The sequence below is a fragment of the Mustela nivalis genome (genome assembly GCF_964662115.1).
Source record: "Mustela nivalis genome assembly, chromosome: 5".
Taxonomy (NCBI): domain Eukaryota; kingdom Metazoa; phylum Chordata; class Mammalia; order Carnivora; family Mustelidae; genus Mustela; species Mustela nivalis.
The window spans coordinates 67,539,607-67,820,537 of NC_139024.1; the positions used below are offsets into that span (position 1 = coordinate 67,539,607).

General features: G+C 39.3%; 7 protein-coding genes, 1 long non-coding RNA gene and 3 pseudogenes across 17 annotated transcripts; 10 read left to right on the plus strand and 1 right to left on the minus strand.

The window, feature by feature from the left end:
- Positions 1-28,468: 28,468 nt before the first annotated feature.
- LOC309864948 (DNA polymerase delta subunit 2 pseudogene) lies at positions 28,469-30,258 on the plus strand (annotated as a pseudogene). Its single transcript has one exon. The product of its transcript is annotated as a DNA polymerase delta subunit 2 pseudogene (transcript).
- Positions 30,259-36,445: 6,187 nt separating this feature from the next.
- LOC309865211 (small ribosomal subunit protein eS12) lies at positions 36,446-39,319 on the minus strand. 2 transcript variants are annotated; one of them, XM_082731431.1, is made up of 6 exons: positions 39,099-39,319; positions 38,905-38,955; positions 38,623-38,739; positions 37,474-37,576; positions 36,941-37,042; positions 36,446-36,535 (listed from the first exon to the last, which is right to left on the minus strand). In XM_082731431.1, exons 2-6 carry the CDS (start codon positions 38,916-38,918, stop codon positions 36,473-36,475), a joined length of 399 nt encoding a protein of 132 aa, XP_082587557.1. In that variant the 5' UTR covers positions 38,919-38,955; positions 39,099-39,319; the 3' UTR covers positions 36,446-36,472. The 2 variants fall into 2 exon arrangements, with proteins under 2 accessions (XP_082587557.1, XP_082587558.1); XM_082731432.1 differs by having other exon boundaries at positions 38,905-38,950; positions 39,099-39,175.
- Positions 39,320-39,391: 72 nt separating this feature from the next.
- On the plus strand, positions 39,392-40,326 carry LOC309865212. The gene is made up of 2 exons (XR_014311982.1): positions 39,392-39,670; positions 40,126-40,326. It is a non-coding gene; the product is annotated as an uncharacterized lncRNA (long non-coding RNA).
- A 15,974-nt stretch (positions 40,327-56,300) lies between these two features.
- Positions 56,301-83,317, plus strand: SLC18B1 (solute carrier family 18 member B1). Of its 2 annotated transcripts, XM_082731429.1 has the most exons (14): positions 56,301-56,546; positions 57,711-57,850; positions 62,010-62,105; positions 62,799-62,872; positions 64,633-64,780; positions 68,570-68,726; positions 73,473-73,609; positions 76,006-76,107; positions 77,675-77,766; positions 79,116-79,211; positions 80,865-80,939; positions 81,724-81,817; positions 81,914-81,963; positions 82,322-83,317. In XM_082731429.1, exons 1-14 carry the CDS (start codon positions 56,504-56,506, stop codon positions 82,386-82,388), a joined length of 1,371 nt encoding a protein of 456 aa, XP_082587555.1. In that variant the 5' UTR covers positions 56,301-56,503; the 3' UTR covers positions 82,389-83,317. The 2 variants fall into 2 exon arrangements, with proteins under 2 accessions (XP_082587555.1, XP_082587556.1); XM_082731430.1 differs by lacking the exon at positions 56,301-56,546 and having other exon boundaries at positions 64,686-64,780.
- A 28,873-nt stretch (positions 83,318-112,190) lies between these two features.
- LOC309864121 (vascular non-inflammatory molecule 3-like) lies at positions 112,191-121,723 on the plus strand (annotated as a pseudogene). The gene is made up of 8 exons: positions 112,191-112,392; positions 112,711-112,833; positions 116,457-116,648; positions 118,144-118,430; positions 119,019-119,032; positions 119,419-119,741; positions 121,238-121,247; positions 121,518-121,723. The product of its transcript is annotated as a vascular non-inflammatory molecule 3-like (transcript).
- Positions 121,724-123,612: 1,889 nt separating this feature from the next.
- LOC309865213 (pantetheinase) lies at positions 123,613-170,840 on the plus strand. Of its 5 annotated transcripts, XM_082731434.1 has the most exons (9): positions 123,613-124,139; positions 138,967-139,110; positions 149,445-149,694; positions 150,997-151,127; positions 157,796-157,988; positions 158,999-159,290; positions 159,727-160,085; positions 166,597-166,767; positions 167,776-170,840. In XM_082731434.1, exons 3-9 carry the CDS (start codon positions 149,482-149,484, stop codon positions 167,956-167,958), a joined length of 1,542 nt encoding a protein of 513 aa, XP_082587560.1. In that variant the 5' UTR covers positions 123,613-124,139; positions 138,967-139,110; positions 149,445-149,481; the 3' UTR covers positions 167,959-170,840. The 5 variants fall into 5 exon arrangements, with proteins under 5 accessions (XP_082587560.1, XP_082587559.1, XP_082587563.1 ...); XM_082731433.1 differs by lacking the exon at positions 138,967-139,110; XM_082731437.1 differs by lacking the exon at positions 138,967-139,110 and having other exon boundaries at positions 166,692-166,767; positions 167,776-167,901.
- Positions 170,841-184,788: 13,948 nt separating this feature from the next.
- TAAR1 (trace amine associated receptor 1) lies at positions 184,789-197,770 on the plus strand. The gene is made up of 2 exons (XM_082731443.1): positions 184,789-184,944; positions 196,274-197,770. Exon 2 carries the CDS (start codon positions 196,379-196,381, stop codon positions 197,393-197,395), a length of 1,017 nt encoding a protein of 338 aa, XP_082587569.1. The 5' UTR covers positions 184,789-184,944; positions 196,274-196,378; the 3' UTR covers positions 197,396-197,770.
- Positions 197,771-218,531: 20,761 nt separating this feature from the next.
- Positions 218,532-219,512, plus strand: LOC309865122 (trace amine-associated receptor 2; the record flags this gene model as incomplete). The annotated part of the gene is made up of 1 exon (XM_082731347.1): positions 218,532-219,512. Exon 1 carries the CDS (start codon positions 218,592-218,594, stop codon positions 219,510-219,512), a length of 921 nt encoding a protein of 306 aa, XP_082587473.1. The 5' UTR covers positions 218,532-218,591.
- Positions 219,513-233,439: 13,927 nt separating this feature from the next.
- LOC309865218 (trace amine-associated receptor 3-like) lies at positions 233,440-240,468 on the plus strand (the record flags this gene model as incomplete). The annotated part of the gene is given in 4 exon segments (XM_082731442.1): positions 233,440-233,528; positions 238,700-238,787; positions 239,351-239,706; positions 239,710-240,468. Coding segments are annotated over 2 exon segments (1,029 nt in total). The 5' UTR covers positions 233,440-233,528; positions 238,700-238,787; positions 239,351-239,436.
- Positions 240,469-263,915: 23,447 nt separating this feature from the next.
- Positions 263,916-264,959, plus strand: LOC309865217 (trace amine-associated receptor 4; the record flags this gene model as incomplete). The annotated part of the gene is made up of 1 exon (XM_082731441.1): positions 263,916-264,959. One exon carries the CDS (start codon positions 263,916-263,918, stop codon positions 264,957-264,959), a length of 1,044 nt encoding a protein of 347 aa, XP_082587567.1.
- A 7,477-nt stretch (positions 264,960-272,436) lies between these two features.
- LOC309865220 (trace amine-associated receptor 5 pseudogene) lies at positions 272,437-273,450 on the plus strand (annotated as a pseudogene). The gene has a single exon. The product of its transcript is annotated as a trace amine-associated receptor 5 pseudogene (transcript).
- Positions 273,451-280,931: the final 7,481 nt, after the last annotated feature.

Genomic DNA, 280,931 nt, shown 5'->3' on the forward strand with positions numbered 1-280,931 from the left:
GTCTACATCCACTGTACATATTCTCTGTTTATAGCTGGGAAGAATTTAAATTACTTTCCTAGCATTCCTTCTTTCTTTTCAAGTATAAACTAACTCAAAAAATTAGGTAAAAATTGATGATCTAGCAATGTTTCTCTGGCTGCCATACAGTATGGGCAATGAGTTCTAGACTCCAATTTATTGGTTTGTCAGAAAGTTTGGTTATTTTCATCAATTTAGCTTTACATTTAACATTCCTCTGCTTAATTGAAACCATGCGGACACATTTGGTTAGTATCCACATTCCTCCAAAAGTAAAAAGGGTACTTTGTTTAAAATTCTGCACAGTGTACCAGTAAGTTATATTTTTCTTACAGTAACAATTAAACACGCAGTTGGCACTTAATAGCAAATGCTTATAATCCCCATTATCAATAAGTACAACTCGGTTTTAACAAACATCCAGTCAGCTAGTGGGGGAAAGAGCATAGTCCATAACTTTGTCTGAATAATTGAATAAATGGTTTTCTAGGGCCTAATCCCAGGTTCTTAAAACATGGCCTTTGGAAAATTATGATCATTTTAGAAGCTTATTCAACCTCTTTCTCTACTTCTTGCCCTACAGGGTTCTTGCCCCCAAATAGTTGGCAAAAGAGTAAGATCTGAGGGGTGAGCTGACCAGTTCTACAGTCGATTATAACCTGTTCTTTCTTTTTCAACCTCATTGTGGAAAACTACTCTGGATGGGTTTATGAAGCGAGTTTAGAGAGCATCACAGGTTTCTAGGATTGGTACTTTCTCTGCTTTGGCAAAAGGGATTCCAAATAAGCCAAAGATGCAATAGCAGAATAGCTTGTATAGCTGAAATACAACATTTTGAGGTTAGCCAATTGAAAAAATGATGTTCAATCCCCTTACCCTCCTAGGAAACATGCAAAGAATAAGGAAGGGAAAAAAAGAACAAAGTAAGATCAAAAGGATGAATTAAAATGACTTCTAACTGACAGTGACAGAATGGGTCATTACAGATCAGATCAGTCCATACCACCTGTGGAACTTAGGATTGCCCTCTGGTATTCATGGATAGGTCCACTGCTGGAGACAGAGACCTCATCGTTTGGCGAGTCCTTGCTGAGCCTTACTGTATACCGCTTCCCTAGACACTATAGCTACACTCCTTGCCACTTCCGTAGCCACAGAGATCTGGACAAGATAGACCTTGCCTCCCCATATGTTACATTCCAGGTGCCCCCACACCCTCTTCCTCCTCTTCCTCAGATGCCTGTGTGGCTAAGCACTGGGCCAGAGCATGGCACCTATTCCTGAATTGCCAGAGCCTTTGGCAGGGAGGCCATACCTGATGTGGAGAAAGATAAGAAGGCCCAGGTGGCTGATTAAGTCAAGAGAGATCCAGATGTCAAGTACTGAGGGAAAGAGTCAGGGGGAGTGCCAAGTACCAAAGTAAGGAGAGATGACAGGCCACCAAGAGAACCCCCTCTCTAAAGAACCCATTGACTGGCTTCTGCCTCTGATTGCTTGCCTTTCCTCCCTGTGCACAAAACCGGAGCTTTTCTAGTATGTAAATAAGATCCTGTCAACCATTCTTAAAATAGTTTAAGGGACTTCCCATTCACTGTCCTGAAGATAAGAAACCATGGCTTACTGCTTTCCACCTCTGTACTTAATACTCCAGCCATTCTGAACCCACCCCCACCCCCCAACCAGCTTGTTGCACTCCCGAGTAATTCCTGGGAAAGGAATAATCTCCTGCCCCACTGTGCTCTTCCCACCTCCTTGCCTGAAGGTACTAGAATTTCGGGTCTTTGTTTAAACATTACTTCTTCCAGATAACCTCCCCTGACTTCTCAGAGAGTAGGCCTGCAATACTTGTTTAAAATATTTGGGGGCCCACTCTATATGAACTGAATTAATTCTCTGGGCCCAAGGAGCTACATTTTTAGCAGGCATTTTGCTGTTATAATATATCATAACATTTCAAAACCTATCACTTGGACTCTGAAATGTTGTTTAAAAAAAATAAAAACCCATACAGCACAGTTACCAACCAATCAAAATGGACATAGTGATCAATCAGAAACTTGCTGTGATCAATCAGAGGAGATTCTGGCCATCAATCCCTCCTATGTATCAGAACGAACTAACAATAATCAGCTGCCCTTACGCTATGTCTCATTGTGCCTGCCCTTCTCCCGGGCAGGAATATATTGGCTGAAATTTACTGAGAACTTCCTTTGTGCCGGGTATTGTTTTATTTTTTTTATTTTTATTTTATTTTTATTTTTTTTATTTATCTGACAGACAGAGATCACAAGTAGGCAGAGAGGCAGATAGAGAGGAGGAAGCAGGCTCCCTGCCGAGCAGAGAGCCCAATGTGGGGCTCGATCCCAGAACCCTGGGATCAAGACCCGAGCCGAAGGCAGAGGCTTTAATCCACTGAGCCACCCAGGTTCCCCCGGGTTTTGTTTTAAATACTTGTCTTATATTACCTCAATTGACTTTCAAAATAATTCTTTAGGTTCGGTGTTACTATTATTTTCATTTATAGATGGCAGAACTGAGACACCAGAGATGTTAAGTATTTTGCCCAATGTCACACAGCCAGTAAATAGCAGAGCTACTTAAATGGTCTGATTCCAGAACCCCATCCTAGGCTGCACCTATCATGGTATGTCTGAGGCTTTCTTTAATTGCTAGTCTAGTTATCTGACTTCCTCACTACACTGTGATCCCCACAGGGGCTAATCTGATAAATAACAGGCTGTCCATATACGATGGAGAATGAATGAAATTGTGCTAATTTACTTTAGGATGAAGAGGAGTGGGTGGGTGTGAAGCTAACCGATTGCTCTAACAACTGCCTAGGGTTTTGAGGCTTGTTTTCAAAGAACTTCAAGGACAAGGAGCTTTGGGATCTGGGAAGTGCTAAGGTATGGCAACCATCGGAGGCCACTGAAATCCATGCACCTAGAAAGCACCAGGCACCGAATTGGTCTTTCTGTTCCAAGCATTTTCATCCAAAGTGATGAAAAGGGAATTGAGGTGCATATTCCTGGGAAGGAAAACCATGTCAGAAAGATTAGAACCAACAGACAGGCAACAGGCCTCAATGTTCCAGGGAGCTAATTTCTTAGAGAAACCTTTCCAGAATGCCTATTACGGGAGCCAGTTGGAGCCCCCAGCCTTAGCGTTGAAACTAGTCGTGTCGTAAGAGAGCCACCACACAGAATCAAGACACTGAATCTCTTTCTCCAAAAGCAGAAAGCTGGGTTACTTCTCTCAGGTTGGTGCACTAGACTGCCACTTCCTACTGCCATGGTCATCCTTACCAGTAGCTGTCTTGAACTGTCCCTAACTGCTACAGTGCAGAGAAATGCTGTCTCACTCCATCCACGTCCCCTTCTTACCTTTCTTTGTCAGCCCCACCTAGAACTCTCCTCACCTTCCCTAATTCCAGCTTTGTTACTCTCCAAGCCAAACTGCATTTCTGCGAGACACATAATCTTCCTAAAAGCCTCCTTTCATCAAGATGCCACACTTTAGAAAGTATATCATAAATCAAGAGTTCACTCTCAGTATGAAGTTTAAACTCCTCAAACTGACTTTCAAAGCCCTATGTAATTTTTATGCCTATTTTCACCCAAGTTCCTCCCCATCTTCCTTAACATAGCTTTCCTGCCATTAGGAAACATACAAATACACCCCTGTTCTTCTCTCTGAATAACCTCATTGAGCTAGTGACACCTTGTCCATGCAGGTGCCTTGACCTCTCAAGTCCGTGTAGTTATTTCTCTTTTCGGAACTTCCACAACACTCATCTTTTGAACAAATCCCATTTTGACATTGCTATAGTCTTCATTGACTGACAATTAATGGAATCACCTGCCTCAGCCCACAGTGCTCAGTCCAGCGCTACTCAAGGACCACAGGACTTTGGGTGTGTAATTCAACTTGTAATGAGTCTAAAACCATCCTCCTAGTGGTCTCTTGCTACCTTAAAAAGTATTCTATATTTGGGGAAAACATGAAAATATTTACTTACTTCCTTTTAATAAAATTCTGTATCATCTCAAGGACAAAGTCCAAAAATCAGTGCACAGAGTATTACCACGGTAGAGTTTTGGGGACTGCAGTGAAATATGGAAGGAGAGGTGTTAACCGTGGACCAGAATCAGGTTTTGATAAAGTTTAAAAGTTATCATATGTTCTTCCAACTGCCCAGGGAAACCACATTCTTTCCCCTTGCATCCAAACGCCCCATGATTCCCACATTGTTATCTAAGTTGCAAATCTTTGGGATTAGGCTCTGTTCTCTTTTCTCCCTCAGTTTCCAAAAGAAATGCTTGAAGAATCCAGCTCTACCTCTGATACTCTGACGACACCTCACCTTAATCCTGGACGGCTTCCATCCTCAGCCTCTGAGATTTTCCACGGCTGGGCTGGACCAGACAATATTATCTGGTTCCTATTTGGACTTGGTCTCATAACTGGCACTCTCCCAGGGTGGGAAAACAACTTGGGAGAGGAGAGATTTGCAGAAATAAAAGTGAGAGAATTCATTTTCTTAGCTTCACTGTGACCTATCAACTTCTGGCCCCCCCAAATCAGCGCCTCCATCACCCACCACGAGGTACCCACTTCCATCCTCACTATTTGCTTACATGGCACTTTGACACCTGTGCCACCCAGAACTGAGGTAGAAGGAGCACAGTTCATCTAAATAGAGATCTAGAGACAATCCAACAAACAGACCCGCAGATAGAACAAACTGGTGGTTGCCAGAGGGGAGTGGGGGAGGAAGGCTGAAACCGGTGAAAAGGAGAAAGAGTATACTTGCCATGATGAGCATTGAGTAATGTGTAGAATTGTTGAATACCTATATTGTACACTTGAAACTGACATAACACTGAATGCTAACTCTATAGAAATTAAAATAAAATTTTAAATGTTTTAATTTTAAAAAGAAATAGAGATTCAGAATACTAGAAATAATACAATTAGTGAATTAAACTGGCATAAGCAAATATCAAAATTATAGAATTTTTGTTTGTTTATCTTGCGTTTATTTTTAAGAAGGGGTTGTATTGTTTTCAGAACTAAGAGAGGAAGTATAGCATTCCGTGAACAAAAAAAACTAAGGAAAACTTTTAAGTAGCTAGCTGGAGAGAATCACTTACATAGCTAGAAGATTTTTAGCCTGATTCTAAAATGCACATTTCCATTGTAATCCTGTTCACTGTTTTTAATCAGTTAGTTGTTCATAGAGAGCAAAGATGAGCTGAAATGTACTCCATGTTTGAATTACCACAGATTTTCATCTCTGCTCTAAAATCAAAAACTGTCACTGTTACCCAATGAGCCAGAGAAACTAAAAACTTGTCAGAAGGAAAGCAATAATCCCAAATGTCACTTTGGCTGGTGACTGGCCATTCCTAAAACATCCTCTATCAACTGGAGACGGTGTCTCAAAATTTTCCTGGCCTACACTTCAGTATTTGGTTATCCCATTTCAGAAGACAATTCTACCTCACATATATATTTAATGTGAATATGCCTTTTAAAAAGCAAATTATTATAATGAAAAACATGTACATTCAAAGAGTGCTTAAGTGACTTAAGTTTCATCCAGATAGAGTGCTGCTGACGTTGATAAACCATTCAACATTTGCCTTTCTGGTTTACAAGGTCATTAGGGAAGTTCAGTGGAACTTTAGTCTGTGCAGGGGGCCACATTTGAAGACTTATAATTTGTAAATAATTACACTCCTCCCATGAAATATTTCTCATTTATTAATGAATTGACTCCCCAAAGACATTCCGATTATATTACCTGCTATCAGAATAAAGTCTGGGCAGTTTACCATTGTCAATAGTTGGTTTTTTTTTTTTTCCTAAGAGAATAATCTTTATGGAAACTATTATCACAAATTTATGTTAATAACTTGGTTCTGTTAAGATACAAAAGAATTAGAATTTCTTTTTTTTTCTTTTTTTTCTGAAGATTTTATTTATTCATTTGGCGACAGAGATCACAAGTAGGCAGAGAGGCAGGCAGAGAGAAAGGAAGGGAAGTAGGTTCCCTGCTGAGCAAAGAGCCTCAAATGGGGCTCGATCCCAGGATCCTGGGATCATGACCTGAGCTGAAGGCAGAGGCTTTAACCTACTGAGCCACCCAGGTGCCCCTGAATCAGAATTTTTTAATTTCTAAATTATCCACATTGGATAGAGGTACAATTAAGAAAATTTTTGTCAATGTGAAAACTCTAGAATGAAGGAGGAGGTTGGAATAAAAGACAAAATGTAAGACCACTTAAAATCTAAAATAAGGGGACGCCTGGGAGGCTCAGTTGGTTAAGCAGCAGCCTTCGGCTCAGGTCATGATCCCAGCGTCCTGGGATCGAGTCCCACATCAGGCTCCTTGCTCAGCAGGGAGCCTGCTTCTCCCTCTGCCTCTGCTGCCACTCTGTCTGCCTGTGCTCGCTCTCTCCCCCCCCCCACCTCTGATAAATAAATAAAATCTTAAAAAAAAAATCTAAAATAAGTGTTTAGCTAATTCATGCAAAAAATGTGCAATATGCATTTTAAGGATCCAGTGTGGAAACTTAAGTGGCAGTTTTTCAAAACTGCTATTTTCTATATTTTTGCTTGTGTGTTATTGTCCACTTCACTCTCTATAACATTTAAAAGGGTCATACATAATACATTTAAAAGTTTACTATCTTGAAAATACAATCCCCTTTGGGAAGTTTAGTATGGCTTTCTTGGATTCTTGCCTTTATTTATATTTTACAAGGGTTACATCCATGAGTAAGGTCTTGGAAATCTGGTAACCAACCAATTTTTCATGACACAGTGTAACTCCCTTAGCAATATGATGCTAAAACCAGGAAAGTGAAATTTCCTCCATTGTCTTTGGCTGTAGCTATGAGTTTCCTTTCAAAGAGACCACAAAGCGGGACTCCACCAGTTTAATAATCCTGATAGAACCAGAGTGAATGAAAGTAATAAGCACAGACAGGGAAGCTGGGGAAAAGTAAAACAGTAAGGAAGTCGACACATGGAGGCAAAGACGATCAGTCACCAGCATCAATTTTATGCTGGTTTATAAACCAGGATATTGGAGAGAGTGGGGGTTGGGAGTAGGAGTGGGGAGAAGGGTTGTTTTTAATATAGTGATTTTCCTTTCGGTTTTCTCTTTTAATCCCGTGGTGTTGAAAGCACAGCTTTCTCAAAGACAATCTGACCTATAGTCAACATTATAAATCACTCCCCTAACCTCATAAGCTGAAGGTCTGCAATGAAGATCTGTAATCAACACTGTAACTCATTCTTCTAACCATTTTGTGGTTCAAAAGAAAGAAAGAAAGAAAGAAAAAAAGAACCTCTAACATCCTTATGGTCAATTCTAAATACAAATACGAAGATAAACTGTGTGTGTTTGTTTGTTTCTCCACAAACTACATACACCAAATATACTTGAAGTTATTATTTGTTCCTTCAGGGCTCTATATCTTAAACATGAAATCCCCACTGACATTTTCTGAAATCAGTAAATATAAGGCACAAAGTCATGAGAATTTTGTTAACAGTAGGATTACCAATAGGCTTATCCCTCAATATTTAAGACAAAATGAAAACTCTGCTTTTAAAACTCCAATTAATGTAATCAGAGTTCTTCTAGTCATCTGGAACTCTTCCCATGGGTAGATTTCACCTCGACCTGTGAATGTATTAGTCAATAGGCTGTTTCTGAGTGTCACTTATACAACCAACCATGAGCAAAGGACAGTCTGTAAAAAATCCAAGATCCAGAGCAGCCCAAGAAAAGTGCCAGAGACACCAGAAAGGTGACAACAGCTCTGAGTGAAAAAAATGAATAGAAAAATATATGAGAGGATTGCAAAGGTACAGTATGGTTCTGGATTTAGGAAACTTCACTGTCGTTATACTCTCTATGGATCAGAACACTGCTGGATTACTGTGACTGCATCTGGGTGTTACATTTAAAAGAACGATACAAAATCAGACAGTGTCTGCGGGAGGCCACTTCCTGTAGAGACCATGAACTTTGAAGGACTTGGCAAAAACTGACTGTTGTAACAACTCGGGAAGGAAAAGATGCAAGGAGACTTTAATAGTATATGTCAAAGATTGGGAGAGGAGACGAGTGTCTACAATTTCACAAAACCCAATCAGCACTTGTTAATGTTCTTACTCCCACAGAGCAAAAATAAAGCCGTGAAAAGAAAGAGGTAGCTGGAAGAGGTAGCTGGATACAACGGCGCGCCTGCAGACAGAGACTGTGTGATCATGTGCCAACGGGGCTGACGGAACGACTCTTAACTTTTCACCCGACACTGATTCTGTAGATCTCAATGTATGATTCTTTGCCAAACGTAACTTCTCATTTAAAAATTTGGGAGATCAAAAGGCCAGAAGTCACTTAAAAATGTTAATCCGGCATATGTCAAGATGCATATCCAGTCTTTGATATTCATTAAGTTTATTCTGGGTTTATGACACAGTTCAGCACACACTAAATATTGTTACAGATTATACACTTAAGGTAAAATAGTAAGGCAAGGGAGTCAGCTAACAGAGTCAGACACCACTTATAGTTTATAAACATGCCAATAACAGCCTACCAATAATATTTTCTAGCAGGTGAAGACTGTATTACAGGCCACATAACATGAGGAAAAAAGTTAGATAGCAACAGTAGTACAGAATTTGAAGTTGACAAGACATGCTATCACTAAGATTGCACAGAGAATTTCCATATGCTCTTCTTGTATAAAAAGGCCATACATTTGCTTGGGTTGAACCACAGTCACACACACACAGAGGAAATCATTCAGATTCCCTTGCTCTTCCTTCTTTCTTTGCATGTCACTAATTAATCCATTTAGTCATTATTTTCTAAGCATAGATTTCTGTCCTTATTATAGAAGAGCATGATTTAAATCCACCTTGTTGTACTCTACATGCTTTAAGACCATTGATGTCCTCATACCTCGGGCCATAATTTTAGTAAGATTTTATAGTTGACTTAATATTTAATAATTTAATATAGTTGAGGAATTGCTTGGTGAGGATTGATGAGAAGTTTGTAAATTATGATTTTTAAGTTATTTATTTGCTATAGTCCCTCCTTCTTCTCCTGGTGATTGCATTTCCTCATCCCCACATGTTAGTGATGGCTCCCAGATTTGGAAGCATGCTGAGAGGAACAACAGCCATCATCAATGTTTAAGATCTATATGGCATTTTCCATTTTCTCTATCCTCTTACCTTGTAGAATTCTTTCTCATAGGACCTAGCAATCCTTATTACAAGTCTGCAACCCTATCCAAAACCCGTAGGACAAGTGGTGTTTCAGAACTCAACTTTTTAAAAACATTTTTGTAAAGACTTAACCTCATATTCCCATAAGGGTCTGTGACAGCTCTCCATAATTAAACATTAGTATTTTTTCAATGCCGTGCATGGGGAAGCATGCAAAGAGCCATAAACAATGACACAAATAGCTTCACCTTTCTCCAGGTCAGGTTTTGTTGCCAGTTAAGTTCAAGTGAGGTCAGGTTTTGCTATCAACCAAGTTAGAAAACACCTTTCAATTCAAAGAGCTTTGTGAATTTCAGAATCACAGATAGGAGATTGTGTACCTATAAATATGTATTCCTTATCTATTTTCTTTCTATCCACCCAACTAAGATTTAAGAGCCATGGATATCTGAATATTTTATCTTCCTCACTGTGTCCCTAAAGCCTAGAATAATAAAAGACCTGAAGGCCCAATACATCGCTGTTGAGTAAATGAGTGGATAAGATGGTCTGATGTTAGAGCCCAGCCTAGGAGCAGAACTCCTGTTTTATACCAGATCCACTCTCAGTGATTCATACAGTAAGACACAGAGTAAGATACAAGCTGTGATGGGAGCAGAGATGAAAAAGAGACAAAACAAAACTGCTAATGGAGAGAAAAAGCACTAAGTAGAAGCAAGGAGGCAATAAAAGATGCAAGCAAGTAGAAGTCGTGAGGGAGAAGGAGAGAAGAGAAGGTCATTTGTCAGAAGTATTAGAAATTACCGAAATATTGAAAGAGAGACGCCTGAGTCCACGTACTAATAGACTCTAAGACCCAGTATTGGTGATAACCTACAAATCCCTATAACTTCCCATGAACTAGATGGTCATTGTTTGACTTTGCTCCTTGCAACCTGGAACAAACTAACACCCCAGTTGAATCACAGAACTTCTCTGAGCCTCAAATCTTTGTATATTAAGTGATAAGTTTAGAGAGTTGATGCCAAAATTTCCTTCTAAACAAAATACTTGTGTACAGCAGTTCTCAAACATCAGTATACAGAGTCACCTGAAGGGATGGTTTAAACCCAGATTGCTGGACACTACCCACAGAGGTTTTGATTTAAGATCGGGTTTGGGGATTGAGAATTTGCCTCCCTTAGATGAAGGTGATGCTGCTGCTGCTCTGGGGAGCCCAGTTTGAGAACCACTTGTCTACTACAGAAACACTGTTTATTTTAAAAGACACACGTGAGCCATTATCCGCATGCCAGTGGCCTCTGCAAATTGAGTTTGTCCACCTATAAAGATATATGCAAGGTTCCCATCCACTCATGATATTCAGTCTGATTTCCAACCCCAAAATGCCGACCTTCTAGCAAAAAATCAAGGAGAGCCTCTCTTCTCATCAAGAAGCTGATTTCACCATAAAATTAACATTTTTGAAATGAAATGAAATTCACATTTAATATTGTTTCAGAGACAACTAGAGACCGCTTCAAATCAGAGAAATTCCAGTACTCCTGTCCTCTTTGGACCTACTCATGGCAGCTACTTCTTTCCTGGCAGTCAGACCGCTCTGATTACAAATGACACCGCATGGCCAATCGACGTCCTATTGAGTTCCAGGCTCTCCCAAAGCTGCTCACTTCCCTGGCAGCAAGTTTCTATGATTGAAAACTGCACAGAATCAGTTTGATTGTTCTTACCACGGCAAAAGGGAAGCTGCATGGCTTGTTTTGTTTTGTTTTACATTCAGATCAAAATAGTCATTACTAAAAAATGGTTCCACTGTGGCAGGTTCGACAGTAAAGCCTTGGAAAATCTAGAACCGCTAAATAAATAGAATGACCTCTTTGGACATAATTATACTTCAAAGCAAGTAAATGCCATTATTCATGTGCAAAGACAAGAAAATAGGTGTAAATTTCTAGTAATAGCTCGCTAGAAAATTCCTTGGAGAAATAAATTTTGTGACCAAATGACACGTTGGCAAAGCGACTCACCCACTTTGCTGCAGGAGGAAGATTACAGTGGGGTCAGAGATAGCCTGGGGCAGTATTTTAGGTGATTGATCCTTGGGTGATTAATTATCACGTACAAATATGGGTGTGACAAAGCATATAAAAGGCACTCAAAGTACACATCTGGGTCACTCGATGCTCTTTAGAAATGAACAATGGATCCCTGAAGACTGAACTATGCATGATACCAGAGTCAAGAAAAAGAAGATGGAAAACGAAGGATTAAAAGGTTGACAGTGATTTTTTTTTCCTCAAGCCAATTTATTTTTCTTTGAGCTAAAAGGTCTCTGCCTCAAGGCTGGTGTAAAGCAGCCTTTTCAGGAAGCCACATTCATCACACCAAGGAAAAGCGCCACAGAGGAGACAGCATGATAAATGCCTGATTTCGGAATCCCATGACAGCATGTCCAGAAATGAGGATCAGAATTTATTTATCTCCTTGAAGCCTGGGCTCTGGCTCAAATCATATTCTCAGCAAAGTTTGCTTCAAAACACCCAATCTAGTCATTGGTTTAAGTCATTAGATATATTAATTACATGATGTTTCGTCCTAGTCTGAAAAGGTTTATAGAGTTGTCCTCTAATCGAGGACACACATGTAAGTTATTTGTTATGGTGAATGCTTGCTTTGCAGAGTGTCTACCCTTGACCCAGTCCTATAGATCAATGTCAGGCCAGGCGAGGTCTCCAGCAAGGGACAGCTTGAACCCTCCCATCAAGGTTAGGCTTTCGAAGCTAAAAGCTGGTCCCAGATCTTCCATCAGAATGACTTGGGTTTGAATTTTATCTCCAAACTTAAAGTTGAGTGACCTTAACTGACTTCACCTTGGGCAGCTTCAATTTCCTCATGCATAAAATGAAGCTAATTATAAATCATGACTCAATAGATGTTTGTGAATCAAATGAGAGGTACCACATGTAAGGTGGCTATGGCTGGGACATAGTAAGTGCTCAATAAATACCAGCTACTACTACCACTGTTATAGTATGTTTTATATAGAATTTCTCTTAATGACCTTCAATTAACTGATTAGCCAGATTAATTCATCATGCTACCCATTCCCTCTGTGAAGCATATAGACTGAGGCCCATGGCATTCTAAATGTTGTCAAAAGCCGATGACACCTGAGAAGGTCTGCTTCATCCAACTGAGTTATATGTTTAACCTAAGTCAAATTGGTTTATTCCCAAGGCTGATTACAACAGTTGTAATTCTTATTGACATTTTGTATTTAATAAGTAGTATGTAAAGGTATGAAACGTGAGACCAAAAACACCAAGTTGTTATCTCTGTGGCAACTAAGGTAAATGCTTCAAAAGGATAGATGGAAAAGTAATGTCTGTCAAATTAAGGGACAACACCACAAAAGGTTACGAAAAATAGCACAATAAGCTAGATAGCACTGCACATAGATTGCTTGTAAGTATATTTAAGATTTTTCTACATTTAAAGAAATAGAAGTGAAAATTGTAAAGGAGGAATTTTAGATCTTGTTTACCGGGGGGGTTGGGGATTAGAGGTGGGGACAGATACTAAACAGCTCTAACCCACAGACCACCATATCCAGAAAACCCTGTGGCCCTACATCAAAAGATGGATATTGGAGTCTGTGCATATGTTTTTACAGTTCAAATAAGATGCTTGCTATATGAATAGATCATCCCCCACCCTTTTAAATGGTGTTTTAAAAAGTAAACAATATCAAATATCAAGAATCAAAATTTATTGCTTTATGGAAAAAGCAGTGAATATGAAGGCCTCAATAGAAAGGGTTTTTGTGGGGCGCCTCGGTGGTTCAGTGGGTTAAGCCTCTGCCTTCGGTTTAGGTCATGGTCTCGGGGTCCTGGGATCAAGTCTCATATTGGGCTCTCTGCTCCATGGGGAGCCTGCTTCCTCCTTTCTCTCTCTCTGCCTACTTCCCTGCCTACTTGTGATCTCTCTCTGTGTGTTAAATAAATAAATAAAATCTTAAAAAAAAAAAAGTAAACAATACAACACCAAAGTGAACCCAAAGGAAACTTGCTCCTGGATTAGGATGCTGGGTCAATGTGATAGGTACGTCAGCTGTAACAGAGGTCCCGCCCTGGGGGTGGAGGCTGACAGGAGGGAGGGAGGTTAGGCATGCGTGGAGGCATGAATCAGAAAATCTCTGTACTTTTCTCTCAATTCTGTTGTGAACCTGAAACTCCTCTTTAAAAAAGAAAAAGTCTAAAAAGAAAAGTAAATAACCATTGCTGGTCCCATCTGAATCAGATAAAAGAGTTTCTGTAGCATTATGCAAGTACCCTAGTTCATTAAGCCCCTTCTTGGAGGGTTCTAAATAAATAGGTTAAGGGAAGCAGGGAAGGAGCTGTTTTTGTGATTTAGCCACAACCATAGCCAGGCATATAAAAGACCATTGCCTGTAGTAAAGGAGCCCCAGGACCAAAAAGTTCATGAGGCCCAGGAGCCTACCTGGGCATGAGGTAGCAAAAGGGACCATACAGAATAGAAGTTCTCCAGTGAAGCTCTACTAGCCGGCAGCCTCAAAATTATCAGGAGAGTTGTCTAAGAGAAAAAATTCCTAAGACCCATGTCCAGTATTCAGGTTTAGCTAAGCTGGGGATAAGACTAAAGAAACTGTGGGGATTTTTAAAGTTTCGTAGATGGTTCTGGTGGGCAACCACTTTTGAGAAAGACGGACATTGTGCAGTACTGTCTAATCTATATATAATACATGGCACAAATGCAAGTCATATTTTCTGGTAGCCACATTTTTATTTATTTTTTAGTATTTTATTTATTCATTTGAGAGAGAGAGAGCACACGCCCACAAGCGTGGAAGAGTTGCAGAGGCAGAGGGAGAAGCAGACTCCCCGCTGAGCAGGGAGCCTGACCCAGGGCTGGATCCCTGGAATCATGAGCAGAGCGAAAGGTGGATGCTTAACCCACTGAGCCACCAAGGTGCCCTGGTAGTCACATTTTAAAAGGAATTTTCTAGTAGCCTCATTCAAAAAAGAAAAAAAAAATCTTGCCAATATTTTTAAATCTCTTAAAAGATTTAAACACTTTAAATATTTTACTTAAATCAATAAGCCCCAGATACTATCATTCCAACATGTAATCAATGTAAAAATTATTAACAACATGTTTTACATCCTTTTTATTTCTCCTAAGTGAAGTCCGGGTGTGTTCTACCCTTAGAGCACAGCTCCATTTGGACTGGCCCCAGTGCAAGTGTTCCACAGCCACACATGGCTACTGGCTACCATTTCGGGAACAGCAGATACACAGCATAAAGGGGAAACTCTCAGTGATGGGCGCTATCTTGACGACGCTACTCTATTTATATGGTTCACAATTACAGAGTGCTTGAGGAAAAGAGGTGATTAAAGAGGTCTCCCTCTGACTCTCCCTCTACTCTCTCACTCTCTCTCTCTCTGTCTCTCAAATAAATAAGTAATCGTTTTTAAAAAAGAAAGAAAGAAAGGAAAATACAGAACAAATACGACTGGCTCTTCAAAAAGTTGTCCTATAAGTCAAGAGAGTGCAGATACATATTCAAAGGGGGTCCATGTACACAAGAAGGAAGAAAGAAGAAAGCGCTCAACTAGACAAGAGTGAAAACTGTCTACCATGCAACTTAGTTTTTTTCTTAAGTCCAAAAATAGAATTCCCACAGAGTCCATGTTCACGTTTCGGAAACCCGTGGGACAGCGGAGTACGGAATAGAGATGCCTTTATAGAAAAAGTAAACTGCCCAGTATAAAGCAACTTGTAGAAGCATTTCCAAATGTTTTAAGCTGTGCACACACTTTTTGCATTTATCATGCTACTATGTTAGTGAAAACACATTTTGGAGGTTGAAATAATAAGTCCGAACAAAGAGCTTAACATACAACTGATACACATTATCCTTTGGGAATTCAACTAATTTTTTTTTTTTAAGGGTTTCAACAGTAAAGTATTCTAAGCAGGAATATCACAGCCCCCAATGCTGTAAATCAAACAAAACATTTGTGAAGGAAAGCTCCTTAATTCCTCACCAAACACTTGTATCAATGAAAAAACAATCAGAATAGAACAAATTCAATGTCAGAGGTTAATGGAGATGTGTGAGGTATCAGGTTACAGACTTTTATTATACAGTACATAAAAAAATTCTACAGGAGCCCAGTGTTTCATCTCAAGCCTACAGCTGCACCAAAATTTAAATGTATTTAAATCTAACACATGAAATACATTTTCTCATTTTCCTCTTATCTAATGACTCAGATGACACAAAAGTAGCTTTTGAGGCAAGTATAGAGCATCGATAAAATTGTAATAATTCCATTTAAAAACATGAATTCTTCAAAATGCAGATTCATAAATACATTAGGTGATGGACGTGATTCTCCATCTGGGGACACATCTTTTGTTCCTACATCTAGGAGGCACAGTGCGCTTTTGCTGCTCTGTCTGATTTATTATACTTTTGCTCAGGTTAAAAGTGGTGTTTTAAAAAGACAATCCAGGGTCTAAACTAGAAAGGAGCAGTAACTTGACAACATGAACACTGAGCTTCCGTATTCACACACACACAGCACAATAGCTATATGTTCATGATTTAAAAATTAGTAGATTTTTCTGCAAATCCTTTAGGGAGGGATCCAAAAGGTGTTCAAAATCACAGTGACTGACTTCTCGCCAAGGCGACAGATATTTGGTGTACTTATTTCTTTGATAGCTTTAATATCTGGCAAGAGTCAATTAATTCCAATCAAAATGATAATCAGTTCAATGAGCAAGCACTACACAAAAAAGAAAAGTGTGAATGGGGTAATACCCTGGTGGTTTGTTCTCATTTCTCAGTAGATTAACATTCACTTAGTCATTTAACTAATGATTACATTTTCAATACACAAAGTCCTCTGTTAGGTGCTGCCCTGAGTTAAGATAATAATAAAAAACAGTGCTCTGTTCTTTACGTTCAACTTAATAAGCACTGTGCATACTCACAAATATAATTTCCAATCAGCACATACACACAGGAAAAACTGTGCCTGTTGATCCCCTGAGAGCCCAGTCACTGCTGTCTCCGAGACAGGTGAACATCACATTTTCTTCTCAAAGTCCCTCTACCATCGCAGTATTGGTATATAAATGGTTTCCCAAATTCTGCATTGTCTCAGGTTCATTTTTTCCTTTTATTTTGGGTTCCTCTGGCTACCTATGTGCCCTTTCACTTTATTCTCCGTGGATGTCTTTCCCTTTAGAGCCATTTTGACACAGGTGAACTGGTGATGGCCCGTTTGTTAATCTTACATTACAAATCAATATCATGCAAGAATTATAGGACATGCTAAATCAATGTAACAATGATGGAGACATTAAGGCTAGAGCATGTAGATGTCAAGGAAATAGAAAAAGGGAGTTATTATTATCACCTTTCTGTGAACTTTTGCCTGGCTGGAGCTTAATATTGAGGAAAGGGCATCATCGGTCTGGAAAACTTCTTCAGAAGGTATCTTAATTCATTTTCCTACCTTTGTGATAATTGGCATGGATTTGGACCATTTGACATAAGGCTACTTTATCCTCTATTTGCAAATGTCTAGTGTCGGTCGGCCCAAGTGTTCTCTCTGGGTGTTTTGCATTGAGCCTCAGTCTCCTCAGATGCTTTGTGTCTGTGCACAAACTCCACAGAACAGTCTATAATCTCCCTGTCCTCTTTAGCTCCCTAAAATTGTTGTTAGAATATCCTGGGTCCTTATATCAGTCCAGGTCCCTGTGGGAGAGAAATGGTATACTCAGATTGCTTGAGCAGAGTTTAATAAAGATATTATTTATTTAAAAGCCAAGCACATTTGGATAAACAGCAAGGAATGAGATATGATCTTAGGACTAGCAAGAATAGAAAGCTGTCACTACCCCTGAAGCAAGCAGGAACAACCCCATTGTCCTATAGGACAGGGGTGAACCAACATGGAGCCCCAGTCTGAACACCCCAGCCTCACCCCCTTCCCACCCTGGTGGCGCCTCTCCTTGGTATGGCTAAAGTGAAGTGAATGAGAGAGGAAAAAAAAAAAAAAAAGCAGGGGTGGAGATCATAGAGATAGCAGAGTCAAACAATGTAGGGCCTTGTATACTTTTAAGGACTGGCTTTTACTCTGAATGAGATGAAAATCCACAAGGGAATTCAAGCAGAGAAGGGAAATGATCTAATTAAAGTGTCTCGCTGTGGTTGCTGTTGGGGAGAACAGATTGTTGGGGTCAAGGGTAGAAACAGAGACCTGGTTAGAAGGCTACTGCAGGTATCCAGATGGGACATAATATTGACACGGACCAGAACGGAAGCATTGAAGGTGGTAAGATCACCTCATGTTGACTATATCTTGAAGGTAAAAGAAACAGAAGTGGCTGAAAGGAGCGAATGAGGAGTGTAAGAGAAAGAGAGAAGGTAAAGATGACGCCCAAGTTTTCGACCCGAGCAGTTAAGAGGGTAGACTTTTGACTTACTACAATGGGGAGGAATCAGAAGTAGAGTGAGTTTTTTGAGGAAAGATGAGAAGTTTGGTTAGAGAAGCCTGTTAGACATCTGAGCAGGGATATCAAGTGAGCAGTCAGGTATATGCTGTTTGGAGTTCAGGAGACGGGTCTGTTAGAAAGATATAAATGTGAAGTCCTCCACAAAAATGTGGATGAGACCACCAAGAGAGTGAGTGAGGATAGAGAAGAGGATCTGCAGAATGAAACCTCTGTTCTTCAATATTTAGGTCAGAGACAGAATGAAGAATGGGTAATGTAGATTAAGAAGGAGAAGTCAATGAAGCAACCAAAAACAGAAAACAAGAAAACGAAGAATTTCACAGAGGAGGGAATGATCCACTCTCAGATGCTACCAGGAAGTCAAGAAAAGTTAAGGACTGAGAAGTGAACATTACATTTAACAACATGTAATTCCCTGGTGACTCTGAAAACAGAGGTTTCAGGGGAATTTTTAGTGGATACTAATTGGAGTGGTTTCTAAATGAACTGGAAGGAGAACTGAAAACAGGGAGGATAGGGCGCCTGGGTGGCTCAGTGGGTTAAAGCCTCTGCCTTCAGCTCAGGTCATGATCTCAGGATCCTGGGATCGAGCCCCGCATCGGGCTCTCTGCTCAGCGGGGAGCCTGCTTCCTTCTCTCTCTCTGCCTGCCTCTCTGCCTACTTGTGATCTCTCTCTGTCAAATAAATAAATAAATCTTTAAAAAAAAAAAAGAAAGAAAGAAAACAGGGAGGATAGACAACTCCTTTGGATAGTTCTGCTCTGTGTGGGAATTTAGAAATGGGAACAGTAGCTAAAGGGGTTGTGGAATCATATACTTTGCCCCATTCTGTCTCTCTCCTGGATGTCTCCTCTCACCTCAAATTTCCATCACAGCCTTCCTCACCTTGATTCTGCCTGGTGACCTTGCTTCTTTATTTCACTGAAAGAAAACAGAAATAATCAGAGAAGAACATCAACTTGCCACCACAATTTCTAACCTCCAGCCTGCCACATTAGCCCCGTTGGTTTGGTTGCATGCTTTTCTGCAATGGTGTTCCGCTGTGTGGGTGTACGGATGGACAGGTTCACTTCTTATTGTATTAACCAGTATTGAATGAACAGTATTGAAATAACCAGAGGTGGGGTTTGGCTATGTGAAGATGATGAAGGATGCAGGGACATGGAGAAAATAATCACAAAATTATAACCGTGATGTATTCTACTCTTTATGGTCCCTGAGACCATAAGAACTGCCCGATGGTCAAAGCCCGGACCTTTCTAGTTCAAAAGAACTGCTCAATCTTGGTGGAAATATGCCAAGATGGTGACAGCTCACGTTAGTTCTAACGTTCAGAGATTTGCTCAAAACATGCAGTTTCCTTTAGCTGTTCATTTTTCATTTGCCTCTGCACTTACTCAAACTTACTCTTTTAAGCTCTTGAAGTAACATGGTATCTACCCAGTAGGTAAAGTAGCTCTGTTTCATGTAACTCTTTCTTAGATTAGGCTACATTCGAAGGGTGAACAAAGTATGTTTGTTCCGTCTGTACCACACACGACTCCTGTCAAGAATTCAATTGTCATCTTTCTCGTATGAAGAGGCCCTATTTTAGCCTAGTCATGTTTGGCAATGATACCCCCAATACACAAAATATGACTAAAGTTTGTATTCATGTCCTCATTTTTCAAGTACCTTTTAAACAAAATATCACATTAGGCATTGGGGAAAGTATATAAGAAGAATGCTTCCTACCTTCAAGAAAGGCTTACTCAAGTATACAATGTATAAGCTCGTGTGGGTGGTACAAATGAGGGTTCAGAGCAGGTGAGAGAGGACAGGGGAGAAGAAGGTAGGATAAGGGACAAGATTATCTCACCTCATTGTTCAAAAACTTAAACTATCATTGAAAGAATACACAAAAGACCCAATGTCAAAGAGCTTTCAAGTCAGAAGGCTTAGATTTTAGAAATGATTTAACCTGTTTTGTTCCCTAGGTAACAACAACAACAAAAAGTTCTTCACCGGGGACCTGGGTGGCTCAGTGGGTTAAAGCCTCTGCCTTCAGCTCACGTCTTGATCCCGAGCCCTGGGATCGAGTCCCACATCGGGCTCTCTGCTCAGCAGGGAACCTGCTTCCCTCTCTCTCTCTGCCTGCCTCTCTGCCTCCTTGTGATCTGTCTGTCAAATAAATAAATAAAATCTTTAAAAAAAAAAGTTCTTCACCAATAAAGAGTAACACAGGGTGTTAAACATCTAGTATATTAAGTAGTACGCAGAGGTGAATGTCCTGTTTGACAAATGCTGTTCAGAGTGATGGCTCCACGAAGCCACAACCAATGCTCTTACCATGCATGCTATCTATGGAGGCACAAAGCCAGGGTTGAGAGCTTAAGTCAAGAGCAGAAATCTGAACAGACATAAACTCCCATTGGGCAGAACCATTTTCTATAATCTTTCCAAATCTTTATACCAGCTTCTATGAACCCCTTAGGACTGGGACCCTAATAAAGTCCATAGCCTTCGAAAACTATTTATAAAACTTTTCTGAGAAGGTTACACAAATATATTGTCTCAAGAACTGTGTAACTAAAAGTTATAAACCTATTCCTTAAGGGATATCCAAGTTCTTAACAGATTTTAAAACTATCTTTACACAGCCTATGGCTTTGCAAAGAAAAGAGTAATCTAATTGTGCGATATATACATATATATATGTATATATTCTGAATACATACATGTATATATATAAAACATAAAATTTGCTTTGATAATTCTGTATCATCATAATACTAGCCACCACCATTTAGGTACTGAACACTGGGCTAAGCACTTTACACATATTATCTCAATTAATTTTCATTTTAAAAAAGCTGAGAACATTATTTGTACTCCTATTTTAGAGAAACAGAAATGGGTTTTTTATCAGCTAAATAACTTCTCTAGGGTCTCACAATGACTAATTGGCAAAGCCAGGATTCACACCCAAGCCAATGTGGGCTGAAATAACTAGTATGTACACACACACACACACACACACACACACACACACACACACACATTCTTACTTGAAGTCACTGTGTTCCCTTGAGTTCTCATTTTCAATTGAATTGGTTATGAATACCATATCCACTTCTACTCAGTTTGATGCCCAGTGGTCGGTCCTACAAATATACCAAAAACCTCTGTCAAATCGCTTTTTAAAGTCTTTAGGATGCCAAAAGGGATGAAAATTAGCAGTATCTTTGTTCACAATTATTGAATGAGGAGACCCAGGACATTGAAAAAAGAAAGGTGGCACAGGTTCTAAGGTTAGCTATTCCCTTCCCACTATGTATGGAGGTAAGATAAACATCTTACTGAGTTATGATTAAACATCTATGGTTATCATTTATTCAAACTCACACTCAAGTTATTATTTCTGATATAGTAACCCTGTTAGTGAGATAAGTTGCCAAGTGGTAGACTCTATTTCATGTTCTCCTTTGAGTCTCTGGTCAGCCTATAAAAGCTCTATTTATGTACTTGTTAACCCCAGATTTTAATAGAAAGAGAGCTAACATATTAATAAAATGCTCTGTTTGGTGCACACAAATCCAATTTATACCATTCTGGAAGGGTTGCTTTCTAAAAACAAAAACCAAAACAAACAAAAAACCAAGCAGTGCCCAAAGCAAACTCCATGCAGACATGAGATTAAAGCTCACAGGTTAGTGAAAATGAGCAATAGAAATCCATATTTTAAAGGTAGAGTTTTTGAAAATATCTCCTAAATAAGACTCCTAAAATTTCTAGGAATTTCATTTTTTATTTTTAATTTATTTAGAGAGAGAACAAGAGAGAGCACTAGCAGAGGGAGGGGCAGAAAGAGAGGAAGAAAGAGAATCCCAAGAAGGCTCCCTGCATGGACCCAGCTCAGGGCTTGATACCACCCTGAGATCAAGGCCAGACAGAGCCAGATTTAAGAGTCAGGCGCTCAACTGACTAAACCACCCAAGCACTCTAAACATATAGAATTTGGGGGCGCCTGGATGGCTTGGTGCATTAAGCCTCTGCCTTCGGCTCAGGTCATGATCTCAGGTCCTGGGATTGATCCCTGCATCAGGTTCTCTGTCTGCCTCTTTGCCTACTTGTGATCTCTGTCAAATAAATAAATAAAATTTTTATTAAATACACACACACACACATATATATTTTAAGACGAAGGTTAAGGCTAGAATGCAACTCTCCTGTTTCAAATAATCCTTCAAATCTTTTCTTTCCTAACCAAAGACCTACCAATAAGTAGCAAAACCCTTTCTATTGAGGCCTTCGTTTTCGCTGCTTTTTCATAAAGTCAATAAATTTTGATTCTCCATGCGTTCCTCCAATAGCTGCTTAAAATTCCTGAAGGGAAGCTAAGAAAGCATATTCCAAGATCATTATACAAAGAATGTGTATAAATTTATTTACAAATACGTATCATTTTAAGTATGTCAGTAAAATGTACCCAGGTTGTATTACATGTTTGTATTCCTTGAAGTTGCCTCCTCCAAGAAAGGTACCAAACTGAATACTGAAAAGAAGCTGAGGTCTTGAGACCTAGAGGCCCATGGTTTACTAATCTAATCGCTTTTCTCCTACATTAACATTGTCACAAAACAGATAGTAGTAGTTCCAGTTCTGGGGCATTTAGGTATTTTTATGGAACAGAGATCCACGTTCCTTGCCCATTATTATTAAAGTTGTCCAGAAATTTGAGAAGAAATAAGGAATAAGTGTTTTGTGTTCTTAGAAAATTGCTTCTCCATTAAAAAAAAAGAAGAAGAAAGAAAAAGAAACAAAACCCAAAAAACAAAAAACAGAGATTAAAAATCCCACAGCTATGGAGCCAAGTTCTTTGTTAGGCTTGTACATCTTACTAAATCCCATAAAAATCTCAACATCTGACCCATTTCATTTTTACAAAGGAAGGGACTATTACCCTGGAAAATATGCGTAGAAATCTGCAGCATTCAGAGGCATTAAACAGTTTTATTTCACATTTGTTTCCTATGTATCCTGCTTGATAGACACATTGTAGCACCTGCTGCTATAACTCTCCACTCCATCAGCTCCCAACCTCCTCTTTCCAGAAGGGAGTAGAAGCCTCTTCTCGAACATCTGAAGTCATGCTGCCATCTCCTGTTCACTGCCCAGAATGTCGTGAAGTCACCCTCCAAAGGCCTGCAAACGCACGCGGAGGACAAAACCGACCAACTAGAGAATGCAGGCTCTTTTACACATTTCCTCGGCCAGTAGTTTAAGACCACTTTTATTCCAAGTGGCAATGCCATAATAATCTTGCTTTAAATGTGATGTGCTTTAGCTAGAAGTTACTGTAGAGAAGTTTGGGAGTTATTATCTAAACATTGAATCAGTACTTTTTGTTTTTTTAAATATCACTTTCACATGACCTAAATTTCAATTATCTATTTTTTTAATGTAAACATTAAGAAAGCATTTTAAAATATTAAAAATAACAATCATGTATGTTGAATTTAAAATTAGCTAAAGTGTTCTCAGAAAACTGATTCTCGGGGCGCCTGGGTGGCTCAGTGGGTTAAAGCCTCTGCCTTCGGCTCAGGTAATGATCCTAGGGTCCTGGGATGGAGCCCCACATCGGGCTGTCTGCTCCGCAGGGAGCCTGCTTCCCCCTCTCTCTCTCTCTGCCTGCATCTCTGCCTACTTGTGATCTCTGTCTGTCAAATAAATAAATAAAATCTTAAAAAGAAAAAGAAAATTGATTCTCTTCAACAATTCCAAACTTAGAAGCAGTGACATAGGAGAAAGTAGGTGGAAGACAAGTTAACATTGACAAATTTGTTTTATCTTGGAACTTTACCAAACTACAGAGTCAAGTAAGTGAATAAACTTTTCAAATTTTCTATTCTTTTTTCTTTAATTTTTGGAAAAGATTTTATTTATCTGACAGAGAGAGAGAGAGCACAAGCAGGGGGAGTAGCAGGCAGAGGGAGAATCAGACTCCCCACTGAGCAAGAAGCCTGCTGTGGGACTTTATTCCAGGACTCTGGGATCATGATGTGAGCTGAAGGCAGATGCTTAATCAACTGAATCACTCCAGACATCCCACAGATTTTCTTTTCATTGCTAATTTTTAGAATCTAAGAATATGCCCACCAGAGAGTTCCATATTTTCAAAAATTATTTTTTCTTTTCCTCTTGTTGTTACCATAAACCATAAATACTGATGTGTTAATGCAATTGTCTCCCCAGATTTGTGTGGATAGGAACTGCATTCTGGGTTAGGATAAGAATCCAAGTCTCCTGCTCATAATTTAAAGAGATCCTTAGAAGATAGGCTCTTCTCTGCAAACATCAGCAACATTCTGCCAACAGTGTATCAGAAGAATGGACACCTAATCCATGACCATTTTTTAAAGGGGAAGTCCAGTGCACCTGGGTGGTTAAGTATCTGCCTTTGGCTCAGGTCATGATTCTAGGGTCCTGGGATTGAGCCCTGCATCAGGCTTCCTGCTCAGTAGGGAGTTTGTTTCTCCCTCTGCCCTTCCCCTGCCCCGGCTCCTGCTCTCTCTCTCTCAAATAAATAACACAAACTTCTAAAAAAAAATAAAATAAGAACAAAAGTCCAATTCTCCTACCTATCAACTATAGATGGTAATGTTCCTCTTTTAAAGTTATTTATAATTGCTTCTGAAAATTAAAACTAATATATTTATTTTTTTCCAGGTTATTTATTTATTTTTATTATGTTTAATGGCAAGGCAAAGCCGCTAGCTGTAACCTTTTGTAAAACGCATCCTCAGTATTCACTTTGAGACAGGTTTTCTTCAAATCACTGTTTTCTGGACAAATAGCTCCCCTTATTTTTTTATTTTTTATTTTTTTAAAGATACATCTTTCGGGGCACCTGGGTGGCTTAATTGATTAAGCGGCTGCTTTCAGCTCAGGTCATGATCCCGGAGTCCTGGGATCAAGCCCCTCCTTGGGCTGCTTACTCCGCAGGGAGTCTGCTTCTCTCTCTGCCTGCTGCTCCACCTGCTTGTGCTTTTTGTCTCTGACAAATAAATTTAAAATCTTAAAAATAAATAAAAATAAAGACAAGTCTTTGAACCTATTAGTTCACCTGTGTACTGAGCGCCCTGCAAAATTCTCTGTTGTAGATAACTAGTTCGGGAGACATCACTGCTCTGTATCATGTCGTTGGCATGGATAATAGGGAACAAGTGCAGATCAGGAGAATACTGCACAGACAAACTCCGTGCGGAGCATTGCAAAAGGATGGCCCGTGGAAGCTGATGCATGTACATTTCAGTCTTGTATAAACACTCTTCCACATCTGTACATTCCTCTTGTGGGAGCCAACTAAATTGCTAATCGTTAACTTTTTTTCAGGCTCTAAAAAGTGTTTATGGACTCAAAGTATGTTTGTGATTCTCATCACTGATATTTTTCACTTACACACATCAATTGACAAATATAATCTCTCTACATATATTAAGGACAGAATATTTTAATCTTCAACAAACTGACAAATCCTATAATCTCTTGGTTTATTCACACAGCCAAAGGCTTCTGGGGCATGTCCTGGGATATAGGACTCTGTGTTCTCAGCTGGAAAATGAGAGAATGAAACAAGACCATTTCTCAGGTCCTTCCATCTTAAAAATTTGGATTCTGACTGTAAGTAGAGTAGAGTGGGAAAAATCTTGTTACTTCAGGCCTGAACTCTAGACCCAATTCCTATTGGGCAAGAGAGAGCAACTTCTCCAGAAATATAGGGAGAAAGTAACAAGGTCACATTTTGGTCAGCCCACAGTTACTTCAAAACCATAACACAACCAATAATGGTAACAGAGCCAAGGTAGCTACTGATTGTCAGAAAATAATTTACCACAATTGCTATGATTACTTTAGATGATAGTATTAAAGAATATCACTCATGTCATTGTGTAGAATACTAAAATTCCCTAAATTTTGTATCATTTAGCAACAAGCTAACTTTAGGAGGTGATCATGATAGGTATAATAGAAAAAAATTTTTTTTCACTAAAGTCTTAGATCGAGCCTGTAATTATGTAAGAGCCCCTTCCTGGTAGACCCTCTTCAAAGGACTCAAATCAAACATGAAGCAATTTGGGAACTGCCTACAATGACAAAAAGATAGAATAAAAGAAAGGTCTGTTATTTCTTGGCACAGTTGTTTGACTCTCATTATCAAGGTATCAAGGCAATAAGCAAAGAATCAGAATTAGAAGGCCAAAAGGAACTGTTTGCATACCCACACACTCAATCCTACACAAGGGTTTTGTTTTGGTTCCATGTTATTCGTACGTTGGGAAGATTTTGCTTGTTTATTTGTGCTCCAGTTTAATTCAAGAAATATAAATGTTATTAAATGTGTTTTTTTCCTTAGTAAGAGTTTGTATCTTTCATCCAAACTGGCTGTTAACCTCTAAATTCCAATGCCTTACAAGGAGAATAGAGCTATCCTATATAGGTAGGATATAATTTTTTATTTTGCTGCTCAAAGAAAAATTTTTAGCATCCCAGCACAAGTTTGGGCATTGGCAATGATTATGAGCACTTTCATTTCAATAAACCGCCATTGCAGTTGAGACTATGACCTCCAGGGGAAAAAACTACTGGAGTTCTAGCCGATACAGGAGAAATGGAACTGGTCAGCTGATCTGCAACTCATTTATAAGCAGTTTCAACTAATAATTTATAACATTAAGTGATTGCTGACCTGCCAAAATCAAAGACAAATCTTGACATTCCCTTTTTTTTTTTTTGGACAGAGAGAGATCACAAGCAGGGAGAGAGACCGGCAGAGAGAGGAGGAAGCAGGCTCCCCGCTGAGCAGAGAGCTCCATGCTGGGCTCGATCCCAGGACCCTGGGATCATGACCTGAGCTGAAGGCAGAGGCTTTAACCCACTGAACTACCCAGGTGCCCCTCATTCGTTTTTTTAACGAAGAAAATAATGTGGAATAAATAAATTCTTTCCACTAATTTATATGTAAATTATACATAAACATATACTTGTCTCCCTCCTGCTCCCTCCCTCTTTGCCTTTCTTTGTCCCTTTTTCCTCCCCCCCTTCTTCTTTCATTCTCTCTCACTCTCTCTGTATCTGTCTCCCTACTCCTTGTTCCCTCTGTCTAGGAGGAAGAATTTCCTCTGCCCTTCAAGGTCCTTTTAGCTGAACTCAGAATCAAATTAAAATCAGATTAACAAGAGAAAATAAAATTTCATTTCATACGTACAGGGAATCCACACAAAAACAGAAAGAAATTCTGGAGACAGGCAAAATGAGGTATGTATGTCATTCTGAACTAAGGAGAAAGGGGTAGGGAGTCAAAGGGAAGGAATGCAATTCACGGGAAGATGAAAAAGAGTGAATGTTTGGTAAAGGAATGTTTGTTGGGCCACTCAGAAACAATTGGACACCAAGGACCCTGCTCAAACAGGCCTTGCTAGGCTCCTCCCTGTCTACTATACTTAGTTCCCATCATAATGTAGTTTTCTGTGGTGACAACTCTTTTTCTAGAGTCTAGATTCTTTCTAGGGGCACCTGAGTGGCTCAGTCAGTTGCCCATCAGACTCTTGGTGTTGGCTCAAGTCATGACCCCAGGATCAATCCCCCAAGGGGCTCGCTCTCAAAGCAGAGTTGACTTCAGATTCTTTCTCCCTCTCCCCACAGAACGAATAAAATCTTTTTCTATAAATGATAAATTCCTTTTAGACAGTTGTGCAGGAAGTAAAGAGCTTTCCCTGAATCTACTAGGTTCTGATTGCCTTTAACTCAAAATAATCTTCATGCCAAAGTGTCCCCTATTGGGACAGTCTGCCATTGGCCTCTACAACTCCCTCTCTCATTTTCTCTATCTTTTCCTCCCATTCTTCCTCTTCTTCTCTAACCCACATTCCCCCAGAAATACAGCTTGCTTTTAAAACATCACCATCATCTGCCACAAATGAACTGAACACTTTCTTCCTAATTGCCATGACTAGAAAGTCCTGGGACACATCGTTCAGGCAGGCTTCTGCTTCATTAAAGGAACCGTTCCCATTGTTCTCAAGTTGTGACAGGAGAAATGCACTCAGCAGTTTTATTAGAAGACCAATTCATTTCTTACCTGTTTAATTTTTACTGCCAGCCACATGATAGTTTCAGGCTGTCACTGAACATTAGCCACACCTACATCTGTCTTGCATTCTATTACCGGGCACTGCAGATGGCAGCCTCACTCTCTGGAATGCTCTGAATGAACCAGCTTCATGTGACAACAGTAGACCACGATCAAGGTCATAACAAGGATGATCTTTATGCCTTGATTACAGTTACTTAAAAATCTGAATAATTTACTATACATTGATTCCTCTCCGTTATAGAACTCCTAATTCTGCTTTTGCATTTCAGCATGGCTCTTATTATGCATGTTACCATTTCCATGTTTCATAGTAAAGTTTCTAGATTCTTTACAGGACTGAAATTTAGAATATAAAATTTTTGAACTGGATGATATCAAAATGCAGCTTGTGGCATGGTCTGAGGGTATAGTGAGCTCAGCTGCCTTCGAAAATGCGGCTTGTGGGGGTGGGGGAAGAAAAGGTTCTAACTGCTTCTTAAAAATTATACATGGGGGCGTGGCGGCGAGCGCGGACTGGCAGGAGGTGGTGGGAGGCCCGCGGCCGACGATTAGTGGCTGCCGCTGCCTGGGCCCAAGCACGGGGTTCTGAATGAGTCTGGCACACCATGTTCTCGGAGCAGGCTGCCCAGAAGGCCCACACTCTCCTCTCCCCACCGTCCGCCAACAATGCCACCTTTGCCCGTGTGCCTGTGTCCTCGTACACCAACTCCTCCCAGCCCTTCAGGCTCGGGGAGCGCAGCTTTAGCCGGCAGTACGCCCACATTTATGCCACCCGCCTCCTCCAAATGAGGCCCTTCCTGGTGAGCCGCGCCAAGCAGCGTTGGGGTGGTGGAGTCCAGGTAAAGAAGCTGTGTGAGCTGCAGCCGGGGGAGAAGTGCTGTGTGGTGGGGACCCTCTTCAAGGCCATGCCGCTCCAGCCTTCTATCCTCCGCGAGATCAGTGAAGAGCACAACCTGCTCCCCCAGCCTTCTCGGAGCAAGTATATCCACCCCGACGACGAGCTGGTCTTGGAAGATGAGTTGCAGCGCATCAGACTGGAAGGCGACGTCGACGCATCAAGGCTGGTCACAGGGACAGTGCTGGCCGTGCTCGGCTCCGCGAGAGACAGTGGCAAGTTCGTCGTAGAGGACCACTGCTTTGCAGAGCTCGCCCCTCAGAAGCCCGCACCCCCCTTGACACAGACAGGTTTGTGCTGCTGGTGTCTGGTCTGGGCCTGGGTGGAGGCGGGGACAAGAGCCTCCTGGGCACCCAGCTGCTGGTGGACGTGGTGACAGGGCAGCTGGGGGACGAGGGGGAGCAATACAGCGCTGCCCAGGTGTCCCGGGTCATCCTCGCTGGGAACCTGCTGAGCCACAACACCCAGAGCAGAGATTCCATCAACAAGGCCAAGTACTTAACCAAGAAGACCCAGGCAGCCAGCGTGGAGGTGGTCAGAATGCTGGACGAGATCCTGCTGCAGCTGAGTGCGTCAGTGCCGTGGATGTGATGCCAGGCGAATTTGACCCAACCAACTACACGCTGCCCCAGCAACCCCTGCACCCCTGCATGTTCCCGCTGGCCACCGCCTACTCTACGCTCCAGCTGGTCACTAATCCCTACCAAGCCACCATTGATGGAGTCAGATTCCTGGGGACATCAGGACAAAATGTGAGTGATATTTTCCGGTACAGCAGCATGGAGGATCACTTAGAGATCCTGGAGTGGACCCTGCGTGTCCGTCACATCAGCCCCACAGCCCCAGACACACTAGGATGCTACCCCTTCTACAAGACTGACCCATTCATCTTCCCGGAGTGCCCTCACGTCTACTTCTGCGGGAACACCCCTGAGTTTGGCTCTAAAATCTTCCAAGGACCAGAGGACCAGAGGGTGCTGTTGGTGGCCGTCCCCGACTTCAGCACCACACAGACTGCCTGCCTTGTGAATCTGCGTAGCCTGGCCTGCCAGCCCATCAGCTTCTCAGGCTTTGGGGCAGAGGACGAGGATCTGGGGGTCTTGGGTCTGCGCCCCTGACTCAGAGACCCCAGCTATCTGTTCCATGTGACACTGACCCAGCAGTGGCATTTGTTTCTTAAGAAAAGCCTGATTGGGACACCTGGGGCGCTCAGCCCGTGGAGCAACCAAGTATTGATTTTGACTCAGGTCTGATCTCAGGGGCGTGAGATGGAGCCCCATGTTGGGATGGGTGCTGGCGGTGGAGTCGGCTTGTGAGTCTCTCCGCTCCTCCCCCTGCACGCACTCTCTTTCTCTAAAATGAATAAAGTCTTTAAAACAAAAAATAAAACAAAACAAAAAATTATACATGTAGTCCCTCCTGAAATAACAGCATAACTGCCTCACTTTATAAACCAAGTGTAGATAAGTACCCCCCAGCAAGACACAACATGCATCCACTTAGCAAAACATCTGCTGACCCCTGGAACTCACCAAGTATATCCAAGCGTCGAATCCAAAAGCAAACACGGGGCCTTTAATTTGTAGCCTTTTGTATGTTAATATTTTATTTTCCCCTTCTGAATCTCATATTTATTTATTTATGTGCATTTTTTTCCTTTGAATCTGGTGGCAGCACTGTGAAATATCACAGGCCTTTCACTCAGTATTTTGCTAACAAGCCAACCAGGTACAAACAGGATTTTTATATCCATTTGTAAATTCTAGTTGGGGGCAGTTGAGTCGAGAGAAGGAAAAATAAAAAGACAAATACTACATTTGTGTAAGGTTTAATTCACATCACTTGTACAATACTGTGCTGTTGGCATGTGTCTTAATAAATAGGCTTCAAAAAGAAATTATTGCAATGTAAAAATAGTTTCACTGAATTCACGTGCTTTTTACTGTTCCCAGGTCTCAAAGTGGCTTTTAAAATGATTTTTCAGACTCTTAGAGCCTCTGTACCCCAGACTCTGTACCCCATACTGCAGTAGGATACATTTCTCCCCCCTGCTCCCTAGAGTGGAGCTGAAGTGAAGGGAGGTTGAGACAGCTTGGCACTGTGCTAGGCTAAAAGAGGCCCAGCTTGAGAGATTCACTGTTGTTGCCAGAAAAAAAAGGAACATGAGAAATTCAAGTGTCAAAAGAGGCTGGGGAGTTTAAGCCTGAGAAGAAAACCCACAAATTAACTAACTTACTAGATAGGCAGGTCAAATCTATTTATCCAACAGAAGATATCTGAGTGCCTACACCAAGCGCGCTATTCAAACAGTGCATGGAACAAAGTCAATGCTTCCACGGAGAGAACAGTGTGGATTGTAATCTCCAAAATACATCTGTTACCTTAACACTCCGGATTGTGCCCATTCCAAAATCGCCTGCTCTGAAACCTTCTGGCCTTCAGACAGAAATCTACAGAAATCTCAGTGTAGTGGAAGAAAAGGAGTCCTACAGAAGCATACAAAACGGACCTAAACCCTTTTCTCTATGAATGTGTTGCAGAGTTTCAATTTCTTAGTTGTATATAAAATAACCACAGTCGCCTCTACTGACAGCCTCCCAGCACATGACACGACCTCACCAGCTTTGGATCCTGGATTTGGCATTAGGGCAAAAAGAAAATGTAACTAGAAGTAGTAAACCGAAGCCCAACAATCTTACTTCAGCATGGGAGGAGAAGCTTTCCCTACGAGGGGACCTGCTACAGTTAGTGCTGCTTCACGAATCTGCATGTCCTCCTTGTGCAGAGGCATAATCTAATCTTCTCTGCATTGTTCCAATTTAGTGTACGTGCTGTGGGAGGCAGAACTGTAGTTAGGGCTTTTCTGGCTTGTTTTTGGGTAAGTTCCCCACCAGGTTCCAGCTTCTTACTGCCCTCTGCTGGTTAAGCCTGACTTCAGCCTTCGTAAACCAGCCTTCCACCCAACTGCTATTCTACTAGATGAGTAAATAAATGCACTTGTTCACATTTTTTAAATTTTTTGTATTACTGGCACTTCATATTAACCCCGAGAGAGCCCTATACCATTCTCGTTTCTTTAAATTTTTTTTTACTACAAAAACAATACATATTGAAGAAAAAATAAGCAACATGTAAGCCAAAATACCCACCTTCTCAAAACCATTGAAACCTTGATGTATGTCCTTATATTGGTGTTTTTTTCAAAATGTGGTCCTATTGTACATTTTGAATATTGCTTTAAAAGTGTATGAACAGGGACGCCTGGGTGGCTCAGTTGGTTAGGCGGCTGCCTTCGGCTCAGGTCATGATCCCGGCGTCCTGGGATCGAGTCCCGCATCAGGCTCCTTGCTTGGCGGGGAGCCTGCTTCTCCCTCTGCCTGCCACTCCGTCTGCCTGTGCTCACTCTCACTCCTCTCTCTCTGACAAATAAATAAATGAAATCTTTAAAAAAAAAAAAAAAAGTGTATGAACAGGGGCACCTGGGTGGCTCAGTGGGTTAGGCCTCTGCCTTTGGCTGTCAGGATTTTAGGGTCCTGGGATCGAGCCCCACATCGGGCTGTCTGCTCCGCAGTGAGCCTGCTTCCTCTTCTCTCTGCCTACTTGTGAGTTCGCTGTCAAATAAATAAAATCTTTTAAAAAAATAAAAGTGTATGAACAGATGTCCTTCATACTGTTTTTTAGGCACCATAATATCCTATTCTGTAATCGTACATTTTGCTTATTCTACTTTAACCCCCCAAAAAGTATGTTCTAATTGCCCTGTGATAAATACGTTAATAGCTATAATCTTGCTTTCCTTTGCAATTGGGCCATAAATGTGTACTCTTCACCAAGGGCATTCTTAATTGATGCTGTAATTTTTCTCCTTTATCATCAAAAACGGGGAATTTTCCTTGGCAGGGCCACGGGATCATCACCAGTGCCTCCACAAGTGGAAGTATACTTCACAACCCAGTTTAGTTCAGAGACTTGAAAGAGATTTGAGTTTCTACCTGTAAAACTACTTCTCTCTCTCCTGTCTGGCACTTGCCCTGTCTAAAGCCAATTTGTTGTGGAAATCAATTTAGGAATGCAGTGCTGATGGGGACTATGGAGTCAAAGAACAAAAGCAGAATTCTCTTAAAAGATTGCTTCATGCAAACCAGGAAAAAGCTGAGAAAATTGCCCCTTTTGTGTAAAGAATCCTCAGGATCCCCTTCCTCCTCCTTTCTAAGACTTTCCAAGCAAAACCCAGATTGTAATGCAACTTCAATCAGTAAACTGTGGGTAGGTAGAACAGGGTTTGTTGACTGAAATACCTTACTGGTAATAAGTTTGAATTTAGGTGTGCTTGTGCTATTTGAAGCATAAGCCAGGTCCTTTTTTTTTTTTTTTTTTTCAAAGGACACCAAAACTTTTCTCCTCTGGGGAGTGAGCCATCAGTCTGAATCCTTCTGAACACTCTTGATGCATTAACATGTAGCCTAAGTCCCAAATGCCTGACCACTCTCTGAAAGATTAATTTCCAACTTTGACTTCCAGGACCCCTTTGCCCCCAGCACTCACACTTCACCCAGTAGGTTCTCTGAGAGCCTGGTGGCCTCCATCTTCAACACCTCCTTAGCCAGGCCAGGATGCCTCCAACTGATCTTGCTGAAATTTACTCCCTCAATATTCTGGCTTGTGCATGGAGCTTTTGTGGACTGGGAGACAGTCTTACCCTCTCAGCCTGTCCCATCACCCACCTGGAGTGATGAAAACTGATCTTATTTCTGTAGCTTTTGACTATCCATCCTCACCTTCTCTGTGGGCCTCAGGAGTACATGGAGACATTAAAAGCTTATTTGAACAATCTCAAACTGCCTACACAATGATTCTGTTGCTTCTATAATCCAGTTGAAAATGAACAAATACCTGTTTTTAAGACACCAACTTAATACAACCCTGTTGTAAATCCACTATGGATGTCCTGGGGTTTTTTAAAAAAGCATTTAAAGTGGCTTACCAAAACCACATCTATCAGAAATTGTAGTATCAGGACCAAGCAAAAAATTTTAAAAAGCAAAAACAGGAGTTAAGGACAAGGAAAATTGATTCCTTGGAGTGGAGGTTTCTTACAGCTGAAATGAACAGGAACACCCGTCTCACTGACCACAGGAACAAGAACACAGTATGAAGTGCTTGGCTCAGATGACACCTGCTTTGGCCTGGGCCCTTTAGCATGGATGAGCTCCCTTGTGAATTCCATATAAGCTATACAGCCAAATCCAAACCTAAGACTGATGTTACATTTGAACTGGGTTTTGAAGGTTGAGTAGACAGCCCAGTGGAGAAACCTACATTTCAGGCAGAAAGAGCTCAGTGTAACAACTCTGAGAGCAGATGTTAAATTCAAGGGAGTACTGACTCACAGCATTAGCTCATTGAGCAGCTACTACAGTCCGTGAAGTCTGTGATGGCTTAAACAAGGTGGGGGCAGGAGCAGAGGACTCCCGATGCCTCTACCTTGAAAACTGAAGTAGATGTAAACACTCGGTGCAAAGCCTGATACACTAGATATTCAGGAACTTCCTTCCTTTAACTGAAAACATTTTGAGAATCTTCAAGCTCACTGGGAGATATACAAAACTTGAGGCACACCAAAGTTGAGGTACAAGTGGGTGTTCATGGAGTGCCCCCTTTGCCTAGAGCTGACCAAAACTAAAACAACTCCGATTTAGAGAAAAAGGAAATCTGGAGAAGTTACAGAACAGCCCCAGGAAGGCTGGATGGAAGTAAACAGGGCCACAGAACTCTGGTGCTAGTGTTAAGGGAGAAAGGGGCATAAGAAGTTTAGTGTGGCAAAGTGCTGAAGTATGGACGAAACTCTTGAAAATCCAGGTTTAGATGAAAAAGCTGTGAAGCTATTGAGTTTGACCATAAAGTCTCAGGGACCAGACTGACATTTTAGAGAAAGCAGTTGAGAAGATGGAAATCACCATCTTGAGTATTACGAACAGCCACAACAAAGTAGTAGACATCTAGTAAAGGGCACAGTATTCCTTAGAGATCTGACCTGAGGGATCAGTGGATATGCAAATACCAAAAACACCTAATGCTGTCTTAGGTCAGTGAAGATACAGTTCAGCCAGTTTTCCCAAAATGGAAATGCCAAGTGCTATACTCAGCTATCCTCCCTAGCATGAGCTACAGAATTCCCAAACACCATCAAATCCCAAGAAAAAGTTGGAAGAAGGGTTTTGCTACTCCCAACAGCTCAAACAGTGCCAGGTTAAGAGTGAATGACTCACAACTATTTGCCTCACAGATATTCATATGCACCAGAATTCAAAACAAAGAGAAGACTCCTTCCTTAGAAATAGCAGACAGCTTGGGTTGACATTTAATGGTGACAGATGAACCCCAAGGTACCATATCTAAGGAAACTATCCTTAAGGCTTTAGGACTACAGTAACTCTAGGACTCTTGATGCCATTCACTCCACCACAGCAGATACCATGCAGAGAACAAGCAGCCTTTAGTGATCCTAGAGGTTGCTACATTACCTAGAGGTGAATTTTATTTTTTTTTTTTTTTTTTTTTTTTTTTAAAGATTTTATTTATTTATTTGACAGAGAGAAATCACAAGTGGGCAGAGAGGCAGAGAGAGAGAGAGGAGGAAGCAGGCTCCCTGCTGAGCAGAGAGCCCGATGCGGGACTCGATCCCAGGACCCCGAGATCATGACCTGAGCCGAAGGCAGTGGCTTAACCCACTGAGGCACCCAGGCGCCCCGAGGTGAATTTTATTGAAGGCTTAAAACCTATAAACTCCCAAAATGCAGAAAAATACTCACCATTGTACAAGCAAGCATTCAAAACCGATCTGGCTCCATTTTGCTTCATGTACCCACATAACTATGCATCAGTACCAAAAAACTAGAGTAGAGAAATTCTAAGTAACCTTTAGCAGCAATTTATCAAGGACTTTGATTATAACATTTCCATTAATCCTACCTGGCTCACTAATTTCATGCTTGTACCAACTTGGTCCAGGCCTGAAATACATGGGTCATCACTGACTCTCTGGAGATTGAGACTTCAGCATAGAGAAGCATATCCTGCTTCTGCACCTAAGACAGTACCAAGGGTTATAACCCACACCATGAACACCCTGTCTCTTCCAAAGGACATGTCCATTAAGCACTTTCTGGACATCCCGTGCTTTGCGTCCCACAGCCTAAATCCAATCCTGCCTACCTAGTATTTTCTATCAACTTGTTTGACTTCTTCAATCTGCTATCAAGTTGCTAGACTGCAAAGTAACACCCACACTTGACTAGCTTGGGCCCATTTCTCTAGGTCCTAGGCGGTCTTGATGTTGTTACAAACAGCACACTTAACCCCTGGATGTCACATTCACTTTTAAGGCTTTTGCTACTTAGGTCATCCTGTTCTCAGTTTTTAACAGTTTACTGACTGGTTAGAGTACGCTTTCATTTAGAAACCAGGAGGAAATAAAACAGCAGGTTTCTAGTTATTTTGCTAATTATACAAGGATTATCCTTTCTCTTGCTAAGAGACCTTATTCTAGTGCCCCCCCCAATAAAAAAACAAACCAGGTGTGGAACAAGAGCTAAGTTTATTTGTTCATTTCTTGCATTTGAAGTATTCCTCGATGACATCCTTCGCCTGAGACTCTTTACCATAGTCCTAAAAGAATTAAAAAAAAAATCTTTAACATTTAGAAAACTCTTACCAAATTGTTAGTACTGGTTTTGGCGAAGCTTTACAAAATTATTTCTGAAAATGTTTCCATCATTGCAATTTCTTATAGCCATTTTCAGGGACCTTAAAGACTTCAATGTCTTTAAGGCTCGTAACATGGCATTACTATTGCCAGCCTTTTCTAAAATTTCTGCAGAAACACATTCAGGTAAGCAGATTAATTGGCTGGCTTAATTACAGCCTCTTTTCCTTTTCTCAAAGGCAGAAAAGGACATCTTTAAAGTGTTCAAAAATCACACTTTTTTTTGACATTCCTCACAATTAAAATTCTACACTGAATTATGCAACTTCCCAGCACAACCTTCACCCCAGAGATAAATAATGACTTACCTTAACCACCACACAACTGCAACCAACCACTTTACGGGGTTTTCCCTCTCTGTCAATTTTACAGAGGCCTACCCACTCCCCTAGTTTCTTGTTGTCATCAACCTGTTTAGAGAAATTAAAAAAAAAAACAAAACCACCGTATTAGCAGACAATAATGCTACTGACAATAAATCAGCCCAAAAGGAAGCTGCAGTCAGATAGGGTGACATGGCAGTTTCCTCATGGCAATTCAGTAGAGGGAGCCAGTTGTCATCATGTACAGCATCAGATCACCTAAAAGCACTCTACCTCACTTCTATACCAACACCAAAATTACCAGTTAATTCTGCAGGAACAGAACATCTCTGTAACTAGCTTTACACAGTCCAAGGTATCAAGCCTATGTGATGTTTTTCACACCACCAGAACGCAAGGACACTTTCTTTACAAAATTTACTAACTAGATAAAACAGCATTAATACAGCTATAACCCTAACTGGCTCAATTTTCATTAGACTAAAGCATCTATAAATTCAGATAAATAAGTAACTTACCTTGATTAGGTTGATTTGGTGTTCAGCACAAAGGGCCTCCACCAACTTGACATACATAGGTTCATCACAGTTGGATGCAAGCACACAAAGATGGGCTTGGCGCCTGAAAGGCAAACCTGGTATAAGCTAAAACCCGGGCCTGAAACAACTACAAGAGTTACCTCTGCAATCATTACACTGGCCAAACACAAGCAACACCCACTGTACAACTATTGCAGTTCAAAAAACCTGTTAAATAGCACAGTTCCAGTCACTGACAAAAATCAAGCCTCCAGTAACTCCCCCAAATACTAGTTTTATGAAGAAATTAGTTCACCAATTTGTGGCCAAAGCACGATCATCCTTCCGTGCAAGCCACTGACACGTTCACAAACAACTGTAGTGAAACACAAACCACTGCTATTAGAATTGTTACCTGTTACCGGCCCAGAAAACTAGTATAGGCATCACTGCCGTTGTACAAGTAGTGCGGAGGGCTCACACCAGGACCAGAAAGGGTTCCAGCAAGTGCTATTTCCAGTGAACTCAAGTGATCAACCTACACCAAAGTGAGCTGAATGAACTTGTTTACTGCCCAAGAAATTCTTAAAAGCGAATTAAAATTCAGCTCAAACAGTTAATACCTGCAGCTGCTTTGCCACTATAACCAGCCCAAGAAGAAACAGAGTTACAAAATCTCCGTATTTTTTTTATTTCTACAGCTACGACTTTCTCAAATTTAAGTCCAGGTGCTTCTGCATCATTAGCCTGAAATTCCCTAATATAACTTGGTAGTTCCATTTTCGCTAACTGCCAAATGAGGATTCCTGATCAGTCCTTTTAAGCGAAATGAACTCCACAACCTACAGGTTTGTCAGACTGTTCTGTTTCACTCATAAGAAGAGTGAAGGGGTATCCGACAATTCAAGTCATCATTCAAACACTGTAGTCTTCCTCTAGTTATAAAATTTCTCATTCTCATTCCAAACAGAAACTCACAAGCTTGGCAGGCTATAGAGATCTGAGTTCTGATACCTTTTCCTAGGTTTCCTGCAGGACGGATGCCATTCAGAACTCTTGCGCTAACACCATGAACTTCACGCTTTCTTCCCTCGGCTGCAGTTTTGTTCCGGTTCCAACAACCCACCGTACTGAGACTGATACACGTACTTGTCTAAGGCTTTGGCAGCTTCGCGAATTCCACGTGCTAGGCCATCGTGGATGAGGGCGGTCTTCAGCACCTCTTGTAAAGCAGTATTAACGTCCATTACACCTCCAGCAGCAATGCTGAAATGCAGCAAATAAACTCCAAACCATTAGTAAACTCCCCGAACGCCTAAAGCCCTGAACTAAATAATCTCACGCCCTTAAGGCGCCGCGGCCGACCCTGACCCCACATCCCCCGCTCACCGCCCATTCCCTGCCGGCACCAAACCCCGAGGCTGGGCTCACCCTTCCTCGGCCATGGCGGTGGATTACGAGTGTAGCCGAATCTTGACTGCACTACAATACAAAAACAAATAAAAAAAAAAAAGAAGAAAAAGAGAAAACCAGGTAACTAAATATAAATGGCTCGGCCAAAGCCCAATTCCCGGCCAAAAGCAGTAAACGCACGACAGCCACCACCCCAACCCCGCTCAACTCACCCCTCGTCTCCGCCTCCGCGCGACTCGGCGGCGGCAGGGAAAGAGGTCGTACGCGTCCGCATGACGGTATTTAAGGGCTTCCCAGGACCCCCTATGCGCATGTGCATTCCTGTTCATGAAAGAGGTGGCTCTGATGGTGCCGGGCCTCGAGAATTTCTGTTTCCGGATTGAGGTTGTTCAGAGACGAGGGTATTCCTAGTCTTCTGGCTCTGCGCGGCCGGTCACTGACACACGCAACAGGCACCAACGCGGACAGCCTCACAGCGTCCTTTCCCGCCGGAGGCGTGGCCTACGCAGGCCCAGAGAGCTCGTTCTACGGAGCGCAAGAGGGGCCAAGCGCGCCTCTGTGCTGTCTCGTTAGGTCCCTCGACCCTTGCCTTCCTCGCTGAGTCCGTTTGAACCTTTGTCACACTCCATTGTAGCTTCTTGTCGACCCCCACCAACTGGGCCTTCCTGCGAGGCACACTGTCCCGTCTCTTCTCAACCATTCCAAATGTCTGCGAAAGGGTTTTGTGGGTGATCCACATTTGTTGTGAAACGAAAGCCAGCACGTTTTCAACACTAAGCACATGGTAAAATTCCACGTTACCGGCGATATGTTAGTAGAGTGCCACCTGAGGTGTTTGGTTACGGTTTCTAAATGTAGTTGGTTCTAATGAGTTTTTTTTTTTTTTTTCTTTTTCTAACTCTAGATTGTCCCCTAAACTCGTAATCCCGCGCAAATCGGGATTCAGTAGGTGCCTTGGAAACGCCTACGGTGTGCCGGACTCCGGGACTGGGTCCGGAGTAACAGTGATGAGAACGTGGTCTTTGAGAAATCTGGCCTTAATTTTGCCGTGCGGGGCTGGCGGAGTTAGAAATGGAATCTGAGGACCCTAAACTCTATGGCCAGAAGCAGCATTTTGCATTTTGCATTTATTGACCATTCTCCTACCCCCGTTTCAAAACGCAAATATCTGAAATACGGCCGCGCATTCTCATTCTCAGTACGGTCTCTTTTTCTTTCTTCTTCTTCTTCTTTTTTTAGAACGTCCTCTCCTGTCAAGTCTCCAGGCCAGTCAGCAATTAGGCGTTTGTTAAGTGCCGGTACCGGGGATACAGTGACATGGACCGTGGATACAGTGAGTGCTGTGAAGAAAACAAAAATGAGTAACATGAGTGCGGGACGGAATTAACCAGAACAAGAGAGATATATTGGAATTTTAATAAATGTATATAGTTCGTTTTATCCATTTTGAATGCTTACAGATTTTCATTTTTAAAATGTGGAGCTTTTTCATTCTATTCATGATTCATCCTAAAAGGCTGCTCACTTATTTGTTGATTTAATTACCTATTAAACATTTGCGTTTAAAAAAAAAAAAAGTTCCGGACTTTATAAAAATGAAATTTATTACTACCGCTCTCACGGTTGTGGTAGGATTAAGATTTAAACCCAAGATTAACATACTTAAACGCCACAGAGAAGGTACCAAGTGCATGGGGGTTAGAGAGTGGAGATGATGTGGAAAGATAAAGATGGATTTGTGGCAACATTTGAAATGGGAAAACAACAACAACAAATGAAAGGGTTCTAAACCCGGAGCATGAGAGAAAAGGAGAGGGTGTTCTAAGAGGAGTAGAGAGTAAGGCCAAAGGCCCAGAGGCCGCCTTGGCTTTTTTGGAAGTTATCATAGCCCACTTGTATTTTCGAAAGAGAATGTGGAGGTTTCAGCAATTTCTAGTTACCGTGATAAAAGTTGATAAAAGTTAAGGTGCTAAGCATTAGATTTCATATTAGATTTCTCCCTCCACCCTCCAAAACAAATATTAGAGAGAAGGCAGAGAATTTGGTAAAAACTCAAGACATGTAATAGGGGAAAATAATAATTTCCAAACAATGTATTTATACAGAGTGAAAGCAGTTAAGTACCTTTTTGCTTTTGTTGATTTCTCTCTTCTAGCAGCTGGTAGTCTGTTATGTAGATTCAAATATCATGGGCCTATGCCTTAATATTTCACCTTATAAATACCTTTTCTACTAGTTGTATACCTCTTTCCTTAGAGCCAAACCTATATATATTTTTTGAAGTTCTAATACATAGCTGTTTCTTTTTTTTTTTTTTTTTAAAGATTTTTTATTTATTCATTTGACAGAGAGAGATCACAAGTAGGCAGAGAGGCAGGCAGAGAGAGAGAGAGGAGGAAGCAGGCTCCCTGCTGAGCAGAGAGCCCGATGCGGGACTCGATCCCAGGACCCTGAGATCATGACCTGAGCCGAAGGCAGCGGCTTTACCCACTGAGCCACCCAGGCGCCCTACATAGCTGTTTCTAATCCTAGGAATGAACTTAAGGGACACAGTGGCGATTCAAGGATTCTTAATATAAATGTACTTAGTTCACTTGCTTAAGGTTACTTCCTCTCAATTTTAGATATTGCCAAAGGTTGAAGATAATATTACTTAGAGACTAAATGCCAGAGTCATTCTTATACCAGTAGGTTATAATACTTATAGAAAGTACACAAATGTGCATCTAAAATACCCACGAAAGGTAAATTCTAAAGTTTGTTTGAGGAACAATAAATAACAGTAAGTAATTTTGTTTAGCACTTCCTATGTACCAACTAACGTGCTAAATTATTATGTTTTCTTCCTTGATTGTCCTTGAGACCTTACATGGTAGTGGTGGTATTAGCCTCATTTAACAAAGTAAAGGAATAAGCTTAGAGAGTTGCTCAAGATCACACAGCTAGTAAATGCAGAGCCTAAAACTGCAATATTTGAGCCCAGTATTTGCAGTATTTGAGCCCAGTGGACTTCAAAGCTTATGCTTCCAACCCCTCATCCATTTGAATGATTGCCCAAATGTGGATGATCATAGAATTCAATAACTCTTCACATCTGATGTTGGGAACAATGCAACTGATTCTACTTCATTGTGCTAAAAAGCTGGGTAGATGGAGAAAGAAAATATTGCAGTTTTAGGCAGAAAAAGAGAATAGTAGAAATTTACATTCCTTATCTAAGTAGATACCTTATTAGTTTGCTACAGCTTCCATAACAAAGTATCAAAACCTGGGTGACTTGGGGCACCTGGGTGGCTCCGTGGGTTAAAGCCTCTGCCTTTGGCTCAGGTCGTGATCCCAGGGTTCTGGGATAGAGCCCCGCATCGGGCTTTCTGCTCAGCGGGGAGCCTGCTTCCTCCTCTCTCTCTCCCTGCCTCTCTGCCTACTTGTAGATCTCTGTCTGTCAAATAAATAAATAAAAATCTTAAAAAAAAAAAAAAAAACCTGGGTGACTTAAACAACAAAGTTATTGACTCACAGTGCTGAAGGCAAGTAGTCTGAAATCATGGAGTCTGCAGGGTTGGTTCCTTTTAAGGCTGTGAGGGTGAATCTGCTCATTCTTTGCTCCTAAATTCTGGAGCTTTGCCAGAAATCTTGGTGTTCCTTGGCTGTGGAAGCATAATTCCATCTTCACATGGTGTTCTCCTTTTTTTCCTTTTTTATAGGGATACTAGTTATTCTTTTTTTTTTTTTTTTTTTTAAGATTTTGTTTCTTTATCTGAAAGTGTGAAAGAGCACAAGCAGGATGAGAGAGAAGAGGAAGAGGGAGAAGCAGACTCTTGGCTGAGCAGGGAGGCCACTGACGGGATCTCAGATCATGACCAGAGCAGAAGGCAGATGCTTAACAGAGTGAATGACCCAGGCACCCCAAGGATACTAGTTACCTTGTATTAAGGGCCCACCCTACTCTAGTATGACCTCATCTTAACTAATTACATTTAAAACAACCCTCCAAATAGGGTCTTGATACGTGGTGCTAAGGTTAGGACTTGAACATATGTATTTCAAGGGAACACAATTTAGCCTAAAACAGATGTCAGAAGAAGAGATGTAGGACAGAATAAATGATAAAGAAGATATTTGAGTTAAATTACAACAAGCTTACTTGAAAGACCAGAGCTGGGAAGAGAAGCTGGGCCAATGTCCATTAAAGACTTTATTTCTTTGAGTGATGGGGACCAGCGAGTTCAAATTTCAGCTCACTTTGTGGCCTTGAGCAAATTACTTATTTTTCTGAGCCAGCAGAATTGATAATACTATAAAATTTTGTAAGGATTAAATGGGATGGTTATTTAAAGTGTTCACCACTCTACCTGTGGATGTAGTTATTTATCTTATAGAGAATTTGATATGACAATATATGGAGGGGTATCTGGGTGGCTCAGTGGGTTTAGCACCCTTTGGCTCAGGTCATAATCCCAGGACCTTGGGATCAAGCCCCAGGGCTGCTCCTTGATCAGCAGGGAAACTGCTTCTCCCTCTCCCTCTGCCTGCCGCTCCTCCTGCTAGTGCACTCTTGCTTTCTCTCTGACAAATAAATAAATAAAATCTTTTTTTAAAAAAGCAAGCAAGCAAGCAAATATTTGGAAAGGTTCTTAAGTATTACTTTCTCTTGCCTTAAACCGCCCAGCACTAAGTACAGTGATCTGCATATTGGAATAACTAGACTGATATGTACTGCGTGAACACATCATATTAAATAAGTTTAAAGAGGCAACTGGGGTGGGAGGGGGGGTGCATGCATGTCAGTGGGTTAAGCCTCTGCCTTCAGCTTAGGGTCCTGGAATAGAGCCCTGCATTTGGCTCTCTGCTTAGCAGGAAACCTGCTTCTCACTCCCCAACCCCCGCCTACTTGTGATCTCTCTCTGTGTCAAATAAAATCTTTAAAAAAAAAAAAAATAAAGAGGCAACTGAATAGCTGACATACCTAAAAGAAAGCCATGTTGAAAACTACAGAACTAGAGCGAGATAAAGCAACATCTCTTGTGAATTAGTGGGAGGTTTGGGGCATCCCAGAAAACCACATTTAAAAGAAAACCATGTTTATGGTGCACTTGGGTGGCTCAGTGGGTTAAGCCTCTGCCTTCGGCTCAGGTCATGATCTCCGGGTCATGGGATTGAGCCCTGAATGGGTCTCTCTGCTCAGCAGACAGCCTCTTTCCCCGCCTCACTCTGCCTGCCTCTCTGCCTACTTGTGATCTCTGTCAAATAAATAAATAAAATAATTTTTTTAAAAAAGAAAAGAAAACCACGTTTAATTTTAAAAAGTTTTAAATGTCCCTACCTTTGAGGATAGAAAATAAACTCAATCCATGGAAATGGGAGCTAAGAAATAGGAGAAAACTCAGGAAATATTATCCTGCTGTAGCTCAGGGTAATATAGGTCTAGTCTTGACTTGTGTAGCATGAGGTTTGAAAGATACTGCAGAAAATTTAGTTGTAGCTGAAGAGAGGTTTAGGCCAAAGAAGATAGAACTATTATATCAAGGGAAGAATCAAAGAAGAAAGAAAAGTTGGTAAGAGGAAAGAGAATGAAGAAAATAAGAAATGAGATGACTCAGAATGAAATAAATTAATAAAGACACCTGGTAGCTTGTAAAGTTAACATGTGAGGACTTTAATTGGAAAACCTAGTTTATTAAGGGGGAAATGGTTGTAGGAGAGAATGGGGCTAGATGATCAAAAAGCTGAGTATGAAGCCTATGTAAATAGTTTAATAGTTAATAGTTTATAGCTAATAGTTTTGTGCCATTCTCCTCTATCCATAAGTCTATTTTTTAAATAAAGATTTTATTTATTTGACAGAGAGCACAAGCAGGGGGAACAGCAGGCAGAGGGAAAAGCAGGCTCCCCTCTGAGCAAGGAGCCTGATGCAGGACTCAGTCTGAGGACCCTGGGATCATGACCTAAGCCGAAGGCAGATGCTTAACTGCCTGAGCCACCCAGGCATCCCAAACCTCCCATAAGTTTTCTCAGTCCTTGTTGTTACTGCTACCAGATGCTCCCCAGAGCTCTTTGCGTGCTGTAACTGCTTACTATAGCACAGATTCAGAATTGCTGGGGACTAAATATACTGAGGAAGATAATCAGAAGTAATAAAGATTTATGAATAAACTAATTATAAACCAGCAACACGGATAATTTGTAAATTAAAAAGAGTAGTGACCAATAGAAAAAACCCTAAATTCACATTAAATGTATTCACTTGGGATACAAGGAGGACCTGAGTGTGTAGGGCTCAAGATCCCAGTGTTTCTCTAGACTAGATCTGTTGTTTCCTGTTACATTTCTTTTTTTTTTTTTTTAAGGTTTTATTTATTTATTTGACAGAGATCACAAGTAGGCAGAGAAGCAGGCAGAGAGAGAGGAGGAAGCAGGCTCCCTGCCTAGCAGAAAGACGGATGCATGCGGGGCTCAATCCCAGGACCCTGGGATCATGACCCCAGGGGAAGGCAGAACCTTTAACGCCACACAGGCGCCCCACTGTGTTACATTTCTTTTGAATAATGGGTCCTGATGCTCTAAAAAGTGTTTGATAACTGCAGTTTTTATTAGAGAACAATTGGAATAAAACCAGGACCATTCTTGTCTTTAGAACTAGAGGTATATTAAAGAGAGAAAAACGTCCTAGTCACCTAACCAGTTCTAACCCCAAAGAAGTTAAAGGGTAGACTGATGATCTAAGAATTCTTTATGTCGACTCCTCCTCTCTCTCATTTTCTGACTCTGTAGCCTTTGTCAAAATACTTCTAGTCTAATGATCCTCAAGTGCCTCGTCTACAAAATGTAGTGGAGAATTGAATAAGATGCTCTTAAAGACTCCTTTGGTTTGGACATGCTATGCTATCATTTTGCAACAATAATTTTAACTTCTAGTAAATGCTGAATACTTATGCAATCTACTGTATTCATTTTTTTTATATCATATGACTTCAGCACATGACACTGAATTATAGCTGATGCCAACTTTCCTCCTGTGTATCCACGTTATAGATGATCTCTTAATTTGTAAATGACAGTTGTTGCTTTCTTTCTTTCTTTCTTTCTTTTTTAAGATTTTATTTATTTATTTGATAGGCAGAGACAGAAGTAGGCAGAGAGGCAGGCAGAGAGAGAAGGGAAGCAGGCTCCCTGCTGAGCAGAGAGCCCAATGCAGGGCTTGATCCCAGAACCCCGGGATCATGACCTGAACTGAAGGCAGAGGCTTTAACCCACTGTGCTGCCCAGGCGCCCCAGCTGTTGCTTTCTTGTATTAGGATAAGAAAGCAGGTTTATTGTAGAAAATTTGGGTAATACTGTATCAATTATGGTTCTTTGCATACAACTGATTGATCTATGGCCAACATTTAAAAAAAAAAAAAAATGAAGGGCACCTGGGTGGCTCAGTGGGTTAAGCCTCTGCCTTTGGCTCAGGTCATGATCTCAGAGTCCTGGGATCTAGCCCCGCATCGGGCTCCCTGCTCAGCAGGGAGCCTGCTTACCCCTCTCTTTCTGCCTGCCTCTCTGCCTACTTGTGATCTCTCTCTCTGTAAAATAAATAAATAAAATCTTTAAAAAAAAATGAATTGGGTCACTTGAGTGGCTCAGTCTTTTAAGCAGCTGCCTTCAGCCCAGGTCAAGATCCCAGGGTGCTGGGATCGGGCCCCATATCTGGCTCTCTGCACAGCAAGGAGTCTGCTTCTTCCTCTCCCTTTTCTGCTCCCCCTGCTTGTGCTCTCTCCCTCTTTCAAATAAATAAATAAGTTAATAACTAAAATTACTCTACTAATAAGCTATTATATGGCTCAGAGGATTCAAGGGTTTGCTAGTAATCAGGTTTGAGCAATGGTAGGAACAGGATGTTCTAGGGATCTTAGTTACAGGAGCTCATGAAGTCTCATAAGGAAGGCAGTTCTTCTCAAACTAACTGACTATATGGAGATTGTTCACCTGATCCTGCACATAATAAAATACAGCACAACTACTAGGAGCTTCTGCAAGATAAATCATCTTGCAGATAACAAATGTAAGCCTAAAAAATTTCAAACAACTAAAGACTCTGAACAGTAACCAAAAATAGATAGAACTGGGGCAGCAGGGAGAGGATGGTGGTCAACCCTTGAAAAAAGAATGGCAGTGGCTAACCTCCCATTTTTATGGCTTCTAGTATAAGGGCAGACCCCAGTCAGGGCCACATGGGGCAACTAATTGTTAAAATTTTGCTTTACTTCTTGGAGGACCAGAGGGCAGAGATTAGAGCAATCACAGCTACTGGAAATGGAGGTTCGGGGGAAATCCCCGAAAAGGAGAGACTCTGAAAAAGGAAGACCACTATTCTAGGTATTAACTCTGTCTAAATGGCTGGCTTTTAAACTACACATACATGGGGCAGATTCTTAGGAATGTAGCTAAGGTTCAACAAATGCCCAGCAATTTCCTACGGAGGAAAAATATAAACTCTAAGTCGAGACAGCTTAACTCTTGATGACATATTTTTAAAAATCAATATTATTTGAAAGAAAACAACAGAATCCGTGCAGTGTATTACTCTTGATGTCCTTGATAGGATATAAAATTATTATATATACTAAGAAACAGGGAAAAATGACTCTTACACAAGAGACAAGGTAATGTGGAAACTGAATCTAAAATAATCAAAATGTTTAAATTAGCAGAATCTTAAAGCAGCTATGAAAATGTGTGCAAGAATGTAAGAAAAAATAATTCTCATTTTGAATGAGCAAATAGGAAAAGCATAAATTATAAATAGAAATCGGAAAATTTAAAAATAAAATGTGAGAAATTTATTGGAAGGCCTAGCAGTAGACTGAAGATGACAAAAGGACCAGTGAATTTTAAGCTAGATCAGTCTGAAATTATCCAATGTAAAGAACAGAGAAAAACTATTGAATTAAAAAAAGTGAATACAGCTGCAATTATCTGTGGGATTAAAAATCTAACATACATATAATTAAATGCATATTTCTAACATCTATGCAATTGGAGTGCCTGAAGGAGACAAAGAATGAGATAAGAAAAAAATATTTGAAAAAAATCATGTGCAAAAGCCTCCAAAATTTCATGAAACACATACATTTACAGATTCAAGAAGCTCGTTGAAGCCCAAGAAGTATAAATACAAATACAGAAGGAGGAGTTAAGATGATGGAGGAGTAGAAGGACCCTATGCTTGCCTCTTCCCTGGAACACAGTGAGATAATTATCAAATCATTCCGAACACCCAGGAAATCAATCTGAGGACTGAGAGAACTACCTGCAAAACTAGAGGGAGAAAAGAGGCCACATCATGGAAGGTAGAAGGCACAGTGATGGGATTTGGGGGAGAAAAGAATGGTGGGTACTATAGAGAGGAGGGAGCCCTGATCACAGAGAGGAGAGAGAGAGAGAGAGAGAGAGAGTGAGCGCGAGCGGAGCAGGAGTGAACAGGCACAGCATGTGCAAGATTGCATAAGAAAAGCACTTCCCCAAAACCATTGACTGGGAAAATGAGAGGGGCTGATTATAGCAAGTTTTTACAAGAAGCGGAGCTGAACGTCTGAAGTTTTAGAAGTCTGCATCATCACCAGGGTAAAGCCTGGTGGGCCCAGTGGTGCTCCTGTAAAGGAGATGGAGGACAGAGGCTGGGGAGTGGAAGCATCCTCTGAGAATAACCCTGGGTCAGGCTGGGAGAGACAGTTTTCCTTCTTGGAGCCCATTTGGGAGAGGTGATGCTGCCTCCCAGAGAACAAAAGAGTGGGAGGACTCCACTAAACTGCCCCATTCATTAGCATACAAGAAGAGGTACTTGAGGGCAGTTAACCTGGAAGCTAGCTTTTTGCTGTGCTTTCCCGTGAACTGCAAGCCCTTGTGCAGTTCTGAGACTGCTATTCTGAGACAAACCACACTGGGGCAAGACCAGAGCATCAGCACGGGTCCACACCATGCTTGGTCCCTAAATGGAGAGATGAAGAATTTCCCAGACACACAAAAACTAAAGGAGCTTGTGACCACTAAACCAGTCTAGTAAGATATATTAAAGGGGACTTTGAGTGGGAAAGAGAGACCAAAAGCAACAAGGACTAGAAAGGAACAGAGAGAATCTCTAGAGCAATGAATTTATGGGTAATAAAATGGTACTAAATTCCTATCTATCAAATATCACTGAAAATGTAAATGGACTAAATACTCCAGCCAAAAGACATAGGGTATTAGAATGGATTAAAAAACACATACACACAAAATCAAGACCCATTTAGATGCTGCCTATGAGAGACTCATTTTAGATCTAAAGACACCTGCAGATTGAAAGTGAGAGGATGTGAAAACAGAGCAGGACAAGGCATACTTATGTCAGACAAACTAGATTCTAAACCGAAGACTGGGGGCGCCTGGGTGGCTCAGTGGGTTAAGCCGCTGCCTTCGGCTCAGGTCATGATCTCAGGGTCCTGGGATCGAGTCCCACATTGGGCTCTCTGCTCAGCAGGGAGCCTGCTTCCTCCTCTCTCTCTGCCTGCCTCTCTGCCTACTTGTGATCTCTCTCTGTCAAATAAATAAATAAAAAAAAAATCTAAAAAAAATAAAAATAAAAAAAAATAAACCGAAGACTGTAATGAGAGATAAAGAAGGGCACTGTATTCTACTAAAGTGTTCTATCCAACAAGAAGATCTAACAATTGTAAATATTTATGCCCCAACTTAAGAGCACTCAAATATATAAATTAGTAACAAATATAAGGAAACTCATTGGTAATAATATAATAATAGTAGGGGATTTAATACCCCAATTACAGCAATGGACAGATCATGTAAGCAAAACACTAACAAGGAAACAGTGGTTTCGAATGACCAACTGGACTAGATGGACTTAACAGACGATTTAGAACATTTTTTTTAAAAGACTTTATTTACTTATATGACAGAGAGATGCAGCAAAAGAGGGAACACAAGCAGGGGGAGTGGGAGAGGGAGATGCAGGCTTCTCACTGAGCAGGGAGCCCAATGTGGGGCTCAATCCCAGGACCCTGGAATCATGACACCAGCCAAAGGCAGACATTTATGGACTGAGCCACCCAGGCGCTGCCACATTTAGAATATTTTATCCTAAAGCAACAGAATACACTTCTTTCTGAGGGCACATAGAACATTCTCCAGAAGAGATCGCATACTGGTTCACAAATCAGGCCTCAACAACTACAAAAAGACTGAGATCATACCAAGCATATTTTCACACCACACACTATGAAACTTGAAGTCAACCAAAAGAAAAAAAATTGGGAACCCACAAATACATGGAGATTAAAGAACATTTTACTAAAGAATGAATGGGTTAACCAGGAAATTAAAGAAATAAAGAAATACATGGAAGCAAATGAAAATGAAAACGTAACGGTAGAAAGCCTCTGCAATGCAGCAAAGGCAGTCCTAAGAGGGAAGTATAAGCAATAAAGGAAGTATACCTACCTCAAAAAGCAAGAAGTCTCAAATATACAACCTAAATTTACACCTAAAGGAGCTAGTAAAAAAAAAGCAAATAAAGCCTATAGCCAGCAGAGGAAAGGGAAGTAATAGAGGAAAACTAAATGATAACAAAACAAATAAGCAAAAAACAGTAGAATGGAACAATAAAACTAAGAGCTGCTTCTCAGAAAGAATTAATAAAATTGATAACCTCCAACCAGATTTATCTAAAAGAAAAGAAAAAGGACCCAAATAAATAAATTCACAAATGGAAGAGGAGAGATCACAACTAAGACCACAGAAATATGAGCAATTATAATAAGAGTATGTTATGAAAAATTATTTGCCAATAAACTGGGCAATCTGGAAGAAATGAACAAATTCCTAGAAACATACAAACTATCTAAACTGAAAGAGGAAGAAATAGAAAATTTGAACAGATCTATAACCAGCAAAGAAATTGGATCAGTAATCAAATATCTCCCAACAAACAAAAGTCCAGGGCCAGACAGCTTCCCAGAGGAATTCTACGAGGCATTTAAAGAAGAGTTAATACCTACTCTTCTCAAACTATCCCAAAAAATAGAAATGGAAACAAATCAAATCCAACAGTACATTTAAAGAATTATTCACCATGATTAAGTGGGATTTATTCCTGGGCTACAGCGGTGGTTCAATATTTACAAATGACTCAACATGATATACCATATAAATAAAAGAAAGGATAGGAACATATGATCCTCTCAATAGATGCAGGAAAAGCATTTGATGAAATACAGAATCCATTCTTGAGGGGCGCCTGGGTGGCTCAGTGGGTTAAGCCGCTGCCTTCGGCTCAGGTCATGATCTCGGGGTCCTGGAATCGAGTCCCGCGTCGGGCTCTCTGCTCAGCAGGGAGCCTGCTTCCCTTCCTCTCTCTCTCTGCCTGCCTCTCCGTCTACTTGTGATTTATCTCTGTCAAATAAATAAATAAAATCTTTAAAAAAAAAAAACAATCCATTCTTGATAAAAACACTCAACAAAGTAGGGACAGAGGGAACATAACTCAACTTTATAAAGGGGCATATATGAAAGACCCACAGCTAATACCATCCTCAATAGGGAAAAACGGAGAGCTCTTCCTCAACAATCAAGAACAAGACAGGGAAGTTCTCTCTCACCATTATTATTTAACACAGTACTGGAAGTCCTGGCTTCAACAATCAGACAACAAAAAGAAATAAAAAGCATCCATATCGGGAAAGAAGAAGTTAAAATTTCACTATCTGCAGATGACATGGTAGTCTATGTAGAAAATCCAAAACACTACCAAAAAATTACTAGAATTGATGATTCACAAATTCCGCAAAGTCACAAGATATAAAATCAATGTACAGAAATCTGTTGCATTTCTATACACCAATAATGAGACAGCAGAAAGAGAAATTGAGGACTTGACCTCATTTACAATTGCCCCCAAAACCTTAAGATACCTATGAATAAGCCTAACCAAAACAGTAAAAGTTCTATACTCTGAAAACTGTAGAACAGTTATGAAAGAAATTGAAGAGGAGGGCGCCTGAGTGGCTCAGTGGGTTAAGCCACTGTCTTCGGCTCAGGTCATGATCTCAGGGTCCTGGGATCGAGTCCCGCATCGGGCTCTCTGCTCGGCAGGGAGCCTGCTTCCCTCTCTCTCTCTCTCTCTGCCTGCCTCTCCATCTACTTGTGATTTCTCTCTGTCAAATAAATAAATAAAAAATCTTAAAAAAAAAAAAAAAGAAATTGAAGAGGACACAAAGAAATGGAAAAAAACGTTCCATGCTCATGGATTGGAAGAACAAATATTGCTAAAATGTCCATACTGCCCAAAACAATCTACACATTTAATGCAATCCCTATCAAAATAGTACCAGCATTTTTCACACAGATAGAATAAACAATTCTAAAATGTGTATGGAACCACAAAAGATCCTGAATAGTCCAAGCAACTTGAAAAAAAAAAAAAGCAAAACTGGAGGCATCACAATTCTGGACTTCAAACTATATTACAAAGCAGTAGTCCTCAAGACAGTATGGTACTAGTGGAAAAACAGACACACAGATCAGTGGAACAGAATAGAAAACCCAGAAATGGACTCACAACTATATGGTTAATGAATTTTTGACATAGGAAAAAAGAATATCCAATGGAAAAAAGGCAGTCTCTTCAACAAATGGTGTTGGGAAAACTGGATGATTACATGCAGAAGAGTGAAAGTAGGTCACAATCTTACATCACACACAAAAATAAACTCAAAATAGATGAAAGACCTAAATGTGAGACCGGAAACCATCAAAATTCCAAAGGAGAACACAGCTAGCAATCTCTTTGACCTTGGCAGCAGCAACTTGTTGCTAGACATGTCTTAAGAGGCAAGGGAAACAAAAGCAAAAATGAACTATTGGGACATCATCAAGATAAAAAGCTTCTGCACAGTGAAGAAAACAATCAACAAAACTAAAAGACAACCTATGGAATGGGAGAAAATATTTGCAAATGATATATCTGATAAAGGGAAGTATTCAAAGTCTATAAGGTACTTCTCAAACTCAACATGCAAAAAACAAAGAATCCAATTAAGAAACAGGCAGAAGACATGAACAGACATTTTTCCAAAGAAGACATCCAGACAGCTAACAGACACATGAAAAGATGCGCAACATCACTCATCATCAGGGAAATGCAAATCAAAACCATGATAAGATACCACCTCACACCTGTCAGGATGGTTAAAATTAACAACACAGGAAACAACAGATGTTGGTGAGGATGTGGAGAGAGGGGAATTCTCGCACACTGTTGGTAGGAATGCAAACTGGTACAGCTTTTCTGGAAAACAGTATGGAGCTTCCTCAAAAAGCTAAAAATAGAACTACCCTATGACCCAGCAATTGCACTACTAGGTATTTATCCAACAGATACAAAAATACTGATTTGAAGGGCCACACACACCCTGATGTTGATAGCAGCATTATCACCAATAGCCAAATAATGGAAAGAGACCAAGTGTCCATTAACTGATGAATGGGTAAAGAGGATGTGACTATACACACACACACACACACACACACACACACACACACACACACTGGAATATTATTCAGCCATCAAAAAATGAAATCTTGCCATTTGCAATGATGTGGATGGGTCTTATGGTAAGAGAAATAAGTCAGTCAGAGAAAGGCAAATAACATGATTTTACTCATATGCGCAATTTAAGAAACAAAACTGATGAACATAGAGGAAGGGAGTAAAAGAGGGACAAACCATAAGAGACTCTTCACTAGGGAGTACAAACTGAGGGTTGATGGAGGGGAGGTGGGCAGGGGATGGGCTAAATGGGTGATGAGTTTTAAGGAGGGCACTTGTGATGAGCACTAGGTATTACATGTAAGTGATGAATCACTAAATTCTACTCCTGAAACCAGTATTAGACTGTATGTTAACTGACTAGAATTTAAATAAAAATTTGAAAACAACTTCACACATACCTAGACACATATAAGTGAACTATTGAAACTCAAAGATCAAGAGAAAATCCCCCAAAGCAGCCAAGACAATAAAAAGGTACATAACAGGGGCGCCTGGGTGGCTCAGTGGGTTAAGCCGCTGCCTTCGGCTCAGGTCATGATCTCAGGGTCCTGGGATCGAGTCCCGCATCGGGCTCTCTGTCAGAAGGGAGCCTGCTTCCCTCTCTCTCTCTCTGCCTGCCTCTCTGACTACTTGTGATTTCTCTCTGTCAAATAAATAAATAAAATCTTTAAAAAAAAATAAATAAATAAAAATAAAAAGGTACATAACATTCAAAATTATACTGATTTCTCTTGAGGAATTATAGCCACCAAAAATAGTAGAACCATGTCCTAAAGAAGCTGAAAGATAACAACTCTGTCTACATATTTCTACATCAAATAAAAAGATCATCCAAGAATGAACTTCCCTGAGGAAATAGCATTTAAACAAAATATTCCACTTTAGCTTGTACAAAAAAAAAATGTTTCTATAGTTTCTGTGGAAACTATAGTGTCCATATGACTATGATGATTATATAAGACTTCAAAGAATGGATGATTGTGGTAGGCTAATAATGGCTCCCAGAGATATGTTACCATCCCAATCTCTGGAACTTGTTACCTTATTTGAAAGAAGGGTCCATGCAGATGGGATTAAGTTAAAGATCTTGAGATGAGTAGATCATTTTGGACTTCGGCTCAGTGAAATTGATGTTGAACTTCTGGCCTTCAAGGCTGTTGTTTCAAGGCACCAAGTTTGTGGTAATTTGTTACAGCAATCCCAGAAAACTAATATGATAATAAACTCTCCTGTCATATAGATCATGTGAAGGGAAGCTAGGAGGCAGAGAATAGAAGTGGAGAGAAAGGTAGGAATATGGATCTATACCACAATACACTTTATATAAATGAAAAACTGATGGATGCAAAATAAGAATAGACATTTTATGAAAATATATACAAACAAAAAGATTTGTATTAAATATGCATGAATGGGGTGTCTGGCTGGCTCACTGGGTAGAGCATGCAACTCTTAGTCTTGGGGTTGTAAGTTTGAGCTCCACACTGGTTGTAGGATTACTGAAAAATAAAATTAAAAAAGCAAACAAGAATAATTGCTGATGCAGGGGATGGGAGTAAGGATAGAGGGAAATAAATGACAATAGAAATGAAAAATTCAGCTGAAGGACTGGAAAATAAAGTTGGGGGAAATTCCAATAAGATGGACCAAGAGCAGTAAGAGATATAAAGTAGGAGAGAAAAAGAATAACAAATAAGAGGGCCAATCTAGATGACCCAATATCTGTATAAGGAGCAGTCCAGAAAAAGAGACCAATAAAAGGAAATGTAATCGTCAAAGAAATAATTCAAAAAAAATTTCTCTTTGGGGTGCCTGGGTGGCTCAGTGGGTTAAAGCCTCTGCCTTCAGCTCAGGTCATGATCTCAGGGTCCTGGGATGGAGTCCTGCATTGGGCTCTCTGCTCAGCAGGGAGCCTGCTTCCTCCTCTCTCTCTCTCTCTCTCTCTCTCTGGCTGTGTCTCTGCCTACTTGTAATCTCTCTCTGTCAAATAAATAAAATCTTAAAAAAAATTCTCTTTTATGGTTTGATGTTATATTGGAAGGGGAATGTAGAGTAAAATGAGATTGGAGAAGCCAGTGGGTGTTAGATAATAAAGATTCTGGAAAGCCACTTGAAGGAATCTGGGCTAGACCTAATCTTTCTCTTTTGAATGGCTCTAAAGACTCTTCTTACCTACCCAAGAAATTTCTGCATAAACTTTAAGACCGGAGGTAACATCTCTTCCTCAGGAAGCCATCCCGGGCTCACTTAGCCAAAGTAAAGAGTCCTTCCAATATGTTTCTACATTACAAAACTCATCACATCATAAATTATTAACAGGGGTCTGTGTTACTGCTAGATAGAGGTATGCTACTTGAAGCTGGATGGGGGCTTACTCGTCTTTAAATTCACAGTGCCTGAAACAAGGTGGCAACTCAGCAGTCTTTTAAATTTTATGTCGGTCCCAAACCAAAACTTCTCCGGCCTCAAACGTTAACTGTTCCCCAATAGCAAATAAGGGGAAGGTAAGTGAAGCCTCTGTGTGTGTGTGTGTGTGTGTGTGTGTGTGTGTGTGTGTGTGTGTGATGATGATGCTGTTAAGGCGGTAGCCTATCTTTTCTGTGTCTACACACGCTTCCTTTGTTACCTCTAGTGGAAACTCATTTTACTTATTTTAGGCTACGGGGTTCACCTACCTGGAATGTAGGCAGTCCTCTCCCCATCCCACCCCACACAGAATGGGAAGCACAGCCTCTCCAAGGGCTGGGGGGGGGGGGGGTATGATGGTAGTCTGTGTCTTTAAATAAACAAAGAGCCGCTCCGCTCCCGACCCGCCCCCGCCCCCGCCCCGCCTCCGCCCCGCCTCTCCGAGCGTGTAGGTATCCTCCCTAGCTGCGGGCAGCTCCCGGCCCACCGCTGCCCGCGGGGAATCGGCGATGCGGGCGTCTGGCTGAGCAGGCGTCGCCAGCTTGTTGGCTCCTGTGAGGTCGAGTCCGAGGGCGCGGGCTTGGACCCCGGAGCAGCAGCGCGGGAGTACCGTGCGTCGCGCTCATGGACTCGTCGGGGGACCCGGAGGGCCCACGCCTCCCCAGAGGTGATCGAGAGCGGCGCGGACAGACACCCCTTGGTGGCATGGGTCCTGTCGCCTTTATGGACGATTGAAATAATTTTAGCTTGGTTTGTTTCGGAGGGCTTCGAAAAAGCAGGGGCCTGGCGAGGAGGGTGGGGGAGCGGGTCTTCGGGTTAGAGCCTCTCTCTCTCTCTGGAAGGGGTTAAAGTTCAGGGCCAGGGCGAGGTCTCTGAAGACTTTTCTCCTCTGTAGCGCTGCTCTTGTAAATATCCTGTCTTTGGGAATGCATTCAAATAAGTATGCCATTAGACAAAGGTAACGAATTACATTTGGAGCACCTACTGTTGCTCCCCCTTTTAACCTGCTCTCAGTTCCCTTCCTCATCTATTCCAGAAAGTTTTACAAAGATTCTTGAGACTTCCTCATCTTGCACAGATTCCACCCCCTCCCCCCGGACTGCAGTGCCAACCTCTGAAACGTAGAGCAGACCAAGTAAAGTTTTCTTACTTAAATTTCCTTTTTCTCCAAGCCTTTGAATTTAAAAATGACTGATAGATTTGCTGAATATTTGAAACTGAGTAATTGGCCAGTTATCTATAAAATTAAGTGAACAGTTAGCCCTGGAAATAAGTATTGAAATAATCAATGCAAAAGGCCAGTTATTAGTGTAAAATACGTGTCGATTTATGGGTTTGTGGGACTTGTTTTTCCAGCAGCATATCATTGTATTCATTCGCCAATTGAATGCTGTAGTTTGTTTTCTCCTACTTACACGTCACTTGCCTTCAATACTACCCTAGAATGCTTACTGAACAGCTAACTTGACATGGTTAGAACACTTTGAGTCCATGTAACATATGAAGCTAGTAACTGGAGAAGTTACATTATAGTTTAGAGAGCAGTACCCTTTGGAGGGCTCTTGGTTGCCTCATCCTTCCTGAAGGAATTTACTAGAAGTGGAAGAAATAGTGAAGGCAAAACAGATCAGATGGTTTGATAAATTCTGCCCTGAAAATGATACGTTTTCAAAATGGGAGTGATGTACGAGTTTTGTGTTACATTTGATCAAATGTGCTATACCCAAAATAGCCCTTAACTGTGCAGATATTATCTTCAGCGTGCACAGAAGTGATTTTTGCAAACTTCAATCAGGAGTCCCAATTATATTGTAGCATGTTTGCATTTAAGGTGATGACCCTCCAGGAAATGCAAGAGAGACATCCAGACAGCTTTCAAGAGAACAGCTCTTTGTACTGATATCAGCAGCTTCCATTAACTTGGGTTCTATGATGTGCTATTCTATCCTTGGACCCTTTTTCCCCAAGGAGGTGAGACATTTTTCTATTTTTCTGAATTTTAATTTTTTAACAAGCACTTTGAATTAATTCATTCTGTGGTGTGTAAAATGTAAAAATCTGTATTTAATAAAGATGATGCATAGAACTTTAGTAAAACAGAAAGACTTCTGATGGAATATTTGATACCAGAGAAAAAAATCCAGTCAGAGAGGAAACCCTCTTGGGAGATAACTCCCCTAAATATAACTGACCATCTGTGGATTACTTCTCTTACCATGTAGTTTGATAAATCTTTGTTTGGTTTCTGCATTGAAACAAGGGGGTGCTCTGAGTAATTGAGATTTTGGCATTATTGCAAAAGGTCTATGCTGAGACAGGAGGTTTGTCTCCTGGAGTTTTTAACTTACTAATATTTTGGAATTAGGAAGACATGGTCCCATTAAATCCCCTTTCTTTAACTTGAATTTCTTACGGAATCTAGTAGCAATGGTTTGTGCCAATGAGGAATTCTTAAAGTGGCTAGTTCCTTCCAATCATTGCCTTTTATGTGGGTTTATGGTTCATGACAGACTCAAAGGGAATTAACTCATAGAGAATCCCTTATCTGGAGGTGGGTGGGATGAAGCATGAAAGAAGGGTACTGGCTTTGTACTCTGCCCAAATCTTAGCTCGCATTGCACTCTGAGTTCTCTCATTGACTTGATAACCTGGAGTTTTTCATTCTGTGTGTTACCAACGAGGATGGAAATGGCTTCTCTGCTAAAAGAACAATGTGACTTTGTACCTATACAGTGCTTTTTAGTTTTCAATGGGCTTTCCCACACATTTATCCCATTTGGTCTCTGCAGCTACTGCATAAGGGAGTAGGAGAGTAGGGAGAATCTCATCATGTTGCCAATGAAGACGAGACTCAGAAGTTCAGTGACTGGCCCAGTTTAGTTCTCTTTACTGAGTGGGAGTGGAAGGGTTAATGGTTTCCCACTCTAGGGTCTGTAGGCATTAGATGCATTAGGGCAGAAAAGAGATAAGACAAGGTCCCTCTCTTGTCAATTCACTGGGAGTGGCAAAAGATGAAAAACAAAAAACAAACAAACAAAAAAAACCACGAGTTGCAGAGTACTTGGACACCGTTTACCAAAAGGCTCTTCAAATTGTTAAGAGACTCTAGGGAAAGGAATAGTTAATTTTGTCCTGTGTGCAGGTGGGGAGGGAGACAAAGGGATAGTACTGAAAGGGACTTCATGGGATAGACCCAAGGTAAATCTTGAGAAATGTAGTTCTCAAGGTGAACAACAGAGGCAAAGGTGTTGTAGGAAAGAAATAGGTTGGATAGTCATGGGATTAGCAAAATAAATAGCATGTTCTTGGGGAAAGCAGGCGACTTGATGTATCTTGGGCTTTGGCTGGAGGGAAGTCCAACAGGAGGCAGCAGATCTGCAGAGGCAGGGGGAGCTAGAAGGCAAGGGTCCTTCCATGTAGGCCAAGGATGTCAGCGAGAAGTTATCAGGGATGTCTGATCAAGACAGAATAGCCTGATTAAGTTTGGGTTTCAGAAAATATAATGAGGGGTAGAGCCTCTGGAATTAGGGCAGAGAAGAACTAGAGTAACAGGAACGACAAGATAGTGGAGCGTTTCCTGGCTCAGTTGGAACTCAGAGCAGTATTAGCTTCCTCTTAGTGGAATCCGAAGGAAAACCAGACTACAGATACATGGTTTTTAATTATTTTATTTATTTATTTATTTATTTAAAAGACTTTATTTGCTTGATAGAGCAGAGTAAGAGAGAGAGAGCACACGAGGTGGGGGAGCAGTAGGCAGAGGGAGAAGTTGGCTCCCTGCTGAGCAGAGAGCCCAGTGTGGGACTTGATCCCAGGATCCTGAGATCATGACCTGAGCTGAAGGTAGATGCTTAACCAACTGAGCCACCCAGGAGCCCCTGTTTTCGTTGTTAATATTTTTTCCAATCTTTTTTAAAGAAATGGACATTGAGCTGATGTACGTTGTTACATTTGTTTCGTGTCTGCAGCATAGCAATTAGACAATTCTATACATTACACCATGCTCACTGCAATGAATATAGTTACCAATTGTCACCTTTCAAAGCTGTTCAAGTATTATTGATGATATTCCTATGCTGCACTTTTAAGTTTTTGATTTCCTTTTTTTGTTCAGGAGGGACAGCTGAAGGAAAGAAGACAGAGGAAGGGAGAAAGCATTCTAACTTTAAAAGGTCTAGATATAAAGAGCGGGCTCTTTCTTTTCATTTCTTATTAAAATAAAGTCTTGTGGTTGCCAAATGTATAGGCAAAACTTAACCTTTCCTCCTGCATGTATCCTTCCTATTACCTAGAGCTAATTAGACAAAGGAGAAACAGGACCCTTCTTATATTCTGGTGCAGGATTCCTATTTCTACTTACCCTTTTTCTGGCACCCTCCTTCTTTGTCACAGGACAACATGTGAACTAGAAATTGCTTTTAATAGCTATTCTTGGTTTTCTAATGTGAAGCAGCCTCCACATTCCAAAAGTGATATTTAGCTGCTGCCATAGAATGTGATTCTGAAATATCTGAAGTCACCATCCCATGTCCATGGTGAATGCGGGAACCTGCGCAACATGGAAACTGTCATGGCTGCCATGATGGTGTAACTTTTGCATGTCTGCCTCCTCTTTTAGAAAATGGGGCCAGCTAAAAATGCACCCCTTACTCAGTTGTAAGAAAGCATGAACAACAGCACTTAATAGTGATCCTCATAGTGAGTCCAGTAAATAAATGTTAGTTGCAAAGCCATTATATCAATAATGCCAGACTCTAGGATGAAATACTTACCAGATCGACTAAGCAAGGAACATGGATGATGTGACTTGACCAATGAATGTTCTTTCCATATCTTTTTTTTTTTTTAATATTTTATTTATTTATTTGACAGAGATCACAAGCAGGCAGAGGCAGAGAGGGGTAAGCAGGCTCCCCACTGAGCAGAGGGCCCGATGCGGGGCTCGATCCCAGGACCCTGAGGTCATGACCCGAGCCGAAGGCAGTGGCCTAACCCACTGAGCCACGCAGGCACCCCTCTTTCCATATCTTTATTGACTCCTTTGATGATATCTCCCCGCTGAGGTACCTGTTTTAGTTTGCTAGCGCTGCCATAACAAATACCACAGACGGGGTGGCTTAAACAACAGAAATTCCTTGTCTAACAGTTCTGGAGGCTGGAAGTCTGGGAAGATGTTAGCAAGGTTGGTTCCTTATGAGGACTGTGAGGGAGGAATCTGTTCAGGCCTCTCTTCTTGGCTTATTTATTGCTGAGTTCTCTCTCCCATCTGTCTACTTTTGGTTTTATTGCCTGAGTTTTTGGTGTCAAATCCAAGAAGTCATTGCCAAGACCAACGTCAAGAAGCACCCTTCTTTGAGGAGTTTGACAGTTTCAGATCTTACATTTAAGTCATTCTGAGTTGATTTTGTGAGCGGGTGTAAGATAGGGGTCTGATTCCATTCTTTTGTTTGTGGATGTCTGGTCTCCCAAATGCCATTTGTTGAAGAGACTATCCTTTCTTCACTGTCTGTCCTTGACATCCTTGTGGAAGAGCATTTGACCATAAGTGTGTGAGCTTATTGCTAGGCTTTCTAATCTATTCCATATGTTTGTCTATGCCAGTGTCATGCAGTTTTAATTACTTCAACTTGTTATTAATTAAGAGAGTGCACATGCATGGGTGTGAGTGTGGGAAGGGGGAGCGCCTGGGGAAAAGGAGAGAGAGAATCTTAACAGACTCTATGTCCAGCACAGAGCCCTGCTCCATCCAGGGCTTGATCTCACGACCCTGAGATCATGATCTGAACTGAAATCAAGAGTCGGATGCTTAACAGACTGAGCCACCTAAGCACCCCTGTAATTTATTTTGAAATCATGAAATGCGTTGCCTCCAGCTTTGTTTTTCTTTCTCAAGATTATAAAGCTAACAATTCTTCATGGGTGTGGTGAGTGAATAATTTTCATGTCAGAGACTGGGTCTTACTGTAGTTTCCCTTCCTTCCCCATTCTGTTTATTTTTAAATGATAATCTTTAAAATTGCTACACAGATAAAGGTTACAAGAAAACAATGCCCTGATCTAATAGCTCCATCTTTCCACATGGATGAAAGTTTGTCTTGCAGACTTTGTTTCCTTTAATGTTTCTTTAAAGGCTGAAAAGAAGGGAGTCAGCAATACAGTTACGGGTATGATCTTTGGATGTTACGCTTTGTTTGACTTGCTGGCATCTTTGGTGTTTGGAAAATATGTAAGTATTAAAATTCATATGAACACTTTCATTTTTATATGTTGTATAATGAATTATTCCACTATAAGTCTAGAATTTCCATTGATACAGACATAGCCATCATTATATTTTATGAATTATGTGAAGTGTTGATGGTTCCATTCTTTGGGTTGATTAATTTTTTCCCCAAGTTTTTATTTGAATTCCAGTTAGCTAACATCAGTGTAATATTAATTTTCAGGTGCACAGTATAGTGATTCAACACTTCCCATTAAACACCCAATGCCCATCGCAACAAGTGCACTCCTTAATCTCATCACCTATTTCATCCATCTCCCCACCCACCTCCCTTCTGGTAACCATCAGTTTGTGCTCTATAGTTAAAAGTCTGTTTCTTGGTTTGTGTCTCTGTCTCTTTCTTTCCCTTTGCTTGTTTGTTTTGTTTCTCAAATTTCACATATGAGTGAGATCCTATGGTATTGGTCTTTCTCTGACTGAGTTATTTCATTTACCATAATGGGTTGATTGACTTTTCACTTCTTCCGTGTTTGCAAGCAATGTATATTGCCATTCCATTAAAGAATTATTATAATCTTATATTAATTGTACATATATTGCCCAAACCTTGTATTTTCTGATGCAGAAGATTTGTTTATGTGGATGTGGACTTGTAACAGTCATCAATTTACTACTCTTCTCTGACATTTATTATAGCTTGTACAAATTGGAGCAAAATTTATGTTTGTAGCAGGAATGTTTGTCTCAGGAGGAGTTACAATTCTCTTTGGGTAAGTCATGTTCTGATATGTTTGGGAACTTGAACAGATTTCATAATTTATCTTCAATTTAAAATTTTAATGGATTCTTTAAATCACTCAGTACCATTGATTGCCAGCTTACAGCCGCACAAATAGCTATTGGTGAAGGGAATTGGGTGTCTAGAGGATAGGGCCAATGAAGGAAAGAGTCTTCTAAGGACTTGCCGTTAAGTGGTTTCCGAATCTATTCATCAGGGCTATGAGTGTGAGTGACAGAAACTTAACTCACTTTTCCAAGTCACACGATATGTTTTGGCTCAAGTGCCAAGTGCATTAAAGAAACAGCCAAAGCATATCAGGAGACAGATGTTAAAATAATGTCTTTGGAGATCTTTCTCAAGGTCCTGGTTTTGCTTTCCTCTTCTTATGCTTTGATATTGGTCAAGGTGTCCCCTTGTGGTAGCAAGAGTTCTCCCGGCAGCTCCCATAGGAAGAATTCCTCAACAGCTTCCCACCTTTCCTGAGTTTCCGGTAGATTCTCAGAATGGAACCGCTGGCCTGATCTTGTTGGTGACCCATCCTTTTATCTGGGGCAGTGTAGGGGAGGGGGACACTCTGATTGGCCAGGCTTGAGTCATATGCTCCTTTCGGAATGGTTCCCTCCATTGCTTTTTCCAGGAAAAGAGAAAATAAGTACTAAAGGTAAAATAGCTACAGAAGTCTTAAGCCAGGGGCGCCTGGGTGGCTCAGTGGGTTAAAGCCTCTGCCTTCTGCTCTGGTCGTGATCCCAGGGTCCTGGGATCGAGCCCCGCATCGCATTGGGCTCTCTGCTCAGGGGGAGCCTGTTTCCTCCCCTCTCTCTCTCTTTTTCTCTCTACCTGCCTCTCTGCCTACTTGTGATCTCTGTCTGTCAAATAAAAAACAAACAAACAAAAAAAAAACCAAAAAACTTAATAGAAGTCTTAAGGCTTAGAGTCCTTACACCAGCAGTATGGTGGCAAATCATGTGAACGAGCCTACACAATTACTTGGGGAGTATAGTGGCATGAAAAGAGCACGGTAAGATGATGAAGTAAGGTCAGGAAGCCTTCATATCAAACTAAGTGGGGTTTTTTTTTTGGTCCCCCCCCAACTTTTTTCCTTCTTTTTTTTTTTCCTTTTTTTTTTTTTTTTTGGCAGGGGGGTGGTCTTCTATTTTCTGCATTCCTTTTTTTGTTTGTTTGTTTGAAGATTTGAGTTCTGCCACTGAGGGGTACCTGAGACCAAGAAGTCTTTTTTCCATCTATGTTCTTAGCAGAGTGATTCTACATGTTTCAAAAACCAGATTTAGTATCACCTGCAGAGGACCAGTTAACATCAGCATACAAGGTCAACGAAACTGTCATTATATGATGCAGATTGTTAACCAAAAAAAGAAATAATTGCCTTCTACTGAAAGTACAACAAAGCAAGTTTAAAAAATCATTTTTTAAAAGATTTTATTTATTTATTTTATAGAGAGAGAGCTTACAAGTAGGCAGAGAGGGAGGCAGAGAGAGGGGGGAAGCAGGCTCCCTGCTGAGCAGATATCCGGATGCAGGGCTCCATCCCAGGACCCTGAGATCATGACCTGAGCCAAAGGCAGAGGCCCAACCCACTGAGACAACTAGGCACCCCCAAAAAATCATATTCTAAAGAGATTTATTATAAGAACTGTAGGTGAGATATGATCCTTTTCAATGAGTCGAGATAAAAAGGAAAAACAATAAAAACCAGCCCGGCATTTGAGAATTGTCTTGTTCTTTTTTTAGTGTATTGGATCAAGTTCCAGATGGACCGATATTTATTGCTATGTGTTTTCTAGTGAGAGTGGCAGATGCGGTCAGCTTTGCGGCAGCAATAACTGCGTCTTTTTCCATTCTCGTAAAGGCTTTTCCAAATAATGTGGCTACAGTGTTGGTAGGTATTTCATATGGGTTTCCTATTTTCCTCTTAGCATTGGCGAAAATATTCACGTTTTCCAAGTTAACACTTCCTTTGAGATCTACTTTTTCCTATTTTCTGTGTGTTTTGGTTATCTTTTTTTTTTAAAGATTTTATTTATTTATTTGACAGAGAGAGAGATCACAAGTAGGCAGAGAGGCAGGCAGAGAGAGAGAGAGAGAGGAGGAAGCAGGCTCCCTGCTGAGCAGAGAGCCCGATGCGGGACTGGATCCCAGGACCCTGAGATCATGACCTGAGCCGAAGGCAGCGGCTTAATCCACTGAGCCACCCAGGCGCCCCTGTTTTGGTTATCTTTTACCCCAGTTACTACTTCCAGCAGCAGGCTGTCAGCAAGTGTACCATCAGTCTTACTTAGGTCACTTCCTATGCTTATGATCTCCTGAGGGAGCAGTTTGACAGGTAAATGGGGTTCAAACTAAATATTCTTTTTTGCCATTAAAAACAAAACAAACAAAACGAGCTCCCTGGTAGTATCTTGTTGTCTCTCTGTACTCAGACTGTGACCGAGCAACAGTGGACAGTTCCTTTGCAACCAGACACTTGATTTAAGCTTGAGGCCTTCCTCTACTTTTCCCAGATTCATGGAAGGAATCTTAGAGGGCTTGGAGTCCTTGTGTGCTCTCTTACTTTTCCCCAAATCCAGAACCTGATTGACATTCATTCCCCTATATTAGCTGGACACCTAATATTAGTGACAGACCAAATGTCTGTGCCAACTCTTGACTGCCTCCGACCCCAAGCTCTCTCCTCTGGACCCAGGCACTCTGGAAGGACCTGTGGTTTGCATATCAGACCAAATGCAGCCCTCAGAAGGAATCATTTTCCTTTAGACTTTAGGGCCTCCTCAGCCTAGTTCTAAGAAAGCCCTTATGTGGGGCGTCTGGGTGGCTCAGTGGGTTAAGCCGCTGCCTTCGGCTCAGGTCATGATCTCAGGGTCCTGGGATTGAGCCCCACACCGGGCTCTCTGCTCATCAGGGAGCCTGCTCCCCCCCCACCCCACCCCGCCTGCTACTCTGCCTACTTGTGATCTCTCTGTCAAATTAAAAAAAAAAAAAAAAAAAGAATGCCCTTATTTACCCATATTAATACTATAGTTTTGGTTATTAGTTTTTTGCTGTGTAGGTAATTATTTCTCCCCCCCCCCTTTTTAAAGGTTTTATTTATTTATTTGAGAGAGAGAGAATGAGAGACAGAGCATGAGAAGAGGGAGAGCCAGAGGGAGAAGCAGACTTCCCGCCAAGCAGGGAGCCTGATGTGGGACTCAATCCTGGTACTCCAGGATCATGACCCCAGCCGAAGGCAGTCACTTAACCAATTGAGTCACCCAGGTGCCCATATTTCTTCCCACTTTTTATTGAATATCTATATCTATAGCTAGCTGACTGTTCAGGCTTATTTTAAGTTCTGTAGCCATATGGTAGGCAGTGATGTACATTTCCCAGAAACACATTTCTCAAAATCGGTTCAGAAGAACACGAGGCCCTTGACAGGCTCTGTAAAACAGTGTTCTGGGGGTAAAATGGAGTGTGCCTGTGCTGTCCTCCATCTTTCACTTGAGTGAGTGTATTAAGGCTCTGAGAAATCCTGTAGTAAAGATATTTTATTTAATTTTCCACAACTCAATTTGACTGTGGAACTACTTTTTGACTGTTAAAGAACTGCTCTTCTGTGGAACACTCTGGAAGGTGCCACCCAAGGAATTTCCTATGATAACAGCAATAGTCAGTGGGTTAAAGCCTCTGCCTTCAGCTCGGATCGTGATCCCGGGGTCCTGGGATCGAGCCCCGCGTCGGGCTCTCTGCTAGCAGGGAGCCTGCTTTCCTTCCTTTCTCTGCCTGCCTCTCTGCCTACTTGTGATCTCTGTCTGTGAAATAAATTTGGAAAAAAAAAAAAAAGGCTCTGTAAAACAGTGATTTTCTGGTCAACAGGGGAAATTCATGTTGCCAACCCCCTTTCTATATAAAAATTACAGCCTAAAACTGACACAGCTAACTTGGTAGTCAATGTGGACAGCTTCCTTATGGCAAAATGTAGAATTCCTATATTCTTACTGAAATTGAAAGTTACCAATGGACTACTTTTGTGTCCTCTGTGAGGTCTCAGGTTGCAAGGTTGCAAGCCACAATCTCTGCTTAGCACCGCCAAAGACTAGATTCGTTTAAAATGGTGCAATTTCTATAAGAGATTTTTAAGAGTAAAATATTTTCCTAGCACAGTTTTGTTTATTTTAATTTTTTTTAAAGATTTTATTTATTTATTCAACAGGTAGAGATCACAAGTAGGCAGAGAGGCAGACAGAGAGAGAGAGAGGAGGAAGCAGGCTCCCCGCTGAGCAGAGAGCCCGATGCAGGGCTCGATCCCAGGACCCTGGGATCACGACCGGAGCCGAAGGCAGAGGCTTTAACCCACTGAGCCACCCAGGCGCCCCTGTTTATTTTAATTTTAACAAAAAATTTTATTTAGTACCCAATTCAGAAGTTGCCAAAGGAAATATAGAATAAAGTGAATATATTCTATACATTACTTTTCCTCACCTTCATGGACACACCTGGTGTCTAGGAATGCAGTCCCACATCAGTCCTCCTGGAGGCCACAGAGATTACAGGTTCTTTCTAGAGTGATTCCATGTACATATGAATGTGTTCATGGGCGTGTGTGCGGACACACACGAAGGCATGCATGTGCGCACATACAGACAGGGCATATGTGATTCTTTCCCCTTTGTTTCCTTTACGCTAGTGGTAGGATACTTTCCACACTGTTTAGAGCCTTGTTGTTATACTAACAGTGAAATCACTTTGGAGGTCTTTCTGTGCCTATACATGATCTGTGCCTATGCATGAAGAGTTCCCTACTCTGGTTTCCCTTCAGTGGTAGTATGTAGTACTTCACTATATGGAGGTAACATACATCCATGGTTTACTCAAAGTGTTGATGAATGTTTAGATCGTCTACATCTTTTGCTGGTACAGACAGTGCTACAAACACTTAAGTTTGTACGTATACCGTGTCACATCTTCACGACTGTGCCCCAAAATTAAATTCCCGGAATGGCATTCTGGGTCAGCGAGTATGTACCAGATTACCCTCCTGTGTTCATTCATTCACCAGCAGTGTACGCATGGGCTGCTTTCCCTCACTTTCTTGGCAGCAGAGCGTTTGATGGATGGTTAGTAAAAACTGGTATCTTGTGGTTTAACCGTTTGCTTCTTTTGAAAATGAGGATGGGCTTTCTTTTATATGCCTAAGAGCTACTTGTATTTTATGTGTCAACAGTCTACTTATATAGCATTTGCTCATTTTCCTATTGGATTCTTCATTTTCCCCCATTGATTAGTATTAGCTGTCTTGATATATTTGGGGAAAGTAGTCTTTTGTCAGTATTTTTTCCCCTGTTCTTCTTTGTCTTTTGATGTACTTAACCATCCATTGGTTTTCATATTTTTATGTAATCTGATTTGTGAATTTTTTCTTTGGTGTCTTGTGAGTTTTATATTGCAGTTAGAAAAATTTCCCAACCATAGGGATTAAAAAAAAAAAAGCCTACCATATTTTATTTTTCTAGAATTTCTATGCTTTCAATATGTGTATTTAAGTTTTTGGCTCATCTTGGGTTTGTATGGGTTTGTGTGTGTAAATTGTGAAGCGATAGAATTTTTTTCAGATGGTGTCCATTAAATCTTTACTTGTTAATTCTTCAAACAAATTATATTGACTCAATTTTCTTTTTCCCCCCACTTTTAGGGAAGTCTTGAGATTTTTTCTGGACTGGGACTAGTTTTAGGGCCTCCTTTAGGTGGCTTCCTGTATCAGTCCTTTGGCTATGAGATGCCTTTTATTTTGCTGGGATGCATAGTTCTGCTGATGGTACCACTCAACATGTACATTTTACCTAATTATGGTAAGACTGCATTTATTACTCACTTTAAGAGTCTGAAATTTAAGTGTATTTATGCCTCTGTAGGAGGCCAATTTAACAAATACTCACTTTCATTTTATATAAGCAATAATAGATTTATGGCACACCCTAAAATAATTGATTCTCTTTTCAGAAATGTTACTGTAAGCAGTTTATATGAATTTCTATGTATTACAAATTGGTTCTGACCTTTAGAACTGTCAAATATTTAATTTCTCATCATAAAACATCACCCTGTGAAGTGCCCACCAGAGGTCTTCTTGGACTTAATTAAGTATTCTGAATGACAAGTTACCAAAGGCCACGCTATCTTCTTGGAAGGCCGGTAGGCAGGAGAGCGGGGTCAGACCTTCTCCCCAGTTGTCCTCCCAGCTGCCAGTGTGAGAACACACAGCCACATCGGGCAGTAATGGAGGACACCCTGGCTTCAAAACTTTATGCCACATAGGAGTCAACCTATTCTGTAATGGCTTCATGGACGTAGCTGGAAGGGTGACCATGAGGGACATGCCTGAGTCAGCACACTCAGGGAAGCACCAAGCTTGGTGTCCTCATCAGATACACATCGTTCATTTCGAGTTCTTTCTCTACGGACTCTACGGAGTGACATTTACCAGGCAAGGGCTATTTTTATTATAAGCAAGATTGCCTAGTAACATCGCTGGCATTTGACCTTTATCAGGTGATGAGGGGAACAGAGCTAGAGAGTTAACTTGAAGGCTGGAGAGGAGAGAGCTAGAGAAAGTTTCTAGAGAAGAAGTACCCCCCTGAAATGCAAGGCGGTGCTTGTTTCTGCGCGTGACAGTGGTTTCTGTGGTCAAGCATCCTGGTCGCTTGGTTCACAGATGAACACTGGGCTGATAATCAAGAAACTGACACCAGGTCAGAGTCTCATGCAGTGGGAAAAACAGTTCTGACAACCCTTTACCACACTGTAGAGGGAAAAAAGACTGCTTATTAATTCATGGTAGGATGGGTGGGGATTTAGAACTTCTGTGGTGAGGCACTAGACTGGCCTCCCCGCCTCTTTACTCCTGGAGTCCTGGCCTGCAATTTTTGTCTCCACCTTGCCCCCACCACGTGATGTCTTTTGCGGCCTTTTCTGACTGCCACCAGCCTATTTCCTTGACAGTTAGTTCTCTTCATTTCTGTTACTCCTCCATTAAAATCTCCAGCATTTTCACTGAACTTAACAAAATCCCTGTTAGCTATATTTTCGTGAACAAAAGGGTTTGGCAACGTTGCTGTTCATCTATGGGGATCTTCTATTTAGATTGAATGGAAAAAAGCTGGTATTAAAAAAAACTCTGGGGGTGCCTGAGTGGCTCAGTGGGTTAAAGCGTCTGCCTTCTGCTTGGGTCACAATCCCAGGGTCCTGGGATCAAGTCCCACATCCGGCTCTCTGCTCAGCAGGGAGCCTGCTTCCTCTTCCCCCTCTCTCTCTCTCTCTCTCTGCCTGCCTCTCTGCCTACTTGTGATCTCTATCTGTCAAATAAATAAATAAAATTTAAAAAAAAAGAAACACCTCTGAGATTGATAATGTTAAGACTATAAATATAGGGACGCCTGGGTGGCTCAGTTGGTTAAGCCGCTGCCTTCAGCTCGGGTCATGATTCCAGGGTCCTGGGATCGAGTCCCGCATCGGGCTCCTTGCTCGGCGGGGAGCCTACTTCTCTCGCTGCCTCTGCCTGCCTCTCTGCCTGCTTGTGTGTACTCTCTCTCTCTCTATCTCTGGCAAATAAATAAAATCTTTAAAAAAAAAAAAAGAAAAGAAAAGAAAAAAAAACCATAAATATAGATTTAGGGGTTCCCGTGAAGGAGTACTTATTAAAATTAATGCTTTTGGAGAGCTTATGGATAGAAGTTAGAAAATGAAATTTTCTTTTATTTTGATGATATTGGCAGAATTTGGTGCCCTGTAAATTCTACCCCACTCCTTTACCTCCTTCTGGACTCACAGACAATGTGGTTCTAGTTTTGGGGGTTAAGAGTCAACTTTAATCTCTCTCTCTCTCTTATCCTTTGTATCTGTTCACCAAGTCCTCTCTTCTGTACTGCTCTCATGAAATACTTCTAAAACAGTCATGGATGTGCCAATCCTTTTATTAAAAATCCCTATCTGTGAGGGCGCCTGGGTGGCTCAGTGGGTTAAGCTGCTGCCTTCCCCTCAGGTCATGATCTCAGGGTCCTGGGATCCAGTCCCGCATCGGGCTCTCTGCTCAGCAGGGAGCCTGCTTCCTCCTCTCTCTCTCTGCCTGCCTCTCTGCCTACTTGTGATCTCTCTCTGTCAAATAAATAAATAAAATCTTTAAAAAAAGAAAAATCCCTATCTGTGAAATGTGAGCCATGAGGAGCTATTATGAGAGTGCAGTAGAGGAGTCACATGGTCTGAAATCTCTCCCCTTCCCATCTTCTCTGATCCCTCCTTATCCTTCAAAACTTACTCTGTATTACATCTTCTGGGAAGTCTTTCTGAACCTTCTCAATCATCCAGCTAAATGCTGTGCAAGTAACACCTCTAACAGTAGCTTCCTGTGGCAGCATCATCAACCAGGGGGTCATGTGTCTCTAAGAGAGTAAATCAGAATTGTGGGGAGCAGAGAGAGTACCCGAGTAGCTTGGGAAAGCTCCCCTGGTGATTCTGCCATGTGTCTCATGAAGCAGGTATCACGCTAGGTTTTTGTTGCTTGGCCTCCTGCCACAGTTTAATTAAACTCATTATGTGTTTGCTTCTTTGGACGCTCTTATGTATTCTCATTGTGATTTCTCATTTTTCCCTGCTTTGGATTTAGAGAAGGCAATCATTTCTGCCATAATAGTTTATCTTATACCAGAAATCCAATAATACCTTTTATATGCAAATAAATATAACCAATTAAAATGGATCTATAATTTATATGTCAATGGTGACTAATGAATCTCTTTAATAAACCATTCAAAGTCCACACCAAATGAAGTCTCTCCCTGCTGGCCCTGTTACCCCGAGCCACATGGCGGTGTTTGTCCTCTCTCTGAGTCTTCACCGCACACCTTCTATAGTTGAGTGTCCTAGACTGTGCTCACATTTGGTTCACCATTGACTTTTTAGCTAATAAATAAGAAATTAACATCATGGTTTAACTTTATCCCTTGGATCTTGACCAAGTTCTAAATATAACACTCAAAATACTTGAACCATTCTTTGTGCTTTTTTTTTTTTTTGGTATTTTGCTCCGTACTGGATCCTTGTTCTCCAAGAATTAAGTAATGAACCATGACAGGTGTTTTTGGAGAAACAAGGATATACAAGTGCTGATCTTCACCCTCAAGGAGCTTCCTTGTCCACACCTGGCCAATATCATCTCTGCCCCAGCACGTGGCTGTCTCCTGACTGGTCCCCTTGTCTCCATTCTCCACAAGACCACAGAGAGGTTTCTTCAAACCACAGATCTGATTCCTACCCCTTGTTTGGATTCCCTAGTGATTTCTCTGGCTTCTAAGCGTGTTTTCCAGAGTCTTGCACAAACATGCGTCTGCAGTATGATCTCTCTCCATGCTGCTGGTGTCCCCTATGCCTTTCTCGATCCACGAGCTTTGCTTCTCGCCCTTCATTTCTTCAAACACAGAATAGTTTTCCTGATTTTTGAGTCTTAGAAGGTGCCATACCTGGAATAATGTGCCTGGCTTATTTTTCCCTCATCCTTGGCTTCCTCATCTTAAGCTCATGCTTTGGGCATCAACTTAAGTATCAGTACTTTCAGGAAGCCTTCTTTATACGGCTTTCCCTGTTTTTGTTTGTTTAAGATCGTCCTCTCATATGCTCTGAAAGGTTCCCTCCTAGTTACATCCTAGCTCTCTCCTCTCCTTCCTGTAACTTCTTTGTGAGGTCAGGTCTTGGCTCTGTCTTTTTTGCCTTTATCTGCCCAGCATTTTGCAAAGACTTTGCTCAGTAAATTAAAAGGATGATAGGAAAATCAACAAACAATAGTAAACAATAATAAAAAAAATGTAGTTTAGGTGCTAAAAGTTATGGTAGATTCCAGAAGTGCGGTAGGAAACAGAGAAAGGTAAAATTTATGGGCCAGAACCAGACCTTACAGAGTGGATAGAATTTGAAAAATTAGCAGGAGAAAAAGAAAGGAGTCAGAGCATGTGACTGGAGGCTTGGAAATAACCATTCTTATTGCTAGGAACAGTGAAGAAGCTGAGTTCCTGCAAGGGGATACTGGAACTGAGATCAGCATAGTTGACTTGAGGGCCAGTGTAATTTATGTGTGATTCAGTAGCACGCCTCTCAATCTGGTGTTTTCTTTGCCATCAGAAAAAAAATTTTTCTTGTGCTCTTTGGTGAACGTAGATTCCTTCTCAGCATACACATTGTTCTTTAATAAAGCTTCTGGCTTTTCCTCTGCACCAAATCTAACTTTATATATTCTCCGTCCCATCTGGGGAAGGCCTCACTTGCTTCTCAGTTATAACCTATAACCGAAGACCCTCTCTTTTCCTCACACTCTGCTTCTAATTGATTCTTCATGAATCTGAGAAACTGTTTTTAAGAAAACTCAATTGTGGCTCCTAGGTTTGAATAATTTATATGCAATATAGATAATAGGTAATTTTAAGCAAACTCAGAGGTGCAGTTATTTTGATTACCAAATAAAGGTGGCCTTACCAATTTTACTTTTCAAAATAGGTTGACATTGTGAACTACTCTGATTTTTTTTTCCTTTTTCAAATTTTTACCCAAAGACTCTGATCCAGGCAAACACTCGTTCTGGAAACTGATCACTCTACCCAAGGTCGCGCTCATAGCCTTCGTCATCAACTCGCTCAGCTCATGTTTTGGCTTCCTTGATCCTACTCTTTCTCTCTTTGTTCTGGAGAAGGTAGGTAGCCTGATTGTCAAAGAGCTCTGCACTGTAGAAGGTGGGTGTGTTTGCTTGCTCTTGGGTTCTGCTTTGTGGAATGAGCTCTTGAGTGGCTGTGAGAACTGCACAGGGTGAGAACTGCACCCACGGGTAGCCTGTACCTTCCCTTGACTGGGGATCTGATTCAGGATGAACGAAAGAAGCTTTTCACTAAGTGGCCCGAATACTGGTCTCCTTTTCAAGGTCTTGTTCGAGTCATCACAGATCTGGCTACTTAACAAGGATACTTTCCTCTACTTGTTTGAATTCCAATGAGACATTTGGGGTACTCTGTAGCTCATTTGATGTTCTTCTCTGACGATCCCTTCTGGGTCCACTTACTTTTTTAGGCTATTATAGACATGCAATGAAATGACTATGGAATATATTAATCTGGGATGGTAGAGAGGAATCATGAGTCTCTCTCAATTTTTTTTTTTTTTTGAGTGTTGGAAAATAAATGTTGAATTTAAAAGTTGGATGTTGTAGAATTTTTCTCTTAGTTATTTCTGGAAAAGAGATTATTAATAATGTGATAAAGTACACTACTAAGTCTGGTAGTTAATTATACTGAAGAATTGATATGTGTTTATAAAGGCAGAACTCGAATTGCATATGTGACGTTTGGGAATTCAAAAAGCACAGTTACCAGACACACAGTTCCTCGAAGTCACTAGAGACAGTTTTGGGTATGTGAGATACCAAAAAGATAAACATGGAGACTGTGATTTTAGTGCCTGACCCAACGTTTAGGAAATAATATAGTAGCTTGCTTGAGCATCTGTGAGGTAATAAGAAACATATTTTGTGTTTATGATGACACATGCCATTCGTGTCATCAACAGTGTATCTCTTCAAGAGTCATTTTTCTATCCTCTGAAGAATTTCTGCCTGAACAAGGGGAAAATATTGTCACCAATCTGTGGTAAATCCAAGTTGCTCAAGTGTATTTTATCAGAAATCTTTATAAATATTATTTTCCAAATACATTTGTTAGATATATCTTTACATTTTCCTATTTTTTCTATCAAAAGATTTTTATCCTGTTTCCCTTCTTCTGACTTCTCACTAGCTGTTTGAACTGGCAGCTTACTGTCCTGTCATTCGTCACCTAGCCTTTTAGGGTAGGACATTTCCACCCTGTCTCCCCCAGTTATAAAAATCAGAAGACACTGCTGACTTTTTTTCTTCCTACTAGTATCTTTTTTTTTTTTTTTTTAAGATTTTTATTTATGTATTTGACAGTGAGAGCAAGAGAGCATAAGCAGGCAGAGCAGCAGAGGGAGAAGCAGGCTCCCCACTGAGCAGGGAGCCCGATGTGGAGCTCACTTCTAGGACCTTGGGATCATGACCTGAGCCCAAGGCAGTTGCTTAACCAACTGAGCCACCCACGTGCCCCCTTCATACTAGTATCTTCAAAGGACTAGTTTGTTATAAAAATTGTTGAAACATATATGGACTCATGTATAAATCTCATGAGCTTGCTTAAGAAAATTAGTTAAGGAAATTAAGGAAAGCAGGAACAACTCAGTGAACCAAAAAAGATGTTTGTATCATGCTAATAACAGTATCACGGTTGTGTGGTAGCTTACTGTTTTAAAAGCCTTTTGTAATGCATCACACCATCAATTCTTTAATTAGATATTAACAGCCCTTTGAAATAAATGGGATAAATGTTATTCTCAGTGTTTTTTACACCAGTGCATTTTAGTCTATGGGCAGTCAGCATCACTTGGTGGCTTTTTAGAAATGCAAATTCTTAGGGCACCTGGGTGGCTCAGAAGGTTAGGTGTCCCACTCTTGATCTCAGCTTAGGTCTTGATCTCAGGGTCGTGAGTTCAGGCCCCATATTGGGTTCCATGCTGGGTGTGGAGCCTACTTAAAAAAAAAAAGGTAAGAAATGCAAATTTTCTGGCCCCATCCCATACCTTTTGAATCAGAAATTTTAGAACTGAAGTCTAAGAACCTCTTTTTTTTTTTTAATCCCTTAAATCAAGGCAAGTTAACACTTGTTTCCAACTAAGAACCTCTTCAAAGTACTCTGGGTAGTTTTCTAATGCACACTAAAGTTTTTGAAGCTCTGGTTTACATGTAAAAAATGTTAATGATTCATAGAAGCAAAATTATATGTTCAAAATCAAATGCTACAGAGCAAGACATTTGGGACTTTTGACCTCTGGTTAGGTTTTTTTTTCCCCTTAGAGAGAAAAAGGAGTCTATTGACACAAGTCAGTCAAAATCAGGAAAGATGCTTAGTGGTAGGTAGTAGTGGGCTTATGATAGATCCCAAGAACTGAAGAGGTGGCTAGAAAAGATTTATGTTTATTTTAAAAATGACTTAATAACCTAACTCTAATATGAAATTTTTTTTACAGTTTAATTTACCAGCCGGTTATGTGGGACTGGTATTCCTGGGCTTGGCCCTATCCTACTCCATTTCTTCACCATTGTTTGGTCTGCTGAGTGATAAAATACCAGTACGTACACTGAATCTTCATTTAATAATTGCTTTTGTATATTTAGCCCAGTGGCTTTCCAGCTGTACTTCTGGAACTCTAGAGGTCCAATGATTAGAATTGATAATCAATTAAAAAATTTTCAGCTAATTAATATATAATTGAGAAATAAAATGGTAAGATATTTAAAGTGTACACCATGGTGATTTGGGATCTGAATACATTGTGAAAGGGTGCATTCCATGGGTTAATTAATAACCCATCAACTGTATATTATCTTTTAAATTTTTTTTTTTTGAGGGGGCGAGAACATTTAAATTCTACTGCATTCAATTTTTGGAGTCGATGGCAAGGTTCCAGTGTCTTCCAACCTGTCACTCTGAGAAAATTCACTTTTAATTGCTTCTTCTGAAGGAAAATGGGGTCTGCACTGAAGCTGTTGACAAACTATTAGATTTGACTTTTTATTTTATTTATTTATTTATTTATTTATTTTTAAAGATTTTATTTATTTATTTGACAGAGAGAAATCACAAGTAGGTGGAGAGGCAGGCAGAGAGAGAGAGAGGGAAGCAGGCCCCCTGCTGAGCAGAGAGCCCGATGCGGGACTCGATCCCAGGACCCTGAGATCATGACCTGAGCCGAAGGCAGCGGCTTAACCCACTGAGCCACCCAGGCGCCCCTAGATTTGACTTTTTAAAGGAAAAAAGTCCCTTGATGCAAAATAACATGGATTGGCCTGAAAAATAGGGGCAGAGTCAAAGAAGTAGTTAGGACTAGGGATGATTGAGTGGAGCCAATTCAGGTTTTCTGTGGGAATGAAGGGATTGGCTACATAAATATACATTGGTTGTCCTGTGGCTGTCTGGGTAGAAAATCCCTTCTGTTCTCCTTTGCCTAAGTCTAAACCATTCAGTTCAGATGATTGGTATACAGTGCTAGTAAGTACTGATAGCCAAATCTCCAGCTTCTGTGATTTTAGTGCTTGCTTATATATTTATTTGTTTATTTAGCATTTCCCCTCCTCATTAAGCTTACATAAATATTTATCAAGACTTAACTTACATGGAGATTGCTAGGTAATCTGAATGACAAAAAGCAAGGTTCTTAAACAATATTTGGAGCTCGGTTTTAAGCCCCTCTTCTCTCACTGAGCAGATACTTTGCCTCTAGAATTTTCTGCCTGTGCTCAAGTAGTTTAAAAGGAATAATTCTGTTGGGTACTTTTAAAATAATGTGAATATGTATTGCATCTACCAGGTGGTTCCTTGTGGGAGCTGCTTTTTAAATTGTTATTTTTTGAATTGCTCATCGTGTGCAAAATCTATAATATGCTCCCTTCCCAAGGAATCCTTTTCCTAGGAAACTAGGGGTATAGTGTCCTTGCTTTTCTGTTTATTATCTACCTATTTTCTCTTAAATGTAAAGTTTTGTTTTCTTCAGTGTATTTAGATCTTGTTCATGTCATGGCTTGTATTCTTCAATGGTTTTTTTTTGTTTGTTTGTTTTGTGTTTTTTTTGCATATGCTTTCTTTATGGAGGAACTTTACCTCTTAGAGTTTTTTTGGACTCTCATTCTCTTTACCAGCATCTAAGGAAATGGTTTCTGGTCTGGGGAAACATCATCACGGCAGTATGCTACATGCTCTTAGGACCCATCCCAATCTTGCACATTAAAAGGTAATGTTTTTCCTTTTTCTATATTTTTGGCTGAATAGCGTTAAGAATTATTAAAGAAATTTTTGGTGGGATGAGGGCACAGCTTCATATTTTGAACTTTAGTACTTCAATAAATACCTTGATTTAGGACTCTAGTGAATTGTTTGTTAGACTGGCAGTATTTTACATTGGTAGGAACTAGCCAAAAGAAATGCCTAAAATCTATATGGAGTGAGGAAAAAAGCTTCTCCCTTTGCATTTTAATTGCACGTTTGTTTGTACTTTATTTTTAAAATAGTGTTTGTTGCTACCTACTTCTAGCTGATAGTTCTTACAATATGTTTTTGTTTTATCTCTTCCTTCTTGAGGCTTAAGACTGGGATCAAATCTTTCTTTTGTTTCTGTCTCATTCTTAGCACATAGTAGCTGTTCATTAGAGCTTCTTTTTTTTTAAAGATTTTATTTGTTTATTTGACAGACAGAGATCACAAGTAGACAGAAAGGCAGGCAGAGAGAGAGAGAGGGAAGTAGGGTTCTTGCTGAGCAGAGAGCCCGATGTGGGACTCGATCCCAGGACCCTGAGATCATGACCTGAGGGGAAGGCAGCAGCTTAACCCACTGAGCCACCCAGGTGCCCATCATTAGAGCTTCTTAAATGTAATTTACTTGCTGAAATACAGGGAGCTTAGAGGTTTTCAGGTAGTCCTGGGATAAAGCATGACAGGGAACAAGTAAGTATTTCAGGGTCCTTCAGACTTGGGTTTACATCCAGCCTTTGCCATTTACTAGATACGGGAACTCCGGCAAATGGTTTAGCTTCCAAGAGCCTTGGTTTTCTTATCTGATCATAGTGTGTGCTGCTTGGTAGGATAATGCTGCAAGGATTCAGTGGGGAAATGGATATTAAGTAAATGGCACAGTGTGGGAAGTGGAACAAAATTAGTTTCCTGTCTCTTCCTTTACCACTTCCCTTCTAGGCCATTTTTTTCCCAGTCAATTGAATTTGAAAACCCAAGTGATTGAAGGAGCGACATGAACACTTAGCCAATTTTGACAAGATTAGATACAGTGATAATCTCTTATCATGTTGACTCCTGGCATGGGATATGTGTGACCGAAGAAATAGAGATATCGTGGTGAATTGATATCCACCCCCCCACCCACCCCCGAACCCCTACCCCGCCCCCCCAGCTGTAAGGGTGCTGTCACTGAAAGAAGTGGGATAAAATGGCAATGAGGCAGACTAGTCACAATCATCTGTGAAACAAACTGCTCTGGGATTCAGCCTGCCCTCCCTACTAGGAGGCTTTGTGCCTGTCCACATGCTAATGTTGCTTGGTTTTGTTTCTTTCTCCAAAACCCTTTTGCAGTCAGCTCTGGCTGCTGGTGCTCATCCTGGTCCTGAACGGTGTCTCTGCTGGAATGAGCATAATTCCAACCATCCCAGAGATCCTCAGTTGTGCCTAGTAAGTCCCTTCTGTGCTTGAGAAGTGGGTCGTGAATAGTAGGGAGCGTCACACACTTTCTTGAATTTCTCAGTGTTCTAGGATGTTGGAGTTTTTTTTCAGAAGACCAAATCTTGATGATTTTATGTCACACAATATTGTGCTATAAATAGTGTATGCCATACTACAGATGACAATCTATGGTAATGTTAACACAGTGATAGGTCGCATGAGCTATGGGTAGAGCTGTGGGTAGAGGCTTGGCTTGGTTTATGCCTAGAAACCCACAGAATTTTGAAAAGCCAGACCACAATGGAAAGGTCTCAGCATTGTTTCCTCCTCATGGAGAAGGTCCCCACAAGGCATACGATCACCAGGTAAAATGATTCTAGTACCATTTCCAGTCTGTTTGGGGCTTATGGTGGTGGTGGGGGTGGGGTGGTCTCACACCACCTAGCAGCTCTCCAGAACCAGTTAGGTGTCCTGCAGTGCAACTGGATTCTGACGCTATCTACCTGAAGAGAAGGTCACATGCTGAGGTGAAGGGCTCTGTCCTGCAGATGGCTGTGTGATGTGGCTGCTAATTCCAAGTCCAGGTTGTTAAATGTTCTTCTGACTGGCCTGTAAATCAGAGGTTCCCATGAAAACTTCCTAAGTTCAATTCATTTGCTAGAGTGATTCACAGAGCTCAGGAAACCAGTGTACTCATTAGAATTTACTGGTTTATTACGAAAGAGATTAAAGGATGTGAATCAACAGCCAGATGAAAAGACATGCAGGGTAAAGTCCTGATCAAAGGAGCTTCTGTCCTTATTGGGTTTGGGGTCCTGCACACTGGCATATGGAAGGGTTCTGGTTCACCAACCTGGAAACTCTCTCACCCTGTCCTTTTGGGTTTTTAGGGACATATCATACATACCCACAGTTGATTATATCGATGGCCATTGGCCATGGAGTCAACCTCTAACCCCTCTCCCCTCCTCAAAGGTGGAGGCTTCCAGGAGTGGGATGGAAGGTTCTAACCCTCTAATCACATGCTTGGCTCTCTAGGCTAACCAGCCCCTAAGGCTCACCTTATTAACATGACCAAAGGCACTTGAAATTGCTTTCCTCACTTAGGAAATTCCAAGGGTGTTGGGGTGGCTGTATGCCAGAAACAGGAGGAAGACCAAATATATATTTCTTATTATAAATCCTAGTATCACAGTAGGCATTTGTCACCAGGCCACCAGTCTTTTGTTTAGGAAGCATGATGAGAACAGCAAGGGAGCAAGGAGAAGAATGTGAGCTCTGTTGGCTCAAGTCAACTATTAGCCATGCAATAAGGAGCTGCCTCTGGGTTTCCTAAAAGTTTCCTGTTACTCTCTTTGCACGTTCATCTCATTTTAAGAATTTCTTCGTTAATTATGTTTTTATGAGACTTCATGCAAATGGGTCATGACTCGATATCATGCTTTATATATGCAATAAAATTGTTTTTAGAAAACCATGGAGTCAACATAAATATAAAAATTCCTTCAAATTGGATTAGCTTTTCATCTTAAAAATGGAGTGTTCTGTCTGTTGGTTTTGTTCAGATCATTTCTGGTCTATTTTAACTTATGTGTCACATACTATTTGCTTTCTTCGTGTAGGTTTCCTTTTTCATACAAATCTGTTCTTCTGTCTCTGCAGTGAAAATGGCTTTGAGGAGGGATTAAGTACCGTGGGACTCGTGTCGGGTCTCTCCAGCGCAATGTGGTCAGTTGGGTGAGTAGCCCTTTCATTTATACCCGTCAGATGGAAAATGCTATCTCCACTTCCATGAAGAAATTGACACCGAGAAGTCCAATGAGCTGCCGAAAGGCACCTCATTCATTTAGACCAGAGATGGAGTCTTAACCCACACGCTCTGCCTCTAAGATCAATGGTTTTACCAGCAGTTTTTTTTGTTTTGTTTTTTTTAAAGATTTTTTATTTATTTACTTGTCAGAGAGACATCACAAGTAGGCAGAGAGGCAGGCAGAGAGAGAGAGAGAGGAGGAAGCAGGTTCCCTGCTGAGCAGAGAGCCCGATGTGGGACTCGATCCCAGGACCCTGAGATCATGACCTGAGCCGAAGGCAGAGGCTTTAACCCACTGAGCCACCCAGGCACCCCAAGATATAACTGTTTTCTCACACCCAGTGCTCTGTCCAGGAATTGGCTTTTGTCTTTAGTACTTACAGTTCCAATTTATTTATGTATTTATTAGGATTTTATTTATTTATTTATCAGAGAGCGTGTGCACGCACAAGCAGGGGGAGCAGCAGGCAGGGGGAGAAGCAGGCTTACTGCCCAGCAAGGAGCCTGATGCTGGACTCTATCCCAGAATCCTGGGATTATGACCTGAGCTGAAGGCAGACGCTTAACTGACTGAGTCACCCAGACACACCCTTACAGTTCCAATTTAATGAAGATGGATGATCGAGGGATTGTGCTGCCTTTAGGAAGTAATTCTTTTTTAAATTTTTTTTTAAAACACTATTTAATACTCTTTCTCCTTTTCATTGTTAGTGCTTTTATAGGACCGACACTGGGTGGATTTCTGTATGAGAAAATTGGTTTTGAGTGGGCAGCTGCTGTCCAAGGACTTTGGGCTCTGACAAGTGTGAGTAATCAGTCTTTAGTTTTCATCCTCCTTGCATTTGTGGAGATGTGTGACTTGGAGACTTGACATTAACCCGTTTCTTTAATTGTATTCAAGGGACTAACGATGGGCTTGTTTTATCTGTGGGAGCACTCACGGAGAAGAAGGTATGGTCAACTCTTGAGCTTTTTTTTCGTTTTGTTGTTGTTGTTGTTGTTGTTGTTTTGTTTTAAAACATCTTTAATGAAAAATCCTTTAATGTTTGAGCAAGATTTATATCAATTAAAATATTAATGTTCTCTAAGTTTGAATTTTTTTTTCCCCCTGTTAAAGTCTGCCTGTGGGAGTGGAAGAAAAATAACCATTCTGTATCCATTCTTCCAGTCAGCAGATTTCTGGGCACCCAAAGCCTTATTACTTGATAGATGCATTTAGGGGGAAAAGTAGAGATGTTGGTACTGGGGTTGTTGTTTTTTTTTTAAGATGAGAAATATTGAGGTTCTCCTCTTTTTTCTTTCAATGCAGATCTAAACTCCAAAATATTCTGGGCACGGAGGAGGAACGGACTTCCCTCTTACCTAATGAAATCTAGCCTTAAGAATCCTGGCTCAATACCCACTGGGAGATGGGTGCTCCTGGCCTTGAACATCAGAGTTAAAGCGGTTTTCTTAATATTACACACAAACCTCCATGGACTGTATACCAGCATCCTGACGGTCTCAACGTATTTTTGGATAATCCTGTGTTGGGCTGTCCTAAAAATCTGGCCTGCTAGACCAGCCATATTTGCAACATTAAGTATGAGAAGAGCAGTTGAAAATCAGCAAAAGTTTGTGTTTTGAGGGGATCCAACCTGGCCTTGAAGGGATTATCGACTCTAAGTCTCTTGTTTCCTTTGTTTACTTTTTAAGTGCACTAATTTTGTGAATCTACCTTTTGTTTATTAACAGGGAAATAAATGAATTCATTTGATATGCTTAAAAGTAATATAAAGATTACATAAAATGTATAGAATAACTGTGAAATCAGTTTTTAAAAGGCATGCTGTCTCTCTGTCCAAGATTTTTGTTCTCGTTCAAAAGGCATAATTCTTGCCTCCCATCATGCAAAAACTCTCAGCTCTTGTAGAAGTTTTGTTTGTGTAAGAGGCATAACATTAGACTTCCATTTATGTAACATACTTTGAATTAGGATCTGGATTTATAAACCGTGCTTAGTATAACATTATCCATTTCCCTAATCTCCCTATTACAATTCTACCAGCTGTTTTGATTTTGTTTTTATTTTTGTTTTTTAACATATTTCTGGTAGATGTATTCCATTCCCAGAGCAAGTGATTCCATAGGACTGTTTCTTGTATTCTAGGGAACGGGTTCATCTGATTTCGTGTGAAATCCATGCTGTTGCTTAAAATGAGTGAATCTCTCTGTGTCATTCTCATACCTCCTGATGTGTTTTCCTGCTGTAGTAGACACATTTACACTTCAAAAATAAATAAATAAATAAATTGTTTTATCTATATATTAATTTTTAAATATCTATGGAATGACTTCTCTGAACTGACCCCTCTGGGAGGCACTAGGAATTAAGCTGTGATCCAAATAAACAATCTCTGCTTTTATGGAACTTAGATTCCAGTGGAATAGACAAACCGTAAATAAATACCAGGCTCTCCCATTGTCCTACAGAGTTGCCGTGAAGGGAAAATGTTGTGATACGGGAGAGTAAGTGACTGAGTAACTTGGTGTGGTGTCCTAATTTAGATAAGGCCTCTCCAGGGAGAGGAGGCTTTTGAAATGAGACCTAAAGGCTGAGAATGAGGCAGTCATCTTGAGAGAGAGCCTTCCCTAGCACGTCCAAAAAGTCTTGACATGGTCAGAGATGACACTGAGGCCCACGTGGCTGAAATCTAGTAAACAAAGGAGGTGGAGGGGAGCAAGCTTTTCAGCAGGGGATTCCGGAATTTATTTTTCAGGAAGATCATTGTCTCTGCTTGTGCACTTGAGAGGTTGTCTCTGCTTGTGCACTTGAGAGGGGCTGCAGATTAGCAGGGACAGAGGATTTATGGGAGCTTTGAGAGACAGTAGTTTGGACCACGAAGGTAGTGGTGGAGATGAAGTGAAGAAGATGTGTTTGGAAGCGGAACCAACAGGACCTGCTCAGGTGAAGGCAGGGGAGAGAGGAGTTTAGGGTGATCAGAGATTTTGATTGAGGGTGTGGTGTTTGATAGTGTCTTTTAGTGAGATGGGGAGGAATAGGAGTAAAATAAATCCAGAAGGGGCAAAATAACCCAAGATGGGATGCCCTTTCACACTACCAAAACGGAAAAAAATTAAAAAGATGATGGAGATGGGGATGATTGCAGCTACAACCGTTTTGGAAAACTGTCTGGCATTGATTGCCAGAATTGAGCCTTCACAAATCCCATGAACTCTTTGTTGCCCTCCTCTCCCGAAGTCCTTTTCTTGTGAACACTCCAGAGGGTGGCTCAGTGCATGCGAGCAGGAGTGGCCGGTTGCGCATCTCCCTACCCACGCACTTCCCAAGGCAGAAGGAGAACTGGGTGTGACCCTGACCCTGTGCACCTGTGCTCAGCCGGGTTGCGAGGTTTGCCGCTGAACACCTGCAGTTTCAGCCGCTGCCGCGCGAGGCCACTATTAAAGCACGAAAGCGGTCGATCCTGCTGCTCCCAGCTAGTGCGCGGTGGTCGGGTTCCCAAGGACACTACTGGGGGTCTGACTCGGGATCCCCAGCTCTGTCAACGCAGATTCCAGGCTCTCTGGTGAGCGGTTTCTGCTTTCACTCCTGAACACGTTTCTTTTAATATACAATGACACTTTGCACGAAACCAACTTTGCCCCTTCCTCATTCTATGATTTTGCAAGTACTAAAATAGATGACAAAAATGTTTAAAATGTGAGTAAAGGTAAAGGAACACTGAGTTAAAAAGGTAGGTCAAAACCATCATGGGAAATCACTGTGTGTTTGTATGTTTATATATTTGTATGCCTCTAATGTAACAAAGATGCCCAGCTTTGAAGGAACCTTTTAGAAACATGAAACTGAATGTAGAATATAACAATAAATAAAAGGTATCATATATATGATACGCAAATTAATCCAAAAGGAAAATAAAAAGGGCAAAAAATATTCACAAATCATTTTTCTGAAACTTGTTTTCCCTTATAATTGCTGATTCACATGCAGTTGAAATAATACAGGGAAATAATACAGAGACCAAGTTTACTCTATACTCACATTTCCCTCGTGGTATTATCTTGCAACCCTACAACACAGTATCAAAACCAGGATAGAGTCAAGATACAGAACAGTTCCCATCTTTCATCTTGCTTTTTTATGGCCAGGCCCACCGCCCCCCCCTTTCCTGCACTAATCTGTATAATTTCATCATTTCAAGAATGTTGTATAAAGGGAATCCTATAGTATGTTCCCTTTGGGGATTGTTTTTTTCTCATTTGGCCTAATGCTCTTTAGATCCATGTTGCATTATCGGTAGTTAATTTCTATATATTGATGAGTAGCATTCATTGGTATGGATATACAGCTTATTTAACTGTTTTTCATTTAAGGACACCTGGATTGTTTCCATTTTATGGTTATAACAAATAAAGCTGCTATAAGCATTCACAGTGGTTTTTTAAGTCTTTATTTCTCTGGGACAAATGCCCAGGAATACAACTGCTGGATTTTGTGATACTTAGTTCCTCCCATCCCCAAATAACCCATTTATTTTACATAGGAAATTTGATTTAGGCAATACATATTAAATATTATACCTTAATGAAATATTCTATTCTTTATTTTTATTTTATTTAATTATTTAATTTTTGATTTTTTATTTTTTCATTAATTTATCAAGATTTAAATATGTTAAACATATCCTCTCAAACCTAGCTGACAAGGAGGTGGATAATAATACTACATAGACAATTAATTTTCACTAAATATAATTAATAAATGAGAAATAAAGAGGCAGATAGCTCTATTTACATACAATCATATCAAAAAAGAATGATCAAAAGACCACTTCTATGGTAGTTGTCTTTCCTTTGGTATCACTGTTACGTGTCTTCAGTTTATGAAATAAACCCACAGACGAGTAAGATTCAGAAACAATATATTTAGATTGAAAAAATATTTTTCCAAAGTATTAAGGGAAACTAAAGCCTGCTTATTTAGTCTTCATTAGGAAAAGTTACAACTTTCAGGGCGCCTGCGTGGCTCAGTTGGTCTGCTTCCGGCTCAGATCATGATCTCAGGGTCCTGGGATTTAATAAAACAACTCAAAGTGTATTTCTTGTTGACAGTGGCTCAGCAATCATGTGACAAATACAAATACAAAAAAAAGCAATCATTTTTAAGTTTTCGTCATTCAAGGTAAATTTGATTACCAAATTAGTTGTCACTTGATTATATAATTCAAAAGTGACAGCCACAAAATCAGTTGTTGGATGAATTCAGATAGAGTTTTCTTTTTTCTTTTAAGAGAATTAAAGCCAATGTAGATAAAGATTTCATTTGAACATAATTCTAATACCTTTTCTTTGTAGGCTTTCAGAACCTGGGGCTCTATTCATTTCCTCGATTGTTTTCTGTTCTATCACTATTACCAGTTTTCTTTTGCCTCTTTTGTTTACTTGTCTGATAAAAATCAGAGTCACCTGGTTGCTGGTGAATCTGTTCCCAAGAGCTGAGTCCAATCTCTGGACCTGGATCTGGAACATGACGGTGAAGGGTTGGGGGAGCTATTAGGAAGTGGCACTGTCATCGGCCAGTATGGAGGTTGCAGCATTGGACTATATGCATGCCACCTCAAAGTTTCTGGAAGAAAACATATTCTTGAGGTAAAGCAGCATTATTAATTCGGAAAAAAAAGACTGCATGTGACAGTTAAGGTCTGCCTACAACTTTCATTCCTATAGCTAGTGAATTTATCTTTTTTTTTTTTTTTTTTAGCTTTTATTTGTTTATTTGTCAGAGAGAGAGAGAGGGAGAGAGCACAGGCAAGGAGAGTGGCAAACAGAGGTTGAAGCAGGCTCCCCGCTGAGCAAGGAGCCCGATGATGTGGGACTCGATCCCAGGACACTGGGTCATGACCTGAGCCGAAGGCAGATGCTTAAATGACTAAGCCACCCAGGTGTCCCTAGTGAATTTATCTTAACACAGCTTTCAAGACTGTGGTTAGTTGATTCAGAAGAGTGAGAACTCCGAAATAGATATTGCATATTAATTGATCTTCCATATAAATGTATTCCATTTAGCAGAACTATGGCATAAGACTGGGATTCTGGGTGCTCAAAGCAGACAAACACAAAACCTCAGGTTTGTCTTCTGTGTCTTAGCATATAGTTGCTCTAGTTACTGGTACAGTCCATAAGAAATGGAAGAAACATCTCATAGTTTGTCCCCACATTGGGATCTCTAAACTCTCCACACTGTCCTATCTCCTCTTCCAGAGCAGAAACAAGAAGATACAGGAGGCACAGTGACCCTGGCCTACTGTGCCATCCTGGAGGGGCCTAGACTGTGGAGAGTTTTTTTTTAAGAAACTGCCAAGCTGTTTTCCAGAGTGGCTGTACCATTGCCGTTCCCAACAGCAATGTATGAGTGATCCACTTTGTTGGTGAGTTTTTCTTTTGTTTTGTCTTTGTATGTGTGTGAAGTTTAAAAAATAGAATAATGCAAGAAACAAGGATGGGAGCTATTGATCAGAGGGAGAATCTATGGTAGTGTTGGAAGGCAAACCATCAAGGTTACCTAGTAGAAATGGACTTGTACAATTTCAGGAGAAACCATTCTGGCTAAATTGACATAGAAGAGAGAAAATAAGAAAGACTTAGTGGAAAGAGAACAGTGGGAAAGTCAAAAATGTGGATTAACTGATGTGCTTTTAACTAGTTAGTAGTTAGGAACAGGTGGGCCTCCAACCAGCAAGAGTTAAAGATGTGGTTCAGAGACACACTGGGCATTGGCCTCATAATGGGGCCTCTGTCATATGGGTCTGAACAATAATAACAACACAAAAATGACCTCGTACACATTTTCACCATTTTACAGATGAGGAAAACCAGCACATAACTTGCTAACAACCACACAGTTAGAAAGTGGTTCAGACCCAGGCCTTCTGGCTGTAGGGTGTATGTCCTTAACCGTAACCCGAAACCATCAGGACTCATAACTATAGTGAAAAAAAAAAAACTCCTGTTACCCAAGTTAACAATAATTAGTTGTAGAACCATACAGAATTTAGTTATCTCCACCTTGAGGAAATTCAAGAGTAGATCTGTGCAATAAAGGAACCATGTGCTAAAGAGGGTAGGACATGACTTGAAGAGTCAACTTAGGCCTTGAGAAATAGAAAATGCCCACCTTCTATTGCTCCATTATTTCTCCTGGCCATTTGGTCATGATTTCAGTAGAAATCATGCAATCCCACCCCTCAGTGTCAACCTGGCTTCTATAACTGCTTCAAAGAAAACCCCAGAAATCAGAGTTGTCAGGCAAGGATAAAACAAAGATTCCTTTTCCTGGTGCCTGACTAAGGGAGCAGAATCCTCTGGCCAGCTGCTGCTCACCCAGGAAGTAAAACAAAACTGGAAGTTGGGCGTGATTGGAGAGCCTCAGGCTTTGGGGAAGGAACAAGCAGATTGGATCCCAGAGGGATGGAAGGCTTCTGTTAGAACCCATAAGTAGTTACCTTAGGCCTCAGACATGCTTTTTCATGACCTTGTTCACTGAAAATGAACAAGCTGAATGATAGTAAATTCTTGTGGCACCTTCATATTGCTTAGCAAAGCCATAAATGTACCATAGCTTGTCACTTTTCTATTTTTATCTGTCTTTATCCTCTGTAATTTCTGACATTTCAGTTTCATTTTTGTATCATGTCCTTTGAAATGCATGTTTCTTCAACAGCTTCATTAATGAAACAAGTGATTTTGATCCATTTCTCTTAGATTTGTTTCAATGGGGGCAGTCACCCTGTCTTGGAGTCCGGTTGTGTTGGTCAGTTCAGGCTGCTGTAAGAGGATGCCATGGACCCGGTGGTTTATAAGCAACAGAAATTCATTTCTCACAGTTTTGGAGGCAGGGAAGCCCAAGAGCCAGGCCCCTGCAGTTTCATGTCTGGTGAGGACCAACTCCTGGCTGCAAACTACCAAGTTCTCAGTAGGTCCTCACAGGGTAGAAGGGGCAGAGGAGATCTCTGGGGTCTTTTATAAGAGCAGACATCCCATTGGTGAGGCTCTCACCCTCATGACTTAATCACCTCCCAAAGGCTCTGCCCAAATATTATCACACTGGGGATCAAGATTCAACGTATGAATTGGGAGGGGGGTGTGTGCACAGACATTCAGTGTATAACACCAACCAAGAGAATTTTTTAAAGTTCTTGTTGGTGAATGCAGTGAACTTTTGGCAGAGCTGGATCAGAATGAAAGTTAACAATCCAGGGATGTCTGGGTAGCTCAGTGGGGTAAGCCTCTGCCTTTGGCTCAGGTCATGATGAGATCGAGCCCCATATGGGGCTCCTTGCACAGTGGGGAGCTTGCTTCCCCCTCTGCTCTGCCTTCTGCTTCTCCTGCTTGTGCTCTTTCTCTGACAGATAAAGAAATAAAATCTTTTTTTTTTTTTTTGAAAGAGAGTTACTCTGCAAATGAAATCAACAAGCGAGCCTTTACTACTTTTCTTCTGAGGAAATGGGGGCCTCCAGCATGGGAGCATGCCACTTGCTCTCTGCAGCCCAGCATCGCACAGTCCTCAACTTCTGAGAACAGAAAGACCCAGGGCAGGTTGAACCACATGAAATTGCCTGTTGCTGTAGGTCAAAAAGAGTTCACTAGTGGCAACTTGCTGTGACATAGCTCTGTCCGTCCAGCAGGCATTCAAGGAGCCGTGGACTATCATGCATCATTATTATCTGACCCTGTCTTGGCTTCAGCTGCATTAACTGTCTGAAGAGGTGAATACCCACACAAGTCCAGAGCCAGAGGAACACTGGCTAAACTTCAGACTGCCTCTGCTCACATTCAGACTGGCTCTGCTCAAGCTGACATTTCCTTCATTTCCACAGAGGCTGATTCAAACAGTCTTGCAAAGGATATGTGCAAGAATCCAGGGCGGGGGCAGGACAGAAACATTGTTCTTTAACACCATGTTCCTTTTTGGGGTACAGTATCTCCTTCTTCTTCTTGGGCACACAGTATTAAGAGAAAATAGTTTTAAAATAAAGCCCTGATTTTTCTGTTTCTTGCTTTCTAGTTTGATGGGCCATCCTTGCTGCCTTTGAGGAAATGCTGTCAATAATTGTATGTGCTATTTCCAGCACTTTATTTCTTAACTCATTTATTATCATTTCATATCTGGGAGAGAGCCCCAACCTGGAGGTCCTGTAGCTTGTGTCAGAGCCTGGAGCTGCTCCTGCCCTCCCATGGCTGAGCTCCCTGGCTCCTTTGTTGTGTGGCCACCACCCCCCGAATGTGCACCTGCCGTCCGGAGCGGGGCGTCTTCTCCAGTCCGTTCTCTCCCCAGCAGTTTCCCAGCACAGTACCCCAAGTAGATGACATTTGTCTAACTGAACAACAGTAGTTTTGCAAACTTAACCAATAATAGTAAACAGTCAGGATCATTATAGGACTCAATCTTGTTAATTATTGTGATCCCATCATAATCTTACAGAGGACTTTGATGTGTCTTTGCCTCTCAGAATAACCTTGTGAATGTGTTAGAGCTGGCATGATTACCTCAACTCTTAGGTGACTAACAGAGGTTCAAAGAAGGGGAGTGTGAAGCAGAAACCATGTCTGTTCCTCCTTATTACCGGTGTAAAACCTTGGCCAGTTGAACACTGTTCTAAGAGACAGTCAGATGCACAATTAGAAACAAATATTTGAGCTATGATAGTTTTTTATAGTCATGACCAAATAACTTTGACCAAATAATTTTGAATCAGTTGTAACTTTTCACCCTTGTAACTAACTCCATTAATCACAAAACGGTCAATTAGAAGGTAGGCACTATTCACGATAATTATGATTCATCAGTGTTCCCTGTCACAAGGTAATATTTTATAACTGAGCTAAACTAAAGAAATTAAGACTTACTGAATTGATCACTTTTATAGACATGAAAATCTAAACTCTGGAAGTTCTAAGTTTTTGTTGTTGTTTGTTTTATTCAAAAAGGTGTTTTTATTAAGGCACTGGGACAGGACCCTTGGCAGGAAGAGCTACCTGGAAATTATATGTCTCAAATTGAATCTTTTACTTCTAAAGGATTAAAACAGTATTAATGGCCTCTGTAGCAAATGTTTGTAAAGATGATCCCCCTTTATATCTTAAGGATCTTTCTATATTTAAATTACTGTTTTCCATGCCTTTACTTCTGTTACTCACATCTCAGTTTCAATGAGACAATTTCGAAATGCTGCAGAGAAAAAGGGAGCTTGGTTTCCATCTTGACTTCATATCAGAAGCCATTGCCCCTTTCTCCCTCCAGCTAGGAACCCTATCTAATACCATTTCTCTCTTTTATAGCCACAAAGAGAAGAAAATCATCCAGGAAATTTGGGGATGCTAAGACATGATTGAAAGATTTGGCTGTTTCTGCTCCTACCCTCTAAAAGAAAAGACTGTAGCTCATATTCACCAGCTTACCTGAGTGCTTCAAGCAAAAGACATAATAAGGTATTATTAATTGGTGAGTTAAATCACATGAAAGTAGGTCATGATCTAAATAATTCTTGGAGAGATGGAGGAGCTTGAGTGTCCTTAAGGTGGTCATTTTACTTTATTTTTTTAAAAGATTAATTTATTTTAGTGTAGGGGAAGGAGGGGCAAACGGAAAGGGAAAGAATCTCAGGCAAACTCCACAATGAACCTGGAGTCTGACGAGGCTCCATCGTACGACCCAGATATGGTCACCTGGCTGAAATCAAGAGTTCAATGCTTAACTGATGAAACCACCCAGGTGTTCCAAAGTTGTCACTTTAAATTGGGTTCTTTTTTTTTTTTTTTAAGATTTTATTTATGTTACAAGGAGAGTGAGCACGAGCCAGACGAGGGAGGGGCAGAGAGAGAGAAGCAGACTCCCAGCTGAGCAGGAAGCCCCATGTAGGGCTTGGTCCAGGACCTTGGGATCATGACTTGAGCCAAAGACAGACACCCAACAGATTGAGCCACCCAGTCTCCCTAAACTGTGTTCTTTAAACAGGCTCCAATGTTCAGATACGTGGATGCAGACATTAAATCAGAGCACAGACACATGCAAGATATTGTGGATGTAAGGGGAATATTCTGGAATCAGGAGTGAGAAGTTGCAAACCTTTCTCTAAGTTACTCTGCTTCTCTGTGCCTCAGATCTCTGTCCTATAAAGTGTGAGCAATTTGTTTATATGCCCTCTAAATGTACTAGCAATCTATAGGAATAGATTATATTATACCAATGACCTATATTAATATAACAACTATGTACAAACTATATATATATTTATATATTTATAATATGTAAAACTATATGTATATATATAGTATAATCACATACTAGTACTTGATTATACAATCTGCTAAAAACTTTCATAAAAATATCTATCTCCTCACATTTTCCACTAAAGGGCTGGACTATTTTCTCAAAAATTATTTTTGTAGTTCTATATGATACATAAGAAGTTATTCTTAAATAGAAAATTATATTCAAAGCAGAAAATATGAGCAGACCTGTTTATAGCCTTTAGAACTTTCCTTCACCAAGAACTCGATTCAGTAAGGCTTAACTTCTTTAGTTTAGCTCAGTTATAAAATATTGCCTTGTCACAGGGAACACTGATGAATCATAATTTATCGTGAATGGTGTTTACTTTCTAACTGACCATTTTGTGATTAATGGAGTTAGTTACAAGGGTGAAAAGTTACAACTAATTCAAAATTATTTGGTCAAAGAGTCACTATAAAAAACTGTCATAGCTCAAATAATTTATTTATAATTGTGCATCTGATTGTCTTTTAGAACAGTGTTCAACTGGCCGAGATTTTACACCGGTAATAAGGAAGAACAGACATGGTTTCTGTCTGTTCTGTCTCCCCTTCTTTGAACCTCTGTTAGTAATCACGCCAGCTCTAACACATTCACATTTTGTTTTTGTTTTCTGTTCTTTTTTCAAAAGATTTTATTTATTTATTTGACAGACAGAGATCACAAGTAGGCAGAGAGGCAGCAGAGAGAGAGTAAGGGAAGCAGGCTCCCCACTGAGCAAAAAGCCCGATGCAGGGCTCGATCCCAGGACCCCGAGATCATGACCTGAGCAGAAGGCAGAGGCTTTAACCCACTGGGACACCCTGGTGCCCCACACATATTCACAAAGTTATTCTGAGAGGCAAAGACACAACAAGGTCTTCTGTAAGATTGTGATGGGATCACAATAATTAACAAAAAGGAACGACAATTGAGTCCTGTCATATCTCAGTATGAGGTAAAGCACAGAATAATTTTATTTACTTGTTACTACTCTGCTATACTGTCTAAAACTATTTGGTGCTATAGTAAATGGAATCGATTCCCTAATTTCCCCTTCCATATTTCTATATTTTCATTGTTAGTGTATAGGAAAGCAACTGATTTCTGTACATTGATTTTGTATCCTGCTACATTACTGAATTGCTGAGTTCTAGTAGTTTGGGGGTGCAGTCTTTTGGGTTTTCCATATAAAGTATCATGTCATCTGTAAAGAGAGAGAGTTTGACTTCTTCATTGCCAATTTGAATACTTTTTATTTCTTTTTGTTGTCTGATTGCTGTTGCGAGGACTTCTAGTACTATGTTGAACAAGAGTGGTGAGAGTGGGCATCCTTGTTGTGTTCCTGATTTCAAAGGGAAGGCTGTCAGCTTTTCCCCATTGAGGATGATATTCACTGTGGGTTTTTCATAGTTAGATTTTATGAAGTTGAGGAATGTTCCCTCTATCCCTATACTTTGAATCGTTTTAATCAGGAACGGATGCTGATTCTTGTCAAATGCTTTTTCTGCCATCAATTGAGAGGACCAATTTACTGATTTGTTCTATCACATTGATTAATTTGCGAATGTTGAACCACCTCTGCATCCCATTGATAAATCCCACCTGGTCATGGTGGATAATCTTTTTAATGTGCTATTGGATCCTATTAGCTAAGATCTTGTTGAGAATCTTGGCATCTGTATTCATCAGGGATATTGGTCTGAAATTCTCCTTTTTGGTGGGGTCTTTGCCTGGTTGGGGATCAGGGTAATACTGGTTTCATAAAGAATCTGGAAGTTTTCTTTCTATTTCTATTTTTTTTAAGGTTTTTTATTTATTTGACAGATCATAAGTAGGCAGAGAGGCAGGCAGAGAAGGGAAAGCAGGCTCCCCGCTGAGCAGAGAGCCCAATGCAGGGCTCGATCCCAGGACCCTGAGATCATGACCTAAGCTGAAGGCAGAGGCTTAACCCACTGAGCCACTCAGGCCACCCCTGTTTCTATACTTTGAAAGAGCTTCAGGAGAATGGGTATTATTTCTTCTTTGAATATTTGGTAGAATTCTCCAGGGAATCAGTCAGGTCCTAGGCTCTTGATTTTTGGGAGGTTTTTGGATCACTGCTTCAATCTCGTTACTAGATATTGGTCTATTCAGGGTATCAATTTCTTCCTGATTCAGTTTTATAAGTTTATAGTTTTCCAGGAATGCATCCATTTTATCTAGGTTGCTTAACTTATTGGCATATAACTGCTGATAATAATTTCTGATGATTGTTTCTATTTCCTTGGTGTTAGTCATGATCTCTCCCTTTTCATCCATAATTTTATTAATTTGCGGGGCGCCTGGGTGGCTCAGTGGGTTAAGCCACTGCCTTCGGCTCAGGTCATGATCTCAGGGTCCTGGGATCGAGTCCCGCATCGGGCTCTCTGCTCAGCAGGGAGCCTGCTTCCTCCTCTCTCTCACTGCCTGCCTCTCTGCCTACTTGTAATCTCTCTCTGTCTACTTGTAATCTCTCTCTGTCAAATAAATAAATAAAATCTTTAAAAAAAAAAAATTTTATTAATTTGCGTCCTCTCTCTTTTCTTTTGGATTAGTTTGGCCTATGGTTTATCGATCTTATTGATTCTTTCAAAAAAACAGCTTCTAGTTTCGTTGATGTGTTCTGCTGTATCTCTAGTTTCTATCTCATTGGCCTCTGCTCTAATCTTGATTATTTCCCTTCTTGTGTATGGGGTTGACTTAATTTGTTGTTGATTCTCCAGTTCTTAGGTATAAAGAGAGCTGGTATATTCTGGATTTTTCAATTTTTTTGAGGGAGGCTTGGATGGCTATGTATTTCTCCCTTAGGACCGCCTTTGCTGAATCCCATAGGTTTTGGACCAAAGTGTCTTCATTTTCACTGGTTTCCATGAATTCTTTAAGTTCTTCTTTTATTTCCTGGTTGATCCAAACATTCTTAAGAAAGGTGGTCTTTAGCTTCCAAGTGTTTGAATTCCTTCCAAACTTTTTCTTGTGGTTGAACTCCAGTTTCAAAGCATTATGGTCTGAGAATATGCAGGGAATAATCTTAATCTTTTGGTATTGGTTGAACCCTGATTTGTGACCCAGTATGTGGTTTATTCTGGAGAAAGTTCCATGTGCACTCGAGAAGAATGAGTATTCTGTTGTTTTAGGGTGGAATGTTCTGTATATATCTATGGTGTCCATCTGGTCCAATGTGTCATTCACTGCTCTTGTTTCTTTATTGATTTTCTACTTGGATGATCTGTCTATTACCAAGAGTGGCATGTTAAGATCCCCTACTATTAATGTATTCATATCAATATGACTCTTTATCTTGACTAACAGTTGTCTTATGTAGTTGGCTGCTCCCATATTGGGGGCATAAATATTTACAATTGTTAAATCTTCTTGGTGGATAGACCTTTTAAGAATGATGTAGTGTCCTTCTTTATCTCAGACTACAGTCTTTAGTTTAAAATCTAATTTACCAGATATGAGAATTGCTACCCCATTGGCATGAAAGATCTTCTCCATCCCTTCACTTTCAGCCTGGATGTAACCCTAAGTTCCAAATGGGTCTCTTGTAGACAACATATGGACGGATCCTGTTGTTTTATCCAATCTGCAACCCTATGCCATTTTATGGGAGCATTTAGGCTGTTCACATTGAGAGCCATTATGGAAAGATACATTTTTATTGACATCATGTTGCCTGTGAAGTCCTTGTTTCTGTAGATTGTCTCTGTAAATTTCTGTCCTATGGCAGTCTTAGGTTCTTTCTTCTCTTATAGTACTCCCCCCTAGTATTTCTTGTAGTGTGAGCTTGGTGGTCACATACTCTTATACCTTGCCCGTCTTGAAAGTTCTTTATCTCTCCATTCATTTCGAATGTCAGCCTTGCTGGATAAAGTATTTTTGACTAAATGTTCTTCTCATTTAGTGTCCTGAATATGTCTTGCTAGCCCTTTCTGGCTTGCCAGGTTTCTGTGGATAGGTCTAATGTTATTCTGATGCACTTTCCTCTGTAGGTAAGGAATCTCTTCCCCCTAGCTGCTCTCAAGAGCTCCTGTCTAAAATTATGATTCACTAGTTTAATAATCAGGAGTCTTGAGGTCTTTCTAGATTTTATGATCTTGGGGAGAGTCTTTCTGCCTCTAGGACATGAAATCTGGTTCCACTATAACACCAAGAACCATAAGATACCTGGGAATAAATCTAACTAAAGAGGTAAAGGATCTGTACTCAAGGAGCTACAAAACATTTGTGAAAGAAATTGAAGAAGACACGAAAAGATGGAAAACCATTCCATGCTCATGGATCTGAAGAATAAACATTGTTAAAATGTCTACACTGCATGGAGCAATTTATACTTTCAATGCCATCACGATCAAAATTCCACTGGCATTTTTCAAAAAGCTGAACAGACAATCCTAAAATTTGTATGGAACCAGAAGAGACCCTGCATTGCTAAGGAAATGTTGAAAAAGGAAAACAAAACTGGGGGCATCACATTGCCTGATTTCAAGCCTTACTACAAAGATATGATTACCAAGACAGCATGGTACTGGCACAAAAACAGACATGTAGACCAGTGGAACAGAGTAGAGAGCCCAGATATGGACCCTCAACTTTATGGTCAAGTAATCTTTGACAAAGCAGGAAAAAAATATACAGTGGAAAAAAGACAGTCTCTTCAATAAATGGTGCTGGGAAAATTGGACAGCTACAAGTAGAAGAATGAAACTTGACATTCTCTTATACCATACACAAATATAAACTCAAAATGGATAAAAGACCTCAATGTGAGGCAGGAGTCTATCAAAATCTTAGAGGAGAACATAGGCGGTAATCTCTTTGATTAGTTTTATGACATGAAAGATAATTCACAAATTACACTACATACAAAGGGCTGATATCCAAGATCTATAAAAAAATCCTCAAACTCAACACACACAAAACAGATAATCACATCAAAAAGTGGGCAGAAGAGACAAACCATAAGTGACTCTTAATCTCACAAAACAAACTGAGGGTTGCTGGGGGGAGGGGGCTTGGGAGAAGGGGGTGGGATTATGGACATTGGGGAGGGTATGTGCTTTGGTGAGTGCTGTGAAGTGTGTAAACCTGGTGATTCACAGACCTATACCCCTGGGGATAAAAATATATGTTTATAAAAAATAAAAAATTTAAAAAAAAAAAGTGGGCAGAAGACATGAACAGATACTTCTCCAAAGAAGACTTACAAATGGCTAACATACACGTGAAAAAATGTTCATCATCATTTGCCATCAGGAAAATTCAAATCAAAACCACATTGAGATACCACCTTACACCAGGTGGAATAGCCAAAATTAACAAGATAGTTAACAACATGTGTTGAAGAGGATGTGGAGAAAGGGGAACCCTCTGACACTGTTGGTGGGAATGCAAGTTGGTACAGCCACTTTGGAAAACAGTGTGGAGATTCCTTAAGAAATTAAAAATAGGGGTGCCTGGGTGGCTCAGTGGGTTAATCCTCTGCCTTCGGCTCAGGTCATGATCTCAGGGTCCTGAGATCAAGCCCCACATCAGGCTCTCTGCTCGGCAGGGCGCCTGCTTCCTCCTCTCTGCCTCCTCTCTGCCTGTGTCTCTGCCTGCTTGTGATCTCTGTCTGTCAAATAAATAAAATCTTAAAAAAAAAGAAATTAAAAATAGAGCTTCCCTATGACCCTGCAATTGCACTACTGGGTATTTACCCCAAAGATACAGATGTAGTGAAAAGAAGGGCCATCTGTACCCCCATGATCATAGCAGCAATGGCCACAGTCACCAAACTGTGGAAAGAACCAAGATGCCCTTCAATGGATGAATGTATAAAGAGGATATGGTCCGTATATACAATGGAGTATTATGCCTCCAACAGAAAGGATGAATACCCAACTTTTGTATCAACATGGACAGGACTGGAAGAGATTATGCTGAGTCAAATAAGTCAAGCACAGAGAATCAAGTATCATATGATTTTACTTACTTGTGGAGCGTAAAGAATAACACGGAGGACACTGGGAGATGGAGTGGAGAAGTGAGTTGGGGAAATTGGAGGGGGAGACAAACCATGGGAGACTGTGGACTCTGAGAAACAAACTGAGGGTTTTGGAGGGGAAGGGGATGGGGGGTTGGGTAAGCCTGGTGGTGGGTATTATGGAGGGCATGTGTTGCATGGAGCACTGGGTGTGGTGCATAGACGATGAGTGCTGGAACACTGAAAAGAAATCAAATAAAATAAAATGAAAAAATAAAATAAAACTATTTGAATGACTTTTACTAAATTAAGGGTCCAAATTAAGGGTGCCTGGGTGGCTCAGTGGGTTAGGGCCTCTGCCTTTGGCTCAGGTCATGGTCCCAGGGTTCTGGGATCGAGCCTGAGTTGGGCTCTCTGCTTAGCAGGGAGCCTGCTTCCCCTCCCCAACCTCTGCCTGCCTCTGCTTACTTGTGATCTCTGCCTGTCAAATAAATAAATAAAATCTTTAAAAAAAATTTAAAAGGTCCAAATTAAAAACAAACAAACAAACAATAACAAAAAACAAAGCAAAAACAACTAGAAAAATCTCTTGCATGGTAGGATTGGGATCAGGGAAGGGAGAATATGGATGTCTTGGGAAGGCATCAGAGGTCACACAATGTATGTGTATTCTTAAAACCCTTTTATGTGATTCATTTGTCTTTAACAAAATGAAAGTTATATCTTATCTGGATTATAATAGAGATTATTTTTATGATCACGAGCCTGAGATACTTCTTCCTTGTATCTACTTCAGAAGGAAGGAGTGATGAAGGAAGGAAGGGAGGGCAGAAAGAAGGGAGCAAGGAAGGGAAGAAGGAATGGGAGGGAAGGGAAATAAGCTCAGGTCCTTGAGGACTGGGGCTGGCTACGCAATGGCCTTGATTTCTTCTCTGGCTTAACACCAGAGAGAAGCATCTCTCAATCAGTGCTTTGGACACTAGGGATTCAGCAGTGAATAAACCAGGCACAAAACCATGCTTTAATGGGGCACACATTCTTAGTCTTTAATAGGTAAGTTAGTGTCAATTTGGGTGAATTTTGTTCCTGATATACTGTAGTGCATTTTCCTACTAGTAAATATTTTAAAATCATTCTCCTCTTCTAAAACTAACATGATGTTGGGGCACCTGGGTGGCTCAGATGGTGAAGCATCTACCTTAGGCTCAGGTCATGATTCCAGGGTCCTGGGATCGAGCCCCACATAGGGCTCCCTGCTCAGTGGGTAGTCTGCTTCTCCCTCTGCCTCTCCCCCTGCTTGTACTCTCCTCTCTCTCTGTCTCTGTATATCTCTCAAATAAATAAATAAAATCTTTAAAAAAATAAAAATAAACATGATGTAAATCATGTAATAGAACAAAGAAAATTGTTACCTAGTTGTTGTAATTTCATAAATGAAATGTTTATTGTATTGTGATGTTCCTCACAAAAGTTCATTTAGTTTTTTTCCCCCTATCAATAAAAGGGTAGAATTTTATTTTTTGAGGTTTTTTTTTTTTTGGAACTTGATATCAAATCTTATCAATAGTACATGTTGCACAATCCTTGTAATCCTTTCCAACTGTATTCTTTGAACTGCAATATTTTTTCCACAAAAATGGTCAGGCATAATATTCATAAAATTATAAAATAAGAGCCCACTAGCTGGTGGACTTTTTATGTTATATAAATGTTTTATGTTATATAAATTTTATGTTATATAAAATACTATAAATACTAAGTTAATGGTACTTTCTCTTTTAGAACTCACCAGATCTTGGCCACGATCACTTTCTCTCTTCAAATCTTTGTGCCATTTTTTGCCCTCATCACTCTGCATGTGAGTGCTCTGGATACTTTTATAGCTGTACTATATGAACATGCTGTTATATTACCAAATAAAACAGAAACATTCATGGGGTGCCTGGTGGCTCAGCCAGTTAAATGTCTGACTCTTGATTTTAGCTTAGGTCATGAGAGTGAGCCCTGTGTTGGGCTCTGTGCTCAGTGGGGAGTCTGCTTGAGATTCTCTCTCTCCCTCTGCCCCTTTCCCCATAAATAAGTAAATAAATAAAATCTGAAACAACACAGAAACTCTTGTGTTTCAGTACAACGACCTGCTCCTAATGAATAAGAATATAGATTTCTAGAGGGAGTGATTAATCAGGCAGCTGGGTAGGTATTCTTTTTATTTCTGCTAATCAGAATTTGTGGGATGGAAAGAAGAGCTAGTAAAAGATTGAAGTGTTGAATTGTCTATGTTACACATGAAGAAATAATTTTGATTTCACTCGTTTTGACCAGAATGCTCAAATTATTGTGACTCCCAAAGATGTACTTAATGGGTGGAATTTACCAGGGAAACCGCTTTTTCTTATGTGGAGGATATCCTGGGACCCTGGATGAATTGCATTCCATGTCAAGACCCCCACAGATATTTTAACCATACTCATCGTTTGTGTAAAAATGCTGTAATTCTCTACAATGTGCATGTTCACTACAGCAAAATAATGAATCCTGAATTATGACATAAGTGGCATATGGTATTGTTATATTTATCTCGGCATTTGCTTAAAAAAATTGTGCTTATGGTTCTTTGAGAGAATTAATAAGATTGATAAACCCCTTGCCAGACTTATGAAAAAGAAAAGAGAAAGGACCCAAATAAATAAAATCATGAATAAAATGGGAGAGATCACAACCAACATCAAAGAAATACTAACAATTTTAAGAACATATTATGAGAACTACACACCAGCAAATTTGACAATCTGGAAGAAATGGATGCATTCCTAGAGACGTATAAACTACCAAAACTGAACCAAGAAGAAATAGAAAACCTGAACATACCCATAACCAGTAAGGAGATTGAAGCAGGCATCAAAAATCTCCCAAAAAAACAAGATCCCAGGGCCAGACAGCTTCCTAGGGGAATTCTACCAAACATTTAAAGAAGAATTAATTCATATTCTCCTGAAACTGTTCCAAAAAATGGAATGGAGGGAAAACATCCAAACTCATTTCATGAGGTAAGCATTACCTTGATCCCAAAACCAGACAAGACCCCATCAAAAAAGAGAACTACAGACCAATATCCTTGATGAACACAAATGTGAAAATTCTCACCAAAATACTAGCCAATAGGATCCAACAGTACATTAAAAGGATTATTCACCACAACCAAGTGGGATTTATTCCTGAGCTGCAAGATTGGTTCAACATCCACAAATCAATCAATGTAATACAATACATTAATAAAAGAAAGAACAAGAACCATATGATACTCTCAATAGATGCTGAAAAAGCGTTTGACAAAGTACAGCACCCTTTCTTGATGAAAATTCTTCATCAATCAGAGAAAAACAATTATCATATGATCTCCCTTAGGTGAGGAATTTGAGAGGCAAAGTGGGGGGTTTGGGAGGTAGGGAAGGAAAAATGAAACAAGATGGGATCAGGAGGGAAACAAGCCATAAGAGACTCTTAATCTCACAAAACAAACTGAGGGTTGCCAGGGGAAGGGAGGTATGGAGAAGGTGGTTGGGTTATGGACATTGGGGAGGGTATGTGCTATGGTGAGTGCTGTGAAGTGTGTAAGCCTGATGACTCACAGACCTGTACTCCTGGGGCTGATAATACATTATATGTTAAAAAACGAAAGAGGGGTGCCTGGCTGGCTCAGTGGGTTAAAGCCTCTGCCTTTGGCTCAGGTCATGATCTCAGTGTGCTGGGATCGAGCCCCGCATTGGGCTCTCTGTTCAGCAGGGAACCTGCTTCCCTTCCTCTCTCTCTGCCTGCCTCTCTGCCTACTTGTGATCTTTGTCTGTCAAATGAATAAATAAAATGTTTAAAAAAAAAAAACAAAAGAAAAAAATTGTGCTTAGATACCACTTAATAATATGATTTAATAGCTTTATTAAACTTGGAGAAAATATGTGAACAAGATATTTTTGGCAAGGATTAGAAGCTAAGGGGAAGAGAATCTCATGAAGTCAAGTAGTAAATTAATTTCTGAAGTGGACAGTAAGTTGTATTTGGGAAATATTCCAAGGTCTCCAGTGAAAGTACCATACTTCAATCTCATGGAGCCTTTCTATTCTAAAATCTACTTCCTAGAAACAAAGACATCACTATGTCCATTCTTGTGAATTGTAAGAGCTTATGCTTTGAAACTTTGTGTTTTCTTTTGCTTATAAAGCTAGTTTTCCTGGGACGCCTTGGTGGCTCAGCTGGTTTAGCAGCTGCCTTCGGCTCAGGTCATGATCCCAGTGTCCTGGGATCGAGTCTTACATCTGGCTCCTTGCTCCACGGGGAGTCTGCTTCTCCCTCTGACTCTGCCTTCCACTCTGTCCGCCTGTGTTCGCTCTTGCTCTCCCTCTGGAAAATAAATAAATAAAATCTTAAAAAAAAAATCTAGTTTTCCTGAGGAAAAATAATCTAGAAACTTTCTAATAATAAATACTTAATAAATGTAAGTGCATATTGGCACATACTCTCCTGTCACCCTCTCTTACTCTCTCATACTTGCATGCTTTTGCCATTTTTTTTTTTTTTGTTTTGATGGAAGATTATGAATACCATACTTTTTCAAACATACCTGGTTATTCTGACATTTCTATAAGGGTTATTAGGAAACAGCTCTTCTTAGCTCTAGAGAGACACAAAAAGGAAAATATTGGATGTTGTGATAGTAGACAGATAATTTTCCCATTTTTCTTGTCCTGAGTTGATCCTCTCTGTGGCTTTGTAAATTTTCTTTTGTACCTGAAAGAAGTCAATATCTGGATGGTCTTCCTGCATAGAAGTTTTGAGAATTGGGGCAACTCTTTTATTTTTTAACTTATGGTAGGATTGAGTTCTGGATTTCCGGTTAAAAATAATGTATGTTGTAAATTTATGGACTAGTCAAAGATAACAGTAGCTATGGAAATTCGTGAAGGTTAGGGGAAAGGTTTTTACATATGGTTAGTAAAGAGCTCTGTCACAGCCCACAATAGAAAGAAGGAATTTTGACAGAAAATGGGACTTACGTCATCACCCAAGATAATCCACATTTAATTCCTTACCTTTTCATTCAGCCATTATTTATTGAGCACCTATCATGTGCCAAATACTATTCCAGAAATAGGAGATGTAGTGCTTAATAAAATGAAGTTTATGCCCCCTCCACCATGGCTTATGAATATTTAGTTGAGAGAAGATAGAGGTAAATAAATGCACTTATCATATAGAATGTTGTATGGTGATCCTAATAGATAGGTTTTAGATTTCAAGATGACAGGATTTGTTGCCAGACTGTGGGAGGATGAGAAAAAGACAAGCATCAGGAGTGACTCCCACTTTTTTAAAAAGATTTTATTTATTTATGTATGAGAGAGAGCATGAGAGGGGAGAAGGTCAGAGGGAGATACAGACTCCCCATGGAGCTGGGAACCTGATGCGCAACTCGATCTCAGGACTCCAGGATCATGACCTGAGCTGAAGGCAGTTCCCTAACCAACTGAGCCATCCAGGTGCCCGTGACTCCCATTTTCGACTTGAGCAACCAGAGACATGGAATTGCCATTTAGAGATAGAGAGAGTCTGGGATACAAATTAGGAAACCAACATTGCACATCTTAAGTGAGAGCTTCCCTTTAGACGTCCAGGTGAAGGTTTCAACCTGGCAATTGCATATGCAAGTCTGGTATGAAAGGACAAAGTCAGGACTGGAGATGGAAAACCAAGAGTCTGAGCACATAGATGATTTTTTAAGCACAGTTATGGTTGACCAATGGAGTAAATTACAGAACAGAAGAGATCTAAGGTTTGAGATATAGGAAATTCCAATGTTTAGATTCAGGAGAGGTGAGGAAAAACCAGCAAAGGAGCATGAGAAGAGCCGCCAGTGAAAAGGGGAAGAGAGAGTGGGGTCCGATAAGCAAGGTGAAGTGTTTCCAGGAAGAGGGCGTAATTAACTGTATCACATGCTGCGGATATGTAGGATAAGATCAAGTCAGATGTGGAGATCATCACTGGCATGAGTAAGAGCTGTCAGGTGGGAAGCTGATTTGATTGCTTCAGGAGAGAATGAGAGAGGACGAGCTGGAAACAGCAAGATGGACAACCCCTTCCAGGAGTTTTTCTGTAAGAGGGAGCTGAGAAAATATTTAGAGGGGCATGTGGGTTCAAGAGAGGTTTTTATTTTTTTAAAGATGAGAAGTACTAGAGCATATTTGCATGTCGATGGAATGCTCCAGTGGAGAGGAGACCACCAATGATGTGGGGGAGTGAAATAAGGAATTGCCAGAGCAATGGTTACGATGTGGAAAAAATTCATCAAGTTTAATTTGTGGCTTTTATAAATTTTTTTTTTAAATTTTTTTTTTTTAATTTTTTTTTTTTTTAATTTATTAATTTATCAGAGAGAGCGAGCACAGGCAGACAGAATGGCAGGCAGAGGCAGAGGGAGAAGCAGGCTCCCTGCGGAGCAAGGAGCCCGATGTGGGACTCGATCCCAAGACGCCGGGATCATGACCTGAGCCGAAGGCAGCTGCTCAACCAACTGAGCCACCCAGGCGTCCCTAATTTGTGGCTTTTAATTATGCTCTTTTTCATGACTTGTTTTTATATTGACTTGTAAATTGACTTACTGTTAGGTTCTTGCTATTGTTTGTTTCTGAATGACGTTAATAAAATATTTTTTTAGGTTAAAATGTCTTCTTAACAATTGAGATGTAATTGACATATAACATTGAATAAGTTCAAGGCGTACATCATGTTGATTTGATACTATATATTGTAATATGTTTACCAGCACAGTGTTAGCTAACACTGCTGTCACTTCACATAATTATTATTTCTTTTTGGGGGTGAGAATAATTAAGATCTAGTCTCTTAGAAACTTTGAAGTTCATGATATGGTATCCTTAACTATAATCACTATGCTATGCATCAGATCTCCAGGACATATTTATTTGTTAGTTGCAACTTTGTACCTTTAAACAGTATCCCCAATTCCTCCTTCCCCTGAGTCCCTGGTAATCACTATTCTATTCCTTTCTTTTATGAGTTCAGTGCTTTTCTGGATTCCACATATAAGTGATATCATACAGTATTTTTCAGTCTCTAACTTACTGAAATGCCTTAATTAAAATTTCATTTGGCTAGGTGGCTCAGTTGGTTAAGTGTCTGCTTTCGGCTCAGGTCATGATCCCAGAGTTCTGGGACTGAACCCTATGTTGGGCTCTCTGCTCAACAGGGAGCCTGCTTCTCCCTCTCCCTCTGCCTACTGCTCCACCTGCTTATGTTCTCTCTCTCTGTCAAATAAATAAATAAATAAAATCTTCTGTTTAAAGAGATTTTTTAAAAAGATTTTTCTAAAAAATCTTTAAAAAAAAATCTTTTTAAGGGGAGCCTGGGTGGCTCAGTGGGTTAAGCCTCTGCCTTCAGCTCAGGTCATGATCCCAGAGTCCTGGGATCGAGCTCGACATCGGGCTCTCTGCTCAGTGGGGAGCCTGCTTCCTCCTCTCTCTCTGCCTGCCTCTCTGCCTGCTTGTGATCTCTGTCAAATAAATAAATAAAATCTTAAAAAAAATCTTTTTAAAAAAGATTTTATTTATTTATCTAAGAGAGAGAATGAGAAAGAGAGAGAGCATGAGAGGGGGGAGGGTCAGAAGGAGAAGCAGGCTCCCTGCAGAGCAAGGAGCCTAGTACAGGACTTGATCCTGGGACTCCAGGATCATGACCTGAGCAGAAGGCAGTCACTTAACCAACTGAGCCACCTAGGTGCCCCTAAATAAAATCTTTTCAGAAACATTGTATCTTTGTCAATCAATTCTTAAAATGCTAGTAAATTTCAATTTCTTTTTAAAATTTTTATGTAGAAAATAAATGTAGAGAGAAATTTTAATAGTCTTATTCCCAAGCTTGGGCATTTCCTACTTTGCAGACCACTTTATTAAACTCTTGACCCTGATTATTATGTTAGACTAAGTTAGTTTTTCACGTTTACCTGCAAGGAATCAAGGTGAATTGGATAAAACATTCATTTTCAACAGCAACTTTGAAAGCTGAGTAGGGGTCTCTAAAATTATTTTGGATGGAACGTGGTAAAGATGGAGGTGGCATTCCTCATCTGGTTAGCAGATACTTAATGTGCAGAATAACATGCACTATTCTTTGAATCCCTGATACCTAGAAACAAAAACGCTTCCTCAGCTTTCAAGGAGCTCATAGTTTTGGGAATTTACGTGAATGTATTTGGCTCCTAATTGGGCGGAAAGAGTACGGATAAAGACAGACAGACAGACACACACACACACTCACACACACACACAGAGGAGTGGGGGATTAACGGGGGATAGACAGAAACAAAGACAGAAAGAGAGAAACTGCATTTGTCCAGGTTTTCCTTGGAAATCTACTTCCGGTCACCAGATTCATGCACTTCCTGTACAGTTCCTGCTGTTGACTATAGCCAGATCACTCATTCTTTCTCTTTCCATAAATTTTTCAAAAAATTTATGAAAATGTTTCAGACACACAGAAATTATAAAGGATTGCATAACAATCACCTGTGTACCCACTGCCCAGTTTATGCAATGAAGCAGGCTCCCCCTTGTCTTCTCTTCCAATCATTCTCCTCCTTTCCTTGGTCCCTTCTCTGGATGAAATCACTATCTTAAGATTTTTCTAGATCATTCTCATGATTTCCTGGTAGTTTATTACATATATACATATTCCTACTTAGCACTATTTTGCATCTTTTTAAATTTTGTATATATGCATATTTATTGCACAGAAATAACATTTCTTATTTCTATATAAGAAATTGTGAGGTTAATCTACGTAAATAAGCATCACTTTAATTTCATGCATTTTCACTGATGTACAGTGTGCAGTTAATGTGCTAGTTATCAATGTGCTAGTTATTAAGCTGTTGTCACTCAGCTCCAAACCCACACTTCTGCATTCTTCGGATGGTGCGCTAGGACTAGGCAAACCTGTTTCTCCTTTGCAACCTGGCTCCCTATTAGACTATGCCGATAGGGGCCACTAGAAGAATACCAAAGGTTGGAAGAGAGGTGACAGGAATTTCTGGTTTGTTCACTATCAGAATTAGCCCATCCACCCGGTGGTTATAGTTTGTTCCCGTAGTGGATGCTCCTAATTTTCACTTTGTTCCCATTCAGACAGAACCAGTGTCACTGCCTTCGTCAGCTATTGCCTTCTCCACAGATTAGAGTCCTAGGTCACTGGGGATCCTCTTCTGGGGATCTGGCTCTCAGCTCCAGCTGGAGAGCACACCCACCTCGGGGTGGAGCCCCAGCTCCAGGGGCTCCTCTGGAAGCTCCTAACCCCTAACAGCCTCTGTTCCCTCTGTTCACCGACACTGGGAGTGGTATCGGCTTTCTGCAGTTGTTCTCTTTGTTACCCAAGGGTTGCTTTCATGTCCTTCATTCATCAAGTACTTCTTTAACCAAATTCCTATGTTAAATTCTCTTAATTTATTGGTGTGGATTCTGCTTTCCTGTGGCATCTTGTCTGGTACATTGGTGAGAACAATATTCATGGGTCCTTTCTGTTGTTGATGAATATGGTGAGCATGGCTAGGATGGCTGCCGTGAGATCTCGGGTAAACTCCATGAGGTAGGAACAAACAATGTGGAGAGGAGGGCAGTGATGGTTCCAGGCATCCCCAGCCAGCAGTAAAAAAGCAAAAGGCCCATCATCTAACTTCCTCTGACCTGCCATATTTACTTCACAAGGACTGTGGGAACCATGAACTTGGGAGGCACATCTGTGAGAACACAGGCTTTGTGGCCACATGGAAGCAGGTATTTGTATGATTTCTTAGTAACAAGCTGAACCAAGAAGCAGCATTAGCTGACTGAGTTATCATTTTTGATGGACTTTGTCCCTGGACCTTTTTCTGTGGTCTAGCCTGTTTAACAGATGCTTAGGTTTTCTAATTTGGGGTTATTTATTTATTATAGTTATGATTACTATTAATTCCTATTATAAATGACATTTCTTTGAACATCCTTGCATATGTTTCTTTAAACTTAAGTCAAAGAACTTTTTGGATGTCTACTATATGTCAGGCAAGACTTGAGCTGGATGGTGATAATGAATAGCATGAAATTTCAGTTTCTTAAGGATCACAGTCTAGAAGAGGACACAGAGCATTGTTATCAACATCATTCATTACCATGGTAACCAAATTTGAATACTTAGAAAATGCCTCACATTGTGCTAAGTATTTTCAAACATCTCATTTAACACTGTATTAAAAGTCATAGAATGTGGGTGCCTGGGTGGCTCAGTTGGTGAAGTGACTGCCTTTGGCTCAGGTCATGATCCTGGAGTCCTGGGATTGAGTCCTGCATCAGGCTCTCTGCTCAGTGGGGAGTCTGCTTCTCCCTCTGACCCTCCCATTCTCATGCTCTCTCTCTCTCTCTCTCTCTCTCATTCTCTTTCTTGCAAATAAATAAATAAATAAAATATTTTTTAAAATCACTTTTTAAAAAAAAAGTCATAGAATGATAATGCTATGATCAATATAAGGGCCAGGAATGGGTCCATTTTACACTGGAAAACAACAAGGATCCCAGGGGCCAGCTGGGTAAATCAGTCAGGGCCTTCTAGGTAGACTTAGTCATGGGTACAAAGATGTGGAAGTACAGCATCCTATAAAAGAGTCCAATATATTGAGGAGGGGGTGGGGAGGAGAGGAGTAGAGGAGTAAAGGAGGAAGGGGAAGGAGAAACAATAAAAATAAGAGGCAAGGGGGACCCCTGGGTGGCTCAGTTGGTTGGACAACTGCCTTCGGCTTAGGTCATGATCCTGGAGTCCGGGGATAGAGTCCCGCATCGGGCTCCCAGCTCCATGGGGAGTCTGCTTCTCCCTCTGACTTTCTCCTTGCTCATGCTCTCTCTCACTGTCTCTCTCTCAAATAAATAAATAAAATCTTTAAAAAAAAAATCTTTAAAAAAAAAAAAATAAGAGGCAAGGCCAGATCACTGATGACGCACAAAGGAAGTTCTGAAACTAACAAAAAGACACGTTGAAGGATTTTAGACTATAATACTATGACAAATTAAAGAGTTTTAAAAAATAACTTTGATTGTGGTTTGGAGGATAGAGTAGATGGAAGTAGAAAGGGAAATTCTAAATGCGATGTGACCATAGAGGAGACAGTTTTCCTCAGGATAGTGGTGGCAGAACAGCCCTTGGGGACATGCTTGAGGAACAACAAGGAAACCAATACAACTGGAGCCACATGAACGTGGTGGAAATTACTAGGAGTTGATGTTAGAAGGAGCAGGAGGCTGGATCATAGTGAGGCTTGTTGGCATTGCAAGAACTTGGCTTTTTACTCTGAATGAAGTGGGATGCCATTGAAAGATTTTGGGCAGAGGAGTCACACAGTTTCATATTTTAATAGGACCATTCTGATTGCTGTTGAGCAAAAGTGGAAGTAGTGGTACCAAAACCAGGCAGGAGGGCACTGGAGTAATCCAGGACAGAGATGATGGTGGCTTGGACCAGGACTGCAGTAGCAAAAGGTCTCCTGACTGAGCAGAAATGAAAAGAGAGACAAAGAGAGAAATAAGTATAACTCCAAGGGCTTGGGCTGAAAATCTAGAGGACTAAAAGCCATTAACTGAGATCTGAAATCCAGGTTGTAGAAGAACTTGAACAATGTCAGCTTTTCCCAAATTTCAGTTAATCATGTCATTATGTCATGGTCTCCATGATTTTTGCATTAACCATACATTATTTATTACTTACTTGGTATTGAGATTGATGGACATTTTTCATGTTGCCTCATCCTAAACTCTACAATCTATGAGTTTATGAATCATAAATTCTCTTTATTCCCCAAAAGGTTTTATTTATTTATTTTTGAGAGAGAGAGAGAGTAAGCTCAAGCAGGAGGAGGGGTTGGGCAGAGGGAGAAGCAGACTCTTCACTGAGCAGGGAGCTTAATGTGGGACTTGATCCCAAGACCCCAGGATCATGACCTGAACCAAAGGCAGAAATTTAACTGACTGAGCCACTCAGGCACCTCCCCCCACCCTTAAAAGATTTTATTTATGAGTCATAAATTTTCTAATAAGCATGGTATCTATAACTTTTTAAAAATATTTTATTTTATTTATTTATTTTAGGAGAGGGAGAATGAGATAGAGAGACAGAACAAGCAGGGGGAGGAGCGGAGGAAGAGGGAAAAGCAGACTCCATTTTGAGCACGAACCCGACTTGGGCTCCATCTCATGACAAGGAGATCGAGACCTGAGTCAAAATCAAGAGTTGGTTGCTTAACTGATGGAGCCACCCAGCTGTCCAAATCTGTAACTATTGAAAGTATTTATCTGTATATCTTTCAAAATCAACTTGCTTACCCCTCATGAAGCATGGACCACATTTGTAGAATTAATGTTTTATTTTTTTATTTTTAAAAAAATTAAAAAAAATTTTTTTTTTAATTTATTTGACAGAGATCACAAGTAGGCAGAGAGGCAGGCAGAGAGAAAGGAGGAAGCAGGCTCCCTGCTGAGCAGAGAGCCCGATGTGGTCTCAATCCCAGGACCCTGGGATCATGACCTGAGCCAAAGGCAGAGGCTTTAACACACTGAGCCACCCAGATGCCGCTTTTTTAAAATTAAAAAAATTTTTTAAAATTAGAATGAATGTTTTAAACAATAGAAGATCGCTGACTCTTTTGGAGTCTAAATGACGTAACAGGAGCTGGACTTTAGAGAAAATTCATTTGGTGGCTATGGTGGAACGAACAAATTTGGCCATTGTGGCACATAGGGAGACAAATTTAAAGCAGAATATGGCTTGGCATAATAAATTAGAACATGAAGAGATGTTTAAAGGAAATTTTATGATGAGATGTGGGAGCAAAGGGAGAAGATAATGTCAGAAACTTGGGTTAAATAACTGACAACTATATCTAATATCTTAAACACTTTTAGCTTTCTAGAGGCACAAGGAAACCATCTCCTGAAAATGAGATTTTGGGTGATGTTAGTACAAGTGTTTAGGGATGTGGACTTCACTTAAAAATGGGCACGTTCTATAAAGATGAAGAAATTGTATGACCCAAAGCCTAGCTTCTTGATTTTCAGCACACGAACACTACAACGTTAGCCAGGTTCTGGAGAGACCCAGACACTCAACTCAGTGGATGCTCATCGTTATTAAACATTTTATAATCTGTGTTTTACAAAACGGACAAATGCAATCTACATTTCAGACTATTTGATGGTCTTTCTAAGGGAAACTAGCAACTGTGGCTCCTGCTGAAATACTTTTATAATGCAAAAGTTGAGAGTCACTGATCATGAACAAATGGACAGAATCAGAAGCACGTATTTCTATTTTCCCTTGGTGTCTTGTGAGCTCTGTTAAAACTGGAGCTTGCCTAGAGTCTGTCTCTGTCTGTTCCAGCCACATACATAAGTTCTCAACAAATAGTTGTTGTGATGGCTACCTTCTAGAAGAGTTGAGTATTGGCTCTACTAATGGAAATGTCGAATTGCCAGGAAAATGTTTTATTAAAAAAAAAAAAAGAGTTTAAGAGTTTTTTGGATTGGGGTGGACTCATCTGATCAGCTCATTATGAGTTGTACTTTGAGAGCAGAATGAACCTCTGAATCAGTGTCAGCAATAGCACTGCATACCTGGGTCAATCCAAATATGTACTTTCAGCTGTCCGTTTTCTTGTGCAACGTTCTTTCTTAATGTGTTGTGTAATGTATTTGTGAGAAAATACGAATAGCTGGTAGCAAGAGGGCTTTACCCTGAAAGTTTCTTCGGTGATACCACATATGAGGATCTGAGCTTATGGAAGGTCTCTAAATTTTAACTATGATTATGTCATATTTTCCAAAATATGTGGCAATATTTGCCCTCTATCCTGAGTGTGGGTGCGCTGGACACTTTTACAGCTGCAGTCTATGAATGTGCTGTTATATTACCAAACAGAACAGCAACACCAGCTCCAAAAGAAGAAGCTTCGCTCCTGATGAACAAGAACATAGATGTTTTGGAGAAAGTAGTTAGGGTGTCTGTGTGGCTCAGTTGGTTAAGCGACTGCCTTCAGCTCAGGTCATGATCCTGGAGTGCCAAGATCAAGTCCCACATTGGGCTCAGCAGGAATTTTGCTTCTCTCTCTGACCCTCCCCCTTTCATGCTTTCTGTCTCTCATTTTCTCAAATAAATAAAATCTCAAAAAAAAAATAATAAACTGGCCACCAGACAGATATTATGCCCTTGCTTATGGTCGTTGGGGTACTGTAAAGGAAACTTGAAACTTGGAAAAAGTGTGGGTATTTCGGATTTATGAAGAAACTTTTTTGCTGTCACTTGTTTTGAACAGGGTGCATAGATCACTGTTACTCCAGAAGATGGAATTTATGCCTGGGTCTTCACAAGAGAGACCATTTACCCCTATCTGGAAGATATCCCAGACCCTGACGTGAACTGGATTCCATGTAGCAATTCCCCAGAGGTAATGTCATTACCCTTTGATTTTTGAACCCAAACTTGTGATACTGTAAAATACATATAACAAATCCATTAAGCTTGACTAGTTTTCTTGCTGGTAATCAATCTACGGCTCTGGACTTACAAGCCTCTAATGCCTCATAATATGTACCATCTGGCATGACGTGAGACGATGATGCTTGGTTGGTTATTTATTATCGTCTTCTTAATGAACAGTAGGTGCATATAGAGTTTTTATAATGTGCTTAATTGGGTTTCAATAAAATGAAAAAGTTGTAATATCTGGGACCTCTGATCCCAGATAAAGGAAGTTCACCCATAAACACTTGCCTCCTTTGCAGGAATGGTAAAAAAGATAAATGAGCTTATGTTTCCAAAGAGCTTCAAAGCTCTGTCACTATCATGTGCAATGTGATCAGTAGAGTGAGTGGGAATTGTGAGACCACAGCCCACCACCTCCTAGTTGAGTGATGTTTGGCAGATACCTATGCACTTGACCTCTCGGTTTCTTTATCCATAAAATGGAGATAGTAGACAAGACTGTCAAGTGAAGTAATACACATAGAATCTAAACACTGTTGTGCTGTCACCAATATCAGCTGTCACTGTTACCTCTTTTTAACAAAAAGAACTGGATCTGCACATCTTTGTTTTCTTGTCTGAGAGATGTAAGTAATTATTAATAGCTGTAGTTTCAGCATGACTTTCTTAGGAAAAATCTGTATAAAACTTAAAAAGGATCGAAGAAGTTACTGTAGGTGTATTTACTTTGTTAAATAGTTCATATGTAATTCCTTCAACAGGCAAAATCTATGCATTATAAAGTAATTTAATTTGCAGATTAAATTAGCAAACCTATACACATCTGCTCAGAACTATATCTGTTGAGCACACACACACAAAAGGAACGTCTTTAATAATTTTGACATTTGAAATTGACTGGGCAGTCAAGTCCAATGCTGCAACATGGGAGCTCTACTGTGTGAGTCAGTCTCGCCCCAGGATTTTCATCTTTGGAAAAATATTCTCTGAGTGTTGCAAGGTCTGTGTTTACAGGAACCAGGTAACTATAATCCAATGTTTATTTGGTTATAAGTTTTTTTTTTCCAGAGCAGGAAGGACTCATTATTTGCAATAATTCAAGAAGCTGATACTAAAATTCACTCTATTTTCCTGGGCTAATAAAACTGACTTTCCTAGGGCAAAGATGTCCCGAAGCCTAGTAATTAATCTCAGATGAATTATTTTAAGTTGGGAAGGTAGGTGACCAATGAAATTTTAACTTATTAGCGTCTTGCAGACATTTATTCAAATGGTAAGCTTTCAACTCTGAGTTATAAAAGAAGAAATCCAATATTTAATATAATTGTAATATTGGTTAAAAAAAGCCACCATTTCTTCCCTACTAATATTTATCTCTAAGGGAGATATTAGAGGGCCACATGCCCATCCCTGTGTATTTAAATACTATCATTTAGAATATTGACATGTCCTATACATCCTTGAGCTTTACCCTTGAGAAACTAACAGGAGAAATACCTTAATTATTTATCAGAAAAAAAGAAAGAAAGAAAGACATGTGGTAGTTTTATTGAAGGTCTTAGTGAATGTCAGCATTAACAGTATTGCCCTGTTTTTCCTAAGGGCGGGAAAGAAAAGAAATGGTCTGAAGCATTAGTCATAAATCTGTCCTTTGTATTTAAAGATTAGCTCAACATGAACTGTAGAGGAGCTGAGAGATGATGGAGAGAACCCAATGGCTTCTAAAGGCAGTGAACCCATCAGTTTCCTGGGTTGTCTTCTTGTAGTTACAGAATCCATATTGGCCATTATTTTTTTATTGAGTACCTACTTGGTTCCAGGAACTGTACCTGGTACACTATACATATTATCCCATTCAATATATGTGGCAGGTGTAACTATTTCCCTTTTATTATTTTTTTTAAGATTTTATTTACTTATTTGACAGAGAGAGATCACAAGTAGGCAGAGAGGCAGGCAGAGAGAGAGAGGAGGAAGCAGGCTCCCTGCTGAGCAGAGAGCCGGATGTGGGACTCGATCCCAGCACCCTGAGATCATGACCCGAGGCGAAGGCAGCGGCTTAACCCACTGAGCCACCCAGGCACCCACTATTTCCCTTTTAAATATCAGGGGAAGAAAGGAGGCTTAAGGTCTCATATTTATAATTAGCATGGCAGAAATTCAAGCACAGGTAATTTCCATTTGAGTCCTGTAACTTAATAGACTCTGAGTGCCTGGATGTGCCATATTATATTTGAAATTACCAGTGACCAGTGAATCCACTCCTTTGACAGAATGCTCTGGATGCTAAATTTTTTATTTTTTTCTGCATATCTGTCTCTATAACTTTAATCTTTCTTCTGCCTTTATTTTATGTTCATACATATGATTCAGTCCTTCAGATTAGAGCCTTTCAGATATTGGAAACCACCTATCATTCCACCCATTTCATCACCTCACTCCCTTATTTCTCAGATAATGCCCCCAGTGTGGATGGATTTGACACTTCTTTGAGAAGCAATTTCATAGTATGTATTTATTTTGGGGCTTCTCATGAGCACCCTCTAGGGCAGGAAGGAAGCTTTTATGTTGTACTGACAGAAGAGGAAACTGAGCCAGCATAATGAAGCCCTTTTCTTTCTCTTTTCCTCCCTCCCTTCCTTCCTTTCTACCTCCCTTCCTTCCTGAAATATTTTGAGTACATCATGCTGCGTTTGCTCTCTATGGAATATAATTGACATAATATTTATTGAGTCCTAGTAAAACTATGACTTGAATTATAAAAAAGATCCTCCTCATTAGAAGAGTATGTTGGGTGCCTGGGTGGCTCAGTCCATTGAGCATCTGATTCTTGGTTTCCGCTCAGGTCATCATCTTGTGGTCATGGGATCAAGCCCTGAGTTGGGTTCTGTGCTCAGCAGGGAGTCTGCTTAAGATTTTCTCTCTCATCTCCCTCTGCCCCTCCCCTTTCTCTCTCTCTCAAATAAATAAGTAAAATCTTGAAGGAGGAGGAGGAGGAGGAGAGTGTGTTCTATTTCAACTCCTTCATTTAACCGTCTGGAAGAACTTTATGAGAAAAAGCATTGCTTCTCTTCTTTTTCCTCTTCATCCACCTTCTTTCCTGTGCTTCAGTCTCACATGGCAGTTGAGAGTCTGGTACACTAAAATAGATTAGCTTTTAGGGGGCCTGGGCAAATCAGGTGAAGGAGTGAGAGGTACAGGCTTCCAGCTATGGAGTGAATAAGTCATGGAATAAAGGCACAGCATAGGGGATGTAGTCAGTGGTATGGTGATAGTGGTGTATGGTGCTCAATGCAGCTGCACTGGTGGTGAACACAGCATAGTGTATAGAGTTGTCCCATCATTATTTTCTACACGTAAAACCAATGTAATATTGTGTGTCAATTATACTTCAAAAAATAAACAAAATAAAAGAGATCAGTTTTCATAAAGATGAAGATTATGTTGCTTGTGAAATGTTAGATCTTTTCTGATTAGATTCTTAACCTAGAGCTTGTGTTCTAACTAACAGGCAAATAAAGTGCCATTTTGGAAGATTAGAAATCACTAAAATATAGTAAGCTTGAGGCAATATGTATAAGTTAGGTTTGGCTACACCCCGGTGCAACAAAGTCTCAACTGTCTGGCCAAGGACAACTCTATCTACATTGTAGCAAATACTGGGGCAAGAAGTCATACAGTGCCAGTGACCCTCAGTGTCCTCATGGTGGTTGTTACCAATACAACACTGATGTGGTGTTTGATTCTGAGGGTGGGCTGGTGGCACGCTATCGTAAGGTGAGAATTTCTTCATTTGCTTATCTGTGGTATATGGTATGTATATATACTCTTCTGTTGAATGTGGGTGAAACAACTATAATGAATGAATTTCTTAACTATTATGTTTTAGTTGAACAGGGGTTTTTATTTGCCTTGGTCTCATATAAGGGTTCTGAGTTTGAATTAATTATTAAACAGAATATGGCAGAATATTGAAACAATGGGATAATATTCTCACAGGAATTTTAATAGTCTCTGAGAAAGAAGGCGAAATGTAGATTCATCCATGATTTAATACCAAGATTAGTTTTCTGGCTCAGTTTGTTAATATTTTACTAAGCTGTAGTCAGTCATTCATTCCATTAGGGCTTGTCTTTTCTTCTCTCTCTTTTTAAAATTCAAGTAAGTTCTATGCCCAGAGTGGGGCTTGAACTCATGACCTAGAGATCAAGAGCCATATGCTCTACCAACTGAGCCAGCCAGGTACCCCCATTAGGACAGTTTTTATTGCAACAATAGAAAACTCTAAACAAAATTTACTTAAAAACACTCCATGTAATTTCCTAATGTTATCTGAATAACTGTAAAACATACGAAGGGTGGCTCTAGTTTCAGATGTAGTCTATCCCTCAGAGGCTTTAAAGATGTCAGCCGTTCCTCTAGCTCTCTCAGCCTGTCCTCCAGCTCTTACTCAGGCTGTCTTTTAGAGGCCACATAGTGCCCAACACAGAGCTTACATTCTGTAGCAGCAAAATTGAGAGGAAGAGCGCATTTCTTACTCTTAGAACACTGGCGAAAGGCTCATCACACCATGAGTCCAGTTAGGCTTTCTGCCGTCCTTGAGCTGATCACTGCAGGAGGGAGGATCATCTACCACCCAGACGGAGCAGGGAGGAGTCGGCTATCCTCTCTGAAGGGGAGGACATGTTGCCAGAATATGTGTAAGTACACATTGAGCCTAATCAAGACCTGAGCAAATACTCCTGAGCCCAGGCAAAGTGGAATTTGGGAACCATAATCAAGCTGGGAAAATCACAAATGGCTTACTGCTTAGCAAGGTTTCACTATGACATTGTCTAAATTCAGTTTAAATTTAAATGTACTTCATTTATATAAACTTAGCAGTATCATAGGGGGATATGGCAAAGTTAATCTTACTAACAAGAATTAGACTTCACACTGCCAGTGCTGTTGGTATTTAAAGAATATACCAATAAAAAATCTGAAATTTGTAAGGTTCAAAATTTCAACCTGTGATGTTAAGACAGAAATACTCACTTTTTGAATATCATTTGTAGATATGATTTCATTCGTTAGTTGAGGGAAACTGGTTTTTGATCAATATCATGGTAATAAAACTCACAGTGGTGGCTGGGTGTGATGCCTACAAATCTTTTGTGTAATTGTTTTAAATATGTACATCAGCATGAAGGGGAAAAACTTTATGGATACAGAGCACCTCTATTTGGCAGTTTTCTTACTAATTTTCCCCTTCTTTGCTTTTTGTTAACAGTACAATCTTTTTGCACCTGAAATTCAATTTGATTTCTCCAAGGATCCAGAATTTGTGACTTTTGACCCTCCCTTTGGGAAGTCTGGCATTTTCATCAGCTTTGACCTTTTCCCCATGACCTGGTGTAGTGGTGGTTGATCTTCACGTTGACAGCGTTCTCTACCCTGTGGCATGGTACAACATGCTGCGCCTTCTCTTAGCTGTTCCCTTCCACTCTGCATGGGCCAGAGCCATGAGATTCAACCTCCTTGCTGCGAATACCCATAACACCATTGTGCACGTGACAGGTAGTTCACACCCATCCCGAACCCGCTGGCCATTACAGTCTCAGGAAATCTTCACTGATTTTCAATCCACATTTTTCTTTAATAATGCTTTTATGAGCTTTAATGTCACAAAATTAATAATAGCGTGGATTTCTGTACTGACATTATTTAAAGAACATTATCCCTGAGTACAGAAGGGGGTGGATGTTATTATCTCAATTTCATATGAGGGAAAATTGGAATTAAAGAGAAGTCAAGGGGTGCCTGGGTGGCTCAGATGATAAGGCATCTGTGTTTTGGCTCAGGTCATGATCCCAGGGTCCCTGGATGGAGCCCCGTATCGGGCTCCCTGGGAGCCTGCTTCTCCCGGTGCCTCAGCCTCTCTCTCTCTCTCTCTCTCTCTCTGTCTGTCATAAATAAATAAATAAAATATTTAAAAAAAAGAAAAGTCAAGTGACATAAACAAAAGGAAACAAAACAACACAAAAAACCAAGGCCAGATTTAAAGAACTTTGCAACAAGCATCCATTAGTCATATTGAAATATATCTTGTTGAGGTGATAAAATTTATTTAAACTTAAGCAGATCTTTAGAATTTATCCTTCATAGCATCTGCGTTCGAGGTAAGGCAGGCTCCTCTCTTGACTGCTTGGTTACTTGTTGATTCAGTGGAAGAAACTTAACCACAAATAAATTAAGACAGGTCGGTGGGGAGCTAAAATTATTCTTTGTATTTGGGGAGTTTTCTAATTGTTAAGTTGGCTGAAAAGGAAGTAGTTTACATAAAAAAGACAAGCCACCCAAGTCAATTGATAATTTCAGATCATTATGGGGGGTGCAGAGTCAAATTGGAACTATGCCAGTGTAACAAGCTATCTCCTTGATTATCCTGAAAGTGCTTACGGCTTGATATAGTTGTACCTATTTTCTAATGAAAATGATTCCATTTGTTTGAGACCATGCAAAATTTGGAACCAGTATTTGTGTGACTTTACGTTCACTTCTGTAGGGAGTGGAATCTGCTCATGGGAAGTGGTCCAAGGGAACAGAGAGTTGGCCTGCTGACTTCAGTATTGAAGTCCAGCTTCCAAATGAACCCACCTACCCAGAGGCTGTGGACTGGAGTGCTTATGCCAGAAGCTTCAAGCCTTTCTTGTCCCAGCAGTCAGATTTTCCGGGAATGACTTATTTTGGTGAGCTCACCTTCACTGAGCTTAAGAGAAACAAGGGACATTACACAGTTTGTCAGAAAGTCCTGTGTTGTCACTTAACTTACAAGATGTCTGAGAAGTGAACACATGAGATGTATGTATTAGGGGCTGTTGATGGACTGCACATGAAGATCAATATTACTTGAGGGAAAAAATGCTTCAGTGTATTAGAATAGATATTTTTATTTATTAGTTTTTTCTTTTTCTTTTTTTTTTTTTAACTAGACCATCACTGCATTTCTTTAAAAATTGTGCTGGATTCAATTAGTTGGTATAATGCTAACATTGATTACTGAAGTTTTTCCCCCAGAATGCCTTATTTGTTTAGCTTTAGCAAAAACAGAATTAGTTTTCTTGGCTGCAAAAGAAAACACAAAGCAGATTGATCCATTCTCGGCCATCCAGACTCAGGAAGTTTAAAAGGCTGCAACTTCTCTGCTTTCTTGTTTTGTGTCAGGTGGCTTTAGAGCAGTTGTGTTCCAAATGGTCTTCAACTGGAGTCCAGAATAGGAACTTCATTTCCCATCACAAGGCAGTGCAGTCAAGATGTGTGAATGATTTATAATAGATTGGTTTTAAACAAATATCTTATTAATAATTTCAAATTAGAATTAGAAATCTTACAGGATTTTTTCCCCATCGGTGCCCTGGGATCTCGGTCATGCTGCTTTGAACAAGGAGGAGGTAGACCAGATGGAGTGATGAGCAGCAAAGCAAGGTTTACTGAATGAGAGCAAAGTGATAGTACAAAGCTCCCAAAGAATCAAGGGACCTGAGAGGGTGGGTTGCCACTGGTGTTTCTAAGTGTAGGGGTTTTTATGAACTTGTTGGCAGGCTGTTTTCATCTTATTAACCCTTCCTGCACCTGTCATCCAATCAGATTTTTTGTCACAGGGGAAAGGGTGGAGGGCTCTTTCCAGGGTGGTGTAAAATCCTTTCAAGGGTGGTTTCCTTTTAGGGTGGGTCCCTTCTCCCAGCTTGCCTTCCAACTATCCTTCATCAGAACTCTCTCTCAGGAGGCGTGGGTGGGAGGCATGGGTGGCTCAGTTGGTTAAGCTATAAGTTCCGCTCAGTATCTCTAATTATGAGCAATGGTGCTCTGAATTTTTAAAATCTAGTTTATTGTTTTTCACTTTATTAAAAAAGAGTTAGTCTTGACCCACTGAATTGATTTTAGGATTCACTAATGGCTATGACCTGCAGTCTGAAAAGACTGCTTCAGAGGTGTAGGAAACAAAGGCTGACCACACCAAGATGAGCCATTTTAGCATGAAGATTATTGTGAGATAAAAAGCAATCAAAAGTCCGCAGACTCAGAAAAAGCTCTTTATCTCCCCCACAACTGCCTAAGAAGAATTCAGATAGAAGATCTCCTCTGGGAGAAGATCTATCACTGTAGATAACTCTGACTGTGTTGTAACGTGAATGAAGAGTGACAGATAGGGAGGAACCAAACCCCTCACAAGGCCTATTTGAACAAATTATCTCTGTCCCTTGTTTCTGAGTGGTCCTGCAAACATTTGTTTACCAAATGGTTATTCTTTCTTTTTTTCTTCCTCTGAATTGCATTCCATCTCTTTGAAGTCCTAGACCCCTATGCCCTTCTCCTTACTTCAGAATGACATGTGTACCTCATTTCACCTGACTGCCTTTGGAATTTCCACGTCTGTGTGGATTCCCCATAAGTACAAAATTCAATTAGACTTTCTCCTGTTAATCTGTCTCATGTCAACTCAGTTCTTACTCTGACTAGAAGGACCATGAAGGGGACATGAAAGTCTTCCTCCCTGACAGATGCAACTTAACAAATTTTCCTCTATTCCTTGAGATTGTGTCTCTTCTGGAGAAAATATTTCCAAGATTTCTGACCACTTCTATCTCTCCTTTGCTAACATAGATATGCACATTAATGAAGTGTCAAACCGCCGACCTGAGAACTTGTGGGGAGTCTGTGGGGTCAGCTTTCACCATGTTTGAAGAATTCTCCCTTAGTGGCACATTTGCCACATGTTATGTTTTCCACAGATCATTCTCAGTGGAAGTCAACTTGTTCCTGAGAGACATGATGAAGTAGGAGGAATTCAGGATGATAAATTTCTTTGAGCAGATCGGGTAGACTTGGCATCATGAAAATCTTTGAAATTATGAAGCAGTTTTGTAGTGCCGTGACTCACATTATATGGCAAAACTTTAAAGGCAAGGGGGACCAATAATATGGAAGCAAAGTTGTGGTTCTAGATGTCTTTTTTTTTTTTTTTAAAGATTTTATTTATTTGTCAGAGAGAGAGGGCACAGGCAGGCAGAGGCAGAGGGAGAAGCAGGCTCCATGCTGGACAAGGAGGCAGATGTGGGACTTGATCTCAGGATGCTGGGATCATGACCCGAGCTGAAGCAGCTGTTTAACAGACTGAGCCACCCAGGCATCCCAGTTCTAGATGTCTTTAGGCTGTGATGGAAAATTTGGGGTTCATTTTTCTAAATAAATGTGGGGTTGAGATCCAAGGCAATAGTAGGGATATGGAGAATTATAAAAAGAAATTACTTGTGGATAATGGCAACTAATGTTCTCTTTATTTGTGTGGTGTAGAAGGCCCAAGTTAAATGCACCTATAGCTTGCTTCATGGATATGTTATTTTATGAAGTTGTTATAATAGGAGCAATAATGATACTATTTCATGAGTTAAAAGAATTTTTTAATACATTTTTTTAAACCACCTCTGCCATAGTTTACTTGATGCACTTTCACCCAGCTCGCTCTCTTATTCGACCTTTAAATCTGGCACGTGGGTCTTCTGACACTGAATCCTGTGTGTGTGTTACTATTTTAGTGAGGTTGTTGGAGAAGAGCCTCTGGGCTGGAAACCAAAGCTCTGCATTGGAGTTAATCCTTTGATTTCTTTGATCAGGTTTCAGGAGATGGATGTCCCAGGAGCCAGAGCGGAGCTTCTGTGCCCGTCTGAGTTCGGGTCCTGTATGGGAGAGTGTTTGAGAAGGAGCCTCCGCACTTAGGGCAAGGACCTGGGAGATGATTATGAGCCCCTCCCCCCGGCTCACTTTCAGGATTGCACTGGCAAAGAAAAGGAGAAAAAACAAAACAAAACAAAACAAAAAACCCGCTTCATGTCTGTTTAGAAGAGCTGTCACAAATTGGCCAAAACAACAAACTTAAAATTTAAAAAGCAGTGGATCTGTCTCACGTGTTTGACATTTTACATATTTGATTTAGCACAGACTCATTTGTGGGAGGTGCCTTTATCCTCCATGGAGAGGCGACATAAGTCTGCGTAAGCGTGGGTGTGTATATGTATTTAAATGGAATATGTATTTAAATAGAGGGGCGCCTTAGAAAACTTATGTATTAACTATTCTAATGAATGCAGATGTCTTTCTATCATTTGTCAGCACACCAGGGTGAACACCAAATATGCAGAGGGTAATTGATCCTAGCTGACTAAGACACAGAAAGTTGAAAAACAAGGTCCTCTTGTAATTATGAATAACTTTTTAAACTGGTTAAAAGTGTGGCATTATCTCTTTATTCCACTCTTAAGTTGTACTTGTATGGAAATTAGTTACTTAGAATGGAAATAAAAAAAATAAATTACCTCCTTCAGACCACACCCTGTTCCCTTCTGACATTGTTCTATTGTAAAAGAAAGTCTCACCCTGGATACTCAGATTTGTGGCAGTCTGAGCTAGCCAGGGAGCCTCCATATCAAGGGCCACCCTCTCACCTTTCCCCTAGTCACTGTTGGTGCCTCAGTCCCAGGGTCCTCAGCTCTTTTTCTCTCCATTGGTCACTGATTAACTCTGGGAAGAGATAAACGGGACGGCTGGGGAGCTCTGGGGTTCATGTGGGAGTGGTTGAGGTTCCCTTGGAGGTGGACACACCTTTTTCTCACAAAGGATAGGACGATTGCTCTCCTAGACTTTTTCCAGATGTTTATTTCCATTCCATTTAATTCTTCACAGTTCTGGTAGGCTAGAGATATTCTGGTCAGCAGATATAGCCCTTATCTCTGCTCCCATCAAGTCAGGATTCTCTATCCAGGGGCTATGATACTCAGATCCTAGAAGCCTCGTGCTGGTTCTAGGCTTCTTTCCTCTGTCTTCTAGACTGTTGTCTGGTGGCTACATTGGTACATGACGGTCCCAGCCTCCTCATCACCCGTCGGCACCCCCAGGCACAGCTACTTCCTCTCTCTAGCCCCGGAAACTGCAGAATCACCTGATCCGGATGGTTTCCCAGCTTAATCACCATGACTAAACAACCAAGCTGCCTCTCTGCAACTTATTTGGATCCTTATCTTTTCACACCGCAAGCTTTTTTATTACTTCTAGCTATCTTATCTCCGCCCCTCTCGCCTACCCCTCTCATTTTATTTACTGGGACTTATATATGAAGACCTCTGACACACCACAATCCCCAGAGCAGTGTCTTCCTACATTCTTTCTTTGGAGAGACAAGTCATTCTGGCTTCAACTAGTATTTCTGAGGCAGCAGAGTATAATTCACAGGTGAGCAAAAATAATTTTTAAATTTCTTTTCTCTTTATGGGAGCCAGTTCAAGCCAGAGAATAATGGTTAGGGATAATGTTAAAAAAAAATTAGAAAGTTTTATTAGGTCCTATGGCAAATCTATAGATACACACATAGGTATTTTTCTTACACTGTACCTGACTGTATCAGTTGGATTAATGTCCATAAGGAAGCCGCAAGTGTGCTAGTCATTAAATATTACTAAGTACCAAGAAGTCAGCTGAGTCAATTTAAACATGTTGGCTTCGTTTGATGATTCTTGAATCTGACAGCATTTCGTCTCTTAAAAAGTTCCGTTGAGTTTTCAAAAAGGGAAGGTTTTTGAAGGCAGAGAGGGAGTGAAAAAAGAAATTATTATCAAAACAATGCATTATTTTAGGCAAGGTGGCTCTCCTAAGGAGAACTTAAAGATTAATTCCTGGAGTGGGCACCCGGGGAAATTCTAGGTTGGCTGGTTAAAAAGTCCACATTTTTCTGGGAGAAGCTGAAGCTGCAGTGAGGTTAGACATTAAGTCTTAGTTGATTTAGAATAAACGACTCCATTTTGGGCCTGTTGTGTTTTTAACAATTTAATATCTAGGCATATATATTTATAGCAACCCAGAGGCACATTTCTCATCTTTTACCATACAGAACACACAGTGACTCTCACTCAGTTCTGACAACACAATCCCTATGTGTTTCCCACACCATTAATTGTCCGACACTGGCTGTTGGGGGGGGGGGGTCCTATAATTCAGCTCTGTTCTGACAATGTGTACCTGGAGAGCATGTCAGGTCAAACAGGTGAAGGGTCAGTCCCTCAGTCCCACAAAACTGCCCTCTCCCTACTTTAGATCACAGTTGTGAGCCCAGATTGTGTCACCTGTGCATCTGACTGCCTGGCTATGGAACGGAGGGTCCAAGGACCCCCCTCTTTCAGTTTGGTTAATTTGCTGTAGGGGCTCACAGAACTCACACATTTTACTGACTGGATTACCAGTGTTACTCTTTTTTTTAAAGATTTTATTTATTTATTTGTCAGAGAGAGCGAGAGCGAGCACAGGCAGACAGTGGAAGGCAGAGTCAGAGGGAGAAGCAGGCTCCCTGCGGAGCAAGGAGCCGGATGCGGGACTCGATCCCAGGACGCTGGGACCATGACCTGAGCCGAAGGCAGCTGCCCAACCAACTGAGCCACCCAGGCGTCCCCTGGATTACCAGTGTTAAAAAACAAAAATCGACCTGGTAACTTTGAAGATCTAATTTGTCTTTTTAAATGATCCAGGAATCAGGCAGACAGCATCCCATCTAGCAAGCAGAGGGGAACTCCCCTGAGCTCAACAAGAGACAGGTTTTTTAAAATTATTATTATTATTTTAATATAATTTTTTTTATTTTATTTTTTATTTTTTTTTTAAAGATTTTATTTATTTATTTGAGAGAGATCACAAGCAGACAGAGAGGCAGGCAGAGAGAGAGGAGGAAGCAGGCTCCCTGCTGAGCAGAGAGCCCGACGTGGGGCTCGATCCCAGGACTCCGAGTTCATGACCTGAGCTGAAGGCAGCGGCTTAACCCACTGAGCCACCCAGGCGCCCCATATTTTAATATAATTTTTAAAAAGATTTTTTTTTAAGATTTCATTTATTTATTTGTCAGAGAGAGAGAGAGAGAGAGAGCACAAGCAGAGGCAGAGGGGAGAGGCAGGCTCCCTGCCAAGCAAGCAGCCTGATGTGGGACTTGATCCCAGGATGCTGGGATCATGATCTGAGCCAAAGTCAGCTGCTTAACTGACTGAGCCACCCAGGTGTCCCAAGAGACAGGTTTTTAAAGGCAGGGAAGGGGTATAAAAATAAAGAATGTATTAGCAAGGAATTCATTGTTTAGGCAAGGTTGCCCCCTTAAGGGGGAATAAGAGGGACCTATCAGAAAATGTTCTAGAATTGACCAGGAAATTCTTTGTTGACTGGTGAAAGGTTACATTCGTGGAGGTATTACAATTGCATTTAGGTTAAATGTTTAGTCTTGGTTTATTGACTTGGAGCTTTTACCTAAGTAATGCCATTTTGGGCTGGTGGTTTTCTTTCCAACAATCCCCTCCTTTTGATCAGACTTTCAGTTTAACTGAGAGACAAGATCAAAATTTTAAGGCATGAATGCCACTCATAGCTACTGCTCTGAGAGGTTCTTGAAACTTTTGCTGATCCCTTGTGTGGCTTTCACAGATCATGACCTTTGTCTCTGGGATATTTAGAGGTTATGAATTCAGGTTTATATTTTTTAAATCAGTTATCCTTGGTTCCTTTTCTGATGTGCTGCATTTAAAGCTTTTGAAAGAATATAATGTACCAGGAAGATTATTCTGATTACTACAAGTGAGATAATTCTCATTGTTTGGAGTGGGCTTTGAAGCCGTGGCCCCTAATGCAAAACAAGAATTCTAAGAATTCTTGGGACATTTTTACTACCAAAAGGTGCTTTTATTAAGCATGGCAACAGAACCCATGGGCAGAAGGAGATGCACTTGTGATTGTGACATGTGATTTTGATTACATATTTTGGAGTTGGGAGGCAGTAGAGGTAACAAGTCTCTGAAGGGATTTCTGATGTTAAAGAAGACTTAAAGGATCCTGGAAGTCTGGTTGTTGTCAAGCTAAGGATGCTTTTAGTCTCGGGCAAAATGGCAAAGCGGGCAAAGCGTTAATATTAAGGCAGCTGTGAGTTCCTTGAGGAATGTCACACTCTGCATGCCCAGGTATTTATCAATGGGCTCAAGTGATAGGGAAATTTAATTTTATTTACATTTCCCCTACCTTTGTTCTCCTCCTTGGTCCCTAAGAGCCAATCCAATCAAAAATCAAGTTAAAAAGGGAGACCCCATGGAGGGAGTCACTTTGTTAAGCCAAACAGCTTGCTTTGTGAATTGTATATGATTGATTGAGTTTTAACTTCCCTAGAAGTGTTAATCCGGACTAAAGTTGTATCCAACAGATAACTGAAGGCTATTCTATTATCAAGAACAACTTTGGCCAGAGTGCCTAAGGATCCTAGTTGGGCAGCTGTTGCTTTGCAGTGGTTTCAAGAATTAAGGAGAAGTTCCCCATCACAGCCTTGTTTATATTTATACCCTTGCCCAGGAAGTAGGAACCTGCCCAAAGGAGTGAATCCTGAATCCTGAAAGCCTCCTGGTAGTTCTTTTCTAACTTGATTATGTGAATTCAGGGGAGTCAACCGAGGAGGTGGAGTGGCTCAGATTTCAGGTTCCTAGTGTGAAATAAATAGTTTGCTCTAAATTCAAGAGGTTACTGTAAGGACCTATTTAGAAACTGTCCCTATTCCCCTTCCCCCCAGGGGATTTACTTGGAGACAAGTCCCCGAAACCAGCTTCAGGTAACAAAGCCCAGATACAAAGGTGGGTCAGGCCAGGTGGAGACATCCGATCAGTGGTGGGGGGGGGATGCGTGCTGTCTCCCTGGTTACCAAGGAGTATGGGCCCCGCCCTTTGGGAGCCTTTTGGGCACCAATCCCAATCAAGGTGTAACAGGCTGGTTCAAATGTCTGCTAGGGTAAATTGTAACTCAATTGGTCACCTAGCATCACTCACTGTGTCACTCACTGTGAGTTTCCTCACAGTGTGGAGTTTCCTGTGTGTGTTACAATCTCATTGGCCACCTGTGCGTGGCCAGGCCTGACTGCATGGCCTTTGCCCTTAAAAGCTGTCTGTGAAACAGAGAAGGGTCACCTTCTCTTGTAAGAGGTGCGGCCCCAAACGTTGGGTTAGATTCTTGATGCTTGGCGCGAAATAAAGCTTTGCTTGACCTTCGCTTTGTATCAGTCTCGCTCCTTTAATCACGGACCCATTATTGGGGCATAACGGTTACTCATCTTAGCAATGGCCTGGGGGATAAAGATGAGGATGTAACCTTTCCAGGCCAATGCCAGAGTGAAGGAAGGGAAAAGAAGGGGTTTCAGTGTTCGGTTTAAGTAGGAAGTCTTGATCTGGCTTCTTGGCCAGAGCAGTATACTTCAGTGTCAGCTACTTTTCTTCCTTGTCAGTTTGATTCGGAGGTCTCCAGTGTCTGCACAGGACCAGGTGTCAGGTGGAGTCTTTTTTTACCTGTGCGACATGTACCCAAGGCTGAATACAATCTAGTTTTGCAGCAGTGTTAGTGGTCAGGAACACTTGGTAAGGTTCTTTCCAGAGGGGCTTGAGGTCTTCCTCTTATGATGTGTTCAGAATACTTGGTCACCAAGCCCTAAATTGTGATAAACAAGATCCTTTGAAATGGCACCTGGGAAGGCTTCTCCAACCCATTGATGACAAGCTTGAGCATAAGGCATTAGAGACTTACAGTAGTGGTCATCTAGCATGAGACAAGGGATCAGCAGGAGGTTATATTTGATAGAATTCCAGGTCGGCAAGGTTTTCATTAAGGCCTATATGATTGACCCAGTGAAGTGGGTGCTTTGATCACTGGAGATTATAGGAGATACATTAAGTGGGAATCACATTTTTTAGTAGGTCCCCTCCCATTGTGAGAGCATCGGTCTTCTGGTAGAAAAAGGCTTCAACCCATCTGGAAAAACATGCATACAGTAACAAGGACATACTGATAACCCATACTTAGTGACAATTGAATGAGGTCTAGCTGCAGGTAGGTGTTCAAAGGGTCTACAGCGAGGAGGTTTGAGGACACTGGAGACAAAAATCAGTTTTTCCGGATTATGGATCTGACAAATGTTACTGGCAGACTGGTTGTTTTGTTTTGTTTTCAGTTTTATAGACATTTCTCCACGAATGGCTATAACTCAAGTCATCATCTTAAATGCCTTACCGTGGATAAAGGAATGCAAAAATCAGAAAAGAGGGTTTTCAAGGAGCTGGGAAAAAGCAAGCAGCCACCTTGGGTTTCCCATAGCCCCGTCTATTCATTTAATTTACAGTCATTGTTTACCCATCTTATTTTCTCCAATTAAGGAGCAGACTATTGCCACGTATAAGGAGATCAGGTTGGCAAAAGCCTGGCAGCGAGGAGCCATTTTTGTAGAAGCAGAATGGACCTCATCTGGGTGTATTATAATCATTATAGATTCTGTTGCTGCTGCATTTCAATGGAAGTCAGCTGATCACATATTCAGAGTTCCAAAGATTCCTTTTTCACAAAATTTCTACAATTTTTTTTACACTCTGATTTTGTCCTAAGTTTTCCCTCTTTAAATAGCCAGGCTCACTTTAGTAGGACAAAATTACTTTGTTTTTCCTTAACAAAAATGCTATCTCTATTCATCATAATTTTTTTCTTAAAAAATGCATCTTACTTTCTTTGCATATAAACTTACTTTCCCTTATTATTTCCAGTGGTCTAATAAATTATTACATTTACTAGAATTTTTAAGTCTTAGAAATCTCAATTTCTAGTAAAAATTAAGTAGTAAATGAACTGTCCCTTTAACCACAATTCTTTAGATTTGCAAATTTATGAATATATCTCATAATATTTAGAAGCATATGCCTTTTTAAATCTTCCAGTATAGCGCAAACAGTTCCAGATATCTTTTAGTTTCTCTGTAATTAGAAGCCAAAAATAGATAAGACTAAGTTTAGTAATCAATGTTTTAGTATTTTGTAACAGGATTTTTTTCTGTTGGTGCCCCTGGTTCTTGGTCACACCACTTCGCCGAATGAAGAGGTAGACTAGACAGAGTGGTGGGCAGCAAAGCAAGATTTATTGAGCTGTAGCAAAGTGGTAGCACAAGGCTCCTGAGGAGAGAAGGGACCTGAGAGAGTTGCCACCAGAGTTTCTTTTTTTTTTTTTGCTTGTTTTTAATTTTTTTTATTTATTTGAGAGTGAAACAGTGAGAGAGGAACATAAACACAGAGAGTGTGGGAGGGAGAAACAGGCTTCCTACTAGCCAGGGAACCCCACTGTGGGGCTGGATCCCAGAACTGGGACCATGATCTGATAGCAGATGCATAACAACTGAGCCACCCAGACTGGAGTTTCTGCTTCTAGGGGTTTTTATGGGCTTGTTGTCAGACTGTTTTAATCTGATTAACCCTCCCTGTATCTGTCATCCAGTCAGGTTTTTGTCACATGGAAAGGGTGGAGGTCTCCCGACAGGGTATAAAATCCTTTCAAGGGTGGTTTCCTCTTAGGGCGGGGGGCCATTTGTTCCTGCCTGTTCTCCTTCATCAGTTTTACTTGGAAGTGATCTAGATATTAAACGAATTTAACTTAACTCATCATTTAACCTAACTCTGCAAGATTTTAAGGTTTTAGGTTACCAGTAGGATTTGAGAAAACAATTTAAAGGGTTACCTAAAATTTTCTTACTTATGTCTATTAAATTAACTTGCTATTAACAATTATGCTTAGATTACTCAAAAACTAGTCAGTCATTCTTCCAAGCTATTTTTCTTTTGAATAGTCTGTAAAAGAGATAACATTGACTTATGACTTTTAAGTAAATGCAGGTAGAATAAAAGTTTCAGTTTTATTGCTGATAACTCTAAAGACATGTCTATTTTAATTAAACCAATAATCTTAAACAAACTTTAAAATTGAATCTTTTTCCAGATCATATGAACTTAAAAAAACCATTTGGGTTAGTTTCTTTTTGATAGGTTTAGAATGGTCAATCCTTATTAGCACTTGTCTTCAACTAACAGAGCTCTTTTGAAAATTAGCAATACCATCCAGAGGTAGAAGAACATCTCACATTTGTTTATTTTATTTTTTTTTTCATTTTTTAAAAGATTTTATTTATTTGCGAGAGAGAACGAGAGAATACACACAAGCAGGCAGAAAGGCAGAGGCAGTGAGAGAAGCAGGTTCTCTGCCAAGCAAGGAGCTTAATGCAGGACTCTATCCCAGGACCCTGGGATCATGACCTGAGCCGAAGGCAGTGGCTTAACCAACTGAGCCACCCAGGCGTCCCAATATCTCATATTTATAACAAACCCACAAACACATGAATGCAAGAACATTATCATTACAAATGTTGGGGAATATTTTTAAGATTTGTACTTGTCCCTGGAATTCATCTTAAAGCTGTGCTAGAATCTGGGCACAAGAGACTTTAGCAGTTTATTTTATTTTTTGCTTATTTTTAAAGACTTTTAAATTTATTTGTCAGAAAGAGAGGGAGAGAGCTCTCGCTGGCACAGCAGGGGGAGGGGCAGGCAGAGGAGGAAGCAGGCTCCCCGCTGAGGAAAGAGCCCCATGTGGGACTTGATGCAAGAACCCTGGGATCATGACCTGAGTGAAAGGGGACCCTTAACCCACTGAGCCACCTAGTGTCCCTAGCAATTTATTTTTAAAAAGACCTCTCTCTCTCTTTTTTTCTCCCTCCCCCTTCAGTCTCAGGTGATAGTGGGCTGTATTTACATTGCTTTTAGGATGTTTACATAACTTTAAGGCCAAGAGAAAAATAAGTTCTTCCAAGAAGAACTTTGGTTTTCTAAGGCCAGTAATTTATAGTGTGTTTCAGATAAACAAGGGAAGTTTGGGGATTGGTAAAAGAATAGGTGAATTTTGAATTGCCTGTATGCTGATTTTTGTTTCGTAAAATAAGAATGGTGTTTTTGGTTCCTCAAAAAATTGGGTTATAATTTAAATGACATTTTCTGTCCATTCACCTATCCTACTACATTATCTTCAATTTGTTGCTTTCCCTCTGTGTACGTAGTTTTGTTGGTTTTTAATTCCAGTATAATTAGCATACAGTGTTATTAGTTTTAGGTGTGTAATACAATGATTCAACAATTTTGTACATTGCTCAGTGCTCATTATGTTAAAAATACTTTCACCTGTTTAACCCATCCCTCCACCATCAGTTTGTTTTCTATATTTAAGAGTGGGGTTTTTTTGTTTTGTTTTGTTTTTTTTTTTTTTTGGTCTCTTTTTTTCTTTGTTCATTTGTTTTGTTTATCAAATTTCCACATGAATGAAATCACATACTGTTTGTTTTTCTTTACCTGCCTCATTCCACTTAGCATTATACCTTCTGGATTCATCCATGTTGTTGCCAATGGCAAGATTTCATTCTTTTTTATGGCTAAGTAACACTTGTGCCTGTGTATACACACCACTTCTTTCACAATTCATTCATCCACAGACTAGGGCTGCTTCCACAATGTGGCTATTGTAAATGGTGCTGCTGAGTACATAGTTTCACTTTTAAATATTTCCGAGAGGATTGAGAAACACTCCGCCAGTGTCTGTCAGATCCCCAAAGAGGATGCAAAGGATACCATGTTGCACAAATCCAGAGTGACTCCCAAAGGCAACCAAAAGAAAGAACTTGCCAGTACCAGGCAAGGAGAAAGTCAAGCCTAGTTATGCAAAACGGGACAAGCAGGAAGGCCATTGCTCTCTCTGGGAGAGAGGAGAACGATCCACAGTGGGCTTGAATATGAAAATGGAGGGACAACAGTGAGATTTTCTTTTCCTCTCCAGACTGGGCACGGCAGACAGAGAGAGATTCAAAAGAATAGATTCTGGTAAGAGTTTTCATCCTTCACTGGCTTTTGACAGTTTATCCAGGATCCTGTCTGTAAGATCTGTTACCCACCAGAGTTTTCTCTTAGCTGTTTAAGGAAATAATATAGCAACTTACCAGAAAAGTCCTCAGTTTCTTCCACTCTGGGAGGGGGACCTCAATGGGAGCCCTTCTTTGAAGGTAGATGTGGGAGTATCTGTAAAACCATTAACTGGCAGACTTTTGCTTAGAATTATGTCTTTTTCCAGAGTGGAAAAACAACTCAGACAGATGATTAGTAGAATGAGTACTCAAAGGCGGATAGAGGTGAACCTTAGGAGTTCTTTTGTTGTCTGTATGTCAGGGAGCAAGACTTTCCTGTCCCTTTCAAGGCTCATCTAGTATATTGGAAATTAAACTGACACGAAAATTAACAGTAGAAAATCAGATTTCATTTCGGATATATGGGGAATCCACACGCATGTGAAGTTTCCAAAGAATCAGGCAGAATGAGGTATGTATGTCATTCTGCAGGAAGGGGGGGTTCTGGGACTTCAAAGCAAAGGAATGTAATTCACAGGAATATGAAAAAGAGTAAATGGCTGGTAAACATGTTTGCTGGACCACTCAGAAAAAAGGAGACCTGGGGAACTTTGACCCGATAGTCCTACAAGTTTCCTCCCTGTCTGCCACACCTAGTTCTTGTTAAGACGTGCAGTTATCTATGGTGATCTCACTCTTGCTGGAGCAGATTATCTAAATTCTTGTTATGCAGTTGTGGGGGAGGTAAAGGGCTGTTCCTGAATCTGCTGGCTTTTGATGACTTTTTGGGTAAGATTTTATTTATTTGATAAAGAGAGAGATGGCTTGAGAGGGAACACAACCAGGGGAAGTGGGAGAGAGAGAAGCAGACTCCTGTAGCAGGGAGCCTGATGGGCTCCATCCCAGAACCCCAAGACCATGACCTGAGCCGAAGGCAGATGCTTAACAACTGAATCACCCAGCTGCCCCTTTTGATTACTTTTTAAACTCAAACTAATTTTCATGCAAAAGTGGCCCATGATGGGGCTGCCGGCCTTTTGCCCCTATACTTCCTTCCTCTGAAACTTACCTGAAGTTTCACATATTAAAAGTTGAGTTGGTAGATTCTTTGATCCTGTTGAGCCAGTGTCTGTCCAGGCAAGAAGTCCAGTTTAGCTAAACTCCTTTCAAGAGGCGGTGATGCAGGTGTGTTCTCAAAGTTAGGCCTATGGCTCAAGAAATTAGGTATTAAATAAGAGGCATTTTTATAGAAACAAAAGAAAAACAATGGTTAATGGTTAGATCCTGTTATAAACCAATTTCTGAGTTTTAATGGTAGCTGGTCAAGAAGATGTCAGGCTATGTTTCTGAGTGACCCCCAGAGAAAGAGGCATGAAGATTATTTATAAATGAGCTATTGTGGTGATTTCTCTGAAATTTATATCAAGTTGTTTATATTCCATTTGTAGACCTTTGGGAAAAAGAGCCATTTTAGTTTTTAAATGATTCCAAGTCATAAATATGAGAGAAAAATTAAAACATGTTCATTTGGAGACTGGTAGCTAGGCGTCGGAGGACACTAGAAGAAATCAGGATCTAGTCCAGTTTATAAGGAGCAATATTAAAACCTAACATTTATGAAGGTGTGTTGAGGAAAAAGAATTTCTTCTGCTATCCAAGGTCCTTCTAGCTGGACTAAGAATCAAATTGACACGAGACAGACAAACAGACAAAAATCAAATTTAACTTCATACATACATGGGTCCACAGAGGCATGAAATTCCATAGACTTCCATGAAACTTATATGAGTTAAGAAGAGGGGTAGGAGCCTGAGGATAGAGAGGTGAGAAAACCATCAGCAGGAAGTTGAGATGTTTGGAAAACAAAACTTGTCCTTTTATGCAGATGGATTTATTAGGTAAAGAGAAATCTCCATTAATACCTGTTTTCCTAGTACAGGGAGGCAGTTAAGGGGGAAGATAAAGAGTTTTCCTGAATCTGCTGGGTTTTGATGGCTTTTAACTCAAAGTAATATTCATGCCAAAGTGGTCTCTCTTGGGGCAGCCTGCGCTTAGCCCCTACAGGTACTTCTTATATATTAAAATTTTCATTAGCCTTTTGCAATGGATCTTTCAATGAAGCTGTTGGAATTTTGAAAATTTCTGGAGGCTTCTTCTTGCCAGTTAAAACAGGTAGCCCATTCTGTTTACCTTGGGAGCCCTTGCTTTCAAGTGCATTCCTTAGATGACTGTATTTAACTGAAATGTTCTATCAGGGCCCTGATAATTCTGTCTTGTTTTTAGTAAAATTTTACCATTTCTGTAGATAATCACAGCTCCTGGCACCATAGTTTTGTTTGTAGACATAAAATAAGCAAATGCCAGAAGGTAGCATGCTTGACTCTTACGATTTTAAGGATCCCATTAACTAAGCCTTTTGTTTACACAAAACAAGCAAACATGGGTTCCCGAATGCAAAGGCAATAACCAAAAATCATCATTGTGGACTGGCCAGGAAAAGGCTGTGTCCACCACCTGCAATTCCCAGCATGGACTAAGCCAGTGACATCGATTATGGAGACTGCAGACTGGAACTGGGGAAAGGACTAAACCAGCAAACCACAGTCCATGGGGACTGCAGGTGGGAAATCAAGAAGGAATTCCAGCGTGGAACTGTGGACTGAGCCAAGGGCTGAGGACTGGCACTCCATTCGACTATTCTATCTAGACTGACCTATTAACCCTGGACGAGAAAGCCAATTAGGTCAGGAGCTGGAATGCAAAAAGAGCGCAACTCAACTGAGAGAGATTTGCCCGTGGCCCTCAGAATCAGCGAGAAAGATCGGGAACTCGAAAGTGTTCACAGACCACCACCCCTGTGTTTCCCATTGTTTTCAAACCCAGTCAGAATTTTGCTTCAGATCCTGATGCTGCCACCAAATCTGTTTAAAAAATAAGGCAACCAAGTAAATCTGAGGATCTGGTTGGCTTTATTAAATGACTCATGACTTGGGCAGCACATAGGGGGAGCTCCCCTGAGCTGAACAAGAGACGGATTTTATAACTGAACCAATGAGAGTTTGCTCTTTGGTGGGTCAGAAACTATACAAGGTTAAGTCGTCGCACAAAGAAAGGTTTATTTGGGGGCACCTGGGTGGCTCAGTTGGTTAAGTGCATGCCTTTGGCTCAGGTCATGGTCCCAGGGTTCTGGGATCAGCCCCGTATCGGGAAGCCTGCTTCTCCCTCTTCCACTCTCCTGCTTGTGTTCCATCTCTAGATGTCTCTCTCACTGTCAAATATATAAATCTTTTTTAAAAAAGAAAGAAAGGTTTATTTGCAGCAAATAAGGAGATCACAGGGGTGGAGGAGTGGGGGATGGCTTCCAAAGCCATGACTCTGAGCAAAGGTGAATAGATTCTCTTTATTTAGGGTTAAGATGAATATTTAGATTAGAAGGCCTCATCATCTTGTGAAAAGGTGGGTGTAAGGTCGCACATGTGCCTTAAGGAAGCATGCCTATACATATATTACACGTATGTAGATGAGGCTCGAGAGCTCTTCCTTGGGCAGAGATTTTAGTAATAGAACGAAGTGAAGGTAGTCAGTTCTTGGTCTGTCTGCAGCTGTGAATCGGGAATTAAGGTCAAACTGGTCTTGTTTGTCTGGGCTGGCTGGAAGTCTTGTCAGGGCAGTCACTAGTGCCGGAAGGGTGGTTTTGGTTTCTATTTACCTGCGTTAAGACATAAACTGGAAAGAAGAGCTTAAGGGGACACCTGGGTGACTAACTTGAGGCTGCCCTTGGCTCAGGTCAGGATCCCAGGATCATGGGATCAAGGTCGGTATCAGGTTCCCTGCTAGGCAGGGAGTTTGTCTCTCTATCTACTGCTTTCTCTGTTTGTGCTTTCTCTGTCAAATAAATAAATGAAATCTTAAAAAAAAAAAAAAAAAGAGCTTAAGGAACAATGTGGGCCAGAAGTTGGTGAGTATAAGCAAGTGAGCAGTAAAGGTCAGGTCTTGGGGTGTAGCTGGTGATGGTTTTTTAAGACAGAGGGAAGGCATTAATAGAGAAAAAAAGGGGGCACCTGGGTCTGTTAAGTGTCAGCCTTTGCCTCAAGTCATGATTCCAGGGTTCTGGGATCGAGCCCCATGTCGGGCTCTTTGCTCAACGGGGAGTCTGCTTCTCCCTCTCCCTCTCTGTGTTCTCTCTCTTTCTCAAAGAAATAAAATCTTAAAAAAAAAGGGGGGGTTGCACCTGAGTGGCTCAGTGGGTTAACCCTCTGCCTTCAGCTCAGGTCATGATCTCAGGGTCCTGGGATCAAGCCCCGCATCGGGCGCTCTGCTCAGCGGGGAACCTGCTTCCCCCTCTCTCTTTGCCTATCTCTTCCTACTTGTGATCTGTCAAATAAATAAAATCTTAAAAAAAAAAAAAAAAGAAAGAAAGAAATTTATTAGCAAGAGACACGTTGTTTAGGCAAGGTTGCCTTCCTAAGGGTAGTGAGAGGGGCTTACCAGTAAATTTCTAGAATTGACCAGGAAATTCTGTGTTGATTGGTAAAAGGTTACATGTTCCTGGTGTTGCAATGACAGATAGGTTAGGTATTAGTTCTTGGTTTACTGACTAGGGGCCCTAAGTGATGCAGTTACAGGCCTGTGGTTTTCTTTTTAACATCAGTTTAATTAAACAGGATATAACTCATGAACAGCCAGATGGAAGGGATGCATAGGGAAAGGGAAGGGACCCAGAGCCCCATGCCCTCTCCAAGCATGCCACTCTCCCCACATCTCCACGTGTTTGCCCAACCGGAAGCTCTCCAGACCCCTTTATTATATAGGCACACTTGATTAAATCATTGACCATGGCTACTAATTCAACTTCCTGGCTGAGTCCCCTCCCCTGAAGTCGGGGTGGGACTGAAAATTCCAACTCTCCAATCCCATGACTGGTTCTCCTACACCGACCTCACTTGGATCAGGGGCATCAGCTGGATCACCTGCGTTAGCTGGAATCACTGAGGAGATCAGGGAAGTATCCAAAGTGCTATGGCAAGCTAGTGGCAGTTCTGGGGCAATTCATTAAAGGATGCATTAGGCTTTTTGTGTACCAGGCACTGTGCTAGGCACTGGGGACATAGAGAAGTATGAGAGGCAATGCCCACCCCATTCAGTCTTTGCTCTCCCTCCTTTCCCCTGTTTTTGGCTCTTTCCACTTGGATGAGGTATGATTTCCTTTTGGGGCCTGCTACCTGGGTGCCAGTAGCGAATGGTCCTGCTGCTGTGGGTCTCCTTCCGACTCCAGGTAGTGGGATGTCGTACTTTCCCTCTACAGAGGCAATCCCTCCATCCTTGCAGAATTTGGTGGTATTAATCAAGGCTTCTCTCCACATAAAAGATTTGTTTTGGTCAAGGGCCATTCCAAAATGTGCCACTTTGGCATATTGATTATTTTAAACTAAAATGACTTAAGAAATAGATGATGTAGGGCACCTGGGTGGCTCAGTTGGTTAAGTGTCTGCCTTTGGCTCAGGTCATGATCCCAGGATCCCGGGATCAAGTCCTTCATTGGGCTCCCTGCTCTGCCTCTCCCACTCCCACTCCCTCTGCTTGTGTTCCCTCTCTCCCTGTGCCTCTGTCAAATAAATAATATCTTAAAAAAAAAGAAAGAAAGAAAGAAAGAAACAGCCAATGCAAAAAGAACACTGACTTCTGGGTACCTGGAGGGCTTAGTTGGTTAGACATCTGCCTTCAGCTCAGGTCATGATCCCAGGGTCCAGGGATCAAGTCTTGGATCAGGCTCCCTGCTCAGTGGAGAGCCTACTTCTCCCTTTGCCTGCCACTCCCCCTGCTTGTGCTCTCTTTCTCTCTCTCTCTCACACTCTCACTCTATCTCAAATAAATAAAATCTTTTTTAAAAGTCTTAAAAAAAAAAAAAACCAAAACACTGACTTCTTTATCTTCAGAAAAAAATAAATAAATCTCTTGTATAAAAAGTGGCCAATCTGTACCAGGAGATAAAGAGATTCTTATTACGAGGCATAGGAAGTTTAGAGTCAAAAAGGCTATATAAACAACCCTTGCTACCTTTTTAAATTTACTACTGCAGCCCACATTCTGTTTACAATTCCTTACTAACTGAAGCTTCCCAAGTTAAGTTTTCTTTGTCCTGTCAATTCCTCACAGATTTATTGCTTCTTTGTCTAAAAAGTGTAACAACTGCCTCCATTGGTCATTTTTTTAGGTCTCAGTGTCAGTACCCTGTCTCTGTGTGCAAGTAATAAAACTTTTTTTTCCCCCTCCTGTTACTCTGTCTCATGTCCATTTAATTCCTAGACCAGCTGGAAATCCTTGGGAACACAGGAGTTGGTTCCTCCCCTCCAGTCGGCGTGGCCAGTGGGATCAACTTCCGCTGGATATTTGCTCTGAAGTTTCCATAGTTTCAAGATCTTGGGAGAGCTGACATACGGCCGGCAGAAGGTAAGATTTCTTACCATGTCGGCCTCCCTGAATCTGTCTGTAAGGTCCGGTGGAGTGAGAATGATGACAGTCCTTTACTCTTTTTCTCAAGTTAAATTAGCAGGCGAAAAGATTTGTGGAACTAGTTCCTTTGGCTTAGCGACTCTCAGAAAAAAGTTTGGTAGAGCACGGTTTGCTAAGTGATCCGTTTCCTTCCAGAGATGGTCTTTGTTTTCCTTTGTCTGTGTCTTTTGTCACAAAAGGGGAGTAAATCCATAAAGCGTAGCGTTCATGGCTCACATCAGACAGTGTCTGTGTGGACATACTTCATACTTCGCTGTGGGTCCCCCGTGTAAAGGCTAGATGAGGTTTTTCCTTTTATCATGTTCTCTGTCCTAAGAGCTTGGCTTTGTGACCAGTGAGAACATTTCCTCTGGTCTCGGCCATCTGGAAGGTACATTTACTGGGGTGCTCTTTGGTGGCAAGTTGAATAGACTGGGGATTGGAGACGCCCATTTACAAGCAGCCTTCTCTTTGCCCAGGTGAGCCGGCTCTCGGGGGGTTTGTCCTAAGAAGTCCTAGACTGTAAGGGCCTTGGTCGTCTCAACCTTCATTGCTTGTGAGTGCTAGAAAAATCCCATTCCAGTAGCACCTGCCTCCTGTCACAGATTGGTGAGTCTGCGACTGGAAGCTTCGTACCTTTGTGGGAGACTGGAGACAACCTAATAATACCATGTCATTCCTCCCACCTGTCCCTGACGGTCTTTGCTTCTTTAGACTATTCTTGGAAGTAGACTGTTAGATCATGGGGGCTTCATCAACTATGCCCTCTCTAGGGACATCTCTTGTATCTTTGGTCAAACCATAAAAAGGCTTATTGGTTTGAGTGGTTGTGAATTGACATTAATAACAAAATCCTTTTCATCATGGCCAGAGGATGGATCCTTGAAATTAGCTAAATTAAGGACTGCCTGGGTGGCTCAGTCGGTTAAGTGTCTGCCTTTGTCTCAGGTCATGATCCTGGTGTCTTGGGATGGAGTCCTGCATCAGGATTCTTGCTCAGCCGGGAGCTTGCCTGCTTCTCTCTCTGCCTGCCACTCCCCCTGCTTGTGCGCGCTCTCTCTCTCTCTCTCTGACAAATGAAATCTTTAAAAAAAATTTAAAATTGGCGAATTGTCTTATTAGTATAAGGCTATCCTTGACAAGATAAAAGAACAGACTCAGACTCAAGACAAAAATTAATATCTACATCCATTGTAGATTTCTCTTCCTCAAATCTGACCCCCATCTCTCGGTTTTAACTTCTCTTTCCCTACAAGATTTTTTGTACAGTACTCTGGCTTAATCTCAAGTTCAAAGTATACAAACTACTCTTATAAATGCTAGAGGCCCAAAAGTGAATTTAGCATAAGAACCTGGGACAGACAGTAGGGTTTGCTTTGCTGTAATCAGGTTTTGCCAACCTTAGGCATTTCTGTGCAATGACCTTGGCAGATGTAGCTTAGAACTGTGCACTCCCCCAGCCTGCCCCCAACTCACAGAGAATTCATGTCCCTTGAACAGCAGCAGATCTTGTAAATTATAAAGCCCCTTTTCCTCCACTTTCAAAAGATCCCTACCAAATTTAGAGGAATTAGAATTAGAATTATTATTCACAAGCTCACTGAAAGAGAACTTGACTGGTAGCTAAGGGAAGGTTCTTTCAGCTTCTGATTATGCTATGGGTATGAGGCAAGACAGAAGGGCCCCAGGACACAGCCCCACTTCACAGAGGAAGCTGATGACCAGAATTTCTCCTAGGCCCTCCTGCAATTAATCAGTGGAAGACTTATCTAAGGACCTAATATCAAAAAAGTCCAAGGTTAAATTACGTACTTAGAAAAAAAGCTTTTATTAAAACACTTTATACAGAGTTTATCAAGGCATAAAGCTCTTGATTCCTGTTTTAGTTAAAAATCTCCCTGGTATATATACATATATAAAGTTTAGTTAGGCAGATCCATCCCTTGATATTCAGGCTGCAATCCATGATCTTTGGGGGGAATTAAAGGCAACTGTCTTTGTCTTACAAATCCCAAAAAACAAAACTAGAAATAAACTCTAAAAACAAGTCAAAGCCCACCTATTTTTACCTTAGGCAAAACCTTGCCTATTCCTCTCTAAATGCTTTATAGCTATTACAAAAGATCGAATATTGGAACAGAACTGTCCTATACCTAAGAAAAGAAACAGTTTTTTAAATAGCAATTATCTCAAATTTCTTTAAAACAAACAAAACAACTTGCATTCTTTCTCTGTCCCTTAGAGTTACAATTTCAACATGTCTTTGAAATAAAAACACAGTCCACAATTGTTTGAAACTGAAGAAAAAAGGCAGGGAAGGGAAGAGGGCTTTTTTTTTTATGTCATTTTTTAAATTTATTTTTTATTTTCAGCATAACAGTATTCATTGTTTTTGTACCACACCCAGTGCTCCATGCAATCCGTGCCCTCTCTAATACCCACTACCTGGTACCCCGACCTGCCACCCCCCCGCCCCTTCAAAACCCTCAGATTGTTTTTCAGAGTCCATAGTCTCTCATGGTTCACCTCCCCTTCCAATTTACCCCAACTCCCTTCTCCTCTCTAACACCCCTTGTTCTCCATGTTATTTGTTATGCTCCATAAGTAAGTGAAACCATATGATAATTGACTCTCTCTGCTTGACTTCACTCAGCATAATCTCTTCCAGTCCCATCCATGTTGCTACAAAAGTTGGGTATTCATCCTTTCTGATGGAGGCATAATACTCCATAGTGTATATGGACCACATCTTCCTTATCCATTCATCCGTTGAAGGGCATCTTGGTTCTTTCCACAGTTTGGCGACCGTGGCCATTGCTGCTGTAAACATTGGGGTACAGGTGGCCCTTCTTTTCACTACATCTGTATCTTTGGAAGAAGAGGGCTTTTTAAAAATAGAGTGCTAAGGGGGCAACTGGGTGGCTCAGTTGCTTCAGACTCCTGATCTCACCCCAGGTATGGATCTCAGGGTCATGAGTTCACGCTCAGTGATGAGCTTTATGCTGGGTGTGGAGCTTACTTAAAGAATAAAATTACAAATTGCTAAAAGGGCTATGCCCAGACTCTAGCATCTCTTAAGTGGATAATGTGTTCCAAAAAGTCCACCTTGGAGAAAACTTGGGTACTTTGTGCCTTTGTGGTAAAAATTTTCTACCACCTTTTCTAGGACCTAAGAGCCATTCTTTGAAATATAAACTTCAAAAAAAAAAAAAAAAAGTTTCTCACCAGAAGGAAAAAAAAAAAGAGCAAGAAAAGGTATATAAAAATCAAGCCTATAATGTTCTCTCCACAAAACAAAAACTATAGGATCTTTGTTTACATCTGTAAGTATGTCCATATTGTTAAATAAGAGAAATCCATCAAAGTAAATGTTAAAGATTGAATTGGTTTATCAATCAGTTCATGAATTGGGCAGCATCCCATCCAACAGTTAGAAAGTAACTCCAAAGTGCTACAGAAAAGGAACTGCTTTTATAGAGGTAGAGATGGAGCGGAAAAAGACAGTTATTAGCAAAGAATCCATTGTTTTAGGCAATTTGCCCTCCTAAGGGAAATGGAAGGGGTCTGTCAATAAACTTTTTGTGCTGACCAGGAAATGCCATGTTGCTTGGTTAAAGGTTACATTCCTGGGGAGTTGAAACTGCAGTTTATTTAGGTAGTATTAAGTCTTGGTTTACTGACTTGGAGCCTTAAAACTAAGCGATGCCATATTGGGCCTGTGGTTTTCTTTTTAACAGTAGATATGTTGTAAGTGTGAGATTTGCCTACATGTGGATGGTAGTACTAAAATTAGTTCATAAAAGAGCCCTGTTTAGTCAGTTTGAAGGCAAGAGCTTATTTTCAAGAACACATGATTTCGGAGAATATTCGTTGTTAAAGCTAATTTAAGGCTGTCAGTGTAGTTAAAATAGACATGTCTCTAAAATTACAATATTAAAACTAAAACTTTTATTCTGTCTCAGCTTACTTAGAGTCAAATAGGCTGGTACTATCTCTGTTTTTAAAAAATAATTGACTTGGAGGGATAACTGACTTTGATATCTCAGAGTTTTTTATGGGTAATCTAAGTATAATTGTTAAGAACAAGTAAATTAGATATAAATTTTCAAAGTTTTTTTAGGTAAACTTTTAAAATAGTTTCCCTCATCCTTTTGGCAACTTGAAACCTTGAAGTCTTGCTAAGTGGTGAGTTAGGTTGAATCCACTGAGTATCTGGGTCATTTCTAAATAGACAAAATAATAAGCATTAAATACTGAATATAGGTTTATCTACTTGTGGTTTCCTTATTACTTTAACAAAACTAAAGATTTGAGTCTCCTAGTAAACATGTTCTGTTCTTTATTAAACTTTTGTACTATGAAGAAACATATGTTGGGGCGCCTGGGTGGCTCAGTGGGTTAAAGCCTCTGCTTTCGGCTCAGTTCATGATCCCGGGGTCCTGGGATCGAGCCCGGCATCGGGCTCCCCGCTCAGCAGGGAGCCTGCTTCCTCCTCTCTCTCTCTGCCTGCCTCTCTGCCTACTTGTGATCTCTGTCAAATGAATAAATAAAATCTTAAAAAAAAAATATGTTTCTAGAAATTATGAAATATCTCCTTAAATTTGCCAATCTAAAAAATGCTGGAGAAACAGACAACTTACAGTTGTTTACTACTACTTCACTAGAAATTAAAGTTTCTAAGGATTAAGAGTTGTGATTAACATATGACTAAAGCTGCTAAAAATTATAAGGGAAATAACTCTGTCTGATGCATGTTTCTGGTAGGAAAAAGTATGAGGAAAGGCAATACATTTTTGTTGAGGGCAAAAATAAGTTTTCCTAAAGTGAGGCTAGTGATTTAAAAAGGGAAAACTTAAAATCTGAGGTCCTTTGAAAAATAATTTTATATATAGCTAAGATTAGAATAAGTATATTTAAAAGTGGGTTTTGGAGAACAGTGTGGAGATTCCTCAAGAAATTAAAAATAGAGCTTCCCTATGACCCTGCAATTGCACTACTGGGTATTTACCCCAAAGATACAGATGTAGTGAAAAGAAGGGCCATCTGTACACCAATGTTTATAGCAGCAATGGCCACCGTCGCCAAACTGTGGAAAGAACCAAGATGCCCTTCAACAGACGAATGGATAAGGGAGATATGGTCCATATACACTATGGAGTATTATGCCTCCATCAGAAAGGATGAATACCCAACTTTTGTAGCAACATGGATGGGACTGGAAGAATTATGCTGAGTGAAATAAGTCAAGCAGAGAGAGTCAATTATCATATGGTTTCACTTACTTATGGAGCATAACAAATAACATGGAGAACAAGGGGTGTTAGAGAGGAGAAGGGAGTTGGGGTAATTTGGAAGGGGAGGTGAACCATGAGAGACTACGGACTCTGAAAAACAACCTGAGGGTCTTGAAGGGGCGGGGGTGGGAGGTTGGGGGAACAAGGTGGTGGGTATTAGGGAGGGCACGGATTGCATGGAGCACTGAGTGTGTTGCAAAAACAATGAATACTGTTACGCTGAAAAGAAATTTTTTAAAAAAGCGAGTTTTAATATCAAAGGAACACTGATGGAAAATTAGAATTTGTTTTATCTCTCTGTTAAAAGAAATACTTTCTTAGATGATTGGTTTGGTTTTTATGAGAAATTACAAACAAAATTTTCTTTACCTTTCATGTAATCTGCCTAGAAAATGATTCTATGTTTTGTTTTTTATCAAATCTTTGATCATTCAAGAAGACAGTCTTCTTAATATTAAAATAGCTAAGACTTATTTACAACTATGAAAACTTCTGTATTTGCCTCTCATTGTCACTTTGGTTAAATCATTTAATAGTTTTATAATCTATGATCCTTCTTTTTTTTTTTTTTTTTTTTTTAAGATTTTATTTATTTATTTGACAGAGAGAAAGAGATCACAAGTAGGCAGAGCAGGAGGCAGAGTGTCATGTTGGGGGGGAAGCAGGCTTCCCGCTGAGCAGAAGCCTGATGTGGGGCTCAATCCAAGGATCCTGAGATCATGACCCAAGCCAAAGGCAGAGGCTTAACCCACTGACCCACCCAGGTGCCCCATGTGATCCTTCTTTAATTAATGCTTGAAACTTTTGATGTTTTTGACATATTTCCCATAATTGAATTTTCTTAATGGTCTTATATTTAAGTAATCTCTACACCCAACATGGGACTTGAACTCATCACCCCAAAGTCAAGAGTCACATATTCTTCCAATTGAGCCAGCCAGGTGCCTCCCAAAATCAAATTCTAAAATAAAGTCTTTTGCCTGCAATCTAACTGAAATGTTCCACAGGGCCCTTGGAACATTTCAGTGATTTTTTTTTCTCATTGTTAAAGAGAGAAATTAGGCTTGTTTGGTATGTGAAATTACATGGGAAGTATTGTCAAACAAATATTACTAAACTGTCTTATATTTGTGTAGATATATGCTATTAAAGTAACTATTCTGGAAATTGTATGAAACTTTTAGAAATTTGATATGTCCTGGTATGTTGTTATCTTAAAATGTTAAGTGTCACAAAAATAACCAAATTTCCTTGTCAATTACATTGTAATGAATTTTAATCAGATTTTTAATCATGGGCATTTTTAAAGTCCTTTGTCATTTGTAGACAGTTACACTTTTACTCAGATGCTTTTACAAAAACTTCCTGCAACTGTGTTTCTTCCTCAATGAGAAAGAACCTTGAGTATAGGTTTCTGAAACCTTAAGATCATAAGACTAAATTTGTTAAGAATTTCTGGAACTAGTAGAAAAACCAGATTCAAGCAGAAAAAAGATTAATAACATGAGACTAAATGAACTGAGGACAATTATAATTTTTTAAAAGATTTACTTATTTATTTGTTTGAGAGAGAGAGAGAGAGAGAGAGAGGAGTAGGGGAGGAGCAGAGGAAGAAGCAGGCTCCCCACTGAGTAAGGAGCCCATTGCAGGGCTCGATCCCAGGACCCTGAGGTCATGACTTGAGCCCAAGGCAGATGCTTAACTGACTGAGGCACCCTAGGATGATAATAATTTTTATGACTTTCTTGTTTGAAACATTGTTGATCTTTTAACGTTTTATTTTTCCAGATTTAAGCAAACGTCCTCTTAAGCTAATTGTGACCTGCAATAATATGATAAAATAAGAACTTTTCAACAAATTAAAATACTTACTTTTTCTTTCTGTCTTATCCCTCCAGAATTTTCAGTGTATATTCTTATATTTTCATGGCAATGTTTTCATTTGCATAAATTCAACAAGAATCTGTTCTCCTTGTATCAGCACATAATTGGAAACATTGATTATATTACTGAGGTTTTGATTGGCATGTCATATTTGAGGGAAACCTGCAAAAACTTAGGTATGACCAGACAGCATTAAGGAAATAATGTTGGTTATATGGAGCCAATAAGGCCCCTTGAAAAAACAGCCTAATACCTTGCTTATGGGGTTGCTAGCAACCTTATAGGTAAAGGACATCACTTCTTGGAAGGTGCAGGAACCTCAGGCTATTTTGCAGATCTCAACAGAGAGGAATTAACCCGAATCTAAAGGTATTATAGCCAAAGTCTGATGGCAAGTATTTGGCTTGGCTTCTGACCTTGAGAGGCTGTTAAAAGTTCAATGTAGAGATTCTCTGTAAAAAGTTCCAGCAAAGCAGATTTAAAAGAGTATATATGATCAGTTGCTATTCTTGCAGGCCAACATTGGTTTCCCCCAACCTTGGTTTATTTTATAAACAAATCAGTCTTAATTTGGCTATCTTTGGTAGAATGATAGTGATTATAAAGAGGAAAATTATGTTTTCATAACACACCTTTATGGATATTGGGTTCTAAAACAGTTCTTTATAAACAAAACTAATTTTTTCTAGGTGCCTTCAGTGTCTGGCCACAATTCCTAGTTATCATCTCCAATTTTTTCCCATAATTTTGACTGGAATCAATTCATAAATAAACTTCCCCTTTTCTTGAAGCCTTGCAAACTAATACAAACAACTTCATGTAAACTTGAGTGAAATCATAACAGCTCATTTATAGACCATCTTCATGCCTGTTGTTCTGTGGGAGCAGAAGGGTCACCAGAGACATTTGATGTACAAACTGAAAGTCTTCCAGATTACCACTGCCTGCCCTCACCCAGTTTGAAGATGCATTTAGCCTGACATCTAGAAATCTCCACTGACTACTCAGAAATCAGAAACCAGTTTTATAATTTATCTAATCTTAACCATTGCTTTTCTTCTGCTTTCATAAAAATGCCTCTTATTTATTATATAATTAATGCAATCCTAAGTTTAACTTTGAAAATACATAAGCATCACAGCCTTTTGACTTGAGTTTTATTAAACTAACCTATTGTCAGAAATAAAAGACCACTGAAGTGAGATAAAACAGTCTGCCAGCTCAACTTCCTTTGGAAGTTTCAGAGGAGGGAATCATAGGGACCAAGAGCAGGCCACCCCAAAATGTGACACTTTAGCATATTGATTATTTTAAATAAAAGTTACTTAAGAAACAACCTATGCAAAAAGAATATTCTGACACCCCATCCGCCAATGTTGTTTCCCGAAAACATGAAATAAATCTCCTGGTGCAAGCCTGTCCATATTGAGAGGTAAGGAGATCCTTATCCCCAGAGACAGAAAATTTAGAGCCAAAAAGGCCATATAAACAACCCCTGTTACTTTTATTAATTTATTACCCCAGCCCAAACTCTGCTTAGAATTCCTTACTCAATGAAGCTCCTCAAGTTAAGTTTTCTTTGACTTGTCGATTCTTCACAGATCTATTGTCTGTTTGTCTAAAAAGTATGAAAACTGCCCACTTTGGTTATTTCTTTAGGTCTCAACTTCATTTGGGGGCCTCCATGCACACTCCATAAAATATTACGTTTTCTCCTGTAGATATGTCTTATGTCAATTTAATCTCTAGACCAGCTGGAAGATCCTGAAGGGTAGAAGCAAATTGTTTCTTCCCCACCAAGACAATTTCCCCAAGCTCTCTCCTCTGTAAGAGCAGAAAGGCTACTTTTCAGGAGTTTGGCTCTTGGTAGGTGGCTTAGCAAAGCTGACCCAGTGACAGTACTGATCAGGGGACACAGCTCAGGTACCACAGTAGGGACTGATGGTCCCCAACCAGTTACTGTTTCAGCCAATAGTGTTCTACTCCAAGAACTGGTTATTCATCTGAAGACCTTCTCTTGATGTAATATATGCTACATAGGCCACAAATGATAGATTGACTAGGTGGTAACACATGAGGACAGGGGAAGGGTTATTTAGTCCAGTGATTAAATTTCTGTCATGTGTTGAGCCTGAGCTTCTGGGCTGCGACCTCCACTAGTGCTTCTCAAGTTCTCCCTCACTTGAGACAAGAAGGCTAGGAGGGCTGCAGTTTCAGTTTGAAACTTCCCTTTCCTCAGGTTAATTAGGCTCTAGTAAATAGTTTCCCTGGAGGCAGCCTTTTGTTAAGGAGAACAAAATGCTCTCCTTTTGTTAGGAGAACATTGGGCATATTTTCCCCCTTCCCCTCTAGGAAGCATGATGCAGAGGATTTGTTTCCACTGTTCTCCCAGGGGATCTGTAGGGTTCTTAGAGGTAAAGCTCACAAAAGTGTGATGGCCTCTCTGATACTGGGACCTCCCTAAGTATTTTACTCTTAAGCTTGTCCACACAGAGTGTCTGGCAATTAGTCAGTGGCAGTTAATGTGGTCATACCAGTTCTGGCCCCAACCACCTATATCTTAGAAAGTGACCTCATTTGGAAACAAGATTGTTTCAGATAGAAGTTAAGATGAGGTCATTCTGGAATAAGGTGGGCACTAAACCATATGACTCTTGTCCTTTTAAGAAGGGGAAATTGGGATTCAGACATGCATACAATTAGAGTGCCATGTGCAGACACAGGGAAAAGGCAGCCATTTATGCAGAGAGAGAGAGAGAGAGGGAGGTCTTGAACAGATCCTTCCTTTGCCGTCCTCTGGGAGAACCAACTCCACAGACACTTTGATCTGAAACTTCTTGCCTCTAGAACCATGAGATAATAAATTTTTGTTGTTCAAACTGCCCAGTTTTGGGCACTTTGTGATAACAACCCTAGAAAACTAAAACATACCTATCCTTATTAGATCCTCACAGATCCTTGCAGTAAGAGTCCTTTGTTATGTAAGATTTGTTTACATCTGTGTCTACAATGCAATACCATAAGGCTTGCTTAGAATAGATTTTGTAATGTATTTATAAAGTAACAGTCCAGGAAATCACATGATTAATTGTGTTTTCTCTCTGTACATGTCAGGACTTGCTCTGCTCATCAGTGGTCATCAGATTTCAGCATGATCACCTCTAAGTTGCTGGCTTATGTGGCAGTTTCAGTTCTCTGTGTCTTCAGAGTCAGCTCCCGGGATACATTTATTGCAGCTGTTTATGAACACGCAGTGATATTACCTAATGCCACCCTGATACCAGTGTCCCATGAAGTGGCATTAACATTAATGAACCAAAATCTGGATCTTTTGGAGGCAGCCGTCACTTCAGCAGCAAATCAGGTACCATCTCTCAGGCATGCTGGATTCCACCAGGAGAAGGGGTAGGGTCTTAGGAAGCAGGATCCCTATCAGGTTTGGTTAATACTTTTGGAAGACATATGTGTCAGGGTAGCCAACAACTTTGTTGTACAATCAGACTCCTATCTCCTCCTCAAAATTATTATAGCTGGGGTTCCCACATAATGAGACCAAGTTAAGAAAAGAATGGCTTCATCGTCATGAAGGAGGCAGCAGACCGTTGAGGAACTTGCTGTACATTCAATGACTTAGTTGCTCTATTTTACTACACATGGAGAGTGGAGGACAAATGAGTCAAGACCGGATGCTCTGCTCAGAGTATCAGTAGCCTTGATACACTTTTGTGCTCCTAAGCTGTGCAGGTTTTTGGATTAATTCATAACATCAAAATAAAGTTAAGTTGCAAACTACTTAACAAGATGTATTATGTACTTCATACTTCATTCTAATTATAGATTAACTGTATATTAATGCATATAAGTCCTGAGTTGAATGAATGGTTAGGTATAAGTGGGTGGTTTGAATGGATATGATTGAAACAAGGTATTTGTAGATCAGGTGTAGAGGAGGACTTTGCGAAGTGGGATGAGTCACGACTACATACATATCACTGATATCTACCAATACATATTCTTAGACAATACAAACATTTTAAAGATTAATAAGAATTCTGAGGTTCTTTTTTATCCTTAGTAGGACTATTTTCTTAAAGGCTGCAGCTTTCAGGGTGACTCTCCCATATGAAGGTGCCCAGGTGCATCTGGGGTGTACCTCTGGGCTTGGCACCTTTAAGGGGAATCAGTGTCTGAGTGCCCTCCTCCTGAGAAGCCAGAGTCACTTTTGCAGGGTACAGAGCAGGGAGGGCTGGAGTGGAGCAGGAAGTAGAACAGAGACTTTGAGCATAAATCAATTCCATGTCACCCGGGTACAAAATCTACCCAAAGTCCAGGGAGGGGGCCAATTTTAAGAAGAGTTGGGTTTATGCTTCACAACGGCAGTGGATAGCAACCCTGTGAATAACCATAACCTCTTGATGTTTATGAAATAATGGAAACATAATATAGAAATGGTGATGTGGAATTAGACAAGGCAATTGTGCAAAGAAAATAAATTTTAAAAATATAGAAAACAAAAGATTAAGATTGAAAGGAAAAGAAAAAAAAAAAAAAAAAAGGCCTGGATGGCAGTTGCTCATCCACCCAGTTCCTCAGGGCCCCTTACAGACCCTGTCTTGGATTCTTTGCTTCTCCGAGAAATATTTTAATTAAGCTACATTTTTAACAGGGTGCAGATATTATTGTGACTCCAGAAGATGGTATATATGGCTGGAACTTTAACAGGGAAACTATCTACCCATACCTGGAGGATATCCCAGACCCTGGAGTCAACTGGATCCCTTGTATTAATCCCAGAAGGTATTAATCCCAAACAGGTAGTAGACAATCCAATCATGAACATGCACTTACTTTACCTGGGAGGACTTTTTAGTAGATCACCGCTTAAGATCCACTATCAACTCTAAGTTCAAGATAGTTCTATTTTTCCTCTTCTGTGGATACATTTATTAGGAAAGTGATAGGAATTGTGAAATCACAGAAATCAGTGCTGGAAGGTAACAAAGAAATCATCAAATTCTACGTGAATATATTTCCATTGAGGGAAGAAATCTGGAGAGACAATAGCATAACTTGCTTAGGGTTACAGGGGTAGTTGGTTAGCAGGAGAACCAGAATCAAACTCTAGTCTTCTGACTTCTTCTTTTTTTTTTTTTTTAAGATTTTATTTATTTATTTGACAGAGATCACAGTAGACAGAGAGGCAGGCAGAGAGAGAGGGAACAATAGCTAGCCCCTCAAGATCCTGGAGACCTTGCTTCCTTAGGGACTTATATCATCCCTTATCCCCTTTGTCCTTACCCACCGCTGAGTCCATCCTACTCTGCCTTTAAAAACTGTCATCTGGTTCGGTGTCCAAGTCCCTACTCCGCTGTGCTGGGTATACTTGGGCCGAAGCTTAAGCTTGTCAAATAAACCCTTGTGTGATTGCATCGGTGCTTGGCTCCTTGGTGGTCTCTCGGATGCGAAAACTCAGGCATAATTGTGTGTGTGTGTGTGTACATATTATGTACAGATACTATTCTGGACAGTAGGTGGACAAAATACATTAAAAATCTATCTTCTGGGAGATTATATTTTAGTGTGGGGAGATAATAAAGAAAAAAGATAATATCTGTTTAGTTATCTATTAATCTATCTACATATCTATGATATGTAGTAAAGGTAAATGCTGTGGAGAAAAGGAGGATAGGCGGATATGGCAGCCAGCGTGGGGCCTTAATTTTTGGTCATCAGTTGTCTTTATGGTGACATCTAAGCAAAGACTTGGAAGAAATGAAGGAGCAGGTCACATAGGGTCTAACAAAGGTTTTTGTAATCTTTCCTGGATATAACAAACAGTCTGAAAAATGTAGTTTAAATATATATATTTAAATATATGATGCACTTCCAGGATTAATACAGACAGGAGGGAAGTATGTAATCAATGTTTAAGAAATATCAATACCAAATATATACTTCATGTACCAATATATTCTGCCAGTTGTGGTGATCTGAAAAGACTTCGGCTAAATATGTTTCAAGGTTTGATGCGTTGTGTTTACATCTGTCTTTCAGACATTAATTGAAGCAAATGAGAGAGAGGAACTATCATAGTCATTTTTTTATGTAATGCATTAGAATAATTCTTTGTAGTTTCTCATCCTTCTTGGTCTTTTTCAAGGATATATTTTTGTAGATAATTGCTATGGTTTTGCTTATATTAATTGTACCAATTAGTAGATTTGATACTCAAAGCTTTTACTACTATTGCCAGCAGATGGCACTAAATCTCCATACATTCAACAGTTACTTTACCCTTCTCAGCTATTCTTCAATAACCTATCTGCTATTAACCATTTATTACTTAAAGGTTGTGCCAATAGAGTTTATTAAATATGGCTATAATGTTACATGTAGTGGGTTTCAGTTTTGAGGATTGCATTTTAATTGCTTTATTGGGACAACTACAGTCAACATGATAAAGAATAAAGAAATCAGAGGCACCTGGATGGCTCAGATTTCTTAAGCATCTGCCTTTGGCACAGGTCATGATCTTGGAGTCAGGTCCTGTGGTTGAGCCTCAGATTGGTGTCCCTGCTTCTCCCTCTCTCAGCCTATTCCCTGCTCATGTAGTGTTCTCTCTCGCCATCTTTGTCTCTCAAATGAATAAATAAAATCTTAAAAAAAAGAATTTAAGAAATCAATTAACAAGTGTTCCAGTATTTCCATTTTCCCATACTGTCTGGCACTGCCCTAGCCCAATTCTTGTTGCCTTTAATCTGAGCCAATGCAACAACTTCTTAATGATTTCCTACATTTAGTCTCTTAATCATTCTAGTACATTCTATACCCTAATGGCCTATTATCTTAAAGAAAATTCAGATTATGTTACTTCTCTCCTCAAAATCTTTTTCTCTTAAATTTGAAAGAAGTTTTTTAAACTTCTTGTGCTGAGCTCTACCTTTTATGACCCCACATGCATCTTTTAAAATTCCCTTTTTGCTTTTTCTACCTACCAATGCCTCTGCTCCAACCAGATTGACTAGTTCCCTGAACAAGGTTTCCCTTTTCTTAACATCCAAGGGTATTTTTTCCTAATTTTTTTTATTGTGGTGAAATACACATAATATAAAGTTTACTACCTTAACCATTTTTAAATGTATAGTCAGTGGTATTAAATTCGTATTGCTAATTCAGCCATCACCATCTCTCACTTCCAGAACACTGTCTGTCTGACAAAACTCAAACTCTATGCCCATTAAACAATAACTCTACCTGTGCTAATTTTGGCAGCACATATACTAAAATTGGAGCAATACAGATGATTAGCATGTCTCTTGCACAATGATGACTTGCAAATTCCTGAAGCATTCCATATTCCTAGAAATGAAAAGAGGAGACATTACAAGTGATACCACAGAAATACAAAAAAATCACAAGAGACTACTTTGGATAATTATATGACAACAAATTGGACAATTTAAAATAAATCCATGGATTTCTAGACACATGCAACCTACCAAGACCAAATCATGAAGAAATAGAAAGTCTGAACATAGCCATACTATCTCAGAAAGATATCCGCTCCCCAAGGGAGTATTATGTCTCCATCAGAAAGGATGAATACCCAACTTTTATATCAACATGGATGGGACTGGAAGAGATTATGCTGAGTCAGATAAGTCAAGCAGAGAGAGTCAGGTATCATAGGGTTTCACTTACTTGTGGAGCATAAGGAATAACACAGAGGACATTGGAAGATGGAGAGGAGAAGTGAGTTGGGGGAAATCAGAGGGGGAGACCAACGGAGAGACGGTGGACTCTGAGAAACAAACTGAGGGTTTTGGCGGGTGGGGAGAATAGGTGAACCTGATGGTGGGTATTATGGAGGGCATGTATTGCATGGAGCACTGAATGTGGTGCATAAACAATTTTGGAAGACTAAAAGAAATAAAATGGAAAAAAGGAGAAAAAGAAATAAATAAAATCTTTTTAAAAAGGGGAAAAAAAGATATCTGCACCCTTATGTTAATTGTAGCATTACTTAAAATAGCCAAGACATGGAAATAACCTGTATGACCAACAGGTGAATGGATTAAAAAAAAGTGATATATACATATATTCAATGGAACTTATTTAGCCGTGAGAAAGAAAGAAATACTGACATTTGCAACAACATAGATGAACATTGAGAACATTAAACTAAGTGAAATAATCCAGGCAGAGAAAGACAAAAACTGTATGATCTCACTTATATGTAGAATCTAAAAATGCTGAGCTTACAGAAGCAGAGAGAATAGTAGTTGACAGGGGCTGGTAGTGGGGGAAATGAGGCACAGTTGGGCAAAGGGTATAAAGTTCTAAGTAAGAGGAATAAATTTTAGAGGTCTAATGTATAGCATGATGACTTAACAATATTGTATTGTTTACCTGAAAGTTGGAATGGGAGTACATTTTAAATGTTCTCACAATAAGAACAATAAAATGGTACTTATGCTAATTAAAAATGTGCTAACCTAATTGTGGTAAACATTATTAAAATATACATGTATCAGATCATCACATTTTACATTTTGAACTTACACAGTGTTATAGTGTTTTATTTCAGTAAAGCTGGGGAAAGAACACAATAACTCCCAATTTCCTCATCTCTGCAGCCCCAGGCAGCCATCATATTACCTTGTATATCTATGAATTTGATGACTATAACTACTCTAGTTACCTTATAAGTGGAATTGTATGGTTTTTTTTAAACTTTTTGTAATTGATTTATTTCACTTAGCATAATATCTTCAAAGCTCATTCATGTTGTGGCATGGGTCAGAATTTCCTTCCTTTTTAAGTTGAATAATATTCTACTGTGTATATATGCCACAATTTGCTATCTTTCATCCATTGATGGAAACTTGAGTTGCTTCCACATTTTAGCTATTGTGAATAAAGCTGCTGTGAACATGAGTGTACAAACATATCTTCAAGAGACTACTTTCAGGTTTTTGAAATCTACCCAGAAGTGTAACTGCTGAATTATGTAATGGTTCTATTTCTAATTTTTTGAGGAACTACCAAACTGGTTTCCTGGCAGTTCTTTTCCTGACCACATCATTTTTATATTTCCAACAATAGTGCCTTTGTGTTCCAGTTTCTTCACATCCTCAACACTTGCTATTTTCTATTTTGTTTTTTTTTAATAGACATTCTAATGGGTATGAGGTGATATTTCATTGTGGTTTTGATTTACATTTCCCTAGTGATTAGAGAGTTTGAGCATCTTTTCATATGCTTATCAGCCCTTTGTGTGGCTATCTTTTTGGAGACAAGTCTATTCAAGTCTTTTGCCCATTTTAAAATCAGATTGTTTTTATTGTTGAATTTTAAGCATTCTCTTGTATTTTGAATTATTAATATATAATGTCTTTCCCCAAATCTTATAATCTTTTTTCTTAATTTAAAGTCTGTTTTGTCAGATATTAGCATAGAGTATCTTAATTTCTCCCTCATATTTGAACAGTGTTGCAGGATACCATATTCTTAGTTGACAGGTCTTTTTTCTTTCAGTGCTTCAAATATATTGGCCCCTGCTTTCTGGTCTCTAGTGTCTGATTAAAAACTGCTGATAATCTTATTGGGGAATCACTTACCTCTCGTGGCTTTCAACATTTTTATTTTGTCTTTGGCTTTTGACAGTTTGATAGCAATGTGTCTTGGTATGGGTGTCTTTGAGTTCATCTTTCTTGGAGATCATTGAACTTCTTAAATCTTTATATATTTGTGTCTTCAAATTTGGAAAATTTTTGGACACGATTTCTTCATATAATCTCTCTGACCCTTTATCTCACTCTTTTTGGACTCCTCTAATCTGCATATTATTCCACTTGATGATGTCTCACAGGCCCCTTAGGCCTTGTTCACTTCAATCTTTTTCTTGTTCTTTTCTTTTGACTTGATCACTTCAACTGGCTTAACTTTAAATTTATTGATTCTTTCAGCTCAAATCCATCTTTGAATCCCACTAGTAAATTTTTCATTTTAATCATTTTTAATTTTCAGCTCCAGAATTTCTTTCTGCTTTCTCTTAGGTTTTTCCACCTCCTTATTGATATTTCCATTTTGTTCATATATTATCTTCTTGACTTTTTCCACATTTGCCTTTAGTTCTTTGAGCATCTTTAGGATAGTTGTTTTAATCGTTAGTCTAGTCTTTAGTCCAGGTTTGTCATCTGGTCTTTCTCTAGGATGGTTTCTGCAGGTTTATTCTTTTTTAATTTTTTTTATTATTTCCCCCCCTTAGAGTGGGCTATCCTTTCCTGTTTATTTGTATATATTATGCTATTTTTGTTGATAAGTTCATATTTGAATCTGAAAATGTGATAACTCTGAAAGTCAAATTATACCCCCAGGGTTTACTGCCTTTTGCTTGCTTGTTTGTTTTGATTCCTGTATACTGTTTCTGTGCTAGGCATAAGCTTGATGTGTAAACTTAAGATCTTTTAAAGCATTGTCTTAGACTGTGTCTCCCTGAGAACATGTGATGACCTTTAAATTCTCCTATATATACGATTGCTTTTGTATGTCTTAGTCCTTAAATGTCTGACTTCAGAAAAAGAAAAGGAAAAATTAAGGAAGAAGGAGAGAAGCAGCTCTGGCTCTTTAATTCCTCTAGAAATTACTTCAGCCAGTAGGGGAAGGACTTGCAACTATATAGTGGTGATGGTGCTGGAGTGTAACAATGGCTGCCTGCCCCCGTGTTTGCTCTCCATGATCAGAAGCAGTTATCAGTGATGAGAACGCAGATCTCTGATATTCAGAGAACGGATATTTGGAGTCCAACCTGGGTTTGTAAGCTGCCTGCATGGTGCTCCAACGTGGCTGTCTGCATGGGCCTGGGTGTGGGGTAAAGCATGGGTAGCCACTCTTGAGCTAAGAGCTAAAATTGACTCAGCTTTTCCCTTGGAACTTAGAAGCCTTGAAATAGACTCCCAGATTTCAAAATAGTTATCCATCAGATTCTGCCAGTACAAATACTGTCTGGGTAGAGGCATGTATTTCTGATGCTTCCTACTCTGCCATCTTCCCAGAATTCTAATTCCAACCTGTTACTCTTTCACTTGAAATATTTTTTTCTTTAATTCCTCTTTTTTGCCAGGGTTAGTGAACAGAAGATGTGTATCATTGCCCCCAAATATCTGAGATGTGCCACACATAAGATAAACACATAGTGAATACATTATTATAAATGATGTTAAATGCTATTATGAAAAAAATACATGGCTTAGAATCTTATCCTAGAATAGTTTTCCTACAGCCAAATTTCCACAAGCATGTACTTTCTCTGAAATCTATTCTTGTTTTAATCCTTCTCTTCTATGATGTTATTTAGAATTATTTTTGTGTATATCACATAATAGGTTCAGGCAATATAATTCTGAATTTTATTAAAGGATAAGCTTCATTTTTGCTTTCCTTTTCTAATGAACCTGTATCAGGTTTGGCTACACCCCAGTGCAAGAAAGACTCAGCTGTCTGGCCAAGGACAACTCTATCTACCTTGTGGCAAATATTGGAGACAAGAAGCCATGCAATGCCAGTGACTCTCAGTGTCCCCCTGATGGTCATTACCAATACAATACTGATGTGGTCTTTGATTCCCAAGGAAAACTGGTGGCACGCTACCATAAGGTAAAATTATTTATAATTTTATAACAAAATTTATAACAAAATAATTTTTTTTAAGATTTTATTTATTTATTTGACAGAGAGAGATTACAAGTAGGCAGAGAGAGAGAGAGGGAAGCAGGCTCCCTGCCGAGCAGAGAGCCCGATGCGCGACTCGATCCCAGGACCCTGAGATCATGACCTGAGCCGAAGGCAGCGGCTTAACCCACTGAGCCACCCAGGCGCCCTAATTTTTGTATAATTATAATTTTGTATGATTTTTATTTATAACAAAATAATTCAGTTCAGCTACTGAATATTTAACAAAATAAAGTGGACAAGAAGGAAAAATCATTAGTGTTGATAATAAGCATACTTTAGAAGCAGAATAGAGACAATACATAGAAAGTAATGATTAGGTATGGTAAGCTCCTAAAAGAAGATCGAAGGGTTTTCTGTGCATTTACAAACAGGAATGTGTCTGTAAGTGTATGAGAATCAGCAGGAGGTACCTGTATAGAAATACAATGTTGCCTTTTAGACCTTGTCCTTTTGAAGACATACCCTGGCAAATGGGTCAAGCCAAGAAGGAGAAACTACCCACCAGACACTTGATTTTGAAGAGAAAGGAGCAAAGAAAGTTGTTTGTCCACAGAAAATAGTTAAGTGTTCTTGGCAAATAGAAGTTATCTATTTCACTTCTATGTCTTGTAGTATTCAAGAGGGTCTTAAAGCTTTGTGCAGTGGCAGTATCATAGCCAATGAGGTTTGTTCGAGACGTGATTACTGCTAATCAAGAGGGTCTTAATAAATAGGGATTCCCATCGACATATCTATAAAATGTGGAGGTTGAGCCAAATGCTCTTATCAGCTATAGTAATCTCTGATTCTCTTACACTTTTTCCCTGTGAAGACAGTGCTCATGGATTAAATTGGCACTAAGAGATATTGGCTTGCACTTTTTCAGACCCAGTAACACACAGGCTGGCTTCTGAAAGGAGAATTTTACTCCCTTCATCTTCTGTTTATTACAGCACAACCTTTTCATGAATGAAAATCAATTCAATGTACCCAAGAAGCCTGAGGTTGTGACTTTTGACACTGTCTTTGGAAGATTTGGCATTTTCACGTGCTTTGATATACTCTTCTATGATCCTGCTGTTACTCTGGTGAAAGATTTCCATGTGGATACCATAGTCTTCCCAACAGCATGGATGAATGTTTTGCCACATTTGTCAGCAATTCAGTTCCACTCAGCTTGGGCAATGGGCATGGGGGTCAACTTCCTTGCATCCAATATACATCACCCCTCAAACAGAATGACAGGTAATGTGTAAACTCTAAGATTTACAAACTTTAAGTAATCAAAAAAGTAAAAGAAAAAGTAATTTTTTTCTAGCTAACATGTACTCCTTAATGTTTTCCAACTCTTAATTTTTGCATATCTAGCTGGTGACATACTGTAGAATCCATCTCAGTCTAAATTGTTTTGTAGATTTATTTAGTTTTATTCAACTTACATGCACATTTCTTCTTTTTTCCTCTAAAGTTCACCACTTCCTACATGGAAGTTTCTCTTACTGGCTTTTTGGTACCATACTCTGTTGGATTTCCTCTCACTTATTGTCCTTCTCACTATATTTTACTGAAATTAATGACATAGATAGCTTAGAGAGAGAGAGTAAATGGTAACAATAAAATAAAACAAACAATAACAACTATGCAGTCCTTTTTTCACTTCCATTTCAAATATCCCTTTCAGGAAGTGGCATCTATGCACCTGATTCTCCACAAGTATTTCATTATGATATGAAGACAAAGAAGGGAAAACTCCTCCTCTCAAAACTGGATTCTTACCCACACCGCCCTGTAGTGAATTGGACTTCTTATGCCAGTAGTATAAAAGGGTTTTCAGCAGGAAATCAGGAATTTAAAGGTACTGCCTTTTTTGATGAATTCACGTTCCTGGAGCTCACAAGAGTCACGGGAAATTACACAGTTTGTCAGAAAAAACTCTGCTGTCATCTAAGCTACAAGATGTCTGAGAAGAGAACAGATGAAGTTTATGCCCTAGGGGCATTTGATGGACTACATATTGTCGAAGGGACATATTATTTGCAGGTAATGATCATTTTGGTGGCAGGGGAATTAACCAGATAAAATACAGGACACCTAGTTGAATTTTAATTTCACATAAACAATGGATTATTTTTATTATAAGTATGTCTCACTTTTGAGGATACCTGTACACTAAAAGTTTTGTTTTGTTTGACATTAAAATTTAGTTGGGCCTCCTGAATGTTTGCTAAAACTTGAAATCCTAGATGTCAGTCCATTTTAAACTGGCTGGAAAAAAGGCAGAAAATTTATTTACGGTACCTGTATTTAAAATGATAATCAAATTACAGATGATTTTAATGGATGATTAGCCTCTGGTATTTCCTGCCTGAAGAAATTTATCCATTTTCTTTATATGTTCACTGAAACTTAGCTTGTTTCATTAACTAAGTATGTCTTGGAAACGTATAGGGTTGACCTCTGGGATATGTGGTAGAATAGTTTATTACTGCAAAGCTTTGGGTATCTCACAGCCCCCAACACTAGAGGAGGAACTATTTATAGCCCAGTGAGGTGTCACTCCTAAGAACAACTTTCATCTTCTCATTCTACTTGCCTCTTCCTGATCTATCTCCCAACTGATTTCAGGGCTTCTTGCTTACAATTTCAGCTCCATCCAATCTATTTCCTACACTCTAATTCTAAAAATTACTAAAAGCCAGGCGCCTGGGTGGCTCAGTGGGTTAAGCCGCTGCCTTCGGCTCAGGTCATGATCTCAGGGTCCTGGGATCGATTCCCTGCATCGGGCTCTCTGCTCAGCGGGGAGCCTGCTTCCCTCTCTCTCTCTCTGCCTGCCTCTCTGTCTACTTGTGATCTCTCTCTGTCAAATAAATAAATAAAATCTTTAAAAAAAATTACTAAAAGTTATTTCTCATTATTTCATTCTCTTGCTTAAAATTCCTGCAGGTTTCTAGTTGGTTTCTAGTTTCAAATTTCTTAACAAGACATACAATTCAAATTCTTAAAGTGTGCCTTTTCCTAATGTCTGTTCTCTTCTGTCATGTCTACTCACATGTGCCCTGGGGTTCTCTCTTACTGAGACATTTCCTCATCCCCAATGTGTGGGCAACTGCAGACCCTCGGGATGTGTTGTTTCTTTTATCTGTGATGGCCCCACCTACTCATCATTCACAGTGCTTTTCAGATGTTGTCTTCACCAAGAAGGCTGGCCTAACACTTTCTTTAGCATGGCTCCCACCTCTGGGGCTAAGTGCTTCAGACATCCTATGCTCAGTTTTGTCAAGGGCATATTATGTGAAATTTTGCAAGGTTGTCTGAGACTGAACCTTTGAGTGCTAGAACTGTGCCCACTGTGCAGTATTCTGTTTGCCGCTGCATGATGAGACTTTACGAATGCTCGCTGATTTGGTAAATGACGCACTTATTGACAGCCTACTACATAGTAGATATATATTTGGTGCTAATGATACAAAGAGGAATAAGTAAAGGCCCTCTTCTTGAAGCATTTAGTAGCGAGGAAAGACATAATGAACAAATGATGTCAGGGTAGGTTGGCATGGAGAGAACGTAGAAAGCACATTTTGTTGTAGGAATACTAAGAAGCAGTACCTATCCTAATTTGGGGATTCAGGGAAGTTTCTGGAGACATGATGTATGAGCTTATGCCATTATCCAGATGAAAATATCAGGAAAAAATTCTAGGTGGAGTGGAGTATGAGCAAGGGTGTGGATGCTCAAGAAGTAGGGTATGCGGGTCAGTGATACTAAGGTGTATTGTGAGAAGCAAGAATTAATGGAAGATGAGCCCAGAAGCAGGCTCACATCTGACAGCTTCTTACCTGTCATTCCTAAAGTTTGGACTTTTCTTTCTGGGTAATAGTCTTCTACTGGAAAGTGTTCAGCAAGGGCATGATGTGGTCAGATATGTCATTGAGTAGATCACTAGGGCAGCACTGTGGCTGATGAAACTAGGGCAAAAGACAAGTTAGATTATTAAAATGGTCCTAGATAGTCTCTACCAAGAGTAGTGTTAATAGAAGTGCAGGGTATGGAGTCAAGCAAGAAATAGAAAACTTGACTTGTAGCCAATTTGGTACAGAGCAGGAAAGCATGGGCACCTGGATGGCTTAGTCTGTTAAGCGTCGGCTTCTGGCTCAGGTCATGATCCTGGAATCCTGGGGTCGAGTCCCACGTTAGGCTCCTGCTCCCTGTTTCTCCCTCTGCCTTTCACCCTTTTGGTGCTCTTTCTTACTCTCTCTGACCCCAAATAAATAAATAAAATATTAAAAAATAGAACAGGAAAGCAGAATGAGGGGATTAGGTTTCTGGCAAAAGCAGCTAGCTGGGTGAATGTAATTCTCTGACAGGTCAGGATGCTAGAGGGGGAGCAGATTGGATGGCAGTGGGGAAATGCTCAGTTCACTTTGGATGTTCTGGTTTTGAGGTATTTACGGGACATTCAGCTGGAGCCACAGTACTTGATATCACCAGCAGAGCCTGGGGCAATACCCCAAATCAAATATGTTAATGTCTGCTGGAAAACATGGGACTACTCATCCTAAATAGCTTAAAAAAAAAAAAAACATAGCTTTATGTTGGTTCAAGTTAGGTCTCAGTGTCAAATGTGCTACACATCCTTTATTTAATTTAGAGAAGCTTGGTCTTAGAATTGAGGATGAGGGAGTTTGGTGTTGTATTATATTCATAATCTCCCAAAGTCTGTGATGATATTTAATGCTAGAAAAATCTCTGTAACACCAAAATCTATTTCCTAACTAATGAGAGAAGAGAAAGAAAAGGAGATAAGGGTACAAAAACTCTGCATCTTGCCACAGAGATTTCCCGAGTGTTCTAGAGTAAATTTTAAGGATGTGGGGAAAGAAGGTGCTTGTAGCATTTTCTAGAGTAGAAAATGGCAAAAGATTGGGTACAGATTTATAGTAGTTGTTATAGAAGAGTGGGAGAATGAGCAGTCTACATATTTTAAAGAATCATTGGGTAACCAATGAATAAAGAAGGAATAAACTAAATGAAAGAAGTTCATTGCCTTTACCCAATATACTTAGGAAACTTTCTTCTTCAGATTGCTTTCTCTACCCTTTGCCTCTCCATTTCCTCCCACCAAGGTCAGAGTCATCCAAATCACTGGCCTATCGCTCTTCTAGAATATAAAGCTATTTCCCAACAGGGTAAGAAACTAGGGATAACAACTCTACTAAAAACCAAAGATTAAGTTCAGGGGCTCAACACAACAGGGTGAGAACATAGATTCTGGAGTCAGAAGTTCTGGGAAATGGTTACGTGGCCTTGAGCCAGCCTTTTAGCCTCTCTAAACCTCCGGTTCGTCATAATACATAGATTATCTTCATTCACCAAATTTTTATGTAATGCTTTCTGTGTTCAAGCATTTGATAGAGACTGAAGATATTAAGATGGAGTAAGACAGATATAGTCACCGTCTTCATAGAACTTAACACTAGTGGGAAAACAGGATTGAGCAGAAACCTAAGAAAATCACTAGTTAATTTTAGTTGGTGACCAATGCCACAAAAGGAAACTACTATGGACAATTAAAGCATATAACTGGAAGATGTAACCTAGTTCTAAGAGGGGAATTAGGATAATTAATAATAGAATTCTTTAGAGTTTTTGGCATGTTTGATTTCATAAATGTAAAGGGTTTAGCACTATGCCTAGCACCTAGAAAGTCCTCGGTAAATGTTAATTATTATTATTATTGTTAATAAAAGTAACATAAGATAATTATCAGACCTATACCATCAGGTTTTATTTACATAAACACTGACTTCATTGCAAGCAGCTCCTGATTCAACTCTTGTATTTCTTTAGTCCTTCTCATAGTCTCAATGTCCTATCCCTTCCCACTACCTGGATTGGTCCTATCACTTCTTTCTTCATTTTAATCAAAATAATGCATGAACATAACTAAGAAGACAAATAGCAATGAAGGCTTGTAAAACACTAGTGCCTTCCATAATCCATCTAGTCCTCTCTCTGAAGGCAAAACTTTTTGAATCTTTTAGCTGTTTCTTCTTAAATTTACTCATCTGACACCATCTACCTGGAGCTAATGCAAAATCCACAGATTAAGGGCTCGGTCCCACAAGACTGGTCCCTTACCCACTTGAGGCTCCAATTGCAAGTCTAGGTTGTCACCTGTGCTTCTGACCTGACTGACTATAAATCAGGTGTTCCCATCACCCTTGCCTTGGATTTGTTAATTTTCTGGAATGGTTCTTAGAACCCAGGAAAGTGCTTTATGTATTGCTAAGAATTTATTGCAGAAGATATTTTAAGGAATATAAATGGACAACCAGAGGAAGAGATACATAGGGCAAAATCTGAAAGTATCCCAAGCATAGAGGTTTCTGTCTCCATGGAGTTTGGTGTGTTCCACCTTCCTGGCTTGTAGATAAGGCATTTTTGTTTGCCAACCTGAAATCTCTCTGAACCCCATACTTTAAGGATTTTTATGGGGGCTTCATTTCATGGACATGATTGATGAAATCATTCACCACTGGTGATTAATTTAACCTCTAGCTCCTTTCCTCTGCAGAGACAGAGGTAGGGATGGTGAGGCTTAAAGTTCCAACTCTGTTTCCATCCTGTGGTTATTTGAGGCTTTCCAAAAATCTCATCATTAACATGTACTCAGGTGTGGTTGAAAGACGCTCCATTATGAGTAACAAAAGCCCCTCCTTTCACATTTCCCCTCTTATCACTAAGGAAATTCCAAGGACTTTTGGGCCTTCTATGTCAGGAACTAGATAAAGACCAAATATGTATTTATTACTATAAATCGCAATACCACACACTTCCTTTGTTGTTGTACGTTCCAGAAAGAGAACTTTCTGAATGGGTGATAAAACTGAATGGGTGATAAAATGTTTTCAACTTACAAGACTGAAAATGTCTTTCCTTTCATATCTGATGGAGTATTTTTCTAGGTATGGAATTTGAGGTCACTGTATTGCTACTGTGAATTCTTGAGTTATTTTGATTCCTGATCTTTTGTATGTGTGTCTCTCTTCCTCTGGGTCTCTTAGAAACCATTTAGAATTTCCTCCCCTCCATTTCTTTTTCTGGAACTCCTATTATTGGGATCATGTGTCTTTTGGATTGGTCTTCTAATTGTTTAATCTTTTCTTTGCTATTTCTTTTCATTTTTTTCCATTTACTTTCTGATAATTTTTCTCCTTGATCTTTAAAGGCTTGTGTTAAGTCTTTAATTTTCACTGACATGTTTTTTTTTTAAATTTTTATTTTTTAAAAGATTATATTTATTTATTTGAGAGAGAGGCAGAGATAGTGAGAGAGAGCGTGAGCAGGAAGGGGAGGGAGAAGCAGGCTCCCCAGAAAGCAGGGAGCCCACTGCAGGACTGGATCCCAGGACTCTGGGATCATGACTGGAGCTGAAGGCAGATACATAACTGACTGAACCACCCAGGTGCCCCCATGTTTTTATTTTTCAAGAACTATTATTTTCTTTATAAGGTGTTTTTTTTTTTTTTTTTTCCCTTTACTGATACTGTGTTGTGGATACAGTTTTTTATCTCTCTGTGGCTATTAAGGAAATTTTTTTTTTCTTGAAGCTTCTTCTGCTTAAATACTCTATTTTTTACTCAAGTTTCCTGTATCTACTTGTTTTGCTCTCTTGTGTTAGAAGCTGTCCTCATATGGTAACCCTTTAACATTACCAAAAACTGACTGATACTTGCCAATTTTTAGCAATTTTTTGCCTTCGTGCTACCTTTACCTGAAAGCAAATTGTATCCCATCTTAACACACTTGCTCTAAAGCGTGTACTCTCCAACTTCAAAAGTAGAAGCAGGGAGACCAGTTAGAGGCTATTGCTTTAGTCAGGCAGGTGGTAAACGTGGCTTCAAAATGCTTGGAAGATGCAGTACAGATAGAATTCAATAAATACAGATCTTCCTTTTGTGGACTTTGCATCGACATAATGAGATGACTCATAGATGACTCATATACTTAGATTTTACATTCAAATTACGTAGTAGTATAGTGTAGTATAGTTTAACTGTGTAGTATAGTAAGAACTTTTTCAGTTCTTGCTCAGATATAAAGTATGTAGCTTTTCCAATTCATAGGGATTGCCTCTAGATCAACTCCAGGGTTCATCACAGATTTAAAGTTGTGCAAAATAGACAAAAACAGAGAGATTAAACTCCTGCCTAAATTTAACCTTTTTTTTAAAAGAAATAGAACACTTGATTATTAAAAGCATTGCTAGCTTGAACAATGAGGGTATAGTTCATGGCTATCAACCAAAGGTCTGATTGTTTCTTTAAGTGATTTAATCTGTTTGGCTGAATTGGAGAAAGCACTAGGGACTGAAGTCCTTTATTTTTATGACTAGTTGAATTAGCTGTGTATCAGTGAGCTAGATTAATCTAATTAAAAAAACATTTTACCAAACAAAGGGGAAAAGGCATTGCATAGGCATTATTTCTAGGTCGGGAGGGTATATTAATTGGCTTTCTCAGGACTTACTGGTTTGCATTGACTTTCCTAGATTTGTACTCTGCTGAAGTGTAAAACAGCAGACTTAAACAGTTGTGGTGGTGCAGTTGAAACTGCCTCTACCTGGTTTGAAATGTTTTCCCTCAGTGGCACTTTTGGAACCCAGTATGTCTTCCCTGAGGTGTTGCTAAGTGAAAATCAGCTTGCCCCTGGAGAATTTCAGGTAAGAACCTTTGCTTAATATTGATAATTCATTTCATGTAAGAGGAAGTGCTTTTTGAGTACAAGACCTACAAATACCAAATATAAATATTTACAAATATCATACAGCTCTCCTCTCCATTTGGAAAGCATAATATTGTTCTTGGGGAATCATGAAGGAAACTGAGCAGGTTGAATTTCTTATCTGGAAATTTGTAGTATAATGATTAGTGTATCCTAGAGAATACATAAATATATTATTGTGGAGAGTATTGGGAAGAGGCTGGGCTGTTTTGGGTCTGTTGAGTAGGAAAAAGACTCTTGAGAGGGTTTCAGGACTGGTCCCACCAGAGGAAACCCCTTCAGGACTGGTCCCACCAGAGGAAACCCCTTCACATCATGGGCAGTGATAGCCTTGCAAAGTTAAAGGGAATTCCTCTCACTGTGTGGGTAAAGACCCAGTGGCCGAAATAGGCAAGAAAGCAAACACTTTTTTTTTAAAGTCCAGAAGTACTTCTTACCTCATAAACTCTGCCCAGTCATATTGTTTCCCTGACTTACCTGTGGGTTTTGCTCTTATTCCGCCCTCCTTGTAGGAATAGCTACTGTGGGAGTACTAGGGACAAACAGGTTGGGAGGCTGTGGTGAGTGAGTGACAGGGATGACAGAGGTTCCGCTCAAAAGCCCTCAGTCACTCCCTTCTGTCCACTTGGAGGAGCCTATTATGTCTGAGAGGACTAGATTTCTCTAGGACACTCCCAAACCCATTGCTGTATGCTGATTCTTGGAATACCTCCTCAAATAAGTAAATGATAAGATATTGATGATAGCCATTTCAATAATCCTAAATCAGTGCCAATTCCACAGCTGCAATTTTTCTTATACTCTGTACCATTTCAAAATTTCTTTTAGAAGAGAAGTTAGCCATTATTTTTTATTTCTTCATCCAGTTGTGCTGATTTTTAGAAGTTGTTGTGCAGTCATATAACTTAACGGGACGACCCAGCCAACTACTCTGTGTTTTAATTAGGTGTCAAGTGATGGACGCTTGTTCAGTGTGAAGCCGCCATCTGGACCTCTCTTGACCGTGACTCTGTTTGGGAGAGTGTACGAGAAGGACCAGACATTAAATGCTTCATCAGACCTCCGGGCACAAACACTAGAAATAATGCTCTTAGTCATAATACCAATTGTGTGCTCATTAAGTTGGTAGAATATTTCCCTTTGCTCTCTTTTATTTTGTGTAATTAAAAAAATGATGGCTGAGAAAAGAAGGATGAAGATCATAACATGGTCTCTTGTACAAGTAATTACAAATACATATACATATATAGTTCACGGATTTTGTACACACACACACACACACACACCACCCCCAGATAATAGAAGCCAGATAAACAGTGACATCACTTTGAAAGGTTAAAATCTATAAAATGAGGGTAACAGTTTTACTCACAATTTTAGGTTTTTTTTTTTTAAATTTAAATAATTGAATGCATTTAAAGTCCTTAGACAAGTTTCTGGATCATGGAAAGTACTGGATATGTGCTAGCTATTCACAACTGTATAATTATCACAGTAAAACCATGTGTGATATTTTTATTGCTAAAATTACATCACCTCTGATTGTCTAAATTTTTAAACATCTTCCACAGGCTTAGCCACCCTCCATATTTCAATTAGAAAATCAGTGAACTCAACATCAGATAATTGGTTTAGGCTTGATACGTAGCAATGCCGTATTCTGGAAGGCAGCTGGACATACAGCTCTAACAACCTGTTAGAAGGCCTTCACTTTTTTGAGTGTTTTTCAGTGCCTCTTTAGTGTTTTACCGATCTTGTTAGCCTATAAGCATATCAATAGGGTGGTTCTTTTTTTTTTTTTTTTTGATAGGGTGGTTCTAAAGCAAACATTTTACCAAATCTGTACTGTGATAAATTTTGGCATGGCCTTAGGTTTTTATGTTTCTAAAAGGTTGAAAAACAAAGAAGAATCAAAAGAAGAATAATATTGTGTGATATGTGAAAATGATCTGAAATTCAAATTTCAGTCCCCTACCTAAAAGTTATATTGAGTACAACCATGTTTATTTAAGTGCTGCTTATGGTTTTTTTTTTAATTTATTTTTTACTTATTTTCAGCATAACAGTATTCATTATTTTTGCACCACACTCAGTGCTCCATGCAATCCATGCCCTCTATAATACCCACCACCTGGTACCCCGACCTCCCACCCCCCGCCCCTTCAAAACCCTCAGATTGTTTTTCATAGTCCATAGTCTCTCATGATTCACCTCCCGTTCCAATTTACCCCAACTCCCTTCTCCTCTCTAACTCCCCATGTCTTATGGTTGTTTTTATGCTATGGTAGCGAAGTTGGGTAGTTGTGACACAGGCCCTATGGCCAGAAAAGCTGCCATTGCCTTGCCCTTCACCGAAAAAGTTTGTTGACTCCTGACCTGAAGTATAAAATAACAGTGGATTATAGTATTGAAAACCTTTAAAACAACTCAGGGGGGAAATTGTCTTTAAGTGTCTTTCTTGTAATTCTTTCACAAAAGGAAAAATAAAATATCTTTATTTGTTTTGTATGATATGCCATCACACACATAAGACTACACTGATTAACTTACAACCAGATGTGCTAAGTAAACTAATACCTTGAATAAGTAAGTAATTTTTATGAACATTATTATTTATTCACTAAAGGATACACACTGCAAAGTTTTTTTGTTTTGTTTTTTTTTTTTTTGCATTTGGTATGTTCTAAAATTCCTGAAAGAAAGCATGTTAGTTTTTATTTTCAACTTTTTCCTGGAAATCAACTAAGAACTACTCATCTGAACATACTATCTGATATTTTCCCGTGACAAACTTACTAGCTTGCCTTAGCATGATTTTTTTAAAAGTTAAACATTACACATAGTGAGTTTACCTTTTAAAAATGTTTATACTATGTCCATGTCCAGCTCTGATACTAGATTTCTTTAAGACATATGTATTTTATGATAGCTTTGATACGCTTCCTAACTGTGATTTTTATTTGCTCTGCATAAAACATTTGTGGTGCTCTTTTAATACAAACAACCCAGTTCCAAAAAAGATCAATGTTCAAATATGTTTTCCTTAATCTCTTTGTACCTTGATGAATTTGAGTGGTCTAAAGAGCAATTTTTGATACTCCTTCATTTAAAGATATAACTTATTATCAATCTCCTGCTGATGTAATACACACACACCCAGACACACACACACACACACACACACACACACACACACACAGTGTCTTACTGTAGTACCCCTCTTCCAAGATGGTCCCCAGTGATCCTCACCTCCAAGCTCCATGGAGAGAAATTCTCCCTGATTGTTTTATTGCTATTGATTCTTGTATTCTTTTTTTTTTTTTTTTTTTTTCCTAAGAAAGAGAGATTATAGATAGTGAGCACATTAGTGGAGAAGGAGAAGGAGCTGATGGGGAGAGAGAATCTTAAAGGTTCCATGCCCAGTGCAGAACCCAACACAGGGCTCAATCTCATGACCCTGAGATCATGACCTGAACTGAAATCAAGTCTGATGCTTAACTGCCTGAGCCACCTGGCACCTGTGATTCTTATTTTCTTATGTAGTTCCTGAGCTTTGTCACTTATAATAAATCTGAATCCATTGCCACTTTTACTGTAACACATATCTGTTACTCAGCTCTGCTTAAGTGTTCTAAAGATTTTACTTATTTGTTCTTTTAGTTTTTTATCTAAACAGTATATTTCAGGTCTCATAGACCGAATTGTATCCCCTCTCAAATTCGTATATTGAAGTCTCAACTTTATACCTGAGAATGTGATTGTATTTGGAAATACGGTCTAAGGAGGTAAAATGATGGCATTAGGGTGGACCCTAAGCTAGTATGACTGGTCTTGTCAGAAGAGGGGATTAGAACATAGACATGCACCAAGTGGAAACTATGTGAAGACACAAAGCAAGATGGCCATCTACAAACCAAGGGGAGAGCCTCAGAAGAAATCAACCCTGCTGATACTTGATTTGTATTTCTAGCCTCCGGAATCTTGTAAATAAATTTTTATTGTTGAAGCTAATCCGTGGTACCTTATTATGGCAATCCTAGCAAACTAATACAGGTTCCAACCCCCTCCTCCATTTCCGCCATAAGTTGAAGCTTAAAATGGTTGTCCAGTTAAGAGTATCCAGCTAGCCTGCTTCTCCAAGACTCAGCCAGATCCTCTTAGAGAAGCATTCCTGATGAACTGATAGTGAAACCATCAGATGACTGAAGATCCTCTGGAGTTTGGAAATCAGAAAGTCATGTTGATGAAATCGTGTAATTAATCTGACCTTAAATGTTATTTTTCTGTTGACATAATACAATTTAGTGAAATGAAGAACATCTTTTAAGTCAAAATATCTCTCAACTGGTAGACTATCCACTATCCACAGAACCCTGAAATCAGCCCCACGCTGTGCAAAATACACCCTTCTGCAAAGGAGAGCAGTGATCCCTATCAGCAATACAGCATTTTGAAATAAAATTCTTGGCAGATGCTTTTCTTAAAAAATACTATATCATCCAATAAATATTTGAGTAATATTGGAGTAAAATTAAGTAAAATTTGGGGTGGACTTAACTGTCTTTAAAAAAAAAAAAAGACCCATTAGAAAATAAACCCATGTATTCAGGAAGCAAGCCTCAATTCCATCATACAATTTTAAAGAAGAGAATTTCAACAGTGATAAGTTTAAAATATTAAAGGCTTCAATAAACTCTATATGCTTTTTTTTCTGTTCAATTTTCACAAATACATTATATATCCATTGTAGCATAACAAATTACTGTCAATATAACAGCTTAAAACAATATATTATCTATACACAGTTTCCAGGAATCAGGATCTGGAAATGGTTTAAATGGGTCTTCTAGCTTAAGGTCTCAAAGTTGTAGTGAACCTGCTCAGGGGTTCAGTCATCTCAAGTTCTGCTGGAGCTGAAGACTCTGCTTCTAAGCTCACTCACATGGCTGTTTATGGGCCCCAGTCCCTTGCTGAAAGTTTTCTGAGGCCTTTGTTCCTTATGCATGGGCTGCCTGAAAGTCTTCACAAAAAGGCAACTGGCATCTCCTACAGCGAGTGATGGGATAGATAGGTAGAATAGAGGTAGAGAGAGAGAAACAGAGAGATGGAAGGACGGAAGGTTCAGTCTTTTATATCTTAATTATGGAAGTGGCAACAGTTCTGCCATTTGCTATTAGCCACCCAGACCAACAGTGGTACATTGTGGGCGAGAATTACCCAAAGTTGAGACTATCAAGAGACAAAGATCCTTGCAGGTCACCTGGGATGCTGGCCATTACAGTTAGTATACATAATATATATATATATATAATACAAACATATACACACATATATATATGTATTTGCTACATAATTTTAAAACAGGATTTTTCCTTTTCTTTTTGCTGTATATGTAATAGATGCTTCAAAATGGACTCTTAGTATTTATATCTAAAAGGTATTGTGCCAAAGAAATTTTTCTACAGTTACTTTCTATAATAAAGATTAAATTTGGTGAGTTCAGCTTTTGGTCTGTAATAAAATTCAAATTGCCTGGTTAACTCATTTGTGGCAACACCATCTTCTCCTGATGTACATCTGTCACTTTTACATTCACGTCTCAGAATTCTACTTTATAAGAATATACATTAAAAAGTAAAATAGAACAAACAGCATAAATTCCAGAATCATTAATTCATGAAATGACACTACTAAGAAAAAGGTCTTAAGAACATGAGCATATTTCCTTTTTTATAATCAGAAAGGATTTTTTCCAATAATCTATAAAAAGGAATATATTAAAGTGGAAAAAGTTGACTTAGATAGTTAAAGCGTTCTGAATATCAAGAAGGATATGGTAACAAATCAATCAGAAAGTCATCAGTGTCAAGAGCCATTCTGAAACCTATCACTTGGCTCTTATACTGAAAATTAACACCACATTCCTCACATTATTCTGATTCTTTATTCTAGATGTCTTGGGCATACTCTAAATGCATCACCTTAATTTTAGTTTTGGAACAGAGTCCTAAATGTGGAAAATATTTCATATCCACTAGCAATACAAGGTAGCATGTTCTCATGTATAACAGGTTTAGTATCTTAAGTACAGACAGTGCAAAACCAAATTTCTTTCTCTGCACTGAGCTTCCTCTTTACTATGGGTATTAGTCAGAATAAGTTAGCTTACTGTGCAGTAGCAAATAAAACCAAAAATTCTGCTGACTTAATAAGACAAAAGTTGCTTATTCAAAGTTGCTCTTGTTTATTTAAAGTCTACTCTAGGGAAGCCTCCTTGCCAAAGCTCAGAACCTCAGACTTTTTCATTATGTATTGTTTCCTTATCAACCAATGCTCCCATCATTGCTGGAGCATGATAAAAGAAAATGGAGCAATTGCACACTGCCTTTTAAATGGTTTCATCCACTTGTATTTATTGGCCAAAGCAAGTGAGATGGCTATGCCAAATTTAGCTGCATAGGAAGTATAATTTCCCTGTGGGTCCAGGAAAGGGAAGAGATTCATAAATGTTGGCTAGTACTAGTAATGATTATCACTGAATGTAAATTCCTTAAAGGCATGTATCTTACATTCTTCTTCCATTTTGACATATAGAAATAACTCAGTAAATGATGGTCTGCCATGAGTCACCAGGGCTGCTATTTATCCTTCCTTTCTTCTCCAACCCATAGTGATATTATACCCCTTGCCTCCTACCCCATTTTTTTTGTTGTCAGCCCTTTGACCTGTCAGTTGCAAGCTGATACCACCAGTTTCTTTAAACCTTTCTTGCCTTTGCCATTATTCTGAAGGAAATTTTATCTCCTTACCCAGAGTAGTAAAGACATCATTAATATCTTACGCATAGTGTTTTATAGTTTACAAGATGTTTTAACGTACATTTCTTTTATTTCACAAAGTTGGTGTATTTTTCCCCATTTTTTACCTCAGAGAACAAAGTACTGTTTCCTAATCTCCTAAGTTAACGTGTATAAGATCCTCAAACCAGAATCTTTTAATTTCATGTCCAGTGCTTTCACTAGTATTTTAGGTTACAAGTGGTTTCTCACACCACCACACTAGATTGTGGCTTTCTGGGAGACTCAGGGTTAATCTTGTCAGTTGAAATGCTGGACACTGATTATGTACTCTGATTATTTAAGCAGTTTTAAATTGCATCCTTATGCAATTAAAATGCAAGAAGGGCTAAGGTGAAAGTATATGATTAATATTAAAGTAGATATATATATATCCCAGAACAAAGATTGAACTCAGTCGGTCATACCTGTTGAAGTGGCATGGAGAATAAAAATTTGCCTTGAGAAACTGAGAGAATACTAAACATAAAGAGTGGGAACTTTTCAGTCTTGGGAGGTAAGTTTAGAAGTATCAATGAATATGCTAACAGAAGGGTGAGCTCTTTTACGCTTTCTATTTGAAATCGGTTCCATGTGGTGGTCTAGCCATAGAATTACAGCAAGAGCTCTTAGCAGTGTTAAGAGCTATTTAGTTATCAATACCTTCTAGAAACTTTGAACTCCGGCCAAGGCAAATAAGGTCCACCTGTCAGTATGGTGGTAGATTACCTAATAAAAAGTTAATGTTTGGACAATGTGCTTTGTAGACATGTTGACTGGATAAACTTTGAATTGAGTTATGAAAATATTAGTATCCCCAAATACTCTTTTAACAGATTATGATGTTGATTTAACTGAAATTCATTGTGAACCAGTTGACTTTTTTCTTTCCATCTATGATAAAATTTCATCTTGCTCTATAAAAGACAATTACCGAGAGTTTATTTACTATTGCAATATGAGTAAAAATTGATTGAAAAACATGCCATTGTGTGTAGTTAGCTCTAGGAAAGTAGTTGCTGTAGAGATGGATTATAAAAGCATTATAGCAAGAAAATAAAATCTGATAGCCTGCAATTTTTCCTTAAGTACATATATAATTTAATTTTAACTGAAATAAAGATGTGAAAGTTGTCTTCAGAGATTGTTGATAACAGTACACGTAATGATGTTACTGATTAAGACAATTACAAATACTATTTTGAAAAATGTTCATTTTAAAAAATATTTTATTTATTTGAGGAGAAAGAGAGAGAGAGAGAGAGTGAGTACCGAGCAGCGGGGAGGGGCAGAGGGAGAAGCAGGGAGCCTGATGAGGAACTCGATCCTGGGTCCCTGGGATCATGACCTCAGCTGAAGGTAGATGCTTAGCCAACTTAGCCATCCCGGTGCCTCTCTCCCCCGCCTTTTGAAAATGTTCTGAAATTACTATTTAGTATGTTATAATGTCATCTTGCTTAGCTTATAATTAGTAAGATTCCCTTCTCCACCTATCCATAGATGGATGTTAGGTGAAATTTTCATTAATGTAGTAATTATTTCAGTTTTTCCCTCTCCAGCTATTTGGAGGGTTTGGGAATAAACTAGAGACTTCATGTAACGCCCTTAGCACAGTGATGGGCCCAGGTTCAGGAAGTTATTCTGCCTCCCCTTTCTTTCTTCGCTCCTCTTTTTTTTCTCCTCCTTTTGTTTCTTTTCCTCCTTCACCACTGCTCTTTCCCCTCCATTTCCTCCTTATTTCTTTTTATTACTACTGACATTAACCAAGCTTAGGCTGCCCACTTGAGATGTTCAGGTTCTACCTTCAAGAGTTCCCAAAATGTGAAAGCAGTTTCCCAGCAGCACACGGTGGGAAATTCACTATTGTAAACTGTTGTCCTAGTTTATCCCTCTTCTCTGCCCCATGGGGAAAACAAAAAGGACAAGAGAGTTGAAGTTACTTCATACTGGGTTGTACTCCATTCTGGGGCCCTGGGGAGTAGAGATCCAGTATAAAAACCCAAATGTTGCCTTCTATAGGTACAAGTGGCTATAATATCTGGGTCAGAGCTTCAAGTTCAATAAGAAATTAACATTCAAAGTGAGTGTCTTAGGAGAGGTTCAAAAAGAGAGAATATCCTTCCTGAAATGTATAAGCTAAATTCCCCCTGTATTCCATTCTTCTATTTGTGGTGCCAAGAGAATAGATATACAGACAATCCTCTAAGTCTTCTTCCTGTAATAGTCATATAAATATTCAGGGTTGGTGACATCAATATGCTTCCAGTTAATAATCAACCTCTTTTCTGAAAGAAGTTTTCAGAGATTTTATGAGACCAGCTAGCATTTGGTCTGTTCTCAGGGCTTTGAACTGAACACAATTTTTTAAAAAAAGATTTTATTTATTTATCTATTTGTCAGAGAGAGAAAGAGAGAGAGCGAGAGCACACAAGCAGGCAGAGTGGCAGACAGAGATGGAGAGAGAAGTAGGCTCCCTGCAGAGCAAGGAGTCCAATGTTGGACTCGATCTCAGGACCCTGGGATCATGACCTGAGCCAAAGGCAGCAGCTTAACCAACTGAGCCACTCAGGCGTCCCTTAAACACAATTTTTGAAGTATCACTTTGCTTTTTAGCTTCTATACTATTATTAGTTTCCATAACTACTATTTACCAGTTTAGAAATTCCAGGGGATATGCTAGGGCCTTAGGATATAAGTGTTTCAGATATACTGAGACACTTAGATATAAGTGGCCCCAGATACAATATTCAGCAGTAGTGTAGAGATCTGCATGAAGATTAGTTGTATAGTCACATGACTCCCAACTAGATTCCATGCCCAAGGATGGCTGCATGTCTTTTTCTAGGCTAGTAAAAGTCATTGTTGTCATATCCTGTAACTAAACACTGTCTGCTAATACAGTTAAGAAACCAATGAATTTTTTTGAAGGGGGAAGTGTTCTATTTCCTGTCTGGATCTCTAAACGGCAAGCTCTACAACTCAGTTCTGTCCAGGCCACTGGAAGTGAACAGGGTGTGGGAAACTGAATCACTTTAACGGAACTCACTTAAGACAATTTATAAATCAGACTGTTTCTAGGTGTCTGCATAATGAGAGAAGTAAAAGAGTAGAGGAGAAAAATGGAACTTCAGATTGGGACCTGCCTTTGATTCCTGGCTTTGCCCCTTGCTGTTCTGAGACCAAAATCCTTAGCCACCTTGAGAATCAGTCTTTTTTTAAAGGTGACATGATAGCATAGTGCCTGGCATACAGGAGGCATTCCGTAAGGGATTGAGTGCTTATTACTAAGCCAGTTGGATACTCATATCAGAATACAGCATCTTTCAAGAATCAAAACCTGATTGGGAAACCCGAATACACTTGACCTCTGAATAACATGGGGTTGAAATGTGTAAGTCTGCTTATAGTCTTTTTTTTTTTTTTGGATAAATACACTACAGAACTATAATTGTATTTTCCTTTATAATTGTATTTTTATTTATAATTGTATTTCATTATGGTTTTCATAATAACATTTTCTTCTTTCCAGCTTCCTTTATTGTAAGAACACAATAGATAACACATGTAACGTGCAAAGTGGGGGTTAATTGACTATGTTCTCGGTAAGACTTCCAGTCATACAGTAGGCTATTAGAAGTTAAGTTTCTGGAGAGTCAAAAGTTACATACAGATGACATGACAGTAGATTCTTATAATACATATAGATATGCTTGCTTAAAATCATTTTAAAATGGTAGTACAGGTGCCTGAGTAGTGCCTGAGTAGCTCAGTCGGTTGAGCGACTGACTCCTGGTTTTCCACTAAGGTCAGATCTCGTGTGCTGTGGGATGGAGTCTTGCTTTGGAGTCCACGTTCAGTGGGGAGCCTGCTTGGGGATTCTAGCCTTCTGCCTGTCTCCCACATGCCTACACACATTCTCTCTCTCTCTCTGAAATGAATAAAATAAATCTTTAAAAAATGATAGTAAATCATTGGAATACTTTCTGAAGTGGAGTGGGAAAATATTGTGGAATACTTTTCAGGAGGCCGTGATAGTTTGCTGAATTGGTTTTCTGTGCTATAGAAATGGTGCTGCCCAACTGGCATGGCCCATGTCAGGACATGTCTAGGTCATGGCTATGTCCTAGACAATGCCAGGACTCTGCTATGATTTCAGGGGCTTGAAGTCACATTGCTTAAACCAAGATCTTTGTCCCAACTGCCCCAAATTCCTTAAGTTGAGACATTCTTTTATGCATTGAAGACCTGGTTTGCTTAAGTCCTTTCAATGGCAAGTATCTTTGGGCATGGTTGTATTTGCTTTGCTGTTGAAAACTTGCCATCATTGACCATCATTCACTGAAAAGATGAATTCACTGAAAAGATGAAAAGATGAATGGAAGGAAATGGGAGGGCATCTTAAAATAACGAAAGGTGGAAAGGCTTCATATAAGTATGTTTGCTACATTTAATTTAAAAAACTGAGGGATGCTTAGGAAGTGAGAAGGCCCCCCACATCCGAGAATATTCCATAAGTCTAAGACGTTTCTGGAATAGTTTCCAAGTAATGACAAGTTATGCCTACAAAGATGTTTATATAAATGATTTCTTGCTATGATGACATTGTTTCCTCTTTATGTCAGTAGGCAATAGCCCCAAATATAAAATTCAAATGGAATTGTAAAGATTTCCTTTTCCTTATTTTTGCCTTAATCAACTGATTTTTCCCCCACTGCAAGTGCTATTTCTACCATAGTAGAAACATGTAGGTGTAGCAGAATGGAAAGAAGGATCTTACCAGTAAAATGGTTTTGAGTCCCCATCATTTTGCTTTGATTGATGATATGAAACCCTATAGTATCTCTTCTATAATCTTTTCTTTAAAAGATTTTATTTATTTGACAGACAGAGGTCACAAGAAGGCAAAGAAGCAGGCAGGGAGAGAGAGAGGAGGAAGCAGGCTCCCTGCTAAGCAAAGAGCCCGAAGCAGGGCTCGATCCCAAGACCCCGAGATCATGACGAGAGCTGAAGTCAGAGGCTTTAACCCACTGAGCCACCCAGGTGTCCCTTCTCTTCTATAATTTCTATCAGGGATCAGTAAGCTCTTTCTTGCAGACAAAATTTTATCAGACAGAGCCACACCCACTCATTTATGTATCGTCTGAGTACTTTAATGTTATAGTGACAAAACTGAATAGTTGCCACAACCCTATGGCCCTCAAAGCTTAAGGTATTTAGTATCTAGCTCTTCACCGAAACAATTTTTTGACTCCTCACTTATATGGTAAGGAAAACCTCTATGAATCTAAAAGTGGGTATTTTACTCCCTGCTTATGCATTTCATGACTTATGACCTTTTCTATGAATTTGATTCATTTATGGTGCTAGCTGGTTAAAGTACTCATCTTTTCCCATTATATTGGAAAGGAGATCTTGTGCCAACTACATTCTACCTCAATACATCTGCTTTCGGTACATTTTTAATAGTTCGGAGCATTTAAAGTTATCTGCTTTGATACCTTGATTCTCTCTAAGAGAACTATCTTCAAATCTAACCTGAAATCTTCTTCCCACCTTATTACCTTCTTCCCACCTCTATTACCCAGAAACTCTGTTCTCATAAGCTCACTTGTGTTAAAGGTCTATTCATGTTAGTGGGTATAGTCTTCTGAGAACTTTACTTCATTCATTGTTTACATTAATGTCACCATAGGAAATGTGAGATAAAAGATACAGGTCCAATCAATTATTATAAGAAAATACAACAGAAGATATGATACTTGCATTTCAAAAGAAGATTTCCAGAGAGAAAAACTTAATCCAAAGAAGCAATTGCAAAGAGGTGATTTCAGATTCCCTTGCTCGTTGCTGGGAAGGATGGCTCAAGGCAGGTGTATTTGGTTTTTGGGGCATTCAAATTATATCTCATTATTCTATCTAATTGCTTAGTGTTCATGTGATGTGTATTCATGGGATGTATAGAGGCCAGAGGACTGTAGACTAGCTAACTTGAAAACTAAAAAGTACTGACCACACTTACAATAGGAGAAAGATAGTTAGGAAAGACTCCTTGAAACATGATTTTTGCAAAGTGAGCCATAGATGTAGAAGCTGAGAAACAAGAGGAGCCAGACAAACCAATGGGTTTCATGGCAGCTCAGAATTAGAATGTAATTCTTTTACCTTGAGGATAGGAACTCAGTCTTACTCATTGTATTACACACCCTGAGATCTGTGTCTGTCACGTGGCAGGTATGGTTGTCTCCTATGGCCTGTCTCCCTGGCTTGCAGTAGACGGCCTTCTTTCTGTGTCCTCACAAGGCCTTGCACATCGCTGGTGTCTCTGTGTGTCCAAATTCCTCTTCTTATAAAGACACTAGTTAGATCGCGCTGGGGCTCACCCTATCGGCTTCACTGTAATCTTGGACTTCCAGTTCCAAAATGATGAAAACACAAGTGTCTGTTCTTAGAGTCTGTTCACAGAGCTCGGCCTGTGACATTTGTTATGGCAGTTGTAGCAAACGAATTCACTGGAAAGAAGAGGAAGAGCAAGATGGGAGAATTCCTCTTATTTTTAATGCTCATCGCTGCTTGTATTTCTGACCTCAGCCTGTGTCCCATTCAATTCCTCCCCTTTGGTCTGTCCTGGTGGCTGACAAATCCTTTCATGCTTATTCTAATCCAACTGATGTATCAATGCTTCTGCTGGGGGAAATAAAACCAAAACCATCTCTCAATCCAGAAAATCACCCCACAAAGCTAGAAGAGAAAGAAAACAATTTTGTTACTGAATAAGCATTGAACCAGAATGTGACACACACCACGGGCAATCTGCTAATAAACCGCGAAGACAGAACAAACTCTCACTCTTCTGTGTAGCCCAGCAGATACCCCAGCCCACTGTGATGGCCAATTTTATGTGTCATTTTATGTGTCAACTTGACTGGGCCATGAGGTGCCCAGATATTTGGTAAAACATTATTCTGAGTGTTTCTGTGGATACATTTTTGGATGCGATTAACACTGAAATTGACAGACTGAGTAAAGCAGATTGTCTTGCCTAATGTGGATGGGCCCCAACCAATCTGCCGAGGAACTGAACAAAACAAAAAGGCTGACCCTCCCTGAGGAAGAGAAGATTCTTTCTGCCTGATGCCTTTGAATCAGGACGTTGGCTTTTTTCTGCCTTGGATTCAGATGGAAATGTTGGTTCTTTCTGGTTCTTGAGCCTGCTATCCTTTTGATTGAAACCCTGGGTCTCCAACAGGCTGAATCCCCACCCCCTGCAGATCCTGAGCCTGGTCAGCCTTCATAACTGCATGACCCAACTTCCTATAATAAGTCTCTTTGCATATATGTGTGTGTGTGTGTGTGTGTGTGTGTGTGTGTGTGTGTAACCTATTGGTTTTGCTTCTCTGGAGAATGATGACTAATACATAGATGTTCTCAAGATAAACAATCACTAGTCCTCAAGGAAAAGCACGGACATCATTGTTTGGCCCACATAGTTCATCCTAAATTCACTTGGTCTTTGGGGTGACCATCATGTGAGCTAAGTGACTTCAACCAAAGGAAAATTAAACTCTTTAAGACAAGAGGTGGTCTTGCACATTGGGAGTAAGGTGTCCACTGAGGTTAGGCTCATCCCACAGAAACTGGGAGATAAGGATATTATCTTCCTTAATGTTTACATTTCAAAGAGTCGGTTCTCAGGTCCTTGAGCAAGACAGCCCTGGGTCATAAAGTTGGCAAGAGGATTATGAAGATTTTAAAAATATTTATATACATTTCAAGGAAGGCCTTGTGAGGACACAAGGCCTTGTGAGGACACAGAAAGAAGGCCGTCTACTGCAAGCCAGGGAGACAGGGCATAGGAGACAACCATACCTGCCATAATTCCAAAGGAATTATGCCTTCCACAAGTGGGGGAGGCAGAGTCTCTTATATTCAACAAGGAAAATTAAGCATCTGATTTTAAATTTATATTTGTCCTTCTCTGAACCTCCCATTGCTTCAAACTAATATTCTATTTTTCATCTTTCTTTCACTGTCACATGTCTCAAAAAGTTAATTTAATCTGGCCACCTCCCTTTTCTCACTACACACTATCTTCCTAATCTCATGAATCTAGCTTTTCTCTGACCCCCTGACCCCTCCCCATGGCCCATAATACCGCATTGACATTGCTCCAAAATCACTAATGACACTTTCTTTACCCTGTGGTCTTATCCTCAGTCCATGTGCTTATGTTGTCACTTAGTATTTTATACTGTAACTCGATCTTAAACATTTTTTTTCTTCCCCTTGGCTGTATTGTTTTATTTTTCTTCTCAATATCTAGAAGTATTTTCCACACATTTACACCTTCCTCTCTCTTTCTTTCTGTCTCTGGGATTTTTTTAGTCCTCTATCACAGACAACTTCAACTGTGACCAAAGGAATTATGCCTTCCACAAGCGCCTGAGTGGCTCATGTGGTTAAGCGTCTGCCTTCAGCCCAGGTCATGATCCCAGGGTCCTGGGATGGAGCCCCGAGTCAGGCTGTCTGCTTGGCAGGGATCCTACTTCTCCCACTCCCTTTGCTCCTCCTCCTGCTTGTGCTCGCTCTCTTGCTCTTGCTTTCTCTCTCTCAAATAAATAAATAAAATCTTAAAAAAAAAATGATGCCTTCTGAATTATACTGTGGGTTCTGACTCATCTTGTGCTATACATATAAATATTCAGCGAAACTGCTAGAAATCCCAGGCAGCCAACTGACCAGTCATTATTGAGCACACATTATGTGCCAGGTCCTGGGAACACAGCAATAACAAAGCCTATATGGTCTCTGTCGTCTTCTGTATGTAATCATGTAAGACACAATTGTTCTAATTAAATGATTTAATTGTCCACTATTAAAATGTTTTATTAAAATTAAATATAAAGTTCTCATGTATATTTACCTATTTTAAATGTAGTCTGTTTGTGAAGTTCTCTGAGATCTTTCCTGATTCAGCTATATGTGACCACCTTTTTGGTAATCTTTCCAGGTTCCCACATGAGGTTTCTAGATCTCTTAGGTGCTCCCCAAATTCAACCTTTCTAATTCAAGTCAGCACTTTCTCTATGATACTGTACCTGTTTGCATATCTAACTCACCATTAGCTACATATTCCTAGAAGGAAGAATCATAATTATATTTTATCTCACAGGCTTGCCATTCAGGGATTGTCAGCTAAATAAATGTTCAAGTTAAAAGAAAGAATGTGACATGAAGAAAAAAGAAGTCTTGTGGAGCAGTTTTGTAATTAACACAAGTGAAATGATGAGAATCCCATATTCATGTAATACTCGGATTAAAAAAACCTTTAAAACTGAATAATTAACTTAATTAATAATTTATAATCATTCAGCCATCGAATATCTATGGAGCAAATGATTCGCAGGCACCATTTTACGTGCTGAGACAAAATGAACAAAGCAGACGAGAGCTCTGGTTTTCTAGAGCATACTGAACTCCGCTACATGAGGCATTGTGCTTGCTTGCAAAGAAAACTCACAAAATGACATGTGTATGTTTGATTCAGGCAAACTTGGAACTCATGCTTGGAAAGATGAGTGATATTTTCTATTTATTGTTATAGGAAGTGAACTTGTATGTTATTTCTTGAACCAAGTTTAGTATCTGGAAGTTTCTGAAACAGGAGTTATATTCACCTGGTAAAATGTCAGCTTCAACTTAGTAAAGGGTAATTTTCATTTTATGTTTCTTTGTTTTTGCTGTGGCAGCTTTTGTTAATGGCTATTTAGACCATAGGTGACCCATCGTGTCGTGTCAGTGTTTCTGCAAGATGGATCTCGGTGGCTCCTTTCAGAAACCAATTAACCCAATAATCTGTTGCCATGAACATGCTGTATAACCAACCACCCCAAAACTCAGTAGCTTAAAATAATAGCAACTTATGTTCATGAATCTGTGGGGTCAGCTAGGGTGGCTCTGCCATATGTTTCCTATCCCTATGACCCAATCTGTTCCACATGTCTCCCATCCTTTTGGACCAGCCGGCTTCCCTGGGGCCTGGTCTCATCATGGGAGGGGCACCGAAGACATTCGTAAATATGGGAGTCCTCCTCAAGACAAGGCTTAGAACTGGCACACTTCTATTTCTGTCTATATTCTTTTAGCCAAAAAAGTAAAGTGGCAAAGCTGAAGTTTGAAGGACAGGGAAGAAACATCCATTCTCAATGAAGAAAAGACCTATGTGTAGACGCTAGGAGAGTGAAGAATCGGGAACAGTAATAGTCTATCATAATAATCCTGTGATTTCCTGTGGCAGAATAACAAATAGACATAGATGAGAAACTGCACTTGTGAAGCTAGTTATTTGGCTATTTTGAAGGATCTGGCTCCATGTGTGAGAGGGTCATTTTAGAAGTTTTGTTTAGAGGAATTAAAAAATTGATGACATCTCACCTCTAAAGCAGTGTTTCTATAATTGTGATTAGTAAAATTATTGGGATATAAATCCCAATTATTAAAAAAAGAAAGTGGAAAATATAATAATGGGTTGAATGAAGCATATTTTTAATGAAAACATTTAATAAGCATAAATAAACACATGTTTTAATGAAAACATTTGCTTCTGTTATGGATGCTTACCTACATGTATATTGAGTCATGATGTAAAATATTTTTCTTCCTATTGTGATTAAAACAAAGTTTGGGAGAACCGTTGTTTTAATTTATTTTCTATCGACAGGATGTTATTGGGCTTAAATACATATTAATTTTCCAAACTAGTCCTTTGGCAGGTAAAGTTACCTGTTTTGAAACTAAACTGCTTTTTTAGTGCTAGTTATTTCCTTTGTAAAGATGTCTAATGCAGGAGTACTTTTCTTTCAAATCCATCCACAATTAAGGCAGTTTTAATAGACATGTATTTTTATATATATGCTGTTAACACCCATCACTGTGGTTACTGGTGGCCCATGTTTGAGATTTTTTTTAAAGTAACGGTAATATTTACTTTCTCTGTTTAGCTTGTTCACTGCTAGCTTCCTGATGCTGGTTTAGAATAAAAGCACCTCCCAGTTCCATGTATTAATATTATATTGTTACCTTGTTTCAGAAAGATTTATTATCAGCTTATCTTTTCCAGATTTTAATATTTGCGTCACTTGCCTATGTGAAATGTGGCCTATTGGAGCACAGCAGTGGCTCTAGCCAGGAGCAGCCGTGCTGGGGACAGATGCAGTGGGTCTCCTCCCAAAGGCTGTTTCTTCTCCCAGTTCATCCACGCTTGTTGACTCTTGCTGGAGAAGGTAGGTCTCAATGCACTCAAAAGCCACAGCAAAAAGCAGGGACTAGCCTGGGGGTCTAGGGGATCTTTTATTGAGAGAATGCTGAAGACCATAAAAGTTATCCGTGGTTTGGTACTTACTCATACATTAAAATTCATGATTATTTAATAAAAAAGTTAACAAGGTTTCTGTAATGTAGTTACTTAAAAACCTGTGTTAGTAAGAGAAGCTAAAAAACTAATTATATATCTATAAATAGCTTGCTTTATATGTGCTTTTAAAATGTTTCACGTTTATGAAAATTTCACCTATGGAAACCTAGGAGACTTAAAGTTGAAACATGATTTTTTATCTCTTCTTCTTGTAAATAAAGAATGGCATTTCTTCTGTGTATGTTGGCTAGTTTTAACATTATGAAAGGAACTTCACCGAGATTTGTGCAGGTTTTAAAATTAAATTATTTGTTATTGTTATTGTATACTAAACTACAGAACTAAAATCTTATTTGCACAAATATTATTTGGTGGGAAAAATCCTGGCCCATTGTTGAATGACTTCACTCTTTAGTGTATTGTGTGTGTGTGTGTCTTTTTGTGTCTACATGCAATATATTAGATTGACTAGCTTAAGAATCTTTTAGTATGATGACTTAAATCTGATATATATTATCTTATGCAGGTCTACATAGCAGAAAAACTTTCAGGTATATTCTATTTACCTATTCATAATATTGCTGGAAATGGTTTTTTCTCTTATCTGTCAGGCCATGTTGATGGGTAAGCAAACAAATGGAATTTGCCACGCTTCCTGTTTCTTCAAGATGGCAACAGATTGCTTCCAATGATGTTCCCCATCAAGACTCATGCCTTAAGTAACATTAACATTAAATAACATTAACATTATTTCTTTTGCCCCTTGACTCTTTCTCGCCTTTAAAATAAGTATTTTGGGGGAGCCTATGTGGCTTAACAACTAAGCAACTGCCTTAGTTGTTAGCTGGCTTAGTTGTTAAGCAACTGCCTTCAGCTCAGATCAAAATCCCAGGACCCTGAGATTGAGCCCCTCATTGGGCTTCCTGCCCAGTCTGAAGCCTTTTTCTCCCTCCCCCACTTCCCCTGCTTGTATTCCCTCTCTTGCTGTCTCTCTCTTGTTTTATTAATAAATAAATAAATAAAATCTTTTAAAAATAAGATAAAATAAGTATTTTCCAGGGTGTCTGGATGGCTCAGTGGCACTGGACTCCCTACTCAGTGGAGAGCCTGCTTCTCTCTCTTCCTCTGTTGCTCCCCTGCTTGTGCTCTTTTGCTGGCTCTTGCTCTATCGCAAATAAATAAATAAAATCTCAAAAAAAGTAAAATAAGTATTTTTCAAAAATATTTTAGTATTTTATTAAGAAATACTGGGTAAATTACGGAGCTGCAAACATACTTTTAGAATAAAATTGTTATCAACTTTATTTCTAATTAAATTTCTAAATATATATAAAACAAAAATAGGATATGGGTTCAGCTTAGAAATTCAGCAAAAATTTAATTTTAATATAATGTTAAAATGGATCAGTAACTCATATAGAGAATTATACAAGCATAAAAAGCACAAATTGTATAATTTGTTACTTGTTATTCACCAATAGTTTTTTTGTTTCATTAAACTTTTGTTTAGAGCAATTCATAGACAATCCATTTAATTTTATTAAATATTTTTTTCTAGTTATGAAAGTAAAACATTCTCATAGTAGAAAATTTGGGATATGTATTTCAAAAAAACACAATGTTAATCTGTAACTTAAATTCTCAACTATCTCAATGTCTTCCAGTTTTTATCAGGTTGGTTAGGGGCTAGCAAGTTAATATGTATTAGTGAGAAGAAAGTAAAACTCACATGTTATTTTGCCACCCAGGAAAAGTTTTGCTATAATTTGATATTATTTCTCTTTTATGTTGTTGTTTAATTTTAATTTTTTTTTAAATTTTAATCTTACCATCTCTGAATTAAGGATACTAAGCATTTGGAGTGTACCATTTCATATGTATTTTCCATGCTTATACAAATATGTGTGTGTGTCAGTATGTGTGTCTCTGTACATGGTATTTTAAAACATTTTGCAAATTCTTTTTTTTTCTTACTTGACAAGATATCATTGACATCTTTCTATACCTGTACATTAAAAAACCCAACTCATTTAATTAACATCTTATTTTCTTAAGATTCATTATTTATTTATTTATTTATTTGAGAGGGAGAGAGAGAGAGAATGAGTGGGGGAAGGGGCAGAGGAACAAGCAGACTCCACTGTGGGGCTTGATCCCTGGATCCTGGGATCATGACTTGAGCCAAAGGCTGATGCTTAACCAACTGAGCCACCCAGGTGCCCTAATTTAACATTTTATTGAATATACATCATGTCTACTGATGTGTGTATCTGATGGAAGTTCAAACTATTTTAGTTTTTACTTCTGTTGCTGTTGCAAAAACTACTGCTGGGTTGAACAACATAGGCATTTTAAACTTTAAAAAATACTGCTAGAGAAACTTGCCAAAATAAAAGATTAGCTGTACATTTTGTCATCTTGTCAAGATGTTTAACTTTCTAGCCCCTAACCAACCTGATAAAAACTGAAAGACATTGAGATAGTTGAGAATTTAAGTTACAGATTAACATTAAGTGTTTTTTTGAAATACATATTTTTCATTTCAAAAATCCTTATATAACTAGCATTATTTGTGTCCTATAATCATAATTCTTTTTGATTTAAAATAAATCTTAATTTAGATAATATTACTCACAGTTGTTGCTTTTATTCTTCATCTCTTGTTAATTAGAAATTTTTGGTTTGGTTTAGTTTTTATACTGTTAGAGTATTTCCTAGGGTTTCTCAGAAGGTAGTTATAAATGCATATTTGTTATCTTTCTTTTGCCTTCCTATGACTACCATTTTGGCTGAATATAGGACTGTTGAGTTGCTATTTCCTGAAGAGTTTCTAAACTCATTCCACTGTCTTCTGGTTTCTAAAATTACAAATAAATCCTATGGTAGCCCAATCATCTTTCCTTCTTTGTTTTTTTAAAGCAGCATGTTGACATATAATTGATATTTTAAAAACTGTATACATTTAACACACATGACTTGAGAGTTTGGAGATATGCAAATATCTGTAATACTATCACCACAATGAAAGAATTTCTAACTGGTTGGTTAAAACATTTTCTTTCTTATCTTTGGAATCAGAGCTGGACTAAGTGCATGTGCCTTACTTTACTAGGGCCCCAGGGGGGAACAGAAATGAGCTAATGAATTCCTCAGCTCATTGGTTCATTCATTCAAGCCTTTATTCATTTTTGTTCTCAGTGCATGTTCTAGATATTTTCCAGGCCCTGAGGCTATGGCAGTTACTAAAACAGCCCATTCCCTTATGACATACTAACCCCTCTTTGTTTTCTTTCATCTTGTTTCTTCCCTGTTTATCTCCCTTGTCCATTCCTGTTCCTTTCTTTCTGCCTATAATAACCCTTTAGTATCCATCTTTTTCATATTGATTTAAATATATGTATATTCTTGTAAAGGCACAGGATGCTGTTGTAAAAACTTTACGAATATTAACTCATTCCAGACATATAACAGCCCAGGAACTAGATTTCCTTTTCTTTTTTCTTTTTTTTTTTTTTTTTAACTTTTTAAACTTTTGTTTGCACAAGAAAACTGTAGCCCCAAAAGATTGGATAACCTGTCCAAAGGCAGAGAATGGGTGAATGGCCAGGCCTGCCTGGACTTGAACAGACACAGTAGACACTAGAGGCCACACTCTTCAGCACTCAGCTCCAACTTCACAAATTCAAAACCCAACTCCTGATTTCTTTCTGCTCCTTGCTGTTCTCCAACCACCATCTTTTCCATCTCAGTAAGTGGGAGGCCCCCTTTCAAGCTGCTCAAACCAAAAGCCTTGCTATTTCCCTGGAAAACTTCCTCCCATGCTCAGTCATGTGTAAATCCTGCCTGCTGTACCTTAAGAACATTTCCAAACTTGGCCACTCCTCTCCACACTCACCACCCAGGGTAGAGTGGCAGCTTCTCTCGCCTTCATCCTTACCCTCTGTCTCTGTTCTCAGCACAGCAGTCAGGGTGCATCTGTCAGAACTTGTCAGATCATGTTGTTGTGTTCAAAACCCACCAGGAACTTCCTTTTTCACTCAAAGGCAAAGCTAAAATTCTTACTGGGACCTGTAGGGCCCTACTCAGTGTAGTTTTGTACAGCATCCCTACTTTCCCCATCCCTTTTTCTCTGCTTTGCTGGCTCTGCTCCAACCACATTGACATGTTGTAATTTTGCAGACACACTAAAGCATGTTCTCATCTCAAGGCCTTTAAGCTGGCTGTCTCCTCTCTCCAGATTGCTCTTCCCCTACATATCCATGTGGTTAGCTCCTCAGTTCCTTCAGGTATTTCATTCAGTCAGCTTCTTATTTAAGTTTTCCATGGCTCCCTAATCCTGAGGTTTGGTCCTCTCCCCAAACATTGCAACTGTCTCTTCTCTGCTTTATTTTTTTTCCCTTAGCAAACACTACAATTTAACTTCTTATTTATTGTTCATGTTTATTATCTGTGTCCCCCATGCACACTGGAATGTAGGTTACTCAAGGGGCAAGAAGTTTAGTTGTGTCTGTTTACCCCAGGACCTATTGTCTGATGGAGCGAAGTCATTCACTCCATATTTGTGAAAAAGAATGAGTGAATTTCTCTTTCTTTGTATTGTAGCTTAGCATGTGTGATACTCTTCCATTTGAATCCCAGGGTCAGTGATTTAGTCTTTAGCTGTGATTATTCTCTTTTATAAATTCTTTATGGATACCTGATATCATTTCTTTTGGTTGTAAAACCTTTTCTGTCTGCTAATTTGATGTTCTTGTGTGTTTTTAGTAAATGTTCTTTTTAAAGTTCTCACTTTTCTGCCTCTAGAGTAGCCGCCCACCTTTTCTAATTGACTTGACTCCTCTTGGTGCTGCTACTGCTATTTTCTTAAATGAATTGTGAACTCTGAGAGGTCTTATCAGGGGTGTATACATAGTTGGCAGGCCAGGCTGTCAAAGTCTCTTGGGTGGAAGCTTTTCTTTCACTGGCAAGGCTGTTTAAAATACTTGCTTCCAGTTTGTAAATGGTATTTTAGAGGCATTTTTCCTCAAACTTGCTTTTAAAAAATGTGCCTCTTCATCAATTGCATTTCAATTTTAAAGGAAGAACTATTTTATTGTATTATATATTTGAAAAGATTTTATATATTTATTTGAAAGAGAATCAGAGAGAGCACAAGCAGGGGGAGCTGTAGAGGGAGAGAGAGAAGCAGACTCCCCTCTGAGAAAAGACTCCTCTCCCCAACATGGTCATGGGGTTCGATCCCAGAGTCAGATGCTTAACTGACTGAGCCACCCAGGTGCCCCTGCCAGAATTATTTTAAACTCGGTCCTCTGATTTGCAAAAGCTAATTTTTAGTCTTTTTACGGCTTCATTTCCAAATTCTTGAGATCCTAATTCTCATGACTTCCAAAAGCAACTGATGTTTCTCAGCAATATATATATATATATATATATATATATATATATATATATATACACATATATATATGTGTATATATATATATATTTTTTTTTTTTCAAAAAGAATACATGGGTAGAATGTTTTATGAACACTGGAATATAGTAAACCATCTTTCACAGTCCATAAGTACATTTCCTGTGTATAAAATTCTCTTGTTTCAAATTTTTCTCCTAATAGCTCTCTGTATACTTGAGGTCAGCCTTAGTTTTGTTCCTGTGAAGGTACATTATTTTGGGGTTTTGGATTTGTAGGAAGAAAACAAATTATATTTACTGTATTCTCAAGTTAAATTTTCAACTGTATTGATGGTGAATAAAAGTATTACTTACCAGGTAACTTTAAATAGAGAAGAAAATGAGCTAACCTGGCAAATATCAGCCATCTTAGTTTCTCCAGAAACTCTGACAGGGACACACAGCCTCTGGCCACAATCTCATGCAGAGTGGGATCTTGCTAGATTAGAAAGTTTAGGCGTGCTACACCTAAACTCTTTTAATGGGGCCTTGAAAACACTTTCTGAAGATTTCATTCTAAGCATTATTTTTCCATTTTAGGGCTGGTTAATAACATCCTGCTTTCTTGGTTCTGGAACCAAATGCAGGATCAGCAAGTTTCCGGTCCCATCTATTTGGAGAGGGCAATTATGGTCTCTAAACAGACTTGAGGACTATTTACTGGATTCACACAGATTGTATGGCTTTTTCCTAGAATACTTTAAATCCTTTATCTCTTTTGAGCATCATAGACTCATTAGCTCAAGTGGTCGCATTGGGTAACAGTGTTTTTTTATGACACATACTGGTCACATACTGGTCAAACAAGAATCATCTGAAACTTTGAAAGTTTACCAAAAGTTTGAGTACAATAGTTTATGTAGGACCATACAATTTTTTATAACATTATCTAGGAGCAGTAGAATAATCATAAGACAACAATCTATTTGGGTTAAAACAAAGTTTAGTTGCAATTTTAGGTCCATATTACTTTTAAATCCCCTCCCTCAAATCAGTCAGGGTATTATACACTTCAGAGATTTTCTTATAAAAAGCAAGTACAGAATATCCATGGAAATTTCTAGAACAAAAAATGAAATCCTGAGTTATAATGTTTCATTTCTCTATCCCTCATTTTATATTATGTGCTAATTACAAAGTCACCACCTAGAGGAAACACAAAGTTAGTGAAAAAATCTGAACAAGCCAACAAGGCATTGACATTCTGGCTTCTATCTGGATCAAGGACAGTTGTTTATTCTTAGTTTCCTTTAAGGTACAAAGTGGTCTTGGGCTTGAATTCCCCAGGAATTTAACTGCTCTGTTTCCTGCTAGGAAACTGCTTTTGCATTTCTATTTGGCTTTGTGTGTTTGGGTAAGGACACACCAGAAGGTTCTAAACTATTGCAGCTCCAGGACATTCTACTGATGTTTACCTTGAATAACTGCCAGTTTCCTTGGGTTAAGGGGTGGAAGATCTTGATGTCTCCCTAAATGTACTTTGAAGCTCAGATGACTTTCTCCTGTAGGGTTGTGACATGCTGAGAAATTCCTCATCTAGGCTTGTGTGGCTTCTGCCTCTCCCTGATTCTGTTCACATGGACAGCCGTGATTGCTGTTTTAAAAGTTATGACTTTGGAGGTGAGCCCGGTGGCACCCCAAGTCCCCAACCTCGTCTTCTCCGGAGCTCCACTCTAGGTGCTGGACTCCAAAGTACCAGGCCTGGGAGGTGTTCAGCAGTGCTAAGAAACTACCTCACCGGCCCTATGAAGGCGTGTGTGGTTCTCAAAAACTGGCATTCTGATGGGGGAGTTCGTGTGTTAAAGTTAACAGGTGATTTAGTTTGTTTGGTGCAAAGAACAGGCCAAGCCCAAGTCCTACAAAAGATTGAGAAATTCCACAGTCTACTAATGCGACTTCTGGGAACCAAGGAACCCTGCACTGTTGCCATGGAAACGGACTGAAGGGTTTGAAATGAAGATCCTCAAGTTCTTAGGAAGTAAATATCTTTTGAATCTGAAAAAAGTGTTGTGAAAGAGAATACTTCATGTAACTAAGTGGACTCTTCAGAAGCCGGGAGGTCATTTCTTGTACTTGTTTCTTAATGTTTACCTTAGAGAGCTAGAAATGTTTTCAGATAGAAAGCCTTTATTTATTTTTGGAACTTGAACATGAAATGCATCTGTGTTTGGAAACTTTTTGCAGTTTGATGTTGGGCAAAATACATAATTATTCTCTGACCAGTTTGTATCAGTAATCTCAAAATGATGTATCAATAGAAAACAATTTAAAAAAAAACAAAACAAAACCAAATCCTATGACTTTCTCCTCTGTGCTCCATGATTACTTTTTCAGGGAGCCCTATGGGTCCCCTTCCTTGACTTTATAACTGATTATTACAGCTGATAGCAAACGAAATGAGTTTCTCCTCTGCTTAACATCGTCTGTGAAACACTTTCCACACTGTCCACAGAATGGATTCATATTCTTTACCTTTTCTGAAAGAATGGTGAGGAGGGAACCAATCCTCTCCTTGGCTTTGAAGCTAGGTGCTCAAGTCAAGACTCTAGAATTAAACTAGGAAGGCAGGGAAAAAAGAAAAGAATCAGGGAAACCAGTCGGGAGGCTACTAATTTGAAAGTGGTTAGTGGCTGGGACCATGAGAACTGGTCCGATTATGTATATATTTTCAATGAGGTGTCAAGATACTTACTGATGGATTAGCTATATTATTGAGTGTGAGAGAGAGTAGTCAATAATTACTTCAAGGTTTAGGACTGAGGATTTGTAAGAACGGAGTTGCCACTTTCTGAGATGTGTGGAAAGGAAAAGGAGCTGGACAAATGTTGTGGAGAAGACTGGAGGCTTTATATATAGTAAAGGGTGATATTCTCTAGACAGCAGGAAATGTTTGTCCAGAGTGTGGGATTGAGGGAGGTCATGGCTGGAGTTATTCATATGAAACTCCTCAGCGTATAGATTAGTTTAAGGCCAGAAAACTGTAAGAAATCACCTAGGGAGCAGACCTCAGTAGAGAAGAGAACCAAGGACTAGCCTCAGGGCAAGTGAGTTGAAGAACTGGCAATGGAAACTGAAGAGTAGCCATTGAATTCAGAGCTGCAAAGGAAGGGATTGTTTCAAGAAGCATCTAGGGGGTCAAGCGAGAAGAAGCCCGAGAGTTTAGCACTGGAGTTAGTAACCTAGGACAACAAGATTAAAAAACGGTTTGGGGCTCTTGGCCTTAATGCCATCTTCTTGGAAACCTCTGCACCATGAAAGCCAAGCAGAGGAAGCAGCACAAGCACAGGTTGAAGGGTAAAAGAAGATGGAGCAGAGGACCAAGTAAAGCTCTGGCTTGTACACCCGTGGAAGCCACAGGAGCAGAAATAAAGAAAGCCAGAAGCCAGCGACACCGGTACCAATTTGTGGACTGCACGCCTATTGTCTAGAACTTGAGTCAGTGGATTCAGAACATCTATTGCCATCTGATCACAATGACCACCTTTGAGAGACGCATGTCATTCATACCAGAACAGTCTCTTTTGGTCCTTTGCCCTGGACCTGTGACTTTCTGGACTAATTCTCTTTTCATTTGTGCCTGAATGCAACACATGTACAATAAACTATCTCTTTTACTGTCTTAGCTGAAAAAAAAAAAAACCCCAAAACTGTTTTGGTAGAGTGTTGACAAAAGTCCGTTAGAGCTAGAGCGTATTCAAAAGGCTAGTAAATGAATGAAAGACAGAGTGTAAATGACTCTTTCGAAGAGGTTTTGTTTTGTTTTCCTTTCTCATAAAGTGGAAGTAAAAGGGGATCTTCTGAAGATGGGAAATTAAAAGTAATTCTTTTTGAGGAATTTATTGTTTTTATGGAAGAGTACTACATATTTGAAGGAATTGGAGAAGAAGTGTTTTAAATTTATTAAAATATGCATTTTCATAGCTAGATATTTTATTTATTTTTATTCCTCCAGTTCCAGTTATGGGTACATTTAAATTTTTATGTAGTCTTGATCTAAACTGTTAGCTCAGAGGCAATGGGAGGAAATGAAAAGGAAGGCAGACTGAGAATATTCTAAGACTTGTTGCTCTTTTCTAGCATCTCAACACAGTGCAGGTTGTTTACTGAGTGCCAGAAATTCCCATTCTTCTTCCAAATTCTCTCTCCTCTTCATATACACTTATACATACATATATATTTATATATACCATATATATACACATATACATATTTCAAAATTTATTGAAAATTCCAGAATTTAGTTGAGAATTACAGAATCATATAGAATCAGAGGGGATTTTTTTTTTTTTAAAGACTTATTTATTTTTAGAGAGACAAAGAAAGAGAGTGTACACTCCAGGGGAGGGAGGGACAGAGGAAGAGGGAGGAGAGAAACAGACTTGGGTTAGGGGGAAGGGTCTCAAACTCATGATCCTGAGATCCTGACCTGAGCCTAAATCAAGAAGGTCATGCTTAACTGACTATGTAGGTTGACAGGTGCTGACAGGCACCCCCAAAGGGGATATTTTTAAATGAGCTCTCATGGAGCCTTGGGTTCTTTAATGGGCATGAGGAGGAACAAGGTGCCATCTCTGTTTTAACCAGATTTTACTTTGGTTTTAAAATTGGGAATGAATGAAAAAAAAAAAAATTAATGGGCTTCAGAGCTTAAAAAAAAAAAAAAAAAAAAAGAGCTTCAGTGCCATGCCCACAGCCCATACTCAGCCATCTTTTCCCTGTGCCACATCATGTCTTTACCACAGACTTTGGTCTGTGTATTTAAAAGCCTTAATAACTGAGACCACAATATCACACTTCATTAATAGATATCACTTTTCAAGAGATCTTTTGTTCTTATATGAAAGTTCAAAGTTTAATGAAAATAATTTATCTGAATTGATCCTTTCTGCTGTGGGAAAAAAATGTGGATTAATAAAAAAAGAATGGAAAGAAGAATTGATCCTTTCTGCCGCGGAAAGAAAATGTGGATTAACAAAAAAGAAACTATACTAGTAATTGAGACCTCAGGTCATATTCTACTTTCAGTGGTTTCATGAATGAAAGCTCAAATTCTTGCCAGTATAATTACACTAACAAAACATGTCATATCTTTCTTATAAGCAATAATGTTTACATTGTAGATGCAAAAATGTTAAATGAAGTAATGCTTGGAATATATGTATAAGTGCTTTGCAAACTAGAAGTAAATGTATGTAAGCTTCTTTCCATTACAGTTAATTAGAAAATAAGAAATATCTTATATGTTATCAAGTACAAAAGCATGCACTAGCAGATATTATTGTGTACAAGAGATACATTTAAAATATTTCACTTTTCCTCTTGAACATATTTGAATTCTAAAATCTCTGGCAATTTATATGTACCCTTTAGAATATAAACTTTCCCCACAAGACATTCTTTTGAACAAATACTATTTGTTCAAACAAATATTCGATTTGCTTGAAATTTCCATAGATTGAAGCATATGAAAAATCCATCATTTGACCTTCTCTAACCAAAAAAAGTGTCAGTTTCATGTATTTCAATCTAATAATTCAACTTTTCATTTCTAGCACCATTATCCAACGAGGAGATGTTAAAAAAGTTATTGAACTGACCTATGGAACTAAACTTAGGAATAAAAGCTCTTTCTAAATTAATGATTTTCAGCCAGAAGTAATAGGGAGTATGCTAGAAGTGAAAAGAATCAAATTTTCAATGATTCTCTCTTCTCTTTTTTTTTTCCTCCCGGATTTCTGGAATAGGTATATGGAAGTAAAAGAAGGAACCCAAACCTGATTATGGATTTAAAAAAGAGATTCCTCAATACACAAAGGAAGAAATAAACTGGTAGAAAACCCTCAGGAACAATGTCTTTTTGCCACAATATAATTAATATTTCCTGTGTGAAAAGCAGCAGGTCGAATGATGTCCGTGCTTCCCTGTATAGTTTAATGGTGCTCATAATTCTGACCACACTCATTGGCAATCTGATAGTCATTATTTCCATATCACACTTCAAGCAACTTCATACCCCAACTAATTGGCTCATTCATTCCATGGCCACCGTGGACTTTCTGCTGGGGTGCCTGGTCATGCCCTATAGCATGGTCAGATCTGTTGAGCATGGCTGGTACTTTGGAGAAGTCTTCTGTAAAATTCACACCAGCACTGACATTATGCTGAGCTCAGCCTCCATTTTCCACTTGTCCTTCATTTCCATTGACCGCTACTATGCTGTGTGTGATCCATTGAGATACAAAGCCAAAATCAATATCTTGGTTATCTTTGCAATGATCTTCATCAGTTGGAGTGTTCCTGCTCTTTTTGCATTTGGAATGATTTTTCTGGAGCTAAACTTCAAAGGAGCTGAAGAGATGTATTATAAATACATTCACTGCATAGGGGGTTGCTCGGTCTTCTTTAGCAAAACATCTGGGGTACTGGCCTTTATGACTTCTTTCTATATACCTGGATCTATTATGTTGTGTGTCTATTCCAGAATATATTTCATAGCTCAGAGACAGGCAAAATCAATTCATGATGCAAATCAGAAGTTTCAAATTGGATTGGAAGAAAAAAATGGAATGTTACAAAGCAAAGAAAGGAAAGCTGCAAAGACTTTAGGGATTGTGATGGGAGTTTTCCTAATATGCTGGTGTCCTTTCTTTGTCTGCATGGTCACGGATCCTTTCCTGAACTATAGCATTCCACCCACATTGAATGATGCATTGATTTGGTTTGGATACTTGAACTCTATGTTCAATCCAATGGTTTACGCTTTTTTCTATCCTTGGTTCAGAAAAGCACTGAAGTTGATTCTATTTGGTAAAATTTTTCAAAAAGATTCGTGTAGGTATAAACTATTTTTAGAATCACATCCATAGAATTATTATATTTACTGCTTACTGTTTTGCAAAACAAGTGGCGATCATATTTATGACCACAACATAATCAACCACATGGACCAATTGCAGGGTTTTTATGAATTATTTGAACCAAAGAACATATAATAAGATAGAATTCTTACATTTCGCTTCCTGTTTGAGATGCAATAGATGTAATCTTTGCCATTCTTACTATCCACACTGAAGCTTTGTGAGTCCAGAATTAGAGGCTCTACATGAAAGAATTTTCCAGGCCTTGCATGAACTGCCATGAAATTGCCAGAAAGACCTTACTCATCTGTTCAGGGAATGCATTTGGGAATGCAAATTAGAATGGCTTTGTCATTCATTTTCTTGACTATAAATGCCTTTTTGTAAAATCAAAGAAAGTACACATTAAATGTTATTGAATAATTGTTTATACATGATTTGCCATTTTTCATGAATCCTTATTAATATATATTCCAATTTTTAAATATCTTAATTCTCCTCTTTTTATAATAGGTTTTCTTGATTTCAGAAAAGTTGCAAAAAAATCAGAAAATAAAGAAAAAAATAAAAATAAAAAATCATACAGAAATGAAATGAAAATAAAGATATCACTCATAGCTTATCTCCTGAAAGAACTATATCATTTAAAATTCTTAAAAACATAATATTTTGGTGACTGTATAATGTTACATTGTATGAATCTACAAAGATTTTTTTTTCCCCCCAAAATGCGGGGCTTGAACTCATGGCCCTGAGATCAAGTCTGGACCTAAAATCAAGAGTTAGATATTTAACTGACTGAGCCAACCAGGTACCCCCAAAGATTTTTTTTTAAAACCATTTCCCTATTGTTGACCACTTAGATTTCAATTTCTTTTTTTTTTTAATGATAGAAATTAAACCAAATTTCTGTCTGTTACTTGCTATTGAAGGTTATAAAAGTGTTTGGAAGGATTTTACCATAGTTCAAGGTTGTGCCTGGTATGATAGGACTCAAAATACAAGCTCTATGAAGTAAAACAGAATCACTTGTTGGACTCCAGGCTGCACCAAAAGAGAAGCAGCCATCAGGGATGAACACGAGGTATAATCAGAATAGACATGCCATACCTATGAAGATGGCATATACAAAAAGACAAAGAGGAACAAATGGTGCTTTCAAGTAAGATTCCCGATTATAAGCATTGATTTCCAGTTGTACTGCTTCTCATACAGACTTCATGCAGTCTGTTGCATGTTGAGTAGCCCTAGTGATTTGGATTTATTTATTTAATAACAATGACTTAGGTTCATGAGTAGATTAAGTTAAGGCAGCTAATTTTAAATGAAATTACAGAGCAACTTCCTGCATCCAAGTTTCTGTTCACAGGCTGGATGATCTCTGAGGATATGTTAAATCCTTCCATTGCTCACGGTCTGTTTCAGGACTGTGTATAATGTTTTAACTATCGGACTAGATTTTTGTTCTGGGACATTTACTTTTTCATTTAATTTAAAGTAAGACAAATTGTTGCTGATTACTCTTAGTGTCAAAAACTACCTTGACTTTTTTTCACGCATGAGATCACTTCGTCAGATTTTTAAAAATGAACAAAAGGGGTGCCTGCGTGGCCCAGTTGGTTAAGCATTTGACTTAGGCTCAAGTCATGATCCCAGAGTCCTGGGATTGAGCCCCCCATGTTGGGCTCCCTGCTCAGCTGGGAGGCTGCTTCTCCCTCTCCCTCTGCTCCTTCCCCTGTTCATGCTCTCTTGTTTGCTCACTCTCTCAAATAAATCAATAAAATTTTTTTAAAAAAGGAGCATAAGTATTTAGACAGCTTTCTGTACCTTACAGCAAGTTTCTGTGGTGTTCTTCATTTGCTCCCACATGTTCCTCTCAAAATTATTCGCAGACATTCTGTTCTTTTGTGTACGTGTGTTTTACTTATTGTGAGTAAATCTTTTAAAAAACAATATATTTTCTATGTAACCATTATTGCTGGCATACATACAATAAAATTTATTTTAACTCTTCAGTTGATTCGTTTGGACTTTCATTCCATGTAGTTATATTTTCCTCAAACAATGCTAAGTTTTATCTTCTTTCCAATAATTGATTCTTATTTATATTTTCTGCTGTACTGTATTAGTCAGAATTTCTAGAACAATATTGATAGTGGTGATAAGAGTCATCCTTGTCTTACATCTATTTTAAATTACTATTCAGGTTTTACTATTGATTCCACATTTTTCTTGGGACAAGTTCATGACTCAGATAATTTTACCTTTTTTTACTCAATACCGCAGCCCTATAGCCTATCTTTTTTGGTAACTTCTGTTTTTAATACTCACAATAAGAGATAACCCATAACCCACTTTCTTAGCACAATAAAAAGACAGGCTCACTTTGTCTTTCTATATTCCCAGCTTCGCTCTAACTTCCATCCCCTCATGCAGAAAGTATTTTTCCCTTTTGGTTGTCCAGAGTTCACTTTCCAACTGGCATCCAATTAGCCTTTGAGAAATTTTCCACTCTGCCTATTGGAACTGTAGCGAGAAGATAGACCCCTGCTTTTCCCCTTAACTAAATAGACAAGTGGGTAAGCCATGCTAACATTTCCAGAAAGTCTTTCTTTAGAATTTGAATCTTTAGCAGAGGGGAAAAACAGTGATCTTTAGCAGAATCATTAGCAAGAAACAATGAAGACATGTGGAGTTCCATTCCATCCATGTGGTAAGGTCATGACCAGATTACTCTTGGTGTTATTGGGGTTCATGCTTACCAGACTCCAACGCTGCTTCATGGTCTTTCCGTTTCCAAGCTAAGTTCTCCAGTCTCTCAGGTATTCCATGAATCCTAGATAGTATTCTAATAAATTCTTTTTGAGAATAATTTTTAGTTGAACCCATGGAAAGGACCTTACCTTGATACACTGTATTATGGTAAATGCCAAGAAAGTGATTGCAGTGACATGACATTCTTTACCAAATCCAGACAACTTCCAATCAAAACAGTCTCATTTTCCACTTACTCCCTCTCAAAGGACAGATTTGTATAAAATACCACTCAGGAAGTGATAAAAATAGATGCATTAGCAAAGAAGTTTGTTGTAACTGACTTATTTATAATTATATTTATAATATATATGTATAATTATATACTGACTTATTTATAATTATTTATAATTATTATTAATAATAATTATTAATAATAATTATAAAGCCATCTTAAGACATCAGTAAACTGGAAGGTCCATCCCCATTTTTAACTGCACTCTTGAACTCAATAATCCAGTCTTTAAAGAGTCATAGATTCTAGTCAAAAACCAAATGAACTCTAATCCATTGTAGATTCTGGTGAGTCACAGTTTCTATTTAGTTGTACATTGTCAACAAGAGCTTGTACTTTAACTTAAATGTGTAGATATATGAAGAATGATTTGTTTTTAAGTCTAACAGACTATGAAATGTACTAACAAAACAACTCTCCAGAGAGATATTTTGAATGCTGCATTGAAATAATCTAGATGATGTAAGAATCAGATTGAAGTATTTTTTCAGATAAGGTATATATGCATCTTCCAAAGTGTTTCCATACAGGTTATTGAGTATATGGCCAGCAGTAAAAAGTATTCAAAGAAAATAAATTTATCTTTGACAAGTCCTGACCTTCTTTTCCACATTCCTCCTCTTCCGAAAACCCCTTTCCCAAGTCTTTAAGCTCCCAGTAAATTTACACTACTCCAACATTTTAACTTGGTTGAGGCTGGTTCTCCTGTGAAGTCATATCATCATCAGCATCTAATTTGTTTCTGTCTTTGACTTTTCCTGGAAGAGAGAAATCTTTGGCTCATACAAATTGAAAGTTTTTAGCATATTTATCAACTTAAGTGACTTAGAAGCTTAAAGTGAAGCCACTCACATGGTTTATCAATGGCAAACCTTCCTCCCCATAAATATACAAGTCAGATAAATAATAACTGAGATAGAGGATAAACTCTAAGATCTGTTTATTGGTCAGTGTTTTCACAATGTGTTATGTTAGAAAGTAGCGTCTCTCAACCCTGGCTGCTGCTGGGGAGCAATAATATAAATATAAATTATGTGGATACTCAGGTCCTATGCCAAGAAAATGATCTGTGTGAAGAGGGAAAGCTTAGCTGCCAGACAGCATGGGTTTGAATTCTGGCACCATATTTATCTAATAATGTTTGGACAAAGTTACTTAAAAACTCTAAGCCTTAGCTCACTCACTTACAAATGAGAACAATATTACCCATCTCACTGGACTGTTATTTATTAGATGAGAGAAACCATCTAGCATGGAAACTTGCACATAAAAGAAAAAAAAAACACTTAACAAATATACAATATTAGTATTACTCCTTGTCATTTTATTGGCATATGCTATGGTAGTACTCACTCAGAATATGCTCAGGCAGAGAAGTTGACATAGGCAAACATTACCTACTGGATTGTTTTTTCTTTTAAGGTGGTGCAGAATTATATCATCCTCTTTCCTAATGAATTTCAAAGTTACAATTATGCAAAAGAATAGCAGAAGATTTAAGGCAAGTTCTACACAGAAGGATATTGAACCTGGGGCCACATTTTCACATCACTGTTCTGTGATGTGTCAGTGTTCTGCATGTAGTATGTTTGAGAGGCTATGGGAATTTTTATTTCTTTAAAAAATAATGTATATAAATGTGTATATTATATATATATATAATATATACTTAAAAACACAGGTATAATACTGACATCCATTTGCAAAGTAACTATTACCTACCTATCTGATGAGTTTGAATAGATACTTTATGTAAGCCCAGAAGTACAGCAGAATAGAGCAGAAGCCTGCTGCACGCCCTCAAGGACATCCTCAGGCTTTGGAAGCAGGAAATCCTGAGTTCAAATTCCAGTTCTGTTCCTAGTTCCTATGCTTTCTCTCCTTTGTGCCTTTGCTCTTGTAGCCCCCCATGCCTGAAATGCTGAAATGCCTCCTCCCTAACTCCACCTCCCTTAACTGGCTGACATTTACTCATTTTAAAGGACTCATCTTGAGTCCTCTAGGAGCTGTCTATAATTTCCATGGATCAGGTAGACATTTTTCTCTGAACTCCCAAAATATCCAATGTGCTTCCTTGTTGGTGCCCTTACTCATTGTGCTAAGATGTCCTCTGCCCCCACTGAACTGTGAATTGCTGAAGTTAGGGTGTTTTATTCATTGTTGTATAACTTGTGCTTAGCACAATGCCAGACACAGACAAGACACTTTATGCTTGTTTTTAAGAGGGAATAAATGAATAAGGGATTATAATAAGGTATCCAAGGGGATCACGCTAATAAAAGTTAGAGATAAATAAATAAATAAATAAATAAATGTTAGAGACAGATGTGAGTCCCAGTCTTTTTGACTACAATCTCCACCCTCCAGCAAATCTATTTTTGTATGGAATCAGAAGAGACCCCAAATCACTAAGGAAATGTTGAAAAGCAAAAATAAAACTGGGAGCATTATGGTACCTGATTTCAAGCTTTACTACAAAGCTGTGATCACCAAGACAGCATGGTACTGGCATAAAAATAGACACATAGACCAGTGGAATAGAGTAGAGAGCCCAGATATGGAACCTCAACTCTATGGGAAAATAATCTTCGACAAAACAGGAAAAAATATACAGTGGAAAAAAGACAGTCTCTTCAATAAATGGTGCTGGGAAAACTGGACAGCTATATGTAGAGGAATGAAACTCAACCATTCTCTTACATCGTATACAAAGATAAACTCAAAATGGATAAAAGACCTCAACGTGTGACAGGAATCCATCAGAATCCTAGAGGAGAACATAGGCAGTAATCTCTTTGATATCAGCCACAGCAACTTCTGTCAAGTTATGTCTCCAAAGGCAAAGGAAACAAAAGCGAAAATGAACTTTTGGGACTTCATCAAAATCAAAAGCTTCTACACAGCAAAGGAAACAGTCAACAAAACAAAGACGCAACCCACAGAATGGGAGAAGATATTTGCAAATGACAGTACAGACAAAAGGTTGATATCCAGGATCTATAAAGAACTTCTCAAACTCAACACACACAAAACAATCATATCAAAAAATGGGCAGAAGATATGAACAGACACTTCTCCAATGAAGACATACAAATGGCTATCAGACACATGAAAAAATGTTCATCATCACTAGGCCTCAGGGAGATTCAAATTAAAACCACATTGAGATATCACCTTATTCCAGTTAGAATGGCCAAAATTAGCAAGACAGGAAACAACACGTGTTGGAGGGGATGTGGAGAAAGGGGAACCCTCTTCCACTGTTGGTGGGAATGCAAGCTGGTGCAGCCTCTTTGGAGAACAGTGTGGAGATTCCTCAAGAAATTAAAAATAGAACTTCCCTATGACCCTGCAATTGCACTCCTGGTATTTACCCCAAAGATACAGATATAGTGAAAAGAAGGGCCATCTGTACCTCAATGTTTATAGCAGCAATGGCCATGGTCGCCTAACTGTGGAAAGAACCAAGATGCCCTTCAACGGACGAATGGATAAGGAAGATGTGGTCCATATACACTATGGAGTATTATGCCTCTATCAGAAAGGACAAATACCCAACTTTTGTAGCAACATGGACAGGACTGGGAGAGATTATGCTGAGTGAAATAAGTCAAGCAGAGAGAGTCAATCATCATATGGTTTCACTTATTTGTGGAGCACAACAAATGGCATGGAGGATATGGGGAGTTAGGAGAAGGGAGTTGGGGGAAATTGGAAGGGGAGGTGAACCATGAGAGACTATGGACTCTGAAAAACAATCTGAGTGTTTTGAAGCGGCAGGGGGTGGGTGAGAGGTCGGGGTACCAGGTGGTGGGTATTATAGAGGGCACAGATTGCATGGAGCACTGGGTGGTGCAAAAATAATGAATACTGTTATGCTTAAAAAAAAAAAAAAAAAAAAAGAAGTGGGGCCAACAATGGAGAAGCTCTAGGATTTCATACTTTGATCCCCAGCCAAGTCTAAGAGCAGATGTGCCTAGATGGGTTTAATTTTGGCAGTAAATGTGTACTTGATATGAATAGAAATTATTTTAAGAGTTATTTTTTAGAATTGTATGTATCTGGGAGAGAGAGAGAGAGAGAGAGAGGGAGCAAGCATGAGTGGGGGGAGGGGCAAAAGGAGGGGGAGAAGCAGACTCCCCACTGAGCAGGGAGCCCCCACATGGCGTTCTATCCCAGGACCCTAAGATCATGACCTGAGCCCAAAGCAGACATTTAAACAACTGAGCCACCCAGATGCCCCAAGAGTTAAGTTATTAAAACATATCTAGACTTAGCTTACAGTGTACTGCCTAAGCTCATGTTTGAAGCCCTGCCTTGGAATTTTGAGGGGATATTTGGACTGAGACTCAGAAGTCTTCAATTTCAACCCATAATGTAGGTTCTTTGGGTTACATCTCTTCTGACAACCACTGACTTAGCCTCTTAAGAAAACAGAATTTTAAATTTTTCAGTTTGTATAGTACGGTGAAAACGTAGGAAGATACTAAATACGTAAGCACATGTAGAAAGGAGTTCAGAAGTCCTGACACATGAATCTCCAGCACCTGCCACAGGCTCTAGCACAGGGTAGTTGCTCCAGGAATGTGTGTCCAAGGAAGGCAGAGAGGAAAGATAAGTGATTAGAATGTGATGTTTTTAAAGCAGCACGAAAAAGATCATTTCTCAAGTTATCTCCTGAAATTTAGGCATTTTAATGTCATTTTCTCAAATTAAGGGTGCCTTGAAAGTCCAACTCAGGGTTTCTCAAACCCTCTCAGCCTGTGGATTAGAGCTGGATGTGACAAACATTTTACAGATCATTGTGAAATACGAAAATAAAAACAAGGTAGTGAGTTTTTCATTTTGGAATACTTACCTAACTTAATTGATTACCTTTCTTTCTTTCTTTCTCTCTCTCTCTTTCTTTCCTTTCTCTCTCATTCTTCTTCCCTCCCTCCCTCACTCTTTCTTTCTTTCTTTCTTTCTTTCTTTCTTTCTTTCTTTCTTTCTTTCTTTCTTTCCTTTCTCTCTCATTCTTCCTCTCTTTCTTTCTTTCTTTCTTTCTTTCTTTCTTTCTTTCTTTCTTTCTTTCTTTCTTTCTTTCTTTCTTTCTTTCACTAAGTAGACTCCATGTCCAGCATGGAACCCAACATGGAGCTTGAACTCAATGTCCTGAGATCAAGACCTGAGCTGAGATCAAGAGTTGGACACTCAATCAATCAAGTGAGACACTCAGGTGCCCCTAATAAATTTTCTTTTATTTAAGGTCATGACCTTGCTAAATGTTCAGGATTAAGATGCTCTTTTCTTTTATGAAAATATGGTGATAATAGATGGAAGGTTTTTAATTTTTTTAATTTTTAATTTTTTTTTAAAGATTTTATTTATTTGACAGAGAACACAAGTAGGCAGAGAGGCAGGCAGAGAGAGAGGAAGGGAAGCAGGCTCCCTGCTGAGCAGAGAGCCCAATGCTGGGCTCCATCCCAGGAGCCTGAGATCATGACCTGAGCTGAAGGCAGAGGCTTTAACCCACTGAGCCACCCAGAAACCCCTGGAAGGTTTTTTAAATGACTATTTGACAAACCTACATTTACCACCCATGTTTTTAAAATTTTTATTTGTGAAATATCCACTGTTCCACCCTATTACTAACTAATCCCAATGGCAAGAAACGTGTTTTGGGCAACAAGATCTTATGGTAGGCCTGAAACATATCAGGAGGGCAACTGGTCAGCTCCAATCACTGAAGAAATTAATTTCATAAGGACTGCTAACAATCCACAATCACAGTCAGTAGTACCAGATGACAAAGGCAACAACCAAACGCAGAATAATTCTTGCTACAAAAACAAAATTAGCCTTTCTTTTTTTTATTCCTCCTTTCACCACAGGATCTTAATTTATTTCACCTGTCTAGCTCACTGATAAATTTAAAATCTAAAATTACCCGTTAAGGGACAAAGAAAATAAGTATCTAGTTAAGAGTTCTTTTGTTTTAGCAACCAGGGCTAAGGTGTGATACTATTTGAATGGTTTTGCTGAGACTTCTGAAATTTTCCAGATAGCTGATTCTTTGTTTTGTTGCTCATGATGCCAACTCTGTAAACATATTTACATCAGATGAGAAAAGTAAACTAAGGTAGAAGTCACTATTTTGCTTCTCTTGCATCAGCTGAAGTTTTTGTCCTCAGATTTCCACTTTGTCTTTGCTTAGTAGTCTGAGAATCCCCCAAACATTTGATTCCTCAAATAAAGTTCTGTGATAAATGTTTTCCTATCTCTACTAAGCACAATTGCTTCCCTAATGACTTAGAGTGTGAAATTATTTCCCATCATGACCAAGACAAACAGCCGATGTGTTAATAATGCCCTCTGGTCTCTATTTACTTAGAAGTTTGGCAAATGAGAGCAAAGCAAAAGAGATGCTGCTTATACTTGTCTCTTTGGATGTGGACTCAAATTGCCTCTTCAGAGTGTCAAACTGTAAATGAATTGCGGTGGGCATTGGCAAATATCCAATCAACACATTTAATTACTGTTATTAGCAATTCTCACAAGACTTTGAACAAACAAGACTTTGAAAACAGTGATATCATATGCTTGAAATATTTTAGCTTTATTTTTAAATGGCTTAGGATTTTCATCTTATCTGTATATTGTCCTAAGCATGGAAAATTTTAAAAGTTTGAAGAATAAGGAAAACCATATAGATCCAACCATTGGTTTTCCTTCCATGGTTCAAATTACAAGGAACAATAAAATAAAACTCAAGAGAACAAACACTGCAATAGCACCTGTTTTCTATCATGCAGTAGACTAGATGTGGAATTACTACCAAGCTAAATTTGATTATGTACAACTAGGTGACAGGTTAGTTCTGTATAAAAAAAGGAAGTGAAAAACATGGTCATTTCCTGGGTGCATCATCTAAACTCTTCCTCACAACTCCTGTTGCCACCAAATAAAACCACAACCAAAAGAGACCAGAATCATTGCTTTTGATGTACACTAGAAGCATACTTCCCTGAGTTTACATTCAAACACTGGTGATTATTAGCTCTTTAGCCATGTTCAGTAGCAGAAAGTAATCTTTTAAACCTCTTTAAATTTCAGTTTTCTCACTTGTAAAGTGGGTAATACATAACTTCTAGTGTGTTTTGAAGATTTATTCTTTCATTAAATCACTTATTCATTCATATAGCAAGTATTTATTGAGCACCTGTTATAGCCATTGTGTGAGCTACATGCTAAAGGTACAGACAGGAATGAGACCAACATGTTCCTGGTCCCTCTGAAATTTTCATGGAAAGAAAACTAAGCTTTTGGAAATGAAATGAGATTATAGTTTATCATATGTTTGGATGATGTACAGTACAAAGTTCATAGCACATGGTCAACAAATTAGCTATGGTTATGATTATGATTTACAATTCATTTAGGTATTGCTGACTTAGTCCATACCACAGAGAATTTTTTTTTAAAGATTTGATTTATTTGACAGAGAGACAGAGAATGTACAAACACACAAGCAGGACGGAGCACCTGGCAGAGGAAGAGGGAGAGGCAGACTCCCCACTGACCAGGGAGCCAGAAGCAGGGCCCAATGACCTGAGCCAAAGGCAGATGCTTAACCAATTGAGCTATTCCAAGAGCAGAGAGAATTTAAAGATATATCCCTGATATCCATCTTGAGCTCAGATCTCTTTCTGTTTAGCTGATATATCAAATCCTCAAGGTCGTTGCTATGATGGTACAGTCACTGCCTCCTACTCTGTTTCTATTCTTTTTTGGCCAACTTACATAAAACACATGGGTGTCTTTGTCTGCCTATTAGACAGCTCCATTTCAGCAGGAATCAAAATTCTGTATGTACTAATTAAACTGATTTATCCCATTATCCCACCTTCTCCACCCATATTCAATGTTGAAAGACACCACTATTCTTGCAATTGCTCAAGCTAAGTCTGGGAGGAGTTCTTGGTTCCTCCTCTTCCTTACTCCTCACATCCTGTCAAATATGGGGTATGTATCCTAATTCAGGACCCAAACTTTCCTCCATGAACTCTGGATAAATCCTAATACAGGTTTCATTCCTCAACTCTTAACCATTCTAGTCCAGTCTCCACACAGTAACCATTGATTCATGTAAAACCCGTATTTGGCCCCTTGTCCAAGTATCTTTTTGCTGTTGAACATCTTTATGTCTTTTGTAGTACTTTTTGTATTACTTACATCACAATGTCCCAAATCCCTGGCTAATGTAAAAGACTGTGGTCTGTCCTGCCTACTTTTCTATCTGTATGTTCAACCCATTTCCTACAAGCATATTATATTTCAGCCACATCAAGTTACCTAAATTTCCTGAGAATTCTGTCTTTTCAGAACCAGGTTTTTCAAAATGTGGACTTTCAGCACTCTATTTCTGCTGTTCAGAATGTCCTTCATCATGGTGAGTGGGTGATTCAGTCAGCTGAGTGGTCAACTCTTGGTTTTGGCTTAGGTCATGATTGCAGGGTCCTGGGATTAAACTCCTCTCTGCCTCAGGATCTATGCTCAGCTTACTAAATCTCACCATTGATAGTATTCTTTGCATATCAGTGCTTGATTCTCTCACTCCTTGTCCCTCTGCCCCTACCCATTCTCTCTCTCTTTCTCTCTCAAACAAATAAATGAATCTTTAAAAGAAAAACTAATTTCTGTTATCAAATTGTTTACATCTTCATTCTCAAAGCCTTGCCATGGCCTCTTTCCCAAAGCTTGCCTGCTAGAGAGCCACTTTGCCCCTGATGGTACTTGTTTCTCTGATCTCCAGAGGCAACTCAGGCATAGTTCTATTACTGCACATAATTCAGTGCAGCGTGATGAACTTTTTAACAAATATTGAATAGAATATTTAACATACTATATGTAAGGTACAAATGTTAGGCAAAAAACTACTACTACGAACACCCATGCAGCCTATACTCAGATTAGAAAAAATAACATTATTTAAAATTTTTTTTACTAATTTGTAAATTACATATTCCTTATGCTAACCTTTTGTCAGTTACATGTGTGACAAATACTTTCCCTCAATTAGTAGTTTAATTTTTAAGTTTCTTATGGTAACTACTGTTAAACATAAATTCTTTATTCTCATGTAGTCAAATTTATCAAGCTTTATTTTTTGTTCCTTTTGTGACAGCAGTAATCCTTTACTATGATGAGATCATAAAGAAATTTTCCCAAATGTCTTCTTTGAGTTTTATAGCTTGGTTTTTCATACCTAGGTTTTTAATTCACCTTAATTCTGGAATTGATTGGTGCATGTGGTGTGAGATAGGGTCCAATTCATTTATCTTTTGTATATAATTGTCCTAACCCCCGTAACCATTCTCCATTAATCTGTTGTGAGCAATATCATAAATCATATTTCCATATGTATAAAGGAAAATATGTAATTTTAGGCTCTTTGAAGCTTCCCTTACTTGTATCAACACCACAATGTCTTAACTACTATAAATTTATATTGTCTTTAAATGAGGTAAAAGAAAATTCCCTTCATCCCATTTTCATCCTCCTCCTCTTCTTCCTTTATCTTTTTCTTCATTTGGAGAATTTAGGTTTATGTGGCCCTTTGTAATTCCTTATAAATTATTGAGATGACTTGTCAAATAATACACACACACATGCACATATATATGCACACTCATACCCTCTGAAATTCTGATAGAGGCTATATTAAAGATATAGATCATTTTGAGGAAAATTAGCACCTTTACCAAAATGATTCTTCCAATCCCAGAATATGGTATATTTCTTCATTTATTTAGGGCTTCACTTACATCTTTAAATAAAATTCTAAACCTTTTCCATAAAGAATGTTCACATCTATTTTTAAAGGTATTTTATATATTTTTTGATTATGTTGTAAAGATAGACTTTTAAGAAGTTATGATTTCTAATCTTTTATTGTTATAAGTGATATATTTCTGTACACTGATTTTTTATATTGTTAATCTCTCTTATTAATTCTAAAAATGTAACATATATTTTGAATATTTTATATAGATGTTTGTATCATTTGTCAATAATAATTTTTCCCATTTCTAATCCTTATAAGTTTTTCTTTACTGGCCAAAGCCTTCATCAAAAGAAGGAAATGAAGTGGTTTTAGAGGATTTCAGAGGGTTTTCATCATCCTCAAGGGAATAATGTTTCATCATTAAGATAAGCTGTCCATTGAAAACTTTTCAGTTTTTGCAGAGATACTCTTAATTGGGTTTATAGAAATAATTTCCCCCCCTAGCTTGCCACAATTTATTTTTTAAAATCATAAATGGATTTGAATTTTATCATGTGTCAGTTGAGATAATTGAATGATTACCTGCTCTTATTCCAACACTGTGAATGACTACAAGTCATGTCCTAATGTCAAAATGTCAAACTGTGCTTATATACCTGGGTAAAAATGTAGGCAGAATTTATCTTTTCTTTTAAAAAAATAAATCAGTAGTCTATAGACTGTTACCTTTATGTTTATGAGTAAGAACAAACTTTAATTTTCCTATACTATATATCCTTGTGAGGATTTCATAAGCTCATATGAAGTTTATGCTAACCTCATAAAAATCTACTGGCAGACTGGCCATTTTCTGTATTCTAGAGGTTTGTGTAAGACAGGAATTATTTGGTTCTGGAATGCTCAGTAGGGCTTGATATTAAAACCATCTGGACATGAAGTTTTCTTTATGAGAACATTTCAAATTATTCATTTTAATCTCCCCAGACTAAGCACAGACGTTTCTGCTTTAATGTAATGTGTGGGTACCAGAGAAATGCAGGTTATTAAAACAGTGCTCTATGAATGAATAATAGAGCTAATGGAGGAAATGGGATTACTGGCAGACCACCCAAGCCCCATGTAGCATTGTACCTGGGACCTAAAAAGCAATAATAATCCTAACAAAAACATGAGGAGAGTAAATTTCCACTGGAATTTGCACTCAGCTTTTCAGTGAATTTCTTTGATGGGCTTCTGCTTGTGCCTGTGAATTCTAGATGTGTGAATGCATTTGCTTCCAACAGAGAATAGTTTAATGACAAAATAAATATTAAAAATCTAACCTCTGAAAATGCATGCCATTGATCATTAATTTAAAAACCCACAAAAACAAAAAACAAACAAACAAAAATAGCATTGGAGGAAACACGTCTACCGTCTTTTCATATGTACTCTTGACTTCCCCAGAGATTCCTGATGCCACCATTTTCAAAACCACCAAAGAAGCTACTACTTCTGCTTCAGCAAGATCCTTAAGACCTAAGACCTAAGAGAGAGAGGATATATGTATATTCCTAGCAGTAGATATATATATCTAGATCTAGATATATATATCTACTGCTAGGGTTCTTTTTTCATTTGTAAGGAAGCCTGTCATAATTACTTCAAAACATTAATGTGTTGGGAAAGATCATAGGAGAATCAGCATATAATTCTGAATTATACTGACATCCTCCTACTATGGATCAATTGGAGATGAGCTGATTTATAGTATGGAAGCACACACTGTCCAACAGACTGTCTCCCATTTCTTCTTGAGTCAGTTTCTATGAACTATATTTTTCTAGGAATTTCTAGGGTTTTCCATTGTTTTGGTATAAAGTTGTTCATAGTGTCTTATTACGTTTTTAATATTTGCTGAGTATGTAGTTACACATATTCATATGCTTTTAAATTTCTAATATTGTTTATTTTTTCCTCTCTCTTTTTCTCTAAAATATCTAGGCTTTATTTAACCTTTCTATTTTATGTTGGTTTCCCGGATCAATTATTGCTCTTATTTTATTATTTTTTCCTTCTTTTTCTTTGGGTATTCCATTGCTCTTTTTCTAACTTCTTAGTTTGGATGATTATTTAGCTAATTTTCAGTCTTTCTTCTTTTCTAATATAAGCATTTAAGAAAAAGATTATCCTTTTCAGTTTTATTTTTAGATGACTCTTTCAAGCGTTAATACATTTTTTAATTGCCTAGTTCAAAGTAAGTTCCAATTTTAATGTGTAATTCCTTTTTTTTTAGTCAATGAGTGATTTCAAAGTGTGTTTTTAATATCCCAAGGTAAGGAATTTTTTTCTAGTTACCTTTTTATTTACTTCTAGCTTAACTGCTCTGTGCTTAGACAACCCTGATGTACATCATGTCAGTCGCTTGAAATTAGTTGACTTTACTTTATATCCCAATATTTTATCTGTTTTTGTAAATGTTTTGTGTATACCCTAGAAGACTGTATGTTCTGCAGTTGTTTTGTTGTGCCTTACCTATTTTCATTAGGTCTAGCTTATCTAAAATTCTTACTGATATTTGGTACTTATTCTTTCAATTATTGATAGATATGTGTTAAAATCTGCCACAAGTGTTGTGGACTTTGTCTAATTTTCCATGTAGTTTGGTCAGTTTTTCTCTTTATAGATTCTATATAGTAGACTATTATTAAGTCTAGACACATTACATCATCTTGGCAAATTGAACCTTTTTAATTTTGTATCCTTTTCACTAGTAATGCTTTTTGCCTTAACATATATATTGTCTGATATTAACATGACTATACAAGTTTTCTTTTGATTATATTTATTTGGAATTTTTTTAATTTTCAAATGTCTGCATCCTGGTTTTTGATTCTTCTCTTTAAAACAGCTTATAGTTGAGCTTTTTTCTATCAAATCTGATACTCCCTTTTAAGAAGGAGAGTTATAGAAGACAAGATCAAATAGGTAGCTGGAATGGCTAACATTAGAGCTTTGAATGTTATTTCAAGAAGGGAAGCCACTGGAGAGAAGTGAGCATGATCATATCACACATTTCTCCTTTCATGGCTTTCTCATTTCTTCCCCTCACTTCCCTTCCTCCATTCCTTCTTTCTTTGCTGGTTTCCTTTCTTCCTTCTCTTTTTTTGTAGTACAAAATTTCTTTGCTTAAAATCTTCTCTGTTAGTATGTATTTGTGGTGGGAAAGGATAAAGGTAAAGATAAAGTGGAAACAGAATATAGTAGCATAGGATGAACTGAAAATCTCAATACAAAGTATTTGAGTGACAAGGAAAGTTGCCACGATAAGTGAGTGCTTTAGAAATCCAGAGAAGATGTCATTATCAGACTAAAGTAAACATAATTCTATTTTTTTGCAGATTAAAAGGGCTAAGATATATTTTTTAAAAAAATCTTTAATGTGAATTACATTTTTAGAACAGTAAAAAACACTTTAAGCATAGTCACAGTGATTTGATTGGGTAATAAACTGTGGTATTTATTTTCTAGAAGGGAACATGTACTGTCCTAAAATGTCTAGTGTTTTGTGTCTGAATTAAATACTAGAAGAAAGGAGTTCCTAAAGTGTTTTGAGCCATATCATCTCCATAAGACTTTTTCAGTGTCATAAGACATGTAAATTTTGTTTTAAAACCAGCTTCATCATTTTCTAATGGTAGCTTAATCAACATTGTTCTAGAGGTCTTAGCACAATACATTAAGAATAAGAAATTAAAAGCCTAAAGTATCAAAAAGGAGGAAATAAAACTATAATTATTTATATATAGTATGATTAACCACATAGAAAATCCAAAAGAATCTACAAGGAAATTATTCAAATAAGAGAATTCAGCAAGTTGCCCCATTCTTCCAGATCTAAGAGGGTTGATGAGATTTGGTCACTTTTAGTCACTTTTATGTGGGAGAAAAAAAAAAAAGAAAGAAAAAGAAGACAATGGATGGTATAGCCCCTTCTCAGTGACTGGAATGTGAGACAAATGTGGACTCTGATAATCTAGGATTTTCCTAAAGAAATGCAAGACACATGTCCTTTTTCTACTGGAGACACTGGTCCCATCCCTGTGCAGTCGGGATCAGATTCCTTGACGCCACTTGTAATGAACACAACAGTTCAGATTTGCTTTTACAGTCATTATGGGATAGCAGACTTCGAGACCTAAGGTCCGGTGATGACAACGTAGGTAAGCAGACACTCCTGAGAGGATGGGAGAGTGCTTTAAGCTTATTAAACTGTTCAACTTTAGAGCAGCAAGGGTTTGTTTTTTGCTTCCCCTCCCCACCTTAAAATGTTCAGCCCCAGTTCCCTCAAGACTAATTGGAAGTTCTATAAGAGCATAAGTCACATAGTTCAGGTTTTCTAGTTCCATATAAAAGAAACAGGCAATAAAATTCCTTCTGGAAGGAATTTCATTAACAATGGCATCTTCTGCTGTACAACAGGTATGTGGAAAAGGGATTAAGGATGGACCTGGGTTTTCTATTTCTTGAGGTTTTGTTAAGAAGTAATTGTCACTCTAATTATGTTATAGCATTACGCATGACTTGATTCTTCTGTTTTGCATTTTTGTCATGTGCAAAGAGTATGTATAGGAATATTAAAGATGGTGGGTGCAGGATTTAATACGAATTTGTACTAAAAGGCTGAGTCAGTCTATTATGTGAATAGGGTAATGTATTGCCTTTTGGAAGGGCAACAAGTTTCTTGGAAAGAAGATTGGAATCCTAGAAAGGGTTACCTCTTCACAAGTGGCTGAGTAAATTATCACTGGTGTTCACCTAAGTGTAGAGAGAGTTCAGACAGAGCTAGGATTTTACACATAACCCCATTCCTTTACTTTCTTAGGAACAGTATTTTCTAGTCAAATGTATTCTTGAGTGGTGTTCATCCCAACAAGGAAGAAAGATGAGAAGAAAATCACATTGATAGTATTCTTTGCATATCAGGCATCGTGCTAAGGCTGTTCATATGTGTTATTTAATATGTTATGATTCATTAACATGGAATATTTGAGAGAAACTGAAAAACTGAAGGAAACTAAAAGCTTGGGTAAGGGCAGAATAATTCCACAAAGGTATAAAGAATGATTAGCAGGAAAAAGAACTTTGTATTCTGTTGAAAGTTTAAAAAATGGTTGCTAAAGCAAAGGGATTTTTACTATTTACTGTATTTACCAAATTTAATAAGGTGCAGACAAATGAGATTGAGGGTGCTTGGGTGGATCAGTCAGTTAAGCATCTGCCTTCGGCTCAGGTCATGATCATAGGATCCTGAGATTGAATACTGCATAGGGTTCCCTGCTCCTCAGGGAGTCCACTTTCCCTCTGCCTCTCTCTCGGGTCTCTCATGAATAAATAAACAAAATCTTTAAAAAGAAAAAGAGAGAAATGAAATTGCATTAGAAAAATCAGAAAATTCCTTATTATTGTGGTCATGGCCCTGCAATTTAATCACTTTCCCAGGGAATGTAGAAAATATTTTTATTTTTAACAATTTAGTAGAATAAAGTTTAGATATGGTATTTATTTATTATTCATGAATGGGCAAGCAATTCTTTATGTTCTGGATTGTTAAATTTTGTGCTTCTTATAGATACAGCAATAATGGAGAAAAGACCAGACTTTAATTCTCTTGTCATCCATGTATCTGTATGTGCTTATATTAGTAGTTTAAAAAACAATTTTTAGTGTCACTAGAAAAATATGGCTTCTTATGTCTTAGCATTCACAGATAATCACTGTGGAAGATGTGAAAGATATGGCCATCGAGAGGTTTAAATTGATGATGGATGTCACGTTACCCAAGAGAGGACAATGATGCTTACAGGGAGCTTACTTAAAAGTCTTGTTTGGTGAAGTCACCAAATAGTCATCTTCTGTGTCCCTTCCTGCTCTATGGCAGGGGTTCGAGGCAGACATATTCTAATGTATGCATCATGCTATGTGTTTTAAAGAATTTTATTATAGTTCTTAGAGTTGATTGGCTAATTAAGTTTGCTACACGGAAGGGAGGTCAGTTCTGTGCTCTATGATTTGAAGCTTGGAAGATTGAGTATGACTTTCCAAACATGGACTGTAGGATGATTATTATATCAAAGTCACTAAGCCAGGATCACAAAGAAGTTTGCAATTAAATTCACATATAATTTAAAGGGTCAACTGTACTGCATTTTCTAATTTGTAAAGATGTATGAGTTCCTATGTTCATTGCAACATTATTTACAATCGCTAAGAGGTGAAAGCAACCTAAATGTTCATCAATAGATGAATGGATAAAGAAGATGTGGTTATATATATATATATATATATATATATATATATGTCTAAATTGAAATATTATTCATCCATAAAAAAGAGTGAATCTTGTCATTTGCAACAAAATGGCTAGACTCTGAGGGTATTATGCTAAGTGAAATGAGTCAGACAGAGCAAGACAAGTACCATATGGTTTCATTTATATGTGGAATGTAAAAAACAAAACAAATGAATAAAAAACCCAAAACAAAACAGAACATATGAACAAAACAGAAATAGACTCATAGATGCAGAGAATAACCCTATGGTTACCAGAAGGCAGAAGGGTGGGGATGGACAAAATAGGTGAATAGGATTAAGAAGTACCATCTTCCTGTCAAAAAATAAGTAAGACGTGGGTATATAATAATGGAAAGCATAGGAAATATAGTCAACAATATTGACTATTATATAAAGTCAACAACTTTGCTTAGTGACAGATGATAACTAGATTTATTGTAGTGACCATTTTGTAATGCATATAAATATCAAATCACTATGTTGAACACCTGAAATGAATACAATCTTGAACACCAATTATTGAACAAAAAGAAGAATCAGTTGGAGAAAGCTTTTAATTTCAAGTCTGCACTCATTCTCCTGCAGCTATCTTAAAAGCTTTATTTATTTTTCTCTCTTTTAAATCACTACTTAAATTTGACAACAAAATGAGAAAGTTCCTTGGGTACATGATGGCTAAGGTCACTGGCTTGAGGGGCAACAGTGAAACTAGAAACCCACCCTCCTCCCACTCTATCCTCTCCTCAACCCCCTATGTTCTCTGTGTTGTTTCAGAGACCCTTAGACCCTAATATACATGTAAAATTGCATCATGCAGATTTTTATATGCAGAATGAAGATACTAGACCATCACAAGAAGGGAGTGGAGATGGTTTGTGGTCCTAATGTTCACTTATCATCTGCTCCTAGCTCTGTACATGACCCACACACTGAAACACTGGGCTTTTATTTTTGCCTGCTATGCATTGACCAAGGCTCTGAGGGGAAGCACCATGGAGAAGTGCTTTCTCTTCATAAAGAACTGAAGGTTGTCCAACTTTGGTCTCTTTCCATATATGATTGAGCTCCTCTGGCTGGTGAGATGCTTGCCAAGTCTCCATGCCTGGCTGAAGATGTTCTACTAGATCATTAGATATCTTTAAAAGACTCTTTCCCTTCCAAGCAACCTTGGCATGAACAAAATCAAAACACCATGAAGGGAAGCCTGGGTAGCTCAGTTGGCTGAGCGGCTGCCTTCGGCTCAGGTCATGATCCCAGCGTTCTGGGATCGAGTCCCACATCGGGCTCCTTGCTTGGCAGGGAGCCTGCTTCTCCCTCTGCCTCTGCCTGCCACTCTGCCTGTGCATGCTCTCGGTTCTCTCTCTATGACAAATAAATAAAATAAAATCTTTAAAAAAAAACAAAACACCATGAAAATAACACAACACATGAATAAAACAATTTTCAAATAATAATAAACTCTTAGTCACACAAGACAGTAGACCTGAATCAAATAAAATCTAATTATTTGTTCAAGACTTATTTGAGAAAGAAGTGAATGTATTGTCTGATACATATCTAATCTTTCTATGAACAAGAAGAACATCGGTTGTAATGAATTAGATAATGAACTTGTTGCTTCTTCTCTTCCCCTTCATCTCCTTCCAGTCTTCTCTTTCTCTTCCTCTTCTTTTTCTTTTTTTTTTAAATTTCTGGCCCTGGCATAAAGTAAGAGCTTACTAAATGTTGGTGGTATAATTTGTATCTGGGAATGTATAAAGTAAATAATGATCATTTAAGCTCAGGTTAAAAACTCTATGAATTTCCAAATAAAGGCTAGGATAAATAAATGAGAAAGATCATAACTAATACTTCAGCATAAATTAAGTATCTTCCTTGAGTCTTCAATATTTTTCTTGAGTTGTTCTATGAAAACTTAACTAAATTATAGGATGTTTTATGTATTGCTGACAAAATTTCATGTGTTCTTGATTTTTCTGAAGGAAATATTGGATTGCTCTGGTTATGGAAATGGATCTTGCCCAGAAAATCAAAGATCACTGGGTGTCCGAGCAGCTATGTATTCATTTATGGCAGGAGCCATATTCATCACGGTGTTTGGCAACCTTGCCATGATCATTTCCATTTCCTACTTCAAGCAGCTTCACACACCAACCAACTTCCTCATCCTCTCCATGGCAGTCACTGATTTCCTCCTGGGGCTCACCATCATGCCTTACAGTATGGTCAGATCAGTGGAGACTTGCTGGTATTTTGGGCTTACATTTTGCAAGATTCATTATAGTTTTGACCTAATGCTTAGCATAATGTCCATTTTCCATCTTTGCTCAGTGGCCATTGATAGATTTTATGCTATCTGTTACCCTTTACGTTATTCCACAAAAATAACGATTCCCCTCATTAAGCGGTTGCTACTTCTCTGTTGGTCTGTCCCTGCAGCATTTGCTTTTGGGGTGGTCTTCTCTGAGGCCTATGCTGATGGAATAGAAGGCTATGACATCTTGGTGGCTTGTTCCAGTTCCTGTCCAGTGATGTTCAATAAGCTATGGGGGACCACCTTGTTTATGGCGGGTTTCTTCACTCCAGGGTCTGTGATGGTGGGGATTTATGGCAAGATTTTTGCAGTGTCAAGAAAACATGCTCGTGCAATCAATAATTTGCCAGAAAATCAAAATAACCAAATGAGGAAAGACAAAAAAGCTGCCAAAACTTTAGGAATAGTGATGGGTGTTTTCTTATTATGTTGGTTTCCCTGCTTCTTCACAATTTTATTGGATCCCTTTTTGGACTTCTCTACTCCTGTGGTTTTGTTTGATGCTTTGACATGGTTTGGCTATTTTAACTCCACGTGTAATCCCTTAATATATGGTTTCTTCTATCCCTGGTTTCGCAGAGCACTGAAGTATATTTTACTAGGGAAGATTTGCAGCTCACATTTCCATAATACTAATTTGTTTACTCAAAAAGAAACTGAATAGAATTCTCCTGTAGGAGTGAATTGAAGCAAAAGGACTGGAACTTAGAAGAATAAAGTCACTTAAAATGTGTGTGTGGGGGGGGCATGGCCATGTGCACAAATGTGTGCACACTTTTGACTATCATGGCAAGCTTTTCATTTCCAAGACTTGAGGGGAAAAAAAAAGGAATCTTTTTCAGAATACTTGATATATCCACTACTTCTAGGTAGGTAGGAAAAGAAGAAGAAGAAGAAGAAGAAGAAGAAGAAGAAGAAGAAGAAGAAGAAGAAAAAGAAAGAAAGAAACAAACAAACAGAGGGGAAGAGGAAAAGTCAGGAATGGTGTGAGGAGAACACATAGGACTTTTACCCCATTTGGAAGGGATCAGGGCACAAATAGACCTTGAGGGTGCTGCTCCCTCTTACCACCACCAATATTTTGTGTAGTATTTCCATTCACTTTTTGTTCCTCAGCATCCAAACAAATGTATTTTGAAACATCAACAACTAATAATTATAGATAAATAAATATAGCAATAATTTCAAAAATACATATTCTGTCAGGAACCAGTCCTTGGTTTGCAGGAAGTTACACTTTACTAGATTTTACTGTGGTGAGGCTAAACGTTTCTTAAAAGAAAAGGGCAACTGCACATCAGAGGCAACAGATTTCATTCATATTTTCACTCATGTATCACCTTAATCACAGCCACTGACAAGTTTCTGTTTATTTGCAGAACTCTGCTCAGTGTTTCCTTCCTTCCTGAGACTCATTCACATTTTGTATTGCTAATTGGTGTTCTTATTTCTTTTTATTTTGAGAGAGACAGTGTGTGCACAAGTAGGGGTAGGAGCAGAGGGAGAGCGAGAGAATCTTAGGCAGACCCCATGCCCAGTGCAGAACTTTACTGGTAGCGGGACTTCACTGCCCTGAGATTATGACTTGAGCTGAAACCAAGAGTCAGCCACTAAATGGACTGAACCACCCAGGCATCCCTATGTTCTGATTTTTAATAAATGTAAATATATACCAAAAACTTGTGATTTTTGGTTTGTTTAATATATTTATACATACATGTTTGAATCATAGAGTGGTGAGAGGAGGAAGCTAAGAAAACCAGTATTTACGGGTACTGGTTTTCTTAGCTTCCTCCTCTCACTTAAGGGTCTCAGCTAGTACTGGAAAGCATATTTTTGATATTCAGTGTCCTTTTAACTGTAAGCTGAGACCCATAAATAACTCCTGAAAAGAAGCTAGTCATCTGCAGACTGTGGTGTGCTGTTAAGTATTTAACAACTGGCTCTGAAAAGAATGGAAGGAAGGAAGGAGGGAGGAAAGAAAAGAAAGAAGGAAAGAGCCACTATTTGTGGAATTTGACTATTTCCTTGAGATAAATAGATATATATAGATATAGATTGCCTTTTATGGTATTCCATGAAAATGATTCTAGCTTATATGTGTATATACACACACACACACACACACACACACACACACACACATATATACATATATCTTCCTTTGCTGATTTATACGCTATGAATGTGATGTCATCTGGCTCTCAGAATTCCTGAAAAATTAATCTCTTCTTGTCAGTGGATTTGAGTGGTGCCACCAAACCACTGACTGCAAACATTTTTCATGAAAAACAAAATATAACAGGAGAAGATAGATCATCTCAGAATATATCAATTGTATTAAGGATAAATATTGCCTTATAATGTTTTAATTTTAGTTGTGTGTGTGTGTGAACTGCATTTTGCTAAAATTTTTTTGTTAATTTCTTTATTTACATTATAGTAATGAAAAAATTAGCAATTTTTTCTCTTTGTGGAAAAGTTTGCGTAACTGCCCATAAATTTGCTTTGATCTTAGCTAATTGCACAGATCACAATTAAACAGTGACCATTCAGTGGTCAGCTGAAATATTAATTTTGCATACCTGCCCAAAGATGGCCCAGCCACATGTGGTCTAGACCTTTTTTCCTTGCCAGACTGCTGATAGTTTGGTCCCTCCTTATAGCCTTAGAGTAGAGGAGAGATGGTGGAGATGCTTTGAGATGGTGAAAGAGATTGCAAGTACAGAATAAATAGAAACAATAATTTTCCAAAAAGAGAGTAATTAAATCCAGGTGCAATTAGGAGAGCTAATATGGTGTGTTGGATGCTATTGAGTCTATTTGGTAATTCTTTTTAATGAAATACTGATGTTTGTGTGTTTTGGCATTTGAGCACATACATATGCACACAGATGTTCCTGTCTTTATTTATTTTATTTTATTTTTGCCTTTATTTTAAAAAATGAGTAAAGTAGATTTTAGTTTAACTGTAAAGTAGAAAAATTTTGAATTAATATTTATTAAATTTTCTCCCAATTCTTTAAAACATGATTTTAAAAAATCAAAGTAAATATCTTGGTATAAGTTTGTCTATTGACATTTGTTGGAAAGCTTGAGACATTCCTTTCTTTCTTTCTTTTCTTCTTTTCCTTTTTTTAACAGAAAGATACTGTTTGTGATGGTTGTTACTATTTATGCTGATGCTTAGAGATGCAAGAAAAATTTGACAGCCCTGTGTGCACTGTAAAGTTTCTTATAATGCTTCTTTCTTTTTCTCCTAGATCCTATTCATATTTAAAAACATTAAATAGCCCCTTTGTAAAGTTCTGCTCATTAAGTCCACTTTCACTGAAACAGATAATTTTTTCTGTAGGTTTTCATGACACTTTTTGGTTTCAGAATGTAGTCATCCCGACTTATTTACTGGTGAAGAAAGTGATCCAGCCTCCTATGCAGTGTCTGCCTTTCATCAGTGTCCCACAGTTAATAGTTTCCCCTCTGCACCCACAATTTTGTAGGAAGTTGCAAATGAGAAAACAGAACCCAGAGATATTAAATGATTTGCCCTAATTATAAAAGCAGAAATAGAACCTGGTTCTCTAGACTTCTTTTTCAGTGTTCTTTGTTTACTGAACAGATTTTTTCAAGATTTTTGACATTTTATTTATTTATTTATGTAAAATTATACTTATTTATTTGATAGAGAGCGCAAGCAGGCAGAGCAGCAGGCAGAGGGAGAGGGAGAAACAGAGCCCCTGATGAGCAGGGAGTCCAATGCAAGACTTGATCCCACGACCCTGGGATCATGACCTGAGCAGAAGGCAGTCACTTAACCAAATGAGACACACAGGCACCCCACTTTATGTATTTTTTTGACAGAGAGACAGAGAAAGAAATAGAGAACACAAGCATGCAAAGCAGCAGGCAAAGGAAGAGGGAGAAGCAGACTCCCTGCTGAGCAAGGAGCCAGATGGGGAATTCGATCCCAGGACCCTGGGTTCATGACTTGAGCCAAAGGCAACCACTTAAGTGACTGAGCTACCCAGGCACCCTGGTTTGTGACACTTTAATTGAATGCTCTTACTAAGTATTTTAGTCAAACTAGTATAAATCTCTAAGGCAAAAATAAATACTTCCCTCTTACTCTAATATCTTATTACATTCAGGAGTCAAAGTGTACACAGTCATCTTTTCTGGGTCAGACAATTGTCCCTCCTTTGGATATCAGCCAGTGTTTAATTTAGCCTACACATATCTGTATATTCTTTTTCTTTTTTAAAGATTTATTTATTTATTTGACAGACAGAGATCACAAGTAGGTAGAGAAGCAGGCAGAGAGAGAAAGGAGGAAGCAGGCTCCCTGCTGAGCAGAGAGTCCGATGCAGGGCTGGATCCCAGGACCCTGGGATCATGACCTGAGCCGAAGGCAGAGGATTTAACCCACTGAGCCACCCAGGCGCCCCTGTATATTCTTAATATACAGAAAGATACCTTATCTTTGGTAACTTATCTTCCCAGAATGAAGCCCGAATCCCCATACAATGGATATAAAATTGTCTTTAATTTGGAAAAAAAAAAAGAAAAAGAAAAAGAAAAACTGAAAACTACTTGGGACATTAAAAACACACAGAATAGGGGACAAAGATGGTGGGGAGTAAGGGACCCTATTTCATCCAGTCCCCTGAATTGACCTGGATATCTACCAGGCCAGTCTGCACACCCATGAAATTAGCCTGAGATGAAAGAAGATATGTCTGGATCTCTACAAACAGAATATCCCCAGTGGTTAGTTTTGAGGTATGAAGCAGAGAGCCATGATTCTGCAGGCAGATATTGCAAGATAATGGAAGGAGGAGGGAGTCTCTGGGATCCTTGGCCACTGGAGTGTAAAAGTCTCCTGTGCTGAACTGGGCACCCACTCGCAGACTGGTAGTGGCAGGGAAAGGACTTTAGGGAACCTCTCCAGACTGAAAGCTGGAGCTGTAGGACTGTGGAGCTGTGGAGCCAGCAAGAACTGGGAGTGCAGCTGTGGGGCACACAACCCAGGATGCCGCGGTTTCGGGCAGCACAGACAAAAACGGAGTCAGTGTGTCGTGGAGGACTCTCTGGAAATCAGACTGCAATCTCTCTGTTCTGAGACAGGTTTGGATATGTCACTTCTGCCTCTTAGAAGAGAAGCAGAAGTCGTCAGAGAAAGCACCCAGAGAATAACCCCCCCCCCCCGCAAAACTGTTTTTACAAAGCCCATCCCCACAATAGGAGGCTGGGCAACTCTGCTCAAACTGGGTTGCCTGAGTAACAGCAGGACAGACCCCTCCCCCAGAAGACAGACTGGAAGATCAAGAGGCCAACAACTCAAAGGTCCCTATAAAACAAGTGAATCTTGTTTCAGTTGTGGTCAATAATCTGGACTCTATATATTCCCTCAACCACCCCTCAACAGAATGACTAAGAGGAGGAACCCCAAATACAGGAAAAATTCACAGACTATGATCTCCACTACAGAACTAATAGATAAAGATATAAACAAGATGTTGAAAATAGACCTCAGGGTAACAGTTATGCAGAAAATAGCTAGGATGGAGAAAACCATTAATCACAACATAGATTCTCTAAGGACAGAAATGAGACCTGATCGGGCAGAACTTAAAAATGCTATCAATCTGGGGCGCCTGTGTGGCTCAGTGGTTTAAGCCTCTGCCTTCAGCTCAAGTCATGATCTCAGGGTCCTGGGATGGAGCCCCACAATGGGCTCTCTGCTCAGCGGGGAGTCTGCTCCCCCCTCTCTCTCTGCCTGCCTCTCTGCCTACTTGTGATCTCTCTCTGTCTATCAAATAAATAAATAAAAATCTTTTAAAAAAATGCTATCAATGATATCCAATCTAATCTAGATACTCGAACAGCTAGGGTAAATGAGACAAAAGAATGAATTAGTGATCTAGAAGACAAACTGATAGAAAAGAAGGAAAGAAGGAATAGGAGGAAGCCTGAAACAAACAGCTTAAAACTCATAAAACAGAATCAGAGAAAAAAATGACTCCATAAAATGTTCCAATGTCCGAATTATTGGGATCCCTGAGAAGGTGGAGAGAGAGAAAGGACCAGAAGATATAGTTGAGCAAATCATAGCTGAGAACTTTCCTAAACTGGGTAATGAAATAAGCATTCGTGTCCTAGAGGTAGAGAGGTCCCTTCCCAAGATCAAAGAGAACAGACTAATGCCCAGGCATGTAATAGCAAAACTCATAAATCTTAAAACCAAGGAAACCATCTTAAGGACGCTTAGAGGGAAAAGATTCCTTACATACAGAGGGAGGAACATCAGAATAACATCAGACTTGTCCACAGAGTCCTGGCAAGCCAGAAAGGGCTGGAAAGATATTTTCAGCTTCCTAAATGAGAAGAACATGCAGCCAAGAATATTTTATCTTGCAAGGCTGTCACTTAGAATGGATGGAGAGATAAAGAACTTTCAAAACCAGCAAAAACTGAAAGAATATGTGACCACGAAGCTGGATCTTCAAGAAATATTAAGGGGGGGGGTGTTCTATGAAAGGAGAAAGACCCCAAGAATGATATAGAACAGACATTTACAGAAATAATCTATAGAAACAAGGAACTCTACAGACAACAGGAAGACAGTAAAACCATATCTTTCAATAATCACTCTCAATGTGAATGGGCTAAATTCTCCCATAAAATGGCACAGGGTTGCAGATTGGATAAAAAGACAGGACCCATTCATATGCTGTCTACAAGAGACTAATTTTGAACGTAAAGATATATCCAGACTGAAAGTAAAGGGATTTAGGACCATCCTTCATGCCAATAGACTACAAAAGAAAGATGGGGTAGCAATTCTCATATTAGACAAACTGAATTTTCAGCTGAAGACTGTAGTTAGAAATACAGAAAGACACTATATAATTCTTAAAAGATCTATCCAACAAGAAGTTCTCACAGTTGTAAATATCTATGCCTCCAACATGGGAGCAGCCAACTATATAAGCCAACTGTTAACCAAAATAAAGAGACATATTGATAATAACAGATTAATTGTAGGATATCTCAGCACCCCAGTCTCAGCAACAGATAGACCATTTAAGCAGAAAATCAACAACAACAAAAACAAAACAAAAAACAAGAGTTTTGAATGACACACTGGACCAAATAGACCTCATAGATATATAAAGAACATTCCACCATAAAACAACGAATACTCATTCTCCTTGAGCGCACATGAAATTTTCTCCAGAATAGACCATATATTGAGTCCACAAATCAGGGCTCAACTTATCCAAAAGATTGAGATTATTCCCTGCAAATTCTCAGACCACAGTGCTTTGAAACTGGAACTCAATCACAAGAAAAAGTTTGGAAGAAATTCAAACACTTAGAAGCTAAAGACCATCCTGTTCAAGAATGTTTGGGTCAACCAGAAAATCAAAGAAGAACTTAAACAATTCATGGAAACCAACAAGAATGAAAACACTTCAGTCCAAAACCTATGGGATACCACAAAGGTGGTCCTAAAGGGGAAATACATAGTCGTACAAGCCTCACTCAAAAAATAGAAAAATCCCTAACACACACTATCTTTACACCTTAAAGAACTGGAGAATCAACAACAAATTAAGCCTAACCTATGCACAAGGAGGGAAATAATTAATATTAGAGCAGAGATCAATGAATTAAAAACCAGAAATACAGTAGAACACATTGATGAAACTAGAAGCTGGTTTTTTGAAAGAATTAGTAAGATCGATAAACTACTGACCAAACTTACCCAAAAGGAGAGAGAAAAGACCCAAATTAATAACATTATGGATGAAAGGGTATATATCATGACTAACACAAAGGAAATAGAAACAATCATCAGAAATTATTATTAACAGTTATATGCCAATAAGTTAAGCAACCTAGAAGAAATGTATGCATTCCTGGAAACCTATAAGCTACCAAGACTGAAACAGAAAGAATTTGACAACCTGAATAGACCAATAACCAGTAACAAGATTGAAAGAGGGATCAAAAACCTTCCCAAAAACAAGAGTATAGGACCTGATGGATTCTCTGGGGAATTCTACCAAACATTCAAAGAAGAAATGATACCTATTTTTCTGAAGTTGTTTCAGAAAATAGAAACAGAAGGAAAACTTCCAAACTCTTTCTATAAAACCAGCATTACCTTGATGCCCAAACCAGGCAAAGACTCCATCAAAAAGGAGAATTTCAGACCAATGTCTCTGGTGAATATGGATGCAAAATTCTCAGCAGTATCTTAGCTAATAGGATCTAACAGTACCTTCAAAGGATTATCCACCATGACCAGGTGGAATTTATCCTTGCAATTCAAAGGTGGCTCAACATTCCCAAATCAATCAAAGTGATAGAACACATTAAGAGGACAGAGAAGAACCACATGATCCTCTCAATTGATGCAGAAAAAGCATTTGATTAAATACAGCATCTTTCCTGATTAAAACTCTTCAGAGTACAGGGATAAAGGGAACATTCCTCAATTTCATAAAATCCATCTATGAAAAACCCACATGGAATATCATTCTCAATGGGGAAAACCTGAGAACTTTTCCTTAAGATCAGGAACATGACAAGGATGCTCACTCTCACCACTATTGTTCAACACAATACTAGAAGTCCTAGCTACAGCAAGAATAAAATGTGTTCAAATTGGCAAAGAAAAAGTTCAAACACTCTCTTCACAGATGACATGATGCTTTATGTGGAAAACCCAAAAGACTCTACCCCCAAATTAATAGAACTCATATAATAATTCAGTAATGTGGCAGGATACAAAATCAATACACAGAAATCAGTTGCTTTCCTATACACTAACAATGTAACTGTAGAAAGAGAAACTAGGGAATCAATTCCATTTACAACAGCACCAAAAGCTATAAGATACCTTGGAATAAACCTAACCAAAGTGGTAAAGGATCTATACTCTAGAAACTACAGAGCACTCATGAAAGAAATCAAAGAAGACACAAAGAGATGGAAAAATATTCCAAGCTCATGGATCAGAAGAATAAACATTGTTAAAGTGTCTATGCTGCCCAGAGCAATCTAGACTTTAAATGCCATCCCAATCAAAATATTAATGATATGGGGTAAGAGAATGGTCGAGTTTCATTCTTCTACATATAGCTGTCCAGTTTTCCCAGCACCATTTATTGAAGAGACCTTTTTCCACTGTATATTTTTTCCTGTTTTGTCAAAGATTATTTGCCCATAGAGTTGAGGGTCCATATCTGGGCTCTCTACTGTGTTCCATTGGTCTATGTCTATGTGTCTTTTTTTTTTTTTAATATAATTTTTTATTTTTTATAAACATATATTTTTATCCCCAGGGGTACAGGTATGTGTCTTTTTTTATGCCAGTACCACAATGTCTTGGTGATCACAGCTTTGTAGTAAAGCTTGAAATCAGGTAATGTGATGCCGCCAGTTTTTTTTTTTTTTTTTAGATTTTATTTATTTATTTGACAGAGAGAAATCACAAGTAGGCACAGAGGCAGGCAGAGAGAGAGAGAGGAGGAAGCAGGCTCCCCGCTGAGCAGAGAGCCCGATGCGGGACTCGATCCCAGGACCCTGAAATCATGACCTGAGCCGAAGGCAGCGGCTTAACCACTGAGCCACCCAGGCGCCCACGCCAGTTTTATTTTTGTTTTTCAACATTTCCTTAGCAACTCGGGGTCTCTTCTGATTCCATACAAATTTTAGGATTATTTGCTCCAGCTTGTTGAAAAATACTGGTGGAATTTTGATCAGAATGGCATTAAAAGTATAGATTGCTCTAGGAAGTAGACATTTTAACAATGTTTATTCTTCTGATCCAAGAGCATGGAATGGTCTTCCATCTTTTTGTGTCTTCTTCAATTTCTTTCATGAGTGTTCTGTAGTTCCTCGAGTACAAATCCTTTACCTCTTTGGTTAGGTTTATTCCCAGGTATCTTATGGTTCTTGGTGCTATAGTAAATGGAATCAATTCTCTAATTTCCCTTTCTGTATTTTCATTGTTAGTGTATAAGAAAGCCACTGGTTTCTGTACATTGACTTTGTATCCTGCCACGTTGCTGAATTGCTGTATGAGTTCCAGTAGTTTGGGGGTGGAATCTTTTGGGTTTTCCATATAAAGAATCATGTCATCTGCGAAGAGAGAGACTTTGACTTCTTCACTGCCAATTTGGATACATTTTATTTCTCTTTGTTGTCTGATTGCTATTGCTAGGACTTCTAATACTATGTTGAACAAGAGTGGTCAGAGTGGGCATCCTTGTCGTGTTCCTGATCTCAATGGGAAGGCTGCAAGCTTTTTCCCATTGAGGATGATATTTGCTGTGGGTCTTTCATAGATAGATTTTATGAAGTTCAGGAATGTTCCCTCTATCCCTATACTTTGAAACGTTTTAATAAGGAATGGATGCTGGATTTTGTCAAATGCTTTTTCTGCATCGATTGAGAGGACCATGTGGTTTTTCTCTCTTCTCTTATTGATTTGTTCTATCACATTGATTGATTTGCGAATGTTGAACCACCCTTGTAGCCCAGGGATGAATCCCACCTGGTCATGGTGGATAATCTTTTTAATGTACTGTTGGATCCTGTTTGCTAGTATCTTGTTGAGAATCCTCGCATCCATATTCATCAGTGATATTGGCCTGAAATTCTCCTTTTTGGTAAGGTCTTTGCCTGGTTTGGGGATCAAGGTAATGCTGGCTTCATAAAAAGAGTCTGGAAATTTTCCTTCTGCTTCAATTTTTTGAAACAGCTTCAGGAGAATAGGTGTTATTTCTTCTTTGAAGGTTTGTAGAATTCACCAGGGAATCCGTCAAGTCCTGGGCTCTTGTGTTTTGGGAGGTTTTTGATCATTGCTTCAATCTCGTTGCTAGATATCAGTCTATTCAGGTTGTTCATTTCTTCCTGGTTCAATTTTGGGAGTTTATAGTTTTCCAGGAATGTATCCATTTCATCTTGGTTGCTTAGCTTACTGGCATATAACTGTTGATAATAACTTCTGATGATTGCTTTTACTTCCTTGGTGTTAGTTGTGATCTCTCCCTTTTCATTCATAATTTTATTATTTTGGGCTTTCTCTCTTTTCTTTTGGATTAGTGTGGCCAATGGTTTATCAATCTTATTGATTCTTTCAAAAAATCAGCTTCTAGTTTCAATGATATGTTCTACTGTATCTCTGGATAAAAGACCTCAACATGAGACCGGAATCCATCAGAATTCTAGAGGAGAACACAGGCAGTAACCTCGTTGGTATCAGCCACAGTACCTTCTTTCAAGATATATCTCCAAAGGCAAAGGAAACAAAAGCAAAAATGAACTTTTGGGACTTCATCAAGATCAAAAGCTTCTGCTCAGCAAAGGAAACAGTCAATAAAACAAAGAGGCAACCCACGGAATGGGAGAAGATATTTGCAAATGACAGTACAGACAAAAGATTGATATCCAGGATCTATAAAGAACTCCTCAAACTCAACACACACAAAACAGACAATCATATCAAAAAATGGGCAGAAGATATGAACAGACACTTCTCCAATCAAGACATACAAATGGCTATCAGACACATGAAAAAATGTTCATCATCACTAGCCTTCAGGGAGATTCAAATTAAAACCACATTAAGATACTATTTTACACCAGTTAGAATGGCCAAAATTAGCAAGATAGGAAACAACATGTGTTGGAAAGGATGTGGAGAAAGGGGAACCCTCTTCCACTGTTGGTGGAAATGCAAGTAGCCACTTTGGAGAACAGTGTGGAGATTCCTCAAGAAATTAAAAATAGAGCTTCCCTATGACCCTGCAATTGCACTCCTGGGTATTTACCCCTAAAATACAGATGTGGTGAAAAGAAGGACCATTTGTACCCCAATGTTTATAGAAGCCATGGCCACAGTTGCCAAACTGTGGAAAGATCCAAAATGCCTTTCAACAGACAAATGGATAAGGGAGATGTGGTCCATATACACTATGGAGTATTATGCCTCTATCAGAAAGGATGAATACCCAACTTTTGTAGCAACATGGACGGGACTGGAAGAGATTTTGCTGAGTGAAATAAGTCAAGCAGAGAGAGTCAATTATCATATGGTTTCACTTATTTGTGGAGCATAACAAATAACATAGAGGACATGGGGAGATGGAAAGAAGAAGGGAGTTGAGGGAAATTGGAAGGGGAGCTGAACCATGAGAGACTGTGGACTCTGAAAAACAACCTGAGGGTCTTGAAGGGGCGGGGGATGGGAGGTTGGGGGAACAAGGTGGTGGGTCTTAGGGAGGGCACATATTGCATGGAGCACTGGGTGTGGTGCAAAAACAATGAATGCTGTTACACTGAAAAGAAATTTAAAGAAATATTAATGGCATTTTTCAAAGTGCTGGAACAAACAATCCTAAAATTTGTATGGAACCAGAAAAGACCCTGAATCACCAAGGAAATTGTGAAAAAGAAAAACAAAGCTGGGGGCACCACATCACCTGATTTCAAGCTAATTTAGAAAGCTGTGATCACCAAGACAGCATAGTTTTGGCACAAAAGCAGATGCATAGACAGATGGAACAGAATAGAGAGCCCAGATATGGACCCTCAACTCTGGTCAAATAATCTTCGATAAAACAGGAAAAGATACCTAAGGGGGAAAAAAGACAGTTTCTTCAATGAATGGTGCTGGGAAAATTGGACAGCTCTATACAGAAGAATGAAACTCAATCATTCTCTTACACCACAGAGAAAGATAAACTCAAAATGTATGAAAGACCTCAATGTGAAACAGGAATCCATCAAAATCCTAAAGGGGAACATAGGTAGTAACCTCTTCAACTTCGGCCACAGCAACTTTAAAAAAAAATACATCTCCGAAGACAAGGGAATCAAAAGCAAAAATGAACTTTTGGGACTTCACCAAGCTAAAAAGCTTCTGCACAGCAAAAAAACAGTCAACAAAACTAAGAGGCAACACATGGAATGGGAGAAGATGTTTGCAAATGATACCATGGACAAAGGATCTATATTCAAGATCTATAAAGAACTTCTCAAACTCAACATCCAAAAAACAAGTAATCAAGTAAAAAAAATGGGCAGAAGACATTAACAGACACTTCTCAAAAGAAGATAAATGACTAACAGACCCAAGAAAAAATGTTCATCATCATTAGCCTCCAGGAAAATTCAAATCAAAACCACATTGAGATACCACCTTATACCAGTTAGAATGGCAAAAATTGACAAAGCAAAAAACAACAAATGTTAGAGAGGTCATGGAGATGGGGAACACTTTTATACTATTGGTGGGAATAAAAGTTGATACAGCCACTTGGAAAACAGTGCAGAGTTTCCTCAAAGAATTAAATAGAGCTACCCTATAACCCTGCAATTGCGCTATTGGGTATTTACCCCAAAGATAAAAATGTAGTGAAAAGAAGGGCCGTATGTACCACAAAGTACATAGCAGCAATGTCCACAATTGCCAAATGGTGGAAAGAGCTGAGATGCTCTTCAATAGATGAATGGATAAAGAAGATGTGGTCTGGGCACCTGGGTGGCTCAGTGGGTTAAAGCCTCTGTCTTCAGCTCAGGTCATGATTGCAGGGTCCTGGGATCGAGCACCACATTGGACTTTCTTCTCAGTGGGGAGTCTGTTTCCTCCTCTCTCTGTCTGTCTGCCTCTCTGCATACTTGTGATCTCTGCCTGTCAAGTAAATAAATAAAATCTTTAAAAAGAGTACCTTTATAAAAAGAAGATGTGGTCCATATATACAATGGACTATTACTCAGCCATCAGAAAGGAGGAATTTTACATAAACATGGATGGTTCTGGAGAAGATTATGCTAAGTGAAATAAGTCAAGCAGAGAAAGTCAATTATCATATGGTTTCACTTATTTGTGGAACATAAAGAATAGCATGGAAGACATTAGGAGAATGAAGGGAAAAATGAAGGGGGAGCGGATCGGAGCGGGAGACAAACCATGAGAGACTATGGACTTCAAGAAACAAACTGAGGATTTTAAAGGGGAGGTAGGCAGGGGAATGGGTTAGCCTTGTAATGGGCATTAAGGAGGGCGTGTATTGCATGGAGCACTGGGTGTTATATGCAAACAATGAATCATGGAACTCTATATCAAAGACTAATGATGTACTGTATAATGACTAACATAACAGAATAAAAACATACACGGGGCACCTGGGTGGCTCAGTCAGTAAGTGTCTGCCTTCAGCTCAGGTCATGATCCCAGGGTCCTGGGATTGAGCCCCGCATCAAGCTCCCTGCTCAGTGGGAACCCTGCTTCTCTCTCTCTCACTCTCTCTGCTTGTGTTCCCTTTCTTGCTGTGTCTCTCTCTGTCAAATAAATAAATAAAATCTTTAAAACACACACACACACACACACACACACACACACACACACACACACACACACTTTCAATATCCTCCAAGAAAGAGAGTTAGAAGAGCAATCCCACTGGGGCTCTGTACTTAGCTCCTCTCTTGGAGCTCCTGTATCGGAGTTTTCTATTTCAGGTCTCTGGAGAGCAGAGGCAAAGTTATATGAATCAGATATCTCAGTCCTCAACACTACACTTTCTAGAATTTCCTGATCTCATACTTGCAAAGCCACCAGAAGAGACTCATGGTTCACAACTAACTTTTCAGGAGAGGGAAGGTATTGGGTCAATACTAAGAATTGGAAATGTACTATCTTTTTTTTTTTTTAAAGTGCTAACTTATTCTCTTTTTCAGAATAATTGAACAGAGATAATTAAATTTTATAGAGAACCAGAAATTGTTGCAGTAGAGGACGTAGGGGTTTTTTCCTGACTGGAAAATGATTCTTATGATATTTAAGTGAAAGAAACGTCTTAAAATTTTCATTAAATTTTGTTTGGCAAGATTTGTAAATTTCTATGTGGTGACATATAAAAAATGTTTTTGTAAAATTCAAAAACCATGCCAAATATGATTTAATAAATGAAAGGTATTTATGTGTCTCAAATGCTAAAATGTACTCTTCATTTTAATATTATAATTTAATAAACAATTCCTGTAATATACTACTTAATTCACTACCTATTTCATTTTTTGTATTTTTCTCTTGTCACCAACATTGATTAAAGGTATTCAGTTGCTCTTTGCTGCTCTAAATCATTCAGTCATTTCAGATACTGAGAGTGTCCAAACTAAAAATGCAGTTTCTCTTTAGTCTAGAATTGTTATTATGGAATTCATTGGGCATAAAAATAATATAGGTATCTTGCTAAGATGTACACTTTAGGATGGCTTAAGATTTTTTAATTTCCCAAAATATTCCCAGGAGATGACGATGTGGCTGGTTCATGGATGATACTTTGATTAGTAAGGCTAAGAGGGAAAAATGATAAGCAGATGAAGCCATAAACTTTCATGCTTTCCAAATAGATCAGGAGTAAAATGTTACGATAATTAGAGAAAGTAAGATGTGGTGGGAGAGTCACTGGACAGGAGCTGAAAGACCTATGTTTTAATGTTGGTTACAGCCTTTAATGGCAATAGTTCCTTCAAGGACTTAGGTATAGTGGGAATGTGTTGTCAAGTAATTTAGAAACCTTAAGACACACAAAATTTTCATTGTGGGCTGCATTTCATTCAACAAAATACTGTTTGTTTTGGGAGGAAGTTTATTAGCTACTTTCTGAAGAGGATTTACTGTTTTCCTAATATTTTAATCTTACTTAAACCAGATGTCTCTTACTATCATGAGTGGAGATGCTCATTAACCAGGTTTCATGATGTGTTGGGATTAGTGTCCTTGCATTTAACTGAGTAAGGGGTTCCTACATATCTGCCATGTACATAGCTCTGTCTAAAGTGTTGCAAGAGTTGGAAGATTAATGGGGATAGATACAGAAATCTTTCAAGAAACTTATGGTTAAGGGGCACCTAAGGGGCCTCAGCAGGTTAAATGCCTGCCTTCAGCTCAGGTCATGATCCCAGGGTCCTGGGATTGAACCTCACTTTGGGCTTCCTGCTCAGTGGAGGTCCTGCTTCTCCCTCACCCTCTGCCCCTCCCTGGCCTTGTGCTCTTTCGCTCTTTCTTTCAAATAAATAAATAAAATCTTGAAAGAAAGAAAGAGAAAGAAATTAAATTATCATTAAGATAAGGCTGTTTTTAAAAAAGAATTGTACCAGAAGAAGGAAACAAAGGTATTTGAAAGCAAAGTCAGCTGTAAAATGAGGAAGCAGAATCACCTAGCTCTACCACCTTTGGCCACCCCAACAGTCTATAATTTCATGAGGTTAACTCCCACTGGTAGAGTCAAAAAAGGTTTCTGGAAAGAAATGGTAGTTTTGTTGAGCCTTGAAGTGCTTAGAGATGAAAGGACAGGCAATCAGACAGAGGAAAGGGGGTGCTGGCCAAGCCACGTGGTTTGCATTCACAAGGCAACATGGAAAAGACTGTGGGCAGAAGTGGCTGTGCTATTGCGACTGAAGGCAAGAAAGGCAACAGATGCTGAAAACATAAATTTACAGCCTGCAAAATCATGTTCTGGTGCTCTAGCCAAGGTGTTTTCTCAGACTCTTTCCCTTATATCTGTCATCTTGATAAAAGATTTATTCAGCTCAATTCCTCTTGGAGCCTCTACTTTGAACACATTCTCTGATGCCTAGATTTAGTAAAGATTCTTCTGTTCTGCAGGCGTTTGAGATGCCATCGTTGATAACTAATTATAAGAAAGATGTTTTGCTGTGCTTTTCATTTTCACTCTACTTTCTGCCCTGCTCTCTGAAATGAAGTTTATTCTGCCTGTTCCCCATGTGTATTTATTGTCACTTGAAATGTGTTTCCTGATCTCAACTACTTTTGAGAAGACAACATTTCAAGAGGTCATCTCTGCCTGTGGCCCGAGCCGTGTGGTTTTATAAGGCTGACTTATGAATTGTGAGCCATTTGGAATAAATCAGTCATTCATATGCCAGATATTACTTTTACTTTTTGATGTCATGATGTATAAAGTGCTATAGAAAGTTATAAAGTGGACTTAACAGAACCCTTTTTCTTCTATTTTAGTTTTCAGTGTTACATTTGAATACGGACTACTTATCATCCCCGAAACCTCTTCCAGAGTCTTTGTGATTGCAGGCTTTCAGTATTCATTATAGTTCATATTAGATGTTAAGGAATTAACCAGAAAAGATCCAATATCATGACTTTTCATAAATTTCAAACCTTGGCTTATTTTTTCTATTATACTATATATGCTTGTACTGTCATTCAGCTGTCTTGATTTGACAATTTCAATCAGAAATTCACACAAATCTGCTCTCTGGGTGGAATTTGCTTTTAGGCTAAGAATAATTTTGAAGCATGAAAAACAGAATTCATATTTGAGACTTTGCAGCTTAAGATCAATTTCTTAGAAGATTATGTTAAAAATGGACATTTTCTGACCTGTGGTAAGAAGAATAACAGTCATTGTTAATATTAGTTTCAGGTCTTTAAATTGGTATGGGTTTTGATAAGAGACTGTCTTACTGGTACACCATGAGCAGACATTCAGAGTGTATGTTTTAAGAGGTTAATTTGAAATTTTATGTGGTTCTCTTAAGCAGTTGAGCAATCAGCTGAAATGCTTCAGACACTTTACACTTCGGCCTTAAATTGCAGGGCAATCAGAGTTTAAAGGAGAAAAGGAAAGAAAGCACATTATTTATAAACATTATCCAAATTTGTGTTCAAATAAAAAAAACTTTAAAATTTCCTTCTTATTACATTTAATTTGAATAAGTGTATTAAAGAACAACAATACCAGTTACTCATATCTTCTTTTGTTGATCCTTCATCACTGATATTTTCTCAACTATTAAAAATGAGAAAAATCATAGGGTGCCTGGGTGGCTCAGTCAGTTAGGTGTCTGACTCTTGATCTTGGCTCAGGTCTTGATCTCAAGGTCATGGGCTCCACCCTGGGCATGCAGCCTACTTTAAAAAAATGAGGAAAATCTTAATTTAGATTAATTTATATATCTGTACATACATACACAGAATAGTAATGGCAATTTTAAGTTCTTTACCACACAGGTTCCAGAACAAGGGAATGTTTTCTAGCAATGGTGATACTAATATTAGTTGGTACATTACAGGTAGCATGTACAAATACTTGCCTCTTTCCGTTAGAACTGTGGATTGTAAATTTCCAATTTTCTACTAAATCTTAAATGATATTTGTACTTTAAAGTTATGAAAATTAGATTCTGAACCTATAATTTGCTTGGGCTACCTTTTCCTCCTGCTAAAATAAATGTGCTCACTGAAGATTCTTTTTAATAAACTTTACCTCCATAATATAATCTTACATTGAAAATCTGACTTCTAGCACATGTATGTGACTGAGGATATGCCAACCTTTTTATCAGTCCATTCTTCCATCTGAAACTTAAGAGGGAAAAAGAAAAAGTTCCCAATAGTAAATTCTTTGAACTTATTAATATTTGAACATTTTTTTACTTACAAAAATGGCAACTTCATAGAGGTCTGTGATTCAACATAATAGATTACATGGAAGATTCAAAATAAAGCAAACTTGGAAGAGATGCTGTAATTGTTGGGAGGAAAATCAGGGAGGAAGGTAAAAATAATGTAACTGGTTTAAAATACCTTCAGAGACAGCATCCCCATTTTAGAGGAAACTGAGGCTCAGGGACACCGAGAAACTTGTCTAAAGTAATATGGTTAATAAGTGGTTGAGCCAATCATCAAACCAGGTTGGTCTGATTTCAAAGCCATACTGTAGGATTTAAAACAGCTAGGGCTAGAAACTGCATCCCATAATATGTCTTATGTAAACACTCCATTTGAAGTCTTCTCCAGTTCTGAAATTATGTGAAGTTTCCCTTATATAAGTAGTAATGTGTATGGTGGAAAATTTGATCACGTGTTGAAACACCTCCTAGAATCCTCTCAATCCTTAAAAAAAAAATGGAGCAGTTATTTATATGCAACATTCATATGATGTTTCAATGTCCTGGCTGTCATCATTAAGTTCATATGTATAATTTAGGTATGACAGGGAGTTTCTTGGGTAATAATACACTTAAAGTATACTAATCATCATGAACTTACATACTGTACAAGTTTGTGAGTCTGTGCTTTCCATACAGTATTAAATTTATGATTATGTGAGTTTCAGCTGGAACAAAATCCCCAACTCTGCACAGTATCAAACATCGCCAGAACCAGCCATTGAAATGACTTTTCATGATAGCCTATATCCCAAAGTAAATAGCAAAGAAGGTGCAATAACTTACTAAGAGTTTGGATTTATGCCCATTTATCCATTATCTCTTGTTCAGCCCACTGTAACCAGTAAGAATCACATGAGATTTGACTGGCCTAAGTCTATGAACATGAAATTTGTGAACCTTATGGATCACTCAGGGATGGAACTTATGACATGGTTCCAGTAGTTAGAATTTCAGAAGAGTGACAAAACTCAAGAAACATAGGGAAGGGGAACAAAGAGGAGAGGGCATTAAAGGACAGAGAGGAGGGGATGAAGAGAGTAGAGAGTAGAGAAACTATGAAGAATTGACCCAGATTTGACCCATAGGTACATGATTTTCCTTATATTTCAACTGCCATATGCCATTTATAACTCTTATAACACCTGCAGACTCTTTAAAGAGAAAATGTGAAATTATTGAAAGAATGTGTGAAGAAAAACATTGTGATTTCACGTAGCTTTCATGAATTAAGTATTTTTATGATGAGGGATGTTAACTTGCTGTAGTTCAAAAGAGTCTCTAGAAATGTCATTGCTCAAGGTAAAAGTTAACCATAAATTCTTTTTTTAAAAACAGCTTTATTGAGGTGAAATTGACATACAAGCTGGACAATTTCATTAGTTTGGACATATACAAAACCTGTGATACCATCACCATAATCAAGGTAACGGACATAGCCAAAACCTTCTGTCCCCCTGCCTTTTTGTTTTCTTTTTTAGTTTTAGTTGTTTGTATATGTGTGTGTTAGGAACACTTACATGAGATTTACCATCTTAACATATTTTGAAGTACACAATACCATGTTATTAACAAGAGGGACTATGTTGTATAGCAGATCTCTAGAAATTTATTCATCCAGCATAACTGAAAGTTTATACCCATGGCACAATAACTTCTCCCTCCCCCATTCTGGTAACCAGTATTGTATTCTCTGCTTCATGAGTTTGACTATTTATAGATACCTATAGAGGGGAATAAACTCTTGAGAAGCTTCCAATACATTAAAAAGAACAGAGCACTCAATAGATAAACTCATGTTGGATAAACAATCAGATGGGTGGAATAGAATAAAACAGAACAGGAAAGAATAAGCAGTTGAAACTTTTCCTTTCCTACTGCAGCAAATAACTCAGAAAACCATCACAATTTTATAATTTTAAATATTTAAATAAATAAAGATGGAAATGAATTAATAACAGATGACTTTGAACCTTATTGCACTTTTAGGAGCTGAAATTTCTGTAATCATTTTAAGAAGAGAAGAAACATTGAATCATCTTTCTAGAGAGCGGAATTAGAAATGATAAAGCACCATGGATCTAACTTATATTCCTGAAGACTTATCCAGTTGTCCAAAATTTGGAAATAAATCTTGCCCTCCCATCAGCCGTTCTTTGCATGTCCGAGTGATAATGTATTCTATTATGACCGCAGCCATGTTTATCACTATCTTTGGAAACTTGGTTATAATGATCTCCATATCACATTTCAAGCAGCTTCACTCTCCCACAAATTTTCTGATCCTCTCCATGGCAACCACTGACTTCCTGCTGGGTTTTGTCATTATGCCGTATAGCATGGTATGATCAGTGGAGAGCTGCTGGTATTTTGGGGATGGCTTTTGTAAATTCCATGCAAGCTTTGACATGATGCTAAGCCTAACCTCCATTTTCCACCTCTGCTCCATTGCTATTGATCGATTTTATGCCGTGTGTTACCCTTTGCACTACTCGGCCACCATGTCCACCTCTATGATAAAGCGACTGTTGGCATTTTGCTGGTCAGCCCCTGCTCTTTTCTCTTTTAGTTTAGTTCTGTCTGAGGCCAACGTTGCTGGTATGCAGAGTTATGAGATTCTTGTCGCTTGTTTCCGTTTCTGTGCACTTACTTTCAACAAATTTTGGGGGACAATATTGTTCACTACTTGTTTCTTTACTCCAGGCTCCATCATGGTTGGTATTTATGGCAAAATCTTTATTGTTTCCAAACGACATGCTAGAGTTATCAGCAACATGCCTGAAAACGCAAAGGGGGAAGTAAAAAAAAACATATCTAAGAAAAAGGACAGGAAAGCAGCTAAGACCTTAGGTATAGTAATGGGGGTCTTTCTAGCTTGCTGGCTGCCTTGCTTTCTTGCTGTTTTGATAGACCCATATTTAGACTATTCCACTCCCATAATAGTACTTGATCTTTTAGTGTGGCTTGGATACTTCAACTCTACCTGCAATCCCCTTATTCATGGTTTTTTTTATCCGTGGTTTCGGAATGCTCTTAAGTACATACTGTCAGGCAAAATATTTAACTCTCACTCAGAAACTGCAAATCTGTTTCCTGAAGCACATTAATAATAATAATAAAAAGCTATTATAAAAGTGAAGAGAGTATTGAAAATGAGACTTATTTTGGCCTCATACTTCACATTAATTATTTTATTAAATTTCAGTAATCTAGATAAGTGTTTTGTAATCTGCACAAGAATTATATTCAGTATCTTTGATCAATCAATCAATCAATCAATCACTTATTAATTGTGAACTCTGTCAGTCAACACTCCCATTTGACTGGGGGGAAATATACAAAAGAAATATGAAACATTTCAGAATAGGTTGGCCTCTATTTACACACACAAGGCAATAATAAACCAATATAAAAAATAGCAAAAATCAAGTGTTAATGGTTTTGGCTGTTGATTCCACTCTAAAATTCAGACAAGAGGGGGCGCCTGGGTGGCTCAGTGGGTTAAGCCGCTGCCCTCGGCTCAGGTCACGATCTCAGGGTCCTGGGATCGAGCCCCACATCAGGCTCTCTGCTCAGCGGGGAGCCTGCTTCCTCCTCTCTTTCTGCCTGCCTCTCTGCCTGCTTGTGATCTCTGTCTGTCAAATACATAAATAAAATCTTTTAAAAAAATAAAAAAAATAAAATTCAGACAAAAAAAGATCGTTGTGGGCTGTGGACCCATGGTAGAAGTGGGACAGAAGGTTGGACTTTACTATCAACTAGAAGTCCACTTTATCATTTGACTTGGGAGAATTATTAACCATCATTACATAAATTACTTAGTCATTTCCTGACACCCTGAAGCTTGTTATAAAGAGCTAACCATAGGAGAAGCAGTTGATTACAAATCATCATATGCAATTTGTGCTTTTATTCTTGTGATTTTTCACTTTGTGGTTTATATTTGAAATGATTTCCTGTTTCCTTGTCTCTACTTTCTTCCTCTGCATGATGTGTCTACATTAACAGCCAGCAATCACAGGGCTTCTCCCTGTACTTGTTTTAATCACTTTTTCTAAAAGTTTCCCTAGAGTTCTGCCAAATAAATTTCATCCACACTACAATGTCTATGATTTAAGTTGGATCATTAGTGTTTAGTGAAAATCCTTCTAGAGATTCTTCTGTAAAACATTAAGAAACAAACAGAAACTTTGCTTTACCTGCCAGATTGGAAAATACATGAATACTTGTAACAACCATGTCCTCTTCCTCTCCTACATGGGATTACATTGTGGGAGGGAAAAGAGGAGGAGCAGAAAGAGGGCAGACTGTTCCTGAAAACAGGAACAGGATAATTTAGTTATTTAGATAATTTAGAATAGGAAAATTTAGTTTTGGCTTTTTCTGACTTTCTTCTGAGTTCTTCTCTCCACATTCCCTGACACACCATGTCCTAGATCCAACTGTGAAGAATTAGCCAGACTCAACATGTGCCTTGAAGGACAATATGATTCCATAAAGATGACTCCTTTTCACCATCATTACAGTTTTCATTCCGTGTACTTGTTGGTAGAAAAGCAAAGGTGCATAACAAATGCATAATTGAAGTACTTTCATGTCACCCAAAGGATATTTACTAACACAGTATAACTGCTGGTCTTGAGAAGAACATTTTAGGTTGTCTCCAGGGAGAGATATTAGGTGTGAGTAGAACTGCCCAGGTCCTTTTTCCTGAGAATCCTAAAAGATGATGGATACTTCCATGTGGACCCACAGTTGAGGACCAGGGTGCCCAGCTGACTCGGTTGATAGAGCGTATGACTCTTGATCTTGGGGTCCTGAGTTCGAGACCACACTGAGTATAAAGACTATTTAAAAAAAAAAATGATTACCACAGATAAAGACCTTAAAACTGACTTTCCCCACTTCAGTAGTGACAGATATTTCCTATCAGTGATACTTGTACTACTTTTGACTTCCTCTCAGTTCTTGCTTTTAAAAGTTTCATTTGGGGGTGCCTGGATGGCTCAGGAAATTAAGTGTCAGACTCTTAGCTTCAGCTCGGGTCATGAACTCAGGGTTGTGAGATTGGGCCCCATCCCAGGCTCTGTGCTCAGCAAGAGTCTGCTTGGGATTCTCTCCTTTTCTCTCCCTCCTCCTCTACCCATCTTCTTGCTCTCTCTCTCTTTCAAATAAATACATAAAATCTTTTTAAAAAGTCTCATTTGTTTCTCTACTTCTGAACTATTTCTCTATTTTAAAAACATCATGGGGGCACCTAGGTGGCTCAGTGGGTTGGACTTCTGCCTTCTGCTTGGGTCATGAACTCAGCGTCCTGGGATTGAGCCCTGCATCTGGCTCTCTGCTCAGCAGGGAGCCTGCTTCCCCCTCTCTCTCTCTGCCGGCCTCTCTGCCTACTTGTGATCTCTCTCTGTCAAATAAATAAAATAAAATCTTTTTAAAAAATCACTACATGGTGTGTGTGTTAAGGAATAAATTATTCATCCCCTCATTAAAGGTAGTGAGACAGACTTTATTCAAGGCAGGCTACTAGCATGGCTTGCATTGTAGGAGAGATTGGACCCAAATCTGACTCCCACCAACTCCAGTGGGGATCTACACCCAAAGAATAGGGTGTGGGACAGTGGGTGGAAAATTACTAAGAGGAAACACCAGGGTTAAAGGGAATTCTTGCTAGACTGGCTTATCAGAATTTTTGCTGAAGGCAGGCCAGAATGATCAGAGGTTGGTTAGATACCAAGGGTGGGAGATTTTTGCAGAACTGACTGAGCAGGATTCTTGCTCAAACTGGATTTTACAAAGGCAGAGAGGGAAGCCCAGGATCTGGTCTAGCTAAGTACAGGGATTAAAGAGGCCTGATTAAAATTTGGTCAAAGGAGAGAGCCTTGATCACGTGTCCTTCCCCACCTCTGTACGGTTATCATGGAATTAGCATCAGGGGTTTCCCAAGGAGGGAGGGATCATTACAGGGATGGCCAGCTTTTTAGTATGTTGGACAATGGCATGTGGCTGTTAGACTAGGACTGTCTGTAGATATAAATCTATCTGAATAGAAATGGAATCATCTATTTGGATAGATTTAGCTAGCTAGCTGCATGAAATATATAGCTATTAAGCTATAGGCAAGTTGTCTCTATTTATTGATATAGACATTAATTTACTCAATGAAGGACATGCATAGTCATCTGTAAATAGACCTCCCCTCCCATCCATGTTAATTTGTGTTCTTGCTGGAGGTTTCACAGCTTTCCAATCCACTCTGCAGTTAATCTGAAGTTAATGACTGTCCTCTCAAATATCTCCCATGGTTTCTATACTAGATTCCCTCTGTTTTCTTTAGAAGGGAGCACAGATTAGGATTAGAATTAAGGGATTTCAGGAGACAGAGTCAAGATGGCAGAGAAGTAGCAGGCTGAGACTACAACAGGTAGCAGGAGATAAGCTAGATAGCTTATCAAACCATTGCAAACACCTACAAATCCAACAGGAGATCGAAGAGAAGAAGAACAGCAATTCTAAAAACAGAAAATCAACCACTTTCTGAAAGGTAGGACTGGCGGAGAAGTGAATCCAAAGCAACAGGAAGATAGACCACAGGGGGAGGGCCGGCTCCCGGCAAGCGGTGGAGAAATGGAGGACTAAATCAGGACTTTTTAAAGTCTGCTCCACTGAGGGACATCGCTCCAGAGGCTAAACTGGGGTGAAGCCCATGCGGGGTCATCGTGGCCCCAGGTCCCGCAGGGTCACAGAGGATCAGGGGTGTCTGAGTGTCGCAGAGCTCACAGGTATTGGACTGGGGAAGCCAGCTGCAGAGACAGAGCTGAGGAGTGAGCTCTCAGCTGGGGGTTACCTTGAACCGGTCGCAGGCTAGGTGAGCTCAGAGTGTGGCCAGAGGCCAGGGAGATGGGAGTGATTGGGCTCTTTTCTCTGAGGGCGCACTGAGGAGTGGGGCCCTGAGCTCTTGGCTTTTCTGGGCCAGAGACTGGGAGGCCGCCATTTTCATTCCTATCCTATGAAACTCTACTACGGAAAGCTTCAGGGGACAAAAGCTCCTGAAAGCGAACCTGAGGGGATTACTTAGCCTAGCCCCTGATAAGGGCGATGCAATTCTGCCTCTGGCAAAGACACTTGAGAAGCACTACAACAGGCCCCTCCCCCAGAAGATCAACAATAAATCCAGCCAAGACCAAGTTCACCTACCAAGGAGAGCAACAGAATTCCAGAGGAGGACAAAGCAAAGCACAGAACTCATGGCTTTCTCCCCATGATTCTTTAGTGTTGTGTTTAATTCAATTTTTCTAATTTAATTTTTTTTCTTTTTCATATTTTCCTTTATTTGTTTTCTTTTTTAATTTTTTTTTTCTGAACTTCTTTTTAACCCCTTTCTCCCCCCCATGATTTGGGCCCTCTTCTGATTTGGTTAAAGCGCATTTTCCTGGGGCCTTTGCCACCCTTTTAGTATTTTATTTGCTCCTTCATATACTCTTGTTTGGACAAAATGACAAGGCAGAAAAACTCACCACAAAAAAAGAACAAGAGGCAATACTGAAGGCCAGGGACCTAATCAATACAGACATTGGTAATACGTCCGATCTAGAGTTCAGAATGACGATTCTCAAGGTTCTAGCTGGGCTCAAAAAAGGCATGGAAGATATTAGAGAAACCCTCTCTGGAGAGATAAAAGCCCATTCTGGAGAAATAAAAGAACTAAAATTTAACCAAGTTGAAATCAAAAAAGCTATTAACGAGATGCAATAAAAAATGGAGGCTCTTACTGCTAGGATAAATGAGGCAGAAGAAAGAATTAGTGATATAGAAGACCAAATGACAGAGAATAAAGAAGCTGAGCAAAAGAGGGACAAACAGCTAGTGGACCATGAGGGGAGATTTCGAGAGATAAGTGACACCATAAGACAAAACAACATTAGAATAATTGGGATTCCAGAAGAAGAAGAAAGAGAGAGGGGAGGAGAAGGTATATTGGAGAGAATTATTGTAGAGAATTTCCCTAATATGGCAAAGGGAACAAGTATCAAAATCCAGGAGTTGCAGAGAACCCCCTCAAAATCAACAAGAATAGGTCCACACCCCATCACCTAATAGAAAAATTTACAAGTCTTAGTGACAAAGAGAAAGTCCTGAAAGCAGCCCGGGAAAAGAAGTCTGTAACATACAATGGTAAAAATATTAGATTGGCAACTGACTTATCCACAGAGACCTGGCAGGCCAGAAAAAACTGGCATGATATATTCAGAGCACTAAATGAGAAAAACATGCAGCCAAGAATACTATATCCAGCTAGGCTATCATTGAAAATAGAAGGAGAGATTAAAAGCTTCCAGGACAAACAAAAACTTAAAGAATTTGCTAACACCAAACCAGCTCTACAGGAAATATTGAAAGGGGTCCTCTAAGCAAAGAGAGAGCCTTAAAGTAGTAGATCAGAAAGGAACAGAGACGATATACAGTAACAGTCACCTTACAGGCAATACAGTGGCACTAAATTCATATCTCTCAATAGTTACCCTGAATGTTAATGGGCTAAATGCCCCAATCAAAAGACACAGGGTATCAGAATGGACAAAAAACCAAAACCCATCAATATGTTGCCTACAAGAAACTCATTTTAGACCCAGAGACACCTCCAGATTTAAAGTGAGGGGGTGGAAAACAATTTACCACGCTAATGAACATTAGAAGAAAGCTGGGGTGGCATTCCTTATATTAGATCAATTAGATTTTAAGCCAAAGACTATAATAAGAGATGAGGAAGGACACTATATCATACTCAAAGGGTCTGTCCAACAAGAAGATCTAACAATTTTAAATATCTATGCCCCTAACGTGGGGGCAGCCAACTATACCGACCAATTAATAACAACAACAACAACAACAAAAAAACCACATCAACAATAGTACAATAATAGTAGGGGACTTTTACACTCCCCTCACTGAAATGGACAGATCATCCAAGCAAAAGATCAACAAGGAAATAAAGACCTTAAATGACACCACACTGGACCAGATGGACATCACAGATATATTCAGAACATTTCATCCCAAAGCAACAGAATACACATTCTTCTCTAGTGCACATGGAACATTCTCCATAATAGATCGCACACTGGGTCCTAAATCAGGTCTCAACCGGTATCAAAAGACTGGGATCATTCCCGGCATATTTTCATACCGAAATTCTCTGAAGCTAGAACTCAATCACAAGAGGAAATTTGGAAAGAACCCAAATACATGGAGACTAAAAGGCATCCTTCTAAAAAATGAATGGGTCAACCAGGAAATTAAAGAAGAATTGAAGAAATTCATGGAAACAAATGATAATGAAAACTCAACGGTTCAAAATCTGTAGGACACCACTATCGCCCTCGACCCGCAAGGACGACAAGATGCCCCAGTTCAGATGTATCTTCTCTCTCTTTATTTCTGCAAGTCTACACACTTATATACGCTTACATGACCAATCAGTGAGCAGGGTACAGGAAGGAGCAAATCAGGCTGCGCACCTAAACGAACAACTTTTACTAGCAACCAATGCTGTTTACCTCCTCTTTGGGCATTCTGCTTAGTCTCATGAGGCAACTTTTCTTGGCAAGTCACCAGGCGCCATCTTTTGATGGCGGAGGCCGCCCTAGCCAGGGGCCTGCCTCCAACATCTCCCCCTTTTTTGTTTTATGGCAGGGATCGTGCCTGTCTTAGGTTGTCAGTGGCAGGGAATATCCTTACCTGTCATCAGACGGCAGATATTAATGATCTGCGTCCTGTCTTAGGTTGGTATATTTCCCCCACCAATCTTACCTGTTGTTGACTACCGATCCAGCATACTTAGCCACACTTGGGGAGATGTTCCAGCCTCGATGGCTAACAAGGCCTGCACCATGGCTTGCTGTTGCCTATGTTGCTGTCGCCTCCAAATTTGCAGTTTCCTTACTAGCAGAATCAAGCCCACTACGAGGATTGTCATCAGACCAATTATGCTAGCCCATTGTTTCATAAAGATTAACGCATCTTGCAATGTTTTGATTATCTCTGGGAGGGTTGCAAGCTCAACTCTGGTGTTATGTATTCTTGTTATGCCTAGTAGCAGGTGCTGAGTGTAGTTTGGAATTCTGCGGACTAATTGCCCCGCAAGTATTGGAAGAGCTGTCAGGAGACATTCTGTAAGTCACTCATATTAATATAGGCTATGGGAGTTACACAAATTGCCGGGAAGGGTGCTATACATACCAGTCCCAATAGGGCCCCCAATATGTCCACTTGTTCTTGAGCCAAATCCACTCTCTGGTTGACTATCAGGATTCCTGCTTGCAGATGTGCATTGATCTGAGTCTGTGTTTGAAGGGCAGCCACCGTTCCTTCTGCAAGGATGTTCACAGCTTCCGCAGTGGGTATAGTTGCAGCAAGCGAGACTGCTGCTGCCGTGGCAGCTGCTGTAGATATAACCAATGCTGTCACAACGGCGGCTGTGATACCAAAATCTCTCTTCTTTCTGGATAGCACCACCGGTAACTTGTCCTCTGGAATGGAAACTGGGATAGAAACATGGGTAGGGATACGCATAATCACAGCCAGCTTGAAGGCCATGACATTCCAGCACTGGGAAAGATAGCAATTCTTAGTGCAATTCAATGTATGGACACTGCTGAGATATCAGTACATGCTCCTAGCAAGTTACAGACATGCCATGCATCAAAGGGAGAGGAGGGAATATGAGAGAAGAGTTAGTCACTGGTAAAGGATATGGCCATGCTTTAACCACTGCCCACAGCTCTCTGGCTTGAGTCTGCCGCAGGAGGTGTAGCATCCCCAGAGTTATCATCAGCATCTTCAGCATCATGACTGGTGTTCGGAGGCAAGGCTGCACGCACCAGCCGCTCTGGGATCCAAATTGGAGTCTCTTTTTCCTGTGGAAAAACACATACAGACCCCCTACTCCATACTAACACTGGATCTGGTCCATTCCACTTTCCTGTGAGGATGTCCTTCCAAAGTACTAAAGGCTTAGGGGGAGCAGCAGCATCACTTGCATGCCTGTCTGCAGCTATTTACCCGTTTTGTCCAACGTTAAAAAATTCAAAATAAAGAGAATGGTGTTGAGCTTATCTTTAGGGGACCTGAAGGTGTTCCCTATTCCCCCTTTTTGTTTATAAAGCGCATTTTTTATTGTAAGATGCGCACGCTCCACAACACTCTGTCCTTGTGGGTTATAGGGTATTCCATGTATCAAGTGAATGTCAAGTTGTTGTAAGAAGGCTTTAAAGGGTTGTGAGGTATAGTCTGGACCATTATCTGTCTTTAACTGGCGTGGCTTTCCCCATGCCATGAAAGCCTGTAGGCAATGGGTGAAAACATCTCTGGATTTTCACCCCGTATGCACTGAGGCGAAAATTATTCCAGAGCAAGTATCTACAGAGACATGAACATATCTTAACTTTCCAAATTCTGAAACATGTGTGACATCCATTTGCCATATATGATTAGGTAGCAAACCCTTAGGATTAACCCCCAAGGACTGTGCAGGTAGTAAGGTCACGCAATTTCTGCAGGAGACTACTATGTCCAGTGCCTGTGCTTTTGTTATGTTAAATTTGAGGCGAAGAGTTAAAGCATTCACATGGAACAGCTTATGATAATGTCTCGCCTGTTGCACCGAGTCCTCAATGGCAAGACAAATTCTCCTCTGGTTAAGGAGTCTGCTAACCGATTACCTTTTGTCAGGGGGCCTGGTAAGGTTGTATGAGCTTGTATGTGGCCAATATAAAATGGAGCCTTCCTGTCTCAAACTAATGTTTGGATTTCTTGTAATGCCTCAGAGATAGTAGACGTGGCATTAATAGAACCCACATTTTCAATGATAGAGACAGCTTGTACCACCTATCTACTATCTGATAAAAGGTTGAAGGGTTCTTGATGAAACATTTGAAATGCTTTTGTCACTGTGAGCAGCTCAGTTTCTTGGGGAGAGGAGCTTTGAAATAGGAAGGTCCAACTCTCTTCTTTGGTAACTATAGCTCCTACTCCTTGCTTAGATCCATCAGTGAATATAAGCCTTACATTACTGAGGGGTTTATGGTGAGTGATCCTAGGGTGTATGATTGGATTGGATAAACTGAACTGTAGCCATGGATGTGATGGGTAGTGGTTATCAAATTGAGGGCACGTTATAGTTATCAAAATGGCCCAGTCATCATCACAGGCTGCTAGGCACTTTATTTGTTCCTGCGTATATGGTGTTATTATAGTATCTGGTTGTTTACCAAACGCTGCTATACTAAGTTTAATTCCTTTAAGTATAATTTGTGCAACGGCACTTGGGTACCAAGGCAAAACCTTCCCTGGAGAGTGGGCCAAACTAACACATGATATGGGGCCAGATTGCCAAAAAACTGCAGTGGGAGCTCGTTTTTCAGCAAGAACACAAAATAGCAAAGGTTTGGAATAGTCAATTCTGTCTATCTGAGCAGCTTCTAGCCTTTTCTGGATCAGATTGATGGCTGCTTTTGCCCCCTCAGTCAACTGAGGAGGAGAGGTGAGGTTAGGGTCTCCTTTAAGTGTCTCAAATAAGGGTGACAATTCCTGATCAGTGAGTTTTAGATAGGGTCTGATCCAATTGATATCTCCTAACAATTTTTGAAAATCATTTAACGTGTTTAGGTGATCCGTCCGCAGGGTTATCTTTAAAGGTCTGACTTTAGTATTCTCTAACCTAGTTCCCAAATACTCTTTAACGGGCATCATTTGGACCTTTTCTGGTGCTATGTGTAATCCGAATTTCTCAAAATGTTTGAAAAGAAAGGAAATATATTGTTCTTTTTTATGGCACAGCAGAATATCATCCATATAATGATACACAATGAGCGGGGGAAATTGTGTTCTAACCTCCTTCAGGGCTTGGTCCACATATAATTGGCACATTGTAGGGCTGTTGGCCATGCCCTGAGGCAATACCACCCACTCATAGGGTTGATCTGGACTAGAATGATTAATGGTAGGTCCTGTGAAAGCGAAACATTGGGTGTCCTTGGGGTGCAATGGGATGGAAAAGAAACAGTCTTTAATATCGATTACCACAGAGGGCCAAACAGAGGGCAAGGCTGAGACTAAAGGCAGCCCCAGCTGTACTGCTCCATGGCCACCATCTTTTCATTAACCACTCGTAAGTCATGTAACAATCGCCATTTCCCCGACTTCTTCTTAATCACAAAAATAGGTGTATTCCATGGTGATGTGGAGGGCCGAATATGCCTGGCGGCAAGTTGCTCTTTTACTAAAATGTGGGCAGCTTCACATTTTTCTTTAGGCAGGGGCCACTGAGGAACCCACACGGGTTTACTGTTTTTCCATTGAATTTTTAGAGGTTCAGTGGTCCCTAAGAAAAACCCAGCCCTGGCCCACCTATTCTTTGAAAGAAGTAATTAGTCAAGGGAATAGGTTCAGGGGTGCCCTGCAGCTGTTTTCCTAGGCCTCCTGTTCCAGGATAACCAGACTTAGTCATTAAGGCTTGAGCTTCCTCACTATAGAATAATCCTGTAGTCAACTTCAGGTTCATTTGGGCCAAGACATCCCGTCCCCACAATGAAATGGGAATCTTAAGGACATATGGCTGCAAAAGTCCATGGTGGTCTTCATCATCCTTCCATGGCAGTGTAGCTGCACTGCACATGGGGCTATGAGAAATCCCTAATCCTCGAAGTGTTTGATCAGCCTTTTGCACAGGCCAATCCTTAGGCCAATCAGCTTCATTGATGATACTGCGATCTGCTCCAGTGTCCAATAAGCCCATGAATTTCTTGTCTCTTATCCAAAGAGAGTAAAGGGGTCTATTTTCCATGCCTAGCGTGACGCATGCTAGAGGAGCTCCAGATGAACCGAACCCCTTTTGTCCCCGCGTAACCTCATGGCTTCCAAAAAGCTTGTGACAACTAGGCAATACCAGGATTTGAGCTATCTTATCACCTGAACTAATAACTGTAATTCCACGTGGAGAGGATACCAGGATTTTCACCGTTCCTTTATAATCAGCATCTATAACTCCGGGGTGAACAATGAGTCCTGATAACGCCGTGGAGCTCCGTCCTAGCAAGAGACCCACGGTGTCCTCAGGTAATGGACACTTAAAATCTGATTCGACTACCTGGGTCCCCATCTCTGGAGTCAATATGAGTCTGGTGGTGGCACGGATGTCCAATCCTGCACTCCCTGTTGTGGCTCGTCTTGGCTCATCGGCGGATAATGCGAGCGAGCCACCTGTTGGAGCACCGCATACATTTGAGGGCCCTGGGGTGTGGGGCCCCCCTTCCCATTTTTTGACCCTGTTGGAGGCAGAGAGTTTCCTTGTATATCCCTTATTGAGCGACATTCATACGCCCAGTGGGCATCCTTCCCACATCTTGGACAGATACCTGGTTTTCTAGGCTCTTGGTAAGACACCTTTCTCTCGGGGCACTCACACTTAAGGTTTCCTGGCTCCTTGCAGTAATAGCAAATTCCAGGAGTACCCTTATGTTTATATTGTTGAATTCTCTGTAATCCTTGTAAACCTTGAGTGATAGCTGCAGCCATAACCTGCCCTTGAATAACACTGTCATTGATATCCCTGCAAACTTTAATATATGTACTCAAGTCTTTGCTTTTCCAAGGTCTGATGGCTTCTTTACACCATTTATTAGCTTGCTCATAAGCCAGCTGTTTTATCAATGGCATGGCGGCCTCTACCTCCCCAAATATTCGACCAGCTGTTTGCATCAGCCTCGCTACAAAATCAGCATATGCTTCATTTGGTCCTTGTATTACCTTAGACAGCTGACCCTGTAAATCCCCACTGCCCTGAATTGTCTTCCATGCTTTAGTGGCCGCCGCAGCTATTTGCAGATGCACTGCAGAGTTGTATTGTATTTGGGCCTGCTTTCCCAAATACTGTCCTATTCCCATTAACATTTCTAGGTCCCACTGAGGATTTCCAGCCGCTGCATTACGGCAGGCAGTGTCCTGTGAGTATTCTTGCCAGGCTGTTTTCCATACTAGATATTGCCCTCCCAACGAGGTTGCGCGGGCTAGGTTACCCCAGTCTTCAGGGACTAAGTTCATTCCCGCTATGGTCTCCAACAAAGATACCGTAAAGGCTGCATGACTGCTTCCTTTAATTGCTTAACTAGTTTAAAATCAAGAGACTGATGATACCGCTGGTTGTTTTGGTCCTCTAAAAGCGGAAAGGCAGAGGCCAGGTCATGATCTCTCCAGCTCGAAACCCTGCCACTACCACATGTGGTGCAGCAGCTACAAGCTCCTTGGCACGCCATAGGATTATATGGCAGAGGGGCACTAGGCGTCGCTGGAGTCGACAGTTTCAATTGTTCAAACTTGGAGTGCATTTTGCGGTCTAACTCCTCTCCTGACATTTCTTCTTCCTCTTTACTAGAACTACCCCCATCTGAGGCACGAGAAGACCGCTCCTCTTTCATTTCCTCCAATGCCTCTGCTCCCTCTTGTAGAGCTGATTCACATTTGGGTTTAGGCCCCACCAGGCATCCCTGGACTAAGGTCCATATTGCCAGGGTCCTGGGCGGCAAAGGCGTTTTATTGTCCTATTTCTTCAAATCCTCCCCTACGTGGTCCAATTGAGGTATGTTTAGCAAGCCTTCATCTAGGAACCATGGAGCCGCCTTTTCCACTGTATTCAAAAAGGCCCGAGCAGTTTTTGCTTTTAGTGAAGTTCCATTGGCTTTCAGCAGGTCTTTTAAAGACCCTTCCAACTGCACTTTAGATACTTCAGATCCCATTATGAACACACAGACAACAGATGCGGACGTTAAAGACACTAACACATTAACTTTTTACACGCATATACTTCAGTCGACCTTTACTCCCCGCTTTACCGCGGAATTCCCACTTTTGAACGTGGCTAATGTCCGTGCTTACCTGCGGACCTTTACTCCCCGCTTTACTGCGGATTACCTTGCAAGATTCCTTTATTTAGTTCCTGGGTGCTGGCGCCATTTATCGCCCTCGACCCGCAAGGACGACAAGACACCCCAGTTCAGATGTATCTTCTCTCTCTTTATTTCTGCAAGTCTACACACTTATATACGCTTACACGACCAATCAGCGAGCAGGGTACAGGAGGGAGTGAATCAGGTTGCGCACCTAAACGAACAACTTTTGCTAGCAACCAATGCTGTTTACCTCCTCTTTGGGCATTCTGCTTAGTCTCATGAGGCAACTTTTCTTGGCAAGTCGCCAGGCGCCATCTTTTAATGGCGGAGGCCGCCCTGGCCAGGGGCCTGCCTCCGACACACCACAAAGGCAGTCCTGAGAGGAAAATATATAGCGGTACAAGCCTTTCTCAAGAAACAAGAAAGGTCTCAGGTACACAACCTAACCCTACACCTAAAGGAGCTGGAGAAAGAACAAGAAAGAAACCCTAAACCCAGCAGGAGAAGAGAAATAAAGATCAGAGCAGAAATCAATGAAAGAGAAACAAACAAACAAACAAAAAAATAGACCAAATAAACAACACTAGGAGCTGGTTCTTTGAAAGAATTAATAAGATTGATAAACCGCTGGCCAGACTTATCAAAAAGAAAAGAGAAAGGACCCCAAAAATAAAATCATGAATGAAAGAGGAGAGATCACAACTAACACCAAAGAAATACAGACAATTATAAGAACATACTATGAGCAACTCTATGCCAACAAATTTGACAATCTGGAAGAAATGGATGCATTCCTAGAGACATATAAACTACCACAACTGAACCAAGAAGAAATAGAAAGCCTGAACAGACCCATAACCAGTAAGGAGATTGAAACAGTCAATCAAAAATCTCCAAACAAACAAAAACCCAGGGCCAGACGGCTTCCCGGGGGAATTCTACCAAACATTTAAAGAAGAACTAATTCCTATTCTCCTGAAACTGTTCCAAAAAATAGAAATGGAAGGAAAACTTCCAAACTCATTTTATGAGGCCAACATCACCTTGATCCCAAAACCAGACAAGGATCCCATCAAAAAAGAGAATTACAGACCAATATCCTTGATGAACACAGATGTGAAAATTCTCACCAAAATACTAGCCAATAGAATTCAATAGTACATTGAAAGGATTATTCACCATGACCAAGTGGGATTTATTCCAGGGCTGGAAGTTTGGTTCAACATCTGCAAATCAATCAATGTGATACAACACTTTAACAAAAGAAAGAACAAGAACCATATGATACTCTCAATAGATGCGGAAAAAGCATTTGACAAAGTACAGTATCCTTTCTTGATCAAAACTCTTCAAAATGTAGGGATAGAGGGCACATACATCAATATTATCAAAGCCATCCATGAAAAATCCACCACAAATATCATTCTCAAAAACTGAAAGCTTTTCTGCTAAGGTCAGGAACATGGCAGGGATGTCCATTATCACCACTGGTATTCAACACAGTACTAGAAGTCCTAGCCTCAGCAATCAGACAACAAAAAGAAATTAAATGCATCCAAATTGGCAAACAAGAAGTCAAACTCACTCTTTGCAGATGATATGATACTTTATGTGGAAAACCCAAAAGACTCCACTCCAAAACTGCTAGAACTTATACAGGAATTCAGCAAAGTGTCAGGATATAAAATCAATGCACAGAAATCAGTTGCATCTCTCTACACCAACAACAAGACAGCAGAAAAAGAAATTCAGGAGTCAATCCCATTTACAATTGCACCTCAAACTGTAAGATACCTAGAAATAAACCTAACCAAAGAGGCTAAGAATCTATACTCAGAAAACTATAAAGTACTCATGAAAGAAATTGAGAAAGAAACAAAGAAATGGAAAAATGTTCCATGCTCCTGGATTGGAAGAACAAATATTGTGAAAATGTCTATGCTACCTAAAGCAATCTACACATTGAATGCAATTCCTATCAAAATCCCACCCATTTTTTTCCCAAAGAAATGGAACAAATAATACTAAAATTAATATGGAACCAGAAAAGACCTCGAATAGCCAAAGGAATATTGAAAAAGAAAGCCAAAGTTGGTGGCATCACAATTCCTGACCTCAAGCTCTATTACAAAGCTGTCATCATCAAGACAGCATGGTACTGGCACAAAAACAGACACATAGATCAATGGAACAGAATAGAGAGCCCAGAAATAGACCCTCAACTCTATGGTAAGCTAATTTTCGACAAAGCAAGAAAGAATGTCCAATGGAAAAAAGACAGCCTCTTCAATAAATGGTGTTGGGAAAATTGGATGGCCACATGCAGAAAAATGAAACTGGACCATTTCCTTACACCACACACAAAAATAGACTCAAAATGGATGAAAGACCTCAATGTGAGAAAGGAATCCATCAAAATCCTTGAGAAGAACACAGGCAGCAACCTCTTCAACCTCAGCCTCGCCAAATTCTTCCTAGAAACATCACCAAAGGCAAGGGAAGCAAGGGCAAAAATGAACTATTGGGATTTCATCAAGATCAAAAGCTTTTGCACAGCAAAGGAAATAGTCAACAAAACCAAAAGACAACTGACAGAATGGGAGAAGATATTTGCAAATGACATATCAGATAAAGGGCTATTGTCCAAAATCTATAAAGAACTTAGCAAACTCAACACCCAAAGAATAAATCATCCAATCAAGAAATGGGCAGAAGACATGAACAGACATTTCTGCAAAGGAGACATCCAGATGGCCAACAGACACATGTAAAAGTGCTCCACATCACTCGGCATCAGGGAATGGCTAAAATTAACCGGTCAGAATGGCTAAAATTAACAAGTCAGGAAATGACAGATGCTGGTGAGGATGTGGAGAAAGGGGAACCCTCCTACACTGTTGGTGGGAATGCAAGCTGGTGCAGCCACTCTGGACAACAGCAACTTTTTTCCTAAAAAAGTTGAAAATAGAACTACCCTATGACCCAGCAATTGCACTACTGGGTATTTACCATAAATATACAAATGTAGTGATCCAAAGGGGCACGTGCACCTGAATGTTTAGAGTAGCAATGTCTATAATAGCCAAACTATGGAAAGAACCTAGATATCCATCAACAGATGAATGGATAAAGAAGATGTGGTATATTTTCACAATGGAATACTATGCAGCCATCGAAAGCAATGAAATCTTGCCATTTATGACGATATGGATGGATCTAGAGGGTATCATGCTTAGTGAAATAAGTCAATAGGAGAAAGACAACTAACATATGATTGCCTTGATATGAGGAAGTGGAGATGCAACATTGGGGGTTAGGGGAGTAGGAAAAGAATAAATGAAACAAGATGGCATTAGGAGGGAGACAAACCATAAGTGACTCTTAATCTCAAAAAACAAACTGAGGGTTGCTTGGGGGAGGGGGGTTGGGAGACATTGGGGAGGGTATGTGCTATGGTGAGTGCTGTGAAGTGTGTAAACTTGGCAATTCACAGACCTGTACCCCTGGGGATAAAAATACATTATATGTTTATTAAAAAATAAAATAATAAATTTAAAAATTAAAAAAAAAAAAAAGAATTAAGGGATTTCCTTGCCCCAGGACGTCCGGGGCATTTTACCAATGAGAAGTACTTGCAGGATGTAAGGAAGTTGAAATGAAGGTATTTAACCTGGACAGCTTCTCTGCCACATTGCCCTGGGCTTGGTGAACTTCCTTTAGGAAAGGTCAGGTGGAATACCTCTCTCTATACAGCCATCCCCTCAAATTCCCATAACCAGTGCCCTTGCCCAGGCACTTTGGACCCTGCAGGGTGGTGACACTGTGTTATTGCTGTCCCTGGGTGCTAGGCTGTTTCTTGCTGGTTTTCTTAATGCTGCCCATGTCTTTGTATATAAGCCCTTTATTAAACTCTCCTCAGTCACCCAGGCTGACCACACCATCTGTTTCTTGTTAGACACGTGGTGAATGTAGCTTTTCATTGTTCTGAGATAAGGTTTTTAAAATTCTCACCAAAGGCATCAAGTCTGTCGACGTCCAACTTGGCCTTACTTTGTATTGTCACATTTAGTCATTTTCCTGGGCTTCCCACTTTTCTGAAGGCTTCACTGGCCCCCAGTAACCCATTCCTCTGTTTGCCCTACCTGGGGGCATCTCACCCTCCCCTTCCACTTGGTTTGTCCTTGGGGAGAGGTATAACTGGAAAGGGGCAAGAAGAAATCATCTGCATCCTGGAAATAGTCTATGTCTCTTCTGGATTATGGCTGTACAGATGTATATGTATTTAAAATCTCATAAGCTATATGCTTGATATTTGTGTACTTACTGGGTGTGTTGTACCACAATAAAAAATTTATTAAGAATTGTAAAACAGAAAAAAATTAATAACATATTTTAAGTGGGAATCACAAAGCTATGGTGATAAATGCCTTAATTTGCTGATCACTTAAATACTACAAATACTGAAAATGACAAATATACAGAGATTCCTTTAAACTGAACATAAACTATGTTAATAATATGGATTTGAATGACTGCATTTCTCTAATTCAGAGACTTCATGAGCCTGAGTTATAAGGGTTTTTAAATTCTGCTACAGCTCGCTAAATTTTTAATTAATACGTTTGGATAGCATAAAGAAAAATAAGATAAAGAAAACTTATTTAAGAATATTTTTAATTTTTGTAAAGGAGTGCATGCATATGAAAAAAGCAAAAGGAATCAAGGTCTATAGACTATAAAATAAATTTCCCTCTAGTCTTAGTTCTTTTCTCTTATAAATGTCCTTTTTAGAGGCAACCACTTTCCTACATGTCTTTCTAGACATACACAAACAATCATATATTCACATTCTGTTCTCTCACACTTTAAAAAAAATGGCAAAATACCTATTAATGTTGTTCTGCCTCTTGGTTATTTCACTTAATATACCTCTTATGGGTTCATTCTACATCAGGAAAAGGTTTTGCATAATTTTTCCAAAAGTCTGTAAAATATCCATTATTTGGAAATATCATAACTTAAATATCCATGCAAGCACATGTAAATTCATTGCCATATATCAGGAAATACTTCAGTTGTTTGCTTTTTGATATTCATTTTACTGCATCGCAGTGATTCCATTGTATCCCTTCACTTCTCCTTCTGTGATTGAGTACAGAGCATAGTGACCCCTGCCTACCCGGAGACCTACAGAACAGAACAGTGATAAACTGGAATTAAACCCCGTCCTCTAGAAATTTGAACCCTAGTGGGGAAAAGGAAACATAAGAAGAGATGACCAGATATTTTGCAAAGCTTTTCAAGTATAATATACCTAACCTGAAACTATTTTTAGTTTAATTTAGATCTATTAGTTCTTTGGTGAATGAAGAAAATCCTATTGAAAAATCAAATGTGCAGTTTCAATCTGGTTAAAACCAGTTTTAATCTGGTTTCTCCTTCCTTCCTTCTCTCCTTTCTTCCTTCCTTCTCTCCTCTCATCCTTTCTTTTTTACTTATTGTTCGATCTTCATTTTACCCTATATCACTTTCTTCTTATTTATACTCTACCTATACTACTTCACTCATCTTGGGGGTGAGCAGCTGAGGGGTTCACTGGTAAATGAATGCCAAGGACAGAAAAGCTGTTCCTAAGATCCAAAGGATGCCGTTGTTTTTCCTCTGGCAAACTAAGTTCTTTCCGTAAAAACCAAGTCCTGGTGTTCCAGTCGTCTTCTTGGCCCTCGCGGAGCCCCGGGAGAGCTTTGATGATGGGTCAGACAGCTCAGAACCTGACTGCAGCAGCCAAGTCTCTCTCTGTGCTATCATCTCAGAAGCTCCCTGAGGAGTTATTTTCATACATTTGAGCCTCAGCTGGAGCCTGGACAAGCCATTAACCGGTCCTAAGTCCTCCAGTATCTCTTAAAACAGCTTCATAATGAATTTCTTTCAGTTAAAATAATAATTTCCCTTTTTATTTTTCTTACTTGATGTTGCATCTTCCTGATGCAACAAAAATTCATAAAACCATACTATGATGTTATTAGTGCTCTGTCTAGGAAGAAGTTTGGAAGGAAAAGTTTTGTAAACCCAGATGAGCATAAAAGGAAAATGCAACATATTCTAACTAACCCCATTCACTGAGGCTTTTCATTGTATAAAGAAAAATCCTCAGAGGACAAAATAAAGTTGATTTTTACTAGTTAGCTTAAATACAAATTATTTTATTTTATTTTATTTTATTATTTTATTTTATTTTATAAATACTGAATCTCTGATGTTGTCTAAAGCATTGAGTATTGAGATATAACAAGTTTGTGTCCTTGACGAATGACAAAGTTATCAATGTAAACAACTTGAAGCTTGTCGTTTAGAACTGTAGTACACTAATAGAAACACTTTCCCTCAGGGTTCATGAAAACACCCACGTGGTGACAGCAGTTTTCACTTTCCATTTGGTTGGTTTGAAACATGGTTCTTAGTGCTTTTTGTCTGGCTGAGACCTTCATTTGGAAAATGATGGACTTTACTGCAGACTGAATATCACTGAACTGTGCAGGGCAGCAAAAGGAAAAGGTACAAATAAATCAAATTTTCACTAGGGATTAAAGTATTTAATTTTTATTTTCTTTTTAAGTGATGTGGTCTGTTGTGCATTTTATTTTACTTATTTATTTTTCTAAAGATTTTCTTGATTTATTTTAGAGAGAGAGCAGCGAGCGTGAGTGGGAGGGGCAGAGAGAGAGAGAGAGATAGAGAGAGACTCTGAAGCAGGCTCCCCGCTGAGCACAGAGCCCAAGCAGGGCTCAATGCCAGGACCCTAAGATCATGACCTTAGCTGAAACCACGGGTCGGGAGCTTAACTGACTGCCACCCAGGTGCCCCGGGATTAAAGTGTTTAAAAATGTCTATCATTTGGTAAAAAGTGGAGTGAGCACTTTTTGAATTTTAACTAAGTTTTCTCCTTCCTTACTCTTCCTTCTTTCCTTATCCTCCCTTCCTCCCTTCCTCCCTTTCTTTCATTTTTCTCCACTTCGGCCTTCTGTAAGGTCAAAGAAATAGTCACACGAACGGATTCGCCCTCCCAGAGCCAATTCTCCAGTGACCTGCTGTAATCACTTCTCGGGCAGCACACTGAATGTTGTTACAGGACACACCTGTCCAAAGTAGGACCAAGTAGGTAATGCAGCCTCAGGAGGCATATTCTGTGTATATGTACTGACGACAGCTAATCTGCCAAGAGTCTATTCATAAGAACTTGGGCTGTCGTGCCTTTTCTGGTGGAATATCAGCAAAGAGGAGAGCCGGTGAGGCGCAATGCCCATATGCATGGTAAGAAACCTCAGCACAGCAGACAATTCATCTCTCAAAATTTTCAGCTCCAAATTACCTCTTTAGACAAATTCTGGTAAACCAAGATCAGACGCATTTATCCTTGTTTGTTTTTTTGTTTTGTTTTGTTTTTGCATGTAGAAAGGAGCCAACCTTAAAATACTGATCTAAAAAATAAATCTGGATCATTTTTTTAAAACATGGAAATTCTAAAGTGGCAATGATAGGAGGACCCACAGCAGTTCCTTCTGAAATCTACTTCACAAGTAAGTTCCCTTACCTAAGAATCTATTTTATGAGTGAGATACATCAAAAGAAGATAATATCTTTTTCCCCCACAGAAATAGTCTCAGAGGTGAAACGGCTGAGCTATCCCGCCAACAAAGGGAAGAAAAATCATGCCTGATGAAGCAGGTATGATATGTCCTTTGCTAAAATTTTCACTTTATTTATAATACATTATTGAGCCTGATGGATATTGTCTTTCTTATTTGGGGGAAATACATATATTATTAGAATTTTAGGTATTTGATGTTTAACGGAAATTATTACGTGAGTCCTTTTTCATTTTTTTCTTTGCAATTCTAAGGAAATCATTCTTTCAGATCCTTTGTGTATATTTATGTTATCTTTCTCCTTAAGGAATTAAGTTTGAAATAAAGGTAATACAATTCATCCTCCTCTCCAGAGTTGTTTGCAAATGCTTCTTATTACCTCTTAGCAAAAATGACTAATAATTTCCTATGTGTGCCTCCTGTGATGGTTTACAATGTTGTCGTTCATTTGGCCCCTGGAAATGTTATTGGTTAAAAAATAATAAAAAAATAAAAGGTATAACAATAATATTCTCTGATAAAAGCGAGATGTCATAGTGGGTTTAACTTTGTTTAAAATTACTGTATTAAAATTACTGTATTTTTTTTGGAAGTGCATCTTCAAAGTAAAGGAACCTATTCTGCTATGTTCTTAAATAAAAAACAAAACCATCATTGTACTTGATCTCATGACACTTTCCTTGTTTAAGGAAGCAGGAGACCAGCAGCCACATTTGCTTTTGTAATTTGGGGCCAAAAACTTACAGGTAGAGGCTTAAAGTATAATTACCTTTTCATTACCTTCCCAATTCATTCATGTAATAACTTTTTAGGTAAATGTATATGTCTTACTCTTTTTGTCTTGCTCTAACACTTAAATGTTTAAAGGCTTCCCTGATAGAGATAACCTTGGGCCAGAAACTTGAGATTAAGTTCAGGAAGCTGTTTCATACCGTCTTTCCTCCCACACAATATAAGTAAGAGGAAATAAAGGACATTCACTTTGTAAACCCGAGTTTAAGTTATAGCAATTCTTTCAAGTATTAAGATTTCAAAAATAAATTCAAACTCCCCAAATTATACCATGAAAGATTGAAGAGTATATTTTGTACAAGGAATGCTGTGTTTATGGAAAGACAGTGACAAATGATTAATTTTGTGGTACTTGTTAGCTACCTTTAAAGATATTTTTTAAAAGAATTAAAGAAAAAATTTTAAATTCACAAAAACAAAGAAAATAAAAAGCAGAATAAAGTTAATTTATTTTAGAAGTTAATTTGGTATTTAAGACTTTAATATATTCAGGGACGCCTGCGTGGCTCAGGTCTCTGAGCCTTTGGCTCAGGTCATGATCTCAGGGTCCTGGGATTGAGCCCTGCCTCGGGCTCTCTGCTCAGCGGAGAGCCTGCTTCCCGCACTCGCCCACCCGCCCCTCGCCTGCCTCTCTTCTACTTGTGATCTCTGTCAAATAAATAAATAAATTCGTAAAAAAAAAAAAAAAAACACCATCTTAGAAAAAAAAAAGACTTCAAAATAGTCAGTATTTTATGGCTTAAGTGATAAGTGAAGAGATCATTTGTACTGTTTGTTCCAAAGTTGATAATCTAGTCTAAAAAGGACTGGAATAAGTCTTCGTCCTTTTTACCTCTTACTTCTCTGTGTTTGGGTTTCTCAAGTTCAGCTCCATTGCATGATATTTGATTGGCACAATTAAAACCCATGTAAAGAAAAATGATAATCTGAGAAGTTAAATTATTATATCCAAATAAAATGTGCCATAGTATTAAAATGTCAAGTAATACACAATAGAAAAAATTGCTGAGCTATAGTAGCAAATACGGTAAATTATTTTCAAAGGTACTTATATTCTCATTTAATGTATTCTTCTCAGACCAAAGTCCATTTCTCCAACCTGGCTTTAGATCTCAGTAATGCTTGTCGTTGGTCATCAGAGTCATACATCCAGTCTTGTCCCTGGAAAAACAAAAATCAAACCTCAGTCCTACTCTGAGTAAGTCAGTCTCATCATTCTCCATTTTCAGGGCAACAGCATCAATTATGTAAGTGACAGTTTAAACAATGAGCATGCTTGTGTGTCAAATTTGTTACCAATAGAAGCCTTGCAATCTGTGGACAGGAGACCGCAACTTAAATTTGAATTCATGGATGCAGTTGCTATATGAAAGGAGATAACCTATGAGATTTACAGAATCTTTCACTTCAGTATTTCCTCCTCCTTTTTTCTGAGATTACTCAAGCGTATAATTTTGTAGGCTTTAGCACATTTTCGGTTTACCATAAATTGCTCTAAATGCAAAAAACCATATTCACGTTAGCAAGAGAAATGTTTCTTAAATTGAATAGGACATAACAAGCAACAGGATCCAAAGCATATGCAAATACCCACAAGAGAAATTAAGGAACGAAAAAAAGCACAATCTTTAGACTCTAATCATTGTTTGAGCTAAACACTGAATAATAGTTCCACAGGTCCTGGTTATTCTTGAGGGGATTCTCAATCTGTGTCTAGATTGAGAATCCCAGTAAGGGCTGCCTAGTAGTGCAACCAGAACATGGACATTTACCTAGGTTGCTTAGGTGGTTATAACTGGGTTACTTAGACGTTGGGTGACAATATTAATTTAGTTGTCTTTAGTTCCTTCCTAGTTAAGAGACAGTCTTTAGACTACTAGTAGGGGCATCTCCAGAGAACCAGTGAGAAATGCAGACTCTCAACCTCTATCCCAGAGATAGAATCTATGTTTTAAAACGATCCCTAGGTGATTCCTGTGTACATTAAAATTTAGGAAGCAATGCTCCTGGTAGATAGGGAGTTCAGCTTGGGATTAGAATGGCAGCTAGTTGGGCCTTTCAGAAAATTTGTCCACCAACAATTTTTATTATTTTTCCTCTTTCTTTTATAGAAAGGAGAGAAACATAGTGTTTTTGGAGAAGACTAATAGTATCCACAGGACAAAGACAATGAATTCATCTGATCTTTGGAACCGTCCAGAAGGACAATTTTGCTTTGCTTTGGTCAACAACTCTTGCCCTAGAAATGTGAGGTCTGTGTTGAGTGTGTGTACCATGTACATTGTCATGATTGGTGCTATAGTGATGACCATGATGGGCAACCTGGTTGTGATCATTTCCATCGCCCACTTCAAGCAGCTCCAGTCCCCAACCAACTTCCTGATCCTCTCCATGGCCACCACGGACTTTTTGTTGAGCTGTGTGGTCATGCCTTTCAGTATGGTCAGGTCCATCGAGTCCTGCTGGTATTTTGGAGACCTCTTTTGCAAAGTCCACAGCTGCTGTGACATCATGCTCTGTACCACGTCTATTTTTCACCTCTGCTTCATCTCTGTGGACCGCTACTATGCTGTCTGTGATCCTTTGCATTATGTCACCAAAATCACCATCTCTGTAATAGAGGTCTTCCTGTTCATTAGTTGGTCCATCCCCATCTTTTTTGCCTTTGGTCTGGTATTCTCAGAGTTCAACATAATTGGTGCAGAAGACTTTGTTGCAGCCATTGACTGTACAGGTTTGTGTGTATTGATATTTAACAAGCTCTGGGGGGTGCTGGCCTCCTTTATAGCCTTTTTTCTCCCTGGGACTGTAATGGTGGGAATTTACATACACATTTTCACAGTAGCTAGGAAGCATGCTAGGCAAATTGGCATGGGTCCTACCAGGAAACAGGCAGGATCAGAAAGCAAAATGAAAGTATCATCCAAAAAAGAAAGCAAGGCCACCAAGACTTTAAGCATAGTCATGGGAGTGTTTGTGCTGTGCTGGCTGCCCTTTTTTGTCTTGACGATCACAGACCCTTTCATTAATTTTACAACTCCTGAAGATTTATACAATGCCTTTCTCTGGCTGGGTTATTTCAATTCCACTTTCAATCCCATTATATACGGTATGTTTTATCCCTGGTTTCGCAAGGCTTTGAGGACGATTGTCACGGGAACCATCTTTCAGCCTGACTCTTCCTCCCTAAACCTATTTCCTGCAGATGCTTAGGCAATGTTCGCCATTCTTTTTGGTCATGGAATCTTGGATGCTTTTTCCCCCAAAGGTAGGGCCATGGACTTGCTGGATAAAGACAGTCTTCATGTTGGTGTCGGACACCTAAACAGGAGGAATAGATCTAGCTTTCTGGGCGTACCAGAGCTACCAAACTGGTCAATTTCTGGGGTTTGGGGAAGGCATCTCCAATAAAAAGAAACTCTGTCCCATGGTTTGCTGATTCCTGAATTTACCAAGGATTTGGAGTTTCATCTCTTTGTTTTAAATCAAATGGGGATCCTCTTTTTTTCTTGTAAACATCGGAGGAGGAGACACAGTTATTTGATCTCCACACTCACTGGCAGCCACACTGGGTTAATCTAAGTCTTTCTTAAGATTATTGTTATATCGTAGAGGAGTGGGAGAGCGAGCTTGAGTACACTGGGAACCTAGATTATTGAGCATGTGAGTGATGTGAATGTGAAGGGGAGAAGGAAGCAGACAGGCGCAGCTACTCTCTTTTTTTTCCTTTTTTTTTTTATTTCCTTGTTTTTGTTGGTGGTTCTGACTTAAATCTCATTCCAAAAGGATTGATGTGAGTTTTGTGATGTTTTGATTAAAGTCTTTCTGAATAAGAAGAATGAATAAAGAAAGAGTTTAGGAATATATTTTTTCTTTCTCCCAATATATAATGTTTATATATATACCCATATATATGGAGAGAGAACATGTGTATAAACATATAGGTGGTATTTCCACCTCTTTGAGTGCCTGTGTGTCCATACTAATTATTCACCAAGCTTGATCTTCATTCACAGACTGAAGTTCCTGCCCTACCCCATAGTTCTAAGATAATACTTACTGTCTCAAATGTCTCTTCACGTGTCTTTCTGTCTTTCTCTTCTTTCTACCCCATAAACTTATTTTGTCCTTTACAATCTTCTTTTCACCATTCACACCATCACCCTAATTTGATGGTTCTTCTCCATCAGGGACAGATTTGCCCCTTGTGAACCTTTGGCAATGTCAGGAGACATTTTTGGTTTTCACAGTCAGGGAAGATGTGCTACTGACATCTAGAAGGTAGAGCTGAGGAATACAGCTCAACTGTCTACAATGCACAGAGCAGCCCCCACGTAAAAAGATTATCTGACCCCAAACTTCAAGAGTTCCATGGTTGAGAAGCCCTGCTTTAACGTTAAAAAGTGCACAGCCTCAATATTCACATCTATGTAGACTTCTTTGAAATATATTTATTTCCAGCTATATTATTTCTCCCAAACTTTGAGTCCCTCATTTCTTATTACCAATGAAGTATCTTTCTGAATGCTCCTTCAAGCTCTCAAACTGAATGTATCCAGCAACTTCCCTCTGTGCGCACCTTATTGCCCCAAACCTGTTTCTCTGATATCTGCTTTGTGACAGAGTTGAAAGTACATAGGTGTGTTGGTTCCTCACTAGACTAGAAGCTTCTTTTGCATGATGCTATACCTTTCTATTTTCCATTTTTTGTATCCCACAGGGTCTGGTATGGTTCTGTTTCCATAAAAATCTTTGAACATGTTCACTGGATAATAGAAACATAGAAACTCTGAAGAAAATGAGAATTACTCAAATTCACAGAAATAAACAATTATAAAGTTAGATAAGTGGGGGCTCCATCTCTTGGGAGAGATGATGGAAGAAAGAACCTATTTATAAAGAAGAAATTGAACTGAATTTAATTCCTCTTCTCTTTGGTCATATGTGCACAATATTCTATTAGGGAACATGGGGACAGGGCCGACAGAAGTGCATAGAGGAAAATGACTTACTGACTCAGAAACATTTGCAACCTTTAAAATAGAAGCATTCATAGAGTGCTCATAGAGTGAGCTTCCTGAGAATAGAAATAAGATCTTCCCTTCCCTTTCCTAGCGACTCACTAGCAAAAGTGCTTCATAGAATGATTTGGTCATATAGAAATATTGCTCACTATCTTGTAATGGCAGATTGGGAAATTTCTCAAATGCAGATACTCAATAGAAGGACTCTTCCAACCAAGTAGAATATATCTGCAAACTTAGAACTGTTTATATGCAGCTGATGCATTTTATTTATAACTTGGCCTACTTTTACAGGAAGGAAGGTTGCTTTTCAGAATGATAACCTTCAGACACTGATAAGTTAAAGACAAAACTTGTTACCATTAGCAGAGGTTTTTTTTTTTTTTTTTAAGATTTTATTTATTTATTTGGCAGAGAGAAATCACAAGTAGATGGAGAGGCAGGCAGAGAGAGAGAGAGAGGGAAGCAGGCTCCCTGCTGAGCAGAGAGCCCGATGCGGGACTCGATCCCAGGACCCCGAGATCATGACCTGAGCCGAAGGCAGCGGGTCAACCCACCGAGCCACCCAGGCGCCCCTCATTAGCAGAGGTTTTAATGTTAAGTGCATTTTATTACAATAATTCTTATAGTAATATCAGAATATTTGGTTAAGCAAACCCCTCCATTCTATGATCTGGCCATATGATATCACACATCCAGGCAGGACATCTTAACCTTAGAGGTTTCTAATGTATATATATTTATATAAATTTTAATATAATTATATATAATATTGTCATATAATACATATAATCATATAATGATATGTAGTTATATAATTTATATGCTTTTATATAATTATGTATGAAATCATTTATATAATTTTGTATAATTATACATAAGTTATATAAATATATTAATGTAATCATATAATACCTAATAAATATATGTAATATAATATATAATATATACATATATACACACACAAATATATAAATCCTAAATGCTATTGTGAAAGCTTTTACTTTTTTGACTCTATCCTCACTGTAAACTATTTATTGGAAGTGACTCATTACTTCAAAACACATTTAATAATATCTCTGTCAGATTGAGAATTTCCAATACTCTCTGGATCTACATGTTCTGTTGAATATTAAGAAACTCCAGTGGGGCACCTGGGTGGTTCAGTTGACTGGGCATCTGCCTTGGGCTTGGGTCATGGTCCCTGGAGCCTGGGATGGAGCCCCACATCAGGTTCCCTGCTCAGCAGGGAGTCTGCTTCTCCCTCTCTCTGCCCTTCTCCCTGCTTGTGTGCTCTTTCTCACTCTCTCTCAAATAAATAGATTTATTTTTTAAAAAGTGTCTCCTGAGAACTGTATTTATTATTTGGTTATTTGAATATAGCATATTTAGGTCTTGAGATGTTTCAGCAAATTATTATTATTATCAAAGGACAGGATTTGAAATCAAAATTAGGTTTTGAGATGCTTAGTGGAGTATTGGTTTATTCTTTAATGGTTATAGGAATACAGTTCTTCAGGAGGCAATTTCCTTTGCCCCTAATCCTGAAGGCAACATGCCAGAGGCTAGGGTACTCCTTCTGTTTGAAGAATCAAAGAAGTAGGAGGAGTTAGGCTGAGCGAGAACTCCTTCCTGCATCTGATGGGGTAATAGAGCACTGCAGGATGGCAGGAACGTTTTACCATCAGCTTTCCATGATGAATCTTCCTTCCTCTTTAGGGATTCAACAAGGTATTTGAACTGCTAGAACCTAGGGACTGAACAGGAAGGGCAGCCCTTCACTCAGTACATAACTCATTTTGTCGTTTGCTCTCAGAATAGCATAAAACATGTGACAATATCAAGGAACTTGGATCTGAGGCCACGGGTCCTTTTTGTAGACCAGCATTTTCTTTTGCCCACTAAAAGCATAGCTAAACAGAGGAGAAATGAAAGAGTGAGTGGAAGCTTCTGTTGTAGTCATAATCACTCCTTACCTTCAGGAAGAACTTTTGTCATGTACAAAAGATGCCCGTGAACATCAGCTCAATTATTACTCAAAACAACACCACAAGCTCTTCCCAAGTGGGAGGTGGCTGTTCCTAGAAAAAGTGAATCATTCCATTTTTATTCCAAATCCAATGTTCCTCTTTCCAGAATGTATCTAGGTTGACTAGAGCAGCCATTATCTCAGGAGCACGATGGCTGCCATGGACACTGTGCTCTCTGTATTGAAAAACCACTCAGTTCAATATACATGTACTGAGCATCTACTATGTGCCAAGGGCTACTTTGAGTGTTTGTGGTTCAGAGATGAATAAAACTGAAATCCTGGCTTCAAGGGAGTTACAGTCTAATATGAGAGACATAGCCACTTAATTACACAACATGGTAATATGTTCTGTGATAGAGCCAAGCACAATAAGCTATGGGAATATGGAGGAGGAAATTTTTGCCCAGCTTGGGGTAGAGGAAAAACTGTCAAAGCAATGTGTCATCAGATTGAATAAGGGAGCCATTTCCAACCCCTGAAATATCGAATCTTAGCATTCCCTATAACCCCTAGCTCAAACCCTAGTTCCTTTAAGAGATTATGCAACTTCTCCAATATTAGAAGATTCAAAGCCAGGTCTATCCCTTGATAAATCCCATGGTTTTTACCTCATCTACTGCTAATCTACGTTTTTCCTTTCATATGCATTTAATTGGTCTATGGATTACAGAGGGGCTACTAAAAACTGGAAAATTTATACTCTTTAAACGTGTTCTGAAATAGCTTATATATTTATTTTCTTCAAGGGACTTTTTTTTTTTTTAAACAATTCTTTCTGATAGAACAAAGAAAAGAAAAGAAAGCCCTCACTTCCTCAGACCTTAGTCATCAACAGTGATTGCTGTTTTAGACTACAAAACGAGCAGAGGCAATTCTTAAGCACTTACTAACTGACTGTCCCTAACTTTGCTGAAGATTTACACATTCCCTGAAGATCATTGGTTGGATTTTTTTCTTTTTTAGAAGATCGCCTAGTCGCCTTTCTCTCTGCTGGACCAAAACTCATAGTTTATTTCAAGGGAGTCTGACATTGCTTTGGAGGGGGAAATATTAATATTCCTGTCTTGTGGACTAGACTAGTGGCTTTCGGGATATTAAAATAGCAAGACTAATCGTTAAAATCCTAAATCTAAACAACACTTTGACCATCTCATGAATATTTCACTTACACATATTTCCTATTTCTTAAAATAAATAGTCCTTTGGGGAAAGCTGGTGGAAAGGAACATCACTGAGTCCTGAGATAAGCAAGAAAACCTAAAGTCTCTAGACTCCAATGACTTTTCCTCCTAGCTGTTATGTAACTGGAATGTATTTCTGAAAGTGAGTGGAAGAGGGGACAAGAGCCCTAAATTGGGAGGGTTGACACGGGGTCTGAAATAATATCCACTCACACTCTTGTCTGTCCAATTCTGCTTACTCTGACAGGTACTGTTCTTAATATTCATTCATTGTCATGATAAAACTGTGGTGTAGGTAGTGTACTATACTCAATTAATGGATGAGAAAACTGGGTGCAGAGAATTAGGTAATCTCTTATCTAGGGATCACAAAACTAGAAATAGTCTTTTTAATTTCTGTTTCTCCAAATAGACTTGTGATTGAATATTGCATTTCAGATTTGATGTAATACATCCCCCCAAACAAACAAAAAAGCACAAAACTTTTTTTTTTTTTTTTAAGAGAGAATTTCCTCCTTCAGGCCTTATTTTATTTGTAAGGGATTTGTCCCTCTTGGTCTCATTAGAGCTGTAGGACTCCCTGGCTGATCGCAGATGGACTATGTCTTATAAACTGAGGGGTGTCATGGTTTGTGGTAATGCAGGATCCTTCCTGGTCTGATTATCAAGTTCTGGAGTCAGAAATCTGCATCTGTGCATATGGACTTGGTACAAGGCAAATTTCCAGCAATCACTACTGGGCTTAGCCCAGGCTTTGTAGAGAAGGTAGAGAGGCCTGCCAACTTCCTTCATTTTTTTTTGTTCATGTTCTTTCCTTCATTCTTTTTGACCTCTACGCCTTCTATGACAGGCTCTGCTGGCAGATTAATCTCTTGTCACCTTTAGAATTATGTCCTTTTTGCAATGTCATTTTGACTTATATTGTATAAAGATTTCTCTAAGGCCATAAAGAGGCATTTCATCCTCTGGAGGTTTGGTACCAAAAATCAGAGAGAGCAGAATATGGTTGAATATATTATTTTCCTTGATAATATCCATGTGAAGTAGGGGCGTTTAAGTATAATTATAGGTACTCTGACCTATTAGGAGACAGAGGGATGAAGGGTATAAATCATGACCCAAGCAGTAATTGAACCAGAATCTAACTGCTGTGTTCAGGGAACTTTTTCATCTACTGTGATTTCTTTAACCAAGATAAAACCTAAGAGCAAAAAAAAAAAAAAAAAAAAAAATCATGATGAATCCAATGTGGGGGTCACAAACCAAAGGGCTTATGATCAATTATTCTCAACTATTTTGTTGAAAAAAGTGTACACGAATAATCCTAAGGCAGAAGGGATATATGAAATTTACCAAAAATAAAACTAAAGAACATATAAAACCAGTGTCTTCAATTATCTCTAATTAATTGGCAGGATAAATGATCCTGTCCCAAGTAGGAGCCTCAAGCTCCTGACACTTGTGAGTAGTGCAAATTAGGTCCCTTGGTGCTCCTCTAGCCCTCATTTGTGTGACATACACTCTGAGGACTAGTTTCTATTTGGAGTATAAAATCATATCCTGATTGCACATCTGTCATCTTTGCTGCTGGGAGGGAATTCTACATACCTATGCTCACCTGCTACAAGAAAGGCTTCTTCTGAGGAAGTGATTCTGATTCCTACCTATGTAAGCAGCTTAGAAACATTGAATTCATTTTATTAGAGCTTGTTTAAAATTTCACAGGTTAGTGTTAAGATAGAAGAAATACTTTTTCAAAACACATAGTTCTTTAGAGATGTATGAACAATGTGTGTTCTCTTTAAGAATTGTGCAGCAGCAGAACTGAAATGGGGTCATTCTCTACTCTTTTAATTATTTGCATTTTGGGAATCTTGCATGATACCACTACACCAGTGGTGCAATTATTTGCATTTTGAATTATTTTCTTGGGAAACTGGACATGTAATTAAAAAGCTGTTGATTTTACTGTCATTTTATTTAAGCCTTGAAGGGAGAAGCCAAAAGTTACTCCTTCTCCAAGTGATGATTTGTTACAAAGAATGAATTCTTCCTTTGGTTCAGACTTACAGCTTAAAGTCTCACTTTACACTTGACAATGGGTGAGCTTATCAAAATGGCAGAGGCACCCTCTCAATAATAATGCCTAATGTGACATTGCCTGTTTTGTCTTTGTGAGAACATTTAGCTTACATTCTTCTTCTTTTTCCTTGAAGATATAGTCTACACTAATTTCAAAAGTGCCCAGTCAGAAAAAACAGAGTTAGCAGAGAAGTGACTCTTAGGAAATCTTAAATCCCACATTGCTTTGATTTTTGGAGCACATTTTATTCAGTACCGCAGGAAATTGCACTAGGTTCCAAACCGCTCTTCAGTTTCTCCTTTATATCTTTTTTTGGGGAGGTGGGGCAGGTGGCCAGTTCCCAGAGAGAGAGGAAAAGAAGAAATCATAAATGAGCGCTGTCCTCATCCAAGGTGCTGAAGAACATTCCACAGCATTCTGCTATCAGGTGAATGGGTCATGCCCCAGGACAATCCATCCTCTGGACATTCGGTTGGCCATCTACCTGGCCTGTGCATCAGGCATGCTGATTACAGTCCTAGGAAATTTGTTTGTGGTGCTTGCTGTGTCCTACTTCAAAGTGCTTCACTCTCCCACCAACTTCTTGCTGCTCTCCCTGGCTCTGGCTGATATGTTTCTGGGTCTGCTAGTGATGCCCCTCAGCATCGTTCGCTCAGTAGAGAGCTGCTGGTACTTTGGAGACTTCCTCTGCCGCCTGCATACCTACTTGGACACCCTCTTCTGCCTCACCTCCATCTTCCATCTCTGTTTCATTTCCATTGACCGCCACTGTGCCATCTGTGAGCCCCTGATCTATCCCTCCAAGTTCACGGTCAGGGTAGCCTTCAGGTACATCCTGGCAGGGTGGGGGATCCCAGCAGTTTACACTGCCTTCTTCCTCTACACAGATGTGGTAGAGAATGCGCTCAGTCAGTGGCTGGAAGAGATGCCTTGTGTTGGCAGTTGCCAACTGCTATTCAATAAGTTTTGGGGCTGGCTAAACTTTCCTATGTTCTTTTTCCCCTGCCTCATCATGATCAGCTTGTATGTGAAGATTTTTGTGGTTGCCACAAGGCAGGCTCAACAGATCAACACCTTGAGCAAAAACCTGGCTGGGGCTACCAAACGTGAAAGAAAAGCTGCCAAGACTCTGGGCATCGCTGTGGGGATATTCCTCTTGTGTTGGCTTCCCTTCATCATTGACACGCTGGTTGACAGCCTTATTAACTTCATCACACCACCACTGATCTTTGACATCATTATCTGGCTTGAATACTTCAATTCAGCCTGCAACCCTATCATCTATGTTTTTTCCTATCGATGGTTCAGAAAGGCACTGAAACTCTGCCTGAGTGGGGAGATCTTCTCATCTCGGACACGCACTATTGATTTGTACCAAGAATGACTTCTTTAACTGAATGCAGGCAAGGAGTAGGAAGGATGAATGGTGCTGTGGCAGTGGGCTGTGTGGTGTCATGAGGTTGTGGACATGCTTCTTAGGACACCACGGTTTGATTGGTGGGGAAAAACTTCTTAATTCAAAAAGAAATACAGTCCTTCTTTATTCAGTGTTTCTATAGGAGAGTGTAGGAAAGGAGAGAATGAAGTCAACCGAATATTCCTTGGATAAGTTAAAATTCTGTGAAAATATTAGGCTCCTTATTTGTTATTTTATTGAGACAGAGGAGATACAGAGGTGAAGGAAAAGAGCACAGAAGCTAGGATTTCTGAGTCCTCTCCTGGTCCTGCCATCTGCCAGTGCCAGGTGAGACTATTTTGGCAATCTTTGAATTCCTTTGTATCTCACGGAGTTTCAGCTAGAAAATTAAGGTTTCACACAGTTTGTTCTCTAATGTCTCCTGAAGCTCAAATATTGTGTAATTTACTTTTCAGCAATGTTACTTGCATCCTAATTCACATCAGTTTTTATAGTCATAGTTAAGTGTTCAGACTGTTTCTTTTTTATAATGTTCCCTTTAGAATCCCTGTCTTTGTGGATCCCACCACTAAACAGGATTGTAAGCCGGATTCGCCCATTTCAATGATTACTGTGTAAACGTATTATATTCTTCAATGGATATCTCCTCCCTTTCCTTTAATAATTGAAACTTGGAAATAATGGACTATTTTGTAAAGTGATAATGATCCACATCTCGCCATTGTAATATTTCTTCGTTTTTTAAAAAAATCACGTAAGTTAGACCTACTATCTTTCTAGGGACACCAGTACATGATTTTCTTTGGAAAAACAAGTACCTATCCCACATGCTTGCTCAGCATTGAACCAAATGTTTCTTACAAGCTGTTACTAGTAAAGGCACTGACATCTTTTATGTACATTTTGCTTCTGTCTTCTTCCTAAATCTTTTCCAACAGGTCTCTAGTAATTCCCACATTTCTTACTGAATACTTTTCAAATTAATAATTGCTTGTTTGGAAAACTTATTTGTAAATTAATTTGAGGTCTCTGAAGTACAAATAATATGGATAGATGTAACATAGATATAAACATAAGCCAATCAATCTCCATAAATAAAGAAGTAATGTTTTAGTTTGTCCTTGAAGTTAGCTGAAATGAGTTTATTTCACTCCATTTCTTTCTTCTGGATAGAAAGATAACTTTTATTGACTCTATTGTCTTTCTTAATTAATAATTATTTATTGTAGAGGCGTCTGAGTGGCTCAGTGGGTTAAGTGGGTGGCTCAATGGGTTAAGCCACTGCCTTTGGCTCAGGTCACCATCTCAATAGTCCTGGGATTGAGCCCTGCATTGGACTCTATGCTCAGCGGGGAGCCTGCTTCCCCCCACCCCCGCCTGACTCTCTGCTTACTTGTGATTTTTGTCTGTCAAATAAATAAATAAGATCTTTAAAAAAATCACTGCATGGTGTGTGTGTGTTAAAGAATAAATTATTCATCCCCTCATCAATGGTAGCGAAACAGACTATTTAAGGGAGGCTACTATAGCATGGTTTGTATTGTAGGGGAGATTGGACTCAAATCTGACTCCCACACACTCCAGTGGGGATCTATTCACAAAGAATAGGGTGTGGGACAGTGGGTGGAAAATTACTAAGAGGAAACACCAGGGTTAAAGGAACTTTTTGACTGACTCATCAGAATTTTTGCTGAAGGTGGGCCAGAATGATCAGAGGTTGAAGCTGGTTAGATACCAAGGGTGGGAAATTTTTGCGGAACTGACTGAGCAATTCTTGCTCAAACTGGATTTTACAAAGGCGGAGAGGGAAGCCCAGGATCTGGTCTAGCTAAATACAGGGATTAAAGAAGACTGATTAAAATTTGGTCAAAGGAGAGAGCCTTGGTTATATGTCCTCCCCCACCTCTGTATGCTTATCATGGAAACAGCATCAGGGGTTTCCCAAGGAGGGAGGGATCACTACAGGGATGCCAGCTTTTTAGTATGTGGGACAATGGCATGTGGTTATTAGACGAGGACTGACTATAGATATAAATCTATCTGAGTAGAAATGGAATCATCTATTTGTATGGATTTAGCTAGTTGGCTGCATGAAATACATAGCTATTAGGCTATGGGCAAATTGTCTCTATTTATTGATATAGACATTAATTACACAATGAAGGACATACACGGTCATCTGTAAATAGGCCTCCCCTCCCATCCATGCTAACTTGAGTTCTTGCTGCAGATTTCACAGCTTTCCAGTCTACTCTGCAGTTAATCTGAAGTTAATGACTGTCCTCTCAAATATCTCCCATGGTTTCTATACTAGATTCCCTCTGTTTTCCCTAGATTAGGATTAGAATTAAGGGAATCCCCTTGCCCTCGTGTGTCCAGGGGCATTTTACCAATGAGAAGTACTTGCAGGATGTAAGGAAGTTGAAATGAAGGTATTTAACCCAGACAACCTCTCTGCCACATTGCCCTGGGGTTGGTGAACTTCCTTCAGGAAAGGTCAGGTGGAATACCTCTCTCTATACAGCCATCCCCTCAAATTCCCATAACCAGTGCCCTTGCCCAGGCACTTTGGACCCTGCAGGGTGGTGACACTGTGTTATTGCTGTCCCTGGGTGCTAGGCTGTTTCTTGCTGGTTTTCTTAATGCTGCCCATGTCTTTGTATATAAGCCCTTTATTAAACTCTCCTCAGTCACCCAGGCTGACCACACCATCTGTTTCCTGCTAGACACGTGGTGAATGTAGCTTTTCATTGTTCTGAGATAAGGTTTTTAAAATTCTCACCAAAGGCATCAAGTCTGTCGACGTCCAACTTGGCCTTACTTTGTATTGTCACATTTAGTCATTCTCCTGGGGTTCCCACTTTTCTGAAGGTATCACTGGCCCCCAGTAACCCATTCGTCTATTTGCCCTACCTGGGGGCATCTCACCCTCCCCTTCCACTTGGTTTGTCCTTGGGGAGAGGTATAACTGGAAAGGGGCAAGAAGGAATCATCTGCATCCTGGAAATAGTCTATGTCTCTTCTGGATTATGGCTGTACAGATGTATATGTATTTAAAATCTCATAAGCTATATGCTTGATATTTGTGTACTTACTGGGTGTGTTGTACCACAATAAAAGATTTACTAAGAATTTTAAAACAAAAAAAAAAATTAACAACATATTTTAAGTGGGAATCACAAAGCTATGGTGATAAATGCCTTAGTTTGCTAATCACTTAAAATACTACAAATACTGAAAATGACCAATATACAAAGATTCCCTTTAAACTGAACATAAACTATGTTAATACTATGGATTTGAATGACTGCATTTCTCTAATTCAGAGACTTCATGAGCCTGAGTTATAAGGGTTTTTAAATTCTGCTACAGCTAGTTAAATTTTAATTAGTATGTTTGGATAGCATAAAGAAAAATAAGATAAAGAAAACTTATTTAAGAATATTTTTTTAATATATTTTTTTAAATATGAGAATATTTTATTCTTATTTTTATTTTTAATTTTTTTTTCTTGTAAACATCGGAGGAGGAGACACAGTTATTTGATCTCCACACTCACTGGCAGCCACACTGGGTTAATCTAAGTCTTTCTTAAGATTATTGTTATATCTTAGAGGAGTGGGAGAGCGAGCTTGAGTACACTGGGAACCTAGATTATTGAGCATGTGAGTGATGTGAATGTGAAGGGGAGAAGGAAGCAGACAGGCGCAGCTACTCTCTTTTTTCCCTTTTTTTTATTTCCTTGTTTTTGTTGGTGGTTCTGACTTAAACCTCTTTCCAAAAGGATTGATGTGAGTTTTGTGATATTTTGATTAAAGTCTTTTTTATATGAAGCATGAATTAAAAAAGAGTTTAGGCATATATTTTTTCTTTCTCCCAATATGTAATGTGTGTATATATATATATATACCCATATATATGGAGAGAGAACATGTGTATAAACATATAGGTGGTATTTCCACCTCTTTGAGTGCCTGTGTGTCCATACTAATTATTCACCAAGCTTGATCTTCATTCACAAACTGAAGTTCCTGCCCTACCCCACAGTTCTAAGATAATACTTACTGCCTCAAATGTCTCTTCACGTGTCTTTCTGTCTTTCTCTTCTTTCTACCCCATAAACTTATTTTGTCCTTTACAATCTTCTTTTCACCATTCACACCATCACCCTGTCTCTCTAATTTGGTGGTTCTTCTCCACCAGGGACAGATTTGCCTCTTGTGGACCTTTGGCAATGTCAGGAGACATTTTTGGTTTTCGCAGTCAGGGAGGAAGTGCTACTGACATCTAGAAGGTAGAGCTGAGGAATACGGCTCAACTGTCTACAATGCACAGAGCAGCCCCCACAAAAAAAGGTTATCTGGCCCCAAACTTCAAGAGTTCCACGGTTGAGAAGCCCTGCTATAACCTTAGCTAAGCGCAAAGCCTCAATATTCCTATCTATGTACACTTCTTTCAAATATATTTATTTCCAGCTATATTATTTCTTCCAAACTTTGAGTTTCTCATTTCTTATTACCAGTGAAGTATCTTTCTGAATGCTCCATCAAGATCTCAAACTCTACGTATCCAGAATCCTGCCTCTGTGCGCACCTTACTGCCCCAAACCTGATTCTCTGATTCCTGCTTTGTATCAGAGTTGAATGTACACAGGTGTGTTGGTTCCTCACTAGACTAGAAGCTTCTTTTGTATGACGCTGTACCTTTCTATTTTCCATTTTTTGTATCCTACAGGGTCTGGTATGGTTCCTTTTCCATAAAAATCTTTGAACATGTTCACTGGATAACAGAAACATAGAAGCTCTGAAGAAAATGAGAATAACTCAAATTCACAGAAATAAACAAGTATAAGGTTAGATAAGTGGGGACTCCTTCTCTTGGGAGAGAAGATGGAAGAAAGAGCCTATTTATAAAGAAGAAACTGAACTGAATTTAATTCCTGTTCTTTTTGGTCATATGTGCACAATATTCTATTAGGGAACGTGGGGACAGGGCCAACAGAGGTGCTTAGAGGAAAATGACTTACTGACTCAGAAACATTTGCAACCTTTAAAATGAAGCTTTCATGCTCATAGAGTGAGCTCCCTGAGAATAGAGATAAGATCTTCCTCTAACTCCCCATGTCCTCCATGTTATTTGTTATGTTCCACAAATAAGTGAAACCATACGATAATTCCCTTCCCTTACCTAGTGACTCACTAGCAAAAGTGCTTCATAGAATGATTTGGTCATATAGAAATATTGCTCACTATCTTGTAATGGCAGATTGGGAAATTTCTCAAATGCAGATATTCAACAAAAGGAGTCTTCCAGCCAAGTAGAATATATCTGCAAACTTAGAACTGTTTATATGCAGCTGATGCATTTTATTTATAACTTGGCCTACTTTTGCAGGAAGAAAGGTTACTTTTAAGAATGATAACCTTCAGACACTGATAAGTTAAAGACAAAACTTGTTACCATTAGCAGAGGTTTTAATGTTAAGTGCATTTTATTATAATAATTCTTATAGTAATATCAGAATATTTGGTTAAGCAAACCCCTCATTCTATGATCTGGCCAAATGACATCACACATCCAGGCAGGACATCTTAACCCTAGAAGTTTCTAGTGTTTCTATATATATTTATATAAATTTTAATATAATTATACATATATTATCATATAATACATATAATCATAGAATGATAGTAATTATGTAATTATACACATTTATATAATTATGTATGAAATTATTTATATTATTTTGTATAATTATGCATAAATTATATAAATATAATCATAAAATACATAATAAATATATGTAATATAATATATAATATACACATATATATACAACACAAATATGTAAATCTTAAATGCTATTGTGAACATTTTTGCTTTTTTGACTCTATCCTCACTGTAAACTATTTATTGGGAGTGATTCACTACTCCAAAACACATTTAATAGTATCTCTATCAGGTTGAGAATTTCCAATACTCTCTGGATCTACATATTCTGTTGAATATTAAGAACCTCCAGTGGAGCACCTGGGTGGTTCAGTTGACTGGGCATCTGCCTTGGACTTGGGTCATGGTCCCTGGAGCCTGGGATGGAGCCCCACATCAGGTTCCCTGCTCAGCGGGGAGTCTGCTTCTCCCTCTCTCTGCCCTTCTCCCTGCTTGTGTGCTCTCTTTTTCACTCTCTCTCAAATAAATAGATTTTTTTTTTAAAGTGTCTCCTGAGGACTGTATTTATTATTTGGTCATTTGAATATGGCATATTTAGGTCTTGAGATGTTTCAGCAAATTATTATTATTATCAAAGGACAGGATTTGAAATCAAAATTAGGTTTTGAGATGCTTAGTGGAGTATTGGTTTATTCTTTAATGGTTGTAGGAATACAGTCTTTCAGGAGGCAATTTCCTCTGCCCCTAATCCTGAAGGCAACATGCCAGAGGCTAGGGTACTCCTTCTGTTTGAAGAATCAAAGAAGCAGGAGGAGTTAGGCTGAGCAAGAACTCCTTCCTGCATCTGATGGGGTAATAGAGCACTGCAGGATGGCAGGAACGTTTTACCATCAACTTTCCATGATGAATCTTCCTTCCTCTTTAGGGATTCACAAGGTGGTTGAACTGCTAGAACCTAGGGACTGAACAGGAAGGGCAGCCCTTCACTCAGTACATAACTCATTTTGTCGTTTGCTCTCAGAATAGCATAAAACATGTGACAATATCAAGGAACTTGGATCTGAGGCCACGGGTCCTTTTTGTAGACCAGCATTTTCTTTTGCCCACTAAAAGCATAGCTAAACAGAGGAGAAATGAAAGAGTGAGTGGAAGCTTCTGTTGTAGTTATAATCACTCCTTACCTTCATGAAGAACTTTTGTCATGTACAAAAGATGCCCGTGAACATCAGCTCAATTATTACTCAAAACAACACCACAAGCTCTTCCCAAGTGGGAGGTGGCTATTCCTAGAAAAAGTGAATCATTCCATTTTTATTCCAAATCCAATGTTCCTCTTTCCAGAATGTATCTAGGTTGACTAGAGCAGCCATTATCTCAGGAGGACGATGGCTGCCATGGACACCGTGCTCTCTGTATTGAAAAACCACTCAGTTCAATAAACATGTACTGAGCATCTACTATGTGCCAAGGGCTACTTTGAGTGTTTGTGGTTCAGAGATGACTAAAACTGAAATCTTGGCTTCAAGGGAGTTACAGTCTAATATGAGAGACATAGCTACTTAATTACACAACATGGTAATATGTTCTGTGATAGAGCCAAGCACAATAAGCTATGGGAATATGGTAGAGGAAATTTTTGCCGAGCTTGGGGTAGAGGGAAAACTGTCAAAGCAATGTGTCATCAGATTGAACAAGGGAGCCATTTCCAACCCCTGAAATATCGAATCTTAGCATTCCCTATAACCCCTAGCTCAAACCCCAGTTCCTTTAAGAGATTA

Coding starts and splice junctions, on each gene's coding strand:
- SLC18B1 (XM_082731429.1), top strand. CDS start 56,504: ATGGACTCGTCGGGGGACCCGGAGGGCCCACGCCTCCCCAGAG. Junction 56,547..57,710: donor GGGCCCACGCCTCCCCAGAG/GTGATCGAGAGC, acceptor TTTGCATTTAAG/GTGATGACCCTCCAGGAAAT. Junction 81,964..82,321: donor GAGCACTCACGGAGAAGAAG/GTATGGTCAACT, acceptor CTTTCAATGCAG/ATCTAAACTCCAAAATATTC.
- LOC309865213 (XM_082731433.1), top strand. CDS start 124,021: ATGAAGACCTCTGACACACCACAATCCCCAGAGCAGTGTCTTCCTACA. Junction 124,140..149,444: donor CAGCAGAGTATAATTCACAG/GTGAGCAAAAAT, acceptor TGTACATGTCAG/GACTTGCTCTGCTCATCAGT. Junction 149,695..150,996: donor TCACTTCAGCAGCAAATCAG/GTACCATCTCTC, acceptor CATTTTTAACAG/GGTGCAGATATTATTGTGAC.
- TAAR1 (XM_082731443.1), top strand. CDS start 196,379: ATGTCTTTTTGCCACAATATAATTAATATTTCCTGTGTGAAAAGCAGC.
- LOC309865211 (XM_082731431.1), bottom strand. Junction 37,043..37,473: donor ACCAAATCAACCTAATCAAG/GTAAGTTACTTA, acceptor TTCTCTAAACAG/GTTGATGACAACAAGAAACT. Junction 36,536..36,940: donor GCAGTTGTGTGGTGGTTAAG/GTAAGTCATTAT, acceptor TAATTCTTTTAG/GACTATGGTAAAGAGTCTCA.